A 286,521-nucleotide genomic window follows, 5' to 3' on the forward strand; every position below is an offset into this window, starting at 1 on the left:
ACAAACACGCAATAGTGCGTTAAAGTTGTTTTAATAAACTGCTGCTGTTATTGTTTAACTCCGGTGGATGCTCATAAACAGAATACAAACTGATTAACATTCCGACAAGTTTACGATCAATACTTTCCCTTTGTTTAAGGTAAGGGGCAGCGGAAAGACTACAGTGTCTGACTTCAGTCCTGTAAACCGAGCGCTCTGGACGGACACAGATAGCTGAAAGTTACACGCATTCCTTCGGTCTCTCGTTAAATAATGCATTCAGCACAGGTGCACTGGAGCCCTTCGATATCAGCGCGCCGCTATCGCCTTTGCCCATTCCGGCGCTTCATTAGGACGATGGGATCTCTGCCCGCTCCGCCGGAACCTTGATTCTTTGTTCAATTTCTCTTCCTCTCGGGCTGGATGAGTGGAATAGCCCGGGCTCAAAGGTAAGGCTACTAAAGTTTAACTACTGGTCCACACCAGGCGAAGATAAATGTGTAGCGCTTCCGTTTCACATAAACGGACGGTTGAGACGCCAGGAGACTGAGATGGCATGAGCCGGGAGAGGACCTATCACCTGGATATGTGACAGCATTTTCTTCTCAAATTTCGTTGAGTGACCCGGTGTCACCGACACCTTCCGGGGACCCAATGCACGGCTTTCTGGAAGATCCTTTTGACATGGTAGATATCCTTTAGATAGAAATTCGGAAGCTCCCCTTGCAGCGTTTGGAACGGTCGCAATACAGGGCAATGCTGCGTTAAGATCTAACACAAATTAAAACCGGTTTTTTTTTGGCATGTGAGCTGAGATATGAATGGCATACAGACACAAATAATATTCTAAACCACCATATAACCGAACGAAGTGTAATTTTATGGTCCCTTTATGGAAGAAAAAAATGCATCACCGCCCAATGTAGCATTACAGGTAATGCTAAAGAAACTGCCTTGAATTTAGAAGGGTTGGAGGTTTTAATCCTTGGTAGGACTCTTTCATTTTAGCCTTAAGCAGAGCACCTGCTTGCCTTGCAAAACATCAGACTGTGAAAATGAAAATGTACTTGTAAATAGACAACATTTAAACTAAGCTCTGTAATTTGCTCTGTATAAGGGTGTGATAAGCATATGGTTCATAAAAGAGGCGTGATACATTTGCTATTGCAGCCTAAACAACTGAATTCAGCCCCTGAAATGGAGAGCATTTTAAAGTGTGGGGTTAAAAAAAAAAAAATGAAATGGAAGACTCAAACTGGCAAGTAGGGCAGGAGGTTAATTGTTGCGGGGCTCACATGATTTGTTCTAGAATAATAGAATTTCCACAATCCTGTCACCTGGGCTCTGGAGTCTCTCTGGATGGATGTGGTCCGAATCCAAAGGATTTAGTTTCCCGCAGCCAGGGAAGGCTTCCTGGGGGAGTCTCCCGGAGTGGTTCAGGGCCAGAGCCGCGCTGGAGGGGAGAGCGGAGAGGGAAGCTGGGACTGTGGCTGTCTGAAGCTGTCTGCTTCAAACCGCTTCTGGCTTTCCACGCGTCAGGTCTGGCATGGGCATTCGCAGTATATGAACGCTGCGTCGTTCTTGTTTACCCCATGCTGGCTGGAGGCTTGCAGAGGCAGGAGGGGGTGATCAGGGGGAGAGCCAGATGGGAGATAATGGCTCGCGCAGGGCTCGTTGCCTAGCTCCAGCCTCAGTCCCGAGAATATCAGTTCATAAACTCTCCCAGCTTTGGGGGGGGTCACACTACACTGCCCCATAGTCACAGTGAGCTACCTCTGCAGCGCAAACTCCATTATCCACTTTGTGTGCACATGTGGGTGTGTTCGTTAGTGCACGTGTATGTGTGAGCGAAAACGTCTGTTTTTTATATGGCTGTTATGGGGGAGAGCTGGAGCAGTTTTTTTGCTGTGCTCTCTCTCTTCTTTCCTCTACCACTTCCCATACTTCTCTCTCTCTCTCTCTCTCTCTTTTCACTACCACTTCCCATCCTTCATTCTGTATCTGTATTCTTGCTGGGTAGAGCTGTCTTATCCATATCACTGGTCATCTCTCTCTCTCTCTCTCTCTCTCTCTCTCCATCTATCTCAGCGGACCTCCATTGCAGGGGATACGGGGGATAGAGTTTCCTGAACAATGGAAACTCAATCAGGAAATGGAAGGCCGGTGGTCAGAGGGGCCGTGAGCTCAAACTCCACATCCCCTTCACCTCCCTCCAGCGTCCCAGGAGCCAACGCCACCGGCACAGTGTACAAGGAGGACCTGCAGTCCAACAGGAAGATAGAGAAGTTTGACATCCCCTTGGACGACCTCAAGAAGATGTTTGACAAACCCAAAGTACACGAAACGGTGAGTAGGGAGGGACCTATGGTTGAGACGTGAAAACTGCTTATTTTTTCACCTTTGACTGCATCATAACTCACTTTGTGGGTCATAATTGCCCTTTTTTATTATTCATGATGGCAGATCAGTTTGGCCGATTGTATGCAATCCTTTGTTTGTGGAACTTGCTGGCGATTGTAGACAAAATTGTAATGTGTTCAACAAAGCTTAAGGATCCATATTTGAGAATGCTAAAAGTAATGCCTGTGTAAAACTGAACATACTGGTTGAATAGTTTGTTGAGGAGCAGAGAACAAGTGACCTCATAAAACTTTATGGTATTGTTGCTTGGTTTTTTGTTTGGTTTTTTGATCTCAGCTTTTAGATCTTTTCAGTCTCACCTCTAACAGAGTTTTAAACAATTCTTCACCTTGTCTGACCTTAGCTGCTCAGAGTGGTACAAGGGAGGCAGAATTGGTCAAATTTAATCTCCGTACCTTAATACTATGCCTATCTATACTTGAGATAGGTAGTACTGTGTACTGTGTACAGAACAATATGAATGTTTAGCTTGCCAGAACCAAATAAACTTTTAAAATGTAAATCCACCTAACTAAGACTTAATGCTGGTTAGTTTAATAATTCTTAGATAGTCTCTATGAGGCTTAATGAGGATAGATTCTGTGTATTTCCCTCTGGTTTAATGCATGCTTTGTTTTATCTTGTTACTACAGGGGGTTCTGTGAGCTATTAGGTATGTATTGAAATATTAAAGGATATTGCGATATATCTCATTTATCTGCATTACTGTGGCTTGTCTCAGTCTTAATACTGAGAGAATGATGTCCCTACTGACTTTGCAGGTAACGCTCTGTTGATAAGACAGAGTAGTGCTATTATTCCTGTCCTTATTCATCCTGGCATGATTATCACCCTCAATTATTGATTTTGGTGAAAAATGCTTACCACTTTTTTTTCCTACTGCTGTGGTAGAGGCAAGTTCAACTTTATAATAACTGTGGAATGGGCTATTTATGAAGGATGATCTAATCTTAAGGATCATCTAAGGTACAATATGAACCAGCTGGGGAAGGTTTCTGATTTCCCTAAGATCAGCAGGGGGTAAAAGTTTCAACCTCAAACTGTTTCAAATACTGCAATTAAAGTTTTCTGTCTCCGGATCTAGTTTGTCGGTTGGTTCATAAAATAGCTAAAGCAGTTCAGTACCAAAGAGTTCCAGCTGTACTTTATCAGTCTCCTCATGTTGTTCTTTTTTCCCCAGTAAAACAATCAACAAAAACCCATTCAAGAATGTGTTATGCATTTTGCAGACTGTATTGCATAAATGCTTATGTCACATAATCAAAATTCAATTTTGATAACGAGACTAGGCTGGATTTGTACTCCAATAATGCACCGAATCCAAGCGCTTACCCCATATTGATTTCTACACTGCTGTGCACTGCATGGTGCAAACAAGAGCCTGACAAAATGATGTTTCTTGAACTGTGCGCAGCGTATGATTTATGCAGTGGTATCTTTCACTTGTCAAGGCAGCTAACAGTTATAAAATGAGGACGTTTTTCAAAGCGGAGTTGCCAGCTAAAGATTTGGCTATGACCCGTCTGTGGGAAGGGCGCTAAGGTTGAACACATTATGAGTCTCGCTACAGCTGAGGTGGAGGGGCAGCGGTCAGATTCGTTCCCAGCTGATTTCCACGATGATATGAAACGATACTATTTTACTGTTAGCAAATCTCGCAATTGGCTCATTTGACAAAGCTTTGTCACACCAGCCAATGACTGTGGAGGAATTACCTCCATGGACATCAAACCTGTTTGTAGGGAACTACACACTGCAAAAAGCTGGATTTGATATTCTGTGACAGTGACGTCAGGCATATTGTGTTCAAGGGCTTTCCCCGCTAAAATTCACTTTCAGACAAAGACACCAACCTGACCACAGAAAACTCCATGTAGAACTAAACACTTTATCTGATAATGAATGTTTTCTTGAGGCCGCAGCAGTATGCAGGCCTTGTGCTTTTCATGCAGTGGTAATTCTTCACTGGGCCATCAAAGTCGTGTTTCTTTATGAGTGTATGCTCACCGATGTCCTTCTGCTCCACCACAGGCATCAATCACGGCCGGATTACTGACAATCTTGAGATGCAAATCATCACTTACAGACAGAAGGGACTCGTGCAGACCTATCTGGCTGCTTCTGAATTAATACCGGTGGCAGGTTTACAAGTCACCGCATTGGGCCTTTATATGCCGCTGTGAATCAGCGAGCGAATAGCCCAGCGCTTCAGGGTTTCGGAGCTGAAGCAGATGACCGGATCTGTTCTCCTGGTGCATTGTGCCCTTAGTTATCGACACACCTACGTCCTACCCTCGTTTTACACGGCACACTCTTGACATTTTAGGTTACGGATCCTATCTTTGTGCCACAGCAGACGCGACACGGGAGAGAGAAAAGCCACACTGCGTGATCCAGGGTTTGCCCTACGTCGTCCAGGGTTTGAGGCTAACCGGGTTTTTAAAAATAACCCGCTAATTGGCATGTTGAGAGTAGCTGAGCGTCTACCTCACTCTGCTAGGTTGGGTACAGTGCAGTACGCAGAGCAGACTCGGTCTGCGATCGCTGTACCGGGCGTCTGCAGTGAGAGGCTGATCGAAACGAGCCAGTAATGAACAAGGCCTCCTGAGAGACTCTTACTCCTTTGTTAAATCTCTGCCACCTCTTCTCTCTAGTGCTTTCAGAAGCTCAAAGTCTCAAACACTGTCTGTCTTTAAACTCCCAATGCGTGGGTATTCAGGTGGCACAGCTATCCCGCTAAGGCGCTAGTCTGTTATCAGTGCATTGACTGAATCACAGTCCAGAACTCAATTCTAACCATGCCTGTTTCCGACTGTCCCATGGGGTTTTAAATGAGGGCTCTTTTTTCCAGTCGACACATTTGGCAGGGGGAAGCAATTTCACTGGTCATATGGATTTTTTGTCTTGGATTTTGACACACCTGAGCCTGTTTGGTAATTTGGTGACTTGCCGTGCACTGAAGTGGGAGGAGAGGTGCCGTTGGGGTTGTGTCAGTGAAGATCAAGCAGCACACTGCAATTTTGGTGCGGCGTATTGCAATTTTGGTTTAGCCTAATCTGCTATTCCTGCCTGCCTGCTCAGACCAGGCCGATGGGGCACGTTGCAGCCTAGTCCTGTTGCTAATTTTCAGAGCTTTCCCAAGCAGTGTGCCAAGATCATAGCATATTCAAAATCCAATCGTCAATTTTTGTGGTTCTTATGTGGTCCAGTGTCACTTTGATATAAATTTCCCAAGCAGGAGAAATATAATTCATTGCCTTTTTTTATAATGTTAATTCCCGCATTTACAGTATTTCTGTGTTTAATTGTTTGTGGCTGTTCTATTGCAGAAGGTGGAATGTCTGCTAGCCTGCTAATCTGCTAGTTCAGCATGACGGCGCACTGAAAAAGCTATGTTTGCTTTGTGCCATTGTTGTCAATCATTGGTAAGAGCTGACTGGATTATATATAGACAGAGAGAGAGAGAAAGACACAGAAAGAATGCAAAATAAGTCCTTGGAAAATCTCCAAAACATTTTTATCTGAACAGAAAATGAAGCAAACGCATGAGAGAAGTTGTCCTAATGCGAGATTTCTTTCATAACAATGTGAAAATAGCCAACATTATTTCCATATTTTTATATTTTCATCTAGTCCTCTTGAGAATACGTATAGGAAACACATTATGGCACTGTCAGAAATCCTTTTTTTTTAAATGCCTATACCCTTTTATTCCTTATTTTACAGACATAAGCCTGAATGGTGGTCTTTGAACAATATCTCTAAAGCTCTTAATGCATAGGAATCATCCTGAATATCATGATGAGTCAGCTCACTTTTCAGCTGTGCCATTTCCGTACATTAAACACTCCTATCAGAGAGGTCGACTGAGGATAAGGAAGGAAAGGCTTCACTGTCATGATACATCCTTCATAGTGACTGCGAAAAGTTGGCTTTGTGAGTATTAGAAACATTTCTTTTAATAAGAAGCCAATGTAATTTGCAGTATATCCTATTGCATGGCAGAGAGCCCATGTCTCATCGTCCATCCTCAAACTCTAAACATAGTTCTAAGACAATCTGCTGACATTTAGGACTTCTTACTGTAATTTATTTGCAAAACATGATGTGAACCTGATGAAACAAGCAAAATAATTTAACAGGCTTGTTTGTAAACATTAAATATTTATTTCTCAAAGAGAGATTTCTTTCGGCATTGGCACAGAATGCATTGTATATTACTCAGTTACATCATATAAAATATACTCACACCATATAAAAGGCAGTGGGAGTGTATTTGTAATTTGAAGGAAAAATAAACACTCAAAAATTAAATAATAATTATATAGATGCCCAGACATAAAAGAAAGTCATAGTGCTGGACCGTTATCCATGAATCATGATGCTCTGGAAGTGATTTAACGTGTAGCATGCAAATGTAGCAACAAAAATATACTTTATATTCAACAGCAATAATACCTACAGGACATACAAACAAGGAATGCGTGACAGCTTTACGAACACCTTTTTACCTATACAGATGAGATATTTTGTTGTTCACATGTACCTTAATTAAAAGTTATCCCAATACTTCGAATTCTTCTTTTTTTTTTTTTTTTAGAAAAATCTGTCAGACTACATAGTGTCTGGAATTTTGTTGCTGGCTTCAATGGTTTCCTGTGTTTAATGTGTACCATATAAAGAACTGGCTTTGTTCTTTTCCCATGCAGTGATTGTGGTCTTAATTTGATGCTGCATAATCTTTTTGAAGCAGGGTGATTTGAATGGAATATGGCACTCTTTTGCTGATATCTGCTTGCTGCAGAGAGTGGGAGAACAATTTGCCTCAGCAGTGGATGGCACATGTCTTATTTGAGCCTTCTTGTCAAAGTGTGTAGGACATTAAAGTCTGAGGACATCAGCCTGCGGACAACCAAGTCCTGGTTGTTTTTGGTATTTATGAAGAAATAATGCAATTTTGACACTCAGATTACACTTCTTACTCAGGAATACATAATTGAGAACAAGAAGAGCTTATTAGGATGCCATTCCCACCACAGTCACTGGACCTGAACCCAATTGAACATCTTTGGGAGCTGTTGAAGAGGGGAAAGAGCCAAACATCAAGAATCGACAGATGATCTGGGGAGTGTTGAGAGAGTTCTGGGATGAAATGGAAGATGAGGTGCTGCATACGATTGTGGAATCAGTGCCAAGCAGAGTGAGGGCAGGAATCAAGGCAAAGGTTGGACACAGCAAGTGCTAACAATTTTTGACCTTTAATAAATACCTACACACGTTGGCTTATTAAAAAATAATGCACTATTGAATAAGAAGCATCATAATTGTATCCCCACTGTATGTATTTCTTGCATACCTCATGCTTGCCCTTTCCATGGCTTTTAAGACTGAATATGTAGAAATTAATTCTGATGTTAGGCATATAGTAAACAGCAAACATTCCCTGTGATGTAGTTCACATCAAAACAGAATCCATTGACAAGAAATGTTTCTGTAAACCTTCTTCAGATCTTTTGGTCAATGCGTTCAATGTGAGTGTATCTGAGGTTGGGATTGGAGAGGAGTATTAGACATATAGCAAGATAGTGAAACGATGCTTAGCCTTCTATGTGGCAAATGAGACCATATTCCCCTGCAGTCAAATTGCATGATTGCTTCTTCCAAAAAAGTGTAGCTGCTTGTGTCAACCAAAAGGTGGCAATGTAATGTCTACTGAGCCATTACAGATTACTGTCTTTATTATGTAGTGTATGGTTAAAAGATAAGAACGCTCATACCGCTATGTCAGGGAGGTTGCCTTGGGAGGCTTCAGAACTATGTGTGTGGCACAGTCAAATGGCGAATGAGGAGAATTAATTAAAGTGGTATTAATTAATGTGTGGCATCGAAAGTGCTTTACAGTGACTTGATAATTATCATCCCTTCACTGTAAAGCGCTTTAAAAATGGCATGAATTAATATGTGCTGTCTAATGGCCCCTTTGTTCTGAATCAGTTTAACATCCTTCGATGCTACCCACTATTTTATACCACCCAGCAGCCCTAAAACCCCTCTGAAAGTTACAGAAAATTATGCTATTTAGCACAAACAGCATCTTTGAATGTATATATCAAATATATCTGTAATAAATGTAATTGACAAAAAAATTGACGGCCAGATTGAGAGAAATTCAATCATCTTTTAAAATAAAAGGCAAAACTAGAAGATATAATCAAAAACAAACACAACCCAGTCCCAGACTAAATGCTATAAATAGAGCATGTTGTCCTCCTTTAACGTATGTTGATGCATGCACCTATAGCACTGCTCTTGCAAGGAGCTTTTTTTACTTCAAATGCCTTTTATTAAGCTGGGTTACTGTATGAGAAACTGTTTCTCTGAGTAAATGTAGTGTTCCCAAGAGGGATGTTCCTCTGTTTCCATGACTGTGGTTTATGAAGACAGCTACTATAAATGGATTACAGGGTGCTTTGTTTCCTCAGACAAACTAATAGCAAGGTTTACCATAGTAAATTATCTTAGACGCCTGGACAAGAGGTCGATTAAGGCCAAACGTCAAGTTGGCTTTTTTCACAAGATTTATATGAAGTCATTATAAATTTGTGTGTCCGTAATCACAAGCACGCCTCTATGTGCAGCGCGGGTGTCACTCTACCTTCCTTCGTTTCTCTTTTGTCACTCACGTCAGTTATATTTAGATGTTTTTTTGAGATTCTCCCATGGCTTGCAGTCCTGAGATAAGGTGTCAGTCATGATCATGTCACAGGAGAAAGGAGCAGTTAAATATATGCACTGTTGCTATGAATATCGATGCCGTGCTCCATCCTTGCCTAATTAACATCTTGTGACTTTTTTTGGTAAAGGGACAAACATTGACATGAGGCTCAGTGGATAAGCAGGCATGTAGAATTTGTGTTTCTCCTTACAAGCCCAAATTTTGTGGTGGCCATTGGACTTATTCATTTTGGCTAATGCTGTTATGGTTAAGCCAATCCGTTCTTGGTTGTTATTAACGAGCGTTGAACTCCAGACGAATCAGAAAGCAACAGGCTTGCATTGGTCTTTTTATCTTTTTGCAACTTTGTATCTTCTGGAGGATTGAGGTTACAACCTTTGAATAATAGCTGTGACAGTTTGTCTAGCTTCATTCCACTCCTCCTCCTAATCCCACCCTCTGTCCTCCCGTTCTCTTTCCTATAGAAATAATTACTTTGACCTTTAATTATAATAATGCACCATAATTATTCTACAAGTAGCGTTGATCTCAATCTTTCTTTCATAATTCTCATATGCTTTTAATACACCATAATGCACTGTGTTCATGGTAATAAATCATGCTTGAGCATGGTGTATGGCAGAGCTACTTCTTTTCTTGAAATAATTTTGTATTTAACATTTTTATTAAACAAAGGAAAGAAAGAGTGTGTGTTAAACATGGGCTCAGTGTCGAGTCAGGCCTAACAAACATCCGTGGCCACCTAAAACGCCTCATAAAAAGGGGAGATTACAAACCCTTGTTTGGCGGGCAATACCCTTGTAAGTGTGTGGTGGCACTTCTGGGTTAAGTAATTACTTTCAGAAAGAGTAGACGCGCACTTATACATACTGTAACAGTCGCTCCTGTCGGGCATGGTTACAGCGCTGAGTAGAGCATTGCAGGTAGCCTGATATTCCACCTTGCCAAGGGGCCTGCCCTTTTGGTGATAAGGTAATGTCACAGCACTGTCGTGTGAGAGACCAGTGTTCGGTTCCCACGTCCGATGAGAGGAGAACACTCACTTGTGATTCTAATCCTTAAGAGAGCATCTGACCCGGGCTACCAAATGTATTATTTTTAATCCGTCAAATGCCTCCAATAACCACGTTTCATTATTTTTTTAAATCCCCATCATGTAGCCTTTGGTCTTGTAACTGTACCTATGTCCACCACCTCCCCTTGGAATAAAAATTGGAGTAATATATAGGCTTATGTCCAATGTCTCTCATCACGGTTTGGCTTTTGCCAGTTTCACCAAAAGAATAGCCCCCTGAAAAATGTACAAATTTTACATATTCTGTAAATGGAGTTCTCAGTGACAGGCAGAGGGTTGAATGCCCTGCAAAAAAACATATTGAAGTAAGGTAGCCAACAAGCTAGCCTATCCTGGCCTGTTAGCTGGATAGCTTTCCAGTTATACGACGGTTCTGTCAAAAACTTTGAGTGGAAGTTTATTTTTGAAGATGAATGCATTCCTTTGAACATCAACATTGTGACTTTATCAGCAGTAGACCCTCATAAATATTAATAAAAAATAATAGCTTTCTATTCATCGTCCTATAATGGCTATCTTCTATTGGCCGGCCTCCCTAGCATTACATTACATTACAGGCATTTAGCAGATGCTCTTATCCAGAGCGACACAACTTTTACATGGCATTTATATTGCATCCATTTATGTAGCTGGATATACAGTATACAGAAGCAATGCAGGTTAAGTACCTTGCTCAAGGGTGCACTGCCATTGTACATTTGTGACCTTTAGATTACAAGACCAGTTCCTTATCCATTATACTGCACTGCCTCCCTAGCAATTGTGTTGCATTTAAAAAATAAATGAGAAATCAATGATATTTAAATGATAGAAATTAAACCAACTAGGGGGTGGAGTGGAGTTAGGCCACGAATCATCATGAGAGACAGAAGTAACACAAAAGACAGCAATACACATGCCTTATGCATAAAGTGTGTAATACATAAAATAAAGATTAATCCTGAATAGAGAGGGGAACTATTTATATCAAAGCAGAATACGTGAGTATTTCATGTTTGGTTATATTGCTGTGTGCAGGAATGGGTTTTCAGTGGGGTAAAAACCTAAATTGTAAAAAAATGTTGGTTTTTGTACTTCATGGACAGGGGATTTTAGAGCTGGAGAGACAATGTGAGGGAGATTAGGGGGTGCCATTGTTTACTACTGAGAATGTGTGCAAAAATATGGGGTTTGGGCCAGAAGGGAAGGGGGAGGGGGGTTTGGCGGTTCTCTCTGAAATGCCTCTGCTCAGCCTCCCTAAAATCCATTTTAGAAAGTTTGGGCTGTCTGTATAATCCGTCTTAGGGAAAGGAAGGGATATACTGTGCAGACACTTCATGGGTTCATGTGCAGAGGCTTCGCTGACCCATGGGTCCGCTCTGCTTCCTCCTAGATAATGGATGCCGCGGCTCTCTCCATCTCTACATTTCTCTGAGCTAGTGAAGGGAACACAGTCGTGTTGGTCCATCCCCTTAGGCACTGCAAGATGTCCGTTTTTCTATTAACTTAGTCCTCCAGGGCAGCGACATGCAGGTTTACATGTTCGTTCCCTTTATCTGGCCTGACAACCAGGGATGGGATCAATTAAATTCAGTTTGGCCAGTTGAGGAAATATATTGCATGCAGTTCATTCGTTGAAAAATCTTCATATAACATTTTTGGAATTTCTCAATTCACAAATTGAATTTCAGTTAATTTTGCAATTTGACAGCAATTAACTGGAACTGAGTCTGCTCCCGCAGAAAACTGACCTGTTTTTGAGATGAGTTGCTGTATGAAAGAATTAATTGTGAAGAGTTCCTCTCTAATAGCTTGGCACTCCAGGCCCCATCTATAATAGCTAAGTTAGCGGTGGCTAAAAGAATGGCAAAAACCAGGCTATATGGGGTATTTTGGCTGAATAGCCTATGCTACAGTGCTCAGCCCCTGGGGAGTCAGCTGGGTCAGGCCAGGTTAGTGAGCACAACATATTTCTGCTCCTTCAAACTTAGCTCTCAAGTGTTGTGCTATCCACACTCAACCGAGATTCCACCATAAAGTAAAGGATGAGAAGAGGCATAGCAAACAGAAAAATAACCAAAATGTATACTAGGCTAGGGAGCTTGATCTTCTCCGTGCCATCCAGGAAAATGGTCGTACAATCATCCCCAAACATTAGAGAAGAATAAACTCAGCTGTGAGGCACAAACAGCAGTCATACTGAACATGTAATTTTTAATTCATTCTGGGGAGTAGTCTTAGAAGTGCTCTTTGCATTTGCCTTTCTGCGGTATTAAGTCCATGCTGTGACTGCTAATAGGCCTAATTACTACTGTAATGGGCCTTGATAATGTCTTGTTCTCGCCCGTTTTGGATCTCCGCAGCCTGCCTGCCCATTCTGGTTGAGTAGCACTTGCTCAGTCTATTGCCACTGGCCTAGCAAACCAATCTGCTGTCCCTCTCTGAAAAAGGCCATATTGAATGAAACCTGAATTTTATTCTGTAATTCCCATCAATCCCATTCAGGCCATATGTCTGAATTCAGATCGGCCAAACGTCTGCAGCTGTCTCTTTTCCATGTGGAGCTTTAGAGGGCCTCCGTTTTGCTTCAAGTGTAATCTCTTTCCCTGTTAACCCTTTAGCAGTTTGTACTGTCTTTTCTTTCTTTGTTGTGCCAATTAAAGGGTTAACCCAGGCATCTGACATCACAGATAGAAATTTACCCTCTGTGACATCACACACAATAACTGAATTAATATTGGGCCCAATATGATCTTTTTAAGGATGAGATTTTTGCGTGTTATGCTGTTAGACATTTACATTAATGCGATTTGGCAAATCCCCCACCATTTAGGCCACAGTACAATGCTTGTGGATACTATCAACCACCCTATAGCTGAGAATGGGCCTAGAAAAAGAGTATTTTACCTTTTTCAAGTATAACAGTGACAGTAACGTTGTCCTTATTGTCAAGGATCTAATTTAAACCTATATTATTTATTAGCAGAATTAGCAATATATTTTTCTGATTTCAAAATATATTTCATCATTTGGGTGAAACACCCTGTCACACGCCGGTGTGACGCCCCTTGGGGGAGATGCGGCAGTTCCGGGTGTGCACCGTTGGTTGCCGCATGGAGAGAGAGAGAGCGCACCCCCACCAAGACAAAAACAGACAGACAAACACCTTCGCCCTTCCCCCTCATGGGTTCCGGACAAAAACAATAAACTAAAACAACAAACTAAATTCACAGACAAAGAAAGCGAAACTGAGCGGCAGTTTTTCAGCTCACCGCTCAATGCTGGCCAGCTTTTCAGCTGACCAGCTCCTCCAGCTTTTCAGCAGTGGTTTTATTTTTTGTGCGTAGACAAACAAAACTCAAAGACACGCTCTCTCTCTCCGTGTGCTCTTGGCCCCGAACTGCGGAGAGGAACACACCTTTAAGCACCTGGGCTGATTAATTAATGCAACCCAGGTGTGTGTGCTCTCTCCACCAGCTGGCTTTGCCAAGACCAATCCGCTTCCCCTGTGGACCGAAAGAGAAGCAACGCAAATGAGCATAAGCCCAAATTTTCTTGGAAAAATGGGAACTGCTTTTGTTACCATAGTAAACAGGTACCAGGAAATTATCATATTTTTGAAAAAGATAAGTGTCTTAATAGAAGATTCTGGCAGTGGGGAGTAATAAAACACTAAGGTGCTGTAGTCAGCAGGTACTAATGAGCACATCAATATGAAGGTTATTTCTGAAATCTGTATGCAGAAGGACTACCTCAGTGTCAAGATCCCTGTTTCTGACTTATATATTCATTAAAACAAATATTTCTGGAGCTGGAAGAAGGAAACTTCCTGGCTGACCAGTGAAGAGGAAGCTTCTGGATCAGAGGTTATCAAAGTTTAGAAATATGATTTCAGAGTTCATATCCAGCAGCTGGCACATCAGATTTAATTGGCTTGACTGTAGGCAATGAGTTTTAGCATAATTCACTCTCTGTGATGTGAGCAACTGGAACATACATTTAATTTGTCTCTATTGCAGATGACCTCGGCATTGAGGTCAAAGTGCAGACTGAGACTGATATAACCAATCACTGACCTTGTGCATGCCCTTTGTGGTACATTCACTAAATATAGCTCACTTGTACTACGGTAACTTCCTCGCGTTGGTGTGGACACAACCTCAAGGAAAAACAATCTCAATATGCAAATGTCAAAACGCACCATTATTCTTATTATTTTGTGACACAACAGATGTGCACTCCTCTATCAAATGAAGAAAACTGTCTATGTTCACCTCCATCCACCTCAGTATAATTGATTAGCTTGTGGCTAGTTTGACATGTCAGGCTCATAACCTTACTGTGATGGTCTGATGAAGGATCTCATGGACAGCCCCAACTGAATGCTGAAATGCTAGGCAGCTTGGCCAGCTGACCTATGCTGTAATTGTATTGTAATAATGGGCATTGTACAAACTCATATCCACAGAGGTGATGAATGATGAGAGCAAGCAGACAGACAGCAGTAATAATGTCACCGGGTTTTCTCGACACACTGACCGGTTTGCTCAAAAGGAACAGGCGGTGTTGCGTTGGCCTTGTGGAGTTCATAGTATAATATTACAAATAGACTGGGAAGCTGCAGGAGACAGCAGCCAACTGTCTATAAATATGGTCTAGATTATAAACTGTCATATCGCATGTTAGGATAAACATATTTTTTGGCCCATCAGTTTAGCTGCATACATTGCGTTTGAATGTGTTGCTTCGAATCGGAGGCAGAAACGCGGGCCTTTCTGTGCGTGGAGCCGCGTGATCGAATGAGCTCAGTGCCTCGCTGGCTAGAAAAGGGAAAAGGCCCCGGTGTGCGGCTAGGCTACGTCTGCAGGAGCGCTCGAAATGAAATCCATCGGGGGTAAAATAGTTGCTGTTTGCAGCCCAGTTGTCACAAAGCAGGTGTGAGAGCTGACGCAGTGTACGCAGTGTACGCAGTTCTGCTGCTTGCTGTACCGGAGTCTCTAATTACCGTCGCGAAGCGGTCAGAGGTGGTACGCGGACGACCGAGTCCCTCCGTCATTAAACCTCCGCCTCCTTTCCCTCCTTCTCCCGTCCTCTGGCGGAAGTGCCTCTCCGTCCGGCGGTTTGGGCGCGCCCCCCCGCCTGCTCCCGGTGCGTGATTCGGCTTCACCGCAGCGGTGAGAATGACGCGCGCGCGGTGTAGCCCTGCGGGCCAGGCGGTGATGAACAGCAGTGTCTGCGGGCGGTGAGCGGGACGGCACTGCGGGGAAACACAGACCTCTCGCGAGGACGCTCACCTCAGAATATGTAGCGTCGCTGAAAAGGTTAGCGATGGGACCGCGTCTCCACAATTGTGTGACAGCTCAAATTCCCTTAATACCATAACAAACGGTGTGCAGGAAAGATCCGGAACGGCAACAACTCCCTTAGGAAGTTTCAGACATTTCGCGGCAGAACACTTTGGTATCGAATTAAATTGTGGAGACTCGGGGGCAGATTTAATCAGGCTGATACGTGTGCTTTGCTCTTGCCAAATGAACCGGATGAAAAGTAGTGTGCGAGTGTCTGAACAACGTAAAAATGAAACGAAAACAACAACAAAAAAAAACACCTGACTGTTACCTGCACTTAAGGTTAGTCTGCTGCAGTCCAATGATATTAGTGCAGCACATTAATTACACTCCCACCCTGCCTTGGATCTCGTATTTTCACCTTGTGTATAATGAGGATAATCCAAACAAAATGCAATATTTATAGGGTTGGTTGGGGTTTAGAGTATGCCAAAAACCATTATTTTCAATTATTAATTACATATGGTAATTATCACAATTGTTTAGTAAATGACACCAATGGTGAGTTACCGTAGCTCAATTCCAAACACGAGTAAATATTATCAGTGCTCCCAAACAGTGACATTTGAAATGAGAACATCCCTTAAGGTCAGTCATTCCTGTCCAGTGCTTTTTTTTGTTCTCTTTTTTGACACAGGTGGTGGTCCTCTTCAATTATTATTGGACTCCATCTTGTCTGATCCTAATAGATCTGCTAAGTACTTTGCTAGAAAAGTAATAAGGAAGTCGGCAGCCATCGCGAGCGAGAAAAGTGCTCCCTTCCAAAAAGCAATCACACGAGGCCTCTCTGTGCGCAGATCAAGGGGCTCCTGAGGAAAACACGAAATTCAAATGGAACAATCCCCTCGACAGGGAGGTACGCACACATGCTGCTCCAGCTCCCCATCAGCGCTTCTGAATAAGACCTCTCCCATAGGCTGCTCCTGGCAAGCTGCATGGGAGAGATTGTGCTTACCCCGAAAAGAAAAATAAATAAATAAAATGATGCGTCTGCATTTTATCAACGGCAGTGCGTGGGAGAATGGCCTGTGGTTGACATTGCAATCAAATTCCCGATAGGGTACATCAGCGGCGGTAATCTATAGGTACATCCTTATCGCAAATGGGAAAAGGGGTTGTGTCGTTCTGAACCAGGAATGCACTTCTTGAAATCCCAGAATGTGCATGAGTTTCCTGTCATGTGATTTAAAACCCACAAGTGAATAATTGACTGCTCTGTGACTGTGTGAATTGATTGCCCAGGTCTTAGAGTTATCTTTAAAAGTGGTAACAACAGAAATGTGCTATATTTCTATCTCTCTACCTCTTTTATATGAGAATCTCAATACTTTTAAATTGCTACATAAAAAATGATACCTGTATTGGGACATGTTCAAAGCAGTGAAAACACATTTAGTGAGCCTGTATCAGCGGAGTTTTTAAAGCAAATATTCAGTGTACTGACTAAAATAGTTTTTATTTCTTTCCAAAACAGGCTGTATTTTTGAAACTTGAACAGACTCTAGGCCTTAAGGCTGTCTCTTCTGACATTGGTGGAAGCCATTTTCTTAGTGTGGCTGTTGACCCCCTGACTCCCAGGCTCAATATATCCAAGACAGACGGGGAAGGGTGAAGTTTCAGAGACCCTGGCTCCGAACTCCTCAACGTTGTAACGTGATTCCGTCTCTCGAATGTGACTCCCATCCATAAATATGTCCAATATGTGAATGTAGATGATGAAAAAGTGCAACAGTATAGTTTCACAAATAGAATAGCTAATAATGATACACTTCTAAATTCAATAGCTCAGATTGCTTGTGGTTCAAAAATAAGTGGAAGGTATATGAGTGCCTAAAAGTTATACGTGAGTGTAAACAGGGAAGTGTCCTAGAAAGATTACAGTAGTCAAGGCAATAATTTTATTTAGAGCATTTGATTAAACATCTTCTTTAAAAAAGTATAGCTTGACCTTTGTTTTTCTGTTGTTTTTGTGTGTGTGTATGGGAAGAATGAACTTCAAGAGTTTTCTGAATGTCTTCCCACAGGGCTAGAAATGTTGGACTCTCTGCTGATAATGAAAAAGAATGGGTTCTGGAATGTTCTAACAAAGTATGGATCCCATGGATATTACCAAAACATTTTTTGTAACTAAAAAATAGTGGTTAATAATAATAGCAAAATTATAATTTGTATTTAAGTAAAGACAATAAGAAACAACCATTTTATAAGCATGTGGCTTCTACGGTAGCTTCCACTACAAATAAGGAAGTATCACACACAGAGCTATGATGGGGGAAAAAATGAAGTGCACTAAAACGGATTCAACTAACCCGCTTTTCGAGATATTGAATAGCTTTATACATTACATACTGGAATGTATGGCTGAGGGAATCACATTTTTTTTATGCTGGGTTTATTTTATGTGAATGATTTTACTGGGGTTTGAGCTCATTTGTGAAGTCTCGATTTAATTTCTTTTCCATTTGGTGTTCAGCTCAGGCCTATTTTTCATAATCAACTCAAGGTAATTTGTGTTTCCACTGTGAGCTTATGGCATTTCCACTATTCAGTCTTGTGTCCCAGTGATTGATAAAAACCCATTTATGAATTGCCATCATATCCATCTTTGTATTTCAATTCTTTTTCTGCCATGAGACCATCAGCCAGCCCAAGCTGTGTGTTTATGAGGACAGTGGGGTGGGGCGATGGCCTGCACGGTCCCCATGCGGGACAGCTGTAGGTGACTCCCCTGATAAGGGCTCTCCTCCCCCCTTGTCTGCACTAGGGACCCAGAGCCGAGAGGGGTGCCCGCAGTCCCACGCCCAGAGGACCGTCAGCCGCAGACCAGAAACACCGAAATTCAGCCCGACAGCAGAACCAGGAGCTCAGCCAGAGTAAGACATGACTTCCCTTTCCAGTGTAGATGCTGCTTCGTAGATGCGGAACATGCAAGAAACTATGGAGGCAAAAAAAAAAATCGAAATCTTTGTCAGTGCTAGTTCAGTAAAGTACCTGAACCAGTTCTGCTTGGGTGTCAAAGCAATCCAGCTATTTTATAGTAAGAGATGGGGGGAGGGGAGAGACTGAATGCTTGGTTGTTGTGTATCAGGACGTTAGCTTTTTTGTTACTCATTTACATTCGTTTTTCATCGACTAACAACAAAGGGAAATTAGTTGCCATGAAAGTGTGTCAGACATACAAGCTACCCTACATAGGGCAAGCTTTTGATTAAAAATGAATGGTAACAGATTTCCATATTAATGCCTTGTGATAAATATGCATGCAGTGCATATTTTCTGCTCTAAGCATTTATTACTGTATCCTAATTTCAATTTTTTTTCTTGTCTAAATCAAATTACATATTAAACTAAGGCTTCCACTGCGTATCACACCGTTTACCTTCTTGGGCTACAGTGCAAATTAATATAACTAATCGTTAATGAATTAACTGTAACAATATTTGACAGGACATTTGATATAGAGTCAGTCTGAAAGTTGACAGTTATGTCCGTGTTGATGGGGCGTAGCATGTGCGGTATTTATACAGCGCCGTGCGGAGTCTCAGCGCGTTGGGCCGTCCGCGAGGGTGATTTGAGGTTGAGCTCTGGCCTGTTTCGCAGCGCGGGAGCGGGGAGCGGTGATGAACCCTGACGGGCTGCTGAGCGGCGGTAAAGGAGCGCGTGCGCTTGCAGCGGAGCGACTCTCACCGCTCCGCTGCGCCGCTCGTATCGCTCCTGTGCCAATTTCAGTTTTCTTCGGCTCTTTCGCTTTTTTTTTTTTTCAGGGATGGAAAAATCCGGATTGCTAAATACTCCATGCGAAAAAGGAGAAATGGTCACAGCGCAAACAGACGTTCAGCAATAGTAACAATAGTAATAGCACGTGCGAGCACGAGTTTTACTTTATGCTTTTAAGTGAACTGTCCCATTCACTGACCCGCTGACATTGTCATCAGAATCCCCTAGGCTGGAGCATTCTCATTGTTAGGCCATAGTTGGTTTGCATAGCTCCCACTTGTGGTTCTGGGGGTGCTTCGTGAGGCACTTTTTGGACTCATATTGGTTGTGCTGGTCTTCGGCTTGCCCAGTGACAGGAATTTGAGGCACTTTTCATTTAACACTCACGTGAGGGTCTTTCATGATAATATAATAACAATAATATCCTTGCATTTATATAGCACCTTTCCGAATGCTCAAAGTGCTTTACAGTCAGGGGGAACTCACCCCACCCACCGCCAATGTGTAGCACCCACCTGGGTGATGCAGGGCAGCCATTTTTGCATGCACGGCGCCATAACAAAACCAACTGTGGATGGAGGCAGTTGTCAATCCCAAAAGAATCCCCCCAATGGAATCCCACCCCCACAGAGAATTTTTGATGTTTGACTGCTTATGGGGGGGGAAAGGCCCCTCCAGCCGAATCAGAACCAGCCCTACGGAAACGAGCCTCGCTTCGCTATTAAAGCGAGGAGCAGAAGCGTTTGCGATAAACTTGGGGAATCTTGGCGGAGGGAGAGAGTTGTGCATCGCCAGATGGTGTTTTCTTTGAAGACAGGGTTTGAAGTTTGGGGTCTGGGAATTGGAGAAGAGTTATCAGCAGTGCACAGGTTTCCAAGAGCTAGCTGATCAATGTTTATTAAGCACTATGATGCGTCTGAGTGAAATTGAGGTATCAACGCTGAAATGTTAAAGCACACACTGCAGGGATATGAATTAACTGGTGCAGCAATCTGTGTGATTCCAAGATTAAGTAATTATATTGTATAATAATTAAATTCACAGCTGTGGAAAACAGATTTATTTTTTTTTAGAATTTTAAGATGTCAGGAAGTCATTAGTACCCAAGGTAAAACCAACAAATATATGTTCACATATTTTAAAGAGACAAGTAGGTTTTATTGGCTAAGATCTCATTAGGTTTCACAGCACAAAAAAACTCATTAGGATAATAGATGCTTTGTGGTCCTTCTTCTTTAGTTGCATTTTGTCATGCGACTCTGTATTTTACAACGGTGACAGTAGTTAAAATATCTTATACTTCGGTGCCTGTTTTTTTGGGATGTACTAAAATCATGATGGCACTGCATCATTTTTATTTAGTTTTACTTCTATTCTGTTTTCCTTGCAGGAATACACATTCTCACAATGAAATTATATAAAACATGGATAAACTAATGAATAATAATAAAGATTTAATGTAATGTAATGCATAATACATTTAGATAGATACTACCTGAGATATTTTATTCACAATATTTTCCCCACTCCAATTACAAATGGTACTTTATGTAATTGATATAAACCTTTTAAATAGTTTATAGCTTGCTTGCCGATGCACTGGCTTCAGCATTCAGTATTCTTTTTAGGTGTCAGACAGCACATAATTAGAAGAGAAAGTATGACGGCGATGCAAATCTCAGACCATGCCCGAAACTCAGACCTCATGGGGGTTGACCTCCTGAGACCTCATGTTTTTCCAGCCTGGTTCCTTTTTGGCATAAGCCGCCCCCCCACATACGGGAGAGGACATACCCAACATATGGAAGGGGCCACAGGTCCAAGCCTGTGGGAGAATACTACTGAAAGCAGCTGTCTCTCATATAACTCATCTATTTTTTATTTTGTCTATAAATTTCAATCTGCCTGTGGATGCAGTCCGCCATGCTTGTGTTCTGTGCGGTGTGGCCGCAAACGCTCTGAACACTTTAAGGGACGCCTGGCAGTCGCATTTCATTTCCTGAGCGGAGAGACGTCTTACAGACTCAGATCTGGAGCCCTACTCTCTGCCTACTCACTGTGCAAAGGGTTTGCTCCCATCACAAGGGTGGAGTTTCTGAGTATTGTTAATTACCAGACTTGAGTCAAAAACTGTATTTGAACTAAGTCTTTGGATGCCAGTAAGACAACTTTATGTCATTAGGTGCTGGTAAAATCTGAAAACAATCCCTGGCTTTTTTTATGACAAATTAGTATTCAGAACATTTAGACATATGTATATATGAATTATGAAATCATTGATGATATATTGATGATAGTTTATGTTTTTTTGTAATGTTGTTAATGTGCAGGAATTTAAAACTATTATTAAAGTATTTAAAGTATGAAGTGCAGAAAATGATAAAGTACTGTATTTCAAATAATTATATGATTCGGTTTTGTTTGTGTGAGTGCTATTGCTCATACACTTTCTAGATATTTGACAAAATTAAAGACAAATAATAGCTACTGATGAGACAAGGCCAGTCATTTGGTCTATCAAAGGCTACAATTTACCAACGGTCTAGAGCAGTGTTAACCAACCCTGTTCCTGGAGATCTACCATCCTTTAGGTTTTCATTCCAACCCTAATTTGGCAGACTTGACTCTACTAATTAGCAGTTCAGTGCAGATCTTTAGCTGTTGAATGAAGTCTGCTTTCTTAGGGTTGAAGTGAAAACATACAGGATGGTGGATCTCCAGGAGCAGGGTTGGTTACCACTGGTCTAGAGAGTGTCTAGCACTACATAAAGCCAGTATTTCACTGGCTGTAAGTCTGTCTTGACTACAGTACACATCCCCGCAAGTTATTCTCCATCTTGGGCAGTGTCTGATGCAAGCCAGGAAATGTCATGGGGGATTTGTTCAACCAAACTTTTTACTACAATTTATTTCCTCAGTGCTTAGTGCTTAGTATTACCTTATAACAAGCAATGAATCGTAGTCAAAGGATTGGCCTGGGTTCATGGTTTCCAAGAAGTGATCCTGTCCTGAGAAAATATGTCTTTTTTTTTCGCTACCGTAGGCCTATATGTATGGGAAAAGTTAATTTATTGCTGAAAGGTGTTACAACGCATGGGCCCTGTGGCAAACCTCTAGCCCAGAGAGTGGCCACATCTGTTTGGGACTGCCATTTCCCAGCCTAAAGACCGACTCCTTCACTCACTGGATGACATCACTGACCTGATCATCAACCACAACAACAGATCATTGTATGGAAGGCATTCATATTTGTTATTAGGGGCTCTGTTTTGACAGCGGTCGATCATAGCACTAGCGCTACTCAGGCATGTACAGGGTGCGTTGAAATTCCATTTTGTTTTTTTTTACACTGTGGGAAAAGTGCAGCTGTTGTCAAAAGGTTTGCTTAAGCACGCTGGGTTTCAAGTAAGTGTGGTGTGATTGTGTGTCTGTATTATGGTCAGTCTGACCTTTCTTTAATCCATCTTGTCCAGTCTGGAAAAAAAAATCCCTGTGTTTGTCCCGGTTGGATGTCGAATGTTGACAGGATGACGGGAGCATTTCTCTCAGAAGGTGACGGACATTCCAAGGGGTCCTAACCGAAGCGTCGAGCTGAAGTGTCCTTCATGTGTGAAATTTCTTGTTGTGTAACTGAGTGTTAATCATTCTTATCAGAATATCTATTTTGTCCTCCCATCTCCAATCTGTCTCCCAGACACAGTTGTAGAGAAACCACTGTATTAGCCCTGACTAAACTAGTTCTGGTTGATTAGTTTGCATTCGGCGAAGATGGGTGAAACTAGAACTAGAACTAGAACTGGCATTTTGAACTGGCGGCCTATGGTGGTAGAGTGAAATTTTACCAGTGCAGCAGACAAAATGACCAACAAACTAGTATTTGGGATTTGGGATCGTTTGCATTCCGATTCCCATGCTCTTTGCTACATTTAATTGCTTGATTGGGCTCATCTTGTGAGGGCAGAGCTGCATTTTTAATGAAATCACGAATTGCTCAGGGCCTCTTTAGCTGGAGGCCCACTGGTATTTGTGAAATTGGTTTGGAGCTGGATCATCCACAGCTGAGTTACACAAAATGGTTTCCTGTGCTGAGAGAGGAAATCGGTCGGACGGTCGGTGGCCTTCTGACAGGAGTCGTCACAAATACAATTTTGCGACTCGAGGTTAGGGGCGCGTTGGCCTCTGCCTTCTAAAAACAGCCTCGGCCGTCCCTCCTTTTACAGGGAAGGGGTCTAAAATAAAACCAGCTGTCACTGTCTGCTTGGGTAACAGAGGTGAAGACACGGTGCTGGAGCTGGTCTCCAACCCAAAGGGGACATTGCTCCTCTAACTCTCCTGGCGAGAAACACACCCAGCTGGCTGGGGCATTTCAGGGTCTTTTGTGGAATTCTATCAATCCGTCCGCACCGTGATCAAGCAAAGAAGACTTGGTGAGCGCCTCTGCATGTCAGCAGCCACTGCCCCATTGCTTCTTTATAGCTGGCCTTCCCTCGCTCGCGTCTGATAGCTGCCTCTGCACTTTCACTGAGAAGCAACGAATGCCCATATAGTGATATGAGAGGACCGCTAATTATACATTTCTTTTTCAATTTGTCTGTTTCTCTACCTGCTACCTTTTGTGAGGTTTACATTTTCAGTAGATTTCCCATGCGTATATATACAAAAACAAGTCTGATTATAACTTTCGCAAGGTCGTTTACTGCCAGGTAAAACTGATATACTACAGCAGAATGGATGCAGACAAAATGCCATCCCCTATTAAAGTGAATTTTTGTAATGGGTTCAAAGGTATATCTTCTTATTGGTGAAATATGTGGTCTTCTATGCACAGAATAACAAAAAAAATATGTACTGCACTGTTGTACAGTATATTTTCTGCAAATGTTTCATAAGACGGCTATTTAGGAATCATGCTTCCTTTTGAAGGGAAGGACACAAATTCTCAATATATTTTATAGAATTTTCTGGACAAGTTTTAGAAAATTAGCTTTGAATGTTTAGTCATCTCCTTGGTTGTGATGTGCAAAGGCACCATAACCATTTCCTAGCAAGTGTTAAGGATTTTAATGACTTAGAAGTTGTGTGGTGGTGTATTTTGCTGAAGCTACCTGAAATATGAGGAAAATTGGCTTGGGAAATTTGAGTCTGGAACAGTACGACGCTGGCTTTTCTGAAAGTTACTGTGCTATGTGTATTATTGCAAACATCCGCGCAAAAGGTTAAAGGGTTGTGCCCGTGTCAAAACTCGCAAGGTATGGCATGATGTCATTTAGCACAAGTCCCTGTTTTCTCCAGTTCACATATTCTCTGTTCTACGGAAGATTATATGGTACTTTTGATACCCTCATTCCGTAACACGCTACAGCAGAACAATATTTTGGTGCATACTATTTTATCTGACTTTGTGATTGAAGTAAAATATGGCAACATTTGAAATTCTTCCTCACCTTAAATCACTATGATTCTGCTTGCTTTCACTTTTTGTCATCACTCACTGAAATGGGCACAAGTGGATTCTCTTGCTTGGCTACACTTAAAAGCCACACAAGACCAAGTCTGCATTTCACTCATTAAGCATCTCCGCTGACTAATTTGTGAACATATTATGTCACTGCAATGGTTAGACCAACAAATCTTTAACGAGCATGGCAATTCTGTGTTGCAAATTCCTTATTCACAACAAATCAATGTGCAGCTGTCAATTTTAATTCCATGACGACTGAGAGCAGCAACTCCGGGGGTCAATGGCCAGAACTTTGCTCAATATAACTACTGAGCACATTCCAAAGCCAAAGACCAACCACAGTCTCACTAAACCACCGTCGGAATGCTGAGTACTCTCTTGCATCACTCACAACAGATTAGCAGAAAATACTCCAGTCTTGTCTGTTTTAGTGACTGACAGTAGTTGAAGTGATCGCGAGCACAATTTTGAAAAATTCGGTCGATTCAATGCGCAACAAGGGATCGGTTTCGTGCCGAACCGGTGTCTTACTGCTGTGATAACAAAGACAACAAGTTGGTTTTTGCACCCTTAAACAGTGCTTAGTGCAAAATACAGAACTGTCGAAGATGCTTGTATTGAGGAAATGTTTTACCATTGACAAGTGCAAAGTCTCAGATAGCTCTTGGGTGATGAGTTTTATGCTCAGAGGAAGTTCTCCTTCCTGAGTTCCTCCGTGCCTCACTGGGAAACATGATTCTCTGGGCAGCGGAGTTTAAAATAAAGTTGATTTATTTCCCGAATGGACTCGGCACCCCGGTCGCTTCACTCTCCTCTTACGCAAGCCCTCGGGTCTCCTCAGCTTATCACATGATATTTTTTTCCGTATTTTTGGCATCGAGAAAAGCCTCGGCGAAGTTCTTCGTTTCCATATACGCGCGCGAACCGACTGATCCTGTGGAAAAAACGCGAGTCGACGGCGTCCCATTTCCCTTCCAGATTATTGCAGGCGTTTACATCACCTCAGGTGTGTTTTACGCCGTGTGACACTTGTGTTTAATGGCGGGAGATGATAAAACCGCGTTTATTTTGGGAGTTTGCTGTGCTGGCCGCTCATAATTTTTCTGCTGACCGACGTACCCCACCAGAGCTATGAATCTAAAAATGGTAGTTAAAGCAGAGCATAATGTCATTGCACAGCTCCACGGTATGTAGGAGCCCTATGTATAGTTTTTGAGGGATCTGTTGGAAATGGGTGTTTGGACATTGCTATAACTCCTTTGAAATATGGCACATAAAATGTAAAAATGTTATCAATTTTCCTGTATCTCTCTAAAGCATTGTTAAGATGTAACAATGTAATTCATCAGCACTATGTGTTTACACGGGGAAGTAAATATAATCTTAACAAAAACACATTTTCAACATACAAAATGGCAAATTATTCATACACTGTCTATAAGTAATTAATTTAAACTTGCAAAATCTGGGATTGCTATTACAAGTACTGGTGTCAAAATGAAGTTACAACAAACAATATTGACTATTTTGGCTCACACAAATTAAACATTCCAAAGAAATGCTACCCAATGTTTCCTCAATTATTTAATGTAACTTGTATTTCATCTTTACCATCTTATGGGAATGTGCTCATTCAAACGTTTTGTGTCACATGAAAGTGTCAAATAACAAAAATTGCCTCATGAAAGACATCATTTAAATGAATGTTTTAAACAGCTGATGAAAATTTACGCTCCAGAAAGGACATGTTTAGACTTGGTTGTCAAGTTAGTTTTGTGGTCAATTGGCTACTTTAATCAGACGACTTTGGTCAGATGTTGTTGTTGGCAGATGTTAGATTAGCTAAATGTCCAAAGGGGAGAATTATTGATTGTGGGACGGGAGCGTTTGTGATGATGAAAATGAGAAATAAAAGCAAAACCACCCAAGTTTGGGGCTTTATTAAGTGGACTAAATACGTTTTCTAAAGTTTTATCTGAATTTCTGTGTGTTTACATGAAGTCAGGAGGTACAGATTTTAATGTTCTTAAGGGCTGAGAGTCTGTCATTGTGGTTATTTCTGTAAGGATCCATGAGAAGTGCCAAACTCTCTGTGCTGTATAGATATGGAGCACCCGCCACCCCCCCCCCCCCCTCCCCCCAAGCCGTAACTAGGCGGGATGGCCTGCCTGCCATCCCAATTATTTGGTGTAAATTTTATTCACTGCACAGTAAATCCTGTTCAGCAGCCCCCCCCCTCCCCAAACAGAGGGGAAGCCACACTGTGATGTGAAATTTACTGTTGTACTTGATTTGGGAGGATTTGCTGCCAATACTAGTCTGAACCTCAGACTGTTTATTCATTCATTTAGGTCTGTTTTATAAAGTCATTAAGCATGTGCACTGATGTTCTAAATCCAACAGGATATTGGGGAAAATTCAAAAACGTTCATTCTACCTGTTTTGCATTTCAGTGAATGTATTTAACATTTCCCATTCTGTTTGTTAATGCTGTTGTTTGATGCTGCCAAAGGCAGTAATTGAATTCTGGTCTCTATTAAATTGTATTTTAATTATAATAAGCTCACGTGGCTTGTTTATTGAATGGAAATGTGCAATTGTACCTTAAGCTGTCTTTGCTTGTCTCTTCTGACAAGACAGATGCAGGCATTCTTACAGCATATGCTCAAAGGTTAATGAGTTAGTTGCATTTAAATTTAGCATTTAAAATATTCTGTTGTCAAAGACAACGCATTTGCATATTTCTTCTAGTTGTACTGTGTTACCTTGCACTTTGTATTACAGTTAACTCGTTTCAAGACAACTGCACTATCTCAGCATTTTCCCAATGCTTCATTAGAATCTATTCCTCAAGGATCACAGGAGAAAGCGTGCTGATTATTTTCATACGGTGAAAATTTAGAAGCTCAATTTAATAGTGAAACATCCTTCAAGGCATTTCTCTAACAAATTAATTCCCGCATAGAAAAATTGTTTATGCATTGTTGGTTGTTTGAATGAAATCAAAAAAAACTTCTTAATCCTGTCCTCCGGAGTGGAATTCGGAGAGTTTTGTAGTTTTATACATATAATTCATCTCAGTGAAAGAATGTAGCATACTGTACATGCCCATATGCAGTTGTTCATCTGGCAAAATGAGAAATTCAGCTGAAGTCGAATTGTAACATTTTAATTGTGTATAATACTATCAATTCTAAAGTTGTGATATGGAGGCGACGGTGGAGAGTCATTCTAGTCATGAGATCAGTGCACAATTTGTATCATACGTACATGACATACTGTTTCAAAATATAGCGTAGACATTGTCTCATACGATTGAGGAATTCGATTTTAACGAGGCAGAGCCAGAGGTCTGTCGTCATGTACATGCATCAGGCGTCGGTGGAGCGTGTAATGTCGTTACCGTGTGAATGCATTAATAGATCTCCTTGTATACACGTAACTACAATAAGCTGTTGTTTCTTTCTTGACTGCATGACAGAAACGATCAGATCCGATTTTTCACCTGTTTTTCTCGTCCGGACCGTGATGTGCGCAACACGCCGTGCAAAACAGGCAACATCTGGAGCTGCATCTGTAATGACATGCAACACGGGCGTGATTTCAGAATGTGAGACTCCGTCGGTCTGGGGCATTAAGGATGTTTAACCGTAGTGGGGAAAGTGGAAATTGATATTCTCTTTCATAGTGTTGGAGCTGCCACTGTCAGATTAATGAACGTGTTTGCTGAACTCTAGGGATGGGGGGGAGCATATCTTATATAAATTCCCTTTTAATATTACATGTACACAGAAAAGAAATAAGATTCATAGAATGGGCTGGTTTGATTTGATTGGAGACATTAATAGTTAGAAATGCATTAAGAGAAATTCAGATGCTACCAGGAGCACTTGCACTTACTTACCCAAAGCTACCGTTTGAGTACACATGCTATTAAGCCAGCATCTGTGTTTCTAAGCATCTCCTCAGCTGTTTTTATAATGAACTCCCTCCATTTTCAGAATTTGTATTGGGGTTTTTTTTGTAAACACCTTTCTATGCGATTATCTTTCTTTATTGTACTTGTTTGTAATGGCCCCCCTTGCTGTAATTATTTCTCTTTGGAAAGGTGATTTGTGTTTTAATAATAACCTTGTGCAGATATTTGTGCAGTGGCTGTGGCTGGCCGTGCAAATGCTTACTGTGGAAGCTAACAGCTACAAGCAGAGAAAGAGACAACACTGGCTTGCTTTGAGCCTTTCGAACCAACCATTTCGAACGGGGGAAAAATAGCATCCATCTGTGTGTGAAAGATATCTTGAAGACCAGGATAGCACTGCATATGTCATTGATTCATGCGTGCAGTGCTTTACTGCGGAATACATTTTCCAATAAGAGTTACTTTACTATAAAAAAAATGCCATGCCTAAGATTTAAAAAATATTTAACATGACAAATTAATTTCAGTTGCTTATTTTAAACATGCGATTCGCTTGGTGACTGAAGTATGCCCCAGATTTTAACCTTTTTAGTGACTGTTATAGTACTGTATCATTCCCCATTTGATGTCTGAGACTGGATTGTCAGCTGTCCGTTGGGTAACTTTGTGTTTTATGTCAGATCCCCCTTTCAAAAGCGATGTTGATCTCAGTGAGGTATTCCTGGTTGAACAAAGGTTAAATGACATAAAGTAATTCAAACCGTACGCTCAACGTGTGGTTTGTTTGCATCTCGTCTTCACGGCTCAGTGTTCAGGTACCGTCATAGGAATTGTGGTTATCTGGTTAAGCTTCACCTCACAAAAACCGCGCGCTAGACACAGCTCATTCTTTTAAGTGCAAACGCTTCGCTTAATGGACACATTTTTCTGCTCTGTGTTTCAATTTGCAAGTCTGTTCATATATTTAGCAAAAGTACGCAATTATCACTGTTAACAGGGAAAGATGTTGGAGTGTTGTGAGAGTGTGATGCTGTGGGTGTTGTGTGTGTGGTGGCTGTGTCCGTGCTGTTGGTTGTGTGTGTGTGTGCTGTTGTCTGTGTGTGGGTGTGTGTGTGTTGTGTGTTTTCAACTGTGTGTGTGTGTGTGTGTGTGTGTGTCTGTGTCTGTGTGTGCGTGTGTGTGTGCGCGCGTGTCCACGTGCGTGTGTTTGTGTGTGTGTCTGTATATCTGTGTGTGTGTGTGGTGTGTGTGTGTGTGTGTGTGTGTGTGTGTGTGTGCGTGTGTGTGTGTCTGATATCTGTGTGTGTGTGTGTGTGTGCGCGCGTTGGCGCACGAGCGCCAGCACGTGTGCATGTGTGTCTGTATTAGCCGAGGTGCTAACCGGGCCATGATCAGGTGGTATTTTCACCACACGGCAACAAAACCACGGTCAGTGCCAAGAATGTATCCTCGCTAATACTCCACCGTGAAGCTAAAGCTCATGTTCAGACTTGATGATCCCACATAAGCCGTATAAAATACAGAAGCGATGCTTCAGTTCCCCTTGCCGTGTACGGTGCGGGCCGGCTCTTAACCGATGGCCGCTGTCGTCTTGGCTGCAGGCGGCGTGACCAGACCCAGGACAGGGCTTCCCGAGCGATCCGACGGACCGGAGAACGCAGCTCACGGGGAGGAGGAGGAGGCGGAGAACGTCCCCCTGAAGGAACGCGTGGCCATGTATCAGGCGGCCGTCTCCAAAACAGAGGCTCCCGGCTCCTCCGGCGAGGTGAGGCGCTGCCGCCGTATAATCGGTGCTCCTACCGACCCATCGATGCCGCGGCCAGAAACTATACCTTGTCCGATTATGTCCACACAAGACTGGGGATAATCAATACATCCATCTCCAGCACCATGAGAAACTATACCTACGCTGATTATGCCCACACTAGACTGGGCATAATCAATACATCTATCTCCAGCACAGTGAGAAACTATACCTATGCTGATTATGTCCACACTAGACTGAGCATAATCAATACATCCATCACCAGCACCGTGAGAAACTATACCTACGCTGATTATACCCACACTAGACTGGGCATAATCAATACATCTATCACCAGCACCATGAGAAACTATACCTATGCTGATTATACCCACACTAGACTGGGCATAATCAATACATCTATCACCAGCACAGTGAGAAACTATACCTACGCTGATTATACCCACACTAGACTGGGCATAATCAATACATCTATCACCAGCACCGTGAGAAACTATACCTACGCTGATTATGCCCACACTAGACTGGGCATAATCAATACATCTATCACCAGCACAGTGAGAAACTATACCTACGCTGATTATACCCACACTAGACTGGGCATAATCAATACATCTATCACCAGCACAGTGAGAAACTATACCTACGCTGATTATACCCACACTAGACTGGGCATAATCAATACATCCATCACCAGCACAGTGAGAAACTATACCTACGCTGATTATACCCACACTAGACTGGGCATAATCAATACATCTATCTCCAGCACAGTGAGAAACTATACCTACGCTGATTATACCCACACTAGACTGGGCATAATCAATACATCTATCACCAGCACAGTGAGAAACTATACCTACGCTGATTATACCCACACTAGACTGGGCATAATCAATACATCCATCACCAGCACAGTGAGAAACTATACCTACGCTGATTATACCCACACTAGACTGGGCATAATCAATACATCTTCACCAGCACAGTGAGAACAACACGCTGATTAGTCCAATACTGGGCAAAATCAATACATCTTCACAGCACTGGAAATATCTCGTGATTATACCCACACTAGACTGGGCATAATCAATACATCTATCACCAGCACAGTGAGAAACTATACCTACGCTGATTATACCCACACTAGACTGGGCATAATCAATACATCTATCACCAGCACAGTGAGAAGCTGCATCTACACGACGCTGGGGCACAATCAATACATCTAGCAGTCATACAGTGCCACAGTGAGACACTATTTGCACACTACAGTGGGCATAGTCACTACAGCTAGGAACAAATCCTGGTTGTTTTCATTATTTTTCAAGGAATAATGCAACAACGATACTTTAATTATACTTCTTATTCAAGAATATATTATTATTGAGAACAAGAGGAGCTTATTAGGATGCCATTCCCACCACAGTCACTGGACTTAAACCCAACTGAACATCTGCTGGAACAGCAGTAGAAGAGGGAAAAGGGCCAAACATCAAGTAATATCAACAGATCAACTGGGGAGTGTTGAGAAAGTGCTGGGGTGAAGTGGAAGATGAGGTGCTGCATAAGCTGGAGGAATCAGTGCCAGGCAGAGTGAGGGCGGTAATCTAGGCAAACGGCGGACAACCCAAGTACTAACAATTTTTGACGTTCAATAAATACCAAGTACTAACAATTTTTGACTTATTAAATGTCTTTAAAAAATAATACATTTTGGAATAAGAAGTATAAACAGAGTATCATAATTGCATTAGCCCTCAATAAATAATGTAAACAATAAATTATTGGTCGTGTCCTCAGCCCTTTGGACCCCACTGACCATTTATCAATAGCACAATTAGAAACTGCATGCACACTACACTGGGCATAATCAAAAATCAATCAATCTTTAGTCCTACTGTGTACTGCAGTAATTAAAAATATCACACAGCAATTTGCAATGTACATTTTTCCAGAACTAAAAAGCATTTCCAACTATTTGGGGAAACACATGATTCCTTAACTCCAAAACAATGGTGGGATACAAAGAGGAATGTGCACACTAATTGGGAACACAGTAACAATATCATATATGCACAACCCCCACGTCAGGGATGGTTTGCTCCAATGTTGTCTCTGCTTTTGTAGAACTTTTTTTTTTTTTTACCTCATATGAACTAATAAACCCTTCTGACAACATCCTGGTATAATAGATACAAGATATGACAAGGTGGTTCATCTGCATTACAATAAAGTCTCTGTATTTTTCAGAATTTATAACTTTTTTGATGCAAATGATCCTGCCATTTGTTTTATTTAATAGCGACATTTATTCAACTAATTCTTTACGATTTCATCATCGCTCAGTAACTGACACATACTACAATTAAATTTTTGTAATTTATTTATTTCATTGTATTTTTATTTTATTTAACCAGGAAGACACCATTGAAATTGAAATGTCTTTTACAAGGGGGACATAAAACACAAGGTTACATGACAGAGGCAGTCAAAAATAAAACCAACAATGAACAGCCCACAATATTAGAGGATATCTACGCAGTGTATTGTAGAATGAAAGATTTATTTGAATAGCCTTGGTGTTGTTGTCATTGAATGTCTTGTTAAGCAGCTGTGGTTCTTTATATTGCATTGAATTGAAAGCAGTGATGGCTGATTGGGGTCAAAGGTCAGGGTCACACAGCCCCCGGGCACAGGCATAATTACAGTTCCGCTCAGCACCAAGATGAATAGCGCCACCTACAGGATAGCACTGGAAACAATTATTCATGAACACAGCCCCAATCCCTTGTCGTCATTTCTATGGGAAGGACACATCTACATTGGATATAGAATGTGTATAAGGTTACAGGCTGGAGCTCTCTTGCGTATTCACAGAAAAGCAAAGAAATGAATCATTTTTTATGCAATTTTGCCAGCAAAATACCACATTTTAGTTTGTCTTATTATAGTTTGTATTAAGAAAGTAAACATTATTTATTAATCACCATTCATATAAAGTTGAATCTTAAAGGGCTTCACAAGGAAGTAAAGGAATCTCTGCAAGCAAAATACCACAAGATTTTTTGTTTGCCTAATTATACAGCAGTTAGTATTGAAAAGAAGTAAACGTGATTTATAAATCACCATTCATATAAAGTGGAAACTTAAAGGACTTTATAGCCCATGAAATGTTATGTATACATCATCACTGGGTGACCATTCCTAAAGTTTTAGGTAAGAAAAATGTAAAATGTAGTCATGTGATGGATATCAAAAACACATAACCGGGGTAACACAGCCTGAATTGTAGGGCATTTAAAGTGAATAATAACTGTAAATATGTTTTGTTTTTTTTGCTTCCTCGTTAGGTCATGGAAGAGGGCAAGACCTGCTCCTTGCCGGGAGGATTCACCAGCGTGAAGAGGCAATTTGAGAGCCAGGAAACTGCATCTTCGCAAAGCACTGTCACCCAGTTCCATTTCAAGCAAAGATCCGTGCAGGTAACTAATGGGCACCATGGGCATTATTGGCAATTTAGAGCAAAGGGGAGCTCACTTGACCGTGGGACACAAGGAAGAGAGATAAGCAGTTAACAGATACTACGCTTGCTTTTTATTGCCATCCTGTTAGCCATGCAGTACCAAAAGGTGTCAGGAAATTGGGTTGTAGTACTATAGCTCCATCAAAGGTCGCAGAGCCCTGGAACTTCGGGGTAGATTTTCCGGGGATCGGTGCACACTGTTTTTATTTCGTTTTTACAAATGCGGGGGTATTACATTCGCGTGTGTCTGTCCATCCGTCTGTCTGTTTGTCTGAATGTAACGGCTGTAGCCTCTACAATTTCACTCCGATTTGTATGAAACATTGCATCGGTGGACAGTGACCTGAATTATATAATATTTTTCAAATCAGTCAAAGATTTTAAAAATTATTTGTCACTAATGTCCATTGACATCAATATTCATGTCAGGATAAACATTACACTTTTTTAACGCACTACGGCTTGTAGTAACTTTTTTAACCACACTACACAGATCAAGATGTCATCGCCAAGGAAACTTCCGAAAGTTAGTTTATCCGCTACTAGATGGCTTTTGTGTCAATGTCAACAGACATCCAGAAAATAAATAAATATACACTATGCATATCTTAAATTGATCTTAAATTGTTTTGATTTCTATTACTCTTTAGGAAATTAAGAAATTACAAATTACACCTGCCAATTCAGTTCTTCTCATTTACTGATTTCTATATTTAACCTTTCCTTTAGGTAGAATTGTACCCAAAACTAACACTAGCCTCTATTTACATGTGAGGGCGCCCGGATGGGGAAGGGCACCACTTTGCCCAAGGCTTTGCCCCCTCACGCACGGGCATAGGCATGTTTCTCTGGGCCCTTCCAGTTTTCTCCGCCATTTTAAGTCATGATGAGGGAAACAGACATGGGCCCTGGGGTGTTCAGCATTGAAAGGGTTATACACGTTGAAGTCTGATGCCTGGGACAGTACCAGATTCTGACTGACTTCAGCCATGCAGAGGAACACCTGGCAGTACAGATACTGGGGGCCAGAAGACAATGAAATGTTTCACAGACGGAAACATACAGCGCAAGGAAATACCATTGAATTTGATCTTTTCCAGAGAGTAGAGTTGTTTTGCAGGGAAAGGCTGCAGTTGTCTGGATTTTGGCATCCTCCTACATGTTCTTCCTGCTATATGTAGATTAATCACCTGCCACTCTGACAATAATTAGTCCCACAGACGCTATTAATAATAGGCTGTCAGCGAAAAGTGAAAATTCCTCACTATACGTGTGTGTGTGTGTGTGTGTGTGTGTGTGCTTGCATGTGTGTGCGTGTGTGTGTGTGCGTGTATGACTGTTTGTGCGTGCGTGCGTGCGTGAGTGTGTGCGTGTGTGCGTGAGTGTGTGCGTGTGTGTGTCTGTGCGTGCGTGCTTGCGTGCGTGCGTGTATGTCTGTATGTGCGTGCGTGCGTGTGTGTGTGTCTGTATGTGCGTGCGTGCGTGCGTGTGTGCGTGTGTGTGTGTCTGTGCGTGTGTGCGTGCCTGTGTGTGCGTGTATGTGTGCGCGCTTGTGTATGTGTTTACAGCAGTGTGACGGGATGTGTTTTCCTACAGGAAAGCTCATCACAGGTGATAGGGCGGAGCAGTGGCAAAGAACTCTTCCCCTCCTCTCAGCAGGTGGCTTTCTCCAAAGACGAGAAGGTAAGAGGACAGAAGCAGACACGCGTTCCCATGTTTTAAGGGCTTTTTTCTGAAGTGCTTCCTTTTACTGAATTAAATTTGAGCACTCTTGGGTTAGTCACAAAACTTGATCATTGTTGATCCATAACATAATCATAGATTTTGACATTTGTCTTTTCTAAATCTGTAATTGTAAAACTAATTCAACAATCTAAGGCTTACAAAATCTATTGTGTTTTGTGCTTCTGCTCAGATGATGTTGAACTCAGGGATGTCCAGTCTTATCCAAAAAGGGCTGGCAGGTTTTTGTTTTAGCCCGGTACTAAGACAGCTGATTCTTTTTGTCAGGGTCATGATTTAGTTAATCAATTGAATTAGGCGTCGTAGTGCTGAGCTAAAGCAAAAACCTGCACCCACACTAGCCCTTTTCAGATAAGATTGGACACCCCTGTACTGAGCCAGGATGTGGTTCATTGAATAGTGTCCTTGCTCTTTGATTAATGATAAATAAGATTGGACTTTAATAAGGATTCTTTTCCTTAACTTTTTGTAGGCCTCACACAATCAGAGTGTTCACCATGGCAACGTGACCTCCAGCTATGAAAACCATTTTGATGAAATGGGTAAAGTGTTCTATCCAGTTACTAAACATCAAGTTTGAGTTTATGTTGATAAAACGTATATTTTGCAGACCTGGGTCAAATATATATTTGTTTTGGATTCAAATAATTTTCTACGCTTTACTGTCTGATACATTGTGTGTTCTTTAAATAGAGATGTTCTGTCGTGCTTAATTTTTTTGTGGATTGCGTGTCCATTTGTACGCCTAATTAAACAAAGATAAGATTATTGGAATACATTTTTGTTTCATTTCATTATTTTAATGATTTACTATTTTAAATATTGTACAATTAATTAAAAATTTCACCTTTTTAAGTCGGTGAAGACTCTGCAAAGGTTTCTACACAAGCCTTAAAGGAGCAGTTTGAAAGAACCATTGAGGAGTCAACTCCAAAACAAATAAAGGTACTGTACAATAACACCTGGCTTTATGGAATTTCCGTTATATAATGGGGTATTGCTGTTATTCTACATTACTTTGACAGGCTTTTTGAAAAAAACATTGAAGTCCTGTAAATTTTTACAAACATTTTACTGAAAAAATACAGTTTTTTACAGTAAATAGTACATAGTGTTATGCCCATATGATAATTATAAAATTTCACATAATATATATAGCTTGTTAAATGTAAACCAAAGATAACACAGCAGAATATGCATCCTACTGTTCTAGGCTGTTATTCTCTGTGTAATGAAATAGTACATCAAAAATATATTTTAAAAGCACAAAACACTAAATTAAAAGGAAAATATAGAGGACTGCACACACTGTACATATACATATGTACATCTCAGTGCTACAAGCAGAGATGATGAATACGCTATTTATTTAAATTGTTTTTAAACTAAATAGTTTAAAACAATTGAGTGCAATATTTTCCATTGCTGATGTTTCGTTAAAATGATGAAAAACTTTCCACGTAAATCTGGCTGCTTGTTGGGATGAGAGCGGTAGAAAATGCATACTGACTCAACCACCTTTATTCTTGTCCCTGAAAGATCGATCTCAGTTACAACCAGGTTCAGTGGGATCCCGTTGTAAGTGTAATGTCTCAAGCCTCGGTGGAAAAGAGGTGCGAACAGTCCGAGGCTATGAAAGCGGAGGCGGGGGTCGCTGCTCCTGCATCTGCCTACGGAGGCGCGGAGCACTTCCCTCCCCCGCCTCCTCATTTACTGCAGGGGCCTATGGAAGTCCCCGAGCACTGCCGCTCGCCAGAGCTCCCCGAGCCAACCTGCACTCCCAAGTACATGATGAACCGGGAGCAGTACTCCAAGCAGAGAAACCTCTACGAGCTCAAGCGCCTCTACAAGCACATCCACCCGGAGGTGCGGAAGAACCTGGAGAGGGACATCTTCAGCGAAGTGACCGACCAGATGGAGAGTGGAGAGGAGGAGATGGGCGACGTCCAGCAGGCCAGGTACGTGTTTGAGAACACGGGAAACAGTCCCAACAAGAGCATGAGCCCAGAGCGGGAGTACTTGGAGTGGGACGAGATCCTCAAGGGGGAGGTTCAGTCCATGCGCTGGATGTTTGAAAACAAACCACTGGATTCAATTAAAGATGAATCTCTGGATGAGGACGACGCCAAAAACATCGCCCAGCAGGAAATAATTGCGGGAAATGACGTCAGATACACCGCGTGGATGTTTGAGACACAGCCGATGGACACGATGGGCACAGAAACTCCTGACTCCATTAAACAGGTAAAAGGATTTCCTGAGTTGGCAAGAGGAGACGTGCAAACTGCCACCTGGCTGTTTGAAACCCAGCCTTTAGACTCTCTCAATAAGATACATCAGGAAGAAGAACAAACCCATGAAGCGGTCTACACACAAGACATTACCAGAGGGGACGTTAAAACTGCTAGGTACTTGTTCGAAACCCAGCACTTGGACTCTTTGGGACATACAGAAACAATCGATGAAAGCCACTTCCTGAATCTTAAATCAGAACTGGAGGAAATCAAAGGTGACGTTAAGACAACAACTAAGATGTTCGAGACACAACCTATGTGTGTTATCAGAGGCGAATCGGGACAGATGCTGGAGATCACAACTGTACGTAGAGAGGAAATGGAGAAAGGTGATGTCAAGACCTCACGCTGGCTCTTTGAAACTCAACCCCTGGACCTAATCAATAAGGATCCCAGTGAAGTAAAGGTGATTTGTGGTGTGTCAATGGAGGACAACTACAAGGGTGGTGTGAACATGGGAAGATGGCTGTTTGAGACAAAGACTTTAGACACTATCAATTATGAAGAATGGCAAAACTCTAAGCTAGAAAAAGAAGAGATTATTGGTGCTGATGTGCGAAAGTATTGCTGGGCATTTGAAACTCAGCCTATGGACACTTTGAAAGACAATGACAATGCCAGACCAGTACCCACAGAAGAGATTTTAGGGGGTGATGTGCGATCAGCAAGGCATTTATTTGAAACTGTTCCCATGGAGGCATTGAAGGATAGCCCTGAAGTTGGTAAACTTAAAAAGGTAGTGGCATCGGAAGAGGAAAAAGGCGATGTGAGACATCAGAGATGGAGATTTGAGAGTCAACCACTTGAAAACATCAGAGAAGAGAAGAAGGAGTTCACACGGACAGTGGACCTACAAAAATTTGATAAAGGAGATGTAACAAACTATAAGGAAATATTTGAGACCATGGACTTAAGCAGATGTGATGCAACTCAAAAAATACAAGTAGAAGGCGTCACTAGCGGGTCTGTGAAATCAAACAAGGATCTTTTTGAGTCTACACCCATGTATGCTATGCAAGACAGCTCTGGCCATTACCATGAGGTAAAAACAGTGCGAAGGGAAGAGATAGTTGAAGGAGATGTCAGAAGCTGCAAATGGATGTTTGAAACGAAACCTATTGATCAGTTTGACGAAAGCTTAAAAAATTTCCAGATTATCAAGGGGATATCAAAACAAGAGATTGAATCTGGGGACGTGAAAACAGCTAAGTGGCTTTTTGAGACCCAGCCTCTCGATTCCATTAAATATTTCAGCAATGTTGATGATGACCAGACTGTGACTAAGGATGGCTTTGACATTGTGAAAGGCGACGTCAAAACATGCAGGTGGCTGTTTGAAACTCAGCAAATGGATGCACTGTATGATAAGGAAGAGGTGACCAAAACTGACAATGAGGAAATTCGCAAAGGTGATGTGAAAACCTGCACTTGGCTGTTTGAGACACAGGCTTTGGATACCCTCAGAGATGAATCCGAAACAATCCTAAAACACTGCACAGTCCAACAGGAGGATGTCCAAGGGAAAGACGTACGCATGGCCCGTTTTCTTTTTGAGACCGAGAACCTCGAGAACATCACTGGGGAAGAGAGTGGCACTTTTAAGAGGGTCACTGAGATAGATATTCAATCTGGAGATGTATCCAGAATGAAGTACATATTTGAAAACCAGTCTTCAGATATAGTGACATCAACCACAGAGGAAATCATGCAAAAGCTTAAAGCCACTCAGGCTGAGGACATTCAGAAGGGCAATGTGGTCAACTGTAAGTGGTTATTTGAAAACCAACCGATAGATGCTATTTGTGACAGTGCTGAGGAACCCAAGAACACCCGTACTGTGACAGATGTACAAGGAGGCAATGTTGACAAAGGACGTTTCATTTTTGAGACCACCTCATTGGATAAGATTCAGGAAGATTCCTCTGAAACAGAAATCGGAAGGATTTGGACAATTAGTCGTGATGACATGGAGAGGGGAGATGTAAAAAACTACACCATGATGTTTGAAACACAACCGTTGTATGCGATCCAAGATAAAGAGGGCCATTATCATGAAGTTACTACTGTCACCAAGGAGGAAACTATGCGAGGCGATGTAGTGGGTGCAAGGTGGCTTTTTGAAACCAAGCCTCTCGATTCAATAAAGGACAGTGAGGAGGTCTATGTTATTAAAGCTGTCACTGAAGAGGACATTCAGAAAGGAGATGTGACCTCAGCCAGGTGGAGATTTGAAACACAGCCTCTTGATGAAATTGCAGAGGATGTGAAAGTCTCCATTAAAACCATTGAAGATATTCAAGGGGGAGACGTCAAATCAAACAAACGACGTTTTGAGTCTGATGAGCAGTCACAAAAGTACATCCGAACAGTTAGTGTTAGCGAAATCCAAAAGGGGGATGTTAGGACGGCTACATGGATGTTTGAGACACATAAAATGGACAGCATTCGGGGTGAAGGCTCAGAGTATGATCAGATGGAGACAGTGACAAAGGAAGAGGTGTTGAAGGGAGATGTTAAACAATCAGTGTGGCTCTTTGAAAAGCAACCCCTGGATAGCATAAAAGAATCAGAAAGCAATGTGGTGATAGCCCGAGAGGAAATTCCACAGGGGGACGTTAAGACGACAACATGGCTTTTTGAAACAACCCCCTTCCATGAATTCAATGAAAGCAGTGTGGAGAGAACGGAAATTGTCGGTAAAAGTATTAAAGAAACCCTTGAAGAACTGTACTGTCAGAAAATGGTAAATTCACAAGGCATACTGATAGAGGCTGATGAGATTGGTGATGTCAGAATGGCAAAATACAGGCTCATGAATCAAGACGCTCCTGAGATTCAAAAAGAGGAAGTTATCAGAGGGGACTTGAACAATATAATGGTGAACCTTCTTAACAAACGGGATACAACTGAAAAGGGCATCATTATAGATGAGGAGGAGAGGGGTGACATCAACACAACAGTGAAACAGCTGTTCAACCAAGAAATGGGTGAACGTGTGCAAAAGGAGGAAATAATAAGGGGTGACATTCAGGAAGCAATAAACAACCTATTGAAGGAGGAGGGGTCTGCCAAACGTGGCATTCTCATTCAAGAGGATGAGAAGGGAGATGTGAGGATGACCATATATTCTCTTCTCAACCAAAGAGAGGAAAATGGAATTGAGAAAGAAGATGTTGTCAGAGGGAATGTGAAACGTACCCTCAACAGACTTCTTTCCAATCCAGGTAGTCCTGAACTGTCAGCAAAGATAAAAGTGAGTGATACAGAGAGGGGGAATGTTAGCTTTTACTCAACCTGTATAGAGTCTGGAGCGTTGGACTATCTCAAACAACTTCAATCTGAGGCAGAGGAGACTCTCCCGGAAAAAGAAGAGAAAGAGGAGATTATTGGTGGTGACATCGCTGGGACAAAACTCATCCTGAGAAGGAATCAAACTCAAATTGAACGTACAGTTACTACGGATGACATTGTCCCTGGCAATGTGCACAGTACAGTCAAGGTTTTCATGACTCAGCCCGTGATTACCCTCAACAGCCAGCAGAAAGAGGAGATAGTGAAGGGGGATTTGAGAGCAGCTCTAAATTCACTGACACAGGCCATAAACCAGACGGTGCTGGTTGACAAAGAGGAGGTGGTCAAAGGCGATATACCGACAGCCTTGAAGTCACTAAAGGATGCTCAGAATCAGTTAAAGGAAATTGAAAAGCCAGATATCGTCCCCGGTGATATCAGAGGAGCACTGGAGTCTCTGGAAAAATCAGCAACCAATAAGGCTGAAATCATCATAGAAGATCTAGTGCCCGGTGACATCAAAAGCACTCTAAAATCACTGGAAATTGCAAAGCATGTGGTGAGAGATGTGGAGAAAGAGGAAATTGTTAAAGGCGATGTTAAAACCGCAATGCAGTGTTTGAGAGAGGCGTCTAATGAGAAGAAGTTCTATCAGCAGGAAGAGACTGTGCAAGGGAATGTGAAAGGCGCTATACAACAGTTGCTGGAACTGCCTGCTTCCCCAAAAATGCAACGCAGACCTAGTACGGAAGGAGATGTGAAAAATTCCATAAAAGCACTGTACAGTATGCAAGAGCAAACTCCAGTTGAGAAAGAAGAGGTTATAAAAGGTGATGTTCGAGGCACAATAAAAAGCCTGCTACAGGAGACACAGCACAATAGAGTCAAAAGCAGGATTGATCATTCTAGGAGAGTCAAAGTGCCAAGGAAAACTCCATTACTTTCCCAGCAAGAGATCCACGAATGCTCAATTTTGACTAAACCAGAGGGTGAGATGGCAAATCCGGTCCCTGCAGTTAAAAATCTGTCCCAAAGTGTTGAATCACAGAGCAGTGAACAAAAGCACACAATCATTAAATCAGTCAAAAGCCAGTCTTTAACCCAGGAGGAACATTCGCTGACAACACAATCCACGGCGATCAATATTTCTCATACTTCACCCCAGCTTAATGTTAAAGAACAACCTGTGAAACAGAAATTGCCAACCCCCGGATCCGTGATCATAAAGAAGAAAAATGTGACCAGTCCGACAACTGACAGTGCGATGGCTTCAGGGGCGAACGTGATCAAAATCCAATCAGCTAGTACAAGCACAAGTACGGAGCACACACAGCAAATTAAAACAGTGAAACAGGTGCAGACAGTCACTGAACACAAAACCGTCAGGGAAAAGCATGACGTCAAGTTCCGCAACCTCAACACAGGTAGAAAGGGCCTCATCACACTAGATAAAAAGAAACTGAAACAAGACTTACCACCACCACCCCCTCCACCTCCATTATCTGAGTCTGAGTTTCCCCTTCCACCCCCACCTCCACCACTTTTAGAATCTGAAAATCCAACTCACCCTGAACTTGTTATGAGGCAGGATAGTGACCTTCCTCCTCCTCCACCACCGGTTGAATCGATATCTGAGCCTGATCATTTCCCTCCTCCCCCACCTCCCCCTGTACCTGCACTGGCCGCACAAGACTGTCTACCACCCCCACCTCCTGAACAAGAATTGTGCTCCCTACCATCTCAAGCACCTCTGTCCCCTCCAAAGGATAAGAAAATGCCAGTGGTCTCCCCAAGGAAAATGCAATCTGGAATCCCACTGCCAAAACCACTGCCAGAAGAAGGTCCTCGTCCACCAAGGAAGGTTTTTATCCCACCTGTAAAACTACCTCCCCCACCTGTGGAGGATAAACCCACCAAACCAAAACCATACATAAGGAAATTCAAAACCCCACTAATGCTGGCTGAGGAAAGGTACCGGAAACAGAAAGAAGAAAGTGAGAAAAACAAAGGGGTCATAACACCCCTTTCTCCTTTTGTTAAAGAATGTGCCCAAACCAAAGTTGTTCTTGAAAAGGATACCACAGGGAGCATAACTAAGGAGGAATCAGAAAAGAACATCACTTCTAATGTAATTCAAGAGGAAACAGAGAAGACTCTCACTGAACCCAAACCAGAACCAACTAAACCAAATGAACAGCACATTACCTCTACTCAGAATCCTACACAGCATACCACATCCATTTCTGCCAAGAAGCTTCAAACTGTCTCTTCTGGTGAACAAGTGGTAACCTCAGATTCTTCTTCTACTGCTATCAAAGAGGATGTACAAGCCAACTGTGCCTTTGAAGAGGTTGCTGCAGGGAGAATTACGAAGGAGCACTCAGAAATGAATGTCACATCTGATATAGTTCAAGAGAAAACACAAAAGATGGTGACTAAACACAAACCAAAATCAATACTGCACAGTTCTTCCATACATACAGTGCCTTCACACATCCCCCTAAGCAAACCTTTGATCTCGACTGAAAATCTGAAATCTGCTGAGATGTCCTCAAATAAAGCACACACTTCTAATCAGAATTCTTTAACCACCTCTGCTGCACATCACACCACATCTGTTTCCTCCACGAGGCAAGAAACTGTCTCTTCCAGTGAGCAACTGGTGACCTCGGTTTCATCCTCTCAGTCTCACTCTACTGTGCACGTTGAAGAACAGTCCTCTACCAGTGTTGCTGTAACCACTTCTGAGCATCTTGAAAAAGTTGAGAAAATCAGTTCAAACAATGACATATCTATTGCTTCTCTAAAAACTAAAGATTCCAGGGGTCATGAGAGCTCTATAGTGCAGGAAATAGGGAAAACTCCTCTTCAAGCAACCAGAATTCCAAAAATAAATCCTTCTTTCAAGGTCAAAACACCCAAGATGCCAAAAGTTGAAAAGACAGATGAAATCGGTGAAAACAAGGAACACGGGGTAGAAAACCAAGTTTCTCTTGCAAACACACAGCTGCTGAGTCCAGCTATGGGGGGAAATGTGGAGGAGGAGCGCATCAAGGTGGATCATGAAAACACCAAAAAGACAACGAGCAGTGAAGTGAAACACACAGAAATCCAACTCAAAACAGAAATAGTGCAAGAGCAAAAGCCTAAAGAGAAGGCTTCTGTGTCCAAGGTAGACAATGTGGAAAATCCAACAAAAAAATCTAAACGGAAATCAAAGAAGGATAAGGAGATGAGGCAGCAGACGCAAGAAAGACTCTCCAAGGAGACAATTTCATCTGCTTCAGAGCAGGTAACTCGTCTGCAGGAGGAAACAAGGGCAGTGAAGACTGAGGCCCTTCGGGAAGAGCACGTCCAGGTCAAAGAAGAAATCACCATTACTGAAAGTACAGTTAAGCAAAGTTTCCAGCAACAGGTCAACACCAGTCAGTTTCAGAAGCAGACTAAGTCTTCTAAAAAACAGAAAGGACAAACAAGCAAACAAAATGTTCAAGAGAAAATAAAAGATGAGAACAGGGACTTACCTGTCAAACTGACAGATGACCGAGCTGAACAAGAGATAGCCACTCAGCCTACCACAGCCATGGCAGAGGTTTCACAAAGGCGTAAAGAAGTCAAAAAGCTACTAACTCACATTAAAGAGTTGCAGAGTGCTTCAGGAAAGACAACCTCAGCATCTGTGAAGAGAGTGCTGAACAATGTTCCTGAGTGGTTGATTGGATTGGAGGAAAAGAGGGATTTAGAGGAAGTAGCAGTTGAGCACAATATGCAGAGGCTAAAAGAGATTATTGCATATGTAAGAAATTTAGCACAAGCTAAACTACTGTATTTAGATGAGAACATTGCTGCCATTGAAAAGCATGAAAGCGAAATCGGTCAATCTGAAAAGAAAGTTGTCGGTGGGGTAAAGCAAAAAATATCTAAAACAAGCTCTGGCTCCAGTAAACACAAAAGCAAGAAGCATTCCTTGAGTGAGGAAAAATCAGATGAGGCCAGAACACCGTCTCCCTCACTAGAAGCAAAATCTCCCTGCAAGACTGACAGGGACACATCCCAGGCAAACAAGGATCTGTCTTTGTCCACATTTAATCAATCTGACGAGGCAGCTAAGACAACCGATGCCTCAGTTCAGAGCCCCCAAGGAGAGTCCTCCCATGCTTTAACCCCACAACCTACAGAGGAAACTGAGAAAATATGTGAGATTGCAGAATGTCCACAAATGATTCATGAAGAAACTGACCTATCAGAGAAGCCTGTTGTGACTGGTTCAGTGAAACACAAGAAAGTGTTCTTTGAAGAAGCACAAAAGGCAGAGGTAAACAGGACTTATATACGGAAGGATCCCATTGATATCCCAGAGCGATTGGGTCTAGACATGGAGGAACCTGAGCCTGAAGACCAAGAGAAAGAGTTTGAGGAACCTCCATGGGTTGACCTCTTAGGACTTGTTAACAAATTTGAATCATCAGCGCAACCGCCGGTGATAAACAAGAGCCATGCACGCAAGGATCCCATTGATATTCCAGAGCGGCTGGGTCCAGACTCTGAGGAGTCTGAAACAGAAACCAAAACAGACAAAGAACAGGAGGAGCTTCCAAGAGTTGACCTGTTCGGGCTCGTTAACAAATTTGAATCACCGGCCCAAATTTCAGAAGTGAACAGGGCCGACATACATAAGGATCCTATTAATATCCCAGAGCGGTTAGGTTTTGAGGGGTTTGATACTGAGAGCTCAGACAAAGAACGTGAGGATGTTGCGAGAGTTGACCTGCTTGATCTCGTCAACAAGTTTGAATCACCTGCTCAAATGTCAGAAGTAAACAAGAGCTATGCATGGAATGATCCTACTGATATCCCAGAGCACTTGGGTCCAGAAATGGAGGGCTCTGAAAAAGAAAAAAACCCAGAAAAAGAGCAGGAGGAGCTTCCAAGGGTTGACCTTCTGGGACTCGTTAACAAATTTGAATCACCAGAACAGAAGGTTTATGTCAGAAAGGAGCCAATTATGATACCTGAGAGACTTGGGAGTGACACAGAAGATGCAGAATCTGAAGGAGAAAAACAATTAACTGAAATAGAAGAAATTCCATCTTTTGACATTAAGGCTATTAAAACATTCTTCGAAGAGACTGATCAAAGTGTTCACATCAAGGAACAAAACATTAAGCAAGGGAAGCATGATTGGAAGGTGGGTGAAATCATGAAGGATGGCTCTCCACTGCCTGTTCAAATGGACATTATGCCTGGGGATTCCTCCGAACCAGTGGGGTTTTCTGAAACTAAGTCTGTCACTGAGCACTTCTCAGGTGTTGATGAATTTGGCAACAAGATAAGCGGATCAAGAAGCGCAACAACAGTCTCCCAGCACTCAGAGAGCGACGCAACTCGGCAGGGCCTTCCGTCATACGCAGACATAGTGAAAAGGAAGATTTCAGAGTGCGAAGATGCTGCCACAGCCTCTCGCGAGGAACTGCCAAAGAACTTCCAGAAGACTTGTACGGAGAGTGAGAGTGTATTCACAAGTCTGAAGTACGGCAGCTCAGAGGAAAGGACATCAGAGATGGTGTCACGCAAGGAAGAGACTGTCATATCTGGTAAACAGAGGCGTGCAGCATGAGGAAAGCAATATAACAGAGTGCTTCTAAACGTGTTGGGTTTTATTTGCAAGCCTGACTAACATGTTTTGGTTTTTTATCTGCATTTTCCATCAACTGATTTTAAGTCCTTTCATCTGACAGCCTTGCAGTCTTATTTTAGCATCTGAGCCCAATAGCTTTTCATAGTCCATTCAGACTTTGTGGATGTTTTTCAATGCTGAAGCCTCAACATTTCCTGTCATTGAGGGGCTGTTTTTGTAACCTTATGTGCAGCGTTTCTATTCATTGCATTATTGTATCTGATTATTCAACAAAACCAGAAAGAATATTTTTATTTGGCTGCATGAAACTCTTAGTGTGTTTTGTTTGTGTTGTTCTAAGACTGTGAGAAATGATGTATTTTTGGTTCTGTCTAACAGCCTTGTCCTTAATTGTGAGTGACACATTCAAAAACAAGCTACCTTTTGCTTTCATTTATGTTTTCTGCAAACGGCAAACCTTAGGGCCAAACTTTTTGTGTAAAAACATATGAATAACTTCAAAAATAAATACATGTTGGATTGTGGTAGGCTTTTTTGTCACAAAGAAAATTACCAAGCCCCAAATACCCAGTATGCCCTCCAACAAAAGTTTGGTAAGATGTAATTCTGATTTTTTTTTTTAATTCTGCAACTGGACTGAATGAAGAGACAGACCTCAGTCAAAGGCATGATATTGTTTAATGTTGCATTTGAATAATCCTGTCTAAATCTTTTTTTTTTGCATAAATTTGCAATCTGTGGCTGAATTGTGCACATAACTCTTTATTAAGTTCCCTGAAAGTTTCACAGCACCTTTATTAAGAAGCATAAATTACACAAAGTTAGTTTCTTTATTTTTGTTCCGCTCAATAAATGGTATTTATAGACACTCAGGGATATGAACCTCTGAGTTACTTGTCAACCAAACAGGAACTGGAAGTAGCATACACACATAAGGCTTATCAAGCTTCTTATTATCACTGTTGCAAGAAGTTACGCATTAAACAGAAAGGAGTCACACTTTGCATTGATAAAAATAGCTGAAACATAGACATAGAACAAGCTCTATGATTTGGAAACCAATATAGGAAAATGTTGAATATTCGAATGATTCCCGTTTCAATAGCCAACTATGACAAAATATCCACAGTAGTTAAATAAATGTAATGTAGTTGAACACAACTGGTTTGTTCCAGTTCAGGTTTTGGCCAAATGTATATAGGTCCACATTCCTCTGATTATTGTTGCATTATTATTGCTCCACCAATTAACACTACCTGCTGTCATCAGTGAGATACTGTAAGCATCTCCTCTAATCACTGCAAGCTCTGCTTTTGCACCGTGTCGCCTGTTCTGTAGAACATAACTACTGTTTTTAAAACAATGTCTGAAAAGCTTCTGTCACTTGTCTTTCCAGAAAGTTCGAGTTCCCGAGTCAGAACTGTGCAGGGTGTGTCGGAAGAGGGTCTATCCGATGGAGTCTGTGATTGCGGACAAACAGAATTTCCATAAATCCTGTTTTCGCTGTGAGCACTGCAGTAGTAAATTAAGGTAATCTGAAGCACAGATGCATTATTCTATATGAATGCAAATGTTCAGAGAAAGTTTGGTTTCACATATGTCCCTTTCCTTTGAAATGTATTTACTTTGTTTTCCCATACAGCCTTGCCAACTACGCATCCCTCCATGGACGTACATACTGCAAGCCACATTACAAACAACTTTTGAAGTCCAAAGGAAATTATGACGAGGGATTTGAACAGAAACCGTACAAGGACTTACGGAAATCTAAGAATCCAAATAATTCAACAGAGAGGGCAACACTAAGGACCTCCTCCCCAGAAAAGACTGGTCCAAGAAACTCCAGTTCAAGAAACAGTGTAACCTCAACAAACAGAAATACAGAAAACAAACACATTGCAGAAATTACCACAAGCGCACCATTTGATGAGACCAAAAAACCCACAAGTAAACTTGCTGTGGTATGGCCCCCCCTAACTGATACCCCAAAGAAAGCTTTTAACGTGGAAGAGGAACTCAAGCTTGTCAAGCCAAGTTGGCCTCCCCAAGATGACTGCAAGACTGTCTCTGAAACACCAATACATAACAGTCAGTCCAGTGAGTCTTCTTTGAGAGAAGTGAACAAGAACGCTGAAGCAAAAAATGGCCCTAAACACGTAGAGGCTGTAGCACCTCCAGTTGCCTCAGAAACGAGACCAGGAGATAATGTTGGTGCAGAAGTCATAAGTACTGAAAACAGTGTGCAAGTGCAGGAGGGACCTAAAAGGGAAATGAAAAACCCTCAAGATGTAAATGGAGAAGGAGGTGGGAAAAAGCAGGAAGAAGCACGTGAGGAAGTGAAGGATGTGGAAGTGAACGAACAGGCTGATGCGGTGGATGGGAAAGGAATCGCAGGTATTGGCGAAAAAGTGGGTGAGCAGGAAAAAAGAGAGGGAGAGGCAGGAGCAGAAGTGGTCCGGGTCACAGTGATAGACGCCCAGGCAGTGGGCGAGCAGGCCAACTCCAACAATAACAACAACAGGCTGTTACTTGACCATGTGACGCTCGGCACAGGAGCCGGTAACAGCCGGCCATGCCCATTGGGTCCGGCCTTGTGCTCTACACGTGATTCCATACAGGAGAACGCATTCAAAGAGGACACATGCAGGAGTGGTTCAAAGGAATGCACAACCAGCGGCACTACATTATTAGCTGTAAAAGGCATTTTGTACCACTGGGTGCCAAATGTGTGGAGGTCGCAGAGAACAGTATTACCGGGGACCTATTCACAGATGTGAATCATAGAAATGGATTTTCATTTGGAAAAGAACCTCAGCCGAACGCTTCAAGCTTTCTCAAGGCCATTTTTGCAGCTCTTAACAACAATTCCATTCTCGGCGATAATGCATTCAGTGAATCTTCCCACGAGGAGCCCTTTACAAAAAAAATTGCAAGACAATCTTCTGGGTTTTGGAATTAAGTCAAATGGAACTCCAAGGAAACCGATGGGCGAGATGAAGAAAGATGAACATCTTGACATTTTTGCCACAGGTCTTTACAGCGTACTGGGATGAACAGGCAATGTTAGTATGAGATATTGTCTGTGGAGGAACAAATCAAAAGCAACAGATGTTGTGAGGATGATGATGAATGAAGCTGCATTATTTGTGTTTAACTGAAAACACCAAATGCAATTTAGTCAGATCTGTTTTTTACTCATTACTATAATTAATTTTAATTTAAATACAGTCAAAATTTAATCAAGTCCATGGGGAGCTTAACTTAATTAACTTAAATGTATGCTCACAGCGTTTTTTTTGTACTTTACAAGGTTATTTTCTATCCTGGATCTATGTTTCAAAATATCCATATTTTTATGGAAAGCACCTGGAGTGCCGTGAAGAGAAACAATGTGATAAAACAACACATTTTGTTCTTTATAAACTCAAACTGTAATGTTTGTTAAGAATGGTTTTATGTTATCTGAATGGATTAGTCTGCTTTATTCTGTTTAAAAGAATTCCTGAGGGATGTCATAACCTATACGGAGGCTGGTTTACTGACAGCACTTTCTATTCCATCTATCTTGATCCGTAAATAATGAAAATAAAATCTACATGATGTTCACTACATTGTGTTTACCTTTCATTGTGGCAAGTCAGGTCATTTCAGTTGATCAGTATATACTAGGGGCTTGAACACTGCAACCATTTGGTGTTTTTTCTGTAAAGGTATATTCTTATATCAAAAACTGTTCTGGGACTAGAAGATCACATTAACAATACAAAGTTTATTGATTTAAGCTATGACAACTTGACTTTAATAAAGATCAAAGATGATAGTGATTCTTTACCCAATTACCTGCAAATGGAAATGCTAGATACATTATTTGTATATTATTTTAAATAATCCCCCCCCCTTTCTATATTATAGTACCAATTCATTTTATATCATGGAATTTGCAAATATATTTGAACTTTAAACATGAAATTAAATACCCCAACATTTACATGTCTTACCAAATTGACCTGCTTTCAAATGGGAAAGAGTCCCTGTAATTTCATCATTTAAAAACTATGCATTAATGCTATTCATAAGTTAAGCACTGACACTTTGATATCATAATATCCTACTGTGTATCCATTGTTAATCACATTTTTGTCTTTTTGAATACATGTGCATTCTGTCATAAACAGTACAGCAATACTTTTCCAGAAAATACCAACACCAGTACCAGTAATATCAACTGTACTAATGCAATGGCAGTATATTCTCACAGGCTGGTTCTAGCTATATAAGTAAAATTGAGAAAATGGGTGACTATGACTCACATCTCTAGGACTCATTCTAAAAAGAGTAACCAGATATCTGTTTTCTGCACATGTGTATTGAATCTTTTTTTAAATCTGTCCTCCGTTTCTCCTTGAGATGAGTTCACTTAGCTCATTTAAAGTACAGTATCTAATCCTGTCTGATGCTACAGTATCTGGAGCGTTGCACTTTAACAATGTTTCAAAACACGTATACCATAATAGACCATAGCTAACATTCTTGCTTTGTGAAGTTAAAGTAGATGTAACTGACTTCAGATTTATTATTTACACCTGGTAAAGACCTGTTAAGGGTTGCGGGCACGCAGGTGCCAGATGCTGCAGGAGAATGAACAGAGATGGTAAATGGGAACAAGAAATGTGACTTTAGGATGGCTATCGGATTAGCCTCACTCACAGTACTGTGAGCCTGAGCAGGTCAAATCATTATCTTGCTCCAGTTGGAGGTGAAAATGACAGTAATTACAGTAGCATGCAGTAATATATCAATCAGATTTGGTATACATTTTTGAATAGTTTAATTTATAAATTTAAAATTTATACCAGAAAATATTATAAATACAGTATTTTTTGTGTTATTTGCTCAAATATTATCATGATTAGTGCAAATAAAATGCATATATGGAGGGAAATTTATTTTACATATTGATGTTCCAATACTCTAAGTCCAGGCCAAATATAATTGGAGAAATTACAGAGGAAACCTTTCAGTTTAACAGTTTTAAAATACTTTGTTCTGGCAGTCACATAGGTCTGACACAGGAAGGAAGGTCACAATGAAGTTTGGCACGAATCAGACACTTCCTTTTACACACTGAAGCCATGATTTATGCCATTTCCTTCAGTGTCATTTTGGATAGTTATGAATAGTTTTGTTCACAGATATCATACAGTGATAGGCAAAATACTGAGCACATAGAGGAACATTTGCTAATATAGATATTAGACACAGAAAATAACTATGTCTTTTGAATTTTTTTTCTTGGGTTAATGGGGTATTTACTCAAAGTAACTGTGTTAATGAATACAGCTGCAAGCTATCACTTAAAATATCACAGGCTGCTATTAACATCTTGTATTATTGTAAGAAATTGGAGACGTGATACATGGCTAACCTTCAGGCTTTTAGTAGTGTTTCATCCACAGATTTAAACCAAATGACTCTTTTTGGGATTGTTTTCATTGATCAAAATGTTTCATTCACTTACAAAAACAATAGCCGGTCTACTCTATCTTGTCATTAATCTTCGGAAGTAAAAGACTTTTCCTTGAAGAGCAAAGGGATTCCTCTTTTCTGAGCAGTTCCTTCTTGAATTCCTGCTGTAAATCGCAACTAAATTACAGTTACAAGTCAATTAACAAACAATTGCCTCACATTAACTTCCATGGATGCTTCCAATCTAACATAATTAGCATGTACAATACAGTGTCTGCTGCACAGATTTGATGCAGTGAGATTTATGGGGATTATGTTGTCCTGGACACACTCTACATTGCTGTGTGAGGTTATGCTTGCTCCAGGAACATTCACACTTCCGTGTGTTGCAAAGGAAAGAAAGGAAAGCTGTCTATGAAAGATACCATAAAAAGTACAAGATATATAACAAAACTGGGATTGCCTACAGATAGAAAAATGTAATCACTCTTTCAGCATGCTGGTGAGCTGCCGTGCTACTGAGAGCCAGTGACGTTGGTGATGTCAGCTGGAGCCAGGAGCTGTCTCGTGCCTTGGACATAGTCACCTGTCACGAATATTAATTGATTTGCCATATTTAAATAGTTCATTTAAATACATTTGCATAGAGGTTTGTTACAACCAATTATACTCAACAATCTCCTAGAAAAATACTTGGAAAAAGTGAACTTTCATGAAAAAGAGAACCTAGTCAGCCCAAGCTGTTTTTTTTTTTTTTTGTTTGTCATGTCATAGGAGTGAATACATCTCTTTGTTAGATAAATTGAACTTGTTTTACTTGACTTTTCCTTTCAAAATCAAGAAAATGCTCAGCAATTTAAAATTGGGAACATGGTTATATGCATAAATTATAAATTTCAAAAACTCCTGCTCTGATGAGCTCCATTCACTCCGAATGGCAGTCAGAGGCAATAGCAGGGTGATATTTGTTCGCGCAAGTAAAGGCATTTTTTGCGATGTTATCACTGGTTGAAGACACAAAGAAAGCAACACTCTTCATTTGGAAGAAAATTTTAGCTCAGTGAAGGTTCAGTGCAGTCAACTGATACATGAGGCAGAGCTCTTTGGATGCATAAAATAATAACTACTTGCCAGCAAAAACATTTTGAAATCAACCTCAGTATACAGTAGTTAACTGAAAATCATCAGGGCTTCATTTTCTTCTTGAGAGATTACTCTAACACAGTGGTCTCCAACCCTGGTCCTGGAGAGCTACAGGGTCTGCTGGTTTTCATAGTGACTCTGCACTTGAATCAATCAATTAGAGCAGTTGATTACACAGTTAATTCAACTCACGGTTATGCTATGATGATGTCCTGGGTCTCAATTGGGTGCTGATTTTAAGGTGAAAACAAAAACCAGCAGACCCTGTAGCTCTCCACGACCAGGGTTGAAGACCACTGACACAGGCTAAAAAGTCAGCTGATTCTGCTTTCTTGGCTAGAACTATATTGTGGTAAAATTTCCCAGTGGATCACCACCCATGGCAGGGCTGCAGAAAGAACTCCGGTCCTGGAGGATCGGTCTGTGTACTGGTTTTTGTTACAACCAATTACCTCAGTTTCTGTTTTCTGACAGCTCTGTACTGTAAATTATGCTGGTTCACTTCTGTACTTGAGCTCAGTAAAATATTTAGGATGCACTTGCAGTCTGTTGCTGTGGCTGGTGCTTATACAAATGTCAGATCAAGATGTGATTTAGCTAAATCATTAAGAGCAGAATTTGGCACAAAATCCCAAAAATGGATTGGCCCTTGTTGTTTTCCCCTGACCTATGGTGAGATCAGTTCTATTCACTCTTGCGCTTGGAGAACCTTGCCGTGCCCTGATTTTCATCATTAGGCCACTCAGCATTTAATTGATTAATTAAGAATCAATTGATTACACATTTGAAACACCTTACCTGGTATTCTTGTGCGTGAACCTGAGGTTTGTCTTGTGAATGGCAGTGCATGAGATGGTCATAGACAATCGATAGTTTGAATCATTTCCAACGGTACATTGTCTACATCCCTACTACAGTACCACAGAGGTAAAGTATCATTTGAGCATTTATAAATATTTTCCTCATCGATTCTAACCGTTTTAACAACTGTTTTCCAGCTAGCTGTGGAATTGTGCTAGCGTTCCTGCCCATCCCCTCGTGTGGCTCTGATCAACGATAATTTGCCGCATTAATATCATATCATGTTTTAGTTGGTTGTTCATAAATAACGGTGGTGTTTTGTTATGCATAGGTACTGTAGATATGGCTGTTCTATCGTCATGTGATGACAAAAATTTACTGATAAAAATACCACGTCTCCCTTTTATCATTAGAAAAGACTATTTTTCCCAGCGATCTGTCTTGTATACCTACAGCAATAACGGGGCAATGGCAAACGCAACAGACCTGTTTGAAGTTTAATGAGTTTCTCTCCATTAAAGTGTATGTTAAAATGTAGCCCACATAATACGTTTCATAAGATTATGTTGATTAATAGGCTATATATGCATTTATTGCTAGATTAATTTGTAATTAAATCGCATTAAACTACAATGTAAAAAATAAAAGTAATCAGCAACATTTATGGCAAAATAAGAAATAAAACTCAATTGTCGTGTACGAAAGGGAACAGTGAACACATTAAAATGTGTTCCATTAAATGGGCGACATTAGCCTGTATTATGTTGCATTTCCTTTGACGGGTTTGAGTTTACACCAAATCTAGTTTTAATTCGGTGCAAATAGCCAAGTGTGAAAGAGTAGGCTAATGAATTGTCGGTAATCGCTACTCAGTGTGACAATTACTTTTTCCTTTTTTCGTACTGACAATTCAGACTGCACTTCTTTGTAGGCTATATTACCTTCAGCCTTTGGAGAGACTTTTTTTGCCAGTCATTCAAGTAATGACCAAGAATCGACAAGGTTGAACACAGCTGGTCTCGCCCCGTCAGTTTTGGGAAGTTTTCTTTGGGTGCGCGTGCATTAGCTCCTTTAGAAGACGTGCCAGGTATATCCACATCTGTTGCCACCAGCCACATTCAGTTGCCATGCAGGGCTGGGGTACTTGGCATTCAAAGGAAAAGCAGCATGTCCCACAATCAATTTCTTTTTTTTCTTTTTTAATCTCAACAATATACGTGAGTTAATGTTATAACTCATGTTAATTCTAAGGCATTTTGATTCGTTTATTATATTCAATCAATGCCTACATCGAATGCCTTCACTCATGGTGAAACTTTTATAGTCTACATGCTTTTATATTTTCAAAAACTAGTATAAACAAAAATAACTTGCGTAAACTTCCAGTAAGGTAAATACTCATTTTCGACCACGACAGTCTATCCTGCTGCACAAAATCGTTATCCTTCTTTGAACCGTATTGGCTATGATTCGATTTGAATTCACGCTGATTGGACGGTCCTCTTGTCAGCCTGAGCACCCTACCCTATGTTTCTCTATCACGTTGTTTCCTTGGGACCGACTGCCTCTTGCTCAAAGATGCTGATAAGGACACGGTCGTAGCATCAGCACCACGTATCTCGTAGGGTGAAGACAATGAAATTGGTGGAATGAATATATTTTAACGTTCTTGCTGGATCGTTTCGAATTCACAGTGCCTGCAGAGCGGCTGACGCATGGAAAACCTATAGAGACGCCGAAGACGGTTTCGGTATTGCCTTCAGACCAACAGTTATTTTTATTATGTGACTGCTGCGTATCAAGGTGAGTCGAGTCGTGACACTTATACTTGTTACTGAGATTTTAAGGAGAGTTTTTTGTTTTAGAAATGGCTTTGCTTCTGTCGTATTGCGCGCGTCTACAGTAATGCTATGTTGAAGGACTTTGCACCTGTGCTGCGTGGAGTACTGTTGGTTATGCTATGATGATTTTATACCCTTATAGTATATCGAATGATTCCGTATTTGTCATTCTTTCATTATGCGTATGACTGAATATGGCAATGTTAGTTACACCTCGGAACGATTATAACTATAAAGTACTTTGTCACGTTAAAGAGTAGGTTATCAAGGCTTCGGCATGCAGTCATTCCAGAAATTGCAGGAGAGTGTTTGTTTGCCGCGTTATTTTGGCTACAAAATAAGTAATACGAAGATCTGTGAGATGCGCTACTGTGTTGCTGTACGCGAATCTACAGTATATTATAACCCCGCAAATATATACGTTGGACCGTTAAAGCTAATTTATTTGGGAATATATTCAAACATCAAATTCAAGTTAACTATTTATGTTCATGTTAGACTGGGATAATAGGGATCTACAGTAGCTGTAGGGCACATTTATTTTATGTTTAAACGTTCATCGTTCCAGATGCGCTAACGTTTTGGGTCGTCATCCTCCGTTCGTAACAATATGCCAGCGTGTGCGAACGCACTGGGAATGTTATGCCAAGGTGGTTACCTTAACATTTCGTAAATAGTATTCCGAAGAAACTTAGCAAAACCTGTATCATATGATTTGTTTTGAGTATTGTCTTAGGGGGGAACGGTGCGTTTCGTATATTATATTGTCAAAGTGTAATCTGTATACGCGATTTTAAAGTGAATTCCGTTTTCCACTAATGCAAATTGTCGGAAATGTGGTACACAACAGTTGGCTACTTATTTAATGAGGGGGGAAAGCGAACATTTTCTGAAAGCGTACTGAAGACAGCGAACTCTTTGTCCAACTGCCATTCTTTAAAGAAGGGAAGCTTTAATCAAGAATGTGATTTGGTCTTTAGGTTGCTACTGAAGGGCTTTCAGTCCTAGCCTTTGGCGAAAATGACGGGTTTGCATTCCGGTTTTTTTTTTCCCGCTCTTGACTCTTTATCATCGTTTTCACTAAACGCATTTATAGAATTTCAATATTTAAAGACAAGAAAATAAAGGAAAACTATTAGCCAGAAGATATACGTAGGCTACGCTTTATTAAAATGTTTGGTACATTGGTTTTCACCAGACCACCAAAAGGCATATTGATGTGAAAGGCGTTTCCATTAATAATTTAAATCTAATTGCCCGAAACTTCCTAATGAAGTATGCGTTTGACTTGCATTTGTCCAGTCGTATGATTTCAATAATGTTTTCTTAAATCTCAGTATTACAAATTAAGTTTAATTGCATAGCATTTGTATTCATTTTGCTCTTAAAATTCACTTTACATGAAGTACACTACTATTCATTGAAGTACTCATTGCTCGATAATAATGTACATTTATCACAGAAAATCCAAAGGGCAGCATTGTACTGATATTTCAGCCTGAATTTACCATGAAAACGTCTTGCAAGGAGAATTTCATGTTAAATGTGTGACAGTTTCTGCTCTGTGCTTGTCTGCTTGTTACCTGTTTTGAGAATTGTCTCATTGTTTCCTAATGGCTAAGGCAGTAATGGTTCATCAGAAATGAAGTGCACCATGTTTTAAACTGTGTTTAGTCTGTAGCAACTGCAAACTTTGAGCTGCTTATTTCAGTTTTACTACTATGAGTAGTCATGCTCCCTAACTGAAAAGGGTTGTAGATTTTTGATAGTATCAAAGATTGTATTGAATTGAGCATAGCTGTTTCTCATATTTTACAGTTGGTTTAAACTAGAGACATCTTGGCATTCAAGTAGTGTCATCTGTTTTGAAATTCAGTATACATTAACTGTCATAGCTTACTGTTGAGATGGAGCTGATTATTTTTAAGGATGGTGGGCTCTGTATTCAAGAAAAGGGTACATGTTTCTCTGCAGGCACATTTGGCAAGATGGTGGGGGGTGGGGGCAGAGGGGCACGAATAATTCAATGTAGGATAACACTGCCTTCCAATGTCAATACATTTTTCAATTGTATGAATGCTCCTTTGGCATATTTCACTTTGCTAGATGAAGATTCCGTACATGGCTGTTCAGATCCGGCAGTGCAGCCTATTGTTAGACCAGCTAAACTCCAGCCAGTCATATTGTCTCATTAAACAGGGCACTGGCATCCTTTCCGTCCCATATCTGTAACGCACAGCGCATTAATTGCGCAATCCATTAGCGGCTGTTCATTTACGGCTGCTTAATTATACAGAAACGATGCTGTTTAATAGCGGAGCTGAGAGAATGTTAGCGGCATCTCGGCAATGGAGAATGAGTCTGAGGAGACTCGCAACATTATACCATGGGTGCTGCTAATGCAGTGCCATTTGGGATGATGATGCTGTCCAACCACATCTGCAAAGGATCTCTTTGGAGCTGAACAGGAAGTGGGAACATATACATAGTCAGATTTATCGTGCAATAATTGCATGTGGATTAGTGACAACATGACCATAACTTCACATTCACACACAGGAACATATGTGGGGTGGCAGTGTAGTATAATGGGTAAGGAACTGGTCTTGTAACCTAAAGGTTATAGGTTCGATTCCCAGGAAGGACACTGCTGTTGTACCCTTGATCAAGGTACATAACCTGCATTGCTTCAGTATATATCCTGCTGTATAAATGGATGCAATGTAAATGCTATGTAAAAGTTGTGTAAGTCGCTCTGGATAAGAGTGTCTGCTAAATGCCTGTAATATGAAATGTTTCATATTTTTTGGGAGGTATTTCTTTGATACACAGTAATGACTGTGGATCCAGGGGTCCTATTTTGGAGTAAGAAGCTTGTGGGAGACACATTCACAGTTTGTTAGTATTGACAGTATTTTGGAACAGCGCAAGATTAATCCGATTTGGGAGCATGGATTGGCACAAATGCATGTGTTTTTTAATAACTGACTGGTCAGACCAATCTGCTATGAAATATTGGTTCCCCTAAAAATCAGTGCGCTCTATGCTTGACTTCCTGATAGGAGGCTATTGTGGGGGGCGGGAGGGAGGGAGGGAATGTGATTTGACTGGTACAGTATGTAGTGGAACCATATTCACACTGGCACTACTACAGTAGCACCATCATATACAATCTGTTATAGCAAAATACTCACTCTATATATGTTCCACAACTCGAAGTATTTGGGGCCCAAGATGTAGCCAGAAGTTTACCTGGATAGATCCCAGTGTTGTACATTTGAGAAACCTGAGTCTACCCTTCTTGAGTCTACGGGAAAATAAAATGTGTGAGGAGGGTCTAATATTTAAAATAGATGATGGAAGCTTATTAAAACCATTTATTTTATTAGATTTATCTGTAAGTACCTTTAGTACTATACAGTTCTTCTCTAAAGACACTATTTTACCACTCAGGTCACTCATAGATCACATACTGGGCAGAGACCCTATTTTATCTGTTAGTGTTAAACGTGTTCTGTCACAGTTGATTTTTACTCTGTGCACAGTGCAGCTCCCCAGTTACAGCGTGATTCATGCCCATCTTGAGTGACAGGCAATCCCTTGGTTACTGTTCGTCTGCAGACTTACCGGAAATTCCAGAGACAAAGGCTGACCCCCCCCACCCCCAGCAGAGAGACCCTTCTAAAATTACAATATGACTGCTCTCGTTCCAGTAATCCATGGCTGGTATGAGAGAATATTTGGCTGAAATCTTAATTTCATAATGTCATTCTCTGTGCATACTATCCCTTCATTCCGAAGCCAGTGCATTTGCACAAATGTCTGAAATGTAGAACATGGCATTGAGCCTGTGCATTGAGCAGAGAGTGGGGTTTTTTTGTCTTTGAAAGGCTATATTGACCACAAGTGATAATTTATTTAATGCTAGCTTACTGATTGTTCCCTGAGTGCTCCAATGCATACAGATTGCTGTTTGACCAACACAAAGTCCAAATGAGAGCGGCGTGCGGGAGAATTCTCTCTGGGAAAGGATTAAAGTGGCATGTGTTTAAAAACATTTCAATACTTTCTGTGCTAATTATTCTGTGTAAATGGTTCTACGCTGAACCTGTTCTGCCCCCACGTTGTTCTTAAATTAAAGAGAGGAAAGCTGAAATTCCATCAGGAAACGTATTGCACCAATTCAGAAGTTTGCCCCCACTTGTATATATTCATCCGTGTTCAGTCACGGTGCATTTTACACAAGACTCCCTTAAATTGGCGCCCACGAAATCTCACTTCCCTGACGGACTAGTCGGCTTCAAATTGGGCTCACCCAAAATAAACTACTCCCCTCTGGCAGACAGGCAAGCTTAATTTCCAGCCCTGATGACAATAATAGTAGTAGTAGTAATTATGATGATGATGATAATAACCATCACTATCAACACTTAACTGTAAATGTTGCGGTTGCTGCCCACCTTGCAGAGTATGGGTTTAAACGTGTTTATAGGGGAAACCAGGGTCAGTTGTGCCCCAGGGTCAGTTGTTCCTCATTGTTTTCACACACTTTTTTTTTCTTTTTCAATAAAAAACACGCTGAAGTGCTGCTAATAATTTTTTACTCGTTTTGTCGCATCCCCTTCTGGGTCAAGACACCAGTGGCAGACGAGTATCTCCTTATGGCAAAATGTCCTAAGTTTACGAGGGTAATATTATTCTTCTTTTTTAACATTAACCCAATTTTTTCAACTAACATCCTGTGTTTAGCTGTGAATTAAACATAAGGCATCTTATTTCAGACTGTAATTTGTTGATTATCAGTAACGTATGTGCCTGACTGTCAGAGTTTTAAGCAGAAGCTAAAATGAGTCACGGCTAAATGAACTGTTAACTTATGACTTCATTTTTTTTTGTCATTTAAAAAAGACTGTCGCATTTAGCCAGCGTCTGCCATTTCAGATAGTGACCTAATTTATGTTTTATGGCTTCCACTCAGCGCCTTTTGAAAAAGTAGCTTTCATTTAGTTAACTGCTTTTGTCTTATTGGTCGCCGTGCTACAGTTTAACTACATCCAATCACCTGGATGCAGGAAACAAAGTCCTTGAACTACAACTCCCAGACTCCCCACTTTAAATCTCCCTATTTTTCAGATCCCAAGCTTGGCACGCATGCAGATAAAGACCATACACGTTTTTTATTTATTTGTTTTAATCATTAGGATGCCCCCTAGTGGTTGAGGGGCCCTGAGCAGCTGCTTGCGCTGCTTATTGGGTCGGGCCGGCTCTGGTACTAATGCAGCACCATCTATTTCCAATGTGCCCTCAGTGATTTCATTCTGGGACCGGGCCTGGCAAGGCAGCTTAAATCTTATGCAGAATCCCACCTTTATTAGATTGGGTTTTATTCAAATCCTCTGCTTCTTCCTGCACATACTCTGTGGGAACGTGTGAAATGTACAGATTTTGCTCTGGGGTAGCAAATACACTCCTTGTGAAGGATTCTAATATGCAGAGAGACAGTTTTAATAAGCCGCCCCCCCCTGTTTTGTCCCCATTTTGGAATGCTGAATCATATAATGTAAGGCCCGTGCTGTGTTCGCCACAGTCAAAGCAGAACCGTGTAGGCAAGCATGGTCCTCTCCTCTGCAGCGAGTGATGTCCACAGCTGCTGCTTTTCACACTGAGACCTTCCAGCCAAGCTCGCACGGACACGCATCTGAGGAAGACTCTTCATGCGCGGCTTCAGCAAGCCGGTCATGAGCACCCGATCAACCGGTGGGGGTTGCAACGGGTGATTACCTGCATATCTCGGCTGACCGAACCCTGGGCAATGCTACCGCCAGTTAAATGTCTCCCTGCAGAGTCGTAGTCAGCACTTGCACTGCCTGGATTTGACTGTCTGGGGCTCACTAATGCTCTTGAGCAGTGCCTTAACAAGATGAGCCACCCAGCAGCACAGAGAAGTGGCCCGTTATGTTTGCTGTGTTGATGCAAATTCAGACTGAACAGCTTGAGTTGGAAAGGGTTCATTTATCTCTTGCGTGTCTGTGCATGCAAGAGAAACAGCACACTTTACTGCAAGTACACTTTTTTTTTTTTTTGCAGTTTTAGACACCCGACCCATTGTCATTACCAATGATACCCCCGTACCGTTTCAATTGCCCCATTACCCTTCCCTAAACTGTGTCCTTGGTTTGGATCAAATTTGGAAAATTTCATCAGAACATTGTATCTGAAACTATTGCATTTGAACTTGGGCTCCAGAGAGGAGACTGGACCTGGTTGTAACAGAGGTGATTTTGGCACTTACATTTTCTTTTCTATTTCCATTAATGTAAGAAAATAGTTTGTGGAGATGGGCAGGGGGAAGGAGGGATGATAGGACACATATTGGAAGAACTCTTTTGAAAAATAAGTGGTGTTATAGTGGTAGGGGTTTTCTGGAAATTTGTCTCCCGATTTACGTTTTTAAAATAGCTTGTGGCTTTACCAACATGGTAACCGAGGAGACTCTCTCCCATGTAGTTCAGTTTGTATGTTTTTCACCGTCTGGTTTCCTGCACTTAGTTACTAATCATAGAAGAGGTTTTATTGTTATTTCATTGTAATTTTTTTTCTCTCGCCTGATTGGCAAATTGGCTGCATTCAGCAACGCTGGCTTAAGTGCAGATTACAACACAGTAAAGTAAGTTGTATGCGTGGGCACAGAATTTTGCTGTCATTCAAAACTCAGACATTTGTCAGATTCATGATTGAGCTAATTAAATAGCTAAGAGTAGGATTTGGGATGAAATCCAGAGACCAGTACACCTCTGCTTGCCACCCCTGTCCTAGGGCAGTGCTTGTGGTGCTATTGCAGACATTGTCTGATTGAGGTCAAATGATGTGTGCTGTGAGGGGATGGAGCCCCTTGGCTTCAGAGTAGTAGTTTGCAGCCCTTCTCTTTTGTGTGTCTTTAACAGTCAGGCACTGTGTTAAATCTACCATTTAACTGGGTTCTCCATAGTTGAGACGCATTACTGTGCAATTGGACAGAATGTATCTTGATTTGTAATGTCGCCTAATGCCACTTATTAAAGATGAAATCTTACTCACCAAATGCATGTATTGGCTAAATATTATGCATTTATATTCTGTGCAGATATTCTGCTATTCATTGCTGTGGCTTTTATTAATTGGCCATTTAAAATGGAAGAAACATTTGTATGAATGATAAAGAACCAAGGGCCACAATTTGATTTAGGGTGTCCCAAGGCCACAGTAATAAAAGACATATTCTGGATAAAATATTGCTTTTGAGCATCATTGCATAGGGGATTTGCAAGAGGCTCCATCTATTCTGTCAAGAGATATTAATGTATGTGGGTCCATTTAGTTTGCCTGACGTCTGGGTTAAATAAGTACAGGCACACTACAATATGAAGATGAAGTGGGTTGATTCCATTTTAATTCCTGGCCAAGGCATTCTATGACGGGTATGGAAGATGGATACTGACAGTTTTCACAATTTCAGGGGAAAAAAAGTTAATTGTACTGTGGTGTGAACGTACAGATGGCGTTTTATGGTAGAGAACTGTATTCTAGTGCAGAGTAAGTCTAGGCTTATATATTTGACTTATTGCCATCAATCATTTGGAATGTTATTGTTAAACAAAAGATTCCAGAAATGCTATCAAGTTAATGGAAACTTTTATGGGTATATATTTTTGGGTTGATTTCTATAAAATCGCTGACATTTCAATGCACTGACAGTTTATTGTTTTTTAACTGCAATAGTGAAACGGTTTTGAGTGAAACCTTTTTTGAAAGGTGGTCCTGGCTATGTGACCTTATTCTTAAACTGTTTTTGGTTCCTTCTGCTGATTCTTTGTCCTGCATTCTAGTGTATAACACAGAATTTTTAGATCCTTTCCTTATTTAAAGAAAATGCTAATCCTCCATTTTCCTTTGTACTCCTTGGTTCTCTGTTGACTACAGATCCACTCTGCACTGAAATTTCCCCTACAGGCATATGCAGTATACTTTAATCAAGGTGGAAAAAAGTCTGACAGAATTTGGTTGTGCATTTTACTTTTAAGGAGTTGTGTCCCACAAGAAACAGACTGTCTCACTTCAGTGTTGAAAAGTACTACGTAGACTAGCACTTTCTTGCAATTTCATGATATATCTTTTTTTTTTTTTTTTTTTTTTTAAATGTTTTTTGGGTTTTTCCTTTATTTGATAGGACAGTGTAGAGAGACAGGAAGAATTAGGAGGAGAGAGAGGGAGAGACGCGCGACAAAGTTCGGTGGTCGGATTCGAATCGCCGACATCGCGGCTCGCATTGAGCATGTGGATAGTGCTCTACGGGCTGCGCCACTCGAGGCCCGATGATGATTTTGATTCATTGTTTGTCTTTGTTCAAATTTCTCTTATTCACATTCCCAAATACAGAGAGATTATTTTGAAAAGTTTTGTGTTTTTTTGCAAGGCCTTGAAGGCATATTATGCAGGATTTTATTTTTTTTTTGCCTTACTGTGGTCCTGTGTTTACAATCGAAGAAGTCTCCTCCTTCGTCTTCAGCCCCACCCTCTCACCCCCAAGTACCTGCCAGAGACACAGACATGGTAATTCATCACAAACTACCAGTAAATTACTTCCACCAATTACTCAGACCGGACGTTACATTGTTTGATTTGGGACCACGATGCGGACATTTCGGCCTAAAACCAGATATCTGGCAACCCTAGCTGGATAGCTAGAGGTGACGTTACTTGCAGATGCAACAGAAAACAACCCAACATCGTGTTAGTTTTCATCCTCTTGGTGAACTTCAGCTGACGCCACTGTGGAAAAGCAATTCCAAGGTTAACTCTCGTTGGCCCTGTTGGCTTGTCTTTTTGCTTCACTGTCAGAGCCATTACAGCAGCTATCTAGCTAGCAACAAACAATCTGATCCCAAACCACAGTCTCTGTAGCTACACATCCACTCCCTAAGCAGAAAAGTGTACCATGCCCAGAAACATCCCAAACACATTTTAGAATAACAAATACTGGTAAAGTTGCACGAATTTGGCAAAAGTGCATAAACATAGACATTGCCAATGTATCATAAATATGCTTTAGCATGTTTATTTTATAATATTTTCAAAAGTTTAAAAAATCCTGCGTAGTCTGCCTTTAAAGCAGGCACTACTACAAATGACAAAATCTGTTTTTTTTTTTTTTTTTTCAGACCCTGTCGGTCACAGATGTTCTTTACTCTAGAACTGAGGCATGTACTGCCCTCTTCTATGGGAAATGGATTGGTTTGAGATGCATCAGACGGGACTGTGCAGTTCAGGCTTTGACTGTAATCATCTCTGTCTCTGCCATCAGAAGTGTTCGGGGACCGCTCCGTAACCGTGTTAACCGTGACACTAACGCACCGTGGCACGGCTCCCGTGTTCCTCCCGAGGGACATACAACGTTCGAAGACGAAGCCGTTAACAAAATTAAATGGCCGACCTTGTTTTTTTTGTGTGTTTTTTTCCGTTATGGTTTTCTTTAATAAGGCGGACCGACCCTTTTCAATTACTCTCTCGTGGCCACTTTAATGACATTGATAGATACGTTTCTGTTTGGAAGCAGCTGGAGGCTCATTGATTTCTTTGTGCATGCAGACAGATGGTGGCATTCTGTAGTGGCATGAGCTCAAAGCCGAGGTCCCTCTGTGAGGTCCTGAAATGTGGATTAATTTTCTGGAATCTTCCGGTGAAAGATTTACAGTATTTGATGTGGTTGGATTGTTCTTCCTACCGATATGCCAGTGGAATAGCAATATGGGATGGAATTTGGAAACTACATTTTTGTCTCGGGCTTTGCATTTTTTAATATAGGGTACACATACGGGCTGTAGTCCTTTCACTTTCAGGGCGTTAGTACCTTTTATTCATTCCTTATGCATTTAAACAAAAGCTTCATGCGACATGGTGTAAGATCCAGATGTAACGTGATCCAATTGCAGAAAAAGTTGACACTGCTTTAAATTGGTCAGGCTTTTTTTTAAAAACTGGAATGCTTTCAGTGCCATGATCTATACCAAGGCTCTGAAAAGGGTCTTATAATTAACACTTGGGAGGGAAAAATGAAACGCATTGGAATTTGAAGTGCTGAAATAGCTTTCTGTAAGTGATTATCACTTCAAGCCCCTGGGGGGGGGAAAAACAGGCTTGATTAAATAATTGTTCTAGACCCGGCCTCCTTAGACGTGTCCATTGCGTTTCTTTAAGGCTGGTAATGTTACAGTAAAACGTGTTCCTGTAAATGCTGAGGTGACGGCCACACTTGCGTTTGTAACGAGGCGAGGATTCCAATGTCAGAGAACCCACTGGAACTGTTCAGGTTGATGTGTGCAGTGTGTGTGAACCCACTGGAACTGTTCAGGTTGATGTGTGCAGTGTGTGTGAACCCACTAGAACTGTTCAGGTTGATGTGTGCAGTGTGTGTGAACCCACTGGAACTGTTCAGGTTGATGTGTGCAGTGTGTGTGAACCCACTGGAACTGTTCAGGTTGATGTGTGCAGTGTGTGTGAACCCACTGGAACTGTTCAGGTTGATGTGTGCAGTGTGTGTGAACCCACTGGAACTGTTCAGGTTGATGTGTGCAGTGTGTGTGAACCCACTGGAACTGTTCAGGTTGATGTGTGCAGTGTGTGTGAACCCACTGGAACTGTTCAGGTTGATGTGTGCAGTGTGTGTGAACCCACTGGAACTGTTCAGGTTGATGTGTGCAGTGTGTGTGAACCCACTGGAACTGTTCAGGTTGATGTGTGCAGTGTGTGTGAACCCACTGGAACTGTTCAGGTTGATGTGTGCAGTGTGTGTGAACCCACTGGAACTGTTCAGGTTGATGTGTGCAGTGTGTGTGAACCCACTGGAACTGTTCAGGTTGATGTGTGCAGTGTGTGTGAACCCACTGGAACTGTTCAGGTTGATGTGTGCAGTGTGTGTGAACCCACTGGAACTGTTCAGGTTGATGTGTGCAGTGTGTGTGAACCCACTGGAACTGTTCAGGTTGATGTGTGCAGTGTGTGTGAACCCACTAGAACTGTTCAGGGTGATGTGTGCAGTGTGTGTGAACCCACTGGAACTGTTCAGGTTGATGTGTGCAGTGTGTGTGAACCCACTGGAACAGTTCAGGTTGATGTGTGCAGTGTGTGTGTTTTTTCCCTGTGTTTTCGAGAGGCCGTCGGATTGGGCACCTGCGGTTTCGGGGGGGGGGGGCTGGTGCCGAGCATGTTTAAACCCTGCCCCCAGGGCGGCGCTGATAATCGGGTTTCGCCGCGGGCGCTGGATGCCACGCCGCTGGATGTTTCGCCAGTCTCCGGTCGGGGGTGGTGGGGGGGGGTGGAGCGGGGCGGGGGTGAGCTCGGGACCGGCGGTGCTGTTACCACGCAGAGGCGATTCGTTCTCCGGCAGTCCCATCTGGCCTCGACTGCCGCCTGCCCTTTTTTTTTTTGTCGATTCACTTAGGCCTCGGTTTTTCAAAACATCGGAGGCAATTGCAGCGTTCGAAAGCTGTTTTACCACTTACCGGACCCTCCCGGCCGTCTCCGCGCTGTTTGCTGCTGTGGGCTGTAGGCTCCAATTGCAATGAAGGGCCACCTGTGGTCTGGTATTTCTACCGTTCCGGTGACGGTTTGCTTCAACAGCTGTTATCACCTGTGACCGCACGTCCTCTGGAGAGCGAGAACGAGCTTAGTCCTCCCGTGGCTGTCGCCCTTTTCCCATCCTACCCCTGTATCAGGACTCAATTTTACCATGGCCTTCAGAACCGCGTGAAAGCAGTTCCTTGCATTTACTCATTTTTAACTGGTATGTGTTCCTGGGCAAACGCGCTTCACGGGCAGCAGCCGGAGGGAAACAAAGGAGTTTCGCTCGTGCGTTGTTAGGCTTAGAAACGAGTACGACGTGTTTCGAGCGCCCCACTGTTCTGCCACATCGCGGGGCACGATGACCATTTAACCCGTTCACACAGATTCGCTTGATTGTAGCTCCGTTTTAAGACGGTGCTACAGACGTACGCATTATGTCCTGTTTATGCTGTCCGTGCCATCCCCTTCAATTAGAATCTAACCGAAGCTCTTTCAGCCATTGCCAGAGCCAGGCATATGATCATGCACAGTTTAATCTCTTCTGTTTTGATAGCTCATATTAAACTCGGTCTGGCATTCGAAATCACTCCTGTCATACTTATGAAAACATCAATTCTCCAGTGTAATGCTTGGGCTTTCCGCTACCTCTGCTTATACACATGTTTTATCGGGACCGAAAGGACGACGGCATTGTTTGCCGTCCTTTCAGCCGGACGAGATGTGGTATTAATGCGCAATTAAGTCACAAAATGGCCCAGGGTGTCACAGTGTCTCTGAATAAAACATAGGTGTGATATTCAAATGAACGCAACAACAAAAAGGGCGTGTGCGCATGAAAGCAGAGGCCATTTTCCGGTTAACCGTATTCGAGAACGGCTCGCCCGGTGGCATAGCCGAACCTGCACCGTGTGCAACTGGGGAGATGTTTTCATTAATGAGGTTGAATAATTTTACACGCAGGCAGGTAGAAAATCAAAGATTAAAGCAGCCTTTGTAGACTAGAAAGTATAGGAGTTTGAAGCAATAACTAAAATTAAAAAGAAAAGAAAAATGCTCCCATATCATGGATACTAACTTGTGTGCTTTTGAAATTTTACCCCAGAATTTTGCTCCCCCCCCCCCCCCCCCATTTTTCAGCATACTCCCAGTTCTATGCAGTACTCATTTTTGTTTTCTATTATACCTTTGAAAATATCTTCTGTTTTTTCTGTTAATATGCACCCAGTGGATTTTTTTTATTTTGCTGATTTGATAGATTTGCTCTGAGTATAGAGCATGAAACCATACAGGACATCAGAAAAAAATCGAATAAGATTTTTCATATAAACGTGGTTGTCCTTCAGACCTCCGAACCGCTTGTAATATGGGCCATTGGGGAAAAAAATGTTTGAAGCTTTTCTGAATGACCTAAATATTCAGTGTACTGTATTACTGCATCCACCCTTGGCCTTGTGCAGTAGAGGAGCGCGTCTGGGTAATATGTCCTGAAAGTAGACATTACCTTCTGCTCTTCTACTCTAGCTGCTCGTGTCAAAACGTTTGATCCAACCACAGTATCCAAAAGTGCATCTTCAAAATCTTGGGTGGGGGAGGAAAGAACCCGCTATAGACCACATGGCAATCAAACCTGCATTCAGCTGAAGGAGGAGAGAGGGGTTCAGGTTGTGGTTTGAATACTGAGGATGATCCTTGCGTAATGGCCAGCTTTGATTACCGCGCTCAGCGCTCGCGCGTGGAAGTGTGGGGAGGTCGCGCCGCGCATGCTAACGAAGGGAAGCGGCTTTAAAAAGCCCCGCTTCTGGGGGGGGGGGGGGTCGTTTCGGCTCCTCTCCGCTACCCGGAACGACAGGGCGTTCCCTTCTTTGGAGCGTTGCGTCCGCGACGAGCGGAAAATTGCAGGGAAGCGCGAACGGCTCGGACGCGGTCGCCAAAAAAAAAAAGTGCAGAGAGAGATACGGGAGAAACGCGAGGGGGGAGAGAGAAGGGCGGACGTACTCCTCGGCGAAAACTGCGGGCGTCCCGCCTGCGTGGGGCTCTTCGGCGGCGTGGCGAAGGTCTGCCCGCTCCTCTGTGCGACACGTTAACCTGAAGGGCGGCGAGGACCAGCGATATGTTTCAGGGCGTTCTCATTCGCTTGACGCGGTGTGTGTCCGCAGGGTAACGCCTGCGGCCTTCATAAAAACATTTTCGTTTGCGCCGATGTGCGTTTCTACAGCCGTGACCGTATCAGGCTGTTGCTAAGAGGACGCGTGTGGGGCGGAGTAGTGTGCGGGCGTTACAGTCAGTTATCTTCAGGGACTGTGGAGTGAAGACTTCAGTATGATGTTTTATACTGGTTTAGCTACTAATACAGCTCAAATTCCCAGCAAATGTACGTGATTGGCAGCCATGACAGGTGACCGTTGACCTTGAAATGAAATGCATCACATAATCGGCATGTCTTTGTTCATTGGTATTCAGTGATGGTGTACTGCGTGACATTTCAGCACGTAGCCTAATGTCTCTGAAACTAGTTATTGTTTCAGTGAGGGGGGGGGTGGGGGAGGTGCTGGGGGGGAACTGTGGAATGTTCATGTCTATACGATGACAATGATTTATCTCTTCGTTTTAAAATAGCCAAATTGGCCTTTGCAACAGTGTTCCTGTGTTCTCTGCTGCAGACTTTTTATCTGAGTCGATGGCAGTTTGAACAGTGACTAATCTAATCAATGAAGTCACTGTTTTTAGCATCGACACTAGTGACCCCAATATGCAGTAGCCTACAAGGATTTGGAAGTTTTTACATTTTGTGGAGGGGGGAGTGCTGTACCCACTACCCCTCCCTAATCAAAGAGTCTTGATTTCATCACAAAGGAAGGTGAGTGCATCTGATTAGCCTCAAGCCCTCATTTTGATTAAATCATAACAGCGGACCCTTATCTTAAAATAATTGGGATTTAATAAAATATCTTCTGCTAGTGACCCAGAAAATTGTGATGAGAAGGTTGGATTACAATGAGTGATCACTGCATTTGATATGAAGTTGGCTAAGCAGGTACATTTAGCATATTTCTGTGTTGAGAGATGAGAGGAGAATTTAAGATAAAAGTTTGTATTTCTATTGTAAATCTAAAGTTTTTTGTTTTGACTCAGTTTATTTTATTTTAGTTTATTTATCCTTTGTTTTTCCAGGAGAGTCCCATTGAGATTAATATTTTATTTTTCATGGGTGTCCTGACCAGGTGGCAGCAAGAAATATAGTAACGTTCAATACAATAATATTCATGTTCAGAGACCGTGAATTACATATTTCAGTACATTCATTTAACTGAAGCTCTTAGCCAGAGAAGCTTACCATGTATTTTCCACGTTATTGAGAATCAAGGCTGTGCATATTTAGCTCCAAATGACACATGCATATTTCAAAACTGTATTACCAATACATTTATTTTAATGTAATGCAATTAATATTGCTTTTAATGGGACAAACATATGCAAGCTGACCGTGACGCTCTCTCTCTTGATAGTTTTTGCTGCTCCCCAGAGATGCCTGGTGTGTAGTTAGAAACAGATGCAAAATTAAAATTCAACTTTGACTTATTTTGCTGAACTCCCGGTACTAAACGTTCAGCTCACCCGACCACAATTCCGTAATTGTCCCGTTAAGTGTTTAATTCGCTTAAATGCTTTCTGTGAATTTGCCCACAGACTGCAAAGCAGGCTGAAGTCCAGCAGTATTGAAATGGCCTTTCTGACCAGAAGGTAATGGGTCCATTTATTTGCCATTGCAGCTTTAAAATAAAATGCAGATACAAGGCTGATGCCCTGAAAAACCATGGAAACGGTTAAGGCCATAAAAAATATTTGGGTAATAAAATCAAGCCAGCGCCGCTGACAATGAATAACCTCTTTACTAGCATTGCAGCTGCAGTAGCACCATAATATTCTTTATATCGGTCCTGAATCTCATCAGATGTCTTGTTTTGAATAAAATCACTGTTTCTCTCAACAAGATCTCTACAACTTCCCCGTGTCCCGTAGAGCACATTTGGGGTTACGCCAAAACACATCATCGTTATTATAATGCAATTATTGTTAGTCTGGCCTTGTCCGATGCAAATTGTTTGTTTTATTGATTCCGTTTTTATTGCGGTGGTATTTTTAAATGCTCCGTGTTCTTAATTGCCTTCCTGATCACTTTTTTTTTATTTTTATATCTTGCCGTTTGGTGTCAAATATATAATGGGAATTGCGTGTTTCTGTTTGAGCCGAACGATTTTCTGTTCTCTGGGAGTCATCAGCCGGTCTTTTGAGGCTTTTAAAGGAAGCGTGCGTTCGAATGAGGCCGCTCTGTTTAGCAGAAGGGGAATTTATAGTGACAGTTTGAGATTAAAGAGCCCGGCTGACTGCTCTCCTGGCACTTGTCTCGCTTTACGCTTAAACGAGGGTCAGCCATGCATGGGCTCGTGGTGATTATTTTTTTCTCAGGGATCGTTTATAATCGATGTTAAGTTGCAATTCTGGAACGATGCTGTAATTAATAGAACAATAATGGCGGAATTGGAGTTTGACGCAGAATGTGATTTAATCTGAATTGTGCGTACGCACACACTAAGCACTCTTCCAAAAAATTACCTTGCAGTTTTTACATTTTGTTGCCTTTGAAAATGCATTTTTCCCTGATTTGGAAGGTCCGACCATACTTAATTCAATCCAGTTTTATTTGTATTGTGCTTTTTACAGAGAAGTGTCACAAAGACACTTCACAGAGTAGCAAGGCAATAGACCGCAAAAAGAGCAAACACCAGGCCTGAACCCCCACATAGCAAGTGCATGAGGTTTAAAATTTTTTTTTTTTAAACTCCCAGTGGGGGGAGAACCCTCAGACAGCGGTGAGGGGGAAAAAAATCTCCCCAATGGGAAGAAATCTCGAGAGGAACTCATTGACTGGACTGTGTTGAGACCTGTGCTCAGTGAGAAAGGGGCACACCAGCCAAGAAAAATTGTTTTACCACACCCAGTTGTTGTACAGAATATATTTTTCCAAAATTAATGAATTAATACTAATAATGTTTTTTTAATTAAAGGGGCACTTGGGGCAGCAGGGGCAAGTCTACACGTGCCCGGCTATTGATATGGTGCGATGCTGATAAGCGTGTGCTCTCGTCCAAAGCACGTGATGTCAGCTGCCGCTTCCCATCACACTGCAGATCACACGTCCAGCTTGTGCAGTCCTGTGCCGGAGGGAGACGGTTCACGTGAAGCTCAGCAGGTGGACCAGTACGCGATCGATCGACCGCTGATGCGTGATGAGACCCTCCCATCCCGGCTTTCTGAAACCCTCCCATCCGTGGGCCGTGCTGGATCTGGCTGAATATCGCCCTGCAGGGCTGCCAGATACAGTCTGGGTTCAGTACCCGGCCATGGGGCCTGTCCGTGCGCTGGAACAGTGCCTTATCAGGATGAGCCACTCGGCATCCCCCTACACACCCTGTTTTACCTCATAGCGAGTAAACACAATATTTAAGTTTTAGAGAAAACCCGATTGCATACATATTCCACCATTTTTGTGTGGTTATTTCAGGTGCTGAAAATTCCCATTGCCTGTATAACATCCTTGATTGGCCTTTTCTATGTGTCTGTCTTGGTTGCTCACATGTAAGAAGAAAAGCTCCATCAGTCCACTGCCTAAAACTTCAGGCGAAAAGTCACGTTTTGGCAGGACAGTGATCCACAAGCTTACTAAGTCGAAACTACGTTAGATTGGCTTAAAAGGAACAGCATGTCCTTGAGCAACCTAGTATAAATTCTGACAGGAATCCAGCAAAAAAATAAAATGAAAACTTGAAAATTTCTGCCAACCAACTTGACAGAGCTTGAGTACATTTGCCAAGAAAAATGGGTAGAAATGACAACTTCACAGCATACAAAGTAGACTCACCCCTTGTGCTCAATAAGTACAGTGTGCGAAGTACAGATTTATCGAAGTTTGTAAAGTATTGACCGATCCGGTTTGCAAAGTAAGTAAACCTACAGACTGCGAATTAAGTAGACGTATCCTGTGATCAAATTAAACTTTTCCTGGGTGCTGAGTGGAGATTTACTCTGAGATGCAGTGAGCTGGCTAGAGGAGGCTGGGCTGGGTTTTAGGTTTTTTTTGGCCAGGATTAGCTGTGAAGCCTATTGGGACAAATGATTTGTATAATCTGCTATTTAAATAGATCTGATTTTCACCCTATAATGTCGCGCGCGCACTTTGCGCACACCACACACGCACACACACGCCCACACACACACACACATATATACACACACGCAAACATACATGCATTATTGGTGTCGTCTTACAGAGTGGGAAATCAATGCTCTCTAGCAAAAGCACAGTGCTTAAGAAATGGAAAACAAATTATCTGCCAGGTTTTCTCTTCATCTCTGACACCTCTGTGGCACAATATTGAGCACTGCAATTTATTGGTGGGGTGGCGGTGCGGGCGGGGGATGGGGAGGGGATGGGGAGGGGAAGGGGGGGGCACTAGAGAAATAAAAGCAATAACTCTCTGGGCTCAGAGCAGCCGCCCAGACACTCTTTCCTTTTTTACCCCTCCGCTCTCCTCTCTGCAGAGCTCTCTCTCTCCTCCGCTCTCCTTTTATCTCCTCCCTCCCTCCCCGCCCGCCAATCCGCTCCCCGCGCGCTCGTCCCGCTACTTTCCCCCGCTCTTTAGCGGCGGGTCTCCCAGGGAACATTAGCAATCAGACGAAACTCGGGAGCGCACACCGTAACAGCAGGTGCCCCTCGCTCTGCATACTGATGAGCCGATTGCGATAATGCGCATTTTTATATCGCCGTGAAGAAAGAGAAGAAAAAAAGAAGTATCCGTAGCGGTGGGGGGGGGGAAACGAACACGCAACCGGTGTCGGGCGCTGCCGTCGCTTGGCACCGCGCTTGCGGGATGTATATCGCGCGCAATTAGCGGAAGGAGGGTTCGCCTCGTCGATGACTTACCGCCACGCGCGACTGCGGTTACACTAACCGTAAATCCCAGCGATTGTATCCCCAGCATCGCTGGGTAAACATAACCCGATTCTGAATTTATTACTGCTTTGTATTTATTCACTCTGTTTCCTGTTTAAACTATGCCATTAATAACACTTTTCGTTATTGAATATTTTATTACCCTCCGCCCTCCTTTATGAGGTCTTTTTTTTTTTTTTTTTTTTTGATGCGCGTGGGATAAGATTTCGATAATTTCTTGTAGACTTTTAAAGCCCTGTTTGCGCGATCTGAACAACGCCACTGAATCACGAGTCACAAATATCTGTCGATTGGCCGCGGTATGTTTTTTCAGGCAATCGACGAATGAAACGCGCCGCGCCACGCAGCCTAGATGCAACTGACTGAACCGTGACATCACAGCGAGCGTAGGCATGTTGGCGCAGGGTCAGCATTGGTTAATTAAGTTCAGTCCTGTGCGATGGTTTAATTACAGCGCACAAACTGCATGTGTGGGCTGTGACTGGGTACCCTAATTAGCCTAATCAACAGGCGAGAATTAGCACTCATTATTTCCCCGCTATCTCTGTTGTTCGTGACCAAGATTTATTAAGAAATGATACGGCTTCAGAGCTGAGAGCCTGTGCGGTAATGACAGAGGAGTGTGTGAGCATGGATGATGATGGCATCAGTAATGCTGCTGCGTTTTTTAGGCTAGCAGACTACGAGCTACAAGCAGTAGGTCAGCAGTTGAGTCTCGCAAGCAATTGCCACCGGGCACAGTCGCTAGGCAATGTGTATTCTAATAGGCTGCTGTAACAAGCCAGTTGTGCTTGGGTTAACAGGAACTGAAGTATAATTGAATCTGTCACCATAACCAGGCACAGAGAAGCAGACCCTAATGGCTATAATGCAGCCATCATAAAAGAATTTGACTAGTCACCTATGCCACTGAGGCCAAACCAGAGCATGCAAACAGAGTGGATGTATTTCTCATGGATGCGCATTATTATAATAAGTGCTTACATTTATAACATTATAGATGTATTACAAAAAATATACTTCTTATAGTGGAGTGTCTTTGTGCTGTCTCGCTGTGTACAGCTCCAGTGTTTCAGCCTCCTGAGCCCAGCACACGTCCTGGCAGCCATGCATGACTGTCACATCACCGCAGGGCTAAACATAGCTTGTCTGCTTTAAAGTGGGAGCGGGAAAGTCAGGGGCTGCTGGGTGGCGCATTCGGGTATGGCACCGTGCTGTGGTGCGCGGACGAAACCCGTGACCTCGGATCTAACCAAGGCCGTGCCAGTGCTGACTCTGGCCGGTAGATCCATAAGGCGATGCGCAATTGGTGAGTGTGTTGCCTGGGATGTGGGAAGTTTCAGTTAGGTATCTCTGTTCATTGCTGCCTAGTGCCCCTCGGTGGTTGGCTGGGCACCTCTGGACTGCATGTTAAAGCTGCATATGAAGGGTCTTCTGATGCCACTCCCTATGCAAGCTCAGCTGTGGTCTGAGGTGTGAAAAGAAGCATCTGGCTATACGGGTTTTTTTTATGGAAGTCTACACTCAATGACAGTGGGGTTCATGCATGAACACGGCTGTGTTTGCAGACAATTGGCCATTCCAAATTAGGGTGGGAATTGGACATACTTTGTCCCACATGTCCCAATGTCGAACCAGGGAGTCATTGACGCACAAATTCCTTAGAAACTAACACAAAATCTAGTCCATCTTGCGACCCTATATGTAAAGCTGGGCAGCAGGAGGGGAAAGTTTACAGGTGATTTTATTCTGAAGAAACTTGCTCCACCTGGATAAAGGCTATTACTAATAAAATAAGCAACGTATTGTGGGCAGCAATGCAGTTCAAAGAAGGTCTTAATGACTTATGCATTTGTAGGCTACTCTAGATCCAACAAAACGATGTTATCTCTCCGAGTCTCTGTTGTGGAAACCTACGACTTGAATCAACGTGGCAGACGTTCTGCATAATTCATCGACGTCGACTCAATTTAATCTCACGAGATTTCGGTGATGCTGAAGCAGTTTCTCTCTCGATCTGACATGGTTGGCGGAACTTTATCTGCCACAACAATTCGGAAGCCATTAAACATTTACATTTGGCAGTAATACATTATTGAAGGGGGAAATGATTTATTAACCCCAATCATACAGCAGAAGAGATTAAAGAATACTATTGCCTCCTCAACTGTGGCTTCATTTATCTGCTAATTTTATATTGAAACTTTTGAGAACAAACATCATAAACTTCTAAAATGCTAATAAGTAAAGGCTTGCTAACAACAGTGAGAAAATGTATTTGACGCTCGGTTTAAAAAATAGAGCATCGCGTAGTTCTGGCAGGTCACGAGAGTCAAGCGCTCCGGCCGAATCAGCTGATGGCTCAGCTGAGTGATGTTAGCCTATCACAGTACATTCACTAACAGGGCGGTCTACTTAAACAGCCTCCTCTATCATCGGCTGCTCCTCCTGCATGCAAGCGCTGCACGTTGCTTCGTAAATCCCTCCACCACCCCAGCTCCTTCCCATGCGTCAAGAATTTGCATTCTCCATCCTTATGTGTTAAGAAATTGCATTTGTTCCATTCCTATGTGTTAAGAAGTTGTATTGCTCCATCCTTATGTGTTAAGAAATTGCATTTGCTCCATTCATATGTGTTAAAAACTACTTTGCTGCTGGATCTGTTCTGTGTGTACCCCTCTAGGGGGGGTTTGGCTGCTGGCCTCCCGGCCTTATCCACGCGGGCTGCGTGGTTGGCGGGAGAGCTCCAGAACAGAGCCATACCGCCAAACATAACTGTATTGCCTTTATTGTCAATAAAGTTCTACTTGATGACAGTGGTCCTGACAGAACTGATGATTGGCACACTTTGAGCCTAACTCTCCATTGAAGGTTCAGTTTTGAATGGAGAAGTTAGTTGGGCTGATGTTTCTAGAGGGCTGGCATCACCGACTTTCCCTGTGAAGGAGAGTGCCGGTGAGACGTGTGACACAGTTCGGCAGGTAGCTGGCTCTTGAGCCGTACGCAAGCCCCTATGCACAGGCGGAGGTTTGATCCCAATCCCGGCACCTTCTCATCTGTGGTCCCTTCTCCGTTACCCTCTCTGCTTTTCTCTCTGTTTGAATAAAGACTAATACGAAAGGGGGGCAGGCACTCTGCAGTCCTTTTAAAAACCGAGGGGAGCGTTTCGTGGATTGCTCAACCTAACTGACCCCGGTGCCCGCTCTCTTCCGATATGCGGGCGTCCGAGTGAGTCACGGAGAAAGTCGTGGGAATGAAACCCAAAACCAGACAAATGGCAAAACGGTACGTGGGATTTTTCTTTGTGTGGGGAAAAATAGCCGTGCGACAAAACGCTTTCTCTTTGTTGTTCTTTTTTTAAAGGAAGGACACGGTGAATGGTAAGGTGTTACGGCTCTTTTGTGTAGAAGACGAAGCGGGGGGGAAAAAAAAGTCAGACATTTTTTTATTTGAGCGGTTCTTCCCCCGCTGGGCCTGGAAGTGCGGTAATTCCTCTGTGTGGAGCGAGGAGCTGTGAAAGGCGGGGTTTTCCTAAGCCGCGCGGCGCACAGATATTCATGTAAATGTCTGCCGCTGCCTGTCTGGCGGGTTTGGAGTTTATGCGGTTTCCCCCTCTGAGAAGTATGCGGCTTTTAAAAGCCACTCTGTCAGCTAACAGTTTGTACTTTCGCACAGTTTGATGTTAAAAATGTTAGCGCCTTCACAGCTAGTCTGTGCCCCTTCACTGCGTTTGTAGCAGGTGTGAAATTTTCTGGTTCTGATGCCCTTTAGCCTGTTTCTGTACAAGCGCTGTTATTGAAATTGGGGAGGTGGGGAGGGGATACACTGAGAAAAATGTCCCCGTGGTTTGGTTGGGATACAGGCTACTGTATGTGTAACAGGTTTTGCTGCGACAACTGCACTTTGACAAAAGACTCACCGTAGTATAGCATGGCTACACTGCTTGCTTAAACCATGACTATAATGATCCTATTAGATTCACTGTAGCACTATTGCCAGCAGTTAATTCTTGAAACAGACAATGACAGAATAATCAGCATAGCATATACTGCGCTGTCAGGCACGTTTGCAGTTGTAAAACAGGGTCAGATAGTTTACAGGAAAGATGGAAGTGAGCTTCGGTGGCACGTTTTCCCGCTGCTAGTTGGTGAGTGCGTGCTGACCATTTCATGGCTGCGGGCAAGACATCGCGGTGAATAATTAACCAGTGCGTCAGTAGAAAGCTGGCCATTGGTAAGTCGCTCAATTATTTCACTAAATGTAAAATGGGAGAAAAGGCCTTGTGAAGCATTTGATGTTTCAGGCTAGCATTCCCTCGGCCTTGTTCATTAGAGGCAGAATAACGAAAGCTAACCGGCTCAAGTGCTCTTGTGTGAGGGATGATGCATCACATTAACTTTTACTGTTGACCTTTCTCCATTAATTGGCTGTGGCACGGAGGTAAATTAGGTTGGTTCGTTATCTTTGATTATGCCATCTTTGTAGATTTAGCGTGATTAATATTCCACTTGCCCACGATTATCTCCGAGATGAATAATGGCCAGTTACATCCATTAACACATTTTCACCTCCCCAAGAAAGCAGAATGATATTTAATTTGACTTTTAACCCCGCACATTAACATTCCCCCCCCCCCCTTCCCCACAAAGAGCAGTGGTTAAAGAACTGCACTTTAAGTGAAGATCTCAGAGGCCTGTCCCTGGTGCTATACTGAGGTTGTGCCCTAGTGCTTTAGTATAGTGGTTGGAGAATAGAACCAGAAATTCTTAAATCAGACCTCTCTCTTTTCCTCCACCTGAGCCATTGTAAAGTGTTTTGTGAATAGGGGAGGGGGGTGGGGGGATTCTGTGGTGTTTTTAATTGAACTGTCAGCCAGGAGTTGCTACAGTAATTCAACTTGCTAACTGGAGTGTTAATTTCTTTTTATTTTTTATTTTTTTATTATGTTTGTGGCTGATATAGAATCTATTCCCTCTAACTAGATGGCGTACATAGGAACATTAATTATTTTTGGCATTGGTTATATCTTTATCTTTAAATTGGGTTAAAATAATGTCAAAAACATTAAGATGGATTGCAGTATTTTTTTCCCAGACCATCACAACGTATACTGGTGCAAGATATTTTCATTCACTTCGAGAGCAAATCTAGTATTTTCTACGTTTTATTTTGTTGCAGTACCATTAATCATTGTGCATGGCATGCTGACGAACTGTGATACAGCATGTATTCAACTGCACGTCACCTGGTGATAATTCTACATTTGAGCTCGTAGGAGTTGGTCTGCTCCTCCTCACTTAAGACCTTTACAAATAAGATTTTCTTTCATTCGCCGATAATGCACTGCAGTCCGGTTTCTCTGGAAATTTCTAAATTAGTTATTGTGCAGTTGGAGATGGCCTGCACTCCATTTTACTGAAATTCGTAACATTTCTACTGTGAATGAGAATTTTAGTTTGACTTCCTTATGGGGAAAATTAATGAACACGTCTATCTACAACATTATTTATTTATGCAGGGGAATAAATTACTGTTAAATCAGCTGTATTTGTAAAACGAAAGCCGTGATAATCCAATCAATATCATTTACAGTAACGAGTGAACAATTAAACATCAATTAAGACTGAAACCAGACCTTTGTGTTTGTATTCTATTAGCATGCCAAATAGTCTAACACTATAATAGCACATGACTGAGCTGTAAACACAAACATCACCTTCTTTCAATATCCCAAACGTTGAATGTATTTAAATTGCATTTCCTCAAAATCTTGGGCATATTTGCTGAAATAATGGTAGTTCAGGCAATCACAAGCTAAAAGCTGCAAAGCATGTGACTGCAAATTCTCAGCTGTGTGTTGCAAAACTTCTGCAACATCAACGCATAGTGTGCCATGTGAAATAACAGCTTAATTTGGGGATTAAGCAAATAACATGAATGTTTGGCCTTGATTGGTGAGTGACAGTCAGCTTCTACATGCACAGGTATGTGGAAAGTTATTTATCTCCTTCAAGCGGAAGAGAGGCAGCTTTGCTGGACCGTGCTCCCTCAGGATCTGTTCTCCTCCTGGGACTGTGGATGTTTTCGTGGTTAGTACAGCTGTGGCGGGCTTTCGGCGCGTGGAACAAGCTAGCCTTCTCTGATCGGAGTCCTCCGTTCTCTGCAGGTTCTGTAGTGCTCTTGTTCTCTCTCACTCACTCTCTCTCTCTCTCAATCAACTGGCCAGCTATTCACCCTGGTGCTGTGCCAGTTGAAAATTGTACAGAAGCGCAGAGCACCAGATAGTCGAGTTGACCGCTATAAATGGCCTCATCGTCCTGCGGCCTCTCCCTAAAACTAATCGGTTTATACAGAGGACTCTGGCCCCCACGGTTTATTTTCGAAAATGGACCGCTGCGTGAGATTCGGTACGCGGGGGAAGGAATTCAAGCCCGTATTATGCAAATTCTTTTCTGGTGGCTTTTTAGTAATCGGTCGCCGTGGCGATGACAAAGCGAGAGAGGGATTCGGCGTCTGAGCTCTCGGGCTGGCGGGGGTACAGCCTCGCTCTGCTGCCTGTGGTGCAGTTATCTGCTGTCGGGGGGGAAAGGCAGCTTGACAACAGGAACAGCCCAGCGTTCCCAAGCAGGGGTTCACAGACCTGCCCATTACAGGGAGATGAGGGAATCGGTCCGGAGTTCACGGATATTCATATTTTTTTTGCGAACAAACTGAAAGCAAATACAACGTTTCTACAACAGCCGTGTCTTCATCCGAGTCGGGTCCAGTTTCGACTGATGAAGACGAGGTTGCTTCTGAAACGTCAGCCCTGTTTGCAGTTTGCCAACAAAAAAAAAATCAGTGAGCTCCAGACTGATTCCTTCATGTCAGTTTCCTCTCTGTGAAGCACCAGATCGGTGTGTTATTTGGCAGATTGCAGAGGTCTAGAGGAATGGGATCACACAAAAAAACCTGTTTTGGAAATGATTTCTTTACATTACATTTATTTGGCAGATGCTTTCAAAGTGACAGTTAGTGCCTACTGAAGGTCATTGGAACAACTACAAAACACAGGTCCAATAAGGTATAATACTCATTAACAGTTATTCATGGCCATGAGCACATTAAGTCCAGTTCACACAGTAAGCAGTCTAGGTCAGAAAGTTGTGGCAAGATAACAATATTAAGTGCAATATAAGTGCTGGATGGAGGTACAAGTGTAACATGAAAGTGCTACAGGAACAAATTATAAGGGTATAAATGATAAGAGCAATTCTAGGTTGGGAGTGACCTGCAGAGTGGTGATAGTCCAGGTTCAGTCTGAAGAGGTGCGTCAGACCACAACGACCAATCTTTAGAAGTAGTTGAAGGTCACCATAAATTGCATTAACATTCAAAGTTATGCCACATCAAGTACCCCATAGACTATCCTGGACTCCACTGGTTATTATCCACACGTTGCTCCTGGTGATCTGATATATCCGATGCGATAATGGTGGAAAAGAGTCTGTCTGCTTCTGAAATACAACTTCCAGTGATATAAATGTCATGCATATTCTGTTCTTGGACCAAAAAAAAATTATTGGACCAAGCTTATGTTCAAAGCTAAAAGACAAATAGACTCCTGTCATAAAACATATAGTAGGCAAGGAACTTGTCTTGTAACCTAAAGGTTGCAGGTTCAATTCCCAGGTTGTTGTTGTACCCTTGAGCAAGGTACTTAACCTACATTGCTTCAGTATATATCCTGCTGTGTAAATGGATGCAGTGTAAATGCTATGTATAATGTGTAAGTCTCTCTGGATGGCAGCGTCTGCTAAAAGCCTGTAATGTAAAGGTAACTAGCGCAGTAAATTAACATGCGTGCCTAACCTTGTTATAATGATTGCTGTAATGTTCAGTTTATGGTGTTTAGCCTTACCACCTGGCCCTTCCAAATTCGGATTTTGAAAAGCCAACACGGAATGCAAATGCAGTTGGGTAGCGCATAGAATGTTATTTTGAGCTGATACAAGGACAAAATAATTTAGCATCTTGACTTCCAGTCTCAAAGTGTTTACGCAGTGGTTGGATTTGTTGCCTGGGGGGGGCGGATTGGCACAAAAGCACAGAAGTCCTAGCATAACCACTACCATGTGCTGACATCGGCAGAATGGGGGGTGAGTGACTGAGAAAAATACTATTATTGTGCATGTTGCTGCAGCATCTACGCACAGATTCTTCCGCAGTTGACAACATATCTAAATCCATTAATGCAAGATAATCATATAAAAAAGTTTTAGTAACAACTATATTATATTTTCAAAGGTAAAAGGCATGCATAGATGTATAAGATGGTCAGACATATTACTCTTCAGACTGTGTAACAATATTCAGGACATCCAGCAGAATGCTTGCATTGCTTACACTAGCTCAGGAAAGGATTACTGTATATAGAGCTGATATTTTTTATCCTCTCCCTTTTTTATTGACTTGCCACCTCCCCTTCTCCTGGGGACTTGTATATTTACATTTTTATATTTTTACATGGATTTCTTATGAAGAAATCATATGCCTCTTGGTCCTGGTTGCTAATATGGCAGTCACTGGTATTGCTGCTTTGCAAGCATGGCAACTAATTGAAATGAATTATCTGCTGTGTATAAACATTTTTAAATGTAATGCTGTGTGTAAATTAATGCTGTAGGTTAATTACTGTCACACTTGGCAGTAAACTGATGGTGCTTTTACATTTTAACCCAGTTTCGGAGAGCACGTGTGTGCTGGATGTGGACTGTATTGCGTGATTGAACTGGCCTCTTTAAAGCCAAAGGTCTAGGAGAGGCATCATCAGCCCCGGACCCTCTGGCATTCTGAATCCAGCAGTGTTTGCTCATCATGTGAAATGCACTTTTCCTAAGTTGCTCCGGCTAAAAGCATCAGCCCAAATGGCTAAATTGCAAACTGTTGTGCGCGTTGATAATTGTGTTTAGTGCATTACGAGCATACTGAGCATACTGGCTGTCGCGAAACGGCCATTTCCATCACGGTAATTTGGAGTCATTTTCTGTCCGAGTACAGTCCATGTTAAAAAACCAAGTGGGGGTTACGAGGGACATATTAGGTGCTTATGTCTGAATGTCCTCCAGCTGACCGTGTGGGAAGCAGGAAAAAAACAAAAACACTTTCGTCTTTAAATCGAGAGAAACAAACGTAGCTTTTCAAAACTGTTCTGCAGCAACAGCTATCCCCTGCAATTCAAATCGGTAGCCTACTTGAATTATGATGTTCTTAAACTGCACCCTGAAAGATACTGTAGCCACCTGGCCAATTTTGCGACAACTTTTTTTTGTTGTTTTGTTGCAAATGGCACTGTACAAAAACAACATATATGAATTGTTTAATTCATGAAGATTGATGCTTTTTTTTGTCCCAGTAGCTCCATACTTGAAAGTATTCAAAATAGAAACGGGTTGATCTCACTGCTAGACCTAACGTTGTCCTTGAGCAAGTATGTGGTGGATTTTCATCAATGTGAAACGAACAGGAGCTGTACAGAATATGATATTGCGAAAATGCGGCTCTTTGCATAATCTAGCTACTCTCACGGACACCTGGGCAATCATCAATCAAATTCCATTACCTGAATTTCATATGCTGTTACATTTATTAGTGCCCCAGAGGAGATATACATCTGTCAAACATATCCAGCAAATTAATTCCTTATTTGCATGTGTATGATAAATATAGAACAGACTGCCTGCCAAATCTGTGTCTATCAAACAATGTCTGCTCATTTGAATACAAACCGGCTGTTTTACAATCAGATGAACCAAAATTATTCCTGGAATCACTTAGAGGAAATGTTTCTCCTTGTTTTGACACTTAGGTATGCAACACAGTGTGCAAATTTAGGGAAAACGATTAAATCCTCCCTGTCTGTTGTTACAGATAACGTTTTAAACAGTGTGAAGGTTCAAAAAGTTCCCCTTCTTGCTTTGCTTAAGAACACTTCCGATTATTTTCAAAGTTAAGGACGAATGTTTTTCTAACTGAAACTAATGTAACAAATATAAACGTAATGTAAACTTCCAAATATGTAATAGTCCAGAGTGAACTACTGGAAATATGTTCATGAAATGGTATATACATTACATTATTTTTGTTTTTTTTACGTCTGTTTTTATGCGTAGCTGTTTTAAATGTATAAAATTGTAAATACATAAAAACATAAATTTTTGTATGCTATTCTGCCATCCATCCTGTTCTGTATGCTAGGTCACAACCCCTATACTCCAAGCAAGGCTTTGGAAGCACATCTCTATCTCTAGATAATGGGAAATTGAAACCAGGCAGTCAGGCTTTGCCTGCGTATGGAATGACCCCAAAGTATTTATTTACTGATTACTTGCTTTGGTAAGTGCTGTGCTATATATATTTAGATTTCTGGAAAACTTTTTGACACTGACTGGGGTTAAAAGCAATGAAGTAGTGGAAGTAATGTGAAAAGGAAAATGGATCATCTCAGCGGAGTTTGGTTACCTAATTTCTACTGCATCTGTAAGTCCATCGGTAAGTGGCCTCAGGAAAACGGTGTGTAGCTGAGATTCACAGTTCAGAAATGATGCATTTGAGGTTTATATAGAGGAATGACCAAATCTGAAAAATAATTTAACATTTTCCTTTTCTGTTAAACAACACTCTCTCTCCATCATTCTAATGTGTATTGCCGTGTTTCAATACAAGTGTGGTTTGGGGAAAAACTGTGAAGACAAAGGTTTGAATATTTTTGCAAGGGTTGGCTTTTCTTTTTGTTTGAAATGCATGACTACATGTCCCAGACTGTGCAGGATGAGTTATTGCCTACATTTCTATCCCATCATGCCGTTTCCTGCATCCTGATTGTCCTGCATTTGGACTGTTTGAATCTGGTCACCCAAGAGTTTGAATAAGGTTAACCGTATCACAGTGTAACTGGTTCTTCTTGGCAGTACTCTTCTACCTCTGTGTGTGTGTGTGTGTGTGTGTGTGTGTGTGTGTGTGTGTGTGTGTGTGTGTGTGTGTGTGTGTGTGTGTGTGTGTGTGTGTGTGTGTGTATGAATATCCAAATTCTTTTTAGTGAACCTCGGTTTCCGTTTTCCCTGCCTCATACAGTATTTACCGTAAGGTTCTGCACAGCTGGAAAGATTGAGTTATGGCCTTCTTACTCTTCTCTTTGATCCAAACGGGTTACTGCTTTAGGGTGAATGACAACCTAGAGACATTTTTCTGCTTCTAAATCAGACTGTTTCTACAACCTATACTGTAAATTCCTGGAATAACCACAAGCTGGTTTTATTGGCTACTACTTTGCACCTCAGTGTCAGTGATTAGCTATGTGGTGGTTGAGCATTTTTCTCAGATGTACACGTACTTCGAAACTGTAGTTTCTGTCCTTTGGGGGTTTTTGATGGGGGAGCCTTTTTATTAACCCCCTTCTGTCACCCCACGCCCATTCCACATCTCCCTGCTGGAGATGGAATGTGGAGGTTTTTTGACAGCCTTAGCTCATGGCTGACCTGCAGGTCGAATTAACCCAGTGCTGCACCCCCATTCCATCAGCTGCCCAGACGCAGGCTAGAGTCCAGAAGGACGTTCCATTTGCCTAATTCACGTGTCCTTGATTCCTTCGTCCTCATGTCCTTTCCTTGCTTCTTGTCCAATGGGTGGAGCTGGGAATGGATGAAAGGAGAGGAAACAAGGGGTAAAAAATCAGCGACCAGAGTGCACCCCAGAGGTGCATCCCATTACTTTTCATTCCTCACCTCCTTTCCTCCACTCCCCCAGTACCACTTGTCTCCTACCCGGAGACAAGTTTGAAGCTGCTTCGCCAATACAGTTCTGTGTGCTCCGCTCATCTCCTCCAATATTGGGACACTGGAGGGGGAGAGGGCACAAAGATTTCTGGGGCACGGAGGAGAGGAGGTGGTAGTGGAGGAAAGGAGGATAAATGTTTTGAATATTGGGGTACACCCCAGCTCTCGACACAGAGGGGGGGGGGGGGGGGAGCTTCCTGTCCGGCTCTGCTGGGGCCCTCGGAAAGGGGAGCGAGGCATCATGGGAGCTGTTTGTTGTCAGTTGCCTCCCACAGCCTTGCTGTCACACCAACACATTTTCTTTTTCACCACCGGCACTACGGCGAGGAACGGGCTTGTACTCATTCGCCCATTTTAATATGCACAGATTGACTCGCCCAAAGCATTTTGTGTCCGATCGGTCCCTCGGGGGTATAGATTGGCACGAACATTTGGCACTGTGGTATCTCAACAAATTTAAGAGGGTCTGAAAAAAGTCTTACACCAGAGATCTGGGCTTGGCACACAGTTGTGCATTGCTAGCTGTACCTGGGAACCTGATGTGGCGATTGAGACAAAAACAAAAATTTACTCAATATATTGCACAGGCAACCACGCATTGGTGCTATTACAGTAGCAGCATATTTGTGTGTGTCATATTTGCAAGGAAAAACCTGTGTGACTAAAAAATTCAAGTACACAGCATGAAATCATTTATAATCAAGCCTCTTAAATGTTCAGCTAAAGAATGTCCAATCCTTCACAGATCACTAATTGAATCCTGCCTATGTGGTTATCCAGGAGATACCCAGGCAAGGTTGACAGTGTCACATGCTCAAAGGCATTCTGTTTGGTGTGATTGGAAACTATTCTTTTTTTTAATTTCCAAAACCTACCCCCTTAACAATTCTGCAGAATGTGTGCTGGATGTAAATGGACTAAAGCTATTGCAGACAAAACGGCCATTATATATAATTATAAATTAATCTACAGTCTACTTGTGTTTAAACATGAGAAATAATAGAAGCTCTGCCTCCCTCTGACTGGCCTTGAAATTGGCCTGAGAGAAATTTTGATTTATCCTGTTTCTTTACCGGACCTGTCTGTGCATGGATGACAGAAGTTTAGCCTTCTGTGTTGTTCATGTTCATTGTACAGGGATCCATTGTAGGCCCAGGTCAACAGGCCAACTCTGTCTGCTCTCTGCTCTACTGCCTTTTATTTGTGACCAAATACCAAGCATGTGATGCAACCACCCCTTCAAATCAAATGTGGAAAATGCCTGGACTGAGCAGTACCTGCTGACATTGTGCAACTCAATCTAGATAACTATTCTTCATTCTCATATTTTTTTGCACCCATACTAGCTGACTGCTTTGTACACTCAAAGTAGGGCCCATAATGTTAAAATAAGCTTTTCACCCAGCACAAGGGGTTTTTGTCCTTTTTTCTGCAGAAACGAGATTTCTCCTTGCCCTGCAGCCTGTGGTACTCTAAAGCACCCGTAGAGTTTATGTAGCTTGATGTTTCGGTGTGTTTGTTCCAGATTATATAGCCCTTCCCCTTTTCGTTACATTGAATGACTGCAAAGGCGTTGAAGCATTGCACTTGTTAAAGTCTGTTTCTGGATCTATGTCTGCCAAGTGTCTCCTCCCCCCCACCCCCCTTCGCTGTTGTTTTTGTTTATTTTTAATTTTTTCCCTGCAAAATTTGACCTTGTCGATTTCTCTGTAAAAGGACAATGACGGACAAAGAGGCATTTTCTTTTCACAAGGTCTCGCCATAAGACTGAAAAAGGACTGTATAGATAACCGATATTGTTCTCAAGTGCCGCATTGTCCAAAACATGAAGAGATGAATTTGAAAACCCCTTTCAATCAATATTGCTTTGACGGGCTGATTGTAAATTATGTGTTTAACAATGGTGCTCCTGCATTTAGAAAATTTGAGTTTTTTTTTCTTTTGTACGTAATGATTGTCCTTGCCTGTATTTCAACCGCATTTGTTTATTTGTGGCAAAATGGTCTTCCTTTCCAGCAGTGGAAAGCTTGATTACTCAATATTTGATGCCTGAGCGGTCAGTTATTGAGCGCAAACTGGGATGGGCTGTGTCCTTTCAGTTGTCTCAGTGCTAACGCCCAGTTAAGGGATGGGCCTTACTGGGCAGGTGGCAAGTGTGGCAGTGTCAGAGCCTGCCTGCAATCGATGGGGCACGATTGGCTCGCCGAGGTGCCAAGGTCGAGGCCTGCGCCTGCCTGATTCTGCAGGAAGTCCTTGCGCCGGGACCCAGAGGGCTGACGGGAACTCGGAGGACCAGCCTTGACGCCCTGGGAGGCCAGCGCCCTCCAGACCTTCTGTTCCCCCATCCGAGTGTTCATTAATTCACAAGCCGCCGACGTGCTGCACTTCGGGTCCTTGCCAACGCCGAACGCTTTCGTGTTCAGGGGCCGATCGGAAACACAGAGTTATGGAGCCGCGTGGAGCCAGGCTCGCCGCGGGCTTGGACGACCCGTCGTGTCTCATAGCCAGCTTTACCCTTCAGTTTCTCGATCGCGTCTGGTCCTCGGCCGGAGCCCAGCTCACCTGCTGTGTTTTGAGTGCTGCGATGCAGAGTCTGCTTATCTCGTGGACCAGCCTCCTGACCGTGCATTGTGTCTTATCACCTCAGAGAGCTCTTCTTTTTTTTTGGGAGTTGCAAATTCATTCGGTCCTTTTCTCACCTGTTTGTGCAAGTTATCTGTGGATATTATGTAGAAGTGGTGATGCCATATTTATGTATCAAATTTTTTAGACTTTTACAGAACATACTGAGGATAATAAGAGGATAGGAAAAGTTATGATGAGAACAGGCCATTCAGCCCAATTTGGCTTTTTTTTTTTTTTTTTTTTTTTTTAATAGGTGCGCACAAGAAGTAAGAAAAACAACAATATAAAAACCAACAATAAACGATTCTGTTGGCAGGAGGCCTGATAAAATTACAGTCGTGCAGTTGCTGTAGCTTGTTGCATGTCGACTAGTGTTTGTAAAATTGTTCTTAAGAGTTTCCGTTTGCCACCTGTCAGATGTCTTTGCTTCGGAGTGAATGACAACCGTTCCACAGCTATGTTTGCCGACTGCAAGAGGGTCTTGTTTTTAAATGTCTAAAAACTCTTGCTCCAGGGCATCATAGAAGCGACACCTTTTTACCTTTCTCACATTCATAAGCCATGTCCCCGTTCAGTGGAGTCCACAAAAAGTTTTGCAGCTTTACCGGCAAGATCCACAGTGGCCCAAACGTTGATTTTCCGGTGTGTGAGGATTATTTGAAATATGATCTTCTGAATTCAGCCGTTTCAACCAGTTAACACTCTTGTTTGATGTCCGGTGCACTTACCCAACACGTAAAATATATTTATTTGACTTAATTTGGGTGGGGGTTGGGGGGGGGGGTGTATAGAAGAGCCATGTAGCCCTGGATCAGAGGATGCAGTGGCTATAGGGCTTCAGGCTTGGGATGGCGGGAAGGCGTTTGTTGCGTCTCTTCCCCCCCTAACGGTCGCGGTTTTCCAGGCTGAGCTGGGGGATGGAGGCCGATTGCGTCTGGTTCCCGTGGCATCCAGTGAACCGGCAGCGGCGTTGAGCCGTTTTATCCTCCTTTCTGGGATTACTATCTGGCAGCGCAGATCGCGATTGGCCGCGCATTTATCACACTGGTAGTCTGGGACAAGTGCCGCCTCTGTGCTGCGGATGTACTTCTCACAAGCCTGCCACTTGGCTAGTTTCCCCATCACATTATATTCATGAGATTTTGGGTTTCTAAATTCAGAGTAATATTGGCCCTTTTTTTTAATGTGTTCTGGCATTGGCTGTTAATGTCATCTTTGCACTTCAGTTCCCTTGTATTTCAAAGGTCGCCAGCACACCAGAGTATTTGGAAGATCACCAGTACTTAAGTTTGTTTAATCAGTAAATCACAACCTCTCGCGATATTTATACTAAATTTGCAAACATTTGTTTTGAAATTATTTAGAAATTGAAGAACATGAAGCAGACTAAAGTTTATTTTGGCAAGCAATACTAGGAAATCAGTTTGTTAAAAACAATCATTTTAATATTTAAGAAGTCTAAAATGATAGTGTTCATTTTCTGTATGTTCAGAAGACAGGTACTGAAGGATCTTGGATCTCTAGTTCGTCCTCTGCTGAGATCGCGTCATCTTTCCCATGTAGAATTGTATGGTCCCATGACAGGAAGCTGACGTCTTTCAGTTGCAAGCAAACGTTGAGGGAACTCACTAGTGTGTTCACTGGATTTTCTCAATGTTTGGTTTAGGTTGCTTGTGAATTAAGGCTAGGGAACTGTGTATCTCCATCTGTGGCTTCCATTATGAGGGTATGACCAAAGAAGAAAGAACTTCATGCTGAACTCAATCTGAGTTACTTACTCAATAAACGGCTGGCTTTTGTTTTCTCTTGGCTTAAAGATCATATGAGATGTTTTATTTATCCAGATAGATAAACTGAGACCGGTTTACAGTGATGACCTGATCAAAGTGGCCAGGAATGCAAGGGACTGTATAGCCATTTATAGTGAGAGAACAATGTAGAGAGCTGGTTTTGTGGGAATTTGGCCATGACACCAGGAGCAACACAACTACTTTTTCTAAAAAATAAAATTAAAAAAAAGCCATGGAATCTTTAATGATCCAAGTGAGCCAAAACCTTGGTTTAATATCTTACCCAGAGGAGCAGGGCAGCCCAACCCTGTTCCTGGAGATCTAACATCCTGTTGGTTTTAATTTCAACAGTAATTTGGCACACCTGATCCTACTAATTGGCACCTCAAAGACACCTCTAGCTGTCAAATGAGGTGTGCCTTGTTATGGTTGGAGTGAAAACCTATTGGACAGTCATCTTGAGAAACGGAGTCAGGCAGCCCTGTCCTATAGCATGGTGCTCCCTTCAAAGTACTGCAGCATTGAGGTTGTGTTTGGTCCAAAGGAAAGAGCACCCCCTACTCTTCCATTAACACACCTTTCTGCAGCAACCTACAGTAGCGTTCCCAGGGGGTCTCCCCTCTGACTGCTAACCAAGCCCACACGTGCTTAGCTTTAGTCATTCGCCATGAGAAAGGTAGAGGGGTGGCCTTGCTGCTCTCAAGCCTTACATCCCTGTAAGAGCACCTTTGAGCCAGAGGGATAGTCGTGCTCTATTTTTGTGTGCTGGGACCTATATCATCTTCAAAACTTACTTGTCAGTTTTAATGTGAACTCTGTTCCAGATTTAAAACCATTCTGAACCCTGTATTTCAAACTGCCGTAGCTAAGCAGGTGTGGGCTTGTTTAGTACATAGGTACATGTAGAGGTGTTGGGGGGGGGGGTAATAAGCATTATTCTTCCCCTGAAATGAGAGAAATCCAGGTCCCCGCCAAACCGTGTTGGGGAGAACTGTGCTGTCCAGGGTACCATCTTTTAGATTAAACATTAGATGTTAAGGCTCTTGATCATTAAAAATGCTGTGCAGATTTTAAGAAGAGTTGAGGTGTTACCCCCACATCTGCCAGTGTAAGCGCCCCTGATGTAGGTACCTACATCTGATTGTCTTAACAATCCCTTGGATTTCCCTGCCAACTTTGATACCCGTGGTCTTCGCTGCAACAGAAAATCAGGTTTTCAGTTGGCCTTCCAGGCTAAATTAAGGTAAAATGATTGATTGATTGTGAATCTCATCAGCAGTCAGTGGAGAGGACCCTTTCTTTTCTACTAAGACTTTAAGGTTGTCTGTTATCCTCACCCTGTTGTGGAGCTGTGCTGTCATGTGCTGGGTGTGTCTCCCCATCTCCCGACTCCCAGTGGATGTATGTAAATGCAGTTCTTTTCCTGTGGGATGGGTAAGAGGCAACATTGTTCTAATTTATGTACCCCACACTTGCTTTAAATGGAGAATCCAGCTTCTCTGCTGCATTTTATTTAACAATTTCAAATGTGCTTTGGAAAATATGTATTTTGTATTTTTTTTAAAACTTGGATTCATGTTTCCACTTAATGGTAGGAAATAGGCAGAGATTTGTGGTGCTCAGATGTTTTTGCAACGTTTTTCATATTGAGATTTCCTGTTCCTAAAAGCAGATTTTACTGCTACAAAAAAAACTGTGATGCAAGGCATATAACAAAACAAATTTTAAGAACTCAAAGGATTTCCTTCCCAGTTGACAAAGATTTATATTTTACATTGGCTCCTTTTATTAGTATCCTGATCCAGTGTAAGATGTAAGCATGTAATATATATGCCAACGTGTGTGTGTGTCTGTCTGTCTGCCTCTCTGTATGAAGCAACTTTGCAGGTACATTTGTATATAATTATACGGATAACCTCACCGCAGTCTTGCTCAAATGGACAATGTAATTAATTGCATTCATGTTTCTGAGAGATTAGAGTGATGTAAGTGCACAGTTGGTGAAAGAAAAGAAGCACTTGTCACCGGAGTAGAGAACATGATGTTGCTGTTTTACAAATGAGCAGGGAACTGTTGTGCCTAGTGTTCCCCCCCCCCACCCCCCAGTCAGAGAGTGTGGGAGAAACTAGAAGCAGTGACAACTCTCAGCACTTTGAGTTCAGGACTAAATGCTGCTCCATTTAGACTGCCTTTAAAGTACCTTTTAGACGGTGACAGTTCTCCTACAGTCCTCAGGGTCTTCTTTAATATCATTTCAGTTCTGTTAACCTCCCACACCTGGGTGGGAATTTCTTAAAAAGATAGATGAAGATTTTTTTTTTAAATCAAAATTGAAAGCTGCTTTCATCGCAGGACACTACAGTGATTTTCACCCCTTTATGTTTTAAGTACCAGATTAATTAAGCCATGTATTTTTGGCGGTGTCTTCAAGGTGTATTCATGTTGTTCTAATTAAGTTCTCTAAAAGGTGTATTGCTGTCTCTCACGCAGTGCATGCTGGGACATGCTCCAGCACCCCCCCACCCCACCCCCACCCTGACCAGGAATAAGCCGGTTAGATAATGGATGGATGAATATTCTGGCTTGTGTTAAAAAAGATGACCCTACAACAGGAGTTAATAAGGTTAATGTGGAAAACGAGGCCTCTGTCAAAGCATTCTGTCCATAAATTAATTGTAATATTTCAATTTAAGTACATTTTAGCCAAACACAGAGCTAAAATAAGTTACACTTTTCAGACCATGCATTTACACTTAAAATTCACAAACTAGCCCCTTTCAGTTTCAAAATTTCATGCCTTTCATAATTTTTTAATTTTGCAATGTTGAGTGGTATTCATAAAACCATCACGCATCCGACCTGACTATATCAAACAGCAAAGCAGACGGAAAAGTAAAGCGGGAGCTCGGTCATTTTGACACAAAATGTTGTACCCAGCGCATGCCAATGTGAAAATAACACAGTTGCAGGTTCTGTTCAACAGAAATGAACCAAACTGGAAAGCTTTGCGTGTATATTCGCTGTGGATGCTCTGCTTCGAAATGTGGACCAATAATTGCGACAATTAGCGAAGCGAAGACGGCTCCTGCCCATTAACGGCTTTGCGACGCAGGCACAGCCCGGGATGAATGCGGAAAAATTGCAGGCAATTTTTCAGCCCCTCTACCAGCCTGGCATTAAAGAACTCGCTGTTCTGGAAGGCCTTCTCGGAGCGACCGTAGTCCAGCGAGGATGACGTGAACACAGAGAAACAGCCAGCTGCAGCGGTCTATGGCAAACAGGAACGCGCATTCTTCTAACAGCACAGCAGTCAGGCTCCAGAGACCTGTCAAATTGCAGTGGAAGAGACTTGCAAGAGAGATCAGAGGAATTTATCAAGGGAGAAGGTGCCATGTTGACGGGCAGGGGAGGGAGGCTCTGTAGGCCCCGGTGGGCGGAGCTTAAGTCAGATTGCGGATCCGTTCCGACGTGCGAATATTAATCCCCCCCGGTCTCTGCCCGATGTCTTCAAAATAGCAACCCAGTGATCGTGACCGTCTGTGAGGTAGCCATGAGAACCCAGGGAAATCCAGGTAAATGTGTAGAGGAATAATCTTGATTCAGCTTTTGCCAGGAAGCTGGCATGCCCCCCCCCCCCCACTAGCATCTGGAGGGATGATTGTTATTGAAGAGGCCTACTCCTTTTTTTTTACCCCTATATTTATATCAAATGTTGCTTTTAAATAATCCACGTTGTAAAGAACAATTGCCAAAGTCCTCGCAGTGGGAGCGTGCACTGGGGGGGTTTTAATCTGGAATGGGGATCAGTCTCGGACTGAGAAAATGAGATATTTCACGGCACGGACAATGGAAAGTAAGCCCCTTTTGATTTCACTTTCCGGGCTTCGATGCGCTCTGCCCGCATCACACTCCAGTGCACCGCATCAGAGCCCCTGGAAGGGAGAGGCCACTCTAATCAAGCGGCCTTCTCCGATACTCTGCACCGCTCTGCAACCTGTTAGAGCTCCGACTGACAGGTTCAGCCACACGGTGTTCTACAGATGTGTGTGTGTGTGTGTTTGTGTGTGCGTCTGTGTGTTTGCGTGTGTGTGTGCATGTGTGTGCGCGTGCGTGCGTGCGTGCGTGCGTGTGTGTGTGTGTGTGTGTGTGTGGAGAGAGAGAGTATGGTTACATGTGTGCTTCTCCAGGACGTTGCCCTACCGAGGAATTATGCTGAGAGAGTCAGACACAGAGATACAGGGAAACAGAGATACTGAGACTCAGACGGAGATACAGAGATACTGGGTCACAGGGACAGAGATAAAGGGACACTGGGACAGAGAAACTGGGACACAGAGACAGTGAGATACTGTAACTGGGACAGAGACACAGAGACACAGAGATACTGGGACAGAGAGTCAGAGACCCATAAAACCTCCCCTGAAGTCTTCCTGTTTGCATGTGAGGGATAATGAGCTCCCTTCCCACCGCCACGCTTGTGGATCGCGCCCTGGGCCGCCCGTCCGTCCCTGTGACACGGGGGGACACTAAGAGATCGGCTTCAGCAGACGGGAGCTTCCTCTGAAACTAAATGAACAGAGGCGCTGTCCAAAACACGGTGAAGTAAAATGTCCCGGCATTGACTTCAGGAGCTCCGTACTGCGGAAGTGTATTTGCTTTACACCCCCGGCCTCTTCTGAGCTAGAGAAACCGTGCAGAGAAATCTGATCTGATTCAATGCTGCCGCTCGCAAAATGGATGCTTCGTGGCTGGGGACGAATGATATCCATCTCAGATTATGGAATTATCCAATGTCTAGATGGAGAAAATGCCATTATCTAGATGACCTCTTCACTTTAGGTTCTGAAACGCATCTGGAAGTGTATTAAGCGAGTATTAGTGGTATTAAAAACCGCAGGATTTATCGACTGTAAATGCGGCGGTTTTACAGCGCAAGACCGTTTGCGGTGCCTCTTTGCGACCGAGTTCGCATTTGCATAAAGTTCACAGCTGTTTAAAGTCATCCGTCTGTGAGGAGGCCTCTGCGCTAACGATGCCTGCTGGGGCTCGGAAAGGGACACTTATGAGATGAAGGTCAGCGGCACTCTAACCCAGAGCTCCGCAGTGGATCAGATGGCGTCCATTTTAGATGTGCGCTGTGCTCTGAATTTTAAAAAACCGGCCCTCGCAGCTGCCCATATTTCTTTGTAATTAGGATCCGGTGAACTAAAAGCGTCAATACCAAGTTTCAGAGATGGACATTGATTGATGCTTCTAATGGCCTTGGTGGCTAACACCGTTTTGTCTGACATTTGACAGGGATTGGAAAGAAGCAGTAAGGAGAAGCCAATCCGTGCGAGAGATGCTGTTTTGTACAAATGTCATCGCGTCAATCGGCACAAAGGCGAGTTTCATATGAAGTGGGCAGCAGAACTCCGCTCCTGATGCTCGTCGATTTTTAAGTGCTCTGTACTGCTGCTGTGCCCTCCAGTTATTCACACCCGTGGAGAAAAAATAAATATTGTAAAAAAAAATTTTTTTTAAGTAAGTTTATAAGAGTTTTTATTCTAATTTTAAAGCATGGCGAATGTTCTACTTTAATAATGGCACAATGACATCGACCAAAGTAACTTTTATTTATAAGTTATAAAGAACTTTCCGTTTTTTCATTTTATGAAATAAATCTCCTTCGACAATCTTTTTTCTTGCGATGGTTCTTTGTCTTTCTGTGGTAATGGGATAACGTGTGGATTTTACACGTGATACCTCACTTTTATGAAACGGGAAACCATGGGAGTCGACAATCCCAAAGATTGAGCTTTCAATAATTACATGTTGATACAGTTATTTTTGTTGGATTTTGTTTAAAAGAACTACCATGGGTGTGAATAACATAACTGACATCTTTTGGGAACAACTTTTACATGTTAATATGTAAATTGGATTACGAATTAATATGGCATGACCATCTGATCAAATTTGTTTGCGTGTGCTTAGTACGTCAAAAAATGAGTGGCGAATCGTAATCATGCTGAAGAGTGTTGACTGGACGTTAAAAGTCTGTTTTTTTTGCACTGATGCTACATGTGATCTCAAAGTGTTGATCTTGGTTCCCAAAGTGTCGTCAATTAAGTGGAACCTAATTCACAGGGGAGAGGTGTGCATATTAGAACCGGATTATGTTATTGATCACTGAAGCTGTACATTCCATTAAAAATCTCCCATTTAAATGATTCCCTAGCTGCATCCAGTAATTAAAGGCAGTTACACTGACAGAGAAGTGCATAGAGGAACCTAGTTACAGAATCTGTGGAAATATTTGTCAGCGTGACCTGTCTCTCTCCATGTCAGGCTCTTGCGTCTTAGAAGAACGAGAGTGAGATCTGTAAGCACTGGTTGAACAATGGGCTACTGTTGAAAACCGTTTATGCCATTGCAAGTTCAGTCTGTGGATCAGATGCTATTCCAAAAATGCGTTTGAACTATACGATAAGCTGTTTTCCAGGCAGGTCTGAAACGTTTCCCGTTTCACAAAAGTTTATAAAGAACGTTCATCTTCCAAGATACAGTAGGTTGTATGCAATGACCTTTGGCTATAACTTGCAATCTCCTTAATAACACCCAGGGAATTTAATGCTTATGTATGGAACTTGCAGAAAATGGGTAGGTGAATAATGTTTTGCTGATCAAGTAATGGTCATTTGAGAAAATGAAGCAATGTAATTATACAATGCTGTTAAGGAAATTAAGTCATAATTCAAATACATGAATCAAGCTCTGTGTGTGCAATGTGCATTGTGTCTATGGCAGTGTCTGCTTTTTGAAATATATCTTTGAAAATGTACTGTAACAATGATCCCTGCTGTGGCACATTTTCAGATGTGGTTCCTTACACTCACTGCTGTCTACTCGTCTGAAAAATGCCAAAAAGAAAATATAAATGATGGACAGGGTCTTTTTTAAACGTAATAGTCATAATATATATTGTTCTTTCTAAACTAATAAACTGAGTGTCTAGAGATTTGGATAAAAAAATTGTTTGCATAATTTTGATGAGCGATTATGAGTTATTTTCAGAATGTAGTACAAAAAAATAGAACACTTGTAACTTATACTGTAATTTATTTGTGCAGCCAAATGTGTCTAATGTCTCATTGCATTATCTCATAACTCAATTCTAGTGGTTTATCACAAAATTGCAGCTGTTCAAAATGTGTTTTACAAGACGTACTAGCTGCACAGACACTTGTTTTTCAAGTTGCCTTGATATTTTGCCATGGATTAAAATAACTTTTACTTAGTGGCACAATGACCCCACACTCAGGTCAGCTCAACCCTGCTGGTATTTCCTCTGGATAGACATGGCCTGTTCATAATTTGGTTATTATGAATACATTTTACGGTCCAGGCTAATTCTTTTTTGGCATCAACTTATTTTTTCTGGCACTGTAAATAAACAGCAGTTGCCCGTGCATTACTTAGATTTCAACCAAATTCTTTCCTTGAATGAAGTGTGTTTATATTGTCACTACAACAACTAATAATTGGGCTAGCAAGCTTACAGTTTCTGAAATTAAGCAAGAGTCTTTGCGTTGGCCACCACGCATGGAAAGGAATGTTCACGGAGGATGCTGTTTTTTTTGGGATTTTCGCTGTCCAGACAGATAGGCTGAACTGCATTTTGACAAGGTGCCAGAGAACTTAATATTTTATTTAACCTTTATTTAGCCAGGTAGGTCGACTGAGAACTCCCGTTGTATCTCACAATGATGACCTGGCGCATCGAAGTGGGTCGGAGTGCTGGGGATTTGCGTAGCTGATGAGACGTAGAGGGGGTAGGACAGGCGGCCAAAATCTAGTGAGCCAATTTCATGGGAATTTGACCAGGACACCAGGATTAATGGCCAGAGCCAGTAAGGACTTTGGTTTAATGTCTCAAAGGACTGCACCTTCTATCTATAGCACCGGTGCCAACATCATTGCACTGGAGCATTGGTTTTTCAGTTTGGTTCAAAGGGAAGAGTCTGCCCTACAGGTCCATCATCCGTCTTCCCCCACCGACTTTCTTATGACCCATCCCAGTACTAATCAAGCTCATACCTCCTTAGTTTTGGATAGGACCGCAATATTATTAATCAAAAACGGTAATATTATATATTTTTCCCCCAATTAATCACACTGCACTCATACTTGAAGTCATAGTTCTTAAAGTACATCCCAAACTCATTTTTATTAGTGTAATCACGCTCAACAAATTTATTGGGGCAAAAATACAGTATAATTAGCAAATATAATAGAAATTAAATAGATGTTTTACGTTAAAAAGGTCAGGTTTGTTTCGGCAAGGTAATTGTGGAATGTATTCAAAGATTTCACAGATTTTGTGAAAGTGGGCTTTTTCTTTTTTCTTAAATCTCTCATGGAAAAGCCCATTTCTTAGAACAGAGGTATAGAAAGTCCCAAGTAAAACAGCCTAATATTCCTTTCAGTGAATACGGCAACCAAACCAATAAGTTCGATTCCCCAGCAAGACCTGCGCACAGGATTCGCATCTTATCACTAAGAATATAAATGGGAAGTTGGTTTGGAGCACAAGATTTAACCTGCTTGGCTGCTTATGTTCCCCACAGTCATAAAACTCTCGTGGTGCGCGCTTTTTCACTTCTGCATATCCTCTGCTCTTTTGCAGAGATCGAGAAGAAGGGGGCCGCTCGTCAGAGAAGGATCCAGCTGAACTAGGTAAAGTAGATGAAGCCGGTTTCTGTTACCAAATCTGTCTACCGGAATTTTCTTCCTTGTTTGTAGCGCAAAGTGTGTAACCGTGACCGTCCACCCACATGAACCATAAAAGGGCGCTGTGGTCCAGCCAAATCAAGCTTAGCAGGGGTTGATTTTGGGCAACGGGGGCCAGTGAACTGTCAGCTAGAATGAACCATAGGCCAGAAATACTTCAGGGAATCATTATTCTTTGAGACAAAAAAAAAAAAAAGAACTGGCGTCACAAATTTTGAACATGTCTGCATCTTAAGATGAACATTTGTATTGTTTCCTTTGTCTGGCTGAGTCACTGTGTTTGCGTTAGCAGCCGGACCCCAGCACCGCACCTGCTACGCAATGCTGTTTCACATTCTCCCGGTGAACACAGCCCTCCCTCGGGAATGAGGGGATGTTTATACAGCGTTGACCTTCAAGTGCTGTTTTCATTGCTTGTGCGCGCTTAAAGGTAGAAAGGTCACCGGTGTTTCCGGCGTTAAATTAATTTCAAGAGGCATTACAGCGCACGCTGTTACCGGGCCCAGGAACGCCAGTGTCTCCATCTTTCGCAGTTTATCATAACAGCTTGAAAAAAAAGGTCCGCGGATTATGCTGTTCCAGAGTACTTGCCTGTTCTGCATGATGGTTAATGGGCTTGAAAATGCTTTGGTTGAACTGCCAGTAGTGAGTACTTGGTCTCTTACAGTGATGCACAGCTATGTATCATCTGTCTGTGGATCGGTTTATATTGCTTCCAAACTGCTTGCTTATAGATTGCTGAAGGTATAGCGCAGTTATTTGCCACAATGTGCAAGTACAGCATAATTTGTAGTCTGTGTACTGTTCCTTATTTGTGTGTGCGAATGTGCATGTGTGTGTGTTTGGGTGTGTGTCTGTGTGGTTGGGTATGGGTGTGGGTGTGTGTGTGTGTGTGCATGTGTGTTTGTGTGTGTGTGGCAAAAAGTTCTGCTCAATAAAATGAACACAGTATGCAGTTTACAGTTGGTGGTCTGTTTTCCAGAACTAGCTCCTATTTCATTTTCTTTAACTGTCACTCAGCGTCCAAAAAAAAGAAAACTAATATTTGCATTCAGCCAGCAGAGTCAGACATTGTTAATGGTTACAATGCTTTCAGTTTGTTATTCAGGTACACTGATGGGAAATGGGCTGCTGTTGATTAGCAGGCTAATGGAGGGACATCAGTACATCACCGTGTACAGATCATCAGCGGCGGGCTGCGCTTTGGGTCTATTGTGCGTTCTGTGACAGGGTGGAAGTAATGCCGCAGCTTCAGGAACTCGGACAGGCGCATAAACCGGTCACGGAGAAGTGTAATTATGAAAGATTAGAAATGCTCTGTAATGGGCTTCTCTGCACGATTTAAGGATTGTTGATTTGGTTTTTTTCTTCATATGGTATTACTTTCCTTCAGCTCAGCTCTTTCATTTGCCTCTTCCCGTGTAGTACGATTATAGGGCAGTGTTGTCAGACAGCGTCACTTGCATTCTACTACACGCAAGCAATAGGAAGAAGTACCTTTTGCATCGAAAGGGTTAAAGTTTCGCCACAGTACTCTGGCTGAGCTGTTTTTTTTGGAATTGTCGTTAAGTCTTAACTGGCTTCCCATTGAAATTGTCATAACCAGCCTTGGGGCCATCACGCACCAGGGAGGAAACTTGCCTACTTATGAGTCGCTTTGCAGAATGGAGATGGCCTCTCTGTGATGATCATTTACAGTTCAGTATAGAAATGTACAAATGTTCTAGAAAACCCACTTTTTTTGACATTAGCCTGGGATTTACATCAAAATGGCTGCTTAGAACCAAAGCGCAATGGAGCCAGTGCTGCAAAATACTTTGTCCAAAAGAGAATGCCGTGCTTTAAGGACATGTACCATAAATGCTTGTCTCCATACATTGCAATTACACTCAGTAAGACAGACCAAATGAGCTTGGAGATAATTTCATTTGAAGCGTATAATGGGTGATGTAATGATGGATTGAGGCTGTTTGACTTGTAGGACCCTACCAATGCAATCCTGATTAATGACCCCTGCCTCTGTCCTTCAGAAACAAATATGTAAATACAATCAGCCCAGCACAGAAAAGATTAAAAAGGTCATTGCGTTTGGAAATGTGTTCTGAGGTGAGGCATTCTTTAAGTCCGTATAATCATCATTTAAATCAATTAATTTAATTTAGTTAAGACAGTTTAAATACCCTCGCAGATGATAAATTACAATTAAGAAAGTAAATGTAATTATTGCATGTTTTATCTGATTACTGGTTGCTTTCTTCTGAATTGTATACTAAACAAGATGGTATTTTTGTGCTACTGTTCAGAGTCTACATCTTTACGATAATTGCTTAATTTTATTCCAATTTTCAGATGAATGAGATCTAGGCAGGCATTTCTTAATTTGTCATTCTGTATGTGATTGAAGATTGGCTCAAAACTACCACTGCTTTATTTGCGTCGTGTGCTGAATACACACAGAATAGAGAGAGGACACTGTGTGACACTGGTCCTCCATTACGGCTCTAACCCACTGAATGGAACCGCCAGAGCTGGGAAATTAATGACCCCGCTCACCCTTGGGCCCTTCATGTTTTAATTTGTCTGTCAGTGTCGCCTATCAATTACACCTGCATTAAGGAAGGTAATTAAGGAGATAAAGCTTAAACAATGGCCTTTTGAATAACGCCTGTGCCTTTTTAAAAGGGGGGGGGGAACTGTGGATGAGAAATGTGTTGATGCTGAAGTGTTGCTTACTCTGCTCTGATAGAATGTTTCATGCCTAATAGACTTCTGGCAGATTCACCGTCCCTGAAGCCAAATTCAATTTTTGCGTGAGATTGAGACGGCTGAATGTTCTATGAATGCCGTGTAAATAGCGCGCCGCGCCCGATGCTCTCTCTCCGTCTCCAGGCAGGCTGTAATTTTGTGTATTTTCAGTTTCCGCGTTTCCCGGCTGCACATCTTCGGAACGGAAAGTTTTCGCAGTTAGCGGTTTAGCGAGGAGGGTCAAGATTTCGATTCTCATTTTTTTCCGGCATGAGCGATGAAACCAATAACCTAAATCGTGCAAAAATGAAAGAGCGGCTGCCTGCTGTGAATTCTCCTTTATGGGGGGAAAAAAAGCAAAGGATATTAATTTTACTTCTGGGTAAAAATAAAAATAAAAAAATTTTTAAATCCCAGGCAATTGCATTGTTGACCTTTGAGACAGGCGCGCGTTGAGGATGCCTTGTACGCGGAGATAATCCGCCTTGGTGGTACTGTACCCTGACAGGATCCCACTGCAGTCGGATGAGATAAGGACAGGCGCATCTCGCTGTAATCTGGCATCGCTCCGCTCGCACTTACAGCGCGAGCAGGGAGATAAAAGCCTTGTTTCTTAAAAGCGATCATGTGTTGCGTAATGTCACTACGCCCCAGGGCAAGAAACTTGTATTTTTTATCAGATTACATATAAACCACATCAGATTAGTTATGCATAATGTGAAGGGTGAGAGTTCTGCCTTCCAACACTGGAGGGAAAGCCGCACACAAACGGGTTTGCATTTGGAAGGAATTAAATCTTTTTTTTTTTTGTCTTTTGTCCAAACAGAGCTTTACAGTATGCATTGACTGAAGTGATTACATATTTGTCTAACAATGATAAATGATGGTAATCACAAATCATGCCTTAGAGCTGCAGTAACTTTTTTTTTTTTAGAAAGATATCCGGGAACGGTCATGCTTAATTGGTAGCAAAAATGGAAAGAGTTGTTGTGAAAGAAATCCAGCACCATGCTCGGCATTGTGTTTATAATCTCAAATTCTGCCTTCTACAACCAAGGATTTGGCCTGAATTCTTGTTTTCAAAAGGAAGTGGTTCACGACGTGAAGCCAAGCAAAACGTGTCTCTTTCTCTGTAGGCGGGGCCAACAGGTGTTATGATTTTCAAAATGTTTTCACAACATTGCGACCGATGAGAAAATTGCCTGCTGCAGGTTTAAGCGTAGTTTCCTTTTAATCTCGTTCCATAAAGCCATCCAGTTCCCAAAAAGGCTGATCTAGAGTCCATTAAAAGGCGTTAAATTTGCTGAGGAAGGAATGGTTATATAGTTCAATCAACTGAAACTAGTGAATGGAGAGAGGAATAATATTCACTGGGCATCTCTTCATCTTGGCCAACTTATTGTGTTGCCGTTTGTTTTAGGTTTATGTTATCCTATGCTGTGTTCTCCTGCACAACTTTATAATCAGATGGTAAATTGAGCTTCTCCATTTTATCCATTATCTCTACCTGCTTATCCTGGGCAGGGTCGTGGGTATGGAAAGGCTGCAGCCTATCCCATCATGCATTGGGCGATAAACAGGAATACACCCTGGACAGGCTGCCAATCTATCATAGATTAGAGCCACTCGCTCAGTGAAAAATGTTTGTTTGTTTATGTTATCTGAAGTGTTTTTCCTGCCATGTTAATTTGCTTGGGTGCAGTCATAAGGCCTTATGGCAGAATACAAATGCAATAAGCAAACGCTATCACAGAGCAGAAGCCATTTTGTTATTTTAATGTCATGATCACATATGGCACAATAGGAAAGTATTTTTTTTTGGTTTCATTCAAGGGTGGGCAGTTCCATTCCTGGAGCACCGGGGTGTATGTTTCCAGTAATTTCCCACCTAAATTAGCTGTTTACACCAACACCGGTTTAACCATAGCTTAGATCACAGTAAAATCCATAAACGGACGTATTCCATACGTGGACACGTTCATAATCTACAATTGCCATTCACACTTATCAACAAACATACCCAAAATATTAATAAATAAGCAATTGGCTCAATAAGTTCCTTTGCAGGAATTGACAGGAAATACAGAAATAGATACAGCCCTTCATGTCCTGTTCCTGGTTTCATCAGTTGAAGTTATGAATGATTGCATCATGCATCTATGCCTTCCTGCTGCTGAACTGCTCATTACCGGCAAAGGTTGTTCATTTCTACACTGTTGCTTTATGAAGTTAAGATGTATGCTGGATTTAATAGACAGACTACTTAGGCCCAAAATGTAGCGATGGTTTGCTATGAACACCTGGTGGAAGACTCCGGAAGAATTTGAACCCCCACCACTGAGAGGAGGTTGAGGACATGGAGTCTGAATGGACCTTGTTCAAAACCTCTATTGTGGAAGCGGCTGCTAGGAGCTTTGGACAAAAGCTGTTTGGTGCATGTCCGGGCGACAACCCAAGGACCCGTTGGTGGACTCCAGCGGTGAGGGAGGCTGTCAAGCTGAAGAAGGAGGTGTTCCGGGGCTGGCTGGTTGGTGCGGTGGACTCCTGATTCAGCAGACAGGTACCAGCTGGAGAAAACGGCCACAGCTGCCGCAGCTGCAGAGGCGAAGGCGAGGGCATGGGAGGAGTTCAGAGAGGCCTTGGAGAAGGACTTTCGATCGGCCCCAAAGTGGTTCTGGAAAACCATTCGGCACCTCAGGAGGGGAAAGCGGGACACCATCCAGGCTGTTCTTAAAAGGACTGGTGAAACTCAGACCTCAACTGGGGATATAAGGTGGAAGGAACACTTTGAGGAACTTCTAAATCTGACAGTCCCGCCCTCCATTCTGGAGACAGAGCTGGAACAGTCTGGAGGATCCAGAACCCTTCTCTGTCGTTGGGGAGAGAGACATCTGGGCTGCTGTGCTTCCTCATGTTGCCACCGCGAACCTGACTTGGACTAAGTAGTTAGAAAATGGATAGATAGATGGATGAATGGATGGACGGATGGACGGATGGATAAAATTCATAGATGCTGCTGTTATACAGTGAGGATAGGATCTCTGTAAAGATTCAGTTAATTAATATGGTTCTGCATGTGATCATCTGAGGGAGAAATTAAACAAAGCATGTAAACTTTTCTTTGTTTCAGTCTAATGTTGTAGGTCAGCTGTGTAAAGATGTATAGTGGTATTTACTTTCATTTTTTACAAATATAATTATTAGCTTGTTTGGTTAATTCTACGATTACAAATGGGCCTTCTGTACCCTTTCGTATTCTGAGACTAATAAAACTGATGTTTGCAACTTCTGTACTTTTCCGTGGATTGGAGCATCTGTCGCAGGACTGTAATGTGATGCAATTAAGAAAGAATTTTTTAAAAATGAGAAATTTCAGATTTTTTTTCAGGTTTTACTCCATGCTACGCCGTTCTGAAATTCAGACGCACAGCTGCAGCTTATGGTTTTGCTATTTTCCAGAGTCCCAAACAATTTACAGGAGCATGTTCATCAAATTGAAAATCGACTTCAGCGCCAGGTCTTGCTACTTCATTTACCACCTGTCGTTTTTCACCATCGGTTTCATGTATCATTTCCATGGAATGGAAAGTGACAGCTTTGTGTAGCTCTTTGTATGTTACAAGGCACCGTAATAGCACTGAGCATAAATCATTGTTTTCTCCATTGTCTCAGGGCATAAAAATAATATTGATTTCACTGTTAACATTTTTACCTTTGGCGTCCCTCTCGATATGGAAGAGTAAATATTAATTGCAGTTATCTTTACAAGATGTGAGATTTGCATTTTTGCTCATGATAATATTCTTTTTCAGATCTTTCACACACACACACACACACACACACTCACTCTCTTATGCGTGCGCGCACACACACTCAGGTAGTTACTGATGTGGAACCCCCACCTGGCATGTATCCTTAAATCATACAGCTTCACAATTCACATTGACGGTATAAAGGAAGATGCAGTATTTCAGCAGACCTGCATGTCTGCCAGCTTACCCTGGTCTTTTTCATATTCTGGCAGAGGCATCAGAAAGCTGAGCTCAAGGTCTCAGTGGGGTAGAGTGGAAAGCGCTCCTCTGCCAGTGCCTTGCCTCCCAGTGCTGTGAGGTTGACGGTGCTTTGACCTTGGAGCAGCAGGCTTGCTGTGTTTCCCCACACCTCTCTGGCCGTTCTGCACAGGACTGTGCTCGTGTGTGGCCCCTCCCACCCCAGAGTCACAGGGCTGTGCTCGTGTGTGGCCCCTCCCACCCCAGAGTCACAGAGCTGTGCTCGTGTGTGGCCCCTCCCACCCCAGAGTCACAGGGCTGCGCTCGTGTGTGGCCCCTCCCACCCCAGAGTCACAGGGCTGCGCTCGTGTGTGGCCCCTCCCACCCCAGTCACAGGGCTGCGCTCGTGTGTGGCCCCTCCCACCGCAGAGTCACAGGGCTGTGCTCATAGGTGGTCCCGCCCCCTGGCTCCTCTGGCCACCCGTCTGCACACAGTAGCATATTCAGCCGTATTTCAACTCTGTTAATTAGTTCATATAAATAAAATGGTACATACACAAGCACTTCCAGTCAGTGTGCATTAATTGCATTAGTGATATTGGTGATGACATGCACGAATGGATGTGAATTTCTGAAAATGTGTTTAAATAAGTACAGTATGGATTGCATGAACTCGCAGTTGATTTAACACTAAAAATTTGACTGTACAGCCGCTCATATACTGTAGAAGCTGGGCTGGTGCAGAAAATGCGATGTTTGCTTTTGTGATAATGTACATGTACAACTAAATGGAAATTGAAAACATGAAAAATAGGTTTTTAAAATGGGAAAGATTCAAAAGGACAATAGATTTTCAGAATTAAAGAGTTCATCTGAGTCTCATTGCATTTCAATGTGAGTTGAGCATCGTGCTTGGTGTTTGAGAAAAGTGTGGTCTTTCACTGACATCAGGGAGTACACACAGCATGAGGGCTCCTGTAATTGAAATAGATACGAAGCTGAATCCAAAAGCAAGCCAGCTTTCACGGTCATAAAGGACATCCTGACAAAAGATGGAGATGTCACATTAAAAGCATCCACACCTCAAAATGAGTCGAGATGTGGTGACAGAACTCCGTATGGGGGAGGATATGACTTTGTGTCATTAATGAGATGGATAAAGGAGCCTGAAATGGGGACTGAAAATAGGTAGGAGCAAACAAAGCTTCCAGGAGGGACATTGCTGAACGAGTTAAGACCTCATCAAACAATGTGCATCACCATATTAATTTTGCATGCATCTTTTTTTCATCACTGAGCAACAAGTAAAAGCTCTTTGTGTGTATGTGTGTGTGTGTGTGAGCATGTGTGTGTGGGGTGCTGGTGATGCAGTGTGTGTGTGTGTGGTATTGTGAGTGCATGTGTGTACATGTGCGTGTGTGTGCATGTGTACGTGTGTGCGTATGTGTGTATGCGTGAGTGCATGTGTGTGTGTGCGCGAGTGCGTGTGCATTTGCATGTTTGTGTGCGTGTGTGAGTGTGTGTGTGTGAGTGCATGTGTGTACATGTGCGTGTGTGCGCATGTGTACGTGTGTGCGTGTATGCGTGAGTGCATGTGTGTGAGTGCGTGCGTGTGTGTATGCCTGTGAGAGTGTATGTGCATGCATGCCTGCATGGCCAAGCTGTCCAAGATGGCTCCTGTTTTGCCCTTGAGCAAAGTGCTTTACTAATTTTGTTTTGGTTAAAAATATAGCTGCATTAAATGAGGTTACAAAAAGTCACATCGTAAGCATAACGGCTTGCCCTCCAAATAATACATAAAGTCATGCATGAAACATTGCAGCTCAGAACAGAAGCAGTGTCAGTATGCTGGAGCCTTCATGTTTATTTGATAAACTTGTCATGAAACACTTTGTTACTGACAATGATCTCCTCTGCTTTTGTTTTATACAAGCATAGCCCCACTGTTGGCCATGAAAGTCAGAAATGATGGCGGTAAATGTTATCTAATCCTGTGGTTCAGTAAAAAATTTCAGAGCCATATTTTTCCCCCTGAGTGCCAGCTAATTATTGATTTATTGCAGAATGTACCTCCTAGTTGGATTTGTTAGGTCTCACCACTTTTATGCAAGTCATGTGACTCAGTATGATGGAAGATGGGCACAGGTTCTCTCATTTGAGTTTCTCCTCATTATTTAAACTAAATGAGTTTAAAAACTCAAAGTTAAGCAACAATGTGGGAAGGCTGACCTGGAGAAATAGAGCTGTAGGAGCTGTTTGATATCACTGTTTTCACCTTTGTGGTTAATGACACAGACCAGTGTACTGCAGGACTGAATGTGAATGTGTGTTACATCTTGTAAGTATGCTATAATTTGCAGAGAAACTCAAAATAAGTTGGAATATGGCTCACGATCAGATCGATGATACAGTATATAAGCTTGCCATTGAATTACGGTAAATAAAGTGAAATTGACTGTTATATCGTATTAGTTTCATATCAACTTCATATTTTGTTTTACCATTTGTAAAAATACTTTCACATATATTGTCAAAGGATACTTATTGTATGCCGCTTTGGATAAAAGCATCTGCCAAATAAATGTAACGTAATGATGCTTGGACAGGAAGCGTTTCTCAAATACTAGCAATTGCATTCACCATTGCTGTCACCTCTCATTTCAATAGTACATTTTCAAGGGAAAGGGTTACTCACAGATACACTCCATAAGTGGCACTTGCACATTTGATAAACTTATTCGACCTTGTTAGTCATGTACTGATTCCAGGTCACAGCTAGCATGTTGGGCTGCGTTGTGTATTTCACAGAAGCTTAATGAGCGGTGTTCCGACATTCACGGAACTGTCTCTCTTCGTCCTACCGTGCGAGATTGTAGCCTTTCAAGCACGACGTGTGAGAAATCCATTTTATGAAAGCGTGTGAGATGAAGGCCTGCCAGAATGCTGACAGAAAAAAAAAATGAATATAAAATCTTCCGGAGATCGGCACTTGTGCATTAAAGGAGTTGGGCCTCCGTGGAAAAAGTGCACGGGAGCAGATATCGCGATAAAGAAGCAGGCTGTGGCTTTGTCTGATTTCAGAACGCATGAATTGGAGCAGTCCGATAGCAAGCTCAGTTTTGACGGGAGCGTGATTTTGTGAATGCTCCTCAGTCTCACCCAGGTCCTCGAGCGGGCAGCTGAATTAGCAGCAGGTTGTGTCGATGTGCAGGAGTTTGCTTGAGTGAGTGAGTGAGTGAGTTCTTATGGGGGAGCGTGTATGGTCAGGGAACATAGAACTGCTGGCCCTGGGGTCAGTGTGAATATTAGCGCTCGAGAGAAAAGGCTTGGGTCAGTAAGTTGGATCATTTTGGTGGTGCCAATCATGTTTTGAAGCAGTCGTTTATGAGAGGATTTGTCCCAGTGACTAATCATGGAATCAGTGCGTTGAGCCTGTGTGCTCCATTGAATTGAGTCTGATTTGGTTTCCCTGAAGGAATCTGGGCATCGTTCTTGGCAGCACCACGACTTGTGCCCTGGGCAGTTCTGATAAAGGCCAGCTATTCTTTTTGCTGCTCCTTATGTCATCTGCGGTCTTTCATTTCATGCAGCATTTACTTTGTCAGCAATGCTGTGCTATATTTGTTGTATAAGGAGAGCATCATGTTGCATCGCTGTGGAAGATTCACGTGCGGTGTCTATAGCATTTCCTCTGCTGAAGCCTCTGGTGCAACAGGAGTAAATTTTCACCTTCTTTTGGATCCATTAGCCACCGGATGCATTAACAGGAACGCGTCCAATGTTCTCTGACCTCAGATTACTTATGTGCCCTGACTTCTATAGTTCTTATTTAGCTTCATGCTAATGCTCAGACTCAGACCCACGCTTTGAGAATGGCTGATCTCGAATATCACTGTCGTGCCGTGTTCATCAACATGATGGAATGTCTGCCATGGCTTTTCCGTCACATGTATTTGTGGGCTCGCCTCCCTTGTGTTCATACATGTATGAACCTTTCTACTTTTGTACTTTTGATTTTATGCAATTGACATTCAAGCATGAACTTTTGAATGAGAAAGGGGGAAAAAAGGTTGCCTTTATTGCACCGGTCTTCCTTTCAACTTGGGTTGTGTTAAAGAAAAAATAAACCTAGCAGTTTACCGCCTCCTCTGCTGAAAACGTGTGTTGCTGGGTCACGCGGGTCCTTGCTACGCTGTCACTTGATTGACACGACGCATTAATTTTATCTCTGGTTCCTTGGTGCAATCGGAGCTTTATCTTTTTCTATTTCCACACTAGCATTTTGGCTGGATAGTGTTAAAACTATGGTGATCTTCAGTGCCTCTCTTCAAATTGTCCAAGAAAGTGCTTTTCTGTTTTTAATGGACTGATTTTACTTTATTGTAAATTACCCATCAGGATCAAAATTCTTTTTAGTCACATTTCGCAAAATTGTATGCCTTCCATTTTAATTGAAAACAAAATCATTATAAAATCGCACTGTATGTAGATCTCAAAAGCCATCCCGAATGTTTAACTTTTGTTCTAAGGAAATGTACCTAAGGTAGTCTGTGTTGTTTTGCTGTCTTGTGGACATAATGAACAGATTTGTCAAATATCAATTTGGTCAGAAGTTGGTCAAATTCTGTCATGTAATTCAACATTTAAAACTGTGATATGTATTGGAATATATTCAAACTTATGCTTTTTTTTTTTAGAAGGAATATTCAGACTTCATTTTGGGCCAGGGTTAAAAGCCCTTGTGTGCACCACTTGGCAGGGCAGGTAGTTTCTCTCTGACGGTTATTCTGCACCGGCACTGGCTGCTCTAAGCAGGCAGGTAATGAGACGATCCCGGGTTAGAGCTGATCTTGGCTCTCCAGGCTCTGATATGGCAGCTGGTGCCAGGAGCAGTCTCACCCTCTCCTGTTTACATTGACCGGGGCTGCGAATTCACGGGATTCGTTGTAAGATCTTGTTAGCCTGCAGTGGGAAAACACAGCTGTGAGGCTTCAGGTACTGGAACCTTAAATACCTTTACCTTCCGTGCAAAGGCGTTCTCCTGCTTTCTTTCTGCTGCTCTGCTCTGTTTCTCCCCATTCAGACTCCGGTTATAGGCACTGTCCTGGATGTGGATGCCTGCATCACAGGCTCGGCTGTTGTAATTCGGTTTATGCGTACAGTAAGTGCTCGAATTAGCAGAGATGGCAGTGGCATTGACCAAAGGTAATCCGTCTGTGGGCATCTGTTTATTGGTGGAGGTAAAGAAATAAGCAGTGAATTCATTCGTAATCACGTCAGAACGATGCTCGACAGCCTCTTAAATAGCCCCTAATTGGATGATGTGCTTCGGAACGTACCTTATTTTGAACATTTGTCATCTGTGTACGTACTCTGCGTATTTCATCTATAACAATGTCTTACTCGTAATGTGTGTGCGTGGGTGCACCTGTGTGTGTGTGTGTGTGTGCGTGTGTGTGTCTCTTAATCTGACATAAAGAGAATGTCTATTCAAGGTTGTTCTTGTCTGAGGCTTACTGTAGGTCAGGCATATAATGTGTTGTTTGTGCTGAGAAAGGTTACTCTGCTGTTTTCAAAAGCTGTTTTCTCTGAAAGAGAAAGCTTTCAGCTTCGAAAGGGGCCTCTAAGTGATGGTGTCACAAGCCAGTTTCTCTGCTAGGTTTTCAGTTCCACTTCAAGGCTTTATTTAAGAACCTAACAACAGTATGAGACAAAGTTCTAAATTCTTCATGTGCTCAAAGACTATTATCTTGTAAGAAACCTATCGCTCCTGGGAAGTAGTTATACCATATAGAGAACAGGGCTGAAATAGTCTAACCAACATAGGTAGGCTTGTTTTTATTATTATTGTTATTGAATTATTGTTAATCATTTTAGAAATAAAAAATAATAATAACTTATCAGAGGTGCAGTGGATTGCACTGTCACCTCACAGCAAGAAGGTCCCGGGGTTTGAGTCCCGGACCGGACCTTTCTGTGCAGAGTTTGCATATTCTCTCCGGGTACTCTGGTTTCCTCCCACACATGCAGGTAGGCTAACTGGAGACTCTAAATTGCCCGTAGGTATGAGTGTGTGAGTGAATGGTGTGTGTGCCCTGCGATAGATTGGCGGTCTGGGTGTATTCCTGCGTCTCACCCAATGCACACTGGGATAGGCTCCAGCACCTCCCCCCCACCCCCTATATAGAGTGAATACAGTATGAGTGTCGTTTTAAAGAGTGTTTATTACTTTAAAAATGTCAGTTGTTTGTATATAGCCTTGTCTCTGAAGCTACTGATTATGCCATAGCAGGATAGTGATGTGGATCACAATGCAGATCATGTCACCCACTCCCCTTGAAAAACACTTTCTGTTCTGTTAAATCATATTAAAATTATGAAGAACTGGAGGTTTTTTTTTTGCAGAAACTTGAGAGAAATTGAAGGGGCCCTTCTGTTTGATTGTGTGGCATCTGGCTGAAATAAACTAAGAAAAAATATGCAGTATAACTGATTTGAATCAGATGTAATCAGATGCTGTGGAATATGAACTCTGATTAAACAATCACACAGTAACACTTGTGTAAGAGCAGTAGTCAGACTTAATAACAAATCCTGTAAATTAATACAAGGTTTTAAAAGGAAAACCCGAACTCTTAAATTTCCTGGTGTGATATCGCTTGATAAGATTTTAAAATTAGCTGCATCTCAACAGCAGATTATGTATTTCCAAAGTCCCTTTGTACAAAAAAAGTGTTCATTGTTGTCCTCGGTGGCACCAGACCTAGAACGATAATTATGAAAAGAATATCAAAGTCTAACGACTGCAGTAATGTGGTATGAGTTCACGCAGAGAAGGCTGCTGTGTAGCTGCTCTCCTTCTGTGTGGCTGTGTTTTAGAAACTTTAATCTTTTGTACTTCACTGTGTTTTACCATTTCCTTTGTTGAAGGTGATGTGAGGACAAACAGCTGCGTGACTCTTTATGAAACGTTATGTTTGCTGCCTCAGTATGAACAGAATATGAGACTTAAGCTTACTGTAAGAATCTCACAGAAGAAAACTAATTGATTGCAACCACAGTGGGACTCAATGATTTGTTTGTAAATGTAGTATAATTTTGTTATGTATGGCATAGCCTATGTAAAAAAAAAAAAATTTTTTTAAATCACTTGTGTCAGTGGGCCAAGCCGATTATTGGCACTATAACTAAATTGTGCTTTTAAAAAAAAAAAAACAGCCTTTGATTTCAAAGCACTGATCACCTATTAAAGCCCTAGCATCTGACCCTAGGCAGATTACTGTAATGGGTTCAGAGCATCTTTATTAAGGCTTAACTGGCTTTTTACTCAATCTCAATACCGCATTAATTTCTTCATCTGTCCGTATTCTCTGAAGAAGGCCGAGAGGAGATGGATGGGCCAATTTCCTTATTTGAATTGCAGCTCTTGCGGGTGTTAAGAGGGGCAGAGTCGCAGGCTTAGATGAGAGACCGCCGGAGCTGGCTGTTTCATCCAGGGACCAATGCGGGCCACTTCACTTCAGAGCGTTACACGCTAAGATCGACAAAATGCCGTATTCTTCCAAGACCTTACAGAGGGCCAATTTCATTAAGTAAATCCAAAATAAAATGATATGTCCAAGTCTCGGCATTAAGGCTAGAGAATGCCATTGACACTTGTACAAACGTTGTTTTATGAGGATTCTCATGCTGGGGACATTGATTACATAGATTATTTTTCTTAGAGTATGAAATTATGCTGGTGTCGTATGCAATGCCTCTCATCAGACCACTTTTGGAGTATTGTGTCTCATTCTGGATTCCACACATAATTAAGAGAAAGAAGTATGAAGAATAGAACCTAAATGTGTTCCAAATTTAGTTCAGCAAACGGAGAACTAAGCAAGGATTTGGTTAAGTTTCTTACATTCATAACCGGGTTTAACTCTTAACCAACAAAAGCATTTGTGGTGAGTTGTGTCACTGATTTCAAGAGGCATGTTTTTTTTTTTTTTTTTTACACAAAGTACTTGCTGTGGAACAGTTAACCAGGTCATGTGATTGAGTCAAAGGCCAATGAGGTGTGAAGTCCCAGTATGACATAGTGCTGGATACTGTATATGGCAGATAATCAGCCTAGATAGGCTAAATAGCCTGTTCCATCATATATCACAGGCCTCAGTAAGCCTTATCCATAAGAAAGTGTTTCCATACGAAAATAATAAATTGTAGTCTGTAGTTTGAAACACTGGTACCCTTTAGTGAAATCTATAAGATTTGCACTCGAGCTTAAATCACAGCTTGTGCATATTATTCTGATGAAGCTGATGAAAGATTAAACACTTTGAGATTGAGTCTCGCATGTGCTTCAAATCAGTTGAGTCTTCAGTTTGATCTTGACATCTTTCATTTAGAATTCTTTTTCTACATGTTTTTCACGTCATTTTTTTGGATATGAGATTTGAATTTTAACTGGCGTAAAGACTAGTTGCTCAAAATTTTCCCATTAATTAATAAAAAATATTTTACTTTATTTTCGGCTAAAACAAGCTGTGTGCTTCAAGGTTAAATTATTTGACCACTGTTATTCCTTTACAGACAGCAAAAAAGGATGCTGTACTTGTATTTAAGAATTGCTCGCGTTATTGCGTTTAATTTAAAATGGCGATATTTCTCTCCTCCCGTTTCTCCATCTCAGATCAGATTCGGTGGTTGCTGAACCGTGGTGCGAGGTACTCGGTATTAGGAAGGAACAAATAGCACTGTTTCAGTTCAGCCGAAAAGCCCGTCCACTATTCGCTGAATCCACGGTTCGGTGCGGTGTTGCCTGAAGGTAACGATGTCTGTGAAATGTGTTGGCTGCCGTAGCCGGTCGTTTCTCTGATTTGTTGATTTGAAGCAATTAGAATTTGGCACGGCCGGGGAGCGGAGCCAGACTGTTCAAACGAAGGCGAGAGCAGCCGTGTGTTTTGGTGCTCCTTTCGCCTGCTTTTTGTTTCTGAAACACGAAGAAACAAGCGAAGCCTAACCTGGGACCAAACCACTCTTTTTTTTTTTTTTTTTGGCATTGGCAGAACGATAGTTGGCAGCCCCGCTACCCGCCGAAGTCTTCTCGAACCGTGCGGCCGTACGCGCGCTCATTCATCGCGATAGCGCCGTTCGAGGAGCGTCGCGCGAAGAGCCCTCCGTCACCACGACGACTTGGCCCGCGTTCCAGCGGTGCGGCGACTGGCCGGCGCAGCATAAATTAGGCGCGGCTGCGGGGCAGATTAAAGCCTCCCCGCTGGCGTAGTCGCGGCAGGACGCTTTTTGTTACGCGCCGGAATTGGAGACGGGCGCCATTATGCGCCGTGGTGAAAGAACTCTCTGAGCTCCCGCTGCGAGCCCAGCGGTCTGACCACTTTTTGCATTTAGTCATCGGTTTCAAAATAGTGCCCAATTGAGGCTTTCTTTTTTCTTTTCAGAAGTGCCTGCTTCTCGTAAACAATCTGTTTTGCTGACTTATCTTTGCGTCTTAGGTGTGGCCGTCTGCCAGATTTCTACTTCTCTGCTCTCTCAAAATTCTTGGGAGGAATTCGGCTTTCTCGAGCTATTTGTCACGCTTTGTTCCTCAGTATCCAGCCCCTCCTGCAGGTGCACTTTGTCTCGTCAGCCTGGCGGAACAAAAGAATGCCTAAAAAAGACAAACTGTGAACGTTGGATAAATGTATTCTATTCATGATTACCCATCCTATGCACAAGCTGTGATTTAAGACTCTGCAGCAACATCTTTTGGTCAAGAAACAGGATGAGATCAGCATCTCACATTAATGCAGCTATATAGAGAGCTAAAAATATGCTTTAAAAGTTCTAGGATCCATTTTTTTTAGTTCATAATATTTGCATGTCAAGGTCATGCTAAGGATTTAATCCGAGATCCATTTCTTTGTCTCTAGCATAGATCATCTCTGGTCTCATTTGAAATACTTTGTAGTAGAATGGTAGACACGGGTTGGCTGTGGCGTCTCTACAGTCATCAGAGCACTCAAGCAGACAAGGAAGGAATGATAGACAGTGAGTTACCTTTTCTTCTCATCACAAAGGAGGTAATCACAGGCATGGTCTTGTATGTCATTTTCATATTGAAAGAGAATTTATTTGGAATTGCATCTGTGCTTGTTTCTATGGCCCTCTCATGCCAGAACTGATCATTTGGCATCTTCTCATCCTCATTTCTCATCTGACTTTATTCCTGTTATTAGGACTCATGTCATCTTCCTTTTGACAAAATTGAATGGTTTTGCTCAATTTATATATACCCTTCTATCACTCAGAGCCTATTGCTACCTCGGTCATATATTCAGCATCGTTCTATATTCAAGGCCATGCCCAATTCAGCCTAATCTATTTTCACAGACGGCAACAAACTTCCTTGGCATTCTTTCACTTTTCACATGTGGTACGGTGTTCAGGCTAAGGTGTTCAGAGCCCAGCCACTGATTGTTATGGCGTTGGTCCTTGTCTACACCCAGCATAATCATGAAATTATCTACTTTATTAAAAACTTAACTTTATTTGGCTCAAATTTGGCGCATTCATTGTTCTTAGATGCATATGAAATAATTTTCTTCTGAAGAAGTCAGAAACCGCACCCACTATAGTTACTAAATTTAGTATTTTTTTTTTTTTTACAAAGGACCCTTTGGCTGCATTCAGCACTTGTATCAGATTTGGAGGTATGGTGTCTTTATATACGCTATAGGGTCCAACGATATTGTGATAAATTGATATTTTTCTATATGAAGCTCATATCGATACTGACAATATGACTATTTCACTTTTATTGAAATATTGAATACAGCATTAATATTTTGCAACAATTCTTCAATTAAAAATGTTTTTTGTAAATTAACAATGTTAACGCGCTACGGTATCATCCCCAGTCCCAAACTGATAACAAACTGAGGTTTGGTGGCACATGTTTTTTGTACATAGCTAACTAAACAACTAACTAGCCCTTGTTTGCTAGCCAACAACCAGACTTTTGATAGTTTACAGACTTTAATGTTACTCACCATACCACACACTTACATATGGTCAGAAGCAATCATATGCACCGTAACATGACAAAGCACAACTTAACCAGCTGTATGGTTAACAGAGCACATTCATGAGAGCCAAAGTATTTTATAGGCTACCAGGTGGGTGAGTGTTACCTCTGAGGGCGTTCAGAGGGTACGTCCCATCAATATTTAATAAACCAATATTCAGTCAAAATTCACAGGGTGTGTCAGACTTAAGTTGTGCTCGAGTCTGAATATGATATGATTTTGAGTCAGATACATAAAATGTGCTTGTTTGCATTCCACTGTCCAAGTCAGGATTCCCTCTATGTTATGAAATCTCATGTCACATCATTGTTTTTTTTAACATTTCTGGTAACTGAAGAAGTGGGAGAGGGAACGTTACAATAAAAGAATAAAAAAGCCAATAGTTATTACAAACCACGTATAGTTACGATGCCATGCCACATGCCATGGTTCATCATAAAATATTGAATGTACAGTATTCAATTATTTAGGTATTTTCCATCAATATGTTGATAGCAAAAAAATAACAAGATTGCTGGACCCGAGTCTTCCACACGGTCTGGAGTGGGAGATGTTTTGTGGTCTGTTAACCATTTGCTTGCTGCAGTTTGAGGTGTGCTTGGGTGGAATCATCATCTGGTCCAACGATCCAGCCATCTGGGCACAAAGCATTACTTTCATTATTTTGAACATTGCCTAAGCTCATTATTTATGTAATTTGTAGGCAGTGTCTGGATGTGCTTGAAATACATTCAAGTCCCCTATTTAAAATCACAACAAAGCTGATCGTATTGATTTTACCTTATTTTTGCCAGTGTCCCTTCATTTGTCTCATATTTGGTCCACGTTTAATGGATGGTCTTAATAGATGTAATAGATGTTCTCTTGTGTATCATTCGTACATTTGGGAATGGTTGTTTAGCTTTTAGGTCTGTGGTTGCCTGCAGCCTCTTGTGTTTGGGGAGGGGGGGGGGACGGGGTGCTGTCATTCCCAGGTTTGTTTTCATACTTTGTACAGCCTAGCTTGAGTACAGCAATGATTTTTTTATGCTGAATCATTGCTGGACCGAAATGTTATTGATACAGCTCATATATCTTGGCAGCTGGCCGGCACTAGTTTATTTCTGTTTACTAAAGCATTTCCCAGCTAGATTCACTCGAGAGGTTTGACTTATTAAAAAATGTTTTCAGGGAATTCTGTAAAAGCGGCATGGGTATCATTTAAAAAATATTGTAGATAACATGTAATTAAGGGCGGCACGAGGGTGTAGTTAGAATCCCGGGCGGGGCCCTTCCGTGTGGAGTTTACATGTTCTCCCCGTGTCCGCGTGGGTTTCCTCTAAGTACCCCGGTTTCCTCCCACAGTCCAAAGTCTAGGTTAAATTAATTAGAGAGTTTAAATTTCCCCTAGGTATGAGTGTGTGTGACTGCGAGTGAATGCGATGGACTGGGGAACTGTCCACGGTGTATTCCTGCCTCTCACCCAGTGCATGCTGGGATAGGCTCCAGCACCCCCGCAACCCAGACCAGGAATAAACGGACATAGATAACGGGTGGATGGATGACCATGTAATTACAGATCCACTGGCTTTACTCAGCTTACCGCTCAAGAATAGTTCCTGAGGCATCTCTCATATTTTAGGACGTTTGTGTCGATGAGGCTTCCAGCACCTGGTTCCTCCTGCCAAAAAGTCCATATTCAAAATCCCCTCATTAATATATCACATCTCTGCATATCCCTAATTAACCGGCTTAGAAAGATGATTTGTTTTCTTATTAAGCTGATATTCAACAGCATGCTCTGTTCAGCTGGTGAATGAAAATTTGAGTGTCTCCCCACAGTATAGATACAGCAGTGGCTATTAAGCTGTTAAGAATGATTAAGTGCAAATGCAATGGAAGCAGACGTGACACCTTGACAGTAATTTCTAGAGAACATGCTCACATGGAATGGGTAGCACGTATTGATTTTTAATGAGTAATACAATTCTCATCAACTATACTTGCCTGTCTGCAACTTATGGGTATGGTATGAATAAGCTTTCTTATCCTCTTAAAACCAGAGAATGTTTGTCTGTTTCCCTTTTTAAATAATAATCTTTTGAGTGCAATCTCATCTGTCTTCTGTGAATGGGCCTCTCTGCTCCTATCAAAAGATCATCAAGTGAAGTGGAGTGACCTAGAAATGCTACTTCTCAGTGTCCAATCACTGCATTCTCATTTAAAGAAACAGAATTTTTTTAGATACATAGAGGATGGAATGTATACATCAAAGCTGTATTGCTTCAGCACTTCAAAAGATTCATGAGATTTTAGGTGTCTGTGAAGACCCAGTGAAAACTTGTTAAATTACTTTTGTGCCACGTCATCGCAAGACCACAAAAGCTTAACAAAACATTGCTTGTTGAACTTTGCAGTTAAATATCGGTACGTTATTAGTACGTTCGCCCATACGTCATTGATTCGCGCAGCTACATGGAGTACCTGATTGGACAAAGGATTGGGAGATGACGGAGGGAAGGGCCCTGGACCACACAGTAGACTGCCTGTCCCTCAGTGAAGGGGAATGCTGCCAGAACTTGCGCCTGTCCCGCCAGGCTGTGGCCAACGTCTGCCATGTCCTGGCAGATGAGCTGTAGACGAATGTCCCCTGCCCCTACACGCTCCCCGTCGCTGTGACAGTCACGGCTACGCTGACTTTTCGTTTACGAGTGGGTCGTTCCGGCATCCCCCTCAGTTCAGCTGGAGGCGTATGCCGATCTGCCATACATGCAGTTAACTCCAGCCTAGTCCGACACGCCAACTAATACATTCAGTTTCCCATAACACCTGCCAGCCATGGATGGGTAAAACAGGAGTTCATCTGCCAGCCATGGACGGGTAAACCAGGAGTTCATCTGCCAGCCATGGACGGGTAAAACAGGAGTTCATGGCCAGCCTTGGGTTCCCTGGGTTTCTCGGTGATGTTGATTGCATGCAGTGCAACTGCCCAACCCAGCATGCAATGCTCTAATACATGAGAACCATAAGGGGGGCCCGCTCCATCAACAGCCAGGTAATTTGTGATGCTACGTGTAAGATTGCACATTATCCTGGATGACTCCTTTATATTGGCCATCTCTGTCATTCCGGCAGTCTTCTATCTGTTAAAGATACGGCTGATTTGAACAGTGCATGTGTCATTCAGTCGAAAACTCATGCAATTCTGATGTTTGAATATGTCAGGTGGAATGTTATAATACAGTCCTCAAAATACAAATTAATTCAAATTTCACCATTTTTTTAAAACATGATTCTTTTCTTGCATTTTTAAATTACAGTGACCCTGTTTCCATACTTTCAGCAATTAAAACTCGCTGATTTCACCTGTTACTCCATAACCAAACAAAATGTATTTAAAGAACCATATTCTCTGTCTCCTGTGCTTTAACCTCACACACAAACAGTTCTGTTTTGTCAGTGGTAAAACGTTCTTTTTGCAGTCTTGCCAGATCCGCCATTATATTCGCTGTTCGCCAAGGTGCAAACACAGGTGGCCTTAAAGGGAATGGGAGATGACACTTATTGGTTTATCACACGCTACACCCAAGCAAATAAGTTCCACCCATTTGAACCGTGCATCATGCTTTGCACTCAAACTATCCATCGTTAAACTTCAGAAGTAGATTTGGACGTGCCGTAAAGACACTTGTGCCATGCGCTTTAGACCATTGTCAATAAATTATCATTAAACTGTGCTGTTTGAGTTAGATTGATAGCTAGCCTAGCTATGTTTTAAATAGAAAATAACGATACTCATTGTATACTTGGGTGGCTAGCCATCTTAGTGGTGTTACTTAATCATTTTTATTAGCTTGTATGTGATATGATATGGGTTCAGTTCATACAACATAGATTTGAGCTTTGTCTGCAAATTATATAAATTCTCCCAGATAGTTCTATACTTATACTTTGCCACATTGTCCTTAAATATGATTCTGTTATTTAAGCATCTGTGTGTGGATGCCTCCATGCTGAATTACTGCTTGTGAACAATTCATTTTGCAGCAGGTTTTTGTTGGGATGTTTTCAGACCTTTCCATCTTAAAACAGCTGTGATCCAGCACCAGTTCCACACCGCTGTGTGAGCTGTTATGAGTAATGGAATGGTAAATGGACTGCATTTATATAGCGCTTTTAGCGCTTTTTAGCGCTTTTATCCAACCCCAGTGCTAAAATATGCATTTGCATCACCCAAAAAATACAGGTATCTTTATGCACTCTGTGTTGCCTCTTTGCTTTATTGATAGAGGGCCCTTAGACCTTACAAACTAATAAGCTGCATAGCTTTTCCTTGCCTTTTCATTGTTCTTGTTGCCCAAAGCTTTTGTGAGGCTTTAGGCTGGAGTATGCTGCAAATCACATTGTGACAAATGTTTTGTAAAATGTGCGAAACAAATAAATTAGATTTTCATTTGATGAAGAAAATATTCCATATAAGCGTCAGATTTGTTTGCAATTGCACGTGGCATTTCTGATTTGTTCGTGGTTGTAGGGGAATTTGAATTTGGCACAATCAGACGGTACAAGTACATCTCAAAATATTCTGTGGCACTGTAATTAGGTGCAGCACATTTATTTCTGTCATGGGAACACCTTAAATTGCCAGCAGATTAGCTAACTGCAAAGTCTAATCCAGGAATACACAGAATACTGAGTCTCACCAATGTTAATGAGTCTCCACCATCACACATTCAATGTTCTGCACATCAGTGTCCGTTCACGTTATTCCACAGCGCAAAGAGCCTTATTAATTTATATCTAATTATATCACGTAACCCTGGTAACTGTGAAACTGTGGATCTAGAGTAGGAGAGGTCGTGGCCAGATTGCGTTAATGACTACAGATTTGAGAAGCCTCTGCCCGGCTTCACAAATTAAAAACGGAGGACTGGCAAAAGGGGTAAGCTTTTTCCCAAAGTGAATGAAGATCACGTTGAAGGTTCTTGAGTCTTTGCGATAAGGAGCTAGTAGAGACCTGAGGGTGATTGCAGGATACAGGGCATCAGGGGTGCAGGAAGAAGCTGGAAAACAAATCGCTTTTGCCGGAAGTTGTGTGTTGGCCACATTCGCTCTTTTTAAACCAAGGCTGTTTTCAAACGAGAACTTGTATATGGATTTTGAGGCAGGACATTTAAGTCTCCTGTGTCAGCATCTGCAGAAACCTTACTATTGACCTGAGGGATGTATATTTCCGACATCATGTACAACATGATTTGAATCAAGTTGCGGATGCCACTGTGGATAGTTTACATTCAAAATAACACATTTCACACAGAATATATGTTTTTACCCATTTTCAGAGGTAATGTTTTTATGGAATTCAACTCATGAATAGGGGGCCACTAGCAATATATCATTTTACAGCATATCTAATTTTACAGTGAATGTGCTCTAATTGGTATCTATAAATAATTCAATGGAGGTGCGGTAAATTGCATCAATACTCCATATTTTTGGTAAAACCATCTGTCATCACCGTGCTGTAATCAGAGAAATTGAGTTACAGGTTCCGGAACTCTCTTCTTCATCAGGTCCCAGGGCATTGGATGAATTCTAGAATGTTTATGTGAAACATTTATCAGAACACTGACGTGGTGCTTGGATCATCTGTACACTTTCTTTAGTGTAGTAACAGTCCAAAGTAAACTCACCCTAACCTTGTCATTACTGTAAGAGTACTGAATCTGAATTAGATGGTGAGTGAATGCTCCTCTTGCAACGTACATGACAAGTTGTTGTACTTCAGGTTTAAGGGCAGTGCCTTTAGATCGAATTCTGAATGGAAATGGCTTGCTCGCAGTTGTGGAGTGTTAGTATTACATCACTTTTAGTTATTAAATGTAATAACTTTTAATTAAAATGAGAACCCAAAGACACCTCAGATTACATGAGACCAGTTATTATCTTAGTACACTGTAAACGTCAGGGACTTTCAAGATCTCATTTTGCTATCAGTTTTCATATTAAGGTGAATTAACAGGATTATTACATTGATAAAGCTAATTGGCTCATTTAAAAAAATGTATTCCCTTGAATGTTGCCCTGTATACACTGAATACATTTTGCTGGATATTAAACTGTATACATTTTAATATTAGCTGGTCAGCTTTCACCTTACTCTTCCTCTTTATTCACATTGTGAACCCCCTGGAGTTTAAGCTCTTAGTACTCTATAATAACTGCTGAATTTCATACAGTTTCATATTGATTTAATGGGGAAAGTACAACCCATTAAATTACTTAGCTGCCAAAACTAGGGAGTTGTGATTCATGTATTCTACAGATACCAGGTTGAATCTATTACTTAAAGTGGAGACGTGTGGTTATATTGGTCTCTCCCTGCTACCTTTGTTTCAGTGTGACGCATTCATATATGATTTGTTGATAATCAGAGAGGTGTGGCGTTGTGGCCTTGGCACATTTTCACTCACGTTCTCTTGGGCTCTCTTAATTGAAAGTGTCTGCTAAATGAATTTGTTATGTAAATGATTCTGGCTGGGGACCACTACATTAGGGGTTTTCAGGCCACAGCTAATATTACAGTTGCAGCGCTGATGAAGGCATAAGTTTGCTTTTCACAGTTATGTACGCTTTCACTTCACTCAGCGAAGGTGGCTAGTAAACAAACAGTTTTCTAGCCTGAAGTCTGCAATCCGCCAGACATCGCCAGACGCTGGGCGTCTTCCCTGGTGATGCTCTGCCAGGCCTGTACCACAGCCATCTTCGGCTCCTGCTCGCTTCTGGGGCGTTTTGCTTTCAGTCCCGTCTTCAGTAAGTGAAACGCATGTTCAGTTGAATTCAGAATGGGTAATTGACTTGGTCTGAAAAACTCCTTGGTAGCTGTTAGCGGTCTTTTTGGGGTCATTGTCCTTCTGCAAGGTGAAATGGTGTCCAGTGAGTTTTGAGGCAATATTGTTCATTATATGTTAATGGTTTAAGTGAGAATTCCTTTCTTTGTGGTCTAACAGAGGTTGGAAACGGGCATCCTGAGAGCTTTTGTAAGTACAGAGAGAGAGCGAGAGTGAGTTCCTGTTGTGGGTTCCCGCCCTGCTCAGCAGAGCTGAAGCTCACCTCCCGCTGTCACCTCATTACTGGCGCGTCCTCCCACCGCTGTCTCAGCTTGGCCGCCTGACAGATGAGTTTTATTGTTTCTGACGCGCTTAATTATTTATTTGCCACTTCAGCCGCGCGCGGCTCAAAATTAGCAACAAAATGGCCCTCGACCGGTCTGCGCGGTACAGCGAGCTCAGATGATCTCCTCGAAAGCTCCACGCTTTGTTCCCGCTACGAGACCCCATTAATAATGCAGGGGGGAGGCAATTGAAAGCCCTGCTTATTGCTCTTAATGCAATTTTGATCTCCAGGTCCTGTTTGGCTCGCCGTATGAGAGTGTTGTTATTGTTGCAGTTTCGCCTTCCATTGTTGAAAGCGAAAGTAGACACTCAAAATGGCCACGGGGAACACGGTTAAACCTAAAATCCATTCATCCTATTAAGTGCAGAGGAGGAAAAATGTTACAGGATTTCCCCTTTTCTTGACTCACAATTGCTTTCATAACTTAGCTCAACTCAACGCAACTCACGGCAGTGTTAGTTATGGAGTAGATGTCATACAGTGGAACCCTTTCAGTAAAAAATGCGTACCTAATCACCTTCAGTTATGAGCAGGGAGGTGAACCAAAGTTTTTTTTTGTTTTTTGTTTTTTTTTTTTGTGATATAAAACAAAAAAAAAACTGGCTTGTCTCTTTGTGATGAATAGACTTCCTTCATAAGAAACTCCACAGGAACTCACTCACTCAATCAATCAATACTTTTATTGTCCCCGGAGGAAAATTTGCTTTGCAGGCAGGTATACAAAGGTTAAAACAACACAGACCACATTTTACACGACAGCCACAGAAGTACAGACACTTAACAGACATGAGATTAAAACACGAGCAGGAAACAATTGACCCTAAAGTGCATAATCTGGGCATAAGCAATTATCGATAATTGTCAATACATAGCATTATACAGTGCATTATTAGGTTAAATAAATAAATAAAAGACAATCATAACAAGAATGTCATCAAATTAAGCACATAAGAGCAATGTCATTACCTGTGTGTGTTCAGCAGACTAATGGAGGTAGGGATAAAGGAGTTTCTTGTTCTATTGCTCTTACATTTGGGCACTCTGAATCAACACCCAGATGGAAGGAGCTCAAATTTACTGCATAAAGGATGGCCGTGGAAATCCAGAATGGTGTTGGCTTTACGTACAGTTTGTTTGTGGTATACGTCTAAGTTTTTTCTGCTGTGCACCAACGATTTTGCTAGCAACCTTCACTATCCTGCCCAGTCTGTTCCTGTTGCTAGTAAAGGCCTCCCTGCTTCAGGACTGTAATATTTCCAGAACAGCCTACAGTATGTCTTCTCTTTGTCGCTCGGGCTAGTAGCAGGGTCACACATGCGGGCATGTGTCAAATGGCGATCACCCAAAAAGACGTTCGGCCTTATCAATGGGGCCATACATCTGAATGAAGGAGTACAATGCAGTCCATTGGGAAAGTGGATGGGAATGTCACTGCACTCTGGTTGTGTTCCTGGCCTTCGTCCAGTCCACTGTAGGGGAAGGACGAGATGAGCTACTGTATTTTGAAATACGGTAAAGATCAAGTCAGACCAGGACCAAAAGCAGCGAGGAAAGTGGCACAAGACTGGAATTCTGGGAAAAGGTAGGACGTTGATCCTGCATCCAGTTCTACTTTACTTTTGTCTGTGCAGTGAGTTTATTTTTGCGGTGTGTTTGGAATTTTTTTTTCGGAGTCTTTGTTGTTGCATATGGAGCAGACCACTGAACACGTGATTCTTGAAAATTGCCACCGCATTTAATGCGAGCGAAGGTGACCTGCCATACAAGTATGAAATGGTTACCTCAGGACTCAGGCAATTGCTTTGGAGCCATACGGTTCCTCCCAAGAGTCACTGTTGCCACCCTGCATGTTTTTTTTATTGTTCATTCTTTATTTAATGTCAGCCAAAGAAATGTCATGTCTGAATGTGAAAAGAATGAACAAGATTAAAGATAAGATTCTGAAAATCACATTCAACCTTTAATCAGCTATTTGGTACTTTTAATATACCAAACTTAAGTGACAAATATTTTCAAAGCTCTATATTTTTCTGTTTAAATTCTGTTCTGCATAGAGATGTTAAAAGATGGTTTGAATGTAAGACAATAAAGTTTTTTAATGCTGCAGTGCGTTTAATTGAATTGTTATTTATGATTGGCAGACACTGCCAGGAAAGTCCCTCACTGCTGGTGAAATCCACCGTTGGCAATAATTTCAGACCTGTTTCTTTTTTAGTGGATATTGGCTGTCCACTCCAGGCCCTGAAAGTAGTCTTCTGAACCATTATTCGCAAGCTGCTCGGAATGTGCTTGCCAAAGCAGTTGTCTGCGCGAGTAATAAAACTCAACTACCTGGGTTAAGTTTTTATTTTTTATTTTGTTTTATTTAAATTTGCATTCTTCCCAATTTTTTAATGCTGGAACATATCGGCGCACGGACCTTTGCTTCGCTTTAGGAACATGCCGCCAAGCATGTACCCTCCTCCGAATCGTGTGATGCCAATGCGACGATGAGTCACAGGAAGTCACTTCCTGTGAGGCTTAACAGGCACAATCGCAGGCAGCCAGTGGAGTCGCTAGAGAGTCACTACAGAGCCACGAGACATGGACTGAATCCTGAACATTGCCAACTGTATCCTCCCTAACCCTGGGCCATGCTACCACCAACTACGCACCGGCATGGTTGGTATTTTATCCCAGAACACAGGATCGATCCATGCCTTAGAGCAGTGCCTTACCCGAATGAGCCACCGAGCAGTTAAGTTTAGCCATGCTACAGCTTTTCAGGCAGCCCATGAGTTTGGTCTGAAATGACACGTAATCAACGAAATGTTACAGTTGATGTTAACAACGTCTTCTGCCTTCTATGTCCATTAGTCACTAGTTTGAAAATGAGGTGTGACCTATCGTGTCAAACTGAATGGTGCAGTACAAATATGACTCTACATGAATGCACTCTCCACAGAGGCTGAAGGAGCAGTGAGATACGTTAGTAATGCTATCTTGGTGGTCACGTGAGGACATAATCTGCAAGGGGCCAAACCTTAAAAATGCTCAGCATCTCATAGCATCAGCATCAAAAGATTAATTAAATTTTTGTCTGGAATAGTGAAACTGTCGGGCACATTCCGTTGCCTTCTTTTTTGTGTGCATCTGCGGTCTATCAGAAGTTCTCTTTTGTGCCCAATGTGACTTTAGTAATTTAATTGCCTGATTGATTTTTTTTTTCTCTATTATTTTGTTTTGTGTAATCACAGGATCCAATTTAAATTAAGCCAGAGGCGTAAAAAAAATGTAAATTAAACAATCCCCTGATGTTTAATTCAGACTCCTACAACGGCATAGAAAATGCTTTGTTTTTTTTGTCTAAAGTGTTATGGATTTTTTGATTGTGACCATGTTCGCCCCTCTTTGCGCACCCCGCACGAGTTGTTCACCCCGGTGAAAAGGATTCCTCGCACGATACGACGGGGCTCTGCTGAATACGGAACGGCCGGCGAAACCGCTAATCCTCCGTTAAATCCGACCCATGCAGAAAAGCCGCGTGTACCTGTTTTTTTTTTTTTTTTTTTTTTTCAACAAGTGTGTTCCGTGCAGGAAGAAGGAGGGATTATCGACTGAGTTACAGCGCGCCCCTTGAGCGCGAGACGTTCGCCGAAACGCCCGACACCGCAAACGCGCGGCGACGGGGCGGGTCGGGGACGTTAAAGTGTATCGCCCGTATGAATCGAGCTGTCACTTCCTTCTCGAGGTCTGTCTTAAAAGGCGCAGCAGCCGCCGGAGGAGCGCGGCGGGCTTTGCGATGTTGTCGGCTGCGTCTGCGCTGTCTCCGACTCCGGCTCCGCTCTCGGCTTCCACAAAGCACATATTTGTTCTGCGCCGAAGAGATTCTTCCCGCCTGGAACGATAGTGCGCACGCGAGGTCCGTCTGGAAATACGCGTTTTTTAAACGCGACGCAGAAATAGCAGCGTGATGTCGTTCCGCCTTCATGGAGATACCTCTTTTTCCGGTTAAACTGAAGCTGCGTGGCGTCAGATTCGCCACGTACAGGGCGACTGTGGTGAGCTGTTGGTTCACATTACATGACATTACAGGCATTTAGCAGACGCTCTTATCCAGAGCGACTTACACAACTTTTTGAATAGCGTTTAAATTGCATCCATTTATACAGCCGTGTCCTAGCCAGGAATCGAACCTGCGGCCTTTAGCTTACAAGACCAATTTCTTACCCATTATACTGCACTGCTGCCCTACTGCTAAACCTGGCTGTTTGCTCACTGCAGTATGTGCAAGCAGTTGTAACAATTGGACGGGCTCTACTGTCTGGTGTCAGGTCCCAATCGTGTCAGTGCTGGACGAACCTAGTGTACACCTGGGTTTGGGAAGGAACCCAGATAGCGGGTCCATCACGCCCCAGTGACACCTCCCCCCCCCCCCCCCCAAAACCCCACACTCAGTGGGGTGCCAGCTGTCTGCTTGCACAGCTGTCTGCTTGCACAGCTGTCTGCTTGCCATGCTTAAGCGTACTCCTCCAATTCAGTGTCTGACTAGTGGTCTGCAATTGAAAAGAGTAAACTGAAGCAGTGTGACATCACACAGTGTGTATGCTTGTCTGCACTCGAGTGGAGGTTGCAGCTGTACGCATGAACTGGGCATAACAAATTGAGAGAAGAAGGTGTAAAAAAGATAACATTGGCAATGAATGTTGAGGGATGGCTGATATTCCATCTGTAAAGGGTTGGCAAGGTATGTCTATCACCAGTATAGCACAGTCTTTTTAAGTTGACATGAGGCTCAAAGATTGAAACTTTTTGGCTTATTTATGTGATTATTAAATGGTGTTATTTTCTGGTGGCAGTCTTGTATACCTAGCTGTAAAGCTTCACCACAGGTGTGTAAGTTAATATGAGAGGACCTGCCAGACAGTCTGTCATTGATGTCTATTCAAAAAGGCTTTTTTCTGCCTTCAATTTACAATACTTTTCCTCCTTGTCATTTTTTCAAATTTGTGGTTTTTACATTCCTTAAATGGTGGATAATAACATACGTCTAACTTGTAATCTTTCTTTTTTTATCATGTATGGGAGCTTAGGGTATGCTCTGCAAGCATTGTAGACTACGTGCATGAAACTTTGGTAAATCTACAGAAAATGGCTGCAGCCCTTGGTTCAATTTCATGATCTAGTAAACACTGAATTTATTAGAATTTTATAAACAGTGTGATAGTGCTAGACATCTGCTACATTTTGGGCTGTTCCAGCGATCAGGAAAAAAACAGATATAAAGACTTCATGTCTACATGCAGGCTAGCTGGCTCATTAGGACCATACCCATTGTTTAGCTTTGCTTACACAGAGTCGGTACAAATTTTCATCTGCCTGCGTCGATAAACGTGTCAAAGCAACAGCGTCTTTTAATCTTATTTCACAAAAAAAGACAAGACAGTTCTGTCTCCATTTAATAAGGGGCGGGAGAAAGCCTTTTTGTCACTGCGCTTTGAAGAAAAGTCATACTGTGTCTAATTGTGTTAGCGTTGTCTCACTTTACATTATTGTTTTGTCGGAAAAGCGGTAAGATGTCAGCCCTCGATGAGCAGTCGTTCAGGTAATCTGTTATCGCGCGAGTGCGCTCGCCCTCACCTTCACCTTGGCGAGGGTGCTCATCAGCGGGCTTTTAATTAAAATGCCGGAGGAGAAAAGGGCAAACGGGAAGCTGACCTCTGTCGAGACCTCCGTGCGCCGTTTCGTTGAGAGGAAGCCGTGACACGAACCCGGCTGTCCAGAGAACGGCGGTGATAAGTAACAGCCTGACTGCCCGCTGGGCCCCTGTCCTCCTTTCAGAACCGTTTCTGCTCTGTCGCCACTGCAGCTGTCGAGGTGGACGTGAAGCCCAGGCAATGAAATGTTTCTGCGGGGCCGTCTTTGATACGTAGATATGAAAGACTGTAAACCCCCTAGTTTCACATTTCCTATCCGCTGATTGCGCTAACTGGCTCGTCTTGTCTTGCAATGCAGCGTCAATGCAAAAGTGCCTCGCCATCGTCTTCGGGATTGAACCCGTTTCTCAATTTCCGCCCTTTAATATCTAGGCACTTTTTACAATGACATTTCTTTGTCAGGTGAATAAATATTTAGATAAGTATTCGTGCAAAAAAAAAAAAAGAAACTTTTCATTTCAGTAAATACCAAACCTGAATACTTTCAGTGCACACACTGCTTTGATAGATATGCTACAATGTATTTCATATGATGAGTTTAAATGTAACATATTGAACAGCACATGCTGTTTCATGTATAAAATGTATTACAATAAAAGGTGGACCAAATAGGAAGGGGGAAATGTACATGCAGGCTTAAGACAGACCATTGGAATTTTAATGTCCACACACAGCAAACGTATGTGCTGTCCGTCAGCCTGGTTGAGCGATGTTTGGGGCCTCGTTTGTTTCATTTCCGTTTACTTACAGAGTTGTAAATTGAACCTGGCATCTGTTTAGCCAGAGATGTCTTTATTGGCATGGCGTTTGACAGATATGTCCATAAATCTGCATTCGGTCATAAATCAAGCGGTTTCCCTCTTGTGAACAGTGGGAAATACAATTAGCGTCCATGCAGTCCGGTCTCTGCGGAGCCCCATTGGAGGCTGGGGGAATGGGTGTCACTTTTTGACGAATGGTTTTCTTTGTGTGCTGCACGCCTCCTACAGATTTCCCCTTTTATGTACAATAAATTATGGCAAATCTTGTTTCCTCTGGAGTTTTTACTCTTATTGGTTTAACATCTATGCAATTTGGTGTGCTACCTTGTATTTCTCTAAATATTCATAATCAAGACAAAAAATGTATAACCTAAACGCTTTATTATACCTTGCAAATCTGATAATGATCTGATGGTGAAACTGCACTAAGATACAAGTGAAGTTGTTAGGTAATTAATGATGGAAAGATCTTTTTTTTTAAATCGCTACAATTATATGAAAGAACCTTGATACAAAAATAAAAACTTCAGGCCTAAATATACTTTAACCATGTTTCTTTTCGAGTCCAAAATTGTAACTTTGTTAAAAAAAAAAAATTAAAAAATTATTATTCATATGCAAGGGGTTTTTTTTTTGGTGTATTATAAATATGTAAAATGTTTTAAGTGGTAGTACTGCTGCGGTTCAAAAAGAGGCGTGTCCGAATCACTTTAGGTACTGTATTTCAACAACCACAGGGCAAGTGGGGTTTACCAATCAAGCTGAAGGTGTGACTGTGCCCTGGCCAATCAGGGAACTTCCCACATTGCCTGGAAGTGAGTAATTGCACAACGCATCCATATATTCCCATGTTTGTTGGTTCAGTACGCGGTCTGTGTTACTCCCTCTTTCCCTCTCTCTGCATTTGTGTGTGACTGTGGCAGTGTGATTAGGGAACTGGGCTTGTAATTTAAAGGTTGGGGGTCCCAGTTCCCAGCTGGAGCACCGCCATTGAGCTCCTGTGTGAGGTGCTTAACCACAATTGCTTCAGTGAACCACTCGGCTGTATAAATGGATCCTGGGATAAAAATAGGAAAGCTGTGTACAGTAAGTTTTTAAAAAAAGCATCTGCTAAATGCCAAAAATCATTATAAATAAACGTAATTATGCCTTTACAGCATATTTTTGGGAGTCCTACTGATTACTGATAGAGCACAGTAATCAGTAGCTTCACAGATTATAAACCTAAATGTTTACTTAAATGTGTACTTGGAAAATTTTACATTAAGATGTAGCTCCCAGCTGCAAAAAGGGGGTCATGTGACATAACACATGTTGTGCATTACATATCAAGATTTGTTCCAATGTCCAACCATTATCATTGATACCTAATTTGCACATTTGGCTGTACATGTGCTGTCTGTTGATGCTGGCATGCTTTACCAATATTGTTGTTTTATTGCAAGCTTGTTGCATTGTGTTATGTTCTGGAAGTTTCTAAAGATGAGTTTCCAAATAATTAGTGAAAGTTGCTTTTTAATATATTAAATGGTCTTGATAGAGATTTGGGCATTTTATAAAAAGTCCAATATGGACAGAAAATTCAATATGGCCATACTAACAAGCAAAGTGCTCAGCACAGGGAGATGCATGGCAGTCCGGGTTTATTTTTATTCTGTATCTCCAGCAGTGGAATATGACATCTGGATGCCTGGGGTGGAACAGCAGGCTGCTCCTCTTTTTTTTTTTTTTTTTTTGGAAGCTGTCCGAGCTTCCTGTCGCCCCCCTAGGCCAGCCGGGCCTTCACACTCGGTTACAGGTGTGCACAGCTGTGGCCGAATGCTGATTGGCTGATTGGCTTGGCTTCCCTCCTTCCATATGAGGGCTTTTAATGAAAGCACAGTCTACCAGGCTCTTTGGAGGAGAGGCGTGAGAGTATACAGCCACTGTGGGTTTCTCATCGAGGAAACCCTCAAACTCGGATGTGCTGTAACTGCCACGTTGTTTTCGCTCCCAATGGCAATTTATTTATTAGAACCACATATAGGTGATGTCTTGAGCTGTTGTGGCTTTTTGTCAGGTTTACGATCTTTATTTTATTAACAATTCAATACTTTTATTGTTAAAGTTTTATTGTTACTTTTTATGGTGTTATTTTCTGTCATGCGATACAGTACGTTTAAAGGCGTGGCTTATATGATTTGGAAGTCTGCCGAAGAGCTGCAGTACTTCTAAATGTTTGGTGTTGATAATTAGCTGCGACCGCAGCTCTATAGCTCCGTCAGTTGGTCGGTCAGTTGGTTGGTCGGTTGGTCCACAAAAGTGTCCCACCCCGTAGCGGCCACAGTTTTCACCCCAGGAGGCTGAAATTTGGCATGGAGGTTGGTCATGACCGAAGGTAGAGCCGAGTAACTTTCAGGCCGATTGACCGAGAGGGGGCATGGCCTATCACAAAAAGGCGCATAACTCCCGAATGGATTCACAGATTTGCACAAGATTTTGTGGAGAGGTTGGTCACGAGCCAAAGAAGAGGTCACGTGTTTGTGTGAGTGTGTGTGCGTGGATGCATGCGCGTGTGCGGTCGCAGCTATTGCGGATTCGCGCTTGTTTAATTACATTGGGGAACAAAAAACGGTGTGTAGCCTAATCTTAATGCCAGTGGTAAACAACCCTGTTCCTGGAGATCTACAGTCCTGTAGGTTTTCACTCCAACCCCAACAAAACACACCTCATTCTACGGCTAGTGATCTCATTGAGCTGCTAATTAGTATAGTCTTGCGTGCAAAATTAGGGTTGAAATGAAAACGTACAGTGACGAGAGATCCAGGAACAGGTTTGGGAACCATCGCTTTATGCAGCCTGTTGCTCTGTCCCAGCATCTGATTGACATTTTGGATTTGGTGGTTTTTTTTCCCGTTTGAACATTTTCAAATGTTAAAACCTTTCAAAACGAGACAAACTGGCCTTTGGCCTATTTAGCGCCGCTTCCTTCGTTCGATTTACCCATTCATCGCGACACCTGGCACGGTTTTGAACTGAAATACACGCGGCAGTATTTAGTCCAAACGAGTTCTGCTTTCACGGGCGGCTGCTAAGTGTGTGGCGCGGACGTGATTTTGTGTCCCGGCGCCGTTGCGCGTCGCTACAACGCGGGTGTTAAAATGAGCCTCAGCGTGTGCGGATCGCGGCGGGTCAGGCCGCTGCTATTTCCCGTGGTCTCACTTCACACATCTGTGCGTTGTAGTCGGCTGGTTGTAGCCATGGCAACGAAAGTCCCTGTCCGTCAAGCCTTCTATAATTACAGGACGGCAGCAGTGATTGTTGGCACTTTATGGTCAAATTCAGAGGTTTGGGTATTAAATGGGGGGGAAAAAAACAGCATTTAGATTGCATACTGTATTGTAACAACATAAAAATGAAACTGTTTGAAATATGAAGTGCTTTGGAACACTACGTTTTGGTTGATCCTTTTAGTTCTGAAATACTGTCAGTGCATGCATCGTTTGAGTCATACTATATGGGCCTCAGCTTGCAGTTACTAGCCACCCCTTCAGTACAGTGTTTGAGTCTAAATGAGATCGAACATACTGTTTCAGAGTAAAATATATTCTATCTACTTAATTGATTTAACACTAAATATTTGGCTGTGTACATCAAGCAATTTATTTTAACAGTACACATCAACAAATAATTCCATTCATAATTGTGGTTAAAGGACTAAAAAAAAAGCAGGGTAAAAATGCCCAAGATACTATAATAAGCCCGTCTATTGGCTGCAGATATTTGGCCAGATATACATAGAGCACAAGCCAATTACTTAGTGGATATTCAGCTGGAAATCTGGGCCCTTTAACTCATCCTGGGACGTTCTGCTTTGCAGATTGCCGCCATGGGGGTTGGCTGCGTGTTTTATGCATTTCCAGCTCGAATTAGAGCCTGGCAATTTAGCCGTTAAATGGGATTTAGCCGTTGAAGGTTCGCCATGACAAGAACCGCGCCTGGAAGGCGAGGTAGGCGACACCACAGCTCAAAGCGAATTACCGAACGTGACCGCGGCGTGCGGATTTTCTCAGCCAATCCGGTTTGTGCGATCCAGCATCGGAACCCGCCGCGCTTGGCTTCCCCTCGTGTGCGCATTGAGCTAAATAAGCCGCATATTTATGATTTGTGCTCCTCGCACGCAGTTTTGCAAATGAAAGTAAATGTACTGCTCAGGCTTTTATGTGGTCTGCGAAGCTTTGGAGAACTAGTCGTTCTATTCTGTAGTTCTAATGCCATCCACACGCCAGACACCCCTGCTCGCAGAGAGATACATAATTAGCCCAAGGCACTGCTTTGTGGTGTGTGGTTTGGAAAGCAAAGCTTACAAAGTGTTTACACGCCCCGATGTAGCACTGTTTTCCCTCCTTTCTCTCCCAATATGAATTGGCAATTATATTATGCAGCTGACTACAACTGCGAGAGTGACATTATGGGGCCTTCCACCCACAACTGAGCCTGTTATTTTTAATTGCATGTTGCTTTTATTAAACATGGCAGGTCAATTCAGCACTCGTTTCTTGCCTCATTCCCTTGGTCTGCTAACTCGGTGTAGAAAATTTTCAGGCGACCCCCATCCTCAAATCAGGCGACCCCACGTGGGGTCAGGACCCACAGCTTGGGAACCCCGGTTTTAACCAAAAGAGAAATACATCAATGCAGCGATTTCAGCAATGTTATGTGCCATGTACCCGTCCTTCATGAAATCCTGCACCATGTTCAGTAACAGTCTTTCCAGACCTAATGGTGACCTCTATTAAAAACAGAGGTATAATCATCTTACCAGTATCCCTTCAAAACACCTTCTCATTTCTGTTATTTTTTAGCTCCAGTAAAATGAATGTCCATAAAATCCTCATTTCTGTCATTTTTATATTTCCTGTTTGCACCGATTTTCTTCCAAATGAATAAAAGGAACGCTGGGTCAAATAGGTGAAAATGGATGTTATTAATTTTTTTCTTTTTTGCTGGAAAAAAAAAAAAACTTGTTTCAACTAAAATCAATATTGCTTATGGCTTCTCTACCGTCTCGGTAGTATTTTCAAGATTGTATTCAGCGTACGGGAACAAGACACATTTGAAATACAAGCTTTTTCTTTAGATATTGAGACTGCTAAAATAAATAATAGATAAACAATGGAACTTTTCTCAGAGATATCAGGAAGTTAGAGATGACTGAGGGGATATGACTCATTCTGCAGTACCTGTCTGGAAAACATCTCGTATATCTGGACGCACCAATTTTGGTACTCTTAACTGAATTGGAGTCAAGAGGAGTGGAGGACGGAGTGTGGCACAGTGGGTAAGGAACTGGGCTTGTAACCGAAAGGTCGCAGGTTCGATTCCCGGGTAGGACACTGCCGTTGTACCCTTGAGCAAGGTACTTAACCGAAATTGCTTCAGTATATATCCAGCTATATAAATGGATACAATGTAAAAATGCTAGGTAAAAGTTGTGTAAGTCGCTCTGGATAAGAGCGTCTGCTAAATGCCCGTAATGTAATGTAATGAATTGGACAGGTTCAGAAAGGACAAGAGTATGACTTTCTAGGAGCTTCGAGCAATCGCACCTGTACGATTTTCCTTATTCGTCTGGACTGTCTCGTTTCCATGGAGGAGGTCCGCTGCTGAGCTGCGATCCCTCTTGGTCCTCGATCACACTGTCATTGGAAGTGGTGCGGCGGGCGGGCACGTCTTCCCCGGCCGTGCTATTATAAGGGGACGCGATATCTCCGATTAGACGCGCTTAACGTAGCGTGAGGGGTATCGACAGACAGACAGACAGGCCGGCCCTGTTTATACTCAGAGCCAGATCAAAGCACAGCGGCGTTCAGTCTAATCACGTACTCGTTATCAGAGGGTCCTTTAACTTTCAGACGATCTGTAGTGCGTCTGTGGAATTTAGTCTCGTAGTGCATAACTCAAAATGAAATGCGCTAGTTCAAAAGCATTTGTGTTTTGCTTTTTTACAAATTAAGAGTGAGCAGGTTCAGCACTGATTTGGTGGGAAAAGGTAAGGGCATCTCTATGACACCAATTGTTTAATTACATTGCATTTATGTTACATTATGGACATTTAGCCTTGTTCACATTTTTACATATGATCTATTCATACAGTAGAATATTTTAAAGGGGCAATGTAGGTTAGGCGCCTTGCTCACAGAGACAACAGCAGTGCCCTAGCTGGGAATCAAACCTGCAACCTTTGAGTTACAAGCCAAGTTCCCTAACCGACACTCTGAAGGTCCAAGGTGCTCGTATACCAGAGAGGAGACACATGATCACCTTCAATTCCTCAGCAAGTCAGTGATAGGGAAAATGGGACAAACAAGTTGTTTGATTTCCATTCCTCTTAATTCTTTATTATATTTACTTTCAGAAATATGTCCTGGAATAACGACAGCAAAATTGGCCCGTGTGCCTATCAGGCAAAGTGATTCATTTTAAATTTCACGGGGACGATAAAACCAATTTATGAATATCTGTCCTGAGTAACATCAGGATTATGGTTCAGTTTATTTCAATGGATTGATGGATTGGCACTCCTGGATCAGAAATCAGAAACGGGTTCCAGGAACTATTTATTACACGTGGCAAGGGGACGTTCAAATTGGGCAACTTGGCTGAAGCCTGGAGAATATGCTGCGTGTCGTGTGTTCACAAATGACCAGCGGCAGGTTGACAAAGCATCTACATAAAACATGATCAAAGTCGACCAACTGCTTCTGAGCTTCTGGCAAACTGCCGGTACGCTTAATGTGAGCCTGTGGAATGGGGTTTGGTTCTAATTTAACAAATGCTCGCTAAGATAATTCAAATGTTTCCATAATAGGAAGTAAGTACATTTCTGTTAAATTGCAAAGAGCAGTTATTTAAATTTGGCATATCGAGCCTTCGATTTTTTATTGTTTGGGTCCTATTCAAAAAGCGTGTGCGTGTGCGTGCGACGTGGCGGTGTGTACATGTGTGTGTGTGTGTGTGTGTGCGTGCGTACGTGCATGTGTGTGTGTGTATGTGTGTGCGTGCGTGTGTACATGCATGTGTGTGTATGTGTGTGTGAGCGTGTGTGCGTGCGTGTGTACATGCATGTGTGTGTATGAGTGTGTGCGCACGTGTGTGTACATGCGTGTGTGCGTGCGTGTGTACATATGTGTGTGCGAGTGTACATGTGTATGTGTGCATGTGCGTGTGTGTGTGTGTATGTGTGTACGTGCGTGTGTGTATGTGTGTGTGTGTGTGCGTGTGTACGTGCGTGTGTGTATGTGTGTGTGTGTGTGCGTGTGTACGTGCGTGTGTGTGTATGTGTGTGTGTGTGTGTGTGTGTGTGCGTGTGTATGTGAGTGCGTGTGTGTATGTGTGTGTGTGTGTGTGTACGTGCGTGTGCTCATGCATGCATGCATGTGTATAAGCAGAAAGATTCACCATTATCACCCTGTTATATCATGCATCTTTTAAATGCTTACCATAGCCTAATGACATTTTGTGCATTGCAGTAGAACAACGGTGGGTAATCCTTTGTACCTGGGCGTTAGTGTTTCAGTTTGATGGACATGTTGTTTTCTCAGTGTGGACATAGTACCTTTAGGGACATGTTGTTCCCTTTCTAATGATGCTCTTCTGTCTGGCTTAATCACTGTTTAATCATGGTTTAATGGCTATCTGTCTGAGAACAGATTCATTTGGAAGAGAAGTGTTTTTGCTTTTAATTTTATGTTAAAGATCTGGGTACGTGGATGGTATATGGCTCTTTACACGTACATTATGAGTGTCCAATCACATCCTCACATGATTCTCAGATGTACAGACATCTACTGACATTTGAGGTTGCGATATAAAGTACTAAGTTTGCTAACTGTATCGCAGTGCTTTCATTCTAACGCTAAGCTATGGTTTGTCATGCTGATGTTGAAGATCATTGTCAGAATGATACTATATTGTTGTTTTATTGACTGTAGTTGAAGCAAAGGAAATAAAAAAAACATAAAACAAATGAAATCTAATTCTCAAATTAAATATATGTGAATTAAATCTTCGCACATATATATAATCATTGGCAATGCACAATATCCATAATCATGGAGAAAGTTCCATATTTAACTATTTTTATGGACAATTTTAAAAACAGTTATTGGATAATAGGATACAGGAGCAGGATAATAAGTTATGCTGACATAATTACTTCTGTCTGTAATAAAGTTTTCATCCCTCTTTTTTTAGATTTAAATGGAGGGAGAAGAGAAGTTTCAGAAAGAGAAAGCAGAGAGCCATGAAGATTCCAAGGCCAGTCTTGCGCTCGAACGCGAAAACAAATGAAAAATGATTCTGTTCTTCAAGGAGAAATCCCGCCTGTGTCTCGCACACTTACCTGTGCCTGGCAATTAATGTCAGGGGTGACGTGGAACCGGCACGGTGCGGCCCTGAAGGAAGTGACACCGCGAACGGGAACGGACACTTAAAATCCAGCGTGCCGCGCGAGTGCAACACAATGCCGTCGAAAGTCTCGTGCTTCTACGTTCTGACGGTCGTTTGCTGGGCGAGCGCTCTGTGGTACCTGAGCGTGTCGCGCCCGACGTCCTCCTACGCGGGGCAGATCTCGGTGCCCGTGCGCAAGGCCGCCAAACCGAAGAACGCCACCTTCGGCAACATCCGGACGCGGCCGCTGAACCCGCACGCCTTCGACTTCGTCATCAACGAGCCGGGGAAGTGCGAGAGCGCCGCGCCGTTCCTCGTCATCCTCATCAGCACCACGCACAAGGAGTTCGACGCGCGGCAGGCCATCCGCGAGACCTGGGGCGACGAGAGCGCCTTCGGCGACGTGGGCGTGGTCACCCTCTTCCTGCTGGGCCGGAACACCGACGCCGTCCTCAACCAGATGGTGGAGCAGGAGAGCCAGATCTTCCACGACATCGTGGTGGAGGACTTCGTCGACTCCTACCACAACCTCACCCTCAAGACCCTGATGGGCATGAGGTGGGTGGCCACCTTCTGCTCCAAGGCCAAGTACGTCATGAAGACCGACAGCGACATCTTCGTCAACATGGACAACCTGGTCTACAAGCTCCTCAAGCCCGCCACCAAGCCCAGGCGGAGGTACTTCACGGGGTACGTGATAAACGGGGGCCCCATCCGGGACGTGCGCAGCAAGTGGTACATGCCTCGAGACCTGTACCCCGAGAGCAAGTACCCGCCGTTCTGCTCGGGCACGGGCTACGTGTTCTCGGCGGACGTGGCCGAGCTCATCTACAAGACGTCGCTCCACACCCGGCTGCTCCACCTGGAGGACGTGTACGTGGGGCTCTGCCTGCGCAAGCTGGGCATCCACCCCTTCCAGAACAGTGGCTTCAATCACTGGAAGATGGCCTACAGCCTCTGCCGGTACCGCCGGGTCATCACCGTGCACCAGATCTCCCCCGAGGAAATGCACAGGGTCTGGAACGACATGTCCAGCAAAAAGCACCTCCGGTGTTGAGGCCCTGCCGGGGGGGGGACCCTTCCTCATTTTGTACCCGACGCTGAGGCATCATCACGGGCCTGCATCGCACAATCCCTGGTTACTTTCATTTGGCGGCTGCTGTTAAGTGATCCCATCCACCGATACGGAAATAGTCCATGTCCAGTCCAGGCAGTCCTACTTGCCTTTCTGCACTTAAATCAAGGGGAAATTGGAAATAGTATTTTAATGCTCATTCTGAAATAAAGCAGAGAACCAACAAGCTGCAGCAGCAGCAATCAGTTGAATTAACTGATCCGACAGGCATTCTCAAAGTAATACTATCGGCATACTCTACTTCAACATGCGCGTACAATACCTTTGTTTAAGTGTGAGGTTTACAGGTTTTCTGGTTGGAATGGAAGACGTGGAATGACAGGCACTATTTCTTTTTCAGTGTAAAAATCCAGGCTTGTGCTATAAGCCAAGGTCTCATACGTTGTTTTGGTAGTATGTGTCACCCATATTTAAAGAATACCGCTTAGAAAGAAATGCTTCAGTGTAGATCACAATTTAGCACAAACTGGTGTACCGGTGCAACCAACGGGATTTTTCTGCAGTTCAAGGCCACGGGTGAATGTCATTAAATCTGTCATATAAAAACATATACAGAACAGTATCTTTGTTGAATGTACAGTAGTAAAAAACATGTTTAAGACAATGTTGTAAGATGATGATTATCATCCTTGTTGCTCAGTGTTCAAGATCAGTTGTGTAAATCTATCAACAGATGCTTAATTCATGTGAAGTGTCCTGGATTTTTTAAATATATATTTGTGGAAATTGAAATCCATTTTTGCTGAATCAAATTATCTTAGAGTTTTTAGATTTTTTTTTTTTACTTTCATGAATTGATGTTATTCTTTTGAATCATATCTGATTTGGTCTGCATTTTGTGTATCTATACTTTTTTGAAGAAGAACACTTGTATGCATAAATAGGCATACTGTACTTATTATGCTCTACAAATGATCTAAAGCAACCATTTACCGTCCTAAGTGAATGTATTTTTTGTGTATGTGATGTATCAATCTTCAGTCAATAACTGCTAATGAAATTATTACAAATTCATACATTTTCCTGAAACGGACATATGTTACAACTGCTGCATTCTCTAGGAGTTTACTTTAAAAATGGATAATTTTTTTATTCTTCAGTATTATGACCTGTTGCCATAGTTTACTGTGAAAGAGAAGATAAACAACTGACTATCCTAAAGAGGATTATATTAATGTACAGTATGTCATTTTTACATTAAAAATATACATACTTGTGAATTACTCATTTGTTACGTGAACTTTTATTTCACTTGCATCGTACCCAGAAAGTGTAAACACAAACGCTCGAGTGTAGCTCGCAGACTCGCGGTGAAAAATAACCTCATTTGCACATTTAATCGCATGTGAAAGCAGTACATGTGAACTTGTTACTTTTCTCACAAAGAAGTTTATTAAAAGCCCAGTAACATATCCCCACTTCAAAGAATAGTGTGTGCTAATTAATTAGACCTCATATACTGCCCTGATATTCTCACCCCCTTCTTACAGAAGAACAGTCCCGCCCACTCCGTGCACTTATAATACAGTAAATACACCAAGGCGTGCGCACAGGGTTCGAGGGACGGGTCTCACTGGTAAGTCCCTTTCTGCTTATTGTACCATGCAGTGACGGATGGCTCAGTTTATTTCAAGTATTGCACTCTGTTGATATTTAGCATTGTTCTTCAAATAAGTAGTACTCTACTCATTGTAACATGTGACTAATGATTATTTAGTCAGATTATCTGTATCTGTATTTCAGATTATAATTCTTTCTGAATTGGTTCTAACTGTTGACTAATTTCTCTTAAGTTATGTGCTTGTTTTATATTCTGTTTTTGTTGCAAGTAGTCTAGAATATTCTGTGTCTTTCATGATGAGGAAAAGGCATCAAGTGTTTCAAACCTTCTTGCTTCCTCAGTTTGTGATTCAGTTAAATTTGTTGTTTACCTCCTTCACTTACCACTGTTTTTTTCCACCCTAAGATCTCTAAAGAGAGACTGACGATTTTAAACTTTGTGAAACTGTGGTCTAGAGGGAAATTTCATCTCGTACTGCTAGCAGTACTTCCAGGAAAAACCTGGTTTTCCCAGACGCTCAGACAGCCAAGTACTAAACAAGCCTAATCTCACTTAACTTCAGTCACCGCAGTTTAAAGTAACACGGTACGCGTTGCTATCAATGTAGACTTTTCTGTTTTCAGAGCTTTATCGGGTCCAGCTTGACTTGACGTCTGCTTGATAATTCCATTCTGTTGCCTTCATCCCCCCTTTTTGCTCCATCATTTCTAAATCTTCCATGAGCCATTAGCTCCAGGTGCGGGCGGCTATCATCTCTAATGCAGTCCACCAGATGGGAGCTAGAGAAATGAATGGCACTCATAACCGAAGCGCGTTTCACCAAACTCAAATAATGTCTGCACATTATGGTCCAGCTTTCTTTTGGAGAATTCATCAAATCCCTAAATATAAAGCTGCAACTGAAATGAAACTAAAGAATTTCAACTTTGTCCAAACGAATTGATGGGAGCAATAACTGGCCTTGTGGAAACCATACGTCCACAGAAATCACATCGCAGCATTTTCTGTGGAAGGTAGAGTTGACATGTTGTCAAGAAGCATCCTACAGTAAAATGCTGCAATTCTTACAGTATCAAGTAAAAGCCAATAATATTTTCTGTATTGCTGCTTATATTTCTTTGTGTATTTAACTAACTCAATGTGATTTTATAATATGTATTGTTTACCACATCCAATACTTTTGCTTTACTGACATTTAATAAGACATTACAGTGCAAAGACTGCAGGGACTGCAGTGCAGAAATGATAGTGTAGCATATTAAAGTACAGTCCCAATACAGCCAAGTGTAAGATGCGTAAATTCAATTGACAATTATCAGTCATCCTACTGGAACATTAAACGTAATTACACAAACAATAACAAAACCGCTCGGGCAGGCATTAAAAGGAAGCGAAGACCCAAAGGCTCTGAAACAAAGAAAGAAAAAAAGAAATGGCACACGATTACGTTTAGAGCCGGTAGAAGTGTTTGGGAGGGGGGAGGAGCTGAGGTGTGGTGTTGAGGTAAGTTTTCGGTCTGCGTTGGAAGGTGGCTGATGGCCCCTGCCGTTCTGAGTGCCATGGGGAGCTCATTCCTCCACTGAGGTGCCTGAACAGACAGCGGACGTGACTGGTGGGTGTACAGTCAGGGTGCTGTTTTGTGTTTTGATTTGTTTTTTTGGAGAGCAAATATGATACCCGTAGCAATCTGGCTAAACCATTGCAATATAGGGCACAGGATTTGGTTGCAGAATTTAGAGGGGGAGATATGGATCCCCATAAGATATGAGTAACAAACAATTCTCAAAACAATATCCAGGCAAACATGGATAAAAGTAATGTGACTGTATAGCTTTTGGCTGAACAGAGTATTTTTATGCACTGTGACTTTAAAATTAATTCCATTCCTATACCTTGTTCATTTTTTTTCCACCAGGAAACATAATTTAATTTCTTCCGATTGTTTTTCTGTGACAAACTACATTAACATACTGCATCAACAACTGTTTCTGGTGAGTATGTTCGTGGTATGGTATGAAAACTTCAAAGTGTTCCTTTAACAGCACTGAAAGTCCCTCCTTAAGTATTGTACTGAATGTCAGGTGCTATGTTCTCTCACAGATCAGTTAATACCAACGGTCCTAATCCTCCAACACCAGCATCAAACCAGATTGTATTTGATCTTGTCATGGTGAGCTTAACAGTGCTCAGCGGCTTGGTAAACTGAAATAGCAGAGGAAATTGCTTCAGATGATGGATTTTCTTCTTTTTTTTTTGGCCTCTAAGTTTGGGTTTTTCTATGAGCGTGAAGTGCTGTCTCAGTGAAAATATGTAGGCCTACTGAGGGACACTTGTAAAACTGCAGCTATGAGCAGGGCATCAACGACGAGCAGGTGCAAGCGTTCTCTGTGTGCTTGTAATGCTGATTTATAACATACCGTTCGACCGTGACGGATGAGTGTTTATTTAATAAACAGCACAGCCATCAGGGTGCATCATAATTACTTAGGCCAAAGGTTGGAGGGGGGCGGCGGTGGGGCAGGTCATTAGACGAATATTTATCACTTTTCGCTACACCGTTTATTTTTGCTTCGGTCCCCGATATGGCGATTTGCTACGTTTCGCGATTTATCATAGAACGATACAAATGATGCGGTCTTTTAAACGGAGAAACATTTAACGCGTACTCTGATATCGCGTGCCGGCGGCGCACAGCTCTCGCGAGAGGAATAATAAGCACGGGGGGAAGGGGGTAGCGCAGGTAACCTCGAGATCTGCAACTGAAGAAGCTTAGGAGGCTGCAGACTAGAGCACTTGTGGGACACAACTAGAGGAGAGAACTGGTAGTGCTCCTGATAGCTATCCAGCAGTGGTCACACCAAAGCAAAATTTGTAAGCTGTAATTAATTTTATTGAGCTGTTTTTTTTTTTAAGTTTATTTTTGGCCATACTTTAATGACTTTTTGAGGATACTCATTTATTTCAACCTTCAGCCACAGATGCCTGTATAAATGACAAGAACTATTCACAATTACCCAGAAAGCAAACCTAGATGTCCTTCGGTGTCCAACCATTTATCCCTTTTGAATTAACTGCTCCCTTGACACAGCACACAGCAGCGGGTTTTCAAACAGCAATTCTTTATTTGTTGCTATTTAGCCGACATGAAATTAGCTGCTTACAGAAAGGGAACAGGGTTAATATGCAGAGATGGTACACATTCTGTATTTGAAAACACAATACCTCTGTCTGCTATTCCAAATGATTTAGTACAATTAATATTACATATCAGTGGTTTCAAAAATAATTTAGGGCTACTGTGTTTTCGGACAAAGAGCTCGCCTTTCAGTAGTTACCTTTTTGGTTTTATTTGCAGATACATGGCTATATATTACATTTCTCGGAGGTATTTTTGGGGAGAAATTCTCAATATCTGTTGTGCATTTAGACAAATCTAGTTGTGTTCTCATTGCTAACAACCATGTGGTGTCTGTGGAATACATTTACGGGAGAGTGGGTCTCCTCGTTCTGCGTTTAACGGTCGCTATGAACCTTGTCACCGGCGATGACAAGGATCGTGTTTTGAATTCTGTTGAAATGGTGAGTCTCCCAGGGTTAAGCATCGGCGTGTCAGGTGCGTATGCCGTACCCAAAAGTGCATTTTAGCCGTGTTTGCCACAAAACACTGTCCTTCTGCCGTGTCTCCGCAGGAGCGCAGTATCCGCTAACTGTGTTGCTGACCTCTGTCACCGTTACAGGCTTGGACAATCCTCGCGATCCGGTGCCCAGAGTCTCAGGCACGTTTTAAGGAACAAGGCACCTCCAGAGTTCTCGTACCCCTCGGCATCAACACTGACTGCTGAAAAAAATCAGCCGGTTACATTCCGCGGTATTGAGATCGCCTTTTCCCTCCTATCATTTACTGTTCCTAGCTTTGCACTCTGTTATTCCAAACGCAGGGCAGTTCATTCGTTCGCTAACAATACTCATAGCAACGCAATTCTGAAAATGTGCTTTACGTTATTAAGTCTTCTGAACAAGGACTGTAATTGAGCCTGATTAATTTCGCTGCCAGCTGCTAGGTCCGTGTGGTCTGTAATATGCAAGTCAAAGAAGGAAATGTTGTTCATGAAAACAAAAGGGAAGGAAAATAAAACTACAAAGGCAACCTCGGTTTAATAATAATAATAATAATAATAATACGACGAGCTATGCTTAAAACGGAGGTAACACGGTTTGTTTAAAAAATAAAAAGTTAAGCAACTCGCATGAATTTTTTTTAACCACCTGAGAAAATCCTTAAGTTTCCTTTTTGTGAAACCTGTTCCTTGTGCTGGGAGTAGTTAATGGAATGGAGGCTGCAGGTAGGGCAGGTGAGAGTGGAATGGCGGGAGGGGCTAGCATAGCTTTAGCTGAGCTCTGCCAACGCTGGCCTACTGCTCCGGTCAGTAGCAGGGACGGAGTAGGAGGGCGGAGAAGAGTTTATTTTGGGGGGTTTTTTTGCGGGGGGGGGGGGTTGAGGTGCCTCTTTCTGACTCTTTTTCTCTCTCTCTCGCACTCAGCTGGTCGCTCCGTCGCCGGCCCTTTCCCGTTCACCTGCTCGGACCAGGTGAGCTCAGGTGAGCAGCCCAGGGATCAGCAGACGCTCAGCTGGGCGAATCCGATCAGCTTCACCTCGTCCGGGATCTCCGTGGCGTCACAGCCTGAAGCCTGGGGGGTGGAGCACAAGGGTCAAAGGGGATTAAACCACACCCTCACCCTGTGATCACCTGGAGACCTGCGATACTGGACTGCCCACACGGCACAGACCTTGGTCAAATACATATTATATAAAACATGTTTTATAGCAGTCTAACCTGCAAGTGAAATGGTGTTGGTCATGAGCTTGAGTAATGACCTGTGTGTACTTGGGTTGAATGGAACAGCCCATCCCTGCCTTCGGTCAAATTCAGAAATACTATTATGGATCCTTGCGAATTTTCAGCAAAATGTCACTGATCAAAATGTACAGTCACATAATTGCCATCAATGCGTGAGAATCTTACTGGTGTCTAAGGAGTTAGAGTATGTCAAATAATTATTTGATCCAGGTCTGCTTCTGTCATCCAAACCAACAGGTTCACAACAAATACAACTTTGCCAAAGACTATCCTCACCAGCATCTCTAGGACGTCCAAGATCAGGTGTGTCGGGCAGTCTTTATACAATAAAGTTGATGTATTGAGCTAATACAGGTACAAATGTATAGATTTATGCAGGAAACAAAATGGAGAATTTTATTTTCCCAAAAGTGAGACAACAGACTCTATACTTCACATGGGTGATAAGTTCAATATATTATTCTTCTGTTCTACACATATAAAATGCTAGAATGCACAAACACAAGATTGAAACTTTTGGAATCTTTGCATCTGAACAATGTGAAATTGCATTTCTTTAAAAATATATATATAAGCCAAATAAAAAGAGGGAAACAGACCCTCTGCAGCTGATTCAAGTCACAGAGCAACTGTTACACAATGTGACCACGCCTACTGGACTGTGACATCACTGCTTTGCAGCGATTTGAATCACAGTAGTCTCTTTAATCCCTGCGTTATGCCTCATTCATTGTGATGTGGCACAATCTATGCTCAATTAACTGAGATTTGGGCTCCAGAAAACAGAATTTTAATTGCCAATTCATACAGTAGCTCTTGTACAGAGTGCATTATCCTGCAGAGAAAGAGTGATAGATGACAGATGTCCGTTCCTTGTGCACACTGCAGAGAACACTATGGAAGGAGAAGGGGCGTGGCCACTGAGCGAGGGGTTCTGTCGTCAGGTTAAAGGGAGGAGGGGTTGTCAAGTTGCTCTTTGATTGTGACCTCATCAGACACCCAAATTGGTAAGCATGAAAGCTATTATTTAAAATAAAACAAGTTTTAACACACATTTGTTTACCAGGTCATCATTGGTGACTGATAAGTCTGTGAGACCTCATGACTGTGGCCATAGGCATGCAGAAATGTCCTGCAGAGTCCAAACCTACAGTGCAGTGTCTTTCCCTCCAGTATCAATATTCAGCAGCTGTGTGCTCTGTACTCTGGTACATTCTTCTCAACACAACTCTGTGGCAAGCACTACCACTCAACAGCATGAATCCTCACGTTCAGTTAGTTATGCTGAATCACGTCAAAGCAAAAAAAAAAAAAAACCCTGACCAATGTTTGACACTGACGAACAGTCATGAAAACACTCACAAATACACACCCTAAACCCCAATTCCCAGGCACTATCTAACAGCAACACGCCCACAAATTCTGCCAGAGCTGGTCTCGGTTGCGCTTATTCTGCATCGAGAAGATCGATATAAATCATATTTCAGAGGAAGGTCAAGAGACCGGCATATGAATTGATTCAGAAAGTCATTGATCTCTCATTCCATTAGAGGACAATGTTATGGCTGTGACCTGCTTGTCATCAGTGATTTCAAAAGCCCTCTTCGATAATTGCCATTTTGATCATTTTTGTCATCTTGGAGCAATCGTTTAAATCATTTGTTGAACGAATTCTGCCAATAATGGCGGCACTGCTGTTTCTCATTTTTTACACATTATACGTTAAACTGCTTATGTTGACTTGAAAAGTAAAAGATGAAATATCAAAATACTAAACTCCTTCAATATTATAAATATTTTCACTTGTTTTCATTCAGTTTTAGTTTTGAACAGTTCACACATGTCCACATTTAGCACAATTATATCAATGTCTTGTTTATATATAATACCTGTTTCCAGTTTAAAAGTAATCATTGCCAATCAATGATGTCATTCACACTATCTGCAAAAAACAACGTACTGATAATGTAAAATAAACATCAGAACTGTATTTTCACTGTCAGAATATTTTCACATTTATTTAATAATAATATTTTGACACAATTATTTAATTCTTTTTGTTCTATAAATTAGTCATGAGTTCACAGCAGTATGACTTCTTGTTTTCTGGATTGTACCCTGTTTTGGGGGGAAAATAGAAATTCCAGTATTCATGCTTGTATTAAGGCCACAATATTGCCTCAGAACTTGAATTAAGAAGCATTGCAGCTGCGGTATTTCGCATTCATTTACTGTTCTTGTGGGAAAACACAATAACCGATGCTGGGGCTATTCATAGAATGACACGCGGACGAATGCTGACTTGCAGTTTTACAGCAGTTTGCAGTAGCGATAAAACCTTTTCATAGCTTTATCCTCCTTGTGTTGTTGTCTAGGCCTATAATGAATGCTAGTAAACCAATCTCATCAGGACAGGATTACTCCCCAGACAGGAACAAGCCAAGGAATGGGTACTGTTTCGCCCCCCCACCCGCCCCTACCCCTCACCCCCCGCCCCCCTGAACCACACCATGACAACCCAGCGTATTGGCAGGACTTTAAACCGGTCGCCCCCTACATGTATAGTTTTGATTAAAAATATTGACATTTAGGAGTTGCGACCGCAAGAGATAATGTTCCATGGACATTTTTAAGTTCATTAGATTGACTTGAACTGAAATGGATTTGACTCTGACGTTTTGTCATAGAACTGAAAGACCATCTTTTTTGCCATTTTGGATAATTGTGTTTTTTCATGAAAAATGAAGTTGGTTGATAATATGATGACATTTTTGATGATATTTTGCATTGCTCTGATGTAAAAAGTAGGTTCTGAAATGGCACCATGGCTAATACCATGGTATTTTGTCCTTGATTTTTTGAGGTTTTAAGTAGTGCCATGTCACCAGCTGTGAGGACACAACATAGCTCAAGAAGTGTGAAAGCAGAAATATAATTTGTAGAATAATGTTAAACATTCATCTCTATGTGTATGAGAAGTGCTTTCCCTTATACAGTGCTCTCCATAATATTTTGGACAAAGACATTTTTTCTTGAGTTGGCTTTATACTCCACAGTTCTAGATTTCACATGGTCGAAGTGCAGATTCTCGTCTTTTATTAAAAGGTATTTTTATTCACCTCGGTTTTACCATGTATAAATTGCAGCACTTTTTATACACAGACCCCCATCTCAGGGCACCATAACATTTGGGACATATTAATGTTATTTAATTGCAAGTACTCATATTTACTACTTTGTCACATATCCTTTGTATGCAATGACTGCTTGAATCTGTGACCCACAGACATCACCAGGTGCTGAATATCTTCTCTGGTGATGCTCTGCCAGGCCTGTACTGCAGCCATCTTCTGCTCCTGCTGGTTTTGGGGGCTAGTTCCCGTAAGTTTTCTCTTCAGCATATGAAATGCATGTTCAGTTGGATTGAGTTCGGTTGACTAACTTGGCCAGTCAGGAATTTTCCAGTCTTGGCTTTGACAAACTCCTTTGTTGCTTTAGCAGTCTGTTTGGGATCACTGTCTTGCCTAAGTATGAAGCTCCATCAAATGAGTTTGAAATTGAGCCGATAAGGTGCTTCTGTACACTTCAGAATTAATTCTGCTGCTGCTATCAGCAGTTACATCATCTTTGAAGACAAGTGAGCCAGTACCTATGGCATGCCCAAACCGTCTCCCCACCACCATATTTCACAGATGAAGTTGTATGCATTGGATCTTGGGCAAGACCTTTTTCTAGAACTCTGCAGGCTCTTTTAGGTACTTCTTAACTAACTGTAACCTGGCCATCCTGATTTTTCCAGCTAACTAGTTCTGTTTGTGAAATCTTCTGCAGACAGTAGTCACTGACACATCTGTCAGTGTTTCTTTTCTGTCAGACAGGTGTTTTGGGGTGAGAATTCTTCATTCATCAATTATCAAGGTCTTCCTCGGCCAACCAGGCCCTTTGTGATGATTCACCAGTGCTCTCTTTCTTCTGAATGATGTTCCAAACAGTTGATTTTGGAAAGCCTAAAGTTTGGCCTATCCCTCTGACTGTTCTTTTCTTATTTCTCAGCCTTATGGCTTCCTTGGCACAACTCTGATCCTCATGTGGACAAACACCAATAACAAAAGCCTAGAATAGATACTGAAAGCTCTCTTATACTTGCACTAAGGAACTGTACACACCAGATTAATCAGAAACACCTGTGGAGCCACTTGTCCCAAACATTATGGTGCCCTGAAATGGGGGGAGGGCTATGTATAAAAAGTGCTGCAATTTCTACATGGAGAAACCAAAATGCATAAATGTGTAAAAATGCCCTTTAATAACAGCTGAGAATCTGTACTTTAACCACGTGTGCATGGTTCGATTACAAATCTAAAATAGTGGAGTATAGAGCCAAATCAAGAAAAATAAATATTTCTTTGTCCCAGACAGTATGGAGGGCACTGTATTAAATCAAACAGACATTTCTGAATACACACAGCCATCACTATCTTTAGACATGACACTCCAACACTAACATTAATCATCTGAGCACTCACCAGCTTAAAGGTCAACACTTTGTAGGTAATTGGATCATCAACGATCTTTTGGAGGTTAGCAGCGACTGAAAAGTGATACACATGTACATCAGACATAAACCGATATAGGCAACATTCCTGAATCAATCACGTTTATGAGCTAAGTACGGCTAATTTTATGCAGCAACCCTTTATTTAGATTGAGCTATGTAGCCATTAATATAATGTTTAAACGAATAATATTTATTACTGACAATAACATTAATAAACAAAATGCTTTCTATTAATGTTAGGAAGGTTAAGACTGGTAGGGACATTGTGGGGAAACTCACAGGCACACCATGTCATTTATAAAATAATTAAATACACTGCACAAAGAAAGCTGACATTACCGACGATGACATCATGTCCGTTGACCAATCCGGCAGAGAAGAGCTCCTGGGAAACTCCATCAGCAGTGTCTTCAGAGAAAACACAGAGACCAGCAGCAACTGAGACTGGCAATACAGCTAGAGCACACCAATAAAACAGCAACTACACATCAATAACACAGCAAGTGCACACCAATAACACAGCAAGTGCACACCAATAACACAGCAAGTGCACACCAACAACACAGTGACTGCACATCAATAACACACCAACAACATAGCAACTGAGACTGGCAATTCAGCAAGTACACACCAATAACACCGTAACTGCACACAAAGTGCACTCACTGTACACCAGTACACTCACTCCCCACCAATGGAACAACCACCCTCACTTTACACCAATAACACAGCAAGAACACTGACTCCACGCTCCAAACATTTCAAATGCATCCACTAAAAATGCTCAACACAGCAAGTGCACTTAATGAACATTTCAAATGCATTACTGTACACTGCAGTACCAACACAATACACACTACACTCTAATAACGCAGCAAGTTGACTCAGTCCATGCCATGTTACTAGGAACCATTTTCTTCATGTAATATTTATATTGAAAATAACATATAAAAGCAGCTATTTAAAAGCTTACCGCGACCTGGAGTAAACTCGAATCGTATGTCATTCAGCTCCTTTCTGGTGTTCCTGAAGAGAGGGAAATGAAAAGTTAATAGGCGTGCGATGCTCATCCAGTGATTCCTGGGAACCTAATTGTCCTGCCTCCACCTGAGTGAGCAGAAAATACCGGAACATCTGCAGAGCGAAGCTTTTAAGCGGAGCGTATCCGAGCCGCCTGGCCACACTAGGTTGGCGGTAAAGCCATATATTGAGACTAATTAAAGTATGTATTGGGCCGCAGTGTAAGTGCTGCCCACTGATTCCCTCTTAGTTGTCATTCCTGTAACATTCTGCAACCGGACGCAGGCGGTTCAGTTCTCCTTTTATGCTTTCCCGCCTTTTTTTCCACCTGGTTTGGAAGCCCAAACACGCTTGCTCTGCTTCCGATGTCGATTCGGGCACGGACAAGCGTGAGCTATCCAGTGAAGCACACCAAGTCAGCCACCTCTTCTTTTCACACTTCATTTGGTCATGTTCGCACACTTCAGCTGCAGCTCGTCAGGAGAACCGCCAGCACCCAGTCGACCAGCAGGGGTCGCCGGCGCGCAATGAGACGTCATCCCAGCTGGCTGAGAGCCTGCCATCCCTGGGAAAAGCCAGCGCCAATTACGTGGTGTTCTGCGGGGGCTGCTGGTAACTGTCAGCACTGCCACTCGTAAACTGAAGCGATTTTAATGGCTTTTTATCCGGAATAAGTACGTAGAAATAAACTTCAAAGGAAAGTATTGAACTGGCTGTCCAGTGCATCGCATGGTGATGACAGACAAAACTGTTTAAAAGGCCAACTTGAAGCCCTTTGATAGGCCACATCAAACACCTAGGATTTTCATATCTCATTTAATCTCCCTGGCTTTCATTTAACATAAACTTCATTAGAAACATACCCGACGAACCAAATTTCCCATCAATAAAATCATAAGAAATTGTTTATAGCAGGGGCGTCCAATTTTATCTGAAAAGGGCTGATGTGAGCACAAGCTTTTGTTTTAGCCTGGCACTACTACACCTGATTCTACCTAAGTTCTTCTACCTTCTATCTAAGTCTTGATTGAAGCCCATGATTAGATAATTAGTAGAATCAGGTGCCGGAGTGCTGGGCTAAAACAAAAAAACCTGTATCCATATTGGCCCTTTTCGGATAATATCGGACACCTCTGGTCGATATCGGCCCGGTTCTATGCACCATTAGAGAAGAGGCAGCAAGACAAATTATTTTCTGTCATCTATAACAGATGGATGCAATTTAAATGGAGCACATAAATCAGACGCAGCCAGAGGAACTGTCTGCAGCCTGACACAGACAGGCACGTTGATGGAGAATTTTCAGATCTTCCCGCAATGAATTCGCCACTCGACTGGCAATCACCAGCTCCTATTTTAATCTGACGGTAGGCCTCACCCGCTCTTTTTATAACGCACCGTTTAACTTTTTATGACGAGTGGCAATGTTTCACGCGCTGAAAACACCAGACCTTTATTTGTTTGGTATTTAAACGGATCGTTCTAAAAAGGCATATGTGCAACGGTGATAAAGAATTAATACTAACAAAAAAGAAAAAAAAACTTAAAATTGGCATCGTGGATAAAGATAGCACGTGCAGCAACTATCCTTATCAACAAAATTACTTGGTGAAAAAGCTCAGCCAATGTCTCGGCCAAAATAATAAAACATACGCCACGGCCTTGGAAAAAATCTGAAGAGTGTGAAATATGAAAGTGAGATTTACGCTTTAACAATGTATTTTGCCCTAAGTGCTTTCCCAGACACCCCTTTTCTCTGCAGCCACGGCAACTGAGGGGAGATTAGATGGGAACCCAAGGTTTCGGTAGTATATCTCCCGCGCTCCGCGTGGATAGAGCTGTTCGGTTCAGTGCTTCTGAGATGACTTAGAATGCCCGCATTCAGACGTTTATATCGACGGGCCGCGGGAAGGCGCCCCAGAGAGGTGGAGGTATTTTCGGTGTGTTTTGGCAGAACGCCGCGCGGCTCTCCGGATTCTCCGGGTGCGGAGGGGAGGGGGGAGGCGAGGCGTGCTTTTCCCTGGAATGATGTCCTGTCACGGTGAATTAGAGGTCTCGGAGCCGCCTGTTAGCCCCCCGTTACCGGCCCCTAAATCACTCACTCCGCGGGGAGACGGCCAGGTTTAAACAACATACTAAATCCCCGTCGCGGTGTCATCAATCCCCGCGCAAACGCCGCCGAAGACGGAGCTGGGGAATTTGAGATGATGTTCCGTTTCGATGTCTCTACAGCGAACAGAGCAAGGCGGCACAATTACAGTTACAAAAAAGGATATTACCTATATGTTTGGCTGCATTATGGCCAATTGGATTGTCTTTTACCCTTTGAAAACAAAACCCTAATTTTAACAGCTGGTGTCTTTTGTGCATGAACTTGTGTTGTGTAGCTGGACTTCATAATCATTTCGATATCAATATAGCCAGCCTATTCCATTTTGTGAGTGTTTCTCAGTATCATTACAAACCAATTAGGTGGCAATCCGATAAATAAAACTGCAATAATAGAGTAGAAACTAACACTGGAGTGCATGCATACGAGAGGGGATCTTGCCGATGCATTTTCAAAATTTCAGAGAAACACTGTTTGTTAGGCTTAAAGAGGAGATATTTTCATCCCATTAAGTGACTGTTCCAGGGTGTGGATGGGCCCCACAGTCCGATATTTAATCCAGACTACGCTAGCGCCAACTGTGGTTGGCAGCCCCACTTGGCAATACATAATTTGCCATAACATCACCCAGGGAGGGAGGGAGGTAGGGATACAGTCAGCTGGGTTGACCTCATCTCATCATTCAGTCAATATAGGCCTACAGCCTGCTTGCTAAAGCTTCATATGCAGAGTCTTTCTACAACTTGTGTGTGTGCAAGCTCAACTTGTCTGCACAAGTGTCATCCTCCTACTCATGCTTGTGCAAGCTCAACTTGTCTAAGCAAGCGTCTTTCTCCTACTCATGTCTGTGCAAGCTCAACTAGTCTGTGCAAGTGTCTTCCTCTGACTTGTGTCTGTGCAAGCTCAACTAGTCTGTGCAAGTGTCTTCCTCTGACTTGTGTCTGTGCAAGCTCAACTAGTCTGTGCAAGCATCTTCTTCCAACCAGTGTCTGTGCAAGCTCAACTAGTCTGTGCAAGCGTCTTTCTCCTGTACTGCGCCAGACAAAATGACCGGCAGGCTTGCGTTATCACTTTGTGTTGCTTCGTGCAATAAGTGGAGCAAAAGCAGTGTTTGCAAAGCAGTGAATATATTTTAATATTTTAAATGTGCAGATAAAGACACTGAAACAATATTTGCTTTGTTTTTTTGGTGGGGGGGATTCATGCTGTAATGTTAAAATAAATACTTGCTTTAGCTATGCGTGCTCATTTGCGCTCTGCACTGGTATGTCAGAGGTGGAAGTGATTACCACTTCTCCTACGCAATCCCCACCTCATCTTCATCTCTAACGCTTAAAGAGGATTAGGGCGAAAAGCTGCTTCCTGCATGTTTGCTCACTGATATGGCATGTTCATTGATATGATGTGCTTATACAGTGCTTAATGTTGCCTGTTTGTTCAAATGTTCTACAATGAACTACTGTATGGTAAGTGCTGTTGTATTTGTTTTTATTTCTTATGTACACAAGTATCACTTTGAGATGTACTGTTCATGAAATGTGCTTTACAATATATTATTATTATTATGACCCAATCCAATAAGCTGCACCCAGTTCGTCTGCACTTTAACTTTTGTAAATGAACAAATATTGTGGTTGTGCAAGAGGCCATTTTAGGAGACAGCACACTTTTAAAGCAGTGGCAATAGTTGGCCGGTTGTTTTCTCGAGAAAAAAAAAAGAGCTGATTTTAAGCCGTAAAAGTTTGTTACCATAAACTTTCACACCGCCCACATCACTTTTGATCCAAAGAAACAACAATTTGCGGCTGGGTATTTCACAAGCTACCAAAAGAACACTTTTCATGTTGGTGGTAGGGAGAGTGTGAAGCTTTTCGTTTGGGATTTTACTGCCCCATCTTTCATGTTATTCAACTGTAATATAATTTTGTTTTGTTATTTTGAACTAGTGCCCCAATCCAGGGCAGGAACCTGTGCATGAGGCAAAACAATTTAATGAAATATTGAATAAACTGTACTGGAATTATGTATGCTCAATTGATATTTAATAAAGTGCATGAAGAGAAAAAAAAAACATTCTAAACTATTTCGTTTTAATTATTATTTTGTAAACTGAAATAAAAATAATAGCAGGAGTTCTGAAAAAAAGCTACCAGACCTGCTCTTAAAACTAAATAAACCTAAACTGAAATCAAAAACTAAAAAGTTATTCATATGGGTTAGTTAATGTAGTTAAAATCAACAACATATTTAATATGTTATTATATTAACATAACTACTTGAAATGACTTTGCATGAATAATAAAGCACTTGTCCTACATGTGCCTTTACACGTGTTTCCATCCTGGCGGTTTTGATCTTACCAAATTCAGATTAAAAAAAAAAAAAAAAAGATGAATGCTGAAGAGTGTGGAATCGTTTGTAAGCACAGTTAACGAGCAAATCTGATCGCATGCATATTTTATGAATGAGGCCCATTGTGGCAAAAGATACTCTATTACTAAATACTTTTGTACTTTCAAGGCACTTAATGAAGCAGCAGTACCCAATAAATTACCCCAGGGGAAACACAGAAGATAATTTTAAAGAGGCGTGTGTCTAAGATTGGGCTGAATGAAACAGGAGCGTAGGCTAATCGAGTATTTGCTGAGATTCCTGCATGCTTATGCAAGCTACGCTAAGAGTAAAGGCCGGCGAAATTATGCATCTCGGCTACAGACAAATATCTTTCGCGGAAGACATCCTGGGGCGGCAAAGTAGTGTAACATCTAGGGAACCGTGCTTGTAACTTGTTGAGAGGTTGCAGGTTAAAATCTCGCTGCTGTTGTACCCTTGAGCAAGGTACGGCATCATCTAACCTCAACTGTTTCAGTGAAATCCTGCTGTATAAATGGGTAGTATGTAAAAATGTAAGTCATGTAGACCACTCTGGATAATGGGGTTCTACAATGGAAATTAATATTACTACTGTCGTTATTACTACTACTACTACCACTTTACTATTACTGCCACTCCTAATACTACTACTACCACTACTACTACTGCTACTACTACTACTACCACTTTACTACCACTGCCACTACTACTACTATTACTACTACTAATACCACTACTGCCACTATTACCACCACCACTACTACTACTACTACCACTACTACCACCACTACCACTACTATTACAACAACTACTACTATGCTGTCCAGAATTAATTAAGCTTTAACAGACTACATATTCAATAGGGACCACAGTACAACCACACATACTGTATATACTTGTACATGTAAGAGTTGAGTTAACACATTTTACTGTGTACTACTGCTGCTACTACTACTACTGCTACTCCTACAAAATGATAATAATGATGACAGATCCTAACAGTGTTTCAGTTTAAAGGATAGCTCTCAGTGGGCATGGCCTGCTGTGCTGCCTGTCTGCCACGGGCACATTTTTAATGTTCTCCCAAAGTCTGTATCACAGTCCCTGATCCCATTTCAGCCTCCCCATTATATTTTCCCCTCTCTGTTCAGACAAATCTGCACCAAGAGTCTGGAAGGCCTGTGACAGATCATATCACTGAAAACAAACAGACAGCACAGGGTAACTTCAGACCAGCTACACAGATTGGAAAGGATAACAACACTTGTCCTGAAGTTAGTTTTTCTTTTTCTTTTTTTTTGGAGATTAGGGGCTTGCTTTTACACGATGTTAACTTTTTGCGACAACATGTCTGAAAATGCTGTGTGCTCAAGTAGGACACATCAATCTGCAAAAAAAGGATGTATTACACACTGAGCTCCATAATGTTTGGGACAAAGTGATTTTTTTTTCTTCATTTGACTATGTACTTCATAATTTTAGGTCTGTAATCAACCAATTCACTTGTGGCTAAAGTGTACATTCTCAGCTTTTATTTAATGGTATTTTTTTAGAAAATACATTACTTTTTATACATAGTCTCCCCATTTCAGGGCATCATAATCTTTGGGGCATATTAATATAATGTAAAAAGTAGTCATTAGTTCTTTGTCACATGTTCTTTGCTAGTGATGCTCTGCCAGGCCTGTACTGCAGCCATCTTCAGCTCCTGCTTGTTTCCCTTAAGCTTTCCCTTAAGAATATGAAACGCATGTTCATTTCGATACAAATCAGGAGAATGACTTGGCCAGTCAAGTCCTCATGTTGACAGAGGGCAAAAACAGACTCCAAAGGCTAGAATCAAAACTAGGTACTGAAAGCTCTCGAACAGCTGCACTAGGGAAGCGACTGAACACACCTGACTAATCAGAAACACCTTGACCCCATTTGTCCCAAGCATTTCATAATACTTGGGACAAATGAAATGGAGGGACTGTGTATAAAAAGTGCTGTAATTTCTACATGGTGAAACCAAAATGTATAAAAAATACCCTTAAATAAAAGCTAAAAAAGGCTTTGGCAGATAAGTTGGAATCAATGGGCTTCTGTTTCACAGACTAATAAAATTATCTTCAAAAAAATAATGAAGAAACTTGGATACCCTTACTTCATCAAACTGATCCTAATCCAGAGTTTAGGCACCATTGACCTATCAGGAGCTCCTAACAGAAAAGCTCAAAGAAACCACAGTGATAATGCAAGGCCTGAAAGGACAGCCTGGCATTGCCAGCGATGCCACTTCATTGGCAGACTCAGCTGTCTGCCCGGGATACAGAATGAGTCTGTGTTGCCTGCTGGACATGGTCAGTCCGCAGCGTACAACAAATACAATTTATGTTGCTGACTTCCATGTTTTGTTTTTCTTTTCTTACTGTTGGTACTCCAGTTGCATATAATTGAAATATTTCTTATCGCAAATGGAAAATTCTTGTTTTTGTGAGACAAACATATTACCAAATATATTTATGGTGAGCTGGTAAGCACATTTTAACAATATATGTACCAATAATATGTGTACACCACATAACTGAACCATTTCCAATTTAAAGATTAGTGAGCAAATGCATGGCATAAACCCATTGTTGTGAGGAACAGATACAGGCAATCATTGGAAAAGCTACATTTTAGAAGCCAAATAGAGTGTACTGAAAATTCACTTAATAGAGACTGGAATAGGCAAATGAATTAATTATTAGTTATGAAAAAAGATCATGAAGAATGACCATTTTCAAAAAAATTATTTTGTTATGCAGTATAAACTTTACAGGCAGGCCATCAAAATATAGGGAGATTAAGCTACTTAAGCCTGCAATAAAGAAACTATTAATGGGATTGGTATCTATTAGCCAATGATGATCTAACTGACTGCAATATCATAGGTAGCATGTTAGTTACCAAAAATTGCACCAAAGCTTTAATTCCAAACACAATCAGGTAATGTTCACCTAGCTGTCATACACCACATTCACCTTTAATTGTGAGCATCGGCATTTTCCACTAAAAATCCAAACTGCATTACCAGCAAGCTGTTTGTCGCACATGGGGTAACAACTACGCTACATCTTAACTTAAACTCTATCAAATCCAATAAAATGTTAATATTTCATTATTTTCATTACTTTTGCATGCCTTCAGCACTGGAATGGCTGTAAACTTGCGCTCAAACGTGATGTATGGAGCTAATACAATGAGACATAACGTCTCATTAAGAGGCATTTGAATGCTCAAACTCTCTCAGAGGTTGATTTGCAACCAAATCTGTGATCCACGGAATGGAAAAATCAATGAACAATGAGCTAACCAAACCGCTTACCGTGCAGAGCAGGTTTGCCAGGTGATGTAGCGAGTCTTACCGGACAAGTCTCTTTCAAATCTAAATCGATTTTCAGGAAAATTTACTTTGTTTTTATGTAAATAAACTGATTGGAGTTTACTGGAAGGACCGGTAGGCTCTTCCTCAAGTGATAGGATGGTGGACATACGTGCCAAGAGTTTGGCCCGTTCCAGTGTGTCCTATAGACTCTACTGTTTGTTTTCATACAGGTCAGGCTGCAGATGTTAATGATAGTAGGAACTAAATGACAACGGTCATTTTGGTTATTTTTTATCAGAAGCCTACCACCCAAAATCATTTTACATGCACAGTATAATGTGTTAAGCTCAGATAGCTCAGATTTCATCCCTGTTGGACTCACATAAACGGAATTAACACTGAACACATTACTGCATGCTGATTTACATACTTTCAAATATGAAATGCTGCAAACAAATGTTCCTAATCCACCCACCCCCCCCCCTCTCAAACAGCCTTGTTCAGAATAGGAGAAATTGTACTCCGTGGGGGTGGGGGGGTCAAACGAGATGACACTGATCCTGGGTCAGTTTCGGACGACCAGGGCACATCTCTACCAGCTGAGTCTGACAAGCATCATTTAAAAGAATACCTACCCCCTTCTGCCCTCCAGTTTAGTATGGAAATATATTCAGAAATGCAACACCTGTTTGTTAGCACACACAAGAAGAAGGCCTCAGGTCATCGTGCGGATATTGCAACAGAAACATTCCCATTGTGTTTCGGCACTACCGGTCTTTGCTGGAAACGGTAAACAAATGAATTTTCTCTCAGGAAATGTGTTCTCACCTCAGCCGTAGGACCATATTCACAGCGCTTGGTCCTTGAACATACGGTACGTGCTCGAAAGGTTGAACCTTCAACAGAAAAAAAATAAACAATAGAAAAAGTTACGCAACACAGCCTCTCTGTTGGCCAGATCAGGTCCTCATCTATCAATAGCGCTTTCTTCATTTGCCAACATATTCTGACGATCGGCAGGATCTTCACAATGAACTGCCACTCTAAGAGGATTTAAGCGTCCTGCTAATAATTAAGCGCTGCTGACGCCACTGATGAAAGACGCGAAGCTTCCCGCACAATTAATTGGTGTCAATCAGGAGTGCTGATTTTTTACATTAGAGTTATGTCTGACACATGATGATAACGTTATTGGTTTATTGTGTGTCTCAATATACATGCCCTGAGTATTCCTTGGTAGTCAGTGTTTAATATCAAAAGGCACTATATGACCAAAAGTATCTGGACACACCTTGGTCTGGGGTTGTTTTTCATGGTTTGGCCTGGCCCCTTAGTTCCAGTGAAGGTGAATATTAATGCTACAGCATACAATCACATTCTTGATGATTCTGTGCTAACCCAACACTATGGGGAGGGCCTTTTCCTGTTTCAGCATGACAATGCCCTGGCCACACAGTGAGGTCCATACAGAAATGGGTTTGTCAAGAATGGTGTGGAAGAAGCTGACTGGTATGCACAGAGCCAACATTTATTATAACGTCTTCCCAGAAGAGTGGAGGTTGTTATAGCAGCAAAGGCTGGACCAACTCCATATTAATGCCCATAATTTTGGATGAGATGTTGATGTCACATGTCCGCATAATTTTGGCCATGTAGTGTATGTTGGAGTCAATATACTAGGCTACTGTATGTCTGTAGCCTGTAAGGCATCCACATTCTGTAGGCAACGTGGTATTCAAATATAAATCAGGATGGGAACATCACATTGCAATACGTTACATTACATTGCATTCATGCAGCAGGTATACTCATTCTATCACTAATGGTAACAACATTTCTAGACCAGGAAGTGTACATGTGACATCACTAAGTTACCTGCATCAACCTTGAACCATAATACAAATCATAAAAACATACAGAAAATATGCAGTCAAAAAACATGCAACTGTAAAAATGTATGTATTTATAAACCTGAATTACATAAGGTAGGAGCGCTATGGGGCGGGGATAGTAGAGACAACATTACAAAGACTGAGAAATAAAAGAAGATACTCTAACTAGACGAGAACACCTAGAACATCTAATACAGGGTATCGATGGTCATAGGAGGACCTCTGCCAGCGTGAGAGAGTGGCTCCAGTGCTCTGGTAACAGGTGTAGGTAATCACTGAAATGCTAATGATCTCTCCGGCTCCTAACAACCTCTCCAGCCCGCGAGCTCTGGAGGATGCAGATAAGCCGCTGCGGTCCCTGGCCCTGCCGGCGATAAAGATCGCCGGGAGGCGGGGTGGGCGTGCGGGCGAGACGGAGGCTCGGCTCGGCGGGGCGAGGGGAGGGGAGGGGAGGGGAGGGGGAGGGGGGTTATCGCAGCTCTCCCGCGCGAACGCATCTTACCTGCGGGTGCTGGATGGAGAGCCCTTCGATGGGAATGCTGCTGCCGTTGGCTTTGTTCTGAAAAAGGTAAAGGAGAGGCATCGCGCTCATTTCGAATACCGCGTTCTCGCCTCGGCTGTCTCTTCCATGGGTACCCGTATATGGGCATGGGGTCTGGGCTGGGTCCATATCGTCCACTACGCACATGAGATACAGTGACACGCACAGAAGCAAACTGTCTCTCATTCATCCACAAAATATTACAATATTGTCCAAAACACACTAACTTAACAGACTAGCACATGGGGAGACATTAGACAAAGAAAATACTCCTGTTGTGACTACATGTTCTTGTGGGAAAAAACTATTGAGTATTTTTATCGTATTGGTACCGTTGACTTACATTGAAACAAGTGGCTGAAACACCTATACTGGAGCCAACCACAATGCCGCTAGTGAGCAACGTCTCTCAACAAGACCAGGAAGTGAGCTTCAGAAACTGAGCCCATTTTTGGCTGCTTGGTACTTTAAGGCAGCATTCCTTAACGCTGACCAGGAACAGCTGGTTTTTGTTCCATGAATGGAGCTCTTAATCTGATCACTGGCCAACCATTTTTCTTTTTAGTGGGCCATGGACAATATGCCCAAACATCAACTCACAGAGGCTAAAACTGCACAGGATTCCTGCACTGTGGGGCATACAGCAAACAGAAGGACGGGAATTCCATCATCCCGTTCTTTTCCCTCGTCCAAGCAGTAGCATGGATTTCAAAGGTTGATGAAATCTTTCCAAGGCTCCCTGAGATTCTGGATAACATGCGCTAGAGACTCATTATTTAATCTCTAATTGCTTAACGACTCTATAAAACACGAGCCAGGCCATAAAATTAGAACCCTGATCTGACTGGATGAATTTTCGTGGCCCAAAAGTGGGACACAATTTAATCAGAGCCTTCACAACAGCATGAGCTTTAAGCCGTGCACAGAGCTATAGCCGCGGGGTGTCGCGTTTCGGCCCACATTAAAGTTAGCAAATATGTGCGACCACACTTTGATCTGGGGAGAGGACCGGCACAATCAATTAAAATAATCTCAAAAGGTTCACTCGTAACAGGAATAGGCTCGAGAGGATGGAATCCAGAATCCATCCAGAAAAGGGCTTGTAATAAGTGGATGGAGATGTGAATGTCATTTGAAGTTCTATACTTCTGCAAATGAGCATTTTTTTTATCGTCCATTTAATCTGAAGCATAAAACTTGAGAGACTGTGTGACCAGGTCCATAAGATGGCTGCCTGTTAATGGAGCTCCGCTTGCAATCGTTAAAATGTATTTTAGCGTCTATATTAGGTTTAGGTTCCTGGGGTCGTGGCTGTTGAGCTTGGAAGTATGACAGAGTTTTAAGAGCCTCGTCTGCTACTTCCAGAGAGTGGAAAAAGTCCCCTTACCCTCGTCTGGCATCGCGGCTAAACTTCCTGCTCGCAAGCAGAGCAAGCAGAGGAGGCCACATTTGAGCCCGTTAACCCAAGCGTTGCAGACTTGACCGATTTTCAGCAGCATCACGAAGGCACAGAATGACACCGCTCAGGACAAAATGGAGGATCGGGAGAACGGAAGCTCTCGCTGCGCTCACAGGGGCTCTCTGAAGGCGCTGAAGGCAGCAGCTCCCCTCGGTGTGCTAACATAACAAACCGGCGGCCTCAAAGTGACAGGAGGGCCCGTCCCGGAGATCAACGGACACATCAGAACGTACCCTAGCCGAGAGATTCCAACTAACCGCACGCCTTAATTAACACGATCCCTGGCCCTGAGGTGCACCGAATGGAAAATAATCATTCGGTCGTCAAGAAAATAGGCGTCTGTGCAAGGTCACACGCTCTTTTTTTTTGTGTGTGGAATAGTCGGTTGCCGTTGCTGTTAAGATGGCCGCATTCGGAGACATAAAAGTTTGTCGCTTAAGGGATCGATCGTGACTTGGAATCGCCCGGCAAAGCGTCTTCGTCCCTCGTCTGTCACTCCGATGACTCCCCGATTCCCCGAGCCAGCTGTGCAGATATCTCTGTTTCGGCGATGAGGAGAACGATTCGGGGATTTGATATAGCCCCCCTTACCCCTCCAATCGCCCCAATCCTGCGCTTCTGACCGTACATATTTCGCCTTGTGTGCTACTTGATAATTGCTCGTAGCATTTAAGGAAACCTCTTTTGTTGACAAAAACATGTCATTGGGGAACATTCTGTAATATGCTTGTTTTGATATTTAACAAATTGTTATAAATGTCATTATCAGGGGCACCCAAGAGGGTTTTGGGAAAGGATGCTGTAAGACGATCATGAGAAAAGTAAATTTTAACAAATTATGCTCTGTCAGTTTTCTCACGGCACATGCTAGTTCTAAATATCACTGCTGTAGGTTATTATTGTGCCTGTTGTTTACAAGATATGCATTTTCCTGCTGCTTTGTTTCAAGCACATGATTTTCTATTTTATGATTATGCATGGCAAACCTATCTGTATTAATTGCTTGAGTTTACATGGTGCTAACCACCCTGTGAAGAGAATACAGTGTTTAGATAGTAAGCATAAGAGGTGAATATTGTTTACAAAGACAATTTGATGTGTTAGTTACTCTAGACCACCTAGGGTGAGTACTTTGTTGAAATCAATTAGTTTGCCAGCAAACACTTTTTCCATTAAAAATATGTATTGGCTGAAATCATAAAACCAGTGCAACCTTAACTTTTTATCAGCTGACAGTAGTTTTCTCAAAGGTGGCAGGTATTGAGCTAACATTATTTGGTCATGACATGAAAACAGCTTCTCATCAAGTTAACATATTTATATTGCTAGTACTGAATCAAATAGCCTTATGGTGGCAGAGCACACTCAGTGGTTTTCAGTTAGACAGAGGAATGCCCATAGGCCACAGATATATCAAGTTTATACCACAGATTCAATGGTTCAAGGCTTAGCACAGGCCTAAAATTGATATGCTCTCCTTGTTTCCCACTCACAAAAAATGGCAGGTTGCACTTGACTATGAATGAATCAACTCACCGACAGGCACGCACAGACACACACACACAAACATACACAAACACACCACATAAACAATCCAGGAACCAGACACAGCCATTGAAAAAAAAAACTGGATATTTAGGGTTTGTTATTCACATCATAATTCATACTTCTACTGTTGCCCAGCAATGCGGCAATCACATTTTCCACTGAGCTTCTGTGTCATGTAATCCAGTTACACGAGCGCAAAACGCTGTCACAATAAATCTGTTACCCATCTCACAACATATTTACGGGAACACGACGTGACATTTCTATTTTCTAACAATATCATCTCGAGCAAAGTACGATTGAACGCGCAGAACGTCACGATAGTTCTAACAAGCCTGCAATGAAAGAGCGTTTATTTACTTACATCTCCGCTTCCGTGTCTGACCCTCCGTGACTGAAAGAGATGATATCAAACAGATTCAGTTTCCTCAACCGTTACTACACACACGCAACAGCCTACATGACAGACTTGAGAAAGCCATAGAGAAGCATGTGCTGGAATGAGTTCACTGGACAGTGGTTAGCATTGGGAATGCGACAAATAATTCAAAAATCAAAGTGCCGGGATAAGAAAGCCACTTTATCTGTATTCCTTACATATCTGATTTGTTATGTCTGTTCTCTTCTTTAGTTATTTTTGTTTAGCCTCAGCAAGGGCCCGGTACGCTAGCAGTTAGCTGCAATGGCATCAAAAGCATATTTTACCTTTGATCATTCCAGCCTTGTCGCTCTCTCTCTCTGTCCCTCCTATTCCCCTAGTCTCCGGAAGCCCATCTGAACTACTCTAGCCCCCAATGCAGCTGTCACTGTGAAACAGGTCAGTTCATGGTGCTGTACTCTGGGTGTGGAGTACTATGACAGACAAGGTAGTGTACATAGGTGTGGCTGGAAGACCGATTGCTCTCAATCAGTCCTTCTGTGTGATGACGACCCCCAAAAAAAACCCCACCAGATCGCATAACTCGCCCCCAGATGCGGCGCGACATTCGGCGGCTCCGCCTACCCTGTCCTGACTGGCCGCGGCCTTGCCCTCCTCGCTCCTCTCGTCCAGCTCGTCGTCGCTCCACTCCCAGTCCCCGTCCTCCGTTTTGTGCAGGTGTCCGCTGGACCCGGGGACCCTCCTCACCTGCGCGAGCAGACACCTCTTCACACGCCTCGCACCGACCCAAGCGTTCGCACGCCAACACACCTACAGCTGAGCGCTCTCTCTCTCTCTTTAAAACCGTACGCTGACAGCACAAATACACAATGCTGGTTCAACAAATGTAACTGCTCAAAAAATGTGCGGATACACATAAATGAGTTAACGCAGACTGCTTTAAAAGTGTATTACTGTATGCAGTGGGTTTTGGATTTGATTACTCTCATAATTCAGCCATACTCTGTCAGAGGCTGTTAACTGAGAAGGTACAGTCTGTGCGCAGAATAAAGACGTTGAGTCAATAGACGCTGCAGGCAGGCAACTGGGGCGATCTAGGGGAAACACTCGGAATCTTAGGGCTAAATAAAATTATGTTCCCATCTTCTGCTTTCTCTCGGTGAAACAAAACAAGCAAAAACAAAACATCTGGCCGCTCAGGTAGTCGATGCAAGCGTGCGGAAAAGCGCTCTCTTACGGGCCCACGAGGAACACAGCAGGTGTGCGCTAAGTACATCAAGCGCATCGATCCGATCGACCGGCGCGCTGTCAGGAAAGCGGTCCACCGGCCTTCCCTGTTCATCTCCAGCCCGCGCTGACCTTAATCGCCCGCCTAAGTAAGCAGCACCTTCAATCGCGCTCCCTTCAATCCCGCGTTTTCCTTTCTCTAACCTCGTCTGTGCCCCTCGTAAGGAACGCGAATACGTCAATATGGAGCCCGACGCGTACGTAGGCTACGCAGGCTGAACAGGGCACGGATACAAACTGAAAAGAATTTCTGTTCGAAGGACACCTGTTTTTTTTTTTTTTCTTTCAATTATAAAATGTAGACATGGCGCAGTCTTTCACATTTGTGAATTACAGAAAGCCTTTTATTATTTTCACAGAATCAATACCGCTGCTTGCGCTCAATGGCTTGGAAAATCATTCTCTCAATGTGTCACTATTCTCCCATTTTCCACCGTTCAATTGCGTAAGATATCAATTATTACTGTCAGTCACTTGAAATACCAGTATGTTTAATCAGAGATTCTTGTGGAATGAAAAAAATTTGAAACTAAGGAACTATTGTGCCCTCTGCTGGTCAGATAGCATATATACACATTCTCATACTCACTGTAGTATATAAAAACTTCTATGACTTCTTAAAAATGCTATGTCACCAGAATTAAAAGAAAAAAGAAGGAGAGCTCCACGAAGGCCAATGTTTTTGTCTCAGTCCATGTCTTTACCTAAACGTAGTGTTTTACCTTCAATTCCTGTGAAATTCAATATCGCTTTACTTCCTAAAATGCAGACACGTTCTCAAAAACAAAACGCTCGAGACGCCTTCCATTAGACAAGGTAGCTCTTAACCAGCTCTTAATCTTTTTCTATTGCTCCCCCTTTAAACCTCATTCCCTGGAGCTGCCGCTTACTGACTCAAGAGCTTGATGACCCTAAATCCAAACAGGGGATGCTCCATTACAGCAGAGAACGGGTCGTTCTGTCTCTCGATGCGGTCGGGTCATGGGTTTTGGAAACTATCTCGTTTCTAGTGCCCCCGTTTCTTTACGTTGGAGGTGACCGCTTGCTGAGGGGGAGTAACGTGGGCAAGCTCAACGTGAAAAACAACACCTAAACAAAACAATAACCACCCCCCCCCACCCCCCCCCCCCCGCCCCGTCCCCAACAGAGCGTAAACAATGAGGTTTACAGGCCCCTCTTCTCTTCCACATCGAGGAAGACACGCGGTGACACTCAATTTCAGAGTCGGTGTGTTACGCACCGATCGATATGATGCCAACGGGACCTGGCAGAAAGTCAAACTGGCCTCTGCGGACCCCGGTTAGCTGTGAAGAGCTTCGAGATTCAATCATCCCCTCAGAATACTAATTATTCCATTCTGATGCCATTATCACCCTCAGTTTTGTTATAAATATCCCAACAAAAACGTTCAGGTACAAAATGCAAACTTACCCATGCATACAAAGCACCGTCTATAAGTCATAAAAAGTTGCTAAATCTAGGCCTGACGTTAAAAGCACTGATATCAAAATGAGTCCAAGTTACAATACACAATATTGGCTATCTTAGTTCACACAAATTGAACAAGCTCTGTTCCAAAAGTAATGCTACCCAATGTTTCCTAAATTATTTAATGTAACTTGGCCCTGTGTTTTTTTTTTCATCTTCCCACCAAAAGGGAATGAACATTTCCCAAAAGAAAATTATCCAAACCCTGGTCTGCAAGCAACTCTTGAAAGCTGACGCATGGTATAGGCTACAGGCAAACACATTCCAAGGTCAACTTGGTCAAGTCAAAAGTTTGGTCTCTGAAAAGGTCATCTCTCACTAAAGTATAAGCAAACCTAAATTCCCATATGAAACATAATTTTGACAATTATAACGGTTGATATACTGTAACAGGAGCTAGAACATAAGCAGTGGGTATTTAATTTAACAGTGATATAAATTACTGCAGGTAAACTATACAATACAATACAACAACGACAAAACATTACATTCCTTGCAGTTCATGTCTATATAAATTATGTGTACATGTATGTATGTATGTATTTTTGTATGTATGCTTTTATAAATGTTTGTATGTGTCATATGTTTAAAAAGTTTTTAAAAATAGTTTTTTGTTACCCTTTTAGCTCTTTGGGTGATGGTAGGTGCTTTATTCAGAAGCTTTTCAATCAGATATTCCCTGGTCTGTAAATAAAAACAGGATGACACATTTATAACACAAAATGCAAACTCTTGTGTAAAATAGTGTTAGTGTAATACTGAATGTGAAAGAGCAAGCAGTACCTTGGCCTTTTGGAAAAATTTAGATTTCAGAAGTTCTGCTGCTGTGGGCCTAAAATACAAAGAAAATAGCCAATTAAAAATGGCATTCAGGGCCGTCTGGGCAGTGTAGAGGTATAAGCACTCGCCTACCACCGCAGAGGCCCAGGTTCAATCCCCTGCAGCGGTACCTCCGGCTTGGTCAGACATTCCTACGAATACAATTGGCAGTGTTCGCGGGTGGGAAGCCGGTGAGTCCTGATCGTTGCGTTGGCGACTCCTACTGGTTGGTCGGGGCGCCTGTTCAGCAGGGAGGGGATCTGGGGGAGATAGCGTGAACCTCCGCACACGTTACGCTCTCCCAGTGAAACTCCTCGCTGTCAGGTGAAAAGAAGCGGCTGGCGACTCCACATGTATCGGAGGAGGCATGTGGTAGTCTACACCCTCCCCAGACCGACAGAGGATAGCGCATCGACCAGGACAGTGATACACACGGGGAATTGGTATAACGACTTAATTGGGGAGAAAATGGGAGAAAAGGGAAAAAAAAACACACAAGAAACAGCATTCCAGTAACTAAGGTTCAGGGCGTGAAATATGAAATATAATAAAATACCTCAAAGACCATTCAGTACATTTTTCTTCACTCTAATATTAACTCAAGCGGTGACATAACATAAGAGTTTTCATAAAATAAGAGTTATGATTAATCCTGTTCTAATCTATGATTCAATCTGTGTGCTTCAGCAGGAACATCCACAGAGATTAACTAAAATAAACTAGGCTAACTTGCTAATTTATTTGCACCAGGCTACGCAATAAAAAACACACAGTTTAATCTTCTAGCAACTTAGTGTAAGTACATACTAAAATAAAGTGCATACTGTATCTGTGGATTTATCTGAGCCTAGACACCTTTCACTTCACCTCAGCCATGAACCGACTCCAAGTGGCATTAATGCATGAGATGTTCAAGAAAGACGGCGCCTATTTACCTTGCATACACCCTTATGTATGTACAGTACACACCGCTAACATTTGACACACGTGGGCACTGCTCTGCAAAATAAATCAGACTGGCTTTCCTTCTCAAGCACGCGAGCACCGTCCCCAAAAATTACAAATCCTGCATCTAATTTACAACCCCATATAGCCCGCCACGAATCCAGACCTTTAATAACGATTCGCTTAAGCGCATTAGCTGAACAGCCGTGGAAATGCGCTTACCTCTTAGTGGGGTCTTTTTGAAGGCACAGGGTTATTAATTTTCGAAAAGACTTCCCGTACTTTTTCACCATATCTTTGTCCTCCACTCCGGTTTCGAGCGTAGGCGGATCGTTCTGCAAGGTTAGCATTAGAACCTGCGACGCGGAGAGAAAGACAGAGAAACGGTTTCTTAGCAAGGCCACACAACGCGCATTGAGAGGGAAAAAGTTATTCACCGCATTCTGTGCAAAATGAATTCCGAGCAACGTCTTCTGTCCTTGACTGTACCTTCTATTTGCTGGCTTTTCACAATATTAGGACTGGCAAACACTTTTTGTAGGGATAATACAACGCAACAACGCTCTGCTGCAATTTTACGGCAGTGTGAAAACATGGTTTGACAAAGTGGATTTTATGACTTACATCGCTGTCACCTGACAGCGGTCCCAATGAGAACGCCTGTCTCTAATCTCAGCCCAAAACGTAGCACAAAGCAGACCCTCGTTTGTGACCTGAGAAAGCTCTGGAAAGCAGGGTTAAACTCTTAATGGGGTGCGCTGCCAGTTACTGGACATATTCCAGAGCACTGAAAACTTTATGTAGAATGTTTTAAAACAAAAACTACAAAGACCAGACAGGACTGAACAACAGGTTACGCTATTTTACAGGTATTGTGACTGAGTAGGCAGCCTTCATACCGGAGACAAATATATACTTTAACTCACAGCAATATATTACCCCCAAATCTAGTGGAGCTAACTAATATTCTCACTCTCACTGTGCAGCTACTAAACATCCTCTAATGAGTGTTCCAACAGGCAGGAAATAGTGCAAAGCAAACTTCCTGTTCAACTGACAGAATTATCACATTATGAACATTACACCTATTGAATGAGTCCCCTATTACACAGCAAGCCAAAGAGCCATCAAGCTTCCCTTAAGGCTAATAGCCCGTTGAGAATCTGTACTGTATCATGCACGGCATCATAACAAAATTGTGTTGCAGCAAGAAGCCTTCTTTCAGACAAGAACCAATTTTCAGTTGTTGGTGTTACAGGTTACAGTGTGCACTGGCGCATCCACAGTTCCCATATAGGTCAGTGAACGTAAGAGCGGTTGAAGACACCTTCATGGGTGGGTATCTGTGGTAGGGCGCCGACCCCGTCGCCAGCTCTATGGCCGTGATCCCGAAGCTCCAGATGTCCGCTTTGAAGTCGTAGCCTCGTACCTGTGAGAACACAGCAGCGGCAGCGGTGGTGTCAGCGCAGGGGTTGTGCAAATATGCGTGATCACTGCTAACGATTAGCACCACAGGCTTCAGGGTCGCTCACCTGCTCCATCACCTCAGGGGCCATCCAACATGGCGTCCCCACAAAGGTCTTCCTCACTTTGTTCCTGGTGACATCTCCTCCAGTGGCTAAGAAGGAGCTAACTCCAAAATCTGCAATGCCGCGAGAAAGAGAACATCTGTTTTTATCTGCCACAGATTTGTTTTAAAGCTTTTTTGATAAGAAATGTAATTCTTCTTTGCATTTCTTCCTCAAGAAGTACATAATTCAGAAATGTAAATTTTAGAAGGAAGTTAAAATGGACAGGTAAACAAGTAAAACCAAAATGCATACCCATCTACCAATTTGATAAGACCAAATACAGTAAACTGCAAAAGTATTGGAACAGTTGTGTCAAATTGGTTGTTTTTCCTCTGTACTAATCAAATTTGTATTTCAAATCAAGCAATTACTATGAGGCTAAATTCACAATGTATCTAATCCGTTTTTTTTAAACAGACATAGAACTATATCACAACATTGCCATTCAGTGAGTCAAGCCTCTCTATTCCAACTCAACATAAGTATTGGGACAAATGACTGTGAGCTGTTTCACAAGTTTACCATATTTCCCTTTGTATAAATGGGAACCAGTGAGAGTCGGGACATGGGTTATATCTTTTGGAAGCATTTGTAGAGTCTACTTTATAAGTTAAAAGATACAAGACAAGACCAGGGCCAGAGAGCCGAGTGTGACGACCAAAAAAGAAGAAACAAAAGAAAAAACGAACTACTGGAGGACTTAGGAATCACCAGCAAATAGGTCATCCATGGAAGTGATGACAGATGATATAAATATCCTAAACTGCCAGGTAGAGTAATTGCTAATGTTCTCCATACATTGGGGGACAAGGTATTGCAGGACACTGTGTGCAGAAGACAGAGAGAGACAAATTACAGGCTACGCTTCCAGGTGCAATCGTTCATCGCCACCAAGAACAGAAAGGCGAGATTGGAATTTGTAAAAAAAATTTTAAAAATACAGAGATGACCCTGTTGAGTTTAGGAAACAAGCCTTATGGCCAGATGAGCCAAAGATAAACTTTTACTAGAGTGATGGAGACAGAGAGGGGCTGCTATGGACCCTCAGTATACTACGTCATCTGCAAAGCATGGTGGAGGCAGTGCGATGGCTTGGGCCTGTAAGGCTTCATCTGGAATTGGTTCAGTGGGCTTTACTGATGATGTGAACCATTGATGGCAGCAACAGAATGACAGTCGAAGTGTACAGAAACATAATGTCCACCAATATTAAGAGAAATGCCACCAAGCTCATTGGACAGAAGTTTATCATGCAGCAAGACAACCCCAAACATACAGCAGCCTTAACCAAAGAGCTCATCGGGAAGAAAAGGTGGAAGTGTTTGACATGGCCCAGGCAGTCACCATGATTTAAACCCTGTGAACACGCCTTTCAGTTGCTCAAAAGGAAACTGAAGCCTAAAGTCCCAGCAAACACACAGCAACTGAAAAAGGCAGCGGTAAAATCTTGGCAGAGCATCTCAAAAGATCATGTGACTCACGGACATCACTAGAAGTTTGATGACTGCATTGAATCACGAATCGAGTCCAAGACTCGATGCAGTCATCAAATGTAAGGGGTAAGCAACGAAATAATGACTCTGCAGGTCATTAAATTTGTATGCTGACTTGGCGTAGGGGGACTGCCTGGCAAACATGCTGTGTTCTTTTTAATTTTTCAGTTTTTGAAATCATAGCTATCCGTGCTCTACTGAAATATAGTAAATGCAAATCATTTCTTTAAAATGGCAATTACTTTGTGTACTGTGTGACGACTGAAGGAGAAAGGCACTGTGTAAAAACAAAAGGCATTTGCGTCACTGGGAGTATCGGCTGCAAGTGCACCTCTATGTCCATGTTATTCTGTAAATATTTTCAACCCTTATGTTAAAAATACCAAGGTCGGTGGGTACTCAGCTTCTTAGCTGTAGATGTTTTCATGAACCATATTGACCACTGCTTGAAGCCTTTGGTGACGTCAGTACTGGGCATTGAATAGTAAAATAGTAAAAACTTGGTAGTTTTTACTCTCTGTAAGTGTCTTGTCTTAGATTTGCAGTTTCTGCTCATTTTAATTATTATCCATTACACTAATGTTATTTCCTAAAAAATAAAGTAGCCTATAAGTTTAAAGACTGCTTTTCTTGCACGCCTCAGTTACTGCTCAATACTTGCTTTCCAGTGCTCTAGAAAGAGTGAGAAAAGAATAAAAAACAATTGAAATATCAAAAGTGCCTGTTCAGCAGTCACCCACATGGACGCCTTTTGGAACACTTGGGAGTGAATTTCTAAGTAGTTTTAAGCGGATTAATAATAGCCCTCCTTTAGCCATAGCAATATACCACGGACTTATTCCATTAGTTGGCCACAGATTACTTGTATATTTAAAGCCCCTACTTCTCACTGACAGAAAATACCACTTGTGTTTAATCACAGCATTGAGAAAACGTATTGGAAGACAGCCGCCCTGGTAGGTAAACTCAAAAACTGCAAGCTACATACAGTATATACATACAGTTTATACAGTGCCCTCAAAACTGTTTGGGACAAAGACCATGTCTTTTTCTTGATTTAGCTCTGCACTCCACAATTAAATTAATTAAACAATTCACATGTAGTTGAAGTGCACATTGTAGTCTTTAATTAAAAGGTATTTTTAAACACTCTGGTTTCACCATGTAGAAATGACAGCACTATTGGATCATGTGCAGTTCCTTTTAGCCTCCACACTTCGCTCTTGTCATCTCTCTGAAAGCCTAAAATCAAGACTAAATACTGAAAGCTCTCTTATACCTGCACTAAGGAAGCAATTGAACACACCTGACTAACTTCTGCAAAGCCATTTGTCCCAAACGTCATGGACTCCTGCAATGGGGGGAGTGCTATGTATAAAAAGTGCTGTAATTTCTACATGGATAATCCAAAATGTATAATAATACACTTTAATTAAAGCTGGTATTCTGCACTTCAACTACACATGAATTGTTTGATTACACATCAAAAATTGTGGAGAACAGAGCCAAAGCGACTGGCACAAGCGCAGATGAGCATGTGCTCTCCAAAGCATGCAATGAAAATCGCTGGTTTTATCACACCGCACACTGTCTGCAAGTTGGTCTTGCACAGACATGAGTAGGAGGAAGACTTCATGTGTGGCTTAACAGGAGTTGTGGAGAGGCCATACATCTCACGATGACGTTTAAGAACGAAAACGAAAGTGACGGCCACTAGCTGAGGACGTCGTGCTGGATTTCGCAGTTCGGAGCCACGTTACTCACGCACCTGCGATCTGAATGGATCCGTCCTCCCCCAGCAGAATGTTTCCCGCCTTCACGTCCCTGCGGTTGAGCACACAAAGAGCACATGAAGGGCGACCGTCTATCTTTCACGAAACCAGCTCTGCTGCATCGATTGTCGTCATACATGCTAATTAGTCCACTATCATTAGTAACTCCTAGCCTGAGGATACTGCTGTCACAGACCTGCCCTTGACATAACAGAGAATTCTATGAATGTGCAAATGCTCTATAGAGCGATAGTCCACTCATTAAGTTGCCATTAATTCAGAAATAGGGGATGCTTCTTTGAGTAATATATTCAATATATTCACATAAGGCCATTATTAAGGAAAAGCATAATTAGTGATATGTTCTGCGTACATTTCCTTACCTGTGGATCTGTCCATTCTTGTGCAAGTAGTCTAACCCTTCCAGCACCTCTTTTAAAATGGTGGCTATTATGGCCTCCTCTAGAACCCCATTCTTGTGCTCTCCTCGACTGAATGTGTGCTTTATAATGTCCAGCATTGATCCTTAACAACAGTAACGGACAGGACAACATTAGCAAGACTACACGAGGCCCAGAGAGCCAAACATCCCAATAAATTGCATTAAATATTCATATCACTGCACTTCTTTCATAGACACGGGCCTCCTAACATATTATCAAATCAGCAACTGTGTCGCACACTGGACCACAGAACTGTTATTTAAAATCAATACACTCAAATCGATAACATTGCCATGCCATGACCCATGCATATTTTCCGCATTGTATTGAGCGCTGTGAGTTTCTCCTTTCAATGATCATTTAAAATTTAAAGAGAAAAGCAAAAGCAGAAATAAAAAATGATACAAAACAATGATAAGAGCAAAAAAGCTTACCTCCACTTAGAAGTTTCATGACCAACCAAAGTTCATCTTTGACAACGAAGGACGTGTAGTAAGACACCACATTTGGATGACTGCATTGGCTCATTGCTTGAATCTCTTTCTGCCAAAAGAGAGTAGAAGGGTTTTTATCTCACAAAATATTAAGTGGCACTTTCAGACATCTTGCCAATTTATTTATTTTGCATTTTGCTCATTTATTTTTCACAAAGCATTATGCCAACATGACTCAAAGGCACTGAGATTTATCGGGTAGCAATATCTGCACACTTGTTACATTATTCATTGTCACATTATTTTTTTATCAAAATTCAGAGCACTGTAAAAAAATTGTCATTGTCAGTCCTCAGATGTGCTTAGTATTCGTGTTTCCTCTTTGTCTCTAATTCACACTCAGGACACCAAGAGAGCCACTCGAACAAACAAAATACGGGATCGATCAAAGCAGGTCAGGGAGCACGAGAGAGAGAAAACAAACGGGTCCAGGGGCAAGAGCGGCAAGCCGGAGAACAGGGCCCTTATTTAGCCCCGCGCTCACCAGCAGCTCGTCCATACTGGTCTGGCATTTCTCCAGGTTGATCCTCTTTATGGCCACGCGCTCCTGTCGCGGATTGCAGAGAGCGGCCTGCACCACCGCCGTCGCCCCGCTACCTGCAATCACAAACACAAGCGCTCCTTAACGCGGGACGCCAATGCAGACCGGCGCCCGCAATGCGATCAGTCATCGCGGCTTAATTACCGACAATTTATTATTATTTATTTTATTTTTTTTAAACATACTTTCATCAACATTAAGAAAGTTTGTGGCGCACTGCTCCCCCGCCCCTTTCCTGCTGGAATTATTTTAGGATAACTCATTTTGCGATTTGTTTTACATGCAAAATACCCAAATTTTACCGGCGTCTGAAGAATTAAAGATTTGCAAACGTGTTTGACCCCAGTCTGCAATGCAGCAAAATATAGTTCATACAGCACGACTGCAAAACGGTACGATGCACATAGAACTCTGTATTACTGCTTAGGGCAACGTTTATTTTCCTGTCACCAAGTTATTATACTGCTCTTAATGTGCACTCAAAACTAAGCAGAGTGTTTTTTACAATCATGGTCGCACTGTAATTCCAAATACAAATTTTGCACAGCTGTGTGCCATTTTAAGCACACACAGCAAATTACTTATATTACTTATATTACTTTTTTGCTAAATAAGAGAAAAATTGCCAATGAGGGGATGCAGTTTGACTCATTTCAGGACTTGGCAATGGGGTAAGACATTTTCCCCTTTCAAGCAAAAAGTAACTTAAAACAAGCCAATATTTTTGACTTGAGAGAAAGAAACAAGACTAAGTCTTGTTATAAGAGTAAAGCACTTGTTTGTACCCTTTTTTGCAGTGTATATAACATCAAGGATTTTGTATTTGTAATTGAGTTAGGTGTTAGTCATAGCATGAAAAAAGCAATAACATTTTCCCAATATGCTAAATGTTTTCAAACATCTCATCTCCATTAAACAGTAAGCCCACACACTCAGGTTAAAGTGCGATGCATTAGCTAACTCATCACAGGAGGGAAAGTGTGTGCACTAGAAAAAAAGGCGCTAAAATGTTTTCTTGCTTGTATTGCAACAGAGGTCTTTGGGGTGGCAGGTGTGTAGGAAGAAGCTGACTGCGGGACCGAAGAGCTTTAAAAAAGGGAGCTTTGAGTGTTGTTGCAAAGATGCACACAGCAGAGCACAGCACAGCTGTTTGCAGTGAGGCAGGCCTTGTCAAACGTACCACTCACTTTGCCAAGTGCTGGAGACAGATAAGGAAGAAGGTGGATATTCAAAGCACGGACGACTACAGGAACTGCTTAACTAGCACCACATATTTGAACTAGTAATGCTTATCAGACCTGATGAGGCAGCACTGGCTAAATATTACCCAGTGGATTTTCATGTGTCTTGCTTGGCAATGTGCATTCAAGTGTTCTCTTTTTTCGTCACTTAGTGTAGTCAGTGAGTGTATCTTTATTTTAGATGCCATGACAAAAACATCGGGATGAAATCAGATCATTCTAAACTGAAGCATGGTAAAAAGTCACATACTGGAACTATATAGTTCATTTATTCACAACAAATGATAGCAGATTATTCTTACTCCAATTGAGAACGTCTCATCTTCCCTCTGGCAACTGACAGATAAAGTAACATATCTCACCGTTCCCTTCATATAAAATCTGAAATCATCCATTTCAAACTAATAGGGATATTACCCAGAGAAAGCGCTTGATAATGGGGCTTTACAAACCTAAATGAAATTCAGAAGATAACGACGATACCAGTGACGCGCAGCAGAGGGCGTCGTGTGCATCATTGAAAAATCGTAGTGTCGCAAATAACTGATAAGGACAATGTGACCGATGTGTAGAAACATAATTTAAACTCCATACTCGAAAGACGTAAGGTTAGTACTATTATGGACTAGTAAAAACACTTATTTACATAATTTCTTTTTATGCACAGTAGACAAAATGAATAAGACACGAGGCCTTGGCTTGTAAATAGGCTAAATGTGGGCTACTTAAAATACGAAATAGGCTAGGTACGTATCATAGCTTAAACATCGAAATGATTCAACAAATTAAACGCACGCTACAAACCTTCACAACACGCATTAACCAACTTTTTAGATCATGTTATTATGGCTGCATTACTATTGTCAAAAGTGTTCAGAAAAAAAGCCTGTCATATCAAGGTAACATGGGTGACAGTAATATTACAAATACTGTTTCTATACTAGCCTAGCCTACTACTACAACTATTATTATTATTATTATTATTATTATTATTATTATTATAATAATAATAATAATAATAATAATGATAAAATACTAATAATAAGTATTACTATTATTATTATTATTGTCGTTGTTGTTGTTGTTGTTTGTTCTTATTATTAACTTTTGTTATTCATTTTAATGCAATAAGACCGGGAGTGCACAAACTTGAAAGTAGCTTGCGAATTTACAGATACAATAGACTGCTGTCATTTGCGGTCTTATTGTCAATATTTCGGAAAAGACCATAACTGGACACCTGCCACTGAGCAGCATCATTCGGAGACATTAGCCTATCGTCGTAGATTGGTGCGCGGAAAATGTTGTTTTATTTATTCGTTTTCTTTCCCAAAAATGACAAGTCCGGCAGCAAACTACAGCCTAGCTTTATTTAAAAACACATCTTTTTCAGGAAATATCGAAACCAGACTCGCTGTTCTCTTTAAGGCGTGAAATATCTTACATCCGCATTTCAAAGCATAGAGAACAGGGTATCGGCTGTTGCATAGAGGAAAGCCGGTAGGCCCTTGTGCTACTGTCCTTACCATTGATAATCAACGAACTTATAGCTTACATGACAGCATAAAGTAGACCGATTAACTGTGGTGCGCAAATTCTTACCGATAACCTCCTGGAGTTGGTATGACTCTCTGGTAATCGGCCAACTCGTTGTGGGCACTGGTTGCGGATTTTGGATCTGAACCGGAGATTCGCTGAGCTCCGCCATGATGCTACTGTTCGTTCCGCTACTTAACGACCTCAGACTGTAAAATTTCCTTTCACCTCCTGACTAGTGTCAGCTGCTATTGGTGATCACTACCGCCCGCGATGAAAACATCCGGAAAATGTAGTCGCATGCTTCAGTCGCAACTGTGAAACTGTGCTGCACGTTGTGCTTGAACTTCAAATATCATTGTAGCCTAAATGCATAGGTCTGGGTCCGTTGTAAAATTGATCAAAACTGGCGTATTAACTGTGTCTTTAATTAATAGGCAACCTATTCCGCATATCGATAGTAGCCTACCCGAAAGATTATCATCATTACAAGAAATATAAGGCATTTGTTGATAATAGTTTTTTGCAACAATATTGTATCTACTGTAGGCTGTGGTATTAATGAACTTCAGTTTTGCAAATAGGCGTAATTATGCCTATTTTTGATGGACTACAATGTAACTCGTGATTGGCATGGATGTTTTCACTCTTATGTCATTGATAAATTAAAAAAACAAACAAAAAAAAACAATGGATGGACAGGATCAAACTTGCATGTTTGTTTTTCATGATATTGAATACCAGTTGCATAATTAAATGGATCAATTATTTTTTCAGCTGACTAGTTCCCTAGATTCTGATCAATTTAGCCAGCCATCAGTGGACCTTCAAACGATAATATTAGAGCACAATGTGGCAGTTTAGCCTTAATATGAAGGCGAATGAATGTCTGACACTTATAGATATAAAACGTTGTTCATGCATGGTAAAGTGTTCAGTGCTTAATCAACTCTTACAGACTCTTATGGTCTCCTATGTACTCTGTAAGGCTCACATATGCTCTGTCAGAATTGAATTAACATTAGACATTTTACTGTATACCACTATTCAGGACGATACAATATTATACATAATATTGCATTATACGGTAACAAATGGATGTTACATTTTATCAGTCTCCCCTTTTTGACATAAACACCATTTTACAGCACAATGTCTACTAATGCCATTATTGCATTCTGTAGTGTATTACAAATATATTGATTAGATTGCAAAGTAAGATTAAAGAACATTACAGACAAAAACAATGTTTCAAGTATTTCATTTTGCCATTGAGATGCCGCCATGACAATGCAAAGGTTCTGGACCATATATGGTTTCATTTCAAACAGATAGTGTTCAACACTTCACAGTTCTGTTCTCTTAATGTTAATAAAGAAATCGTGGATATATAGTATTACTTGTATTGACTTGTCATATAGTGAGCTCCATAATGTTTGGGACAAAGCCTTTTTTTTCTTGATTTGGCTCTGTACTCCACAATTTTAGATTTGTAATGAAATAATGCACGTGTGGTTTAGGTGCTCATTCTAAGCTTTTATATAAGGGTATTTTTATATATTTTGTTTTCAGTACGTGTAAGTTACAGCACCTTTTATACGTAGTCCCCCCATTTCAGGGCATCATAATATTTGAGACAAATTGTGTCACAGGTGTTTCTGATTAGCCAGGTGTGAGCTTTCATTATCTAGTTTTGATACAAGCATTTGGATTTCCTTTGAAGTCTGTTATTGAAATTTGTCAACATGAGGACCAGAGTTGTGTCAATGTAAGCCATAATGAGGCTGAGAAATAAGAAAAAAACTGTCAGAAATGTAGGCCAAACTTTAGGCTTAACAAAATCAACTGTGAGCTCTGATGAGCTCAGAAATCACAATGGGCCTGGAAGCCCAACGAAGATGTCTACAGAATCATTCTGGCCATAATGAAGAAAAAACCCCAACCAACTGTCAGAAACACTTTTCAGGAGTCAGCAATGGAAGTGTTAAAGACTGCTGTCCGCAGAAGACTTCACAAACAGAACTACAGAGGCTACATTGCAAGATACAAACCACAAGTTTTACAGCACCCCTCTCCCCCAAATTTGTGAAATATGGTGGTGGGGGTGTCATGGTTTGGGCATGTATGGCTGCCACAGATACTGGCTCACTTATCTTCACTGATGATGTAACAGCTGATAGCAGCAGCACAGATAAGGGGGTGGTTTGGATCTTGGGAAGTTCCTTTTGGCCTCCACACTTTGCTCTTGCCATCAGTCTGATACAAGTATATCTTGATGTCATCAGTCCACAAAACCTTTTTTTCAGAACTCTGAAGGCTCTTTTAGGTACTCTTTAGCAAACTGTAACTTGGCCATCCTGTTATTCCGGTTAACAAGTGGTTTGCATCTTGCAGCATAGCTGTAGTTCTGTTTGTGAAGTCTTCAGCGGACAGTAGTCATAGACACATCCACTCCTAAAGAGTGTTTCTAATCTGTCTGACAGGGGTTTTTTCTTCGTTATGGTGATAATTATTTGGCCATGTAGAGGCCTTACTTGGCCAACAAGTCCGTTTGTGATTCCTTAGCTTACAGTGATCTCTTTCTTCTTTATGATGTCCCAAAGAGTTGATTTTGTTAAGCCTATGTTTTGGCCTATTCCTCTGACATTTTTTCCCCCTTATTTCTCCTTGACCGTCATTGACACAACTCTGGTCCTCATGTGGACAAAGGAGAATAACAGACGCCAAAACCAATCAAAAGCATAGTATGTGCACTATAGAAGCAATTCAACACACCTGACTAATGTGAAACAAGCCATTTGTCCCATTTATGGTGCCTTGAAATGGGGGGGTTGCTAGGTATAAAAACTGTAATTTCTACACAGTGAAACCAAAATGTATAAAAAATACCCTTAAATGAAAGCTGAGCATGTGCACTTTGACCAAATGTAATTGTTTTATTATAAATCTAAAATGGTGGAGTACAGAGCTAAATCAAGAAAGTCTTTATAATGTTGTCCCAAACATTATAGATCTAACTGTATACAATATATATATATATATATATATATGTGTGTGTGTGTGTGTGTGAGTGTGTAACAATGCCAGATTTTAGATAAGAATTGAATTTAATTGAATGAAACTATATTTCCTTTTATCATATATTTTCTTTTTTTCAGATTATACATCATTTCTTTCTTTTTGAGCTCTTGGTATAAATATTTATAGGCTGTATACGCTTTTATTTTGACATTTTTGTACAGGGCAAACTGAAGTTAATATCTTACATGTGCCATGGCTTCTGGAAGCCCGAGGCAAAAAGATTCGCCCTTTTGTCATTTTTATGAGTGTCTCATAGGGACATTTGACATAAAAAAAAGACTTTACATTTATTTGTAGTAACTTGCGACATTAACACGAGTGTATTCATTAATTTGTATGTGCTATTTTATAAAGCAATAAATCTTCACTGTACTTCTTAACAATGCAGATTAAATACGAAATTCTTAAGTCTTCTTATGAAACCGTTTAAATGCCGTAGGCCTACACGAATACCTTAACTATTATATTTTATTTTGATATTTTGGTCATAGGGGACACCGGAAGTTTGAAGCTCACTTCTCTGTAGTCACACTGCTAGGCAACAATAACAAAAAGCACAGTGGCGTGGTCTCTTGTGTTTGCGCCGAGGGTGGCTATAATTTTTAAATATAATCTTCATTTTTTTGAGGTTTAGGTACACTATTAAACTATGGATAATGAAACGGTAAGTGCGCCGTCGGTGGCTGGAATCATTGGCCTGCGTGAAAACGTGGTAAATATGTTTATTTAGCTAGCTAAAGAACGTGATCTTGCTTGCTCACTTCTGTGGTAGGTAGCTTACATAGCAGATAGTGAATACATGCTCTGATTATTGTGTACGTCTTCAAGTTAACGTTATGCGTTTATTCTCAGATCCCGAAGGCACGGCCGAGACGGCTCGATCAGTTACCGCAGGTAAGTGGTAACGTAATGTGTTTTATTTGTTGCTTACCATTTGTTTAAAATGACTCCTGGAAACAATGGACGAGTTAACGTTAGTTGAGAAAACATGTTGCATGTTGTGAAAACAATCCATACCTGAAATTCACAAGCTGGTGCTACTTGGCTGGCATATTAGGGTTGGAAGTGAGGGTTTTCGGCTTTTGAGTGGTTGCTGTTTAAAATGTGGGACAAAGTCATTAAACTTTACTTGTAGTGAGAAATGCCTTCACAATTTTTTTTATCTCTACGTTGTTCTTGCCATTGTTTTGATTGTATGAATGCTTGACAGATACCATCATCGTACCAATGTGTGTTGTTGTTATTTTACATGTTAATCAGCGATAAATTGAGATGGACTGTCAAATCTGTTTGTACAATTTCAGTGTGATTTTGATGAATCTGTGATCCATATGAATATATATTGGATAATAAATAGTACTCACTAGGCTTGGATCAGAATTTGGGCACGCTTGTAAATCTGTAGATTTAGCTGATATTTGGCCATATGTTTTGAAAGTACTTGTCAGAATGAACTGCAGTTACTGTGTCTCACAGTGGTCTCCTTTACCCCTCTGTTAAATACTCTATTCCTGTGTTAGTTGCTGTACCCCTCCTTTAACTAGTCGAGCTCTTAGACAGTGTACCCATCCTTGTATAGGTGCTTTCTGTCCTCGAGCGTTACACCAGTGCCTAACTCCAAATGTGAGACTGGTCCCATTATTCTGGTCAGTACTGCAGGTTTTCTGGTTGTGTTGCATTGTTGTTCAGCTTCCCCAGGTCCCTATTTGAAAAATAGTGACCCAAGCATGCAGACCACAGCACTTACTTCCTTCCTTGTCTGTGTGCTTGGAGGAAATGCGCAGACAGTTTTCTCATGCTTATGTGGCGGGATGGGTTTATTCCTTTGATCGAGCATGTGCCTCCATATAGCCTAAGCGCCTGTGCGTCTAGGGCTAGGCTGTTAACCGTCTCATCCGTTCTCCAGTCAGATACGTTTCGTGAAAAGCTTAAGGAAGTATGTGCAGAAAGCCTGGCTGGCTTAGTTGTATATTGTCAGAGATGCTCACGTCATTATAAATCCCACCCATACCATACGTGTAAACATCATACCGATGGCTGCTGCAGTCTGTAATTTGACCACCTGGTCCCTTCATCGTGACTGGTTGATAGCTAAGTGGATTAGAAGGCCTGAAAGCATGGATTTAAGGCAGGGAAAAGGCGTAGGCTAACCGGCTAAAACCAGGAGTGGAACCACAAAGGCTAAAATGGCTGGCGCTCACCGACTCGCACGGCCCGGTGCGGGCACAGAAATGCGACCGCCGCCGTGCCGTTACCGGCCTCTCTGCTGCGCGAGCTCCTCCCACTGCGCGTGTCATCGCCTGTCCTCCGCGCTCCTGCGGCTCGGTAATCCCGTCCAGCGCGGGCGTATTTTCTGTGCGGGATTAGGGCGGGATTAGGCTGCAGCCCTAGCCGCGGTCAAAGGGGATCGTTTTAGCCTTCCCCACTTCCCCTGCGGAATGGGGAGAAAACACGCGGTAAGTGGCGCTCCGCTCCGGAGCGTGTGGGGAATAACGTGAGGATCGTACTGTGGCAATCCGTCACGCGCTCAAGGAACCCTTGGGGTGTGGGTAGGCCGGTGAGATACTGACGTGCAGTTTATAACGGGCATGTTTTGTACAAGCCGGGTGATGTGGCTGTAAATCTGTACGTCTGTAGTGTTACGTGCAGTTGTGTTTTTGTCTTGTGGGAGAATAATGTACGGTCTGAACAGACGAGACCAGCGCTTTAGTGAGCTTGACTTTTGACTTTCTCGTCAGCTTGCTTTCTCTTTCAGGGGATTAGCTAGATCACAACACGGTGGACAGTGTTGCTCAGTTGTGTAACGAGACTTTGAATTGCTTTGTTAGGTCTTTATGCTGTTTTACGTTTGGTGACAGATTTGACAAGATTTCACGGCTGATGAATGCTGTTTAATCGTCACCAAAACATAAACGGGTTTAGATGCTGAAAGACGTGTGTGTGGAGTTCCCTCAGTCACGGTGGTTGGTGACGTGAGATTGGGTGATTAGGGTCTTATCCAGACCTGATTATCCTGCACGTGTGTGTGTGTGTTTGTGTGTGTATGTGTGTTTGTCATGAGTATTTGAGTGCGTTTGTGTGTACTCATTGCTATTCCAAATACAGCTGGATTGGCGATGGGTGTCTTGGTTAAAGCCGCACCAGTGTGGAACACATTCAGCCCAGTTCTGCATAGTCTCACCCACTGGTCACTGTGCCTGACTTTGCAAAGCGTCAAATCTTCCAGATTGTTCTTAAAATGGCATGTGAAAAATGCACATGTACACAGGCAATTCTATTTGCAGTCAGAACCAGAAACCATCAGTGTCATTGTCGATAGACAAACTCGGCAAAACCAGTCTGTCAAAAGAAGCAGCCTTCTGTGCCCATCTGTTTTTAACTGACAGTGTAGGCTGTAGCCTTTGCACAGAGTACTGATGTGGCTGCTGTGCTTCTCGGGATCAGATGTTCTTTGTGATGAAGTGTATTTGTGAAACTCTGTCTTGCATTTCTCTTTTCAGCGTGGACCACGTGCTCTACCCCCTATGCCAAGGTGAGTCAGTGCAGTAAATCAGTAAACTCTGACAGGAGTCAGTGCATTAAATCGGTTAACTCTGACAGGAGTCAGTGCATTAAATCAGTAAACTCTGACCCTGTTAGATGCCATTGTGAAATCAATACCTTGTTTATACTGCATCTTTGTGTCTTTTGAGCAATAAAAGAATAAGAAATTGTGGGAGGGACTTCATATCCTCTGTGCAGGAACCTTATTGGCTTCTCTGTCACCAGTCATAGAGACATGGACATGGCTGCTGTAGCAGATAGGGGCACTAGCTGTCAGTCATTTAAATGTGAGCTGGCGACTGCGTCACAGAGCCGGATTAGCATATAATCCACTCATCTGTAAGCCCCTGACCAAGAGAACTATATCCAGCAGGCCTCTACCAGCTGAGCTTCCAGCCCTTTCTCAGCAGTTGTGACTTGTTGTGAGCTGTGTCTCGGAACTTCTTCATTTGAGTTTGACTGCTTAATTGGTATAGACTGCTTAATTGGTATAGACTGCTTAATTGGAATTGACTGCTGAATTTGAGTTTGACTGCTTAATTTGAGTTTGACTGCTTAATTTGAGTTTGACTGCCGTATTGAAGTTTGCCTTTATAATTGAAGTTTGACTATAATTAGACTTGTTCATGTGTAAAGTACCATTTTTATCTCTCTCTCTCATGCTCGTGGACAAATGAAGTCAAGATACAGGAGGTAAGCTTGTTTCTGTTGCCATGGGTGATCTCCAAGGTGACGTCACTCTCTGGGATAGTGTCACATGGCAATACCGTTCCCCCTGATACACGGAACCAGAGGAATACTGGAAACTGGGCCTGCTGGTCCTTTGCTTTCCTGTAGAATGCAGCTGTGTAACAGTGGTAAATCCAGGCTCAATGCTATACTAGCACAGGAAAATCAAACGACAATTTTATTTGCATAGCGCTTCTTACTGAAAACTGTCACAGAGATGCTTTGCGGATTAGCAAAATGCTTTACAGAGTAGCTCACCAGGCAGAACACCTGTGTAAGGCACAGTTTACAGAGAAACACACACACATGCATGCACACACACACACACACATGCATGCACTAAGCCTGATGAGTGGCATGTACAGCACAGATTTGCCCGTTTATTATGTTTTTTATATGTCGTTATAATATCGGTTTTATTCATTTAGATGAGATGCCGCTCGCCAAAACCAGGAAGAAGAAGTCCAAAAAAGATGCCAATGGTGTGGGAGACCCAGAAGGTGTGTTTAACGTGGAATGAACTTCATTGATTGGCTCAGAGCGTGGGCTCAACATGGAATGAACTTCAATGGTTGGCTCTGAGTGTGGTTGTAACAGGGAGTGAGCTCAGGTGATTGGCTCAGAAGCCTGGTGTTACAGTGACGGCTCTTCAGTGATTGGCCTGTGCGCTAACGCTGGTGTTGGCTGTCCTATCCGTGCAGAGCCCGGGACGGAGATGGGAGGGGTGGGGAGCCGAAGGCCGTCCGAGAGCAGGGAGCCCCTGACACCTGAACCGCAGGACGTCCCACCACAGAGGAAGAAGAAGAAGAAGAAGGTGCAGAATTCAGGTAATCCTGCCAAACATGGAGAGTCAACTCAACTCAGAGAACTACGCAATATAAAACGACTTTGGGAGGGGGAAAGGGTGGAAGGGCGTGGCCAAAGATGTCGAAATATTAAAATAAGAATGCAACAAGTGTCTACTACATTATAATAAGGAGTGTACACTACAGTGTTCTTACACATATTGAACAGAATTCAATGGATACTTATTAATGAGTGTATACAACATTATTCTTATCAGTGTTCAGTAGAATATTAGTGAGTGTACACAACATTATTATGAGTCCACAAAAATATTTTAAGGAGTGTGCACTACAGTATTCTTGGTAGTGTTCAACAGATTAATGAGTGTATTCTGCGTTAGAATGAGTGGATGCAACATAATTATAATAATTATTCATAACATTATTATAAAAAGTGTACACTACTTCAAGGGATCAATAGATTATTATTGAGTGTATGCTACGTTATTGCCATGAATGGATTTCACATATAATGGGTTAATGCTAAGTATAAGGTGAATTATTATTGGGAGTAATGGGCATCAGGACAAAACAGAATGGTACATTCTGAATCATTCTGAATCGTACAACAGTACCAATGTGTTTTTGATCTGAAGTGTTCATTGGCTTATTCATTTTTTGGAAGATTTGGAGGGGGACCCCGCGGGCCAGCCGGAGCTGGTGAACAGCGACGGGGCGGAGCAGCACACGGACGGGGAGGAGGTGCCCCGAAAAACCAAGAGGAAGAAGTGAGTTCAGCTCCTTCTGTCAGGAAGGGAGCTGCTTATGGGCGTGCGTGGCTGAAACGGCTGGCCTCTCTCTCTCTCTCTCTCTTTCTCCGCAGGAAGCTGAGGACCTCGGAGGTGCAGTGCGCAAATGAGCTGGGCGTGGAGGATGATGACATCATCACGGACGCGCAGGCCCCCATCCCCCAGCATTCCCTGTTTTCTGCGCCCCTGGGTCAGAGCCAGCCGGTCGGGAAAGTCTTTGTGGAGAGGAACAGTGAGTATCTTCTGCAGTGACCCAACACGCCACTGCCCCAACACCACATTTCTGCACTAACTCAAAACCCCACTTCTGACCCAATAGCCCACTCCAAACCACTCTACGCTGCCCCAACACCCCACTCACCCAACACCCCACTCCAGCACCACCACAACACTCCACTGATACAACACCCCACTCCACACCAGCACCCCACAGCAAACCACTCCAGCACTGCCCCAACACTCCACTCCATACCGGCACCCCACAACAAACCGCTTCACACTGCACGAATGCCCCGCTCCACACTGCACCAACACCCCACATTGCTAGGCCCCAACAACCTATGGTACAGTTTGAGTGTCGGGTTTGAGCAGTTACTGAGCACCCAGCTGTATAATGGAGTGTATGCTGTTTGCACACAGGTGAGTGAAAGTCGAAACAGGTTTGTGCAGGTCAGGCCAGATCAATGCAAAAGAGCACAGGTAAATGCAGGTGACTAAGTGCATTATGACTGTGTGCAGGACGGTTGTAGTAGGTGACTGAGTGCATTATCACTGTGTGCAGGGCGGTTGTAGGTAGGTGACTGAGTGCATTATCACTGTGTGCAGGATGGTTGTAGGTAGATAACTGAGTGCATTATCACTGTGCAGGATGGTTGTAGGTAGATGACTGAGTGCATTATCACTGTGCAGGACGGTTGTAGGTAGATGACTGAGTGCATTATCACTGTGCAGGACGGTTGTAGGTAGATGACTGAGTGCATTATCACTGCAGGGCGGTTGTAGATAGATGACAGTGCATTATCACTGTGTGCAGGACGGTTGTAGGTAGATGACTGAGTGCATTATCACTGTGTGCAGGACGGTTGTAGGTAGATGACTGAGTGCATTATCACTGTGTGCAGGACGGTTGTAGGTAGATGACTGAGTGCATTATCACTGTGTGCAGGACGGTTGTAGGTAGGTGACTGAGTGCATTATCACTGCAGGACGGTTGTAGGTAGATGACTGAGTGCATTATCACTGTGCAGGACGGTTGTAGATAGATGACTGAATGCATTATCACTGTGTGCAGGACGGTTGTAGGTAGGTGACTGAGTGCATTATGACTGTGTGCAGGATGGTTGTAGGTAGGTGACTGAGTGCATTATCACTGTGTGCAGGACGGTTGTAGGTAGGTGACTGAGTGCATTATCACTGTGTGCAGGACGGTTGTAGGTAGGTGACTGAGTGCATTATGACTGTGTGCAGGATGGTTGTAGGTAGGTGACTGAGTGCATTATCACTGTGCAGGACGGTTGTAGGTAGATGACTGAGTGCATTATCACTGTGTGCAGGACGGTTGTAGGTAGATGACTGAGTGCATTATCAGTGTGCAGGGCGGTTGTAGATAGATGACTGAGTGCATTATCACTGTGCAGGACGGTTGTAGGTAGGTGACTGAGTGCATTATCACTGTGCAGGACGGTTGTAGGTAGATGACTGAGTGCATTATCACTGTGCAGGACGGTTGTAGTAAGTGGCTGAGTGCATTATCACTGTGTGCAGGACGGTTGTAGGTAGATGACTGAGTGCATTATCACTGTGCAGGACGGTTGTAGTAAGTGGCTGAGTGCATTATGACTGTGTGCAGGACGGTTGTAGGTAGGTGACTGAGTGCATTATCACTGCAGGGCGGTTGTAGGTAGGTGACTGAGTGCATTATCACTGTGTGCAGGACGGTTGTAGGTAGGTGACTGAGTGCATTATCACTGCAGGGCGGTTGTAGGTAGGTGACTGAGTGCATTATCACTGCAGGGCGGTTGTAGGTAGGTGACTGAGTGCATTATCACTGTGCAGGACGGTTGTAGGTAGATGACTGAGTGCATTATCACTGTGCAGGGCGGTTGTAGGTAGGTGACTGAGTGCATTATCACTGCAGGGCGGTTGTAGGTAGGTGACTGAGTGCATTATCACTGCAGGGCGGTTGTAGGTAGGTGACTGAGTGCATTATCACTGTGCAGGGCGGTTGTAGGTAGGTGACTGAGTGCATTATCACTGCAGGGCGGTTGTAGGTAGGTGACTGAGTGCATTATCACTGCAGGGCGGTTGTAGGTAGGTGACTGAGTGCATTATCACTGTGCAGGGCGGTTGTAGGTAGGCGACTGAGTGCATTATCACTGTGCAGGGCGGTTCCAAGCAGCAGACCGTTTGGACCTGGGCAAGCCCAGCGACCAGCCGGATGACCTGATGGAGGTGAAGCCGCTGTGGACCACTCGGGACGTGGCCATGAGAGTGCACAGTGGCTTCAGGTGAGACCCTCGCCTGCTTTTAAATTCACACCCAAGTCATGTGACTTCAACCGGCGCTGCCCTTGTCACAAGGGAATTTCACAGGTGACTTGCTAGCGTGTGCGTGTGGTCAGACTCAAACGCATGCAATACGGATATAATATGAAAGGATGTTTCAAGCTGTGGCTGGGGAAGCAATGTGACGCAACCTTATTTGATCGGAGACCGACGTATCCCATTGGTAGGCCTTAAACCTATGAACAGAAAGGAAGTATTTTTTTCTTGAATGGGCAAAAAACACCCAAAAAGTGTGCATTGGTGAGGAGAAAAATATAGAGCCTCGGTGTAGTGTAATGGGTAAGGAGTTGGTCTTGTAACCTAAAGATCAGAGGTTCGATTCCCCAGTAGGACACTGCTGTTGTACACTTGAGCAAGGTACTTAACCTGCATTGCTTCAATGTATATCCAGCTGTATAATTGGATACAATGTAAATGCTATGTAAAAAAAACGTTGTGTAATTCGCTCTGGATAAGAGCGTCTGCCAAAATGCCTGTAAAAAAAATGTAATGTCATTTTATTTATTTCCCTAAGTGTAGGGCTGTGCGTAGTGTTTGCATAATGTTCGTGTGAATGCGCGCCTCTGCAGGGTGATAGGGCTGTTCTCTCACGGGTTCCTGGCGGGCTACGCGGTGTGGAACATCATCGTGGTGTACGTGCTGGCGGGGGAGCAGCTGTCCAATCTGCCCAACCTGCTGCAGCAGTACCACCCGCTGGCCTACCCCGCCCAGTCACTGCTCTACCTGCTGCTCGCCATCAGCACGGTCTCCGCCTTCGACAGGTAGGACTCGCCTGGGTGTGTGTGTGTGTGTGTGTGTGCGTGCGCGCTTGCGTGTGTGTGTGTGTTATGGTTATACACTTTGTTGTACGTCGCTCTGGATAAGAGCGTCTGCCAAATGCCTGTAATGTAATGTAATGTGTGTTCATTTGCATGATAGCAGCAGTAGAATGAATTCTGAATGTCTTTTCTGCTCAACTTCAAGCAAATGCCTCCAAACTCATTGGATGGTGCTTCATCCCACCGCTAATGCAACTGCTAAAACATACTGCCTAAGAGATTCCAAAAACTGGATAATTCTTAACTGGCCAAGTCTGTCAACCGGTCTGAATCTAATTGAACAAGCCTTTCATATGCTGAAGAGAAAACTTACGTAAGGCAACTAGCCACTGAAACAAGTAAGAGCTGAAGATTGCTGCAGCACCGGCCTGGCTGAGCATCACCAGAGAAGATAGTCAACGTGGTGATGTCTATGCGTCCGCAGACTTCAAGCTGTCATTGCATGCAAAGGATATGCGACAAAGTATTAAATATGGCTACTTTCATTTATGTAACATTAATATGTCCCAAACATTATGGTGCCTTGAAATGGGGGTGGGGTATTTATAAAAAGGTCTGTCATTTCTACTTGGTGAAACCAAACAAAAAAAATACCCTTAAATAAAAGCTGAGAATGTGCACTTTAACCACATGTGAATTGTTTGATTACTTAGTAATGCCTTTCTGAATGCAAATGACCTCTCTCTCACACATACACATACAGATACTCATACGCATACACGTACACATACTCACACGTATGACTCTCCCGTTTTGACACCTCTTCCTCTCTTCCTCTCTCTCAGGGTGAATCTTGCTAAGGCCTCCATGGCTCTGAGGGGGTTTCTCACCCTGGATCCTGCAGCACTCGCCTCCTTCTGTAAGTGACGTCCGACCGTCCTCTCACTCAAATTCTGTTCAGTTACTTCATTTCGTCAGTAAGCCAATCAGGAAATCTCAACTCAACTTTGTGTAGTACATAATGCAGTGGTTTGTGCAGTCCACACAGTGGTTCATGTAGTGCGTAATGCAGTGGTTTGTGCACAGTGGTCTCTGCAATCCACACAGTGGTTTATGTAGTGCATAATGCAGTTGTTTATGTAGTGCGTAATGCAGTGGTTTATGTAGTGCGTAATGCAGTGGTTTATGTAGTGCGTAATGCAGTGGTTTATGTAGTGCGTAATGCAGTGGTTTATGTAGTGCGTAATGCAGTGGTTTATGTAGTGCATAATGCAGTGGTTTATGTAGCACATAATGCAGTGGTTTGCGCAAAGTGGTCTCTGCAATCCACACAGTGGTTTATGTAGTGCATAATGCAGTGGTTTATGTAGTGCGTAATGCAGTGGTTTATGCAGTGCGTAATGCAGTGGTTTATGTAGTGTGTAATGCAGTGGTTTATGTAGTGCGTGATGCAGTGGTTTATGTAGTGCGTAATGCAGTGGTTTATGTAGCGCATAATGCAGTGGTTTATGTAGTGTGTAATGCAGTGGTTTATGTAGCGCATAATGCAGTGGTTTATGTAGTGTGTAATGCAGTGGTTTATGTAGGGCGTAATGCAGTGGTTTATGTAGTGCATAATGCAGTGGTTTATGTAGTGCGTAATGCAGTGGTTTGCGCACAGTGGTTTGTACAGGGCATTAACCTTAGCCTTTACCTCTCCCCCTGCAGTGTACTTTGCTGCTCTTATCCTGTCTCTCAGCCAGCAGATGACCAGTGACCGCATCAACCTCTACCCGTCCGCCAACCAGAGCCTGTGGTGAGGGCGCCGCTCTTCGTCCTCCTGTACGTCTCATCTTACCGTTCACCCCGAATTTCAGAACTCACTGCCCTCCCCCCCTTCACAGGCCCCCCGGCTCAGAGCAGCAGATTCTGCAGCCCTGGATTGTGGTTAACCTGGTGGTGGCGCTATTTGTGGGCCTGGCCTGGGTCTTCATCTCCACACGGCCCGAGATGGACTACACTGAAGGTGAGAGCCCCAATCAGAGTCATGTGACTAACTGCAGCTCTCTGATACTGTTCCATTATACAGCTAGGGCCAATCAGAGTCTGATCTGTGGGAAAGGGCTATAATGAGCCAGCCTGAGTCCCAGCTCTACAGTGGCCTGGTTCAGCTCTACAGTGGGAAAGGGCTATAATGAGCCAGCCTGAGTCCAGCTCTACAGTGGCCTGGTTCAGCTCTACAGTGGGAAAGGGCTATAATGAGCCAGCCTGAGTCCAGCTCTACAGTGGCCTGGTTCAGCTCTACAGTGGAAAGGGCTATAATGAGCCAGCCTGAGTCCACCTCTACAGTGGCCTGGTTCAGCTCTACAGTGGGAAAAGGCTATTATGAGCCAGCCTGGTTCCAACTGTACAGAGGGAAAGGGGTATAACAAGCCAGCCTGGTTCTAGTTCGACAGTCAGAACAGGGTTTGAGTTGATAGAAAAACTGTTGCAGTCATAGTTAAAAATCAACATATTTACTCATCAGGGAACACTTGCCATGGATTATTTTAAAGTGTTTTGTTGTATTATTCACGTGTGTTAATTGTCTCTCTCTCTCTCTCATACAGAGTTCTTAATGGCCATGGAGGTGGAGGAGTACCCCAGACTAGATGATAAAGCTGAAAACCCAGCCTGAAGGAGCTGTAGCCATGTTTGTGTTTACAATATATTTCAATATGTTTAAATTTGCATTCTCGTTGTTTGTGGTATTGACAGACTAAATGTGTTTGATGTATTTAAGAATATATTTTTGTATCACCGTGTATTATAATGTGTATACATGTAGATATTTTTATTTTGCACGTCATTTTCTTTTTTTAAATACAATGCTATACTCTCCACTCATCTGGGTAAATTGTATTATTTTTTGTGTGTGTTCTGCGGTAATTGTGGAGGGCTTTGCTTGTTTTCCCAGGGCATCTGTGCTCACATTAAATTAGGAAACCCAATAGCCAATCAACAGTTAAACACCCGGTACACACAATGATTATTTTACTGATTCTTTAATAACATTCAAACCTTCAAATTTGAAACGCAAACACGTGAATGCATGCCCAATCGTTTGGATTTATTTCTTGGGTCCCAAGTATATGATCAAAATCACAGCTTGAAAACAATGACTGCTATAGCTACGGAAGGGTATGGCTGATACCCAGTGTGTGTATGGTTGTGTGTATGGGTGTACGGTATGGTCATGTAATAATGGGAGCCCAGAGGAAAAGGGGGGTTAGTATCCATCTATAATGCAGAGCACAAGGTAATTTAAAATGAATTCTCTCTTCAACTAATAATGTACTTTCGTTCAAATCCCAATTGTGCCAGTACTGACTGGTTTGCAATGCACATCGGCACTTGCGTTGCCCAGGAATGCCAGTTTCAGTTGGCCAGGACAAAAGGCTGGAATTTTGCCTTAGTTTAGTGCTTATAAATACAATTGGAAATTCTGAACTGCAGAGTAGGTTTTGGGGAGTTGTAAAGCAATTGTACAAAAAGTACATTCATTAAAGCAAATTTATACAAGAATGGAAAAAAATGTAATCTCACCAAAAAGACTACTTGGCACATAGGAATTCCTGTGTCCTATTCATAGAGTACAATGTTCTTTTTGGATTTACATTTTAATACTCTGCTTATAATTATGCAAATCCCAAGCCTAGTTACATCCACTGCTGGAGTAAGCCCTGCTGGATGTGCAGTGTTTGATTTGCAAACATTTGAAAATTTTACATGTAACAGGCTATCAGAACAAATGAACAAATAAATATATAAATAAAACTAAGAAGCAAGTGTGAAAAGAATAGCTAACAAAGATATAGCAAAAGGTCCTGGGCCATTAAATGCCAAGGTAACCAAAACTGGATCATTAAAACTAACAAATGTTAAATTAACAAGCAAAGAAAAGAAATAAAGAATCTTTGCCTACCAATGGGTAAAAAAAGACATCTGGCATCAGTGAGGAATCTAGCGGGAATAGGTTGGAATGTAGTTAGTATTTGTATCATCATAATGTGTGAACACCGTTAATGAAGCGTGTCCCGGTGGTGCTTCAGCGTCAGAATTCATCTGTCCTTTACTGCCACCCAGTGGAAGAAGGATATTGTGCATGATAAACATAACTTTATGAAAGGCCACATGGTGAGATTGCCTATATAACTGGAAGGCTTTGAAATTACTTTGACATGTATTTATTATGTATTATCAACCAAATAATGGGCATGCTTTGTTAAACAATCAAAATTAATGAAAACAATTTTGAGGTAAGATTTCAAATATTTTCATTCATATAGGGTAGTATTCTCGTAATTCACGTCAAATTAGAGAATGTACTGGATTGAAAATATGAGACGTTCAATTCAGTAAAATAAGACAATACTGTGCAGCTTTGTGAGGTACAGAAAATAAATGCTATCACATAACAATTTTTGGAATTTATTATTCACTTAATGAAACTGCATGATTATAAAACTGAAAAGTATATTGTAAAAAAAAAATGTTGAGAATAAATTTGGGTTTAAATCGATGATAGACACCTCCTGTGTTTCCTGCTCATCTGCCATGTGTGATATTTACATATTTATAATACACAAAGTATTTCGACAGCAATGAGCAGTGAACACAGTGCAGTTCTGACACGGTGAAGGACGGTGTCTGTTCTCTTTTTCTCTTTTTTCGAATCGCAGGCGAGATTATCGATGCGCTCTGCGATGTATTGTGTTAGTCTCAGTACAGGCAACCTAAACGATTACAGAGTTTTATGGCAGCAGATCAATTGTGGTAGACGTGGTAGGGTGCGTGATGTCAGAGGCTCATCAGTAAAGAAAGCGCCCTAGGCTCTGAAGTTTATCTAAGTGGCCGTAGTTATTACAAAACAATTATAAAACAAAGAACAAATATGTTGGATTTTGCAATCTTTGCGGTCACATTTGTTGTTATCCTGGTCGGCGCAGTTTTGTATCTGTATCCGGTAAGGCAGTCCAAAAGAAAGGCTCTACGTCTAGAAGATAAATGTGACATTAAGTTAAATGACAGTGCTTTGTATTTTGATTGCATATTTGGTCGTGCGTTCATCGTCAAATAATGTGCTGTTTTGACGACATTGTTCGGTGTCAAGCCACTGCATTTAAATTGACAGCATTGCCATAATAATTAGCTTGTGCTAACTTCCTAGTTATAGCACATATGCTTTTAAACAGAATTGGCTGGTAAAGATCAAAATCAGTTGCAGGCAGATTTTCACATGTACTGAAATTGATAGCACTTTTTTGAACTAAGAATAACATGCATATGTTTAAAGAGCTGCCAATAACGTATTACAGTAGCTAACAAGTGATAGCTAGCGCGCACGGCTTGGACAGGACTGTACATCGCGTTTGGAATTGCAGAATAGAGGAATTCTACTATTTCAACATCTGCATATTTCCTTAGATTGGGGAAATATTCTAATATGATAAACGTATGCTGTTGCAACTCATGGGCAATCTGTATGCCACATTCCCTTTTAGAACCAGGCTGATTTTACCATGAACTTGCATGAAGGTCAGTTTATGGACATTTTCCACATTTGTATCTTCTGGTTTTTATTTGTTTATTTATTTTTAACTCAGTCAAGCAGACGAGCCTCTGGGATCCCAGGACTGAACCCTACAGAGGAGAAGTAAGTGTGGCTTTTCCTGTCCCTTTATACTTTCTTTTTCCATTTGTGTCGTGGGGTTGCTTTTCCCTATTGACCAGTGATGGGATGTATGTTTTTTCCCCTATTTTCCTGTGTGGATATACATTATATGACCAAAAGTATCAGGGCACCCCTTGGTCTGGGGCTGTTTTTCATGGTTTGGGCTAGGCCCCTTTTTTCCAGTGCAGGTAAATCTTAATGCTACAGCGTACAATGACATTCTGGACAACAGTTTGCGGAAGGCCCTTTCCTGTTTCAGCATGACAGTGGCCCTGGGCACACAGCAAGGTCCATATAGAAATTGGTTTTGTTGAGAACAGTGTGCAAAAACATGACTGGCCTGCACAGAGCCCTGACTTCAACCCCATCCAACACCTTTGGGATCATTTGGAAAGCCAACTGCGAGCCAGGCCTTATCACCCAATCAGTTCCCGACCTCACTAATGCTCTTCTGGCTGGATGGAAGCAATTTCCTGCAGCAGTGCTCCAACATCTAGTATAAAGCCTCCCTAGAAGAGCAGAGGGTGGACCAACTTCAAATTAATTCCCATAATGATGAGATGCTGGATGTCAGGTGTCCACATACTTTTGGCCAGGTAGTGTGTATGTTTTTCCCTATTGCCTGTCTGGATATGTGTTTTTCCCGATTGACCAGTGAGCATATATGTTTACCTTCTGCCTCCTGTCAGGGATGGGAATCTGCAGGACATCGTGAGCAGAGGCAGCCTGCACGACTTCCTGGTCGGTCTGCACGACCGGTTCGGCCCGGCGGCCTCGTTCTGGTTCGGCCGCCGCCCCGTCGTCAGCCTCGGGTCCGTCGATCTGCTGCGGCAGCACGTGAACCCCAACCGCACCAGTGAGTACAGCGCATTACATCACACTGCATGTTACATTCATGCTGGGCGGCGGTGTAGTATAATGGGTAAGGAATTGGTCTTGTAACCTGAAGGTCACAGGTTTGATTCCTGGGAAGGACACTGCAGTTGTACCCTTGAGCAAGGTACAGTATATAACCAACTGTTTTGCATTCCCTCAGTATATATCCAACTGTATAAATGGATGCAATGTAAATGCTATGTAAAACTTATTTAAGTAGCTCTGGATAAGACCGTCAGCTAAATGCCTGTAATGTAATGTTGCAGATGCTCCTGCTCTCCTGTGCGAGAGGGCACAAGATGGCGTAGCCTCCCTTGCCAGCCATGTGTTAGGCCTGAAATCCTGACTAAGCAGTAATTCGAGATGATGTATGCACTTAGCATTAGCGATCAAAAGCAGTGATCATTAAAGCCAGTTGGATGGCAAGTCCAGCTAAAGCACAGATGTTTAGTGCAAGGATGTACCTGGGACTATATTGGGAGTAGGGGCTGCATCACTGCACCCAGTTAGCCATCTGCCTTTTTAGCTGCCTTGTTAGCAGTCGTCGGGAAGTCCTGTGGTACACTTTATAGTGCACTTTGGGTACATATCATCATGGCCTGGAGATGATGAGTGTGGCTGAGTGTGTACACACCCACCTAACGCAAAATGTTCTCACAATGTTACTGAAATGTTTTGTGAGAATGTTAGCTGTGAAGGCAGTGGAGGTCAGTGGTCCTAGAGGTCCGATTGAATCTCGTACAGACAACCGTTTAACTGGTTGTGTGGAAAAGTCGCTGGTACTAAGGGCTGTCTGCAAGAACACTCAAGAGTCAAACTCCAGTCAAGAACTTTGTTCAACGTACACTCGCTACAATCTCCTGCTGCTTTCCCATTGGCCACCTGTTCACACCCAGATCATGTATGTACAGTGGCTGAAATGAGGTGCTTGACTGTTGACCGTACACCTCTCTGTGATGGTGAATTTTTCTCACAGTCCTCTGGTGCCAGGGTACAAACTGAGCCACACACCTTTAGGTCTTTTGGGCTGTTGACCTAGTAAGGTTAAGGTTTTTCCACTTCCGCAGCAGATACTTCTCAGTTTAATATAATCCTTGCCAGGTATCAGATGCAAGCTTTCCCTGCCGATGCTCTCAACAAAGTCCCTTTTGACCATATTTGGATCACAGCTCCTTTTCATTTCAAGTTCTTAATACATTTTTTTTAGCAAAAAATAAAAAATAATAACAAGGCTCCATTGCTTTACTTCAGCATTTTGATTGCTTTGCCTTTTAAAGAGGCCGCTGGCACCCATATTTACCTTTTATGCTTGATCTGCATTTTGTAATAAAATTTATTTCTCTCAAAACTCTCTTTTTAATATATTTTGTTGGTGTTTTCTGTCTTAAACGCTCCCAGAAGGATTTCTCTATCTGCCGTGAAGACCGCTGTGACTGCCTATTTTACTTTTATTTTGGAATGAATTTATGCATCATATGGAAAATGGCTTTGATTTCTTTTTACAGTCATTTCACAATTTTGTATTCTAAAAGTTTTACTCAACGGTTTTGTTATTAAATTGGTTCTCATTTAAAATTCACTCAGTTCGCTAAAATTATTTATGCGCCATAGAATTCGACTTCCCAGAATAAATCAAAAGTGACAGTTTTGCGGTCACTGAACCCCAGTGGCTCACCTACATGGGTACTCATCTGAGCAACTGACAGGCCTCCACAGATACATGTTTAGCTGCCATGTGATGAGCGAGGGTTAGCATTAGCATTGCAAACTTTAGCCTTTCCTCTTTTATCCCCATTGCCATTTGCAGCGGACTCCTTTGAGACCATGCTGAAGTCGTTGCTGGGTTACCAGTCAGGGTTGAGTGGGGACGCGACCGAGGCTTTGATGAGGAAGAAGGTGTACCAGGGCGCCATCGACCGCTCACTGGAACACGGCTTTCCCGCGCTGCTGAAGGTGTGCCGCCAATCTGCCCTTGCCCGTCCACACCTACCCCAACCTGTCCTCACTGCCCCACACCTGTCTGCACCTGCCCCAACCTGCTCCCACATGTCTACACCTGCCCCAAACTGTTCGCACTGCCTCACACCTGTCTGCACCTGCCCCAACCTGCTCCCACATGTCTACATCTTTCCCCAACCTACCCCCACCTGTCTACACCTGCCCTAATCTTCTCCCACCTGTCTACACCTTTCCCCAACCTACGCCCACCTGTCTACACCTGCCCCCACCTGTCTGAATCTCTGTCTCCGCATGTCTACCCCTGTCCCAGCCTGTGATTTCAGGCTAACTTTCCTCCCTTTGCATGCTGGGTAACAAAGCCCTGACTAGTGTAAACAAAGCTAGAGTTCATGTTTTACGCTTTGACACATTAGTTTTTGTTGATGTTTGCCTGTATGGAATTATCTGTGGAAGAGGGAAACAACCTTCATTCATAAATTAGCTTATAGTTGTTAGACATGTTTATCCTAATTTAGCATGTGATCAGGTGTAACTTTTTTTTGTTCATTTTAGAATCTGTCGTTCTTTGCTGTTGATCATTCAATGTAGTTTAATGCTCATTAAGATAGTTTTGGTCTTGTATGTATTATTTAGTTCAGGGTTGTGGGAAAGTTGGCATTCAGATCTGCTCCTACGTGCACTTGCTCCCTCTCTGGAGTATACTTCCCCCTCTGGGGAATTACTGCATTCCATCCCTGATCTTCATGGAATAAAAAAGCCATTTGGAAAAAAAACTAGCTGTGTTGGCACTCTGCCAGTCCAAAGTTAGACTTAAGAATGAACAAGAGCATCCTGGTTCACAGTAGAGCCAGTGAACCATTAATGGGGTCATCTGTCTCTTAGCCCCATAGGCCCCTCAGATTCATATCACTTCCTACTGACTGTAAAATTGGGTTATTTCAAAATAACCTAATTCATTGAACATATATGGAAATGCATACTAGATAACGTGTCATCATATTAGCAAAGGAGCGCAAGTTAAACATAATCAGAAAATTCTGATCAGCGTGTATCGCAGTGAAATTTCCCCCAACCATATTTCCTCAAACCATACTTCCTAGTAAGTATGCCAGTGTATGAATTATCTCTTCATCTTTGTGCTGTGATGTTAATTACATTAATTACGGGCCTCTCTGTCCCGTCCTCTCTCTCTCTCTCTTTGTTCAGCTGGTGGAGGAGCTGACGCAGAAGTGGCTGTCCTTTCCCCCCTCCCAGCACACCCCTCTCTGCGCGCACCTGCTGGGGTTGGCCATGAAGGCTGTCACTCAGCTCTCCATGGGCAACCGTTTCCTTGACGACATCGAGGTCCTCCGCTTCCGCAAGAACCACGAAGTGGTGAGCAGCGTCCTCTAGTGTGTGTGTGTGTGTGTGTGTGTTTGCGTGTATGCGCGTGCATGTGTGTGTTTGTGTGTACATACATGTGTGTGCACAGGAGTGTGAGCGAGCATCATACTTTCACTTTTTCTATCCTAACCTTTCTGTCCTCTATGCCAATTGTATGTATGTAATTACCTCTGATTGTACTATCCCCTTTGCCCCTACATGTACTTTTAAAATCAATTTAGATTTTTGTGTTTTTTTGCCTATCCTGTTTTTAATGTGTTGTACTGTGTCCTTGGGTTTCTTGAAAGACACATTGCAAATAAAATGTTTCATTATTATTATTATTATTATTCCATATTTGTGTGTGTACACGCTTTTTGGAGCTGGTGCTTATTTCCGTGCTGTTTTCCTCACCGTGCAGATCTGGTCAGAGATTGGCAGGGGTTATTTGGATGGGTCTCTGGAGAAGAGCTCCACCCGTAAGAAACGCTATGAGGAGGGTGAGTGAGACCTGGATCATCATACTGCATCATCGTGCATCACACTATAATAAAACTCAATTTTTAAGCTACTCACAAAAGTGTGAAAATTACTAGAATAAGACCAAGTTTAAAAAATGAATAAAGCTTGAAAGCCAGATGCCATATGTATATACCATATTTATTAATGGTCCTAACAGAGTATATGTGCTTGTGTGTGCATGTGTGCCTATGTGTGTATGCGTGTGTGCCTGTGTGTGTGGACGTGCGTGTGTTTGTGTGTGTGTGTGTGTGTGCGTGTGTGTGTGTGTGTCTGCATGCGTGTGCGTGTGTTAAGCTCTTTCTGAGATGGAGTCTGTGCTGAAGTCGGTGGTGAGAGAGAGAAAGGGCGAGAGCTCCAGCCAATCTGCATTCATGGACTCCCTGCTGATGGCCAACCTCACAGAGAGACAGGTAATGCCTCCAGGTGCATTTACATGCACACTGATACCCTGATTATGGCAATACTCTGATTACTGAAATGGTCACGTAAAAGCCTTTATCTGATTATCGTTATGGGCGTAAGGTCATAATCAGCACATTCAAAACCTGGTTAATACACCTGGATTTTTGCCCAATTATTGGTGCTTGTAGACGTCCTACTCAGATTTATTTGGGTTTTTTGAAACTGTGCCTGTCAGGCAGAAGTCAGAGAAATGGCTGCTGTGCACGCCATTTTCCTTGAGCACATACCAACTATGGAAAGAATCATGTAGATGTGGCTATTGGACCAATCACATTACTTATGCCCATGTAATCTGAATACTGGCATAAACTGATTACTCCCAGTAATCAGGGTATTGGCCACCTAGAAACCAATACATCACTCAGGCTCATGCACATAGAGACAAGCACACCTGCACAGAGATGAACACTTAAAAGCAGTTAAAAAGACACGTTTCGCTGTAGTTAATGGACTCAGCTGTGTTCTCTGTCCCGTGTTCCTGCAGGTTATGGAGGACAGTATGGTGTTCACCTTAGCGGGATGCGTCATCACTGCCAACCGTGAGTGTCGGGTGCACTGTAGCTCTAAACTGGGGTTTGTCGCTTCTGTTGGTGCAGTTGTTTTACACTCTGAAGTAGGTTTTATTTTGTACTGTTATCACTTGAGGAAATCTGGCAGAGTCATTTTTACCTGAGAATATCTGTAATGCAAGTGGCAGGTTCATATTGTGTTGCAATTGAATAGAGTCTTCTGCAACTCAGTATTTTCCAGAGGGCATTGTTTTCAGCCGTTGGATGATAATTTCTGTTTGCAAATATGTAAATGCTGCTGTGCTAAATTTAAATATTTATATTAATATATAAATTTAATTTATATTTTTTGAGATTCATTAATAGCTGTGCATAATTTGTAGATGATATACAGGGTACATTTCAGTACTGCACACGATGGTGTTTTTGGCAATGATACAATGAAGATGCATTCCTGACAGCTAATTATTTCTTTTCCATGATTCATAAATGTAGGCTGCAAAGTAGAAAGAAAATAGATGTTAGGAATGTGGCTAGAGTTTAAAGAGGGAGCTTATAGAAGACGAAACTGAAATGGGTGCACGAGCCAACAAAAATTTTTTGAAAAAGATTGCTTTGTTTTTTTTTTTTTTTTTGCTCTGCGTCTCATAGCCGGTAATCCTCCCTGCAGAATTACTGAAAGTTGACGTCCAAACTCACCAGCTGGTTGAAAGTGATTTGTGTGTGATTAAAAAGTAGCTTACTGAAACAGATATAAAAGTAGTGGGAATTCATCTTAATTTTGTTTTTGACCTCGTCTCTCGGATGGAGGAAGAGATGTAAGAAGGGTTGGACGTGCCATATTTAACAAACACACGTCCCTAGACGGCATCTGTGCCTGGCTTTTTCAATGGGCCTCTCTCTAAGAGAAACACCTGGGGTTTCAGCTAGCTTTTCATCCCATTAGCGGTGGACTACTACTGTTACAGATGTGCTCTAGCAAATTAGTGTATGTCCTCTGGTCATACTAATCCAAAGCAAATAATGCTTAAGATTAGTCTTTAAGAATAATGCTTGGAAATACACACAAATACTTGTTCGCTCTGCATCAGATACAATAACCTGTCTGTTTGTCGTGATTTTTTTTACCCAGTGTGCATCTGGGCAGTGTATTTCCTGTCGACGTCGGAGGAAGTGCAGGAGAAGCTGCACAGTGAGCTGCAGACCGTCCTGGGGGAGGAGCCTATTTCTCTGGACAAGATCCCCCAGCTCACGTGAGACCCAAGATTTTTACCCTGCTTGTGACATCACTCCGGGGGGGCCGGACGTTTCTAACGGCGGTGCGTCTGACTCTGCAGGTACTGCCGGCAGGTCCTGAACGAGACCGTGCGCACGGCCAAACTGACGCCCGTCGCGGCGCGAATGCAGGAGGTGGAGGGGAAGGTTGGCCAGCATGTCATTCCCAAAGAGGTGCTAATCCAATACAGTCTCGCTTGGTATTGCATATTAACTGCGTTTGCTTGTTTATAGTAGTGTGTGTGTGTGTGTGTGTATGTAAATGTGTGATGAGAGGTGACCCTATTTGGGGTATGGGAGAGGAATGGGGCAGAGGCTAATGCTAACAATGCCTGTTAACCTGAGACAACAGGCTACTAGCAGGGCAATACAAATGACAATGGTCTGTGTTTGCGCTGAATGGCATTTGCAGATGTGTGGCGTTAGCTGGGCTAGGATTTGGCAAAGCTAGTGCAGAAATGAATGGGAATGCTGTGTGTTTCAGACCCTAGTGATCTACGCCTTGGGCGTGGTCCTACAGGACGCGGACACCTGGCCACTGCCCTACAGGTATGTGTAACTTCTCACCTGTCCAACACCACCACTGCTCCTCTAATCATAGGTACATTATTTGGTACAATGCCCTTTGTTTTAACAAAATGTCACCTACCGTCCTGATATGTCACGGTTGTCACCTGCATGTTCAGCCTCGCTTGTTCTCTTATGAGCAGTCCTGCCGTCTCCCTCTTTCGTGCAGGTTCGACCCCGATCGGTTTGAGGACGAAGCAGCCAAACGGAGCTTCGCTCTCCTCGGTTTCTCAGGGAACCAGGCCTGCCCCGAGCTTAGGTGAAGAGTGTGCGTGTGTATGCCTGTGTGTGTGTGTGTGTGTGTGCGCGCGTGCATGTGCGTGTGTGCATGTGCGAATGTATACAACATGCTTGCGCTTTCTGTTTTAAACATTTGTTAGATCAGTTTCAGTATGATGTGAGAAGAGGTAAGACACCGTGCAATGCATTAGAGCTGCTCGTTACAGTTGATCTTCAGTTTACTTTGTCCTTAAGCATTATTGGATAGGTACCATCAAACACAGCTCAGGGAATGTTTTGCTAGCTGTGTGCTGTGTGCTTCACTGAATGTTGTGATATTGTAGATACAGATTTAAGGTTGTCAACACCTGAACACCACAAGACTCTCTAAACTCCATTCCGTACAGAAATAATTACTTGAAGAGGTCCTTATGTAGTTCTGTTCTAGTTACTTTTTGCAGAGCAGGTGTTCCATCTATTCATCTACTCATACATTTTTTTGAAAGATGAAAGATTTTAATCATATATTTATGTGTCAGGCATCTGAAAAAATAATGCAGAGGATGGAAATGAGCAACTAACATCAAAGAATGCAAAAAATCCACCCAAAAACTGAGTCGGATATTGAATCAATAAAAAACAAGTTAGTGGGGGGGCATTGGAAGACGTGTGGTAGATTATGGAAGCGATGTGCAGTAAAATATGGTGACCCTGGAACTGTCTCCCCCCCCCCCAGGTTTGCCTACACGGTGACTACCATCCTCCTCAGCTCCTTGGTGCGCAAGCTAAAGTTCCATCAGATAAAGAGCCAGGTGATAGAGGCCAGGTATGAACTGGTGTCCACCCCTAAAGATGATACCTGGATCACTGTGAGCAGGAGGAGTTAATTCAATAGCTGTCCCAGATTTCATAGAGAGGAAGAGAGCATGTATCCTGACATGCATTTGTCAATTTATTCAAGCTTCCACTATCTACAACCCACATGATCAAATTTTTCATTGATGACACGCACCGATTTCAGGACAAGAACAGTATTAGTCTGGCTACTACATTTCAATCACATTTATCTGAGCTCTCATTTGAACAATAACTTTAATTAAACCTTAATTTGAAGTGAAAGTCTTACTCCTCCTGGGACGTGGGTGCCTTTCGTGGTGTAAGCCTTCATTGTCATGGAAACGGACCCCTTCAGCACCATTTCAGCCGACCTTAGCCTCGGTGCTCGGACAAACACGGTGTGAAAGCACCGGATCTTAAACATCTCCCACCTTACACTTTTGACACGATGGGAATTACATTTTTTTTTGTAAATAAAATTACCTTGAACACTTGGTCTGTTTTACATTTATTTAAATAACCTGCAGGTGTGCCAAGATTATCTTTCACAGTGGTAGCCACCCCTGTTCCTGGAGATCTATCATCCTGTAGGTTTCATTTCAACCTTGATTTGGCACACCTGATTCTACTAATTAGCCATTTAAGGCGATCTCTAGCTTTTGAATGAGATGTGCTTTGTTAGGGCTGGAATGAAAACCAACAGGACGGTAGATCTCCACGATCATGGTTGGTTATATCTGTTCTATAATGATATAGATATTTTGTTACAGATAACAAAAGCATTTTAAGTTATAGTGGTAATCCCTGTCAACAAAGTGTGGAGGTAAAACAGTTCTACACACTAAAACAAAAAATTTGTTTCTACGATACTGAAATGGGCAAAATAATGGCAGAGATGTTTTTTTTTTTTTTTTTAATCTTTTTGGGTAATTAGTTGTTCCACCTGTCTTGAAAAGCAGAAGTTCCATAAACTTTACTCTGTATAGTTCCATTGTGTAATGTCAGTTAAACAACAAAATAGTGTGCTTGGTTGTTTCTGGATATAGACATGCTGTTGATTTCATGGTGGGTCAAATTAAATTACAGTATTACAGGCAATCTGTAATAGCCAGATACATTTGATGCGTAAAATGATCCGTTACACAGATTTCTGAAATAATGCCAATTTAGCCAACTACGGTTACTAAAAACGCGGGAAGTTCATGCACAACACGGAGTTGGTAAAAGGAAAACTGCATCTTGTACACAGCAGTACTCATGAGTCGTGACAAACCAAGATATGTGTCTATCTAACCGCGATGAAGTTTCCCCATCCTCCAATCACATCAGTTTGTACTGACATTTGATGGGCATCTGACAGTCAGACGCATGTTCTGTATCTATTTAGCTAATTTATCGAAACAAATTAGATTGTAAGTAAAGATAAAAAATAACCAATATAGAACATAACAACACACTTTATGGAGAACATAAACGGTCACGGTTAGTAGCCACACAGATCGATCGCAGCTAACTAGCTACAGCTTCAGTGTTTGTTATCCTACAGAGCGTAGGAGGAGCGGAAATGGCATTCCCGCCCGTTTCCTGCGTGAGAGCGCTCGTCCATCAGTGCATTAAAAGATGTAAAGATGGCGGAGCTACAGATGCTGTTGGAAGAGGAGATTCCGGCAGGTCGGAGAGCTTTGCTGGACAGTTTTACAAATCTCGAAAGAGTTGCGGATTACTGTGAAAATAACTACATCCAGGTAACAGGATGGATTTTCTTAAAACTCACTGTGGGCACTGGTGCTTGTATTGCACTTCACGAGTGGCGAAAGCGGGGGTTGGTGGTTTTTCCACAGTGTGTGGCTGATCCGGGTTATTGGCGTGCTGTGTTATGGAGATTCAAGTAGCTAGTTAGTAAGGGACTTCGCTGCGTTATATTGACAATTCCTGTGAAACTGTCCCGTATATGAGCCGTTGGCTGCCAGTGTTACCTGTGGTAAAATTACACTTCACACGTTTCACAATGCAGTCTTTTTTTTAAAGAAGGGACTGAATAAGTAACTGGATTGGCTATCATTTGCGAGAGAAATTATTTCTCGGGATGCAGTGTAGCGCTATCGAGGTCCGGCGGTTTCGCGAATGTTAAGCAAAGCTGACGTGCTAACTTCATGTGACGTTTCAAGTGGGATATCAATGCAACCATAATATGCACTAGTTTATGGGAAGATATGTTCGTAACAAACTATGCTAGCTTTCTGTGTGTCAGCGACGGCAAGCTAGCTTGATAGCCATGTTGAATTATACAAGCTGGGGGGCTAGCTAATGGAATTGACTGGGGGATGGCTGGGTGCATGTGGAAACGCTCGGCATCCAAAGTTCGCGTGTGGAGCAAGCAATCGTCTGGCAGCTGGTTTTTTTGCCATGTAAGCTCCCCCCAGTCTAGGGCGAAATTTGCCATGAAATGCGGTCATGACTTCCGAAGCACAGGAACTTTGAAGGATCTGAATCCGTATTTTGGTATGAACAAACTTGTTAGCCGAGTGTTCAGTCTTACATTTTCAGTTTATTCCATCACGCTCTAGGTATCGGCAGTCATTGTAATTGATTGTTTATGTCGGAGAGGCGTGTGTGGTTTTGCAAGCAAGGCAAATGTGCGGGTTCACTATTGTATCGTGGCTAGTGTTCAGTCAGAAGCCTGTCTGTAGCGTTTCGTATTGAATCGATATTTGGTTGGCAAATGTAATATAAATGCTTTAGCTGTTGTGCCATTAGCTTGTGAAAAGGCATGCCTCCGTAGATGTGCAATTAGGTAGGTAGCGAGTAAATGTCTAAATAACGTCGGACCCAGCAGGGGAAATATACAGCTTAATTTCAGTTTAACGAACCGTGGTCGCCCTGGAGCCTTTACGAGGCGCATGCGCACGCATCTGGACTAGTGGGTGTTACGGCATTTGTGAACAGATTCATGCATTTGACATTGATTTTAACGGATGGGGTTGTGTGTGTATTTTGTTAGTACGTGCATTGCCTCCAAATGTAGCCTCGCTGCTTTATCGAGAGGGTCAGTGCCCGCCAACCCAGGTGCTTGGAGAGGCAGGTACGCACCCGATCAAGGCTTCTGCATGGCTATTTGGTTGTGTTGAAGATTATTGGCGACATCACCAATAGTACATGTACAGTCTTGATGATGCATTTGGGTCCCTGAGCCTGATATGCAAAGCATGTGTGCTCTCGTCGATGAGTGTGTTCGGTGGCACCATTCCATCCAATAATGGGGGGATGGCTATAACTAGGTTTCGTCTGGAAAGATTTTTTGACGCTGCGTTTGAAAACTGCGTTCCAGGCCTTAGTCATATGTTGGCCTGTTTCAGTAGTTTCTGTTGTCTTTCGTCTTTACCGTTTAGTCACTGATCACTATGGAAACCTGAAGTTCTCTTAAATATCTTGTCAGGAAATTGGACTGTTCTTAAAATTTGTCAGGGGTTGCAATGTTTGTTCACCTTCATTTGCGCATTATTATGCCTCTGAAGTGTGCCGTTTTAAGACTGTATATTTCCTGGAAATCCTGTTTTCCACTTTTATCCAGTAAGGTCCAGATGCTGTTTGAGAGAATTCTTGAATAAAATTTTAAACTTGTTAAACTGAGGTCTGTGCTCACTGTGATCATTTGACACCATGATGGCACCCCCCCCCCCCAAGAGATGGCACATCCTTTGAGAAGTTGTATGTCACAGCAGATTGTGTGTGTGTGTGTGTGTGTGTGCTAATGTATACATATAGAACATGCTTGCAGTTTCGGCTTTAATCATTTTGTTAGATCAGTATATGATATGAGAAGAGGAGCGAACATGGCTCTTACCACACACTAGAGCTGCTTCTGTCAGTTGATATTCAGTTTGAAAGGGCTTATTTTCTCCTGTCCTTAAGCATTATTGAATAGGCACCATCCAACACAGGAGCTTCACTCTTTAACAGCTCAAGGACTTTTTTGTTAGCTGTGTGCCATTTCTCCTTCTCTGGGTGTTGTGATATCGAGGGTATAAATTTAAGGTTGTGAACACCTAAACGCCACAAGGCTCTCTAAACACCATTCCATGCGGAAATAATTACTTGGGGAGAGGTGCCACTGTCGTTCTGTTCTAGTTTCACGGTGTGGAAAACCGAGCCTCTGTTTGTTCACACGGGCCCAATTGTTTCGCTGCATTTTAACAGCCGAATAATTGTGCGTGTTTTGGGAGTCGGACTCGAGAGAATCCGCGGGTGCGGCGAGAAGGAGCGAAGGGGGGACTGTTTGCCCGCAGTCTTCCGACCGGCTGTGCCGCCCACCCAGAACCTGGCGTGGATTGGCCGGCGTTCGGTGTGAAATGGGCGTCGTGGAGCCAGACACCTGCTCAGCCTGTTCTCCTGCCCACTGCCCATGAAGAGGGGGGGGCGGGGGGGGGGGGGGTTACTGTACAGATTCTCAACTCACAAGGTTTGAGCATGCCTTTTTCATTAAGGCGTTAAAATACATGTATACAGTTACATGCAAAAGTGTGGGGACTGTGATCATTTTTGCTTTGACTCTGTACCCCGGTACATTGGATTTGAAATGAAACGATGAATATGAGGTTAAAGCGTAGACTGTCTGCTTTAATTTGAGGGTAAATGCATCCGTATCGGGTGAAAGCCCTTTTTATAGGTCTACATAGTACCTCCATTTTAGGGGAGCAAAAGTAATTTGACAATTGGCTGCTCAGCTGCTTCTTGGCCGGCCGTGTGTCTTGACATCATTAGCTCATGCACAAGAAAGCTAACAAAAGGTCTGGAGTTGATTATTGGTGTGGAATTTGCATTTGGAGTCTGCTGCTGTTGCCTTTCAACACGAGAACCAAGTAAATGTCAATGCCAGTAAAGCAGGCTATCACAAGGCTGAAAAATCAGAATAAATCGACAGAGACATAGCCACAACATTGGGTGTGTGAAAATCAATTGTTTGATACGTTGTTAGGAAACAAGAACACACTGGTGAGCTCAGCAATAGCAAAATACCTGGTAGGCCATGGGAAACCACTGTAGTGGATGACAGAGGAATACTTAATTGTGACCCAAAAAAAAAAAAAAAAATCAACTGTGGAGCAGATCAATAACTCTCTCTAGGATGTATGCATAGATGTGCAAAAGAGTACCTTAAAGAGAAGACGACAGCAGCATAACCTCTGAGAATTAAGCGCATGTTGTAAACCTCTGGTAAGCTTCAAGAACACATCGGCCAGGTTGGAGATTTCTGATAAAGAAATGGACTGAGTCTGACATGTACCAACGTGATGGAAAGTGGAGAAAGAAAGGAGCTGCTCATGATTCAAAGCCGCAACCCCCCCCCCCCATCTTTGAAACATGGTGGAGGTTGTGTCATGGTTTAGGCATGTGTAGCCGCCACTGGAACTGGCTCACCTTGTCTTTACTGATGATGTGACTACTGACGGCAGCAGCAGGATGAATTCTGAAGTGTTCAGAAACATCTGCTCAGATTCAGCCCGATGCCTCAAAACTCATTGGATGGTGCTTGCAGCCTTGTTGTGAGAACAAAGAACCTAAACACACTGCTGAAGCAACCAAGGGCCCCAAAGTGCACTGTTCTTGACTGACCAAGTCAGTCACCTGACCTGAACCCCGTTGAACATGCTTTGCACTTGCTGAAGACCTGACTGAAGGCAGTAAGCCCCGGAAACAAACTGGGGTGCAGATGGCCGCAGTGCAGGCGTGGCAGAGCATCACCAGTGAAGATGCCCATCGCGTGGTGACGTCTATGGGTTGCAGACTTCAGGCAGTCATCAAATGGAAATGATTTGCAACCAACTGCTAAATATGGCAACTTAATTTCAGATTGTGTTTATTCGTCCAATTACTTTTGCTACCCTAAAAGTGTACTGTATAACCTGACATGGACAGTGTGTAAGCAGTGTGTTTCTGCTGAAGTGAGCACTCCTACGAATGGCTCAACAGGTAAAGGCGATTGTAGCTTGTGCAGTCTGAGCCTTGTAGCTCAGAAACGGCTACATTATAGTCTGTCTTATCTTATTAGCCAACTATGACTGATATAATCAGTGGTGGGACACGATTGGCCTTGTTGTGTTGTGTAGCAATGCGATTGTCTCTGATTTTTCCTGATTGTCAGGAAATACTGATTTTGCAGACCATGTCTTTTGGGCCATTTATATTGGGATGTGCTGCTGAATATTCCTTTTTTTACACAGCTGGCTGTCAAAAGAGTGCAAGAACTCAGAATGTGTGGTGGTATGTCATGCCCCAGTCCCTTGCCTCTGCCTGAGACAGATGGTCCTCATTTGGCCAGGATCCCTCGGGGTGCCTCTATATAAGCACCCTAGGCTTTCATCTGTGACGTTGCATCTCCTGCAGTTTGCTGTGGATCTCCTGTATCATGCCGTACTGTATGGCATGGAGTGTGTAAAATGGTCCCTGGCTACAGACGAGTACATTAAAAGGAGCCTTCGGTGCTCCTTCAGGGATCCCCCCAGGCTAACGGTTAGCGGAGCTGGAAGTGCCTCCGAGGGTAAAGCAGCGGAGGGGTGAAGCGGCGAGCCGCGGTGTTCACACGGCGTAGCCTGCACCCGACCTGCTGAAAACATGGCTGCACCGTGCTAATTTAGTTAAGTAGCGCCGCTGTACCTTTCCCCGCTTCCATGGAGACCTCAGTCTGAGGTTTTATTGATTTTTTTTTTTTTTTTCCCCCGCCATTTCCGGAGGCGCTCGTAAATTCGGCGAAGGTGCTGCACCTCCGCAATTAATACCTGGAGGGAAACCCCGTCCTCGCAGAGGTGGGAGCGGCACGGCCGTAAATCAAGAGCATTTCTCTCACTTTTGATTTAAAATGAGAGAAAAGGCACGAGTGTGCTTGGCTGACACCCTGATTATAGCCTTTCTGCGACTTAGCCGTTGATGCCTCTGCAGGTACAGCAGTAGATAAGTGCTCCTTCGTTAAAGGCATATCTCTTTTTATTGATGTGAAAATTGGAATATTTCTCTGTGCTTCGTGGAAGAACGTCGGGGAAGCTAGAAAAGGTCCCTGCTGTTTTCCGTGTGGACTTATGGAATGGCAGTTGGTTCATTTTTCTGGTGTGTGAAGTCTGTTTGTTATTCAGTCTCACATTTCCCAAACAGTAGACTTTTCGAGATTCATTTTTTTTTTTTTTTTTTGGACGAAAGCACCTGGTATACTGTTGATATTGCCTTAAATAAGGTGCAGACTCGAATGGATGCGCTGCCCTGTAATTTAGAATCATTAGTGGGTACAATGTAATTAGGGTTGTTCTCCCGAGTGGGTAAGGGACATCTGAAAGTTTAAACCAGGCGCGGGCTGGTGGCGTTTTCTGGTGTGCTGTTACTACGGTAATGAGAGACTGAGATTAGATGGCCATCTGCAGATTGTTAATTACACGCCGAGGCTGTATTTGCTGATCACTGGTGCCAGAGGCAGCTAATTTATGCTTTGCTTTGTATCCGAGCCAGGATGCAGACACCTGGCCAGTCCGGTTTCCTCCTGCGATCCAGTCCTGTGCTTACCAGCAGCTCAAGAACAGCAATGCAATAAACATGGCTTAAAGCTGGAATTGTCGAATGTGTGTTTTATTAGCCTAATATTTATACATAGCCTTTTTTATGTGGGTTGTATTTAGTCTAGTGGTATTAGTTGTTTACCATTGTTTACACAACATTAATTTATTGTTTAGTAAGTGTTATTTTGGCACATGCATTTTTTTAGTTATATCTTTATTTTTACTTTTTCACGTGGGAATCTCTTGTTGTCGTCTAATTCTCCAGACTCCCTAGCAGGACTGACCTTACTTCAGTAAACAAAGCCAAGAGGCTCTCGAACTGGCCTATGACACATTGTCGGTGTGCTTTCTGGTGGAGGGGGACTTCCTCTTCAGCCCAAATTTCTGACATTTTCCCTGCTTCTGTTTTTCTGTTTTGCTGTGCCGTCTCTCCCTCTCTCTGTTCCAGAGTGCTCTGTTGGCATGACTTCAGACAGCAGTGCCAAAGCACCTCAGCAGGACTACAAAGAACAATAGCAAACCGGGCTATGCGGCCAAAGGGGGGGGGGGTTGGGGGTGGAGGGGAAGGAAACCTGTAATTCGAGTCAGTATTAGCGCTGATAGTAATTACCCCAACAGAGACGCATATGCAGTGACCCCTGTATTTACTGCTTTTGTCAGTACACCTCTCTACCTTTCTGAAGAATTAATGGGATTTCGAGAAGTCCCGCATAATAATTTCATATTAAATGTATCCCATTTATCTTAAACTCCCGAAGCACCGACAAGTAAGGACGTCCCCTTGTGTAAGGGGTAGAGTCATCTGGCTGTCAAACGAGGATCAGACAGACTGATATAGCTGCTCCTTGGAATCTGTGTAAAAGGTTTCGGCTCCTCCTGAAGTCGTTTAGCTTGGCTAATTACCGTCAGCATAATCAACAGCACAAAAGCGTAATAACCTCTTGATAAATGACATTCATCTGCATGCAGATTCAAACTTCAATAAAACGTTTATCTTGGCCGGCTAAATGAGCATTTCGCCAATGCGAGCATCCTGTGCAATGTGTTTTCTGCTGTGTTTCGTGCGCACCGTGGTTTTGGGGAAATTTGTTTTGCATTGTAGAGAGAGAGAGAGAGAGGAAGGATGACTGACATTACTTGTACGCCGTGCTCTCAGTTTGCACTGTGCACGGGTGGGGCCGGCTCTACTTCTGCCGTGTCCCCGCGGAAGCCTTGCGTATTCGCGATGGGGTTTGTTTGCACAAACTCAGTCAGGTTGTTATTGAAAGGATTGTTATTGAGGGGTGAAATTAAACGTGTAGAAAGCGGGGGGGGCACAGGGGGGACCTGCGGCGCGCGTCCGTGACCCGTTCGCGGGAAGCGAGCGGATTCCTGGGACGGCTGTTCCGCGGAGGTGGAGCAGGCCAGGTTTCTACATCTGTGAGCAGTTAGAGCCTGAGCAGAGAGCTGCGGGCAGACACCCGCTGTCTCTCTCTCTCCGGCTTCCTCCCCCCCCCCCCGTCCGTCCGCCCGCTTCTCTCCCAAACATCCAGCAGAACACACGAATCGAAACAAGAAGGGCGATAACTCCTGGCTGGAAATGGCGAACGCGTATTCTCTCTGACCTGGTAGACGTGACGGAAGTGGGTGTAGTTTTGAAACACAATGATGCTGTTCATTATTTTTTGTTTTAATTTCCCCTTTAACATGTGACCTGAGGTCAGTGTAAAGTGAGAAAATGACAAGGGCTGGAAAAATCCTCCATAGCTCAGGTTAGGCCTAGATGTCAAAAAAAAAAAATCATGAACCCTGAATTCATTTTTCTAAATCAAGTTCTTCTTTTTCTCTTCAATTTCTTGGTTTTAAAGGAGGCAGCATCTAAAAAGTTTCTATTTCTGTACAAATCATAATTACAAATATTACAAAATGTTCTGAAATTCAGCCCCTTTATAAAATTATATGATAAGGCTTTAGTATTGCTGGCTAACAATCTGAAATGTCACATGATAGCTTGGTAGTCAAGACTGATTAATGCATTATCTCACTAGGCAATTATCTAATTATCTAATCATCTCATCTATGATTGCAGTGACACGTGCATAAAATCAATATGAAGATCTTCTTGTGCTGCTTTTCGGTGTCTGCACCCTATAATACCCTACAATATACTATACACTTTGGGCTTCAACTTTTTCTGCACAGTTTAAGCAGTTCCTCTTAGAAACTTAAATTTTAACAGCTACAAAACTTGCCAATATGCAGGCTAACTATTGGGGGCAGAAAATTACCCTAAGTCGAATGAACAAAGCTTCTTTTGTCTCCGACGTTCGATTGAGTCAGGACACTGTCGCCATTCATATTGTTTCTCCTCACGTGAGCAGGTATGTGGATTTTTTGTAAATCAGTCGAGACTCTTCACTATTTGAAATATGGGGTGTGCTCTGAATCATGGGGTTGTACTATTTGAATTGTAGGGGTGTATGTACAACTCATGCCGGTGTATTTAAATTATGGTCGTTGTAGTTTTTGAATTATGGGGGTGTGCCATGTGAACCATGGGGCGTATACCATTTCAGGGGCTTACTGTTTGAGTTATGGGGAGTATTGTGTATGGTGTGCCCTGGCAGTGGTAGATTGTGCAATGCGTAGTCTCTAGCTCCTGTGTTCACCGTGCTGTAGTGGTTATCACAGACAAGAGCATACGCAGTTTAAACTGGGTCAGGATTAGCCTAGCTCCTGTCTTCCTCTAACAGCACAGTCAGGACTGCAGGATGAACAGAGCAAGAGGCAGAGAGAGCAGGATGAACAGAGCGAGAGAGAAAGCAGGATGAACAGAAGGAGCGCAAATCTAGGGAAGGTGTTTTGTAGCATTATAAATGAATGAACCTTAGACTTCCTTAATGAACACATTGCCTTGGGTAAGAGTCAAATTGACTTTTTACCAAAATGTTGTTCTACAAATCACATTTACACCATACGCACCTTAATTGATCATTATGTTCATCAAAATAGAAGGAAAATAATTGCTTGCTTTGCAGATTTTCTAAAAGCATTTGATTCTGTTTGGCTGTTTGGTAAAATATTTGATATAATAAAATTGATGTCTATAGAAAATAAAAGTGGCCTTAAAATTGGCAACAAGAGAACAGAATTGTTCATTCAGGGGTATAGAGTGAGACAGGGTTGGAACCTAAGTCCAATTTACATAAATGAATTGGCCACAATATTGGAACATACTGCAGCCCCTGGTCTCGCTCTGCATGATAAAGAAATACAATTTCTGCTCTATGCAGATGACCTGGCTCTGCTGTTGCCTACAGAACAAGGTCTACAGCAGAACCTGGATTTGCTTGAGCAGTACTATCAGACCTGGGCCCTGCCAGGTAATGTAAAAAAGACAAGAATAGTGATTTTTCCGGAAAGCCCCAGATCTCAGGGAAAATAATTAGATTTAATATAGGATCAAATGCAAAACATTTGTGAAACTCTTCCTGTTAAATTATGAAAAAGAAATGTTCTTTTATAAAATTACACAAATTTGGCCAAATTTTTTAAATCTTCCTGATGATAACATTCCTACCTGCCATAGCATAGAGACAGTGTGTGACACTAAAGACAGAGACAAACTCATAAATGTATTTTTTTTAATGGTATTCCGTCAAAATACTATTATTACTGGTTTTTTTTAAATTTGTTTTATTAGAATCTCTGATTGTAATGGTAACTATATTCATTATTGTTCATGCATTATTTGTACTGTTACACTACTTGTTTTTGTATGTTTCCTATTTGGCAATATCTACTATGTGCCTTTCCTGCCAATGAAGCACATTGAATTGAACCGAGAGCCAGATGAACAGAGAGAGAGACCGAGGAGGATGAACAGAGTGGGAGAGAGAGCGGGAGAGCAGGAGACCAGGATGAGTGAATAGGATCTTAAGGGGCTGACGACATGTGAAAGAATGCTTTTAAGTGGGAAGCCAGTTTTCTGTTAAGTTTTGCAGGCCTGTGTCTCTCGGAGTAAGTGAGGGCAGTGTTGCTTTTACTCCATGAGTGGGTCGGAGATGAACAGTGGACATGTGTTCAGTGCTAAGGGGTGCTAAGGGTTGCCCATTGGCAAAAGGGCATGCAAACAAGGCAAAAGGGCATGCTGTTTGTGGGTGCAATATTCGAAAGGCCGTCCCTGTGATCTCGCTACGGAGTAGATATTGATTGTTCCATTTAGTTTATTTAAATTCTGAACTGAAAGATCCCAATCCCTCGATCCAGCTCTGAGGATAGACGGTAAGCGTGCACCAGGCTCGTGACACGCGTGGTCAGAGTAGTCCTAACCTCACGGACGAAGCCCCCGAAGGCGTTTCCACGGTGAGAGTTTTTGCATCTGCCGTGATCGAGCCTCGGTTACGCTTTCCAATTTTTCCCGCGATGCAAATGGAAAGGGATCGGCCACCGCGTCCATGCAGCGCGAAATGCAAATCGGAAGAAGGTGCGGTTTTCATCGCTGCGTGCGTGCGTTCGTACCCTCTCGCCTTGGCAGCGAGTGCATGCATTAGCAGTGCATATCGCGTCTGAATATGCGCACGTCTGCGTGTCTCATATCCCTTTGTATGGGTGCGATGCAGAGGTATTTGCACAGGGGTGGGGAAATTTCATGACTTGGTGTTCTTAGTGCATGAGGTGATCATCTTTTTCCTGCCTTCAGGCCTGGAACCCAAGGAGGGGAATATTAATATTGTCGTATTTCAAATTTGTGGTGTGTCTAGATATTAGGGGTGTAACCATACAACTTGATCAAGATACTCCTACGATGCAATACGATTTCTCAATCTATTACGATGTGATACGATTTTTAACGATCGCGATACGATGCAATTAGCTGAGATGAATGTGACCATTAGCCTAGATCTGACAGATTCCCCCAACTGTGACACAAGAGATCATTGAAATAACAAACAGCATAACTTAATTACATAAAGTTAATAAGTGTGTTGACTTCAGTGCTTCAGTCTGCCAAAATAAAGGTTTGCCGTGTAAATTGAGGATTCGAGGCAATACAAATGGATTCATGCACATCACAGCGATGCTGTTGTATCGTGATGTCCGTATGGCGATGCGTTGATGTTTCATTACAGCCCGTCTGATATTAATAATTGAAAGAATATTTCTGTGCAGTCAAACGTGATATTGTAAGAGCCCTGCAGTGTTGCATGTGTGGGGAGTGTGCAGTGCTGCATGCTGCTGTGAGTGTGTGGGGAGTGTGCAGTGTTGCATGCTGCTGTGAGTGTGTGGGGAGTGTGCAGTGTTGCATGCTGCTGTGAGTGTGAGGGGAGTGTGCAGTGTTGCATGTGTGGGGAGTGTGTGGGGGAGTGTGCAGTGTTGCATGTGTGGGGAGTGTGCAGTGTTTCGGTTCTCAGAGCTCAGACCACCTGTTGCCGTGTGGCTGAAGAAACGGACTGTTGTCCAATCTGACAATTCTGAGAGGCAGAGAGCGCTCCCTGCAGAATGTGGGGCCGTCTGTGGGGCTGTCGCACAGCGTAGGGAGAGCGAGAGAGAGAGGGATGAACAGAGAGAGAGAGAGAGGGCAGGATGAACAGAGCATATGAGCGCAGGATGAACAGAGCGAGAGAGAGAGCAGGATGAACAGAGAGAGAGCGAGAGAGAGAGCAGGATGAACAGAGAGAGAGCGAGAGAGAGAGCAGGATGAACAGAACGAGAGAGAGCAGGATGAACAGAGAGAGAGGGCAGGATGAACAGAGAGTGAGAGAGAGAGCAAGATGAACAGAGTGAGAGATAGTAGGATGAACAGAGCGAGTGAGAGAGAGAGAGCAGGGCAGTATGAGAAGCGACAGAGTTGGGGCAGTTGCGCAGTGTAGTGCAGAGTCCTCGTGCTGATGATCGGGTGCTTCTCAGTCCTATGATTCGCTGCTCTTCTGTGGCACCAAGAGACGAAGAGAAAAAACGCTGTGTTTCCCCCCCTCTCTTAAAACATGTCTGTTCTCTCTCTCCGTCTCTCCGCAGTCGCCCGATAAGCACAGAGCCTTCGAGGAAACCAAAAACTACACCACGCAGTCCCTGGCCAGCGTGGCCTACCTGATCAACACCTTGGCCAACAATGTCCTGCAGATGCTGGACATCCAGGCGTCCCAGCTGCGCCGCATGGAGTCATCAATCAACCACATCTCTCAGGTGAGCGCCTCGGCCCCGCCTCCAGCCCCGCCCCCCCAGGGGCGCACACACTCCAGGACCGGGGGGGGGAATGCCATGGAAAGAAGGCGCTTCTCCTCTTCAGTCCCTCTCCTCCTCACTGCATCTTTCCTCTGTCCTTCTCCTTCTCTCTGTCTCCCAATGTTTTCAGCCCCTCCTCTCGCCACCTCCCATGTTATCTTCTCTCGATTTTCTCTTCACCTCCACTACCTGCTCTCCATCCTCTGATTTTTCTGCCCAGGTTTTAATGTTTCTGTACCGTAGGTAGGTAAGTGGATGGATGGATGGATGGATAGATAGGTAGATAGATGCATGCTATGGAACTCAAGAATTAAACAATACAACACACACACAATACATATGATGGACAAGATATGGAGCAAAGAAGATATAAATGTACAGGAAAGAAGCCGGTACATTATGAAAAGATGGTGCAAGTTTCCTGAAAAACATTTCTGAGAAACCTTAAACTCTCGATGCTATTGGTCTGTGCAGTTTAGGGTAACCTGTAGAGGATTCCACATAAAAGGTGCGTAGAAGGTATCGCCCACACACCACACAGCCGTTTGCCTGTTTTTTTGGTTTTCCTGAAGGTGGGAAACGTGACCTCTTTCACTGACCGGCTCACTGGACAGACATTGGTGCCATCGTCTTTATTCATCACAACATGTTAGCTATCACTTGTTTTTCTTAGTCAGCTGCTGAAACAGTTGCCTTCTGTTGCCCACGTCAGACGCCCCTGATGCACCGTGTCTTCATTAATCCTTCAGCAGTAATCAGCGGTGTGCAGCGAAAGCCCGATTATGCTTCTCTGCAGCCCTCCTGCGCACAGGGATGATTTTCTCGTGGAATCATCTTTGGTGCGTTTCGTTTACAAATGCGAGCGAACGCGAGACTGCGGAGGCAGTTTCCCCCTCAGTCTCAGGTTGGGTTGGTGACGCTGCACGATTACACATTCATTTGCCCGTGGCCACAGAGGATTGCGTATGATTACATGCAATTAGACGTCGGTGCAAACGATTCGTTTACACGTGGTTTCAAATGGTAACGTTGTTACTTGGTTACCCAGGGTCTGAAACTAGCAAACCCACCAAATGCGGGTGGATTATGTCGGTGTCTGGCAAACGGGACCTGTTTACCAGACACATTGTCAGGTAGAAATCAAGCTGCCAAAATCCTCAGTACACTTACGTGGAAGTTCACGCGGTTACAGCAATGGCAAGCACAGCTTCAGAACATGAGACTTCAACTCCCACAAATCCTTGCGTTCGTCAGGATACTCTGATTGGACGTGCCTGCGGTCCGCACCTGCTAGAGCGTTGTCGAGCGGCAACCTAAAATTGGCCTGTACGTTTCTGTGAAATTTGTCACCCAAATTATCGTTAGTCAGGTGTAGAAAAATGTGGCAACACATTGCTGGGTTTAAAGAAGATCTGTCAAAAAGAGGAAGACATGATAATGTTGAACAACAAAGCGAGGTTAAAAAAAAGAGTTTTAATGAGAAGTGGATGCGTAATGATAACGGCAAGCGTCATCTGTGGCTGATGTTCGAGGCTTCCGCGAATCGCGCTCTGTGCTGACTGCCGTCTACGTGCCCCCAAAATGTCAAAACGACGCTCCTGAGTGAGGCACCTTCTGAGTTTTATTAAAGCTGTAGTTCTAACATTGGTAACCCTGCCTTCATTTAAAAAAAATAAAATAATAATAATAAAATATCATAATTACTATTATTTGTTCATTTAATTGCATTCTGAAATTGATTTGGTCTTAAAACAGACTTTTTAAAAATGTTTAAAAAAAAGCATGCTTGTGCAGTTGTGTGACGTTCATTTTCACATTGTGCACAAATAATGGTGTCTGGTAAAATGTCCAAGGGTCTGGTAATTTTTTTTTTTTCATCCACCGGACACTGGTGGTTCAACAATAAGTTAGTTTGAGACCCTGGTTAACTATGATTAATGAACTTGGGGTTTCACATGATTACTCTGTTGGACGTGGTCACACAGGTTGACCTTTGACCTCTGTTTTGCTCCGCCTCTTCCTTTCAGACAGTGGACATCCACAAGGAGAAGGTGGCTAGGCGGGAGATTGGCATCCTGACCACCAATAAGAACACCTCCCGCACGCACAAGATCATCGCACCAGCCAATCCAGAGAGGCCCGTGCGCTACATTCGCAAGCCCATCGACTACAATGTGCTGGACGACATTGGCCATGGGGTGAAGGTAGGGCAGGTCACGGGCTCCAGGAATAGGACTGGCCCCAAAGAGATGGGTAGGGGTGTAGTGTTGGGTACAGAGAGATTAGAGGAAAAAGGGGTGATGGGTAAATGGTGTTTGGTACAGATGAGAGGGCAGTGCAGGGGCATTGTGGGTCCAGTGAATGATTGCTTGAGGGGGGTGGGGCCTTCGGTTGTTTGAGTGTTTGGATGCACCAGTACTAGTATGGCATACACACTCTTAACCTTTCCTATGAATCTGCCATACCACATTATTGCAAGTGTATTCTTAGCCTGCTCAGTGGTAGGATGTTTGCATCTTGAGTGAATTTATTTTCATCGTGACTTTTAACACAGTCTTCTGCGTTTCTAACACAGGTTGTGATTAACCTTGTTTATTTGCATTTGTCTCCGACTGAACTACCCTCCCACTAACGCTTGGATATTGTCTCTCTCTGCCTCTTGTGTTTGCTTCACGTGTGTGTTAAGTGGTTGCTTAGGTTTAAGGTAAGGACATATCCAGGACCCCCTTCTGACCCTTCCGAGGGGACTAAAGGCGCTATCTCTTCTTCATCGTCACACTCCTCAGCATGCCGGCAGTAATTACCCAGCTAACGCTAAATGTTCTCACAACGCTGCTGGAATGTTCTGTCGGTGTTATGGCATTGCCACTACATGGCAGCAGCACTGTGAGGACATCGTGTGTTAGCTGGGTTTATAGTAACAGCCAGGGTCCTGCCACTTCAGATTTGATTCTTATATTGTAGAGCAATACAACAAAAAAAACAACCTTTTATTACCTTTGTCGGTCCTTGTTTTAAGTGCTGGCGTAACCGCAATTTCCAAACTCAACTTTACAACCAAAGACATCCAGTTTAGTCATTTGCTTAAAAATGGCTTGGTGCTAATTCAACAAGAGGTTCCGTTTGAGCGTAAAGAGCAGCAGCACTTCAGTCGGCTGAGCCTCTTCGGCCCGTCAGGAGGGCCTCTCTATGCCAGATAAATTATTCTGCCGTTTTACTGCCTAATGTAGAGAATCAGTTATTTTAATCAGTGATTCCTTTTAAAGTGTTTTCCATGCCCATTGCTGGATATCGATAGAAATAGAGGTTTGATGTGGTTTCTAGTGTTCCCCTGCCTTGGGATATTGGGTTTGTTCTGATTGTTCGTAATACATGTGTCTGATTGGCTTACTGAGTGTTTAACAGTGCGTGTGTGTGTGTGTGTGTATGTGTGTGTTTGTGTAAAGAGTAAATACCTCATTCTGCATTCCTCATTAAAGCCCCAGCCCTTGCCGTACCACTGTTCCTACCTCTGGCACAAGCCATCTTCCTCTTGCCTGTCATCAGCAAAAAGGGGCGGTGCTTTAGCCGGACTGTGGGCGGAGCTCTCGTCTCCCGCCCCGCCTTGTCGTCTGTTACCTCCACGGGAGACATGTTGCGTATGACAAAACCTTTGGCATCGCTGGGTTGACCAAGCCACAACAGTGCGCTACGCGAACTTATTTCCCAACGAGCATGCGTGCTCCTAAGTTTAAAAAAATTCAGGAGCTCGCAATTGCATTCCTGTTAGCACATGTGCCTCTAAATTATTGGGAGCCAGCGCCCTGCATAACATAAAGGGCCAAGACAGGAGACTAAGAAGGCGATCGTAAGTCAGGGGGGAGAAAAGGAATCAAGAGGAGGGGAGGGAGTGGAGTGGAGTGCGTTTGGAGAGCAGAAGATCAGGAGTGGAGAGATCCGTGCTGTGTTGCTGAGTACGGCAGAAACACTGAAAGATCAGGAGCAATAGTGACACAGTCAGTGTCGTTCGCGGACGGTCTGTGTCACTCACAGACGTCCTCCCTTAAAGCACAAGGCCGCCGCACAGTAGCATGGAGCAGCACACACGATAATTTGCAGTGACATCATCAAGACGATTCCGAACGCGGATGCCCAGGATGGTTGTTGTGCGCGCGGCTGCTCTGGTATACGGTCTGCAGCAGCTGCGGGCACTCTGCTCGGTTGGCACACTGCTCTGCTGGCACGCTGCGCGCTCGCAGTGTGGAAATCAGTGCCATGGCAGAGGGCACTTCAAAAGAAAATATGCATGTGAAGCTCGGGGATTTATGGAGAGTACTGCAGAGAGTTGGGCTATTAAGTACAATTGGACCTTCCAGATCGAGAGGGAAAAGTATTTTAAAGAATCTCATTGCAACTGGTTAAAAATAAGCAAGATTAAGTGATTTCTTGCATTTCTTCTGCAGTGGATACAAAAAAAAAACATTCCCCGTTTTTAATACTGCTGTCTGTTCTCAAAAGGGAAAGAAAACAAAAGGTTTTTTGAGTAGGAATCTGGCTGAGCAATTTAGTTTCTGTCATGAATTGAAGTGATGGCGGCGTGCGTCTGGTCGCCATGGTGACAGCGCCAGGTCACTTCCTGCGGCGGTGCAGGAGCCAGGCTGGTGGCACGGCTGCAGAGCTGGGGCTGGTGTTTGTGCTTCTCTCTGGGCTGTAATGCATGGCGTACTCCCTCCCCCCCCCCGGCTCGCTGTGTATCTCCGTGTTTGTGCATCTGCGTGTGCGTCTGTGTTTGCGTTCCTCTTCCTGGCACTGCCTCCCTCCCCAGGGGTGCGCTCTGGTTCACCGTGTTCCTTTCATGTTCCCCCAAACCGTACCTCCGTGCCCACCACCCCCCCTTCATCTTCATATCCCACACACTGCGTCTAACCCCGCCCCCTGTCTGTCACAGGTCAGCACTCAGAACATGAAGATGGGCGGTCTCCCGCGCACGACCCCGCCCACCCAGAAGCCGCCTAGCCCGCCCATGTCGGGGAAGGGCACTATTGGGTACGTAACGGGGCCCCGCCTCCAAACTCAAAGCAACCCATCCCGCGCCCCGAAGGCGAGCGGACCCCATTGCACGTCTGCCTCGGCCTCCGTGTGTATGCAAGCGTGCACGTGTGCGAGCGTGCACGTGTGCGCGGTCCTGCTCTTTACTGCTCGCTCACGTTTTCGAAAGCGCGCACATTTTTGGTCTACGCAACAACAAAAAAAAAAAAAAAACAGTGGAACAGCAATGGCCGTTTAGTGACATTTGACATAAAGCAGAAGTTCATTTAATTGGGCCAAGGAGGGATTTGGAACAAGCAGACAGACAGAAATAACTTTTCCAGCGTGGTCCGAAGTTTGGGATTGTTTTTAGCCGCTGCAACCTGGAGGACTCATTTCAAAAGAATCTCCTCGCGCATGAGTCACCGTGACCAGTCCCCAGCAGCTCTGTGTTTAATTTAGTGCAGTAACGGATCCTGGCGTTGAGGAAAAGAGCTCGTATGAAAAACTGTCTGTCTGTCTGTTTCTGTCTGTTCGGTTTCTGCCTGTTCAGTTTCTGTTCGGTTTCTGTCTGTGTGTGTTTGTTTTTGTCTGTCATTATTCTGTATGTGTCTGCGTGTGAATTTGTTTTGTCTGTCATTATTCTGTATGTGTCTGCGTCTGCATTCGTTTTGTCTGTCATTATTCCGTATGTGTCTGCGTGTTTGTGTTTGTGATCGTTTTAGCCGTCTGGGAGTGTGTTTCCGTCAGCAGAAGATCACGGGATTGGCTGTGGCGTTGGTCGCTCTCTCTTTGTTCTGCTCTAACATTTTTTACCTCCCCTGGCACCTCCTCAGAAAATTGTCTTCTCCAGGATTGGGGATCATGTGATTTGGATTTGTGGCTCAGGAATGAGTCATATGGTTCCACGAATTGGTACGCGAGGTTTAAGAGGGGAAAAATGTGATACAGTTCATATAGAAAGAGGAACCATTCACGCAACATGTGACCACAAATGTGATCCCTCCATAGGACCGAGTGCATGATGGGAAATCTGTGAGGGTCCGTGATAATGTCTCATCCATCCTGCTGTTTCCAGCAGCCAAAATTGGGACAAAGGGCATCTTTCACACATGAGGTGTTGAAGCGAGGGCCTGATTCACTGTGGTCATTTAAGATCCCTGGGGAAAATGGCTGCCGTGCATCACTCTGGTGCTGGATTCCCATTGGCTGAGGTTTCCCGACCTCATAGCGTAATGTGAGATTGTGAAATACAGCACCAAGCGCAGACTGTTCAAATGAGCTGCTAGCATCCAGCGCCAAGTACAGACTGTTCAAATGAGCTGCTAGCATACAGCACCACGCACTGACTGTTCAAATGAGCTGCTAGCATACAGCACCAAGCACTGACTGTTCAAATGAGCTGCTAGCATACAGCACCAAGCACAGACTGTTCAAATGAGCTGCTAGCATACAGCACCAAGCACTGACTGTTCAAATGAGCTGCTAGCATACAGCACCAAGCACAGACCATTCAAACGAGCTGCTAGCATACAGCATCAAGCACTGACTGTTCAAACGAGCTGCTAGCATACAGCACCAAGCACTGACTGTTCAAATGAGCTGCTAGCATACAGCACCAAGCACTGACTGTTCAAATGAGCTGCTAGCATACAGCACCAAGCACTGACTGTTCAAATGAGCTGCTAGCATACAGCACCAAGGACTGACTGTTCAAATGAGCTGCTAGCATACAGCACCAAGTACAGACTGTTAAAACAAGCTGCACCAATGAGCCGCTAGCCTGCACAGAATGCACTGGCTTCCAGTCTAGGGCAGAACAGGCTCTGCCACTGGTGATAATTGCTGCTCATTAAATGCTTATATTAATTTGTAATCCTCCTTCGTATCACGCTGCCTGTGGCAGCAGTAGGCAGTTGAATCTGTTCACTTTCCAGTCGACTGTATATTCACACACTAAAATGTATTTTATGTAAACGTGTGCTTTAGCTCAGATTGGTGTTGATAGGGTTAGTAGTCGTGATAGTAGTGGTTTGCTTTCGTTTTTTTATATTGGTCAGAACCCTTAATGATGTCTGTAGAGGTGTGTTTGGGACACAGAGAGAGGGAATGCTGTGGGAGAAGGAACACTGTCAAAGCTTCATACACTCCAGCACAGTGAACCTGACCCATTTCACGCTGAGGATGACTGTCCCTGTAGAACCAAGAGCACTCCCCTTTAATCCCCTTGTCCCCCCATCCCCTCCCTTCCAAGGTTGCATTGTGTTTTTCACATTTTATTTTCCCCTCTCACTTTTTCACCCGTGTGTTAAAATGCTCTCGTATCCCCCACCCCCTCCCTCACAGGCGGCACTCCCCCTATAGGACCCTTGAGCCAGTGCGCCCCCCTGTGGTCCCTAACGACTATGTCCCCAGCCCCACGCGCAGCATGGGCCCAGCACAGCAGAGCCCCGTGCGCACGGCTTCAGTTAACCAGAGGAACCGCACGTACAGGTACCCGCACACGGGCGAGACACGCCCACACGCAGCATAGACACGCCCACTCACATCATAGACACACCCACACGCAGCACAGACATGCCCACACACAGCAGAGCCCGGTGCGCACAGCTTCAGTTAACCAGAGGAACCGCACGTACAGGTACCCGCACACGGGCATAGACACGCCTGCACACGCCCACCTCTGGGGGACATGCCCACACACAGCAGAGACATACCCACACACAACCAAGACACACCCACTGCCGACCGGGCCACACCCATACACAGCTGGGACACGCCCACCATTGCCCAGGACACACCCACTCACAGCCTCTCTCTATCTCGGCCTTTTCTCTCTCCCTCTCTTTCCCTTCATCTCCCCTTCAGCCTCTCCATCTTTCTGCTTCTTGTCCTCTTTCCCTCTCTCTTTCCATCTCACGACTGCTGTCCCCCTATCTGGCTGATAAATTGAGAAACGCAACAGGACAGCTTGTTGGCAAAAAAAAAAAACCCCTTCTGAGTCACGAGCAGGGGAAATGGCTACAGTGCTAGAGGGGTGCGATTTGGCACTTTAAGAGAACAGTGTGAGTGACGGAGGGGTGAAATTTGGCACTCCGATAGAACAGTGCGTGTGATGCACTATACAAGCACGTCGTTTCCATAGTAGCACATCTGGAAACGGGCAAACGGGCTTCCGCTCCATCACCTTCCTTGCCGCGCATCGTAAAGGAAGCGCTCACTTTGACACCGAATCGCACGCAGCATAAACCAGCCGTAAAGCCCCGCCCCCTTCCCCACCACCCCTCAGAGGGACGGGCTCGTACGCTCTGCATGCCAGGTGGAGCCAATTCCTCTTCTTTCTCTCATTCTGTCCCTTCACTCTTGTTTTTTTAAATGTTTCTAATCACATTTCTCTGAGATGGCTCCAGTTTTCTGTTGCTCCAAATGTTGGCTCTCTCCTGTGTGTTGTGGGCATGGATGCGAAATAAAATGGTCCCCCTTATATTATGCTGTACTGGGTGGTATTGTTGCCCCCCGCCCCACAAAAAAAACATCCTAAAGAAAATTTGCTGCTTGTTTTCTGCCACACACGCCTCCCCCAATGTTGAAATGAGATCTTTGTCCTTGGGGTCCTGTGTTCCTCTCATTCTCTCTCAGTCTGTCTCCATAGTAATAACATTCATTCCAACCTCATCTCATCTCTCCCTCTTTCTCTAGTTCTCTCTCTCTCTCTGCCTTGCTTTTCTAGTTCTTGGCTCATCAGACAGTGTGACCTGTAGACAGATTTGACGCTGAAATCGGAGTTAGCCATTTCTTAAGCCCCATCTACCCCACACACTCACAGGGACCACGGCAGGCGACCTGCATGTTGAAGCAGCACAACGCGCAGCTTCAGTATTTCCCTTTTGCTTCACGTCTCTCACTCTTTCTCCAGTGGGTTCTCTATTAGGCTACATTTGTTGTACAGTTGCTTGGCTCTGGTGTAGACTGCCTTGTACGCTGCCGTTACCTTGGGTACACATGACTGACAGGTGGAGCACACGCCCCTTCCACCGCTACCTTCATCTTGAGCTTTTATCTTGTCCACCTAAAGCACAACTAAGTTTCCACGGGGGTTTCATTTCACACACGCATTTATCCAGACTGAACATCAGCTCCAGCATTTGAGGTTACTTCCCTTTGCTCATGGGTACAATGGAATATCCTGCCCTGCTATTACACTGTATTAAAAACACACACAAAAGGCTCCTTAAGGGATTGGTTAATCTGATTCATGTTGTAAATCTTTTGTAAATGTATTTCAGTTCGTGTTTTGAGCGTATTGTTGCTTATTGTGTTTATGTATTGTAGACCTATTGCTCCTAGTTTATATGTTTGTGTTAATGTATTTCTCCCGAGTATCTGTCTGTGTTATAAATGTGTTATTAATCTGTTATAAATGGTATTTCATTTCTGGTTGCGTTATAAACCTTGCTCCTTAGTTTATCTGTTCATGTATTCAAGTGTAATGCATCATTATATATGTATGTAATAGGCCTACATTTATACATACATTTTTTCTTCATAATCTTGAGTATGAGAGATACAGTGACAGTGTCATTTATCAGTGTAATGAGTTGTGATGATAGTGTAGTTTATCAGTGTAGTTGTGGTGACGGTGTAATTTCTGCGGGGGGTTGTGGTGGTGGGGGGGGGCAGCTGGTACGTCATCGCTGTGCTTCCTGTCCTCAGCAGCAGTGGCAGCAGTGGGGGCAGCCACCCCAGCAGCCGCAGCAGCAGCCGAGAGAACAGTGGGAGTGGCAGCGTGGGCGTGCCCATCGCCGTGCCAACCCCCTCCCCTCCCAGCGCCTTCCCAGGTAAGAGCAACTCCCGGCTGCGCCGTCTACTAATGTGGGATATACCATATACACCTCATATACACCTTTACACCAGTGTAATACCTCTACCACACTCACATAAACCTCTACACCAGTGTAATACCTCTACCACACTCACATAAGCCTCTACACCAGTGTAATACCTCTACCACACTCACATAAGCCTCTACACCAGTGTAATACCTCTACCACACTCACATAAACCTCTACACCAGTGTAATACCTCTACCACACTCACATAAGCCTCTACACCAGTGTAATACCTCTACCACACTCACATAAGCCTCTACACCAGTGTAATACCTCTACCGCATTCGCATAAACCTTTACACCAGTGTAATACCTCTACCACACTCGCATACACCTTTCCACCAGTGTAATACCTCTCCACTCTACCACACTCACATAAACCTCTACACCAGTGTAATACCTCTACCACACTCACCTCTACACCAGTGTAATACCTCTACCACACTCGCATACACCTTTACACCAGTGTAATACCTCTACCACACTCACATAAACCTCTACACCAGTGTAATACCTCTACCACACTCACATAAACCTCTACACCAGTGTAATACCTCTACCACACTCACATAAACCTCTACACCAGTGTAATACCTCTACCACACTCACATAAACCTCTACACCAGTGCAATATCTCTACCACACATAAAGCTCTACACCAGTGCAATAGCTCTACCACACTCACAAAAACCTCTACACCAGTGTAATACCTTTACCACACTCACATAAACCTCTACACCAGTGTAATACCTCTACCACACTCATATACACCTTTACACCAGTGTAATACCTCTACCACACTCATATACACCTTTACACCAGTGTAATACCTCTCCAAATGGACTGGTAAATGGACTGCATTTATATAGCGCTTTTATCGAAAGCGCTTTACAATTGATACCTCTCATTCACCAGAGCATTTAGGGGTTAGGTGTCTTGCTCAGGGACACTTCGACACGCCCAGGGTGGGGCTCGAACTGGCAACCCTCCGACTGCCAGACAACCGTTCTTACCTCCTGAGCTATGTCACTCACATAAACCTCTACACCCGTGTAATACCTCTACCACACTCACATAAACCTCTACACCAGTGTAATACCTCTCCACTCTACCACCCTTATACACCTTTACACCAGTGTAATACCTCTCCACTCTACCACACTTACATAAATGATTAGTTAAGCCATGAATTTGAGCTTCCCTGGCTTATGGAACTAACTGTGTCAGGATTGAGCCAAGGGCAAACTATGGAGCACCCCAGGGTTAACTATATTGAGCCAGGATTTGCTTTCCTTTTCATTTAGACCCCTGAGAATCATTGGAAAGAAATGAACATCCCCTTTTCACAATAACATCATCATAACAACGCAAGCACTTAACATGGGAATCACAGAGGCACCTTTAACGCATTGCATTACCATTTTTAAATCACTTACTATTGCAACCCCCCTCCCCCAGTGCTATTGTAGCCTCGTCTCTTCAACATCGTTTGTAAATGTGAGGCACGTGTTTTTTTCTGAAGCCTGAGCTGCTAGCTGCACCTTGTCTGCGCAGTCACTGCATTGGACTGTTCATGCGCAGCTGGAGCAGCCAGACTGACCCGGGGAGGCAATCTAGCCTGCTTAGACAAGGAAACTCTGATGACTGAAGCCCCACCTCCCTGGGTGATGCTACTGTCAGTTATGTACCTCCTGTGGAGTTAGATACCAGACCAAGCGGCAGGCTACTGTGTGGTAATCCTGTGCTTTAGCAGGGTGATCCACCCAGTGCCCCGCAAACTCATTTTATTCAGACAACATGCGCACACTCATATCCTGCAACCGGAAATTTCTCTGACCTGAAGGTGTTGCCAAGGCAACCTTGTCGCATCCAAGACCATCCCAGGTGTCGCATTTTCTGCGATTTGGACATTTCATGGTTGGCTATAGAATTTATAGAAGATTTGTTCCTTGGTTTCAGTACACGCCGTGCGCCCAGTTCGACCAATCACTGTTAAAACTCGGAAAACCGGGGTGGAGGCGGCGAGACAGATTTGTAGAAATTGAGAAATGTGAATCGAAGAGAATCAGACTTTTTCCTTGTGACAGTCCTGTTTGATTGCTGTTGCAGTTGATCGCAGTGAAGCTGTGTGCTATCCAGTAATGCAGTATGTAATCCAGTAAAGCAGTTTACTTTGCCGTAAAGCAATGTGTGCTTCAGTAGTGCTCTGTACGAAGCAATGAGTGCTGCATTAACAGTGTATACTATGCAGCAAAGCAGTGTGTGCTGCATTGTTGAGGTTTAATGTTCAGTGAAGTGGCGTGTGATGTAGTAACCTGTATGCTTTGCAGTAAAGCAGTTTGTGCTGCAGTAAAAGTGATGTGTGCTGCAGAAAAGCACTATGCTTTGCTGTAAATCAGTGTGTGTTGCAGTAAAGTGGTGGTGTCCCTGGAGCAGGTGAATCGCTATGGAAACCGGTGTATAGCGGCACAGAATAGTCCCTGCCTAACCTGTCTCCTGCTAAAACTCTTTCAAAAAAATAATACAACGGAAAGGAAACATTTGAAGAAAACAATTCCTTATCTTCCTGTTCCTTCTTTTTCTTCCTCTTCTGCTTTTTTTCTGCGTTTTCTGCGCTTACTGATGCCTCTTCAGCAGGGGCTGCGGGTACCCCTCCTGCTCCCCCCAATTCTGCTCCCACTCCCCCCTCTGCTGCCCCTCCCGTCCCGCCCAACGCCCCTCCTAACGCTCCACCTAACCCCCCGCCTCCGACCCCTGACCCCTCTCCGGCCCCGCCCGCCGAGACCCCCCCTTCCTCTCAGCCCCCCCCTCCTGCCACCGCCGCTGCCGCCACCTCTGGCAGTACCACCTCCCCCACGCCAGGTGAGTCCCCCCCTCCCCCATCCCAAACCCCCCCCCCCCCCATAGTCCGCGCTTCGCTGTGGCTCATCACGGTCCCCTCAGATCCCCCATCATTCCACTTCCTGTCTCCTCCTGCAGTCCAGTGCCAGTCCGTGTCCTCCACAACGTCCTGCGCTTCTCCGTGTGCTGGCAGGTCCATAAATCCCATGATGCACTGGGGATGCAAAGGGTCGCCTACTCTTTTCATTTTCAGAAGAGGTTCCAGTCTTGGACTTCTTCTCTGATTTCGCATTTGTTTGTGCTGTACTGCTGAGAATCAAGCTAGGCTTATTTCAGAATGGAATTTAAAGGCTTTGTCAGCAGGTAAGATTTTCTGTGGGGGGGGGGGGGGGGGTGTCCTCCAAAGGCGATTTCTCTATGAGAGGTCCCTGGTAGTGCACCAGCCAAGCAGATTGGAAGCCAGCTTCACTGCAGGAAGTCCAGCTTGGTCGTGCAAGGCCCTTTTTGACCCTAAACAGGAAGCTAATAGTTAAGTGGACAGGTCCTCACGAAATGGCAAAACGCACAAGGAGGTCCGTAGAGTCATGGGGATGGGCCCGCGGATTCCAAACTTCGTCACCATGCATTGGAAGGCCTGGAAAGTGATGGGCAGGGGTCACTGAGGCCCCCACAGACCCACTGTGTACACTGGAGAAATCTACATTCTTAAAAAAAAAAACCCAGGAACTTAAAGGACGAAAGTTGGATAGTTTCACTTGGGAATATACACAAAGCTGGGTTAGGGTTAGGGAATTTGCCCATTGTCTTGTTTCTACTGCTTGCGAAGCTCATCTGCATGCTCTCTGTGTGTTTGTTCTACAGACGTGTGTGTGGCACGGCTCATCTTACCCTCTGTGCTGCATGCAGAAATGGCATGGAAACGTGCTGTCTGTGGGCGTGGTCAGTTGATTGTGTGGGTGGGTTGATGGTTGGCATCATGGCCGGGGTGGGTGGATTGGTTAGTTGAGTGGTCAGTTTGCTTGGCTGTCATTGGCTAGAGTTAGGACTGGATTATATACTGGTTCAGTAATTATCGAATGCGGTAACGTTCATCGCCTCCATGTGGTGTATTGCCTTCCTTTTCATCCTTTTCTTTAATTATACCAGATACTGGAATAAACATCAGAACTTCAGAGTTTGTGTTAAATGCTTCCAGGGAAAAAATGTTGCAACTGTTTAGCGTTGATATATTGAGTGTTGATAAGACTGCCGACCAGCAGCAAGGCCTCGTAGCTTCTAAGTGATTGATAAAACACACCTCACATGGAAGCTGTACGACCTTGCTGCTGATTGGCTTGTCTTATCAACATTACGTAACAGTGGTGGCATTTTTTTCCCCTTAGAAGCATTTCTTGTGGCCTCTGACGTTTGGATGTTTACTATCAAATCAGGTATAACTAAAGACAAAAAGATGAAAAGAAAGGCAATACAGGTGGCGATGACCATTTCTGCATTTTTTGATAATTATCGTCGCTGTATATTGCTCAGGCCTGGAGTCTCCTCTGGGTTTGCCCTCTCACTGAGAGGGGTATCAGACGGATAGATATTACGTGACATGTTTTTATACACATTTACGTAAGAGTGATACAAGTGATAGGAGGGGCGGAGAGTTTAGAAGTAATGGGATCAACGCTCCACTGTCTCACCTCACTGGCGCCCCCTGGTGGCTCGTGTTGCAGGCAACGCTCCTCAGTTCTACAGCATGAACAGGCCGGGATCCCGACACAACAGCGCCTCGGCGGGGGGGTCCCTGCCGTACCGCCGCCCTCCCTCCGTGACTGGCCAGCCGAACCCGCCCCAAAGTCAGGTCAACGGAGGGCCGTACTACAACCAGAGCCAAGGTGAGGGCGCAGTACCCATCCTCCGTGCATGATGTCACCACACACATTCTTACTAATGGGTGAACTACCTTATAGGCCCGATTTAGAAGATGCGGTACTTTATTGGATACCCCCTGACTTTCCAAGGATCTGCCTTTTGTATTTTTGGGCAGCAAGTTGCGTTTCATTATCACAAAGCAGGGCTGTGTGCCAAATAGCCCTCCTGCTTTTCCTCTCGAACTTGAACAAAAGAATTGGTGCAGCTGAGATCATAAAGGGCCTCATCTGACATCATAAAGGGCAGCATCTGACATCATAAAGGGCCACATCTGACATCATAAAGGGATGCCCCATTACAAATGATTGTTGACAGTAAAACTTACCAGTGCCTGTTTTACTATACTATATGGAATAAATCTGGTTCCCATAACCACCAGTTACTCATTTTACTGTCAATTTATAGGACACGGGAGTGTCCTATAAATTCCAATAAGCTGCCAGGCACAATGTCCCCTCCCTAGATCACCCCCCTCCCGCAGAGTGTTTAATCATTAACTGTTGTCACGGTGACTACTGTTTGGCGCTGGGCTCACGTTTGTCTGCACACTAAACTCGCTTCTCTCCTCTCTCTTGTTTTGGACCCCCTTTCCTTTCCCCGTCTCCCTCTCTTATTTCTCTCTCTCTCTCTGGCGCACAACACCCCTCCCCACCTCTCACCTCCCGTCCTCACCTCCTGTCTTCGTCCCTCCATCTGTCCCCCTCCATCTGTCCCTCCCCCTCTCTCCGCCCTCCCCCGCGCGCGATTGGGCGATCGGCTCCGCTAGCTCCTCCGCCCCCCTCCATCCTGCAGATCACTCCCCAGCTTCCCCTGATGGGCTTCGTGGCTCGGGTTCAAGAGACCAGTAAGTGGCTTTGGGCCTTCGCCCCCTTCGAACCCCTCCCCTACAGCGCCCCCTGCTGTCTGTCAGTGAACCGGGCCAGGAGTCCCTCCACCCCGAAGGTCTGAGCACGCTCTGTTACGGTCCTCCCTCCAGAGCGCAGGGGAGGGTCGCTTTGGGGGGAAGTGAAGGCGACGGCCTGTGAAATGGAGCGTGTAAGAGCATGCCGCTGTCCCCAGGAAGCAAGGGGGGGAACGGCAACATCCTGCGTGTGCGTGCGTGTGCCCGAGTGTGCACGCGTGTAGCCGAGTGTGTCTGAGCACGCGTGTGTCTGAGTGGGCGCGTGTGTGTGGGTGTTTCCATCTCTGTACGCTCCGCTGAACGCGCATTCACTTCGGCCCGTTTCATCGGTGCTTCGTCCGCCAGTGGAACACTGGCGTCCTGTAAATAAGCCCCGCTTCAGTGATGCGAGCAGGGCGTGGCCACGTGGAGCCACTCCCACTTGTGGCAGAGAGCCGCGAGCCTACTCTATCTGCGTTTCTGTATTCACCGATCTCCTCCCTTCCGACCCCTCCCAGTCTCAGACGCCCCGCCCCCACCGCCCCCCACAGAGGAGCCGGTGTTTGAGGAGTCGCCCCCGCCGCCCCCTCCTCCGGAGGACTACGAGGAGGAGGAGTCGGCCGTGGTGGAGTACAGCGACCCCTACGCGGAAGAGGACCCCCCCTGGGCGCCACGCACGTACCTGGAGAAAGGTACCCGCCCGTATCTCTCCTTTTTTTCATCCCTCCATCCTCTCCCCCTCCCCCTCCCAGTTTTATCCGTTGCTTTTCATTTTGTTTGCTTGCGTGTTTTTTGGGTAAAGTATAAAAAGCATCGTTGCAGTGTTAAACACAAGCATCATATTCTGTACACTTCATTAAGCCTCTACAGCCAAAGGGCAGTTTGTAGCACCTGTCTCTCGGTAAACAAAAAAAATCAAGTAAATTGCAAAAAATGCACATAAAAGAAGAGCACGTATCAAAAATATTAGCCAACATGCGCAAACGTATTTTAAAAAAATGCGTCCGCTTTTCACAGCAAAATGACATGAAGTTGAACACAAGCAGGCTTAAATTACACAAGAGCAGACATAAAATGTAAAAGATTATGGCTGCATTAAAACACTGTAAAAATACGAAATCTTTGTAATGTCGTCCAAAGCGCTTGGCCGTACAAGAGAACGTAAGTGTATCCACAAGTAATATGACCGTGCCAGCGTCCCTGAAGTGCTAAATGCGAGCGAGCTATGCTAACGTGCTAAGGCTAACCTCGAATGCTTCCCCTGCAGTGGTGGCCATCTACGACTACGCCAGGGACAAGGAGGACGAGCTCTCCTTCCAGGAGGGCGCCATCATCTACGTGATCAAGAAGAACGACGACGGCTGGTACGAGGGCGTGATGTGCGGCACCACCGGCCTGTTTCCCGGCAACTACGTGGAGTCCATCATGCACTACGCCGACTGAGCCCCAGGGGGCGCCCTCACCCCCACACCTGCTACGCATGCAGATCTATACACAATACACACATGGCCTACATGTGTTTGTATATATCTGTATGCGTGGTTATTATATATATATATATATATGTGTGTGTGTGTATATATATATATATATATATATATACTGGGGTGGGTGAGTTTGGTTAATGGTCCAAGACTGCAATAAGAACGTCCCCTTTGAGTACTGGGGAGTGGAATTACTTAACAAATAATTCAAAATTCCCACAGAAAAGTAACTATGGTGATCACAAATGCGATATCACATTGAAGGGTACCATTGTAATAAAACAGAAAGCAACCACTTTATCAGTTTTTTTTCTTTTTTTTTTTTTTTTTCTTGTTTGAATGGGAGATGAAGATTGAAGGGAAATGTGATGTGAGGACAGAACAAATCCCCCCACCCACCCCCAGGCTGTCTCCTCCCCCTTTCTAACCCCCTCCATACCAGCTGAAGTGGCGCCTTCGCCCATGCCAGGTTTGGCCACGGTCTTGGGAGCGGTGCATTGTGGGATGGCAGGTGTGCAGCAGGTGTTTTTTGGGTGGCTTTAACCCCCCCCCCCCCAGAACTCCTGTGCTCAGATTTGGGACACTAAAGACGTGCAGATGTTTTGGAGACTGTTTAGCTTTGAGTGATGAGCTGAACAGTGGTGATTGGTTCTTCACTTTTTTTTTTTTTCCTTTTTCTTTTACAGTTTCAGTGAATTCTGTCACAGTGGCAGTTCACGCTCTACTCTGTCTGTTGACAGGGATGACAGAGACGCACCTGGTCAGATAGTAAACATGATTACACAGTGTGTACATTATGGCCTTGTTTATCTTTTGTGATTTACATAATGAATCGGTCTTGCACATTTCGCTTTTCTGTCTTACTTAGAGGACAGGACCCGGTGAACACACGCACCCATACACACGCACACACATGCACACATGCAACACTAAATCCTGTAGATGACTTGATGCTTTTTTTTTTTGTTCTATTTTTTATTTTATTATTCCTTTCAGTATTTAAGTTGCTTTTGTCTGGTTGCGAGCTGTTGTCGTGTCGTGGTTCAAGCCAAAATGCCCATTCGATTGAGATGTTGTGTGTAGTATTACACAAGACTGCATGCTCTAATAAAACTCTTAAATTATTCATCTTCGGTTCATCCCAGCTCTTGGCTTTATTTGGCTTTGGTTATCAGCGTATGTGTTTAGCGATGGTGGCTAGTAATAGTATTCATGCAATAGAAGCATCCGGAAGTATTGGAGGACAGTCTAGTGCCATATTGTAATGTTTTAAATGTCCGTGTGATGCTTTGCAATACTGCCCCCCTGTACTCCTGTCCAGCTGAAGAAATGCATCGAAAACAGGTTGAGATGTTTTCCCTCCCCAGTACTGAATTTATCTGCAACAGGAATAAGCTGTAGTTTTTAATATTAATGTTCTTGGTTTCAAAATATTGGGGATACATACTGGGGACATAAGTTGCACAGCAAAGCTCCAAAATAATTTGATATTCATGAGATTTGAGTTGTAATTAAACAGAAACTTCTACTTAATTCAAAAACCTGAAATAAAATGAACTTCATTTTCATTTTACGGGATCTACGGTGAGATACGGCAGTTGGAGTGGTGGCACTTGGCAATAATAACTGGGCAGAGTGTGAACGTTTGAGAAGCTTACGTTTGTATTTTAGCACCGAAAGCACATTGTGGGAAGGGCCACGCAATGCAGTGACGTCTGAAAGACTCGTTTCTGTTTCTCTATGGCAATCGGACCTGGGTCACATACGTATTTGTTTTGGATTCAAATACTTTTCTGTGCTCTTTTGATCTTGCCTGGCTTAATTGAGCCTGCCAATATGACCAGAAGGCGGGGTTTGCACTTTTGGAGAGTATTTCATCGGTTCCAGTACACCAGACAAGATCAGTAAAGCGTAGAAAAGTATTTGAATCCAAAATAAATACGTATTTGACCCAGGTCTGATGGTAATCCAGCTCAGAAGAGTCGTCGTCGAGTCATTTGGCTGGGAAAGGATCCGTGTTCTGTCAACATGAAATGGCACAGAAACTTCAAACAGGGACGAGTTTGTGTTTAATGCAAAAAAAAAAAAAAAAAACATCTGCCTCAAACTGTTATGCACAAAAGAGTGATGTGTATTTACATGCTGTATGTGAATTTGGATGGGGGTTTTGCTGTGTCCTGGGGCGGGGTTTCATCTGTGTTTCAAACCTTGTTCTTGACGGTGGGTCTGTGCTCGTGACTCGTGCATGTCCTGATTCTGACCTCTGAGCGTCCAGGACACCTGGCCCTCTGTCCAAACACCTGTAACCTTTAACCTTTGACCCCTTTGGTCAGAGGTCAGACCAGTAACGGGAACAGAACCAACGTTCTGAGATGAATACAATAAAAGGAGACTATTGGAAATAAATGTGTTTAATGGGTTTTTCTAAATGCTTATCCGTGCCAATTATGTGAATCGACTAGGTTTCCTTGTGTTTTCTGAGGTTTCTTTGACCGGATTGCCAGAACATTCTACATGTCCTGACAATGCTGCAGAGTTCAGTGTACCCTTCCCCTAAGCTCTTGTGACATGGGCGCACACTTCTTTTCGAGTTCAACCAGCTCCCTGATGCTAATATTGTGTATCTCATTTTAACGTGTCTCTCTCCTGGTGCAGTGTCTGTACAGAGTCTCTCTCTCTCCTGGCACAGTATCTGTACAGAGTCTCTCTCTCTCCTGGCACAGTATCTGTACAGAGTCTCTCTCTCTCCTGGCACAGTATCTGTACAGAGTCTCTCTCTCTCCTGGCACAGTATCTGTACAGAGTCTCTCTCCTGGCACAGTATCTGTACAGAGTCTCTCTCTCTCCTGGCACAGTATCTGTACAGAGTCTCTCTCTCTCCTGGCACAGTATCTGTACAGAGTCTCTCTCCTGGCACAGTATCTGTACAGAGTCTCTCTCCTGGCACAGTATCTGTACAGTGGGTCTCTCCTGGTGTAATATCTGTACAGAGTCTCTCTCTCTCCTGGCACAGTATCTGTACAGAGTCTCTCTCTCTCCTGGCACAGTATCTGTACAGAGTCTCTCTCCTGGCACAGTATCTGTACAGAGTCTCTCTCCTGGCACAGTATCTGTACAGTGGGTCTCTCCTGGTGTAATATCTGTACAGAGTCTCTCTCTCTCCTGGCACAGTATCTGTACAGAGTCTCTCTCTCTCCTGGCACAGTATCTGTACAGAGTCTCTCTCCTGGCACAGTATCTGTACAGAGTCTCTCTCCTGGCACAGTATCTGTACAGTGGGTCTCTCCTGGTGTAATATCTGTACAGAGTCTCTCTCTCTCCTGGCACGGTATCTGTACAGAGTCTCTCTCCTGGCACGGTATCTGTACAGAGTCTCTCTCCTGGCACGGTATCTGTACAGAGTCTCTCTCCTGGCACAGTATCTGTACAGAGTCTCTCTCCTGGCACAGTATCTGTACAGAGTCTCTCTCCTGGCACAGTATCTGTACAGAGTCTCTCTCCTGGCACAGTATCTGTACAGTGGGTCTCTCCTGGTGTAATATCTGTACAGAGTCTCTCTCTCTCCTGGCACGGTATCTGTACAGAGTCTCTCTCCTGGCACGGTATCTGTACAGAGTCTCTCTCCTGGCACGGTATCTGTACAGAGTCTCTCTCTCTCCTGGCACAGTATCTGTACAGAGTCTCTCTCCTGGCACAGTATCTGTACAGAGTCTCTCTCCTGGTACAGTATCTGTACAGAGTCTCTCTCTCTCCTGGCACAGTATCTGTACAGAGTCTCTCTCCTGGCACAGTATCTGTACAGAGTCTCTCTCCTGGCACAGTATCTGTACAGAGTCTCTCTCCTGGCACAGTATCTGTACAGAGTCTCTCTCCTGGCACGGTATCTGTACAGAGTCTCTCTCCTGGCACGGTATCTGTACAGAGTCTCTCTCCTGGCACAGTATCTGTACAGAGTCTCTCTCCTGGCACAGTATCTGTACAGAGTCTCTCTCCTGGCACAGTATCTGTACAGAGTCTCTCTCCTGGCACAGTATCTGTACAGTCTCTCTCTCCTGGTACAGTATCTGTACAGAGTCTCTCTCCTGGCACAGTATCTGTACAGAGTCTCTCTCCTGGCACAGTATCTGTACAGAGTCTCTCTCCTGGCACAGTATCTGTACAGAGTCTCTCTCCTGGCACAGTATCTGTACAGTCTCTCTCTCCTGGTACAGTATCTGTACAGTGTGTCTCTCCTGGTCTAGTGTCTGTTTCCTCCTGAACGCATCGAGTGAAACCACTGAAGTTTCCTGGGGGGTATTTCAACAAGCAGGATTACCGCGTTAGCTGGATAACTGGTGAGTACAACCAGGAACAGCTTTTTTTTTTTTTTTTAAATGTTTTTAAACCACAGCCCATGTTACAAATTTGGGAGGGTGTCGCGTGAAACACACCGCTGGTTTGCACGTGAAATACAGTCGAACACACAGGAAGTTGCACTCGTGATCCTTCTGGAGAGAGCTTTGTTGCCCTGACACCGGACCCCTCAGCGCCCACACCGCTCCAGTAGGATCTGGCCTCCGTAACAAAGGAGGCTCTTGTGCCATCTCTTGCCTCGGTAAACAGCCTGCTCTGTGTGGAGTTTGGCTCTACCAAGCAGCAAAAGCCTACATTGTCCACTTGCGCTTTCGCCGTATGCCGTTTTTGTCCATACATCTGAATTTGAAGAGCACAAACTAAAACACTCATCATATCAGCATCAAACATTTATAATATACCTAAATATTAATCACAAAGCTGAGCAACCTGCTATCAGTAGTAGAGCGGCAAAAGCATCCCTGGCAGTATAGATGAGTTTATTACAGAAGTTCAGACACCATCTTGTGGTCGTAATGCATTCCGTTTTCTTTTTTACTTGAAATGTAAGTAATGTTTGTTGCAAGGTCTGTTTTTCTTGTTTATGTAGGACTGAAAGCTGTGGAAATAATATTTCTCTGGGAAACGTGAAGTATTGCTCTTAGAAGTGTTTACATATGACTACTCTTCCACCCCACAGCAAAACTGGTGTTTTTACCATAACCTTACTGGCTGTTAAAATGAATTTTTTTTGTTTGTTTTTTAAATAAATTTTTGGCAGATTGCAGAAGCAATATGGGCTTTTGGCCTAATGGCATTAACAATATGGGGTTTGGACTGATGGCATTAGCAATATGGACTTTTGGACTGATAGCATTAGAAATATGGGTTTTTGGACTGATAGCATTAGGAATATGGGGTTCGGACTGATAGCATTAACAATGTGGGATTTGGACTGATAGCATTAGCAATATGGGTTTTTGGACTGGTAGCATTTGGACTGCTGTACAAGACGGAATTATGAATAACTAACACAAACTGGCCATTAAGCAGTTTGAGCTCCAGAACTCTGCCAGTTTAGTGGACGGTGTGCCGCTGCTAGAAAACGAGCATCTCTCCATCTCCTACTCTGGCCCTCACAGTCTGAGGACTTCTGTGAAATTTAAACTCACCTTTGTTTTAAGTTTTCCTTTAATTCACAGTAATACATTCCAAAGAAATTCAAGCGAGGTCCACGTCCAAGTTTGCGCAGTAAATTATGCAGGTAATCTCTTTGCTAATTAAGTAAATACATAAAAGACGTGTTCTTGGAACAGCAGCGTTAAAAGAAAGAGCGTCAACACAACGTAACAATGTCCATTCCTCACGCGCCAGCAGGATCAGTCCGTAGCTACATCGTCACTGTTGAACGAAGTGAAAAAAGAGACTGGCTCGCGAGGCTACATCGTCACTGATTGTTTAGGCTACTTACGGAAGTTCATAATTTTAATTCTCCCCTCACCAACATTCCAGCTTCAGTGTTCACCAAACTTTTTTGAACTTTTTATTCAGCAGTAAGCTACAGTTTTGGAAGACAAATATTTAGTCTGAAGTAGGCCATGTAACGTTTAGTTTAGTCATTTATCAAATGCTCGTATCCAGGGGTGTAGGCTAGTGAAAAAATGAATTGGTCCAGTATGTCTCAACGTATGTTCATAGTGTAACCACCGTTCCAGAAATCCTATACCACTTACGATGTAAATTTCCAATTCCCACATCATTCAAACAGTGAATTTAAAACAAAGAAAAACGACATGCATTTCCTTGCAACACAAGAGTCACTGGGACATCACCAAGTATAATTTCAACAGTTACATTGTGACCATAGGTTTAAATGCAAGAGACATTTTATTTTTACTTCTCCCAATTATTAATATATTCCAGAGATGTTCTTCACTTTAAAGAGCCCCTTTGGCTTCCTAGAATACATAGAGTATTTCCATAGCTACATTTTGTTTCACATAATTCACTTAGATAATTGATTTTAAAAAGGGTAATAATCTACCAATACAAAATCATTTGTCCTCACAATGTAAGTAAATAAGGAAATGGGTATGAATGTAGAGATGCTTACAAGATCCTGCAGATATGTATGTAAATGCATGTGGTCCTGTATGTGCGTATGCAGATGTTTGTGTGATACTTTATGCGTGTAATATGTAGAGGTGAGTGTGATGCTGTATGTGTGTATGTAGATGTGTCTATGCAATGCTGTATGTGTGTTTGTAGATGTGTGTTTGTGTGATGCTGGGTGTGTCTCTATGATGCTGCATGTTTATATATAGATGTGTGCTGTGTGATGCTGTACGTGTATATATAGATGTGTGCTGTGTGATGCTGTACGTGTATATACAGATGTGTGCTGTTTGATGCTGTATGTGTATATATAGATGTGTGCTGTTTGATGCTGTATGTGTATATATAGATGTGTGCTGTTTGATGCTGTGTGTTTATGTGGTTCTGCAGGAATGTTTCTCAGCAGCTGAAACTGGCCTTTCTTCTGGGACACTGTGACTGTACAGACCGGGCCAGTCCAGGCTACTGGTCCCCTCACAGAAAGCTGTGCACCCGTTGTCACATCCCAGCGCGCGGCTCCGTAGTGTAACTGCAGCATTTAAATGGTCTGATACATAGCACCTCGAACTAAAAGAGAAGGCATAAGACTGAGAAAAGCTCCCAGGATCCCCTCTCGGTCCTGGAGCACAAAGAGAATATGAAACATCAGGTGTAAGTGCACTCTCCACGATAAAGTGTGTGCGTGACAGATGGCAGCAATATCAGCAGCATGAAATTCACATCAGATCCACCTTGCGCAGCCAGCAAACCAAGGACATAGAGGTATGATATTTAGACTTCTATTTTTATCAGTGCTAAATCTTTTTTTTTTTTTTTTTAAATAAAAACAGCCCGTTAGAAATAAATAAAACTTAAATAAACTGATACAAATTAGAATCATGTCCTTAGTTTTCCAGTTGCTCACCGATGTTTTTTAGTGCAAAAGATACTCCTTTGCAGCAAAACGGACATCTTGCACATCTGTGCAATTCAGAGACTCCAGGACACCAGCCTTACAGACAGTGCTTCCCACCCTTTCAACCTCATCACCTATTGAGCATGCTCAGTTCTGCACAATCAGTCACATGACTGACTCCACCTTCCTCACTGTCTGTGTGTATAGGCCGAACCCTAATTCTTCAGGTTTTAAAAACCGTACAATAACATATTAAATAATTTAATATAAAAAACAAAACATACACATACCCCCAAGGCAGCTTATTCTCCACTGACTGCTCCCTCCACCCAAGCATCTTCTCATGTTACAGTATGTTTATACAGGAGTCCATGCAGTACCAATACATTGCAGCAATAGTCATTCTTCTCTTCTTTTTTTTTTTGTTGATTGCTTATAATTAATACACTGCGGCACAAACTCACAGAAAAGCTGATAGGTGATTTGGTTGTTTTTTTTTGTATAGTAGTAGTAGTAGTAATGTAGTAATTATGCTGAAATATGCAGAATTGTATTCTCGTGCATTCCTGTGTGGGTTGTGATGAGAGCCGTCGAATGCCTCCGTTTCCCAGTGGCCCACTCCTCCCCCCAGCCACACACTCGAGACATGAGGTCACTTCCTCCCGAAGCTCAGAACATGAGGTCACTTCCCTTTTCCCGCCACACTCAGAACATGTCACTTCCCCCCACTTCACACTGAGAACATGAGGTCACTTCCCCTGCTCCACACTCAGAACATGATGTCACTTCCCCCGCTTCACACTCAGAACATGAGGTCACTTCCCCCGCACTGACAACAAGGAGCCCACCCCCCTTCCCCCCGCCTCACTACCACTCCTTGGTCAGCTTGGTGCTCTCGTCCCGTTTGGGCGGGGCCGGGGGAGGGCCCCTGCGCAGCGTTGCATAGCCGGAAATGTTGGCGGGCGCGCAGCCGCCCTGCTTCTGCGGGTGGGCGTGCAGCTCGGAGGAGGGCCCCGGCAGCGCCATGTCGTCCACGGTGGCGGCGGCTTCGAACCGCGCCGACACGCGGGAGGCCGTGAGCGAGCCGTGCCGGGTGACCGACTTCCTCTTCAGAGTCCGGTTCAGGTCCTCCAGGAAGTTGGGCTGCAGCGACAGGTTCCCCTTGGGGGAGGTGGGGGGCAGCGGGGAGCCGCACAGGGGCGGGGGCTCGGGGGTGGGCGTGCTCCGGCGGAGCAGCGCCGGGGGGGGCGTCTTGGCCGAGCTCCGGTTCCAGGACGGGGCGGCGGCGGCGGAAGACGTCTGGGGCTGGGGGGTGACCACGGCCACTTTGGGGGCCCCGCTGGGCGGGGGGACGGTGACCGGCAGGGGGGGTGGGGGCAGGAGCTCGGAGTCGGGCGGGGGAGGGGGGAAGTACTCGAACTCGGGCGGGGGGGAGGGGAAGTCGGAGCCGGACTGGCTCTGCTGGAGGGCGAGGGGAAGGGAGGAGAGGTTGAGCTTGCCCGGTTTGGGGCGCCCAGGCTGCGCCCCCGAGAGGAGCTCTCTGGAGGGAGACACCGAGGAGGAGGAGGAGGAGGCGCAGGAGGAGGCGGGGGGCGCGGCGAACATGCTGACCAGGCTCTCCACCTTCTTGCCGTCCTGGTCACCCGACAGGCTCCGCCTGATGCTGGAGTTCCGCTGCGGCGCCGGGGGCGGCCTCTTCGCCCCGGACGCAGAACAGGAAGTGGGCGACTTCTTCGGCGATCCTGATTGGACGGCGGATGGCGGCAGAGGGGGAGGCGGGGGAGGGGGCGGGGGAGCGGGCGCCGGCGCTATGGGCGGGGCGGGGAAGGCGTTGGGGGAAGGAAGACTGCTCTCCGGGGGAGGGGGGGGAAACTCGGGGGACTGCTGCTGAGTCTGGCCCCCGGGCTGCCATTTGGGTTTAGTTTTGACCACCGGGGGGCCCTGGGCCCCCGAGGCCTTACTGGCCCCGGGGAACTGGCTAGCGATCTGCTTCACCAGGGAGGGGGTGGCAGTGGGCGTGGCTTTAGAAGAGAGGCTGTGCTGTTTGGGCAGGGTGGGCGGGGCCTGATGTGAGCCGTGGCCTGTGGGCAAACTCTGTTTTCGCATTGAAGCAGAGTGGGAAAGGGCTGGAGGGAGGGGCGACACAGGAGACGTAGGGAGGCCAGCTCCATAGGGGGCCGTGTGCGGGGTGGGGCTGAATGAGAATACTTTAAGGGGGGCTAGGGGTGGCGAGGGAGGGGGTGGGGGTGAAGGGGTGGGGCAGATGGGAGCTGAAATGTCCTGGGGCGGGTCGGGAATATTCTGGGGCAAATTGGGAAACTTCTGCGCCATCAGCTGCTGAAGTTCACTCTGGCCTGGGGGCGGGTCACTGTGAGCTGTGGGCGGAGCCAGGGGAGGTCACTGCGCACTGAGGGCGGGGCAGGGGGCAGGCCAATTTCAGGTGGAGGCGGAATGGGGGGCAGGTCGCTGTCAGGTGGGGGCGGGACAGGGGACAGGTCAGTGCTGGGTGGGGCGGAGCCAAGGAAGGTCGCTGTCGGATGGGGGTGGGACAGGGGGCAGGTCAGTTTCAGGAGGGGGCAGCTCGCTGTTTTGTAAGTGCGTGGGGGACGGCGGCTGCTGCGTCTGGGCGGACGGGGGCGGGGGAGTGAACGGATGGAGGGCGGGGCTCGTGGCTCCCAGCTTCAGCACAGCCATGGCAGAGCCGGGGGCGGGCAGGGTGGCGGGCGGCGGGGGCGGGGGAGGGGGTGGGACGTTGGCGCCCGCGGGCACACTCGCGTGGGCTTTGACAGACTGCAGGGGCGGAGCTTGGGGCTGGACCAGGGAGGGAGGCTTAAAGTGATTGGCTGACTGCGAGGCGTTGTGCAGCCGGGCGATGGTGCTGTACTTGAACAGCATGGTGGCAGAGTGCTGGGACGGGTTGGGCAGAGGGGGCGGGGCTGGGGGAGGAGGAGGTGGAGGAGGAGGCGGAGGTGGACAGGGCATGTAGGGGTAGCTGCTGTAGGCTTGTAGGGGTAGCTGGGCAGAGTATGACCCTCTGATAGACTCTGCCCGCACCTGCACAGGAGGGTTAAGGGTGGAGAGGAAATGAGGAATTACACAACCAGACAACAAAAGCAGGGATCCCTGTAAATCCCTGTAGAGCAGAGATTAGTTAGATGTGGGGGAAACAAAAGTGACATCACAAAGGTGGTGTGGAAGGAGCCATTTTAACACTAGATGGCGAAAATGAGTGGACTTGAGAGGTTTGTTGAGGGAGGTTATGAAAGAGGGAAAAAGAGGAGACTCACCCGGGGACCCTCCTCCATCTGTGTGCCTCTCTTCCAGGCCTCGGAGAAGATGGAGCTCACTGCACTCTGGGAGCGGGAGTGGCCGGGGGCGGCAACGTCCGACAGGCTGCTGTCCGATTGGCTGGAGTGGTTGAAGTGGGACTCTGTTTGAGGACAGGTACAGAAGGGCATAAGGAAGTGAGTGCACGTGTCTGCCATGGCCCTTAGGCAGTGCTATCCCATAATCCCACACTCACCCGGCAAGCTGCTGGAGCCGGACAGGGAGGACCAGTTGTAGGCTGCCTCTGTGCGCCTCATAGCATCTTGATAGTTTATATACAGCTGCTTCCCGTACTGAAAGCATAAAGAGAGAAACGTTCTGTGTCCAACGCTGACAGTATGCACAGCTTTACTGACTTAAGCCGCTTTCACACGATCAGAGTCAAAACGCTCAACATGGTGTCAAACCATTCAATTCCAATGGAGGGAGCGTTAATGCATGACATGGCAGCAATGCTAAGCCTGGCGTAGCGCACAGCTCAAAATATTGCCTTGCTGCCGTCTTCAAAGTACATATCATTTGGCCTTGTTTGAAGCTGACCTGCCTGTCCAATCACATCACGGCTTTGTATGAAGTGGGCAGATGTAAACATGGAAGGACATTATGGGACAAACCTAGGATTTTCAGTTTCACAAAGCTAGTTTACCATTTGGCCTAATACCACAGACAACCTACTACTATCACCACTTGTTATAGTTTTCCGAACCAACGCTTTTTCTGGACGGATGACGTCAAGTTTAAACAGCTGGCGGCACTCGATTTTTCTCAGGCTGTCACCTCCCTTAATCGGCGCTGAACGCAGCGTTTGACACTTGTCGCGTAAAAGCCGCTTACCGTGCTGAAACTCAGAGCAGCGCAGCCCCTACAGATGGCTGCTGCGCTGAAATTCAGCACATCTGCTGACGGTGTATCGCCGCTGTCTCCCACAGCCTGCTCCCCGCTATTGGTCGTGCTGCGGTTACCTTGGCGACGCGTATTCCGTTGATCCACTGGTGGAGGGTCCTGACATCATCGCAGCACAGGTACTTGATGTACTGGGACTTCTTCTGGATCTGAGGGTGCTGAACAGATGAGACAGACATGACCGCACTCGTTTTTTCATCACATTTATCCCTCCCCTTTCGCAGTGACAGCATTTTTGCGCTAGTAGGCTACTAGTTCGTCTTTTACGAGGATCTATAGGCTAATCAGTTATCTAATCTAACCTGTAATCTGTTATATATCTGTTGTGCATATGTAAAAAATGACTTTAGCCAGTATCTCGTTGTGCTAAGCACCGGTTCAGTGTAGCGGTGTATCCTGTGGTTTGGAAACTAGCGCTGAACATACGTAGCGGCGCTGACCGTAGCTTCCAGCTACATAACTGGCCAGACTGGCACCTGCAGTAGGGAAGCTTTCAGCAGGCATTCCTCCAGTCTCTACTGGTGGGTCAGCTGCCTGCAGTCCACCTCAGCTAGCATGGCCTACTGCTCCAGTGCAGTGGGTGTACAGCCCAGCTGGAGCACTGGGCAATTAAAGGAAGGGGCGGCTGCCAGATAATTATAGACAGGGGTTGACAGAAACGGTACGCAAGTGAACATGCACGGCAAAAAGATAAAAACTATTTTATTTTCTGTGCTTTTAAGAAAGCTTCTATTTTTAGGTACGCTTCTATTTTAGGTACACTTATATTTTTAGGTACGCTTCTCGTGAGGAGATAGAACCGGTGTAGGGCGGTTCACAGAAGTGTGCTCCTATCAGACCACGAAAGCAAAACAGACCGTTTACTGTGCTGACAGGGAGTCAGCAGGGTGTGATAAAGAGACCCAGTTGCAAAGCATCCTACTGGATCAGCATGATGTAAACCTTAGGTTCTCTGTAATACAGTGTAATCATGTTTGGTATTGTCGGAAAGCCAAAGTCATGGGGAACAAGTTGGTATCTCAGCTACAGAGGTTAACCCAGTGTGGTATCCTTACAAAGGTAGTGCAAGCAGGAACATCAATGTACTCTTTTGTTATGATTGTATCTTTATTTGATGACTTGGGGTTTTCCTTTGATATTCAAGTATTTTCTATATCACGGTAGGTCGTTATTATCGGCTGTAGTCTGCCCTCGACTGTGACATCACAGTACTAGTCAGTAAACTGGAGCAGTGGTTATTCTATTTTTCTAGACTCTCCCAGATGTTGCAATGATGTGATTTGCCTAGGGAAATTATTGACATAAACTGGGAGTATATAAATTGGTTCAGCAGAGGAAAGAAACAGGAAGGAAAATGATGTAATTTGGTGTAATTTGGGGGGACGGCTAAGGAATAGCTGCACATTCAAATTCCACTAGATGGCAGCACATACACAATATCTGTACGAGTCACAAGAGGACAACATCTATACTACGAGGTCTGAATATAAATCTATAACCTTCAAAATTGCTTCAGGAAATTACTTTTTCTATGGTTAAAACATATTATATCAGAGAAAAGGTCATCCCTGACCCTGCTGGGGACTGATTAAATGCATCACCAGGAAATACAGGAAATATTCTATGGTATAGGCGTGCTCCTCTGTTTACCTTGAGGGCCAGGCAGTAATCGGTTGGGGCCTTGTACTTGCTGCGGTAGTCCTGGCCGTAGTACACGTTTACGTGGTCCAGCTGCAGCAGGCAGGCCAGGTCCCGGCTCACCTGGAAAAGGAAGAGTGGTCAAGGGTCAAGGGTCAAGGGTAAAGTTAACTGCACCGTTCATCACATAAGAGTGCGCATGTGTCCGTGTTTCATACAGATAAATGCGCCACCTTGGCCTTTCCCTTGGGCACGTAGTAGATCCCAGAGGCGCGCAGGAGGAAGTAGCGCTTCTTCCACGACTTCTTCCCGTCGTCCTTCAGCCAGAGCGAGCCCTCGATGTCCGGCACGCTGACCGAGCTCCCGCAGAAACACTCCTGCGGGGAACCGTCATCGCAACATCACTGCCATCATCATCCTCACGGTAAGAATGTGCCTCTGTCTCTTCTCTCTCAGCCCCTCAGTCTCTCCTACCTCCAGCAGAGCCTCCTTGTTCCTGTCTGGCATCTCGCACGTGTCCTTCCGCCCCAGAAAATAGTTCTGGCATTGTTCAGGGAAGGGGAGGGAGGAGAGAGAGGATTAGTGTTGGTGAAAGCAAACTGCTCCCAGCCTCTCTTTCCTCTGCTAGTCAAATCTGATCAAGCTTGTCTCTCAATCTGTGGATCACTCCACTGGCAGAAGGAGAAAGACCTTGCGCTCTGCTTCTGCAGCCAAAAGTGTGTGAGCCTGTGAATGTGTGTGTGTGTGTGAGAGAGAGAGAGACAGCATGCATGTGTGTGCCTGCGTGTGTGTGTGTGTGTGTATGTGTGTTTGTTTGACTGAACGTGCACATACCTGCGGGTTCTTGAAGAGGGCGTACTTCTCGAGGCGTTCTATGAACATCAGTTTGTTCTGACTGTCCCGGGTCCAGTTGAGCAGGTTCTCCACCAGATTCTCATGATCCTCAAAGATCCGCTCTGTGAGACACCAGGTCAGACCCCATCCATCAGATCCCATCCCATCTATCAGATCCCATCTATTAGGTTCCGCCCATCAGATTCCATCTATTAGATCCCATCTATTAGATCCCATCCATTAGATCCCACCAATTAGATCCCATCCATCAGATCCCATCTATTAGATCCCATTCATCAGATCCCATCTATTAGATACCTCCATTAGATCCCATCTATCCGATTCCATCTATCAGATCCCATCCATCAGATCCAATCTATCAGATCCCATCTATTAGATCCCATAAACCCAGAGAGCAATCCCCCATCACTGGACAGACAGGAAGAGGGTAAAAAAAAATAAAAATAAACATTGCTATAGTCACTGAAAAAATGTTTTTAAAAAACCTACAGATTTTTTTTGTACCGCAGTCACTGGCCTAGCAAGAGTGGCGTAGAAACTGAGGTGTAACGCAGTCAGCTATGTGTGGCAGAGCAACTACAACATAGCGAGCGTGACATAGCCATTACGGTGTCGTGACTCTGACCATAGCGACTACAGCGCAGAGGTTGTGTCATAGCAACAGCAGCCTAACAGCCGTGGGTTAGGGGATAATTCCTTGGAAACCGCGGCGCGGTGAGCGTGGCCATGGAAACCCGGTTACTCACCCATCTGCAGCTCGCTGACGGTCTCCACTAGCGACCAGTCGGGGCTGTAGCCGCAGTGGGACTTGTCCAGCATGCAGTCCAGCACCTGGCGCACCGACTGCCGCTCGTCCACCATCATGGTCTTGGAGCTCTCGTCCGACATGTGCACCCGGATCACCAGCTGGGGCGGAAACAGGAGAACGCTTCACATATCTACGGATGTGGCTGTGGCTGTGGATAACTGATACTCAATGAGAGCTGTACCTTATTGGACCTGTGTGCTGTAGTTTGAATTACCTTCGGTACGCACTTACTGCACGTCGCTTTGGGTAAAAGCCTCTGCCAAATTAAACGTAATGTAATATGTCTGTAACTAAGGCCTCGTTTGCACCTGGTCTTTACACACGTCTTGAGAATCCGGATTATATCCGGATAGGGATTACGGATAGGGATTATAAAAATGCATGTGCGAATGCGCCCAAGATGCATTAGGAAGAGATCCAAATTCGACCGCCCACACAACCACTTCGGGGGGTGGTGTGTGAGACGCGTTCGAGACAGACGTTAAACCGCTGTGAATGCATCCGTTTCTCCGAGACGCACACCACAACCCAAACTCCTCCCACAGTCTAACCACACGCACCTTACCAGCCCCCCCAAAAAGGGAAAGCGCGTAGCATCACAAACGCAACCAGCATGGAGGACGCTCTTGGTCAGCATTCGAGCGCAACTAAAAGCTTACTAGCGATATGTTTCTTCAAGCCATTTCTGCTACGGCTGCAACCAGTATTAAGCAATCGCATCAGCCGTCTCCTGTTGTACGTCGTCTGCCGAATATGGCGTCTTCTCTTAACTTCAGGAAACAGCAAAAAACCCACCCGAGCTTTTTTTGGAAGCAGCTACCTTTGCTCTCTGTGGTGCAGAACAAAACAGGAAGTGGGCTGTCAGGGTTTCGCATCTTACACGCAAAACAGCAATCGGACTAATCTGGCTAACCCGGAGACGCATCTGACTAATAACTGTAAATGCCGCGTGGTAAAATCGTAACCGGATAAAATCTAGACACAAGTCGCATGAAATCAGCAGGCGTAAAGGGCAGGCTGTGAGGGGCCAAGATGCCCTCACAGTGAAACACCGAGCGATTCTCAGCCAATCACTGCATTGCCACGGTATCTGTGCTGATCTTCTGTTCCATCACCCACCCACCGTCATCCATTTCATTACGTACCATGTCGCCTACCCACAGCACGGGCCGCACTCGCACATGAAAGCACCGACACGTCTACTCTGAAAGTCCCTCTCACACGGAGCATTAAAACGAAACATCCGCCAGTTACAAACGTCCTATGAACAGGGTCCAGTCAGAATCTAGATCAGTGTGTTTACCACGTTTCCCAGAATCCTGCTCACTTTTATGGTTCTGCATTGAAATCGCACATAAAGACATGACTAAATTCTAGTGGTATGAATATACGACAATAGTCTCATTGCACTGCCTCAGTGAAATCCCACAAGGCATCCCTCTCTTTGACATGGATGTGCTGAACTACAGTCTATATATAGATGTGGATGTAGTTTTAAACATCATTATTTTCAAGAGCAGGATAAAAACTCTCAATTTACATTTACTTGGATGCAAAACGTCATCTCACTGTGCAGGTGCACCCATCTCATGCTAACATAAAGTCGTGATCTCTCCCTTGCTGTGAACCTCTCATGCTAACATAAAGCAGTGAGCTCTCCCTTGCTGTGAATCTCTCATGCTAACATAAAGCAGTGAGCTCTCCCTGCATGCTGACATAAAGCAGTGAGCTCTCCCTTGCTGTGAATCTCTCATGCTAACATAAAGCAGTGAGCTCTCCCTGCATGCTGACATAAAGCAGTGAGCTCTCCCTGCTGGAGGGTTATATGGAGCAGAGCGGTGAGTCTCTGCACCAGCTGTGATTAATCAAACGGGTCCCAGAGGGGAAAGCAACCCAGTCTGGCTTCCAGCCAGTAGAACTGCGACACATATCCCTCTCTCTCTCTCTCTCTCTCTCTCTCTGTCGCTCCCTCCCTTGCTCTTTCTCTCTCATTCTCCCCCCCCCCTCTCTCTCTCTCTGCCTCTCTCCCCCTCCCTCGCTCTTTCTCTCTCATTCTCCCTTCTCTCTCTCTCTGTCTCTCCCTCCCCCACTCCCTCTCCCCCCCCTCCCTCCGTTTTAAGTGTGTGTTTGTAAGTCTGCATTCGACACTGGGGTGGACCACCTTTTTGACTTGTGCTTCCTTGATTTTTTCAAGAGCCACTCTGATCTTCTCGGCCTTCAGCTTAGCTGCCTGTTCCTCCTACAGACACAAAACACTGTCAGTATATCTCCTGCAGACACAAAACACTGTCAGTGTATCTCCTGCAGACACAAAACACTGTCAGTGTATCTCCTGCAGACAAAGAACACTGTCAGTATATCTCCTGCAGACACAGAACACTGTCAGTGTACCTCCTGCAGACACAGAACATTGTCAGTATATCTCCTACAGACAGAAAACACTGTCAGTATATCTCCTGCAGACACAGAACATTGTCAGTATATCTCCTACAGACAGAAAACACTGCCAGTATATCTCCTACAGTCACAGAACACTGTCAGTATATCTCCTACAGACACAGAACACTGTCAGTATATATCCTACAGAGAGAAAACACTGTCAGTATATCTCATACAGACACAAAACATTGTCAGTATATCTCCTACAGACAGAAAACACTGCCAGTATATCTCCTACAGACAGAAAACACTGTCAGTATATATCCTACAGAGAGAAAACACTGTCAGTATATATATTACAGATAGAAAGCACTGTCAGTTTATCTCCTACTGACAGAAAACATTGTCAGTTTATCTCCTACAGAGAGAAAACACTGTCAGTATATCTATTACAGATAGAAAGCACTGTCAGTTTATCTCCTACTGACAGAAAACACTGTCAGTATATATCCTACAGAGAGAAAACACTGTCAGTATATATCCTACAGAGAGAAAACACTGTCAGTATATCTATTACAGATAGAAAGCACTGTCAGTTTATCTCCTACTGACAGAAAACATTGTCAGTTTATCTCCTACTGACAGAAAACACTGTCAGTATATCTCATATACTGTAAAACACTCCTCTTTCTGGTTTGATCTCTGAACCCAAGAGAGATTAGAAATTAAGTTGTTCTTTTAACTAATCTGAACTGTCAGAAGCTGTGACATCACAGGTTTGGGCCAGGCATTCTCTCTGGCAGGAAGGATCCACAGGCACAGGCAAACAGGAAGAGAGAAGAATGGTCTCACCTTGGTCAGCAGGTGAGACGGCTTGCCCGCTATGTTTGTCAGAATGAGCGAGGTTTCCCTGTCCAGATACGAATGCTTGGAGCGCAAACCAGACAGAAGAAAAGACAGACGTGAGTACAAAGACCAAATGCATCAAACTGCTTGTGGAAACAGAGAATGTCAATGCTAGTAGGCTTTGGATTGTTATTGATCGTGATCATACACAGACGCCAGGAACTTACCAAAGCAACAATCATGCAGTACATTAGTGACCACGATGTTGCTGCATTATTGACACCCACCATCACTGATGTAGTAGTGCAACAAAACAACTTACAATTGAAGTTACATTTACAAGCCACATTAACTTCCTTCAATGAAGGGCACTTATGGCCTAATGGCCTTATAAATGGATACATTTAAAGGTAAACTCTCTAAGTCACAACAGGGAAGGAAAATGAGTAGAGTAAAATAACAGATATAACCATAATGCCTCTTCACTCAGAAGGCTTGTGCTCAGGTTTGATGCAGACAAACACACGAGCAGTGTAAATCTTTTCTGACTTTTGGAATACAGGGTTGTTCTCCAAAAACAAATCAGGTTAATTATTGATAAGCGTATTAATGTAAAATGAGTTATAATTCCATTCCTATTATTCTTGCAGTACCCTGTCAGTTCTGTCATCCAAACTCAAGGGTTGGGGTTAACATTACATTACAGGCATTTAGCAGATGCCCTTATCCAGAGAAACTTACACAACTTTACACATAGCATTTATATTGCATCCATACTGAAGCAATGTAGGTTAAGCGCCTTGCTCAAGGGTACAACGGCAGCGGCTAACCCAGGAACCTGCGGCCTTTAGGGTACAAGCCCAGTTCCTTACCCATTATGCTACACTGCCGCCCAAGGTTTTAGGGTGAGGGACACTCAACGCTGGGTTCAGAAAAAGCCCCAGAGAAAGGGATCGTAAGGGGGTAGAAGCATGTGAGAATGAGGGGATGGGGTGAGGGGAGGAAGGGTGCCGGTACCTCTGAGCTGGGCAGCCCCTGCGCTTCCCCAGCGTGGGTCGGGGGGATCCGCTCCAGCTCCGCCGGCCTCAGCACCTTGTCCAGCGAGTCCATGCTGGAGGCGGAGTTAATGCTGGAGGCTGAGTTGACACTGGAGGCGGAGTTGACGCTGGAGCGGCAGGACAGGCCGATGGCGCGGAGCTCGCGGTCGCTCACGGCGCCGGCCGACCCCGTCCGGCGGTGGCGGGAGGAAGAGGAGGCGGGTCGCCGGAGGGTGGCGCCGCCGCCTCCGCCGGAGAGAGCGACCGAGGAAGAGGAGGCGGAGGCGGAGGAGGAGGGCAGGCTCTGGCGGGCGGCGGCCTCGTCCCCGCCCAGCGAGGACTGCTGCAGCTGGGCCGTGATGTCGTCCAGGGAGAAGTTGGAGGCCAGGGGGCGGGCGTGGCCGCCGGCGCCTCGCAGGGTGGCGGACGGGGAGGCGCGGGCGCTGCTGTTGCTGCCGCTGCTGCCCCCGCTGCTGCGCCAGCCCGCCGGCCTCTGCCGCGCCCGCGCCTCCCCCCCCAGGCCCAGGCGGGACGGGCCGCTGTGGGGCTTGCCGATGCTGCTCAGCTCCTGCTCTATGGAGCACAGGTCCGCCATCAGGGCGTCCAGGTCCACAGCCTCGCCCTGGTTAAGAGCCTCTGCAGGGCAGAAGCACTCTGCTGTTACAGGTAATGCACCAATCACGCGCTAGCACAGCAATATGCTGACCACACGCTATCACACAACTATACACTGACCACACACTATCAGACAACTATACACTGACCACACGCTAACACACAACTATACACTGACCACACGCTAACACACAACTATACACTGACCACACGCTATCACACAACTATACACTGACCACACGCTAACACACAACTATACACTGACCACACGCTAACACACAACTATACACTGACCACACGCTAACACACAACTATACACTGACCACACGCTAACACACAACTATACACTGACCACACGCTAACACACAACTATACACTGACCACACGCTTACACACAACTATACACTGATCACACGCTAACACACAACTATATGCTGATCACACGCTTACACACAACTATACACTGACCACACGCTAACACAAAACTATACACTAACACACAACTATACACTGACCACACGCTAACACACAACTATACACTGACCACACGCTTACACACAACTATACACTGATCACATTCTAGCACAACACACACACTGGTCACATACAAGCACATGGATTGCACTCATGCACTTATTGCACACCAATTATACACTGATATGAAGAATACGCAAATGCACTCATACACTGATACACTGATCATGATCACTTGTCCACACACTGATCATGTGTGCTGATCACGCTGTAACCTATGGCACTCACCGTTGATGTTGTACATGGAGAAGCGGTAGGAGAAGTTGGCCATGTTGGTTTCCTGTCTGAGTGGAGCTTTCTGCATTTTCTCTGGCTTTCCGTCATCCAGACTCTGCAGAGGCACATCAAACATCAAACACCTTACAAAATGGCCGCTTCAACCTTCGATTAGCTTTTACACCACATGCCAACTACATACCAGCTAATGAGTGACATGGCACTGTCCCCATTGGACCAGGCAAAATTTACCCCCTTGAGTTTGTGACATCTACATTTTTGCATTAAAATGTCTGTGTTTGATCAGAGTACTGACAGATCTCCTGAGACTGCCCATGCTGTGCACTCTTCCAAAATGCCTCACCATGAGAAAAACTAGCAGGTCCAAATGCAGTTTGGAGCAGTGCACAAAACTATGAGGAAACAAAAAGGACAGATTCATGAACATAAACCAGATAAAAGATTATTTTTTAAATCATGAAAAAAGAGGTAAAAAGACCTCCCAGCCCCTTTGTTTTATGCATTTCTTTTTAAATAATGACAAGACTAACCCCATGTGACATTGTCACCTCCCATAGATTTACTTGATACATCATCCTTTACTGATAATATTGCAAGACAGGTGTCCCAAATACCATAATTTTTAATTATGTGGCATGTCATCAAGGCCACGTCCACGATACAGTTATTTAGATTTGGTTGCCGGGCAGCCAGACACACCTTTGTCAGTTTATCCAGCTCTCCCAGCCACGCCCCAAACATCTTATCCAGGTCCTGATCTTCTTTATCGCTGTCCTCCTCTGCAGCGTGTTCCTGCTCTTCATCAGAGAGCTGCTCCATCTGGAGGAACCACACCAACAAACCCACCATCACTACAGTACGGTAAGCTGTTGAACAGTGCCCTGTTACTAAAGTACAATACAGTAAGCTCTTAGACAGCCTCCTGTAACTAAACTACAATACAATAAGCTCTTACATAGTGCCCTGTTACTGAACTACAATACAGTAAGCTCTTACATAGTGCCCTGTTACTAAATTACAATACAATACGCTCTTATATAGTGCCCTGTTACTGAACTACAATACAGTAAGCACTTATATAGTGCTCTGTCACTAAACTACAATACAGTAAGCTCTTATCCAGCCCCCTGAAACTAAACTATAATACAGTAAGCTCTTATACAGCCTCCTGTTACTGAACTACAATACAGTAAGCTCTTATACAGCCTCCTGTTACTGAACTACAATACAGTAAGCTCTTATACAGCCTCCTGTTACTAAAGTACAATACAGTAAGCTCTTATATAGTGCCCTGTTACTGAACTACAATACAGTAAGCGCTTATATAGTGCTCTGTTACTGAACTACAATACAGTAAGCACTTATATAGTGCCCTGTTATTAAACTACAATACAGTAAGCTCTTATATAGTGCCCTGTAACTAAACTACAATACAATAAGCTCTTACATAGTGCCCTGTTACTGAACTACAATACAGTAAGCTCTTACATAGTGCCCTGTTACTAAATTACAATACAATACGCTCTTATATAGTGCCCTGTTACTGAACTACAATACAGTAAGCACTTATATAGTGCTCTGTCACTAAACTACAATACAGTAAGCTCTTATCCAGCCCCCTGAAACTAAACTATAATACAGTAAGCTCTTATACAGCCTCCTGTTACTGAACTACAATACAGTAAGCTCTTATACAGCCTCCTGTTACTGAACTACAATACAGTAAGCTCTTATACAGCCTCCTGTTACTAAAGTACAATACAGTAAGCTCTTATATAGTGCCCTGTTACTGAACTACAATACAGTAAGCGCTTATATAGTGCTCTGTTACTGAACTACAATACAGTAAGCACTTATATAGTGCCCTGTTATTAAACTACAATACAGTAAGCTCTTATATAGTGCCCTGTTACTGAACTACAATACAGTAAGCTCTTATATAGTGCCCTGTTACTGAACTACAATACAGTAAGCTCTTATATAGTGCCCTGTTACTGAACTACAATACAGTAAGCTCTTATACAGCCTCCTGATACTGAACTACAATACAGTAAGTTCTTATATAGTGCCCTGTTACTGAACCACAATACAGTAAGCTCTTATACAGCCTCCTGATACTGAACTACAATTCAGTAAGCTCTTATATAGTGCCCTGTTACTGAACTACAATACAGTAAGCTCTTCTATATTGTCCTGCTACTAAACTACAATTTAGTAAGCTCTTATACCGCCTTCTGTTACTAAACTACAATACAGTAAGCTCTTACATAGTGCCCTCTCAACACGCTATACCATAGAGGGTTGTATTTAAATACATTATATTTAATAGCTGTCGGGGGGAGGGGGTGGTTTTGTAGCTGTGGTTTACTCTTTAATTCTTAAAAGAAGTCCCTGCTATAAAGCATTTATTCAGCTGCTCCAAAAATTTCCGAATTTTAACGTTGCAAATGCAAGCTTCCATCGAGTGCCTCCAGATACATTCTGCTGCCAGTGTAATGAGCTCTGTGAGTTTTGTGGGGGGACCGGGGCTCCAGTGTTCTGTAATAAACCCCCAACGTTTCGCACTGAACACCTGAGAACTGGCTGTGTCAGCTCACTGTTACCCAGCAGGCTCTCTCTCAATTCAATTCAATCAATTTGGATTGGTGTGAGTGTGTGTGAGTGTGCGTGTGTGTGTGTATGCGTGTGTGTGTGAGTGTGTGTGTGTATATGTATGTGTGTGAGTGTGTGTGTGTGTGGGTGTGGGTGTATGCGTGAGTGTGTGTGTGAGTGAGAGAGACATGTCACTTTTACAGTGACCGCTGCTCAGTGTGCCTGCAGTATGAAAGCTCCCCTAAACCCTCTCCTTCAGAGAGAATAAGCCTTTAACTGTGTGACTGAGTACAGGACAATACTGGGATGACACCTTCTTTGCCTTCACATTTACCATCCTGTAATTTCCACTGCTCCTCACTGTGTAAACACACTTCAACGCAACGTGAGGTCAAATAAAGTATCCAGAGATACACGCATACACACACACACACCATGCACACACACACACACACACACACACACACAACCTACTTTCACACTGCACTGACATGGGGATAATTGGAATAATTACAGCATAGCTGTAGGGTAATGGCTGTAGGCGTGTGAGATTCCGGGGTAATGACAGCACGGCTGTAGGCTATTGGCTGAGGGTTAGGGGTAATGACAGCATGGCTGTAGGCTATTGGCTGACAGTTTTTGTTAATGACAGCATGGCTGTAGGCTATTGGTTGTCAGCATGTGAAATTCCGGGGTAATGACAGCATGGCTATATACTATTGGCTGAGGGTTTGGGGTAATGGCAGCATGGCTGTATGCTGTTGGATGAGGGTTTAGGGTAATGGCAGCATGGCTGTATGCTATTGGCTGAGGGTTTGGTGTAATGACAGCATGGCTGTATGCTATTGGCTGAGGATTTGGGGCAATGGCAGCATAGCTGTATGCTATTGGCTGAGGGTTTGGGGTAATGGCAGCATAGCTGTATGCTATTGGCTGAGGGTGTGGTGTAATGACAGCATGGCTGTAAGCTGTTGGCTGTTGACATGATATTGTGTGGTAATGAATGACACAATGGCTTTAGGCTGTTGGCTATAGGCCAATGAGGGTTTGGGGTAATGAAAGTGCTCCCATATGCATATCAGTATCTGAGGGAATCTGTACAGTGATAAGGGGGCACCATTCGCTACAGAACAGTATAAGAGAACATATTTATATTACCAAGTGGTCACATTAATGATTCTGAATTTTTTATGCAAAAAAATCCAAAATGCAGGTGCAGGGGAAAATGTGTTCCGTAAATGCAGATATTCCTAGGTTTTTTACATTTTCTTATGATTACAATGGTTGATGACCCAGACTTTAACTGTAACAAAATAATTACTCCTGTTTCTTTGAGCCAACTGATGTCTGAAATTTTGTTGTTTATTGATCATAATATTTACACAGCCGTTGGTAGGATTGCAAGATTCAAAGAGAAAGCACTTAATTTGAATGAAAAGTTGAAAACAAGATGTCACGCTCTAGCTAGCTTACTCAGCCTGTCTAAATTAAAACAGAAATTACTCCTGGGGTTTTTTAATATCATTAGACTGTGTGGTAAAAATTTGTTTTGATCAGAACGCCATAACATTGTTTGTATCTTATTTCGTCTCGCTAATCCCACTGTTTTATACCATTTAATTTACAAATGACATAATACAATTATGAAAGACATACATTTATTGTGAATTAGCATATTGTGGCAAAGATAGTCATAGCCTATTTTTATCAGAACGCAAGTGAAGTGCCCTACATTTCAAAGATGCAGCATTCCATGGGCTAGCACAACCACTGACCAACATATACATGTATGGAAAACTGGATTGGAAAATTGAATGCACGGATTGCAAAACCAAGTTTACAGATTTCCACAGTGAGATATTTTTTTCACCTAGAGTGCCTTGGGGGCACCGTAGAAAGCAGAGGAGATCGTCTCAGTGTGGGGTGAGTGTTAGGCTCAAGGGACTGTGTGCAGAGTATAATATAGTGTAGTATAATGTAGTGTAGTATAGTATAGTGTAGTATAATGTAGTGTAGTATAGTGTAATGTAATATAGTATAGTATAATGTAGTATAGTATAGTATAGTAGGTTGTGGAATTGTACAGTACACTATAGTACAGTATAGTACAGTAAGTGTTCTCTGTTCTTACCTTTGGATTTGTTCTCCTTCCTGGGAGCTCAGTTAGGAGTTTGAACACAGTGTTACTGCTACAGCTCCTGAAAAACATAAAGGAACATGAAAGTTAACTTCATATCCACATTGTCATAAGAAAACACATATGTACACAAAAATACATGCCACACACACACGCATACATGTCTGCATGGATAATGGATACACACCCACTTTTTTCCTGACTCCATGCCAACCCCCCCCACATATTTACTTCATCCTTACATATCCATATCCGTTCACTTATTTAACATATTTTGCTTATTTTTTCTGCAGAATCATAATACATTCAGATTTATTGAATGAAAAACCCTATTTTCTTCCCATGTATCCTTTCAAGAAGGGAAGTAAATTGCAATCTATTAGGATACTAATAAGTCTCTAATTGACTATGTAATCTTATGGTTGTAAGCTAGGTAAGCTGTTTATCTCAGTTGACTTAGTTATTGTACTGTGCCTACTCAACTATTGCTTGTTTTATTTGCATAGACTGCTTTGTTGCTGTTTTTGTTGTGTTAATCAGTTTAACCTACAGGGTCCAAGTTAAAGTACGCGGTCGCTCCCTGCACTTGGAAATGTGCTTCCCTCTAAGGTTTTCAACACACTTGTTCCTGGTTTTGGTTATACACTTTGTTGTACGTCGCTCTGGATAAGAGCGTCTGCCAAATGCCTGTAATGTAATGTAATGTGATAAAATTATTAACCTGGTAGTAATCTTACAAGTGGTAGTCTAGTAGGTAGTATAGGTCATATATTGGCAAACTCTTAAATCCAATCAAATCTGGACGAAAGCTTGACTCCCTTGGTAACCATAAGCCGTGTAAACATGGTTCAAAAAAACTGCGTCAAAGCGCCGCGCCGGACGGCATTACCATCGATCGCTGCAGGGCTTTCAGCGGCTGCAAATGGACCAGCACTTCCTCTGCACTTTCTCTCCTCTTCCTCTCGCTCCTCCTCGGGCCACAGAGAGGCTTCGGGTCTGCCTTCCCACCAATCAGAGCGTGCTTTACATTCGCTGAGAGACCCTGGCTGCCCCTCCCCACCATCTCTATGGTCTCTTCCAGGGTCTAACGAGGCTATGATTGAAATGGACTCCATCCTGCCCATATCCCCGAGCCAGGAAAGGGTAGTGGGAGTATGAGTGGAGTTATCTGACTGCATATGACTGTTGTCTGAATTTTTTTTTGTTGACACAATTGCAAAGCACAACTGCCATTTTTTAAATTTTATTTTTGGCTGCAAACGTGTAGGTAGGTTTGTAGTACTGAGTTAACATTAGCACACCTCTAAAAGCACAGCCACAAAAATGAACAGAGTGAACTCTATCCCACCCACGCCACCACTCCAACACGCTTCTTTATTTCAGACGGTTAATACACGGGGTTAAGATGGAGAGTGAATTGACGCACTGGTGCCAAAAAGGAAGAAAAATAGTCTTGTAAACAGATGGAGCAGCTTAATGTTAACACCGCTATATGCTTGGCAGCAATCTGTTTTATTAACCCTAATTGAATCTTCTTCGGTGGGATCAAGTATGATGTTGAAAAAATCATGGAAGACATGGAGTTCTGCTAAGTTACTGTTATATTCTCATACTCACACACTAGTCCCAACTCTACGAGCTGTGTTTTTTGTCTCTCTCTCTCTGTCTCTCTGTCTGTCAGTCTCTCTCTCTCTCTCTCCCTCTCTGTCTGTCTGTCTCTCTCAGTCACTCACTCACTTGCTCACTCACTCGCTCACACACACACACACACTCACACTCACACACTGAGTCCCAGCTCTATCAGCTGTATCATTTCCCTCTCTGTCTGTCTGTCTGTCTGTCTGTCTCTCTCTCTCTCTCTGTCTGTCTCTCTCGCTCACCCGCTCTCTCGCTCACACACACACACACACAGATACACACACACACACACACACACACACACAGATACACACACTGGCAATCGGATCTGGTCCTTATAACAGAAATCAATTGCTTTCTGTGCACTGACTCAACACAGTCGGCTTCTAACAGTCAGCCGCTGTGCTAATGGTGAGAATTAGGAGGGGGCACAGAAGGAATGTTCCCACAGTGGCAGGACAGCGGAAATGTCCTCTCCCAATACCGTAACCAACCGTGTAATCCCTCAGGATTTCTATGTACCCTCACTGTCTCTCCGTACTGTAGCTGTGTCTGTATGCCCTTCCTGTTCACAGACTTGCCCACCAACCTGCCCACATGCTGCTGTATGTAACTCTGGTGTGGACATAGAGAGGAAACCATGACAGAAATCTTAATTATTACCTGGCACACAAAGAAAGCCACCTGTAAAAATGATACTGCGACGTTGAGCAGGCAGTAAGAGGGCTAGAAAGTTATTCAAATATCATTTTGTAAATATGGACCATATCTATACATGAAGAGACAGTTTTAGTGTATGTTTTCGATTGGCCCAGTTTTTGTGTGCAGTGAAGGATATTTTAGATGTTCACGTAAGTTTCTGTCAACCTACCAGCTTTACGTAGTTGAAACAGGTGCATTCTGGGGTTTCTGGTCCAAAACAGGAAAATACACAGCAAGTAACTCTAAAGCAAGCTTGTAAAGCAGTGTTATTCTTATGTATCATATCGCGTGATTATTCTCCAAAGAATTACATTTAATATTATTTTTGGTTCAAATCATTTCTTAATGGTGCATTCAACCTGAGACTCAAGGAAAAAATAGCCAACAAGATTTTAAAAATGGACGCTTATGATTTTTAATTGTAAATAAATACTTTACAAAAAAAAAATTCTGTTCACATGTACAGCCTCTGGTAACAAGGTACAAAGTGCTTTGGAGTTACACGAAGCATACTTTCTTGCTTTAGACCACAAATATTCAGATGTTCATATATAAGCCAATAAAATCAGCTGGCTGTTAAAAACTTCAGTAAGGAAGTAATATATCCTCCACCTCACCAAATAAACTGGGCCAATTGAAATTGCTTCTTAAGCATACAGTGCAGATACAGATTAATGAAGACACAAATATAAAACACACATCAAGCATTCACTGAGGAAACGAAGGGTCTTATGTTGTTGTTTTGTGGTATATTAGCAAAGGGATGGTAATTAACTGGGCTAAACACAATTTTTCACAATAAAAAGCTTTAAAAATAAAATACAGTTCCTAATAAGTTTGAATCATTGAGCCCTCCCCAATGTGAGCGGTTGGCATGTATTCTGAACACAGGCACATTTCATGACGTCACAGCCCTGTCGACTGGCACGATACGGCCGAATGCCCGTCCCTGCTGCCTAAAATGTATTTTACTTGACAGTTGCATGTCACTTCGTATCACGGGGTTATCGTAGGTTAGAATCGGCATCCTCCTCATCGTGTTGCTGTATTAATACAGACACTCACATCGCGCTATACCCTGGGTTTAAATGTCTGGCGTCTAACAGCGCGTGCAGGCAGCCTTTACCCACACCACTACGCGCACATGCCATTAATACACCCCAATCGCCCGGCCAAAATTTATTTGCGGGCTAAAAGATATCGGATTAACATTTTATTGTAACAGTGTAATAATCATATTGTTTGCCTCTTTGTTCGATCCGTGGATTTTCTGCCCGATTCACTTCTTGCATATAATAAATCCAGTTAGGCTCAAGAAACGAGTGCCTTTAGGATGAAAATCCGAGTCTACACCTGACGTCACAACACAAATCGGACATCGGTGTTACATACTGCTATTAATTCAAGTCGAACTTAATTATCCGAAACGGTGCCTATTATGGGGTAGACGTAAACATTTTACATGTGATCTCAACAAAGCAATGCATTATGCATATAGCCAGGATAGTCTGTGAAACGTGGCCAGCGCCGATATTTGACTAAATACTGTAACGCTAACGATTTATTTATTTATTTATTTATTTCGAGATATACGGCTGCATAGGGCGGGTACCAAATTGACTAGCATGGTACCATTGCCCATTTTGGCAAGACGTGATAGATATGCAAGATGCGCTCTTCATAATCGCCATAAACCATCTAATTCATACTGCATACGAAATATGTTGCTCGAACGATATTTTAAAATAGAAATTGGTGGAGATGTAATCCGCATGCGAAAGAATACGCCCATACCTTCCAGATGAGCTATTATCGATTCGCTATTTAGATTACATCTACTGAATGGGAACCAGGTAATTTAGAGAAACATGGCGTTAATTCATTTGCTGTGTATGCATGATGATGTACCTATCTGTCCATAAATTTTTTCAAGCAAGCGTAGCCTATACAGGCCCTAGAAAAGCCTATATGACGCTATTTTTCTGTATCGGTGCTTCATAATATTTAATGAATTGGAAATGCAGAAATACAGCTGCATAGCAGTTTGACGTATCAGCCTCGCGCTTTTGCACACACGGACGACTGACAGAGCCGACAGACCGGTATGCACTAGCTCAAATTACATCACTAGCCGGATCAAAATGAATTAAACTCGGTTTTATCGCCCGATTTTAGACATACATACAATGACATTTGCAAAAAGAAACCACATAGCATTCCCTTCTCGTGTTTCTCTAAATATTCCCAGTTGGTTCTTCTGGTCATAAGGCATTAAGGATACCTCGCCGGGATAAAGGAGCGGTTTCCAATCTAACTACTAGTGCTGGCCATAAATGGTCGCCAAGCAGTAGTTATACATAAAATGGGATTTTTACGAAGAGACGGGATGAGTTTCTTTACTTACAGCAAGAAAGCCTTTGGGTTTGGGTTTTTATTAATGCGCTCCCTTTCTGTTTCCAGGGGACAATGGCATCAGAAAGAGAGAGACCGACAGGCAATTCCAGTTCCCAGGCAATACGTCAGCTACAAGATGCGTCTTCTCAGAATCTGCAGCCAGTGCCGAATCCTTGGCTTGATCACTCCTCTCGGTCAGTAGCTCATTTGATTCACGTTTCTACATCCATTCTCAGACAGGACCACCGACTGCTGCGCGTTCTGGTGTCTCGTTTCCTGTCCAGCCCAGAAATCAGCTTCCACAAATTGCGCGGTCACACTGTCCATGCAACGAGCATTCCAATTGTACCCCCAATCGGATGGAAAAGGGCATTGCAGTGAATTTGCGTTTTATAGCACCACACAAATTAAACCGCTTTTCTCGTCTGTAGTGAGAGAGAGAGAAAGAGAGGGGGGGAATAATGCATCGTTTCTTCCCACATTTTGTCAAAAAATTGGAATACTCCGAGAATCTGGTGTACAAATAAGTGTAGAGTTAATGAGCATACTATACACAATACACAGATTATCTATGGTCCATTAGCTACTGTATGCCGGTACATCGCTGTGGGGAAAGAGTTGGGGGTGGTGGGCATGGGTTTCATATGAAGCCATATGAAAGGCATCAGAAGTAATATTAATTATTGTTCAAGCCTTTTTGAACAGTCATTAAAACACATCAAACCCTCTGTGGACAATGGCATTGTTCTCCAGCTAAAATGTGGAAACTATACTCATAAGATCATAGCAGCATCACACAGAATTTACTGCAACTGGTAACCAGTCCAGAAATTAACCAGGGAGAAAACACAGGGCACACACTTAACTCTCTTATCAATAAAGTTCACTTTTCAATCTAATTAATAAAAATAAAATTGTATGTCATCAGAACTCAGTTAAAGGAGAGGAAGGGGAATTTTACCAAAGTTTTCAAATTCATAACCACAAATGAACAAACTCCTAATATTTTTCATATTGAATGCAGTCATACAGGTATTATATGCTTTTTTCATTTAATAAACAAAATAACAATTTTAAAAATGTGTTTTGTGTATACTCGGGTTCATATTTGCCACACTGTTCTGAAACTATTCAGTGTGGCAAATATGCAGTAAAACAGAAAATCAGGACGGGGAAGGGGGAAAATACTTTTTCACGGCACTGTAGGTGAGAATTGATCATAAATTAATTCATGGATATTTTCTTGTTTTAAAATGCTTTGCTAAGAGAGATGTGTAGAGCAGCTTGTTGGGTTGTGTTGAAAAGGTACAGCTGCTTGCTCAAGGTCAGGCTTCAAACAGGGCAGGGCACTCCCTGTAAATAAATAACAAGCCTGAATGATCCACTCTTGTCATTATGTATTCTTACGCTCAGTAAAGACCTGTGGTCTGAGAGAGCAGTGAAAGGGCGGTGTATGTGACATGATCTAAAGTGATTCGCCGACTGAAGCGACTGCTCTTAGATGCCGTTAGCATACAGCTGGCTCGGGGGATTGGCTGCTCTGGCGAGCAGGGCTCCCCATGTGACCAGGCCAGTGCCCCCGAGCAGCCCACACGGGACCAATTCCATTCAGAGTAGGAGGCAGGATGTTGCAAATGCTTCTGGGTAACGTAAGGAAACGATGCTGTTGAGATGGCAGTTTCCTCAACGTCTGCTGACTTAATTCATCAATTTTCAGAGCTCATTTCTGTGCTAAGAATTGGTACTCGCGACAGCCTGCTAAGGGTATTGTCTAGCTATATCTTTTTTTTTATGGCAACTGCATTTGCCAGTTAAATTGTGTATTGGTACATGACCGTGATCTAAAGATTTCAGAACATTTTTGGTGATTAGCCTGCTATCCCACACATTATTATTTAACAGGCTATCTTGATTGTTCATCCTGCGCAAGTATTTCAGGAGCACATGTCAACCTTTAAAGCCTGTTCCTCTGTGTGATAAGCCATAAAAATAGGTTATTCTCTGTGCATGACATCATTATTCTCTGTGTATTACATCACCCCTCTCCGTGCATAGCGTGATGTCTATCTGAGCATGATATCACCCCTCTCTGAGCAAATATCCAGGTAGAAAATCAGGAAGAGGAACTGTATCACCTTGGCCACTGTGATGTCACTGAGGATTGACTGTGATTCTGGCTTTGCAAGAGACACCAAAAAAAAAAAAAACATTTTCAGTTTCAACCAATTTCTGCCATCAATGTGGTTTTGTCTTGTCAATGCTCAGTGTCTGATTTTGCTGATGTAATCAATATACATTATTGCACAGCTGGTGCCCACAAAATATGGCTTTCCATCAGTACGAGCGCTTTTATTATGAAATATTTTATGTGGCGTTCCACAATCTTCCGTTTACATTACTCTACACAGCTCATTGTGTTATACTAGGGCTGTGCAATTCTGGTCCTGGAGGCCTGGTGTGTATGCAGGTTTTTGTTTCCACCAATTTAACCAGACTAAATGAACTGTACACACCAACACTGGTTCACTCATAGATTAGATCGCAGTAAAACGTTTCACATAGGGACACAATGACAGACAGACTTCGGCTGTCATTCATGCACTTATCAAGAAATGTAGCAAAAACAAGTCAAATGGCGTAAATGTTAAGGCTGATTAAGGAATTAAGGCCGGACGTTGTCATGGAAACCAGAAAACCAGGTTCTTTGAACCTTTTCCAGAGGCTCTATATCTTTCTTGCAGTAGTCCTCGGGACTGCTCTACGTGTGGTCTGACAAAGATATTACTTAAGATAAGTATAACGTCCTTGGATTTATACTCAATACTTTTGGTTACATATCCCAGCATCCTGTTGGCCTTCTTTACTGCTACAGCACATGAATCTGAAAGGCTTCGATCAACTATTAATCCCAAGTCTTTTTTTGAGTGCAATCCATTTTTGTGCTCATTTACAACATCTTTTATACAGAGAGCTGCACCCCCCACCTCTTTTACTCAATTCGTCCTTCCTAATAAGTTTGTACCCTTCTGCATTATATTCACCCCCACCCCCTTCCTCAAGCCACGTCCCTGCAATCCCAAATATTTCATGGCCCCCGTTATTCAGAACAGCCTCAAGTTCCAAAAAATTCATTTCTATTTAAGGAAGGTGACAAAAATACGTACACATCACAATCAAATCATTCAAGTAAATGCATACATATGCTTTCATAGACCTGCACATACTCAATCACTTACATAGTGGTTGTGTTGCAAGAATAATACAAAAATGAAGAAATAATAATAATAATAATAATGATAATTCTTAATTAGAAAAATGAAATAACAATAGCAAGAAAATAAATAAATGAACAGACAAACAAACAACAATGTAATAATGATAACAAAGAATGCAAACAGGACAAAGGAAAGTAGACAATAATTTAAAATATGAACACGGAAAGAACGAACATTCATGTACATGCAGGCATGAGAAAACCATTACTATATGGACCTCGCTGTGTGCCCAATGGCGTTGTCAAAAATACATTGTTAATCAAATGGTTGGTGATTATAGTTATTAGAAATAAGAGGAATGTTGTTCCATACTCTTTTCCTGTTTATGTTCTGTCCATAATCTTTTAAGTCTATATTCCAAACTGTAATGGTGCCCATGGATACATTCAAGGTCTGTTGGAGTTTCTTATACAGATAGGACACTAATCCCCCATCTCAATGCAAGCAGAGCATTATCTTCATAAGTGGATGGATAGCTCAGGCCTGCTCCCATGGTACACCTTATGTACGCATTTCTGTTCTTAATTATGAATAAAGATTAAAGATTGTTCTGGCTACATTAAGTGATTGTTTGACATCTTGAAAAGACCTTAGGCCATTCTTATTTAGGATGTTTGATAAAGTATTTACTCCTTGGTTATGCCATTGTGGAAAGGAGATGGCTTTGCCCCCTATTCATAATGAATTATTCCAAAATAAATATGCTATTTGCTGGTCAATATACTGTTTATTTTCATTGACCCAGTTTTTCAACGTATTGCCAAATGTACACTGAGTGAGCCACCAATTGTCCCAAATGGATGCTGCAATAAGTATATGGTAAGGCAGAGAAAATGATATCTTAAAGGAAGGATAAGGTTTTTCCAATTCAAACCATGCAACACCAGAATCCTGCTCAAAACCATCTTGTTAGGGGACAAAGCATGAAGTGTTTTTACCCATGGTGGTTGCGTTGGTCACTCTAGCACGTACAGTACGCCCGAGCTGATCCCACAAGTGTTCAGTTGGGTTGAGGTCTGGGCTGTTGGCAGGCCATTCCATTCAACCACATTGGCTGACCTGCGACGAATCCTGGTTGAGGAATGGAATGCCATCCCACAGCAACGCGTGACCAGGCTGGTGACCAGCATGAGGAGGAGGTGCCAGGCTGTTGTGGCTGCGTATGGTTCTTCCACCCGCTACTGAGGCTCCTGACTGTTTGTTTAATGAATAAAGCGTAAAATTACCAATATGTCTTGTTTGTTCCTTGTTACTGATGGAAAGTTCAATCATCCAATCCCCCAAACAACTCAAAACAATAGAGTCAATACCAACAGGAGAATACACAGTTTGACATTGGCAGGGAAATCTAGCACATTTCACTTGGACCCCACCCACATAATCAGCTGTGCTGCCCATCCCACAAATGCATGATCCTTACAAATGGGACATCATTGTAAAGGGAAACGAACAGGCTTTCCAATGATATAAGATACAATGCTAATTATACAGTAACAACAGAGATGATCGACCAAACATAAATTTCCAAACTTTTTTTGATGAGTTTATCTCCATTAATAAGAGATAACGGGTACCAATGTGAACATAAATTAGAGTCTTTACCAGTCTTATTGAGCAAGGAAATAATTGCTGTGTTAGCATCTCTATGGAAACTCCCTTCCAGGAAGGTGGGTTGCATTATTCAAAGTAGAAAAGGACCTAGTTCAGGCTGAAATGTTAGATACAGTCCCGGTGGAATACCGTTCCAGCCATGTTTCATGTCTTTTAGTGCGTTATACATTTTGTCAAGCCTAGTTTGAGCTACTAGGGAAGGACAGTTTGCATGCATTTGCAGAATGATCAGACGTTGACATATGGTACATGTTGGTTTTCTGAACCAAGTGAGCTATCTTGGCAGATATCAAGATATAATCAGTCTTTGAATGTGTTTGGTTTCTAGGCTGAAAAGAAAGCCAATTGTTTCAAATCTGGATTATGAGTTCTCCAAATGCCCACCATAGCATTATTATTTGCCAGATTCCAGTTGCTGGTGGGGCATTAGTAATATGATTGGTAACCCAATTGTCATATTGGGAGGACAACAGATAAACAGGGAAAAAATGAAAAGGAACCATCCCCAGTTTACTTTTTACATAGACAATATGGGCTCACTGATTACAGATAGGTCTGTTCATTTCTATGTGGATGATACCATCATTTACACTTCAGCAAGTGATAAAGATTTCAAAAGCTTGCAGGCTGATTTTCATGCCATTAGATCTTAAACTTGTGCTTAACCCCACCAAGACAAATTATATGCTCTTTAGCAGATCAAAAGGGAAACATCACAGAACTTTTAATATTCATACTATTGATGGTTTTGAAATTCCGAGAACCCAGTGGTTAAGTATCTGTTCAGATGAAGATTTATCTTTTAAATCATATGCTAAAGGACTGTGGGAAAAAAACAGTTGGGTTTTTTCTATGGGAACAAAAACTGCTTAATAGATTAAAAGTCGTTCAAAAACATTTTTTTCCATCTGTACTGTATTATGCTGATATAATCTACATGCATGCTTCTGCCAATCCCCTTAGCCTGATGCAGTGTGCAGGTTTATTTGGGTGGTAGTTTTACAGCAGATGTCAGAAAGTAGCCTCAAACTCGCTTAGAGCTAAAAGAGGATATGACTGCCTTATATTCATTTACAAAGCAGTGTTAAATTAGCTGCCATCTAACATCTGTTCCCTTTTTTGGTTTAGATCTATAACATGATGACACACTCGCTCTCAGGAATATTTTACTCGATATAACCATTGTATGAATACTGAATTAGGGAAGACCTTTTTCACCTTCTATGCATCTTTTACACGGAATCAGCTTTGCTTCCCACTGCTTGTACATGGTACAGTAGAATTCCAGAGAATACTACCATGGAGGTTCTGCTCCTAATCTTTTCCACTAATTCTACAAATTTGTCCAGCAGAACCTCAAACCTACTCTTACGTATGTCAGATGCCATTACCTACATGAACCATGACCGCTGTATCCCTTCCCACTCTGGCCAGACGCTTTTCCAGCCACTCCAAGAGATCTCCTACCTGGGCACCAGGCAGGCATCATACCATACAACACTCCTTGTTTGTACAAGCAGAATATACTGTCTCTGTTATGCTGTTATACACCTCTAATTATTGAGTCCCTTACTATCACTAACTCCCATTTCCTGGAAGTTTGAGCCATCAGTCATTAGTCCTCCCACTCTCAAGGTCAAGGTCCAGGTCCAGTTCCCGCAAGGGCTGGAACCGACTGGACACCACAACCTCTGCATATTGCTGTCCCTGTGTGGCATGCACAATCCCACAGACTGGCTACATTCATTGCGTTTCCTGTATGCACCAGCAGAGGGCAGTGTGGTTCACTCTAATCCTCAATGACACTCGGGCTGCGTCCGAATAGTCAAATTCCTTGACCTCGATGGAAAACGTTATTAGGTTAAGGAAAGATGTGAAGGAGAATTCATAAGGATTTAGGAAAAGACAACTGAAAAGAGAATAAGGAATTGTGGGACGGCATTATCTCCTTTCCTTTCGTAAAGGACGGTCCACTGTGCCCTATGCTAAAAGAGATAAGATAGGAAGCATTGAAGCACCTTTCCTTAGCATTTAGAGAATTCGAACAGCTCTTATTATGGCTGCCACTTAGATACTTCCGGGTCATTTCACTCAGTTAGGAACCTTCCTAAGGAAAAAAGACTATTCGGACGCAGCCTAGTATTTCTGTTAATCACAGTACTTGCTTACAATGCTGGATTTTTTCTTATGGTTATCATAACAATTAAGGAACAGTGAGGCCTGCTGAGAAGTCTCAGTGAGAATATTCTGTAAATAAACCCAGTTTTCCTAGGTAGAGGAGATTATTGCTGTTTTAAGGAAGATTTTTAGTTAAAACAAATGTATTTGTTTAATGTGAGATTAAAAAGGGACATTCCATCTAACCAATGTGCAATATATTGCCTTATACATGGCCTTTAAGAAAGTATTCCAGAATATTATTGAATATTATTGTATTATTGAAACTGAGCTCTCAGGAGAACAGACAGAAGTCCAAGTGGAACAGTTGTTGTGAAATCAGTGTGTTCAACATCATGCCTTGAGCAACTTCAGTATGTCTGAAGTACCGAGATAGACGCTGAGATACATTCACTCATCAGTAGCTCAGTGTATTTGTGTAACCTGCACACAAACACAATAACATATACACAAAAATGCATACATGTACATCCATTTTTTAAAATTCTATCTTTCTTTCTTTTGCTGCTCCAGGGGACAAAACCTTTCTCTGAAGTTTTGACATTCTTCCCACCAGTTTGGAATGTCCACCCAGGCTTGTGCTCCGTACGGCCATGGCAACCTTCGCTGTCAGTTCATGAGGGCGCAGACAAGCATATACTGTCCTCATGATCATGTGACCTCAGCTGCCGATTCTTAATATACCGCTTTATTTTTTATAAATTTGATACCAGCCGTGGGGCCCATCAATGTACTAGACCAGTGCCTCAACAGGGCGAGCCTTAGTACTTTTCCAGTACTAGTACTAAATCCAGCTGGAATGTAGGTTTTAAATCCACAGTAATTTAGGTATAAATACGGTAAGAATTTCAATCAAAAGTGAGCACATATTTTACAAATTCCACATATTATTACAAATTCAAATTTGTTTTGTATATAATAGACTTTTCTGTGTTTAAATTTAATTTACCAGTCCGGTTTCAGACGGCTCTTGCCTTGTTGGTTGCCCCCTTTTTACTACTAAGATGGTCAGAAATGGTGCTAAAAACATTTGAGCTCATGTAAAAAATAAATAAAAAAATGTGTTGCTGTGATGTTGAGCAACAAAGTATTTTTTTTTACATGAGCTCAAATGTTTTCAGACGGTTCTTGCCTTGTTGGTTGACCCCTTTTTCACTACTGAGGTGGTCAGAATTTCTGCTGAAGACCTTGGAACTCATGTACTAAAAGCCCTTGTTTCAGTGATGCTACTCACTAGGCCACATGTCCTCTTTCTCACTGAAACAAAACATATCGCGCAGCGAAAAACAGGATGCAAGATTAAAAAAGGCCTCCTGAGCTTCATTGTATGTCGCTGATTTAGTATATGCGAGCTTTGTGGTTTCTGACACACTTCTGAAAAGGATCCAATAACAGGATGCGGGATGGACTAGTTATAGCCACATCTGAAATAGCATTTCAGCAATTCATAATTTTTTTTTGAAAGTCTTAAACACAAGACTGCACGAGTAAAACTTAAAGTAGCTTAAGTATTATTATATACTCTAAACTGCTCCCTTCACGTGTATGCTTATTTTGTGCTAAATGTACATGTAGTGGTGGTAGGGTGAATGTAATTAAAATGAAAGGTGATACAATCGTCAAAAACCAAAACGTAACTAACAAATTGCAATTAGTTGAGGTGCTGAGCATAGACCCACGAAGAACGAAAGTGAAGATCACAGCTCTCCTAAGCTCACCTTCATTGTGAAAAACAGACAAAGTTCCTATCCCTTAAGTTTCATCGTCTGTCTGCTCCGCATGAAGATAATATTTACGTTCTCAGTAAAGCTGAAGCGGGGTATTTCTCATAACCCTGTCGTTGAAAGCGAGCTTGCTTCCTCTACGGTATTCAGCGCACTCTGGAAAACATGAGAGCGTTTTTCTTGCAAACGCTGAAATTTGCCCACACATTTCCTCCGCTATCTGCAAAATGTTTAAGCCCGGGGAACGAGAGTAGACACTAAAATGTCTCCTGAAATCGTCAGCGAAACCACTTCAGTGAGCACACTGTCAGGATTACACCAATAAAGGAAAGGGGGTCTATAAATCATAAGCCAATCACAGGTGGGAAAAACTTAAGAGGGCGGTTTGCAAACTTAAAATAGTGAGAATTGTGTGATTTTATGACAGAGTAACCTCCACTCAACTTTTTACCAACTGATGGGGCATGTCTCCAATAATAGATATTAAGCAAGTAAGCAAAGATTTTCAAGGAATCACGGACAGAGGGGAAAGGTGGTCGATACAATGGATGTAACTTTTACTAACCATTGAAGTCACCAGCTATTCTACTGTGTACATGACCTTATCTGCTCACGCTGAAGAACTCTGTGTGAGCCTCAGTCATTTCTGGCCTGCGGAAACAGAAGAACACCATCAAAGCTGGGCTGATTTTGTCCTGTTTAAGCAGAAGAGCTCTAAGCAAACCACAGCCAGTTATGTCCTGCAAAAACACCTGTGGTTCACCCTGGTCTGGTGAAATATACAAAGATTAGCTGCAGCTGACTTTGTCTTATTTAAAAATGTTAACAGAGCCTAGGATGGCTCTCTCCTGCTAAACGGATTACAGTGGCAGACTTGGTCTGAAAAGCCTGTTGCTAAATTTGAATGTTAGTTGCACTGTTCATATAAAAAGACCTCAGATTCTATAAAATGGTATTCTCTAGACATGTTTCACTGAGGTACACGTTTATTTAGGTAGTTTAACTGTGTCTCTGTAACTGGCTAGTACTGTTATGTTTAGATAGCTCAATAGGACAACTGCAGTTACACGTTTTTGAATTAAATGATAAATTCTAATAATTATGATAATACATATAGGCCTATCTTTCATAAGGGATCACATTCTAATCTCATATACAAAATCTTTTCCTTCCAAGTAATAAAGAGGGCGATGGAAATGATATCACAGGTAAAGGTTATGAGTGTTTAATAGTTCCAGGCAACAGCCTGTGTAGAAAACACCTGAAGACGTTTTTAATGTCTTCGGATTTTAATGTCCCCAGAACCTTTGATCGCCGCTTTCACAATCTTAACAGAAACTCTCGCACCTCTGAACTATTTCCTTGATGTGTTTCCCCAAAAAAACACACCCACGCAACGATGCACACGCGCAGCAAAAACAGTACATGCGACGATGGTCCCTCCATTCTACGGGAAGCCAGAAACGATGGCTGAGCGCTTCTTCCTGCTGTTGTTCGTTCCACTGTCTGTAAGTTTTGGCAAAGGTAAGTTTTTTGTTTTTCACCTTGGTTTGTTCTTTATTGTATTACAATTACTTTCTGTTGCTGGTGCTTTTCTCATCCTTGATGCAATTTTTCATGCGATACAATTTTTAAATTAAAAAAAAATTTTTTTTAACCAAGCGTAAATATTTTGTGTATGTACGGGATACATTTTTAGACTGTATTATGTTTGTCACAGAGAAGCACACTTTCTCTCATATTGCATTAAATGGTTTTATTTGGAAACCGGGACACAATTTATGACTAAATTTTAAAAATATATGAAGAGGAGAAAATATTGGCATTTTTGAGGTCTCAAGAGGTACACATTCCACCTGTCACCAGTCCGTTTGTGACTGCATGTACTAACCTGAGGAACAGTGAGCAGGAATCCTTCCTATTGAAATGCTTATAGTTCTCATGAAATAATAATTACTTAAAGGGTTTTTAAAAATAGGTAAGTTCAAGTATCTTTAATGTAGTTGTTGATTTATTTAAATTTGAATTAAAAGATAAATTACTGAAACATAAATACAATGATCCTTACTCCTTTAATGTAGTTTTTTTTTCTCGATTTACAGTTGGAATTTTAAGTAAAAATGAATTACAGTAACATGATCCAATGATCCTTACTTCTTTCTAACTTACAGTTCTTAACAGTATAATCATAATTATTTCCATTATGTTTGTCAAAACTATCATTAAAGTATCATTCATTTCCAGAAATAACCGCACAACTGCAGTATACCACAAGAGACACAAAATTATTCATAAAAGTATTTTTAAATCTAAAATTTCTCAGTTTTTAATCACCAGGACAAAGAAAACAAAAAACAAAAAACAAACACAGTAACACAAAAAAGGACAGTCAGAGGACAACACCAGGACACCAGATACAAGCACCATCACAGTATGAAACATTACCATGTCTGTTCTGCATTTGGGCATGGAATTTACATCAATACTTTGCATTTTTACACCTTAAGCACAATGCAAGATTTATTATATATAAAGAAATGAAAGACATGTAGTATCTTCACAATTCTTATTTGGGGGGTGGGGGGTGGGGGGTTATGCTTCCACCTGTGATGTCTGGGAGCAGGCTTGACTGTGACTGTGGGTCGATTCTTCACTGTGACTTTGGATCCATTCTGCACTGTGACTTTGGATGCAATCTTCAGTGTCTGTCTGAATAAAACTCTTCTCTTTCCATCCAGAGTTCCGAGTGGTCCAGAACAAGACCCAGTTCATAAACCCAGACGGTTCTGTGACAATCAGCTGTGAGCTCCATGACTCAGTGGAGACCTGGGTGATGCAAGGCTCTCTCAAATGGAATGGCTCAACAGTCTGTCTGCCGTCACCGGAGCATTCAAACGAGTGCGCCTGGAGAAACAGTTCGCTTCCTCACTACCAGTTCACCCTCTTTAACCCACGACAGGACAGTGAGGTTGCATATGTATGCGAATTCAGAAGGATGATTCCCCCTCCTGTACAAATAAAACAGGGGGCAGGCACTAAGCTGGTCTCAGGTCAGTTTTTGGTTTCTTTTTCATCCATCAATAGTACGTCACATTCTATGGTTTTATCAGCCTGTAGCCATGAAGTATGTACAGCAATGGCTATAGAAGAATCCTGAAAACCACTGCAGGGAATACACACAGGAGATAAATGAGAGAGTACTGAACGTGTCTGTCTGTCCGTGTTTTATCTTAGCACCATCGCAGCCGTGCGCCACTGCAGCCACAGGACCGCATTGCCCAGAGCCCGGGCCGCTAAACTGGGTACTGATGGGCCTGGCTGGCTTCCTGCTTCTCTGCTTCCTGGCTGTCACCTGCGCTTACATAAGGCTGAAGGTAAGAACAGATGCGTCTGCGGTACAGCGAAGCCACAGTGCAGGAGGGCCTGTGGAACACAGTGAGAGTCCACACAGCAGAGGGGTGTTATGAGCAGCAAGGGCGGTGTTTGGGTTAGCATAGCTGGGGGTGTTAGCTTTAGCACAGTAAGGGCGGTGTTTGGGTTAGCATAGCTGGGGGTGTTAGCTTTAGCACAGTAAGGGCGGTGTTTGGGTTAGCATAGCTGGGGGTGTTAGCTTTAGCACAGAAAGGGCGGTGTTTGGGTTGGCATAGCTGGGGGTGTTAGCTTTAGCACAGTAAGGGCGGTGTTTGGGTTAGCATAGCACAGTAAGGGCGGTGTTTGGGTTAGCATAGCTGGGGGTGTTAGCTTTAGCACAGTAAGGGCGGTGTTTGGGTTGGCATAGCTGGGGGTGTTAGCTTTAGCACAGTAAGGGCGGTGTTTGGGTTAGCATAGCTGAGGGTGTTAGCTTTAGCACAGCTAGGGGATGTTGACAGGGGTGGAGCCAGGGAAATTTTTAATGGGATGCTCAAGATAGGACCAGCAGCCATTTTGGGGTGACACAGAAATATGAACATAAAAATGTGTCCAACTAGAAAAAATTGTCTATTTTAGGCACCTAAAACACATAACTACAAGTAAGGACCAGGCAGTATGACCCCTCTATTAAAACATATGTCATATATTAACACACCCTTACGAACTGAATTTAACGTGGCTTTATCATCTCTTTCTGATTTTGCTGCGACTATACAGTGGGCTCGACCACTAAAATTGTTAGTTCTGCCCAAGACAAAAATGCCCTGAAAATGCAATGGCGAGTGGGGTGGCTAGGCTTCAGTGCAGGGTGACCGCTCTGTGTATATCTCCATGACTACGGTCATTTACATTTCCATGTCTATCCTCATCACCGTGGTTACTGACCTGTTTTTGTCTACCTGTGCACAGGTCCAGCAGGAAAAAGAAATGGATGGTTCACTGACATACGTCCCTATGCAGGTATGATGATTAAATTAGTCACCTTCAGAAAATTGACCTCAGCCATATTACATAAGTGGAAGTACTGATTACTCATGTAATAGCAGACTGTAGCTATGGTTAATAGCAGTTGGTTATGTAGTTAATATCAGTCTGTAGCTGTAGTTAATAGCAGTTTGTAGCAGTGGTTAAAAGCAGGATGTAGTTACGGTTAAAAATAAATATAGCGATGTGAACGTGCTGCTCAAAGTGAAACGAACAGAAAAAACATTTGGTGCTACATAAATGACCTCATATTTTTTGAATAGCTGAATTAAATTTTTTTTAAATGTTATTGTGGAATCACAAATAAATTTAAAAAACTAAATCCCCATTGGAAGACTGTTTTGCCAAAGAGATATAGCATAACATGATAGGTAGTGTCAACTGAAAGGATTATTAGCAGTAGCACTGTTATAGTCTGCCACCAATAAATTAAGTACTCAGCCAAACTATTAAAATGCCTGGGAAGCGTTCAGCTGTATTTGCATGCACACACGGATGTCTACATATATTTAATTTCTTTAGATGTATGTGTATATGTTTATATAGTATCTGCATAGGTGTTTGAATATGTCTATATGCATGTAGAAATATGTATATTTGTGTATGTGTGTCAATTTATGTAGATCAGTGTCCAGATATGTATAGATGTATTTAAATGTGTGAACAGTTCATCCGAGTTTAAATACTGTGTTCGTCTTTCTTTGTTGGGTCCTGTTCAATGCAGGCTCACATAGAAGAGCCAAACCATGCAGTTCATAGTAAACTTTTATTTACATGTGTACACGAGAGCCTTGTCTTGCACAAGGTGCAAGCACATTCTTAAAGGATGACACTGAAAGAAAGATTTTAAGTGTGTTTAAGAAGTATCATTATCATTTGTACTTACGCAGTACCCGTACTCTGCTCAAATCTCATGGAACAGTGACACAGTGAAATAGAGGAACTATAAAATAATGCTAAAAAATCCACTATAGATATAAATATAAACGTGTAAAAAGAAATAGTCCAAAGACTAAAGTGCTTCCTTTTTTTGTCCAACAGCCTCCCCAGTCCCACACGGGAAACATGGTGAGTAGAACCACCCAGAACAGAACAGAACCTCCCAATACTGACGTTGTTGTATGTGCTCATACAATCATAAAAATTGGCTGTGTGGATGATTGAATGCAAAATTCAGTTAGCTGAGCGGACTTACGCACATTTGCTGAGTATCTTTATCATCATTTATTTTGTTTAATAAGATATTTGCTATATTTCAGAGGAATGGTGACCCTGAAAGCAACACCACCTACATGGACATGCGCAAAATGCAGTTGCCAGGCAGGATATCACGAAGAGACATGAACTACAATTCCCACCAGATGAAATGCTGATATCTCAAGATATGAACTACAATTCCCAGTAAGCCTTTACCTCCAAGAGTGACAGGATATCTGCCAAAGAATATGGATTACGTGACAAGAGTTCATCCCTCTGACACTTCAGATTTCAAGCATCAATAAGAAATACCATTCCTTTACACTTACACAATTCAAGCAGTATTCATTTCTGACTGAACCATTGGGAATTAGTAGAGCTTGTCAAACCAGCATTGTTTTCATACCTTTTTTATACCATACCATTTTTTTAAGTTCCAAAAGGAATATATTCACACGTACCACTTATTCAAAAAAAAAAAGAATGATCTATATTTTGAGAAAAAAGTCCTGTGTCCTGTTTCAGCCTTAACTGTTTCAATATAAACAACCCCCTTGGCCTTTTTAAAGGGCAACTTGTTTACATACTCTAATGGTTCAAAATAATTCACTTGCAATGGCTCAGTTACAGGTCACTTCAGTAGTTTATTTTACCTTGAATGTGTAAAACTCCCTGTAAATATAAACACATTAGTGTGCCCTGATAAAAGCATCAGGTTTTTCTAATTGAATTTCCTCTTCAGTGTAATATATTCAAAGATATATAACAACAATAGTGCAGCAAAAACATTTTAAAAGCTGCCAACAGTCTTTTTGTAAAGTCCTAATTCATGTATATCCAATTGTATGTCATGTTTTGAATGACCTTCAGCTGTTTTTGACCTTCAGGTAATAGGTAAAAAATACAAAACAGACTGCTGTTCAGTAGCAGAAAATATTATGTCTTTAAAAAATAAATTAATTTAAAAAGATTCTGTAAAATATCTGTAAACATGCTTATATAACAAAGAACATAACAAAAGTACACAGACCTTTAGCTACTGATGGAAGTTACGTTACATTCTAGCTTTTGTTTTCAGGCATGTGTTCTGCTACGTACTAGTTAATTTTACAGACTGGCATATTGCTTGCTGACCAGCTTTTATCTATGCTCTGTTTTTCTAGTTCAATAAACTTTTCTGAATTCAAGGTAGACCTCACCAAAAATATTTTTGTCTACATTTATTTTTCATTGTAAATGTTGGAAGTTTTCATTTGCTGCTAGTGCTAGTTAGCTCGTAAGCACAATGTGGGGCAGCAAAGCAAAGGCCTTGTAGCAGGTCACTATGACAACACTCTCTGTCAGCCCTCAGGTTGAAAATAATGATGTTGCCCTTGGTTAGGGGGTAATTTGCCCTTTAGCTTACTGGTAACATGTTTGCCTGTGGAACATTTGGATGAATGAGAACCCCAAGTTCAGATCTCACCTCGGGGGAGTGTTTTTCACTTGTTACACTGGCTTACTTCACAAGCTGGTCAAAGGGACTGCATTCAACTTTATGCCACCGGTTGGAGCCCAATAATAATTTGTCTGACAAAGTGACTGACCACTCATTTAATTGCAAGAGACATCCCCAGACATTGGGATTGGCGGACTTATTTCACATCAGAGTGCTTACCTGATCAGAATCATAGTACTGTGAGTTCTGAGGCCGACAGTTAAAGCTGTGTACTCACAGACTCAGAAACAGGAGCACATGTGGGGTTACACAGACTTGTCTGTAGGGACACATCCAGTGCGTACGGGGATGCATTGACCAGAGAGGAGATAAATGTGAGTATGTCAGGAGAGATGGAGACAAGGGGAGACGCTGTGAATTGCCACAAAAACATAACTACGGGTGATTTCTGCTCGTATCTTCCATCTGTAATTTCTGCTGAGAATGGTGCTTTCCTCAGATAACGGCACGCAAGTCAGTGCTCCGATACGCATCATCCCACACATCACATCGTCCAGCTCACCACATCCGCTCATTGTGTTGTCTGATGAATCTCACTTGACTTCCCAATAGCTGGTGCAAGCTCGCTTGTGTTTACTCTGTACCGTTTCACCAAAGCATTCAGACTAAATGAACGCCAGTGGATTGCAGCACTACTGGAGAAAATAGAGGTGGGTACATACCATTGTGATCCCATTAGTAGGAATGCAGTAGTACCTCTGCTCACAGCGAAAGCTTCTATAAGAGGGGAGTCCAAAAAGGCCCCGTACGGGTGCAGGTTTTTGGTTTGGCCCACCACTATGCCACCTGTTTGAACTAATTATGTAATTAGTCATCATCTTCAATCAAGACTTCAATCAATCGTATGCAAGATAGGCAATGATACCGATCTCAGCTATTTCCATGTTTATGCTTATGGTAAGGAAAATGTCAGACGGTTATACGAGAAAACTGAGGTCACTGCACAGAAAATGATCTGTGTTATTCAATACGAGAGTATCTTTATACTCACACCCGTTATCACCTCTATTACTCATTATGACAGTGTGCTACTCGCAGTTACAGTAGTTGAAGGTTTAGGTTGACAGTTGATGTATTCATGGCAACACAGTACTCTCACAAGCACTCTATATAAGAAAACATGACTGTGACTGCGTCCGAATAGTCTTTTTTGCTTAGGAAGGTTCCTAACTGAGTGAAATGACCCGGAAGTATCCAAGTGGCAGCCATGATAAGAGCTGTTCGAATTCTCTAAATGCTAAAGAAAGGTGCTTCAATGCTTCCTATCTTATCTCCTTTAGCATAGGGCACACTGGACCGTCCTTTACGAAAGTTCAACATGATCAACATGACTGAGTTGTGTGGTGGTTCTTAAGCTGTTATATGCATAGGCTTATAATCAGATCATAATCAGCATATTAACCATAACACAAAAGTCTGTCTTTCAAGAAAAATGGATATGAGACGTTTTTAGCCAGATTATGTTTTTAATACCATTACATTACATTACATTACAGGCATTTAGCAGACGCTCTTATCCAGAGCGACGTACAACAAGTGCATTGGTTCATGATGAAGAGGTGCAAAAGAAACACTAGAGTGAAGTAAGGATCGTAGTGCCAGACGTGACCACATCGATCAGGACTCCAACCCTGTAGAGTAAGGTGTTCAGCAAGCAAAAATCCTACCAAGTACAAACTAGCACTGGAATCACATCTAATCACACCTAATCAGACAAAAACAATCCTGCCAGATACACTAACATAATCATATTATCCTAACTAGGTACAGTGAGCTAAACTATAGGCTAGGGAGGGGTGGGGAGAGGTGCAGCCTGAAGAGATGAGTCTTCAGTCTGCGTTTGAAGGTGGTGAGATTCTCTGCTGTTCTGACCGCCACGGGGAGGTCATTCCACCAGCGAGGGGCCAGGACAGACAGCAGACGGGAGCGGGAAGTACAGACGCGAAGAGGGGGAGGTGCCAAGCGTCCAGAGGTGGCAGAACGGAGAGGTCTGGCTGGTGTGTAGGGTCTGATGATCCTCTGGATGTACCCTGGTGCTGACCCCTTAGCTGCCTGGTATGCAAGCACCAAGGTCTTAAATTTGATGCCACATGTTTGAAACTTATGAATGATGGTATGTACAGTAGTAAATTTGTAGGCCTAACATGTTATGCCTATCTTGCATTAAATTTAATGAATTATTTTCATACAATCATACTAATTGGGATTCATGTCGATAAATATGAGTGGACAGGAGGGTGAGCGTGAGCAACCATTCTCAATGTGACAACCATTTCGTTTCACTTTTGTGACTGGTAGCCTATATTCATTTTTTATTTCAATTCCAACCTTGGTAATGAAGTAATATTTAACAACACGGTAAGAAAGCACGGGGCGAAGTATCTAAGATGCGCTTTTAGTAGTCCATCTTCGGAACATTGTAGTTTCACCACGGCAGACCACGTCAATAACATCCGCAGTCACATAATTACGTAGTGTAAGTGCAGTCGGATTCTCTTAGCACCGCGGTTGTCTTTTCCTAAATCCTTATGAATTCTCCTTCACATCTTTCCTTAACCTCATGACGTTTTCCATCGAGGTCAAGGAAAAGTGGTTAGGAAAAGACATAGGACGTAATTTTTTTGACTTCGGACGCAGCCTGTCTTTCCGTCTGTCATCATATTAAACTCATGCTTTGAACTGAAAGATCTTTCAGCATGAAAATAAAGACGCTCCGTCTTATTTTCTCTGTAAAGCCCAAAAGGCTTTTTCAGGGGTGACAGGGGTGGGGCGCAAACAAGGTAGAGAAAAAGGCATTAGATGCAAAAACAAAAGTCTATATTTAGTCTATCACATTTGTGTCACTGTGGCTCTCCATCCTGTCTGTTTTTCTTTGTTTTTTCATCTCTCTTGTATTGATCTAGAGCAGACTAAGAACATGCCTGGTGTGTTTGGCAAACCCCAACCCTAACCCTACTTTTTATGGCTCATCAATTTATGTCACATATTTTGTGATAATTGAAAATAGAAGACCACAAGTAGAGCACTTCTTAGGATTTCTTTCTTTGTAAAGCAATCACTTTGATTGTTAACACTTAAGCCATATACCTTGCTAGCTAGCTTCCTGTTTTATTAGACACCCGGAACTTCTAATACCTAAAACCTAAAGATAATAAAACTGCTAGAATACCCTTTTCTAAATTGTAATATTCTAAAATATGAAGGCTTAGTTTCAGAAATATTTCTTACAATATATACAATTATGATGGTCTTAAAATATGTTTATTACAATGGAATTTATTTATTTTTTACTGTGAGGCAAACCAATAATTGATGCTTCTGTACCTTTACTG

At 43.1% G+C, this 286,521-nt stretch overlaps 8 protein-coding genes across 35 annotated transcripts; 6 read left to right on the top strand and 2 right to left on the bottom strand.

Annotated features, from left to right (window-relative positions):
• The first annotated feature begins 213 nt into the window (after positions 1-213).
• On the top strand, positions 214-48,673 carry LOC135240724 (xin actin-binding repeat-containing protein 2-like). 3 transcript variants are annotated; one of them, XM_064310610.1, is made up of 11 exons: positions 214-428; positions 2,068-2,325; positions 18,303-18,411; positions 30,237-30,400; positions 33,754-33,885; positions 35,523-35,609; positions 36,142-36,211; positions 36,526-36,614; positions 37,209-46,848; positions 48,289-48,422; positions 48,535-48,673. In XM_064310610.1, the coding sequence occupies exons 2-10, from the start codon at positions 2,113-2,115 to the stop codon at positions 48,381-48,383; spliced, it is 10,599 nt and encodes a 3,532-aa protein (XP_064166680.1). In that variant the 5' UTR covers positions 214-428; positions 2,068-2,112; the 3' UTR covers positions 48,384-48,422; positions 48,535-48,673. The 3 variants fall into 3 exon arrangements, with proteins under 3 accessions (XP_064166680.1, XP_064166681.1, XP_064166683.1); XM_064310611.1 differs by lacking the exons at positions 214-428; positions 2,068-2,325; positions 18,303-18,411 and adding an exon at positions 23,514-23,682; XM_064310613.1 differs by lacking the exons at positions 214-428; positions 2,068-2,325; positions 18,303-18,411; positions 30,237-30,400 and adding an exon at positions 23,514-23,682.
• Positions 48,674-54,240: 5,567 nt separating this feature from the next.
• Positions 54,241-141,956, top strand: LOC135240336 (beta-1,3-galactosyltransferase 1). 15 transcript variants are annotated; one of them, XM_064309686.1, is made up of 5 exons: positions 54,241-54,428; positions 55,997-56,105; positions 75,816-76,062; positions 99,650-99,699; positions 139,404-141,956. In XM_064309686.1, the coding sequence occupies exon 5, from the start codon at positions 139,672-139,674 to the stop codon at positions 140,653-140,655; it is 984 nt and encodes a 327-aa protein (XP_064165756.1). In that variant the 5' UTR covers positions 54,241-54,428; positions 55,997-56,105; positions 75,816-76,062; positions 99,650-99,699; positions 139,404-139,671; the 3' UTR covers positions 140,656-141,956. The 15 variants fall into 15 exon arrangements, 2 of the variants coding, with proteins under 2 accessions (XP_064165756.1, XP_064165754.1); XM_064309684.1 differs by lacking the exon at positions 75,816-76,062 and having other exon boundaries at positions 54,266-54,428; XR_010325647.1 differs by lacking the exons at positions 99,650-99,699; positions 139,404-141,956 and adding an exon at positions 96,280-96,498 and having other exon boundaries at positions 54,271-54,428.
• A 3,437-nt stretch (positions 141,957-145,393) lies between these two features.
• Positions 145,394-180,355, bottom strand: LOC135240335 (STE20/SPS1-related proline-alanine-rich protein kinase-like). The gene is made up of 18 exons (XM_064309683.1): positions 180,082-180,355; positions 177,182-177,294; positions 176,638-176,746; positions 176,144-176,285; positions 175,757-175,812; positions 172,457-172,566; positions 172,252-172,353; positions 171,147-171,280; positions 169,944-169,992; positions 169,779-169,844; positions 167,010-167,132; positions 166,371-166,400; positions 162,961-163,017; positions 161,395-161,462; positions 152,685-152,737; positions 152,051-152,119; positions 151,680-151,744; positions 145,394-146,983 (listed from the first exon to the last, which is right to left on the bottom strand). The coding sequence occupies exons 1-18, from the start codon at positions 180,185-180,187 to the stop codon at positions 146,909-146,911; spliced, it is 1,527 nt and encodes a 508-aa protein (XP_064165753.1). The 5' UTR covers positions 180,188-180,355; the 3' UTR covers positions 145,394-146,908.
• A 3,243-nt stretch (positions 180,356-183,598) lies between these two features.
• Positions 183,599-195,145, top strand: tmem237a (transmembrane protein 237a). Of its 2 annotated transcripts, XM_064310858.1 has the most exons (14): positions 183,599-183,760; positions 183,949-183,990; positions 186,597-186,628; positions 187,319-187,332; positions 187,797-187,868; positions 188,070-188,195; positions 188,839-188,941; positions 189,037-189,194; positions 191,346-191,469; positions 192,096-192,287; positions 193,130-193,203; positions 193,992-194,079; positions 194,168-194,289; positions 194,873-195,145. In XM_064310858.1, the coding sequence occupies exons 1-14, from the start codon at positions 183,746-183,748 to the stop codon at positions 194,938-194,940; spliced, it is 1,230 nt and encodes a 409-aa protein (XP_064166928.1). In that variant the 5' UTR covers positions 183,599-183,745; the 3' UTR covers positions 194,941-195,145. The 2 variants fall into 2 exon arrangements, with proteins under 2 accessions (XP_064166928.1, XP_064166930.1); XM_064310860.1 differs by lacking the exons at positions 183,599-183,760; positions 183,949-183,990 and adding an exon at positions 185,453-185,552.
• Positions 195,146-197,044: 1,899 nt separating this feature from the next.
• Positions 197,045-207,058, top strand: LOC135241414 (cytochrome P450 20A1). Its single transcript, XM_064311782.1, has 13 exons — positions 197,045-197,268; positions 197,909-197,958; positions 198,666-198,832; positions 200,660-200,805; positions 202,018-202,185; positions 202,595-202,673; positions 202,990-203,105; positions 203,642-203,696; positions 204,799-204,919; positions 205,004-205,115; positions 205,426-205,490; positions 205,678-205,767; positions 206,464-207,058. The coding sequence occupies exons 1-13, from the start codon at positions 197,197-197,199 to the stop codon at positions 206,612-206,614; spliced, it is 1,392 nt and encodes a 463-aa protein (XP_064167852.1). The 5' UTR covers positions 197,045-197,196; the 3' UTR covers positions 206,615-207,058.
• Positions 207,059-207,203: 145 nt separating this feature from the next.
• Positions 207,204-238,456, top strand: LOC135241413 (abl interactor 2). Of its 10 annotated transcripts, XM_064311771.1 has the most exons (13): positions 207,204-207,290; positions 208,111-208,309; positions 220,103-220,270; positions 222,337-222,513; positions 222,996-223,013; positions 225,237-225,334; positions 227,663-227,809; positions 230,030-230,154; positions 232,840-233,067; positions 234,765-234,926; positions 235,730-235,807; positions 236,362-236,535; positions 237,111-238,456. In XM_064311771.1, exons 2-13 carry the CDS (start codon positions 208,193-208,195, stop codon positions 237,284-237,286), a joined length of 1,668 nt encoding a protein of 555 aa, XP_064167841.1. In that variant the 5' UTR covers positions 207,204-207,290; positions 208,111-208,192; the 3' UTR covers positions 237,287-238,456. The 10 variants fall into 10 exon arrangements, with proteins under 10 accessions (XP_064167841.1, XP_064167843.1, XP_064167844.1 ...); XM_064311773.1 differs by lacking the exon at positions 232,840-233,067 and having other exon boundaries at positions 207,206-207,290; XM_064311774.1 differs by lacking the exon at positions 232,840-233,067 and having other exon boundaries at positions 207,206-207,290; positions 230,033-230,154.
• A 4,892-nt stretch (positions 238,457-243,348) lies between these two features.
• On the bottom strand, positions 243,349-267,654 carry LOC135241241 (ras-associated and pleckstrin homology domains-containing protein 1-like). The gene is made up of 17 exons (XM_064311463.1): positions 267,322-267,654; positions 262,572-262,638; positions 258,548-258,667; positions 257,840-257,942; positions 256,443-257,098; positions 255,432-255,506; positions 254,362-254,439; positions 252,139-252,298; positions 251,372-251,493; positions 251,012-251,077; positions 250,771-250,914; positions 250,550-250,660; positions 248,959-249,057; positions 248,193-248,289; positions 247,957-248,099; positions 247,173-247,723; positions 243,349-247,067 (listed from the first exon to the last, which is right to left on the bottom strand). Exons 3-17 carry the CDS (start codon positions 258,665-258,667, stop codon positions 245,537-245,539), a joined length of 4,056 nt encoding a protein of 1,351 aa, XP_064167533.1. The 5' UTR covers positions 262,572-262,638; positions 267,322-267,654; the 3' UTR covers positions 243,349-245,536.
• Positions 267,655-277,484: 9,830 nt separating this feature from the next.
• LOC135241022 (uncharacterized) lies at positions 277,485-282,175 on the top strand. 2 transcript variants are annotated; one of them, XM_064311122.1, is made up of 6 exons: positions 277,485-277,623; positions 278,838-279,149; positions 279,334-279,473; positions 280,420-280,470; positions 281,536-281,562; positions 281,754-282,175. In XM_064311122.1, the coding sequence occupies exons 1-6, from the start codon at positions 277,533-277,535 to the stop codon at positions 281,865-281,867; spliced, it is 735 nt and encodes a 244-aa protein (XP_064167192.1). In that variant the 5' UTR covers positions 277,485-277,532; the 3' UTR covers positions 281,868-282,175. The 2 variants fall into 2 exon arrangements, 1 of the variants encoding a protein (XP_064167192.1); XR_010325859.1 differs by having other exon boundaries at positions 277,498-277,607.
• Positions 282,176-286,521: the final 4,346 nt, after the last annotated feature.

Source organism: Anguilla rostrata, chromosome 15, assembly GCF_018555375.3.
Source record: "Anguilla rostrata isolate EN2019 chromosome 15, ASM1855537v3, whole genome shotgun sequence".
Lineage (NCBI taxonomy): Eukaryota > Metazoa > Chordata > Actinopteri > Anguilliformes > Anguillidae > Anguilla > Anguilla rostrata.

Coding starts and splice junctions, on each gene's coding strand:
- LOC135240336 (XM_064309686.1), top strand. CDS start 139,672: ATGCCGTCGAAAGTCTCGTGCTTCTACGTTCTGACGGTCGTTTGCTGG.
- tmem237a (XM_064310858.1), top strand. Junction 183,991..186,596: donor GGCTCGATCAGTTACCGCAG/GTAAGTGGTAAC, acceptor TTCTCTTTTCAG/CGTGGACCACGTGCTCTACC. Junction 194,290..194,872: donor CGAGATGGACTACACTGAAG/GTGAGAGCCCCA, acceptor TCTCTCATACAG/AGTTCTTAATGGCCATGGAG.
- LOC135241413 (XM_064311771.1), top strand. CDS start 208,193: ATGGCGGAGCTACAGATGCTGTTGGAAGAGGAGATTCCGGCAGGTCGG. Junction 230,155..232,839: donor CCCTCCCAGCGCCTTCCCAG/GTAAGAGCAACT, acceptor ATGCCTCTTCAG/CAGGGGCTGCGGGTACCCCT. Junction 235,808..236,361: donor GGCTCGGGTTCAAGAGACCA/GTAAGTGGCTTT, acceptor GACCCCTCCCAG/TCTCAGACGCCCCGCCCCCA.
- LOC135241414 (XM_064311782.1), top strand. CDS start 197,197: ATGTTGGATTTTGCAATCTTTGCGGTCACATTTGTTGTTATCCTGGTC. Junction 202,674..202,989: donor TAAGAAACGCTATGAGGAGG/GTGAGTGAGACC, acceptor GCGTGTGTTAAG/CTCTTTCTGAGATGGAGTCT. Junction 205,768..206,463: donor CAGGCCTGCCCCGAGCTTAG/GTGAAGAGTGTG, acceptor CCCCCCCCCCAG/GTTTGCCTACACGGTGACTA.
- LOC135240335 (XM_064309683.1), bottom strand. CDS start 180,187: ATGGCGGAGCTCAGCGAATCTCCGGTTCAGATCCAAAATCCGCAACCA. Junction 167,133..169,778: donor TCACCCAAAGAGCTAAAAGG/GTAACAAAAAAC, acceptor CTGCTCGCGCAG/GTGAGGAGGGTCCCCGGGTC. Junction 151,745..152,050: donor CGGACATGATGTCATCGTCG/GTAATGTCAGCT, acceptor ATCACTTTTCAG/TCGCTGCTAACCTCCAAAAG.
- LOC135240724 (XM_064310610.1), top strand. CDS start 2,113: ATGGAAACTCAATCAGGAAATGGAAGGCCGGTGGTCAGAGGGGCCGTG. Junction 35,610..36,141: donor CTTTCTCCAAAGACGAGAAG/GTAAGAGGACAG, acceptor AACTTTTTGTAG/GCCTCACACAATCAGAGTGT. Junction 46,849..48,288: donor GGAAGAGACTGTCATATCTG/GTAAACAGAGGC, acceptor TTGTCTTTCCAG/AAAGTTCGAGTTCCCGAGTC.
- LOC135241022 (XM_064311122.1), top strand. CDS start 277,533: ATGGTCCCTCCATTCTACGGGAAGCCAGAAACGATGGCTGAGCGCTTC. Junction 280,471..281,535: donor TGACATACGTCCCTATGCAG/GTATGATGATTA, acceptor TTTGTCCAACAG/CCTCCCCAGTCCCACACGGG. Junction 281,563..281,753: donor AGTCCCACACGGGAAACATG/GTGAGTAGAACC, acceptor GCTATATTTCAG/AGGAATGGTGACCCTGAAAG.
- LOC135241241 (XM_064311463.1), bottom strand. CDS start 258,667: ATGGAGCAGCTCTCTGATGAAGAGCAGGAACACGCTGCAGAGGAGGAC. Junction 251,494..252,138: donor CGTCAGCGAGCTGCAGATGG/GTGAGTAACCGG, acceptor GGTGTCTCACAG/AGCGGATCTTTGAGGATCAT. Junction 247,068..247,172: donor CCTTGGCTCCGCCCCACCCA/GCACTGACCTGT, acceptor CAGTGCGCAGTG/ACCTCCCCTGGCTCCGCCCA.